This window comes from Lampris incognitus, chromosome 11 (genome assembly GCF_029633865.1).
Source record: "Lampris incognitus isolate fLamInc1 chromosome 11, fLamInc1.hap2, whole genome shotgun sequence".
Taxonomy (NCBI): domain Eukaryota; kingdom Metazoa; phylum Chordata; class Actinopteri; order Lampriformes; family Lampridae; genus Lampris; species Lampris incognitus.
The window spans coordinates 33,606,654-33,825,607 of record NC_079221.1 but is presented as its reverse complement, the minus strand read 5'-3'; the positions used below and the strand labels follow the sequence as shown (position 1 = coordinate 33,825,607).

The 218,954-nt window shown below is 42.9% G+C and overlaps 1 protein-coding gene and 1 non-coding gene across 2 annotated transcripts; both read right to left on the bottom strand.

Moving 5' to 3' along the window:
* Window positions 1-37,603: 37,603 nt before the first annotated feature.
* ramp1 (receptor activity modifying protein 1) lies at window positions 37,604-178,316 on the bottom strand. The gene is made up of 3 exons (XM_056289227.1): window positions 178,116-178,316; window positions 115,091-115,229; window positions 37,604-37,859 (listed from the first exon to the last, which is right to left on the bottom strand). Exons 1-3 carry the CDS (start codon window positions 178,171-178,173, stop codon window positions 37,604-37,606), a joined length of 453 nt encoding a protein of 150 aa, XP_056145202.1. The 5' UTR covers window positions 178,174-178,316.
* Window positions 157,094-157,198, bottom strand: LOC130121353 (U6 spliceosomal RNA). The gene has a single exon (XR_008811061.1). It is a non-coding gene; the product is annotated as a U6 spliceosomal RNA (small nuclear RNA).
* Window positions 178,317-218,954: the final 40,638 nt, after the last annotated feature.

Here is a 218,954-nt window from a genome sequence, read left to right as displayed (position 1 = left end):
ACGTCCATTTTGGCAGTTACCTGTAGTTTGGACAGATTGGTTTTGCTTGAACTAGCTCTTTCAATGGGCCAGGGGAGAAGCCTGACTTCCCTTCAGTCTGTTAAGATCCTCAACTATTTCTTTCTCAGATTGTATATCCATTTTTTTAAGCTATATTAAAGAGAATATAAATCAAAAAGTGTATGCTTTGTTTTATTTATCAGGGTAATGCAAGGTTTTCTCAGACTACACTGGTTTACAGTTAATGCAAGCGTTACGTCAACACAAACACGTTTAATTTTGTGATCGTTTCAAAGAGTTTACCTTCTGAGTCAATCGTGTAAAAATGTGTTTACACAGCAAAAATGTTGTCCAAATAGAGACAACATTTTCTCATGTTTCTCAATTCATATAAAACAAGCAAAATAATCTGCAAGTGCAGTAAGATATTTCAACTCATGGTAAGACTTACCTAATTCCTGATAGGCTAATGAAGCAAGACCAGACATTTTTTTAACTGCTTTATTAATCCCCATGGGGCAATACTTCCTCTGCATTTAACCCATCCTAGCTGTGTAGCTAGGAGCAGTGGGCAGCTGCAGCGCCCAGGGACCAACTCCAGTTCGTCTTGCCATGCCTCGGTCAGGGGCACAGACAGGAGTATAAACCCTAACATGCTTGTCTTTTTGATGGTGGGGGAAACCGGAGCACCCGGAGAAAACCCACCGCAGACATGGGGAGAACATGCAAACTCCACACAGAGGACGACCTGGGATGACCCTCAAGGTTGGACAACCCCGGTGTTCGAACCTAGGACTTTCTTGCTATGAGGCGACAGCACTATCCACTGGGCTACCATGCCGCCATTTTGCAGTGTGGATATAGTAGTACAACTTGTTTTGCTGGTCAAGTTTTGAAGTGTGACTTGGGTTCAACACATTATTTGTCAGGCTTTACTGCTAGGTTTACCAAAAACGACTGAAAAGAGTGACAGGCCCACCACCCATGGCTTTATGTAGCAAGGGTGATCACTAGTAATAATAATAACAATCGTGATTCTTTACTTATTCAAATAAAGTTGGCGCTAAATCGCCTCAACTCTTATTGCTGTCACTCCCCGATACTTGACTACTTGGCTGGGAAACTGAGGTGAGTTGAGGATTGTGGTGCAGCCAACTGTGGAAAATGTGATTTGTGTGATGTTTTCCATGCAACCTGTCCTACAGCACAGTGAAGACAGTTTCAGCTTTCTTTTACATCAGTTCTTGACTGGTGTGTGTGTGTGTTTGTGAGAGAGAGAGAGATGATGATGATGATGATGATGATGGATGAACAGTTGTCCCTGGATATCCTGGTCACAGCACACCTAGCTGTCAGACTTAAATACACTCTAATCTGATGTGGTACCTATTGAACCAGGCTGCCTATTGCAGATCGGCTATTTACCTGAGGATAGGTAATGAGGGTTTTACAGTCATGAGTACTGTGTGAGTTATTTGGTGGGAGCATTTTTTTTTTGTGCTCACATCTTTCGATCCTACAGGATGCTGTATAGATGTGTGCACATGCATTTAATTTTGGGAACTTTTTTTTTTCCCTCCATTTTAGAAGAAAAGCATTTTCACAATATTAAAAATGCAGCATCTTTGGATATAATGTATTTTCTCCAGTGATTTCTCGGTGTTTGAGTAGCAGACTAGGCAATTCATCTTTTTCCTACTTGATATGCAAAACAACATTGACTGTCCAAGTCTGCATGAAATGAATTCACTGTAAGAGAGGTTAAAAAAAAACTTTTAAAGAGTTTAAATCCACTCAATGCTTTTCAAGGGACTTGGAAATTGTAAAAAAAAAATATATATATATATATAACTATTCACTGGTCCAATACAAGTGTGATGGAAACCATGTAAACCAGAGAAAATGAGTTTTTGGTATTTCAACCAAAAAATTGGTAGGGACAAATTTGTAAACCATAAAAGAATGTGGAGATGGCCCCCATCTAAATCTACACCGATGACAAGATGTCAAGTTCAAATAGAGCTGAACGTGGTGTAAAAGACCAACATTGATAATCCTATTATGCATAAAATCTGGTTAAAAGCCTGTTTTAAAAGTCTCCTGTGAGCCGCTTTCTGTCTGTGTCATAAATTAATGGAAGAAAAACATTTCCATTGTACCTGATGCCCTAGTCATTTCATATTAACTGCTGCGCTACGTTACTTGAAATGGTTCAGATTAGATTTTCCATGTAATCTTATTTTGATCATATTGTGTAGGAATAATTAAAATCTGCATTACAAGAAATCTGTTTTACTTAAGCTCAGTATGTTTACTTGTATGCACACACAGAGATAGTGCTTTGCCTTAACCCCTTCTCATTCATAAACTCATATTATTATCCACTATTGAGTTTACCTTCTAGCTCCACATTTGAATCTGTCTAATCGGACATGGCAGAATATGATACCATTTTGATTAAAATCTTTTTGTGTAGCTCTAACCATTCTGTATTTGTGATATCCGGTTGATCATATCCTCTTTAACTTCTTGTAGCAAGGATTGATTTCCCTGCTAACAAAGTGTAGTGAGAGAAGACCCCCCCACCCACCCACCCACCCACACACACACACACACACCAACTCACCTAAAGCAATTATGTAGAGCTGTTAAGATGTCATTTACTGGTGCAGTGTGTGTGACCGAGAGAGATTTGGTTTTCTCTGCATGTGGTTGTGGTCATATGTGTGTGGTGTGAAAAAGTAATAAACCCAATACAAAAAACAAACCCTAAATATCTAATCTAATTTAATCTATCTATCTGTCTTTCTGTCTCATCATACACACAGGCAATATTTAGTTATCATTTGTTCCAAAATTACACAACTCCAACTCACGGCGTGTTTATGTGTGTGTATATCTTTAATTTTGCATCATTACAGATTCATTTTGGAAACTCAAGTTTTAGATTTGCCGTCATTTTTTTTCTTGTCCACTGAGTACCTACCAGAAAATGAAGAGTGGTCCCAGCAGGGTAAAACACACATCATTATCATCATCATCATCATCCTCATCGGCGATCACTCGCGGTCGAGTATGATTGTCCACCTGTTGTTGAAGTGGATTATTTGTAGGTGTTCCGATGGCTAGAGGCTGATCCTTGATCCACAGAGTCTGTTGCATTGTGGGATGTGGTAGTCATAGGTGGAGGAGCAGTTTTTGGTGGTGGGTCTCTCCTTTCTGCATTGTCTTTTTGCTGCCATGGCCCGGTGGAGGTCCTCTTCCTGTTGCGCTGTGCCTTCATAGTTCATCTTTCTTCAAAGGTTCCTGTCGCAGGCCATCTCTTTCCAGTTGTAGAGATTGAAGTAGTATTTCCTCAGGTGGGATTTGAGGTTATCCCTGTACCTTTTTTTTTTGTCCTCCTTGGGTACACTTCCCCTCCTTAAATTGGCCATAGAGGGCCTGTTTCAGGAAACGGGAGTTTGGCATATGGATTATATGGCCTGACAAACAGTCACAAATGCTGATGAATATCATTTTTTGATAGTTTTGTATTTATTTATCTGGCTGGTTTCTAAAGAAACTGTCAACTGTCAGTCGACAAGAATTACCTTAAATCTAATCAGCGGTGAAATTAGGACACGCAGAATTATTTCCCTTTCCTGACAGGCTGACTTTTCGGGATGTTGGGACAAGTCAGTTCAAGTCAAGTCAATTTTATTTGTATATTTCAATATCACAAATTTGCCTTAGTGGGCTTTACAGCAACACAACATCCCGTCCTTAGACCCTCGCATCGGATAAGGGACAACTCCCTAAAAAAAAACCTTTAACATGGAGAAAAAATAAGAAGAAACCTCAGGGAGAGCAACAGAGGAGGGATCTCTCTCCCAAGATGGACAACGTGCAATGGATGTTGTGTTTACAGAATAAAAAACAAATTACTATATTCGGCTCCAAAAAAACCTGGGAGAAAAACGGTGGGAAAATTTGTGTATTTATTTGGCCAATGAGAAGGATAGCTCATAGTTATTGTAAGTATGTCGTATATGAGACATTTTACTTTAGTGGTTTCTTGATCGTCCCAGGACCTCCCACTTTTTTTCTGTCCTTTTTTCTCCGTTCTTTTTTTTTCTTGTTCCTGTAATGACGAAAATGCCCAGAAATAAAAAGTTAAAACAAAAAAAGAATAAAACACAATTTAGAGTACAACATTGAAAGCGGATAACAGAATTATAAAATTTATGAAGAATATGATGAGGAGGGTACCAAGCAGTGTCCAGATGCCACCGGATCAGCCCAGGACCTGACCCATATGACCGCCATCACCATGTAAAAAAAAAAAAAAAATGTCCCACATCTTAGTGAGAGAAAAATATAGCGTTAAAATAGGATGACAAAATTATGTGGATTTATAAGATATATAAAAAGAAAATGTGACGAGGGGGATGCCAAGCAGTGTCCAGGTGGTGAACTCAAGTTTTAGATTTGCTGTCAATTTTTTTTTTCTTGTCCACTGAGTACCTACCAGAAAATGAAGAGTCGTCCCAGCAGGGTAAAACACACATCATTATCATCATCATCGTCATCATCATCATCATCGGCGATCACTCGCGGTCGAGTATGATTGTCCACCTGTTGGTGAAGTGGATTATTTGTGAGTGTTCCGATGGCTAGAGGCTGATCCTTGATCCAAGGAGTCTGTTGCATTGTGGGATGTGGTAGTCATAGGTGGAGGAGCAGTTTTTGGTGGTGGATCTCTCCTTTCTGCATTGTCTTTTTGCTGCCATGGCCCGGTGGAGGTCCTCTTCCTGTTGCGCTGTGCCTTCATAGATCATCTTTCTCCAAAGGTTCCTGTCGCAGGCCATCTCTTTCCAGTTGTAGAGATTGAAGTGGCATTTCCTCAGGTGGGATTTGAGGTTATCCCTGTACCGTTTTTTTTTTGTCCTCCTTCAGTGCACTTCCCCTCCTTAAGTTGGCCATAGAGGGCCTGTTTCAGGAAATGGGAGTTTGGCATATGGATTATATGGCCTGTCCATCGCAGCTGGTGTTGTGTGATAGTTGTGGAGATACTTGGTAGGTTGGCTTCCTTCAGGATGCTGATGTTTGTTCACCTGCCTTCCCAGGTGGTCCTGAGGATCTTCTGTAGGCATCACTGATGATATTGTTCCAGGGCTTTGATGTGTCTGCTGTAGGTAGTCCAGCTTTCAGAGGGTAGAACTACTGCTTGATAAAAAAGCAGTTTGGTCTAAGTCTGGATGTCCCGATCCTCCAAAACTCTATGCCTCAGCCTTACGAAAGTTCCACTGGTGCATATTATTCTGTGTTGTATCTCAACATCAATGTCCGCCCTGGTGGACAGGAGGCTGCTGAGATATGGGGAGTGATCCACATTCTTGAGAGTATTTCTATCAATGTGATTTGTGGGGGCTTGGGATGTTCCTTTAGGTACAGATTGATGGAGGATTTGGGTCTTCTTGATGTTGAGTTCTAAAAGCCAGTATGCAAAGGCAAAGGCATTCAAGGATTTTCTGGAGGTCTGCCCCTGAGTGGGCAAAGTGCATTATCATCTACATACTGGAGTTCCATGATTGTAATAGAAAGAACTTTGCTTTTAGCCTTAAACCACCTAAGGTTGAAGAGTACACCATCGGTACTGTAGAGGACTTGGACACCCTCAGGTATGTTGTTGTTTGTGATGGGAAAGATAGTTGCAATGAAGATCGCAAGTAGGGTAGGTGCTATGATGCAGCACTGCTTCACCCTGGTGTCGACTCTGAAAGGAGCAGTTTCATAGCTGCCATTGCTAATAACTGTAGCTGTCATATCTTCATGCAGGAGTTGAACAATCATGATGTATTTGTCTGGGCATCCTATCTTGGAGAGGACACACCAGGGGGTGGCCTGGTTCATGGAGTTAAAGGCCTTCTTGAGGTCAGTGAAAGCCATATACAGCGGCAGATGTTGCTCCTGGGATTTCTCTTGAAGCAGATGAGCTGTGAAAATCATTTTTAACTTGTTCTGTGTTTACATGTGTGTCTTAGGATAGATGGTCTGAAATCAAACCTTTAAACCAGCTGCAGTTCCAAACACTTAAGTGAGCCAGAGGGGGGAATGCCACTGATATGATATATAGTGTATAGTACATATACAAACATGCACTATATATATATATGTGTGTGTGTGTGTGTGTGTGTGTGTGTGCGTGCGTGTATGTGTGTGTATATGTATATATATGTATATATATATGTGTGTATATATATATGTATATGTATATATATACACACACACACACATACATACATACATACATACATACATACATACATACATACATACATACATACATACATACATACATACATACATACATACATATAGTATATGTAGTGCATGGTTTGGCATGGAGTGGTTCCCAACTGTGCTGATTTCTAGATTTTCAGAACCATTTCAATTTGATAACTGTGTGAGTGTGGCTAAACTGTGTCGGTGGGCAGGCTTTATGACATCAACCTCAATGATTGGTTTTACATTACGTTGTGGTGATACACAAATGAGGGTAGATTCACCAAGGGCTGCTGCTCCTTTAAGGCAGACATTCGGAGTGCTGACGTAAGGACTGCTTAGACTTTCTGGGGGGAGAGATGTTTGCAGCAGCCTAGCGGTTAGCTGGTTGCCACGAGAGACTGTGCTGTATCGGTGTTGTTTTGTGTGGCGAGTAAACGGAATTGACTCGACTCGATCTCTCCGTCTCCTCATTCCTGCACTCCCACAACGTCACATCCAGTGATGCCACATCTACTAGTGTCCTACGGCACCATCATCTTGCACTGGACCTAGCTCGTATAGCTTGACAGGTCTTGGCTCTTTAAACAGCCAAGTTTAGGGGTTTAATTTCCATGGAGGCCGTGTGTGTGTGTGTGTGTGTGTGTGTGTGTGTGTGTGTGTGTGTGTGTGTGTGTGTGTGTGTGTGTGTGTGTGTGTGCGTGTGTGTGTGTGTGTGTACACATGTAGTGAAATCACAATGAACAGGTGTTTGTCTTTTTTGATGAGACAGCAAAACACAGCAATGGCACGGTGGCCCAATGGTTAGCCCTGTTGCCTCAGAGCAATAAGGTCCTGGGTTTGAACCCCAGGCCATCACAGGTCGTCCTCTGTATGGAGTTTGCATGTTCTCCCCATGTCTGCGTGGGTTTCCTCCGGGTGCTCCGGTTTCCTCCCACCATCAAAAAGACATGTATGTTAGGGTTAATACTCCTGTCTGTGCCCCTGAGCAAGGTGATGGAAAGAAGAACTGGTCTTGGTTTCCAGGTGCTGCAGCTGCCCACTGCTCCTATACAATAGGATGGGTTAAATGCAGAGAACATATTTCATTTTAAGTATGCAATGACAAAATAAAGTGGCTTTCTCTTCTCGTTCTCTAATATGTCTGAATCCACGTCATGACACCAGTAATAAGTGTGCACAAGTCTCCTTGCTGGCATGGCGTGGTACGTGGTGCCCTCATTATGGCCTCAGCATGACAATAGAAAAAAGGTTTAAAGTGATTGGAGAACCTGTTACCTTTTTTGGTTTTCATAAAACAGTTTCATACAATCCGCCTTCACCAAAATGCCTCCTAACAAATCCTGGAGATGTGGCGCAGCAGCACACTGGATTCAATCACAGTACGCACTTCATTAATCAAATGATTATTCATTCACACATTCAAATCGACAAACAGTCACAAACGCTGATGAATATCATTTTTAGATAGTTTTGTTTTTATTTATCTGGCTGGTTTCTAAAGAAACTGTCAACTGTCAGTCGACAAGAATTACCTTAAATCTAATCAGCGGTGAAATTAGGACACGCAGAATTATTTCCCTTTCCTGACAGGCTGACTTTTCGGGATGTTGGGACAAGTCAGTTCAAGTCAAGTCAATTTTATTTGTATATTTCAATATCACAAATTTGCCTTAGTGGGCTTTACAGCAACACAACATCCCGTCCTTAGACCCTCGCATCGGATAAGGGACAACTCCCTAAAAAAATCCCTTTAACATGGAGAAAAAATAGGAAGAAACCTCAGGGAGAACAACAGAGGAGGGATCTCTCTCCCAAGATGGACAACGTGCAATGGATGTTGTGTTTACAGAATAAAAAACAAATTACTATATTCGGCTCCAAAAAAACCTGGGAGAAAAACGGTGGGAAAATTTGTGTATTTATTTGGCCAATGAGAAGGATAGCTCATAGTTATTGTAAGTATGCTGTGTATAAGACATTTTACATTAGTGGTTTCTTGATCGTCCCATGACCTCACACTTTTTTCTGTCCTTTTTTCTCCGTTCTTTTTTTCCTGTTTGTTATTGGGTTTTTTTCTTGTTCCTGTAATGACGAAAATACCCAGAAATAAAAAGTTAAAACAAAAAAAGAATAAAACACAATTTACAGAGTACAACATTGAAAGCGGATAACAGAATTATAAAATTTATGAAGAATATGATGGGGAGGGTGCCAAGCAGTGTCCAGATGCCACCGGATCAGCCCAGGACCTGACCCACGACCACCATCACCATGTAAAAAAGAGAAAAATGTCCCACATCTTAGTGAGAGAAGGATATAGCGTTAAAATAGGATGACAAAATTATGTGGATTTATAAGATATATAAAAAGAAAATGTGATGAGGGGGATGCCAAGCAGTGTCCAGGTGGTGACTACCGTCACCATGGAGACCTGGGAGGAGGACAGACTGCATGTGCACACAGGGGAGACTCACATCACACCATTCACATACACAGAAGAGAAAGGAGAAGACGTCATTCAGGGAGAGAGAAAAGACATGAGAGACAAGAACAGTTTGCAATAGTCAATAACAACACAAATGTAATAATAATAGTAATAATAAATCAATCTTATATAGCGCTTTTCTAACACTCAAAGTTGCTTTACAATAAACAGGGTGAAACAAGACAACAGATAAACATAACACAAACATACAGGGGTGGATGGGAGGGGGGCTACGAGAGGGAGAAGCGGCAGCCACACACGATGCCAGCAGTACTCTCTGACTTAGACAGATACAAAAGGGCAAGAAAAACACAAAACAACCACTGTAGACGTTGATTTTCTATAGGGTTTTACTCCCATAGCCTGGAACTCTAAAATCGTACTATAAGAAAACCATTCATTTTTGTTATACTATACACTCTATTTTTAATAGGTACTTATGAGCAAAAGTCATAAAACTTACTTGGCATATACTGTAAATAAATATCCACCCATTATCTAAGCCGTTTATCCCAACCGGGGTCACGAGATGCTGGAGCCTATCCCAGCAGTCATCAGGTGGCAGGTGTAAATAAGTATATCAGCTTTACGGCAAAGCAAATAAGCTGCAGTATCGCGGTTGTGAGGCTGTAAAGTTTAAGCAGCAGTGAAACTAAAGTTGGGAAAGGAAGTTGGTGGAGGGAAGAGTGTGGTGTTCCCAGCACAGAATATTAACCAGTGTGGGTTAGTTGGTTTTGAATGTGCACATTCAAATGTGATTGGTGCTGAATGAGGTGGAGGTCAGCTATTGGTTGTTCCTGAAGAGTATATAAGGCAGAATCGCCACCAGGGCGCTCTCTTGGTACTCCGCTCTACTCGGGATAGCTAGGTTGTTACAGCGTAAGAATAAATATACTACGTTACTGTCATAAGTCTGCTGTGTGCACTTTCCAGTTATCTACTTAAACAGTTTAGAACAATATTAGTGTTTCATACACCACAGATTGGCGACGAGGATGGGATGTTTAAGTTGGAAGTCACAGAGTTAGCATGTCAAGCAGCTCCAGCGAGGCAGAGGTAAACGACGAACAACCAGAGAGAGACGTTCGGTGAGTGAAAGGACCGTCGAACAGAAGATGGCATTCGGTAAGCCAGAAGATTTCCACTTCGAGGAAAGTGAGGAAAGTTTTGATAGTTATCGCCAGCGGTTAGAGCAGTACTTCGCAGCAAATGGATTGGACACTCGAGATGAGAAAACCAAAGCGGCATTTCTTACGGTGGTAGGAAAAAGGGCACATAGCTTGCTGATGGATTTGTGTGCACCAGATAAGCCATCGGGTAAAACATATGAAGTACTGGTGGGAATGCTAGAAAAGCACTACATCCCGAAAACCAACTTTATTGCCGAGAGATGCAAGTTTCACGGAAGAAACCAAAAGGAAAACGAAACAATAAGTGAGTACATTGCAAGTTTGAGAAAGTTAGCAGCCACATGCAAATTTGGAACATTTTTAGATGAAGCACTGCGTGATAGGTTTGTCTGTGGAGTTAAGAGCAGTGAGCTAAGAGATCAGTTACTCAATGCTGCTCACACAAACGACTTAACGTTACAGCTCGCAGTTGAAATGGCGCTTTCTTTTGAGGTAACAAAAGGCAACAGTGCGCAACAGTTTGCACAGAAAGGCTATAAAGCTAATGTGGTAGAAAAGAAGGCTAACCTAAAGCATAGAGAGGCTACAGTAAAGTCTACAGCTAATGGAAAGCCCTGCTATCGCTACAATGGAAAAGGCCACAGACCGGATGAATGCAGGTTCAAGGACACAGAGTGTCACCAGTGCAAGAAAAAGGGACACATCGCAAAAGCATGCCGTTCACCTAAAGAAGGAAGCTATGGCAAGGCATCGAAAGGCACCGGGCATTTGGAATGTTGCCACGCTCTCCAGCACGGGACATGTAAAATTCCAGCGCTATCAAGCAGCAGGGAAGACTTGGTTGCAACGCTCCCCAGCACGTGGACCAGAGCAACGCTCACAGTCACAGAGATCCTATCCAGCCTCAGCTCTGCAGTGCCAGAGACGACTGCCGTGTGCCGACAAGGTGCATGGTGGATGCTGTACAGAACATTGACACTGGTCAGACATTGGACAGTGGAGGGGCCGAACTTTTTGCAATGGACACGGGTAAAGGTGACACTGTGAAACCCTACTATGTGTATGTCAGTGTAAATGGTACAAGGGTGAAAATAGAGGTAGACACTGGCGCAGCCGTGTCAGTGATATCTGAAACTCTACTTAAACGCAGGTTTAAAGATGTGAAACTTAGTCCTGCAAATTGTGTACTGAAAACCTACAGTGAGGAATCATTGCCGTTGATAGGAAAATTTGCAGCAAAGGTGAAATGCAAGGAACGCTCAGAAAAGCTAGAACTACTAGTCATGAAAGGAAGAGGTCCTGCATTAATGGGCAGAGACTGGATAAGTCAGTTAAAGCTAGACTGGTCAAGAGTCAACAGAGTGGCTCCTGATACAGTGGATGATGTGTGTGCCAGACATGCATCAGTGTTCAAACCTGAGCTAGGCAAGTTAAAAGGTATTGAAGCCAGACTACATGTAGTTCCAGATGCAGTGCCCAAGTTCTGTAAGCCTAGAAACGTGCCTTATGCATTAAGAGAAGCCGTAGAGAGAGAACTGGAAAAATTGGAAGCTGAAGGTGTCATCTCACCCATTAATTACAGTGAGTGGGCAGCTCCAATAGTTTGTGTGCCTAAAAAGGATGATAGTGTGAGAATATGTGGAGACTACAAGGTCACCATCAATCCATGGTTGAATGTGGAACAGTATCCACTACCCAAAACCCAAGATTTATTTGCTAAACTAGCAGGAGGTCAGCAGTTTACCAAATTAGACGTGTCGCAGGCTTATCAGCAAGTTCTGTTAGAGGACAATTCAAGACATTACCTAACTATCAACACACACAGAGGGTTGTATCACTACAATAGGTTACCCTACGGTGTTGCTAGCGCCCCTGCTATTTTTCAAAAGATTAGGGCATGGAAGGGGTCATCTTTTATTTAGATGACATCTTAATTACTGGAAAAGATACAGAAAGGCACCTGACTAACTTGGAAGAGGTGCTTAGTAGACTTGAAACTTACAATCTCAGGGTTAAAAGAGAGAAGTGTGCATTCATGCAGAACAGCATTTCATACTTAGGGCATGTCATTGATGCCATGGGCATACATCCAGTGAAGGAAAAGACAGATGCTATTCAGAGGGCTCCAGTTCCGAAAAATTTAACTGAACTCAGGTCATTCTTGGCTCTGTTAAACTACTATGGGAAGTTTATCCCTACACTATCTACTCTGATTCATCCAATGACAGCATTGCTGTATAAAGATGCAACCTGGGAATGGTCAGAGAAATGTCAAAGTGCATTTGATAGTGCAAAGCAGTCTCTTCAGTCAGATAAATTGTTAGTACATTTTGATGCAGAGTTACATATCATACTAGCATGTGATGCTTCTCCTTATGGAGTTGTAATCAGCCACAAAATTAAAGATGGAAGTGAGAGACCTATCGCATTTGCATCCAGAATGTTAACTAAAACAGAACAGAATTACTCTCAACTGGAAAAAGAGGCACTGGGGCTTGTTTTTGGAGTTATGAAATTCCATGAGTATCTTTATGGAAGGACATTCTTGTTATTGACAGACCACAAGCCACTGTTGAAAATTCTGGGGCCTAAAACAGGTGTGCCAACACTGGCCGCCGCTAGATTACAAAGGTGGGCTCTAATTTTGGCAGCGTATACATACGAAATCCAGTACAAGAAGTCAGAGCAGCATAGCAATGCTGATGCTTTATCAAGATTACCTGTGAAGCCTGATGTAGATGTGGTGTCAAACCCAATTTACAGAGTGTCTTACCTGGAAGACTTACCTCTTACTGCTAGAGAAATAGAGATCCTGTGTTAAGAGTGGTTAAACAGTTGGTGTTAACTGGATGGCCTAAACATGTACAGGATGAGTCACTGAAGCCTTATTTTCAGAGAAAATTAGAGCTTAGCATTGAGGATGATTGTTTATTATGGGGTTACCGTGTGGTAGTGCCTGATAAACTAAGAGACAGGCTATTGTCGGAATTACATGAGCACCACTGGGGAATAGTTAAAATGAAGTCCCTTGCCAGAAGTTTATTCTGGTGGTCTACAGTAGATGACAGTATTGAACATGAAGCGAATCAGTGTACTACTTGTCAGCAGCAGTGTAGTATGCCTGCTACCGCACCGATACATACATGGGAATGGTCTTCGAGTCCATGGGAAAGAGTACATCTTGATTTTGCTGAGGACCACAAGCAGATGTTTTTAGTAGTGATGGATGCCTATGCTAGATGGCCAGAGATAGTTCCCATGACCACTACTACTTCATCTAAGACAATTGAAGCAATGAGAAATTTATTTGCAGCTTATGGGTTGCCTAAAGAGGTTGTAACTGATAACGGACCTCAGTTCGTATCGCAAGAGTTTGAGTCATTTTTGACTAAAAATGGAGTAAAACACATCAAGTCACCTGCATACCATCCTGCAAGTAATGGTTTAGCTGAAAGATTGGTCCAAAATCTTAAGAAATCCCTTGCAAAGAATAGAGCCATTGGTGGTATGACGCTTGAGCACTGTAGCAAATTTTCTGATTGGGTACAGAAACACACCCCATACTAAGACAGGAAAGACCCCAGCTGAGCTATTTCTGAGAAGACAGGTGTGAACCAGGTTGTGTCTTATCAAACCAAAGTTCTCTCAGATAATGCAGACCGAGTCTGAACCAAATCTTCCCCGTGTTAGGTCTTTTAAGGTTGGTCAACACGTGTTGGTAAAAAATTACAGGGGAGGGGAGAAATGGTTGAATGGAGTTATAAGTGAAGTGTTGTGTCCTGTCACATACAGTGTTGAAGTAAATGGAAATTGTGTGAAAAGACATGTGAACCAGATGTTGGGTGTCAAGGGAAATCCAAATCAGACTCAAATGGACTCTTGTGATAGAGCTTCTTGGGAGATTGATGATTTCAATGCAGACACTGATGTGTCAGAACATCCTGAACCACAGGTTGTGGAAGAACGACCTGTAGAACCACCACCGCCAGTTGTGGAAAGGAACACTCGTCCTGTGAGAGACAGACGTCCTCCTGATAGACTTAACTTGTGACTGACATGCAGATTGGTTATTGAGAAAAAAAAGAGAAAAGAAATCTGTAATGTAATGTATGGTTACTGTTGAAGAAATACTGTACATGGTTATGAGCTTAAGAGCAAAAAGGATATGTTAGAATCCTAGAAAAAAAAAAGAAGTTTGAATTTACAGGGGAGGAGCTGTGGTGTTCCCAACACAGAATATTAACCAGTGTGGGTTGGTTGGTTTTGAATATGCACATTCAAATGTGATTGGTGCTGAATGAGGTGGAGGTCAGCTATTGGTTGTTCCTGAAGAGTATATAAGGCAGAATCGCCACCAGGGTGCTCTCTTGGTACTCCGCTCTACTCGGGATAGCTAGGTTGTTACAGCGTAAGAATAAATATACTACGTTACTGTCATAAGTCTGCCGTGTGCACTTTCCAGTTATCTACTTAAACAGTTTAGAACAATATTAGTGTTTCATACACGACAAAGAGCATGGTTGTTCTGAGATGTTATGGTTGTTTTGGGGTTTTTTTTTCCCCACACAGGGTAATCAGTGATAATTTGTCCACCCATGAGGCTCCTTTGTTAAACTCCTCTCTCCCCACTACAGTGTGCAGTTCTGTGTGTGGCCAAAAGCCAGTTAAAAACTGTTTTAAACCTGCACGTGTGTGTTAATGGGCATTCGTTGCTGTGCTAGTTCATGTAATTATTGCAAATGTATGCCCACATAGCTTCCAGAAAAAGGGAAACAAATCAATTCTAATTAAATATGCATGATGAGCTGAGGGAGAGGGGCTGGCCCCGCATCACACAGTAAGACACGTGTCAAACACCTCCAATGTTCACAAACATCAGTCAGCTTCATGTTGTAGCTATGAAATCAAGTTCAGTAACCCCTTCGGATTTTTTTCTTTATCTGATTTTAGAGTTAAAAAAAACCCAAAACAAATGGGTTTATATCCAGTTCTGAAATAATTTCTCAATAGCGGTAAAATATTTCTTTTCTTCGTGTTCTTTATCAGGTGTGAAGAAAATGTTGATACTTACAAAACCAATGGATGAGGCAACTTTTGAATTGTTTTTACCGATAAGGGACCTCATGTAGAGTCTCAGATTGATCATCTCTGTTGATGAGACCTCAAGCAGAAATCATGTTGCAGCTTCATTTAGCAGATGCTTTTATCTAAAGCCACGTACATCTGAGTTAGTTGTTTTTTGATTGCCAAGACACATTTCTTGAAATTATGCTCCATTTCCCAAAACTCTAAACACAAATGCGTAACTGCACACTCATCTTCACAAACTTCAAACTTCCATGTCAAAACCAAACTCTCCACTCAAAACCACGTAATCCTACATCTAAACCAAACTTTGCCTTCAGACATCACACAAAAGCCATCAAATACACATACACTACAAAATAGCCATTACACACCAGTGAGATCGAATCAAAACACTACCGTGAAAACCTGTTACTGCAATGAATAATGGCACTTATGGTTTCCCCCCAGAACAACTTCTTTACATGATGAACACAATATAAAGACACAACACATATATAAATCTTCAAAATTTGTAATTCCTCAATGTACTGTAGTAAAATAAACTGAAATGGAGTGAAAAAGTAAATGTGCTGTAAAAATATGCAACTGATAAAGAACATAGAATACAGTAAAATAATTTCCATGTATTTACCAATATAAACCAATGGGGAAAAAAACTGTTGTACATAAAGAAAGAAATTACATTTATTCTGCCTCAGCATCCCGTCTCTGGTCTGGGTCAGGCCAGAGATTCTCATCAACATCACAGGCAATATTAGCCCTAGCCAGGCAGCGGGAGGAAAAACCCCTTGTATGCCTTATCCACCACTGGCAAGCCTCAACCGTAATATCTATACAAGCCTCCTCCATGGCCTGGAGGAGGTGAATACGGATGTAGGGGTCTCGGTCATAGACCTTCCACTGCCATGCCGAAAAAAAACTCCTCTATGGGGTTTAGGAAGGGAGAATATGCAGGTAGAAAGATGTTGCTGAATTTTGGGTTGTTCGTGAACCAGAGCAGCCCGGTGGAAACTGACATTGTCCCAAATGCCAACGTAGCATGGCTGCTGTGGCTGTGCTGGCTCCCTCTGGTCTAGTTGGTATACATGATCTCGCAGACCATCGAGGAAAGCCAGCAGATGCATGGTGTTGTATGGACCAAGGGCAGCATGGTGGTGGATGACCCCTCGGTGGCTGATGGCGGCACACATGGTCACATTCCCTCCTCGCTGGCCAGGGGCATTCACAATGGCCCGGTGGCCAATTATGTTCCTCCCCTTTCTCCTCTTGGTAAGATTAAATCCTGCTTCATCAACAAAGAGGAGTTCATGAGGAGTGTCTCTGGCATCAATATCAAAGATTCTCTACAAAAGAGATGAAACACAGTAAAATAAATGACAACTCTGAAACACATTGCTATAGTACACAAAAGTAGGCCATCATATACCCTGTACTACAGTATATACACTGCTGTAATACATAACCGTACTCAAATACTTGATACAGTATGAAAAACCCTACTTGCACATATTCCAAGCGCTGGTCGTTGACTCTATTGGAGTTCCTTTCGAAAGGAACTCCGATAGGCCTGTTTCATCCTCAACCTGTCCTGTCGAAGAATGCGATCAATTGTTGAGATGCTGACTGCATCAATGCCTTGGAATATTCCCTGATCCTCAATAACTCTGTTTTCTATCTCATGCAAGCGAATGATATTGTTGGCTATGACCATATTGATGATTTCCATCTCTTGCTCTTCTGAAAATAGCCGTCTTCTGCCTCCATTAGGTGGTCGTCTCTCAGTTCTACAAAAATAGAAGTACCGATGGGAGTACAGTAAACCATCCATTTTACAAAATTGGAGCATACAGTAACTCCAATTTAAATGTATGTGATATGGTACAGTAATACAATGCATTTCAGACAGCATACAGTACAATAGAGCAAACAGCTACAGTACATGTATGTACTGTAACAGCGCAGAGTACAGCACTCCAAAGTTACACTAGAAAGCAGTATGTAAATAACCTACCTATTGTCCTCTCTGAAGGTCCAGATTATAGAGGCTACTGTGAAGTGGCTCACATTTGGCTGCACTCTTTGTCCAGCTTCCCTCATTGACATCCCATGGACAAGGACATGGTCAACTAGAGTTGCACGAATCTCATCAGAAACCATTTGTCTCCTTGCCCTTGCCCTTGCCCTTGCTCTTCCTCTTCCTCTTCCTCCTCCTCTCCTGTGTCCTCTTCCTCTAACTTCAGGTCTTTGTGGATCCATTGTTCCAAAACAAGTGAACTGACCCATGGCCCTTTTATCTATCTATCTTGAGGTTCTGATTGGTGTGTGAACAATTTTGACTCTGTGTTTCCACCTGGGGAATTGTGTGGTAATTGGGTTCCAGCTGTGATGACTTGAGTTCGTGATATTGAATGCCAGTGCTTTCTAAATGAGCACATGGTGCAGCCAGTGATACATGAAGGGATTTGTGTGTAGAGTTTTTCACAAAAAGTTCAACTATTCTGAATCATGTGTGAAACAGGGGAATCGTGTTTACAGTTTTGGGAAATGAGTCTGTCTCTTGGTAGATGGCATCATGGTTTGGGATGTTTAGTTAATAGGCCCAGTTATAGTGTGTAAGCAATCGAGAAAAACTGTAATACAGCACAAGCAAGGGTCTATATGAACTGGTCAGTACTTTACCTATTTAAAACTGCTGTGTGTGTGTGTGTGTGTGTGTGTGTGTGTGTATGAGTCTCTCTCTCTCTGCTTTGGTCCGCTTCCAAAGCTACCCACACACACGTGGCACCCGTGGGAGCCACTCCATTGTGGAGCGAGATTAGCCTGGCAGGCAGCAAACGATCATTCTTTTCGCCATGTCAGTGTGAACAAAGGCAAATGCAATGGGGGAAAGAACAGCAGACAAGGGATATATCATAGTTAACAATTAAAGGTTTATTGTATTCCCACGAAGTCCCCTCTTTCAGGAATTAAGGTGAGAGCAACATTATCAGGAATCAGCAACATTTATTTTTCATTTCATTTCATGTGCGCAAGTACATGAAATGAAATGAAATATTTCCCCCCAGCGCACAGCAGAGCAACACAAAGACAAAAACATATATCCAAAAACTGCAAGAACACATATATCCAAACTACAAAAAAAAAAAACTACAAAACTACAAAAACACACATACAAAACTACAAAAACACACATATCCAAAAAAAGGAAAAAAAATCACTGTCCACGAGAGCGAACTACTGTTGGAACTGCGGTCTGCATGGACTAGCAGTTAGCTTAGCCTGCCCCACTTCCGCGTCCTGTCAGTGTTTCCTGTTCGGGCGCAGCTCCGGGCATGGCCGTGGTCTCTGGGCCCACCGGACGCAGCAGACCAGGCTCAAACGCCAGCTCTCCCAGCAAGCACGCCACATGACGACACCAAAAACACAGCCAACGCTAGGTGAGGACGCCGCCAGACTGCCCTCGGTGTTATTGGAACGGCCAGTCTGCATGGGCCAGCAGCCAGCTTAGCCTGCTCTGTTTTCGCATCCCGTCAGACCACCTTCAGTGTTTCCTCTTCGGGCACAGCTCCGAGCAGGGTTGTGGTCCCCGGGCCCACAAGACACAGAAGCTATCAGATGAAGACACAAACCCAGACGCAGACATGGACAACGACACTACATGAGATGGCACTGGGTGAGGCCACTGCAAATGTAAGTTCGCGCTGCCATCTTCCCACACTGGAAGTGGAATATATATGGAATATATATCATATATTCCGCTTATTATTTATGTTATCATATATATATATATATATAGTATATGAGACAACTGTGCTTTTTTGGTACTGTAAAATCATTTATGAAGGGTTCTCATGGGCAAAAGGTATGAAACTGGCTGCAAATATAGGAAATACTACACCAGTATCACAACAAAAGAAGAAAAAAGCTCAAGTACTGAAGTCTCTTAACTGTTTTAGGGAACAGTAAAAAAGTATGGTTGTTTTTTCCAGGAGACGGTGGGACTAATAAAAGAATAGCCTCGTTTTGTTGGTATTTAAGACTTCTTGAACAAATTTCTCTCATGTAAAATGGAGAGTCCAACCCAAGATGAAATTCGTAAATTTTTACTGTATCTACAGACAGATGAATCAGACAGTGCACAGAGAGCTCTCCCAGTGCTGGAAGGAAATGTGAGTCTCATTTAGTGCCTTATCATGGCATGTTATTATTCATACCTGAGGTTTCTCCACTGTCTACTGAAAAACCTGCCCGCTGAGCAATTTGCGTCTGGATGCATTTAGCCCCGACTATAAAACCCTGTTGTGTATCAAACTGGCTGCTGTGAGCCAGCAACCCTTTCCAATTACTGCAGTTAGCTGTGAGTGGGCCTGCAGAGGACCCCAACCCACATCATATTAACTCAGACAGAAAATGGCTGCTCTCACCTTCTAAATGAACTCGTAAATGGACACTGAAATATGAAAATGGCTCATGGCCATTTTTTTGACTTCTTCCTTGCCATCCTGCTCTACCTTATACTCCTTGTTTCCCCCTCTTTTTCATTTTTCTTGCCTTTTTATCTCTCTCTCCCTCCCTCCCTCCCCCTATGGACACAGGGCACTGTAAGGCTATTAGCACTATATTTCTAGCCTGCAAAAAAAATCGAACTACTTTTTAATGATGATCTTTAGCACTTTTCTTCTTCATCAGAAAGGCTATCACAGAGAGAGGACAGGAAGACTGCTGGAAAAGAGAGAAGGCGCGAAGGTTCGTGCTGTAGTTGTCATGAGGCAGATTCAGAGATTAATTGTTACAAGTAACACCTATGTCCTTGGTTTTGCCTGAGTCACCAGTAAACGCAACCAAGTCAAAAGTCAATATGCTTCTTTTTTGGGGGGAGGGGCAGGGGGGCATAGCAATCTTGTTATTGCTTTCTTATATCCCAGGTGGCCTGTTGGTGTACAGAAACCTTGCGCGAGGGTCTGCTAGAAAACTCTGAGCAAGACGGAAACACACCAGATCCTCTTGGGAACATGGTGATAAAATCGATTCATTTCTGACAGACGGACTTAACATTGAAAATAAAATGTATGGACGCCAACAGGCGACCATCTGTCTACGGCATTATGGAGTCTGTTCACTACTTGAGGTACAGGCGATCAAAAAGGCCATGACTGTAGAGGGGAGAATAGAGGAAATGATAATTCATGACATAAACACAATATATTTTCATTTAGCTTCTGAATTGTAGCAGCGACGAATATAAATGCAACTTATTTCAGGTTAAGTTTTCAATAACCATCCCACAATTACAGTTGCAGTTATGCTTGCTCTGGATAAAACAGTAACATGTGTTTTTTGTCAGCTGGTTAACGTTATAAATTGGTCCAAAAGTAGCATTTTTTTGGGGGGGCTTTTTTTCTTCTGTACTTTTGGGGTTTGTGGAGAACAACTTGACCTATCCTGACTTTTTCCTGTCATCTATCAGCAAAGAGGGAAAGATGGGCACATTTGCGCCGACACAGTTCAGCAGCTTGAGTTAATTCTGTATTTATTTTGCTCAAATGACAAAGCTAATTTATCAGACGGGGTTCACACAGGCACATCAAGTCAAACGCTGAACTATCCAGCAAGGCTGTCATGTGTAAGCAGATGTTAATATCATATATAATTTTACCCAAGGGGTTGACACTTCAGATTTCCTCTTGTTTACGCCATAAATAACAGAAAAGCGTTGAACTATTAAAAGCGACAGAGGGGAATGGGAAAGAGAAGTTCAACTCAAAGGCCCCTCTTGACACACTCCCACCTTTGGACCACCTTGTCATTGTGAAAATTGTTCAACCAACCAACATGTTCACCACGTCAGACGTGTGTCTTCACATTTTCCTGATGCACTCAGGGTACATGTGAGGTTAACACGATGTTTGATTCCTCAGAAAGAACAGGAACAGAGAGGAACTGCACCTTTTTTCACTGGCTTTACTGTGCTGTGTCCAAAAACCATCAAAATCTGATTTTCATTGGATTTGGGAGACCTCATGGGACCCCAAACTTGGCAATAACCTCGCTACAGGGGTAGACTGCTTCAGCATTTGATGGCAAGCATAAAAACAACTAAAAAATGATCTGAAATTGCACTCTTTCTCAGACAAAACAACTTCCCCAGTGGCTTTTCTACATCAGATTCTGGAGTGTTCAGACAGGTTGTGGGGGGGCATGTTAATTCCCCATTGGGATTGAACCACAATGCTAATTGGAGAGATGATTTATAAAGTCAAACATTTCGTTCTAGGGAAATAAACACCACATCCAATTTTACTTTCTCCCACAGTTTACAGGAAAAGGGTTTAAGATGGAGGATGAGCAGAAGGAGGGCCGCAAATTAGCGTGTAATGAATCACTTTAATGTATGGAAATGAAGTGAAACCGTGAAATGAACCAAGCGGTGACTCCAGGACAGAGTCTCTGTAAACCTACTGAGACAGATGCTAAGAGCCAGAGAGAGAGAGAGAGAGAGAAACGCATGACGGTCCAGAAGGAAAGCAATTATGCATAGTACATGAGTTTTTACTGTTCAAAGCCGATTAAAGCCAATCAAATACAGCCTTTAGTGCGTCTGCTGAGTATAGCATCCAAGCTGAGTATGTGTCGACCTCGTGTCTATCCGTCAGAAGCTTTGTCAAAAATTGACTTTTCATCCAGTTTTAAGCCAAATTTTTACAGTACACTTTACCTTAGTTGTTTTTATATTCTTTTTTAACCAGGTAAAAGATTATAGTCATTGGATATGGGTATTAGCAGGATGCACAGCCTTCGTAGCTGGTTCCAGTCTGACTGCAGTACTCATGACATTGGTTTTATTCCCAATTTCAACTTATTCTGGGGTCGTCCCTCTTTGTTTACACGAGACGGTCTTCATCCAAACAAGTTAGGTCGTCGCATGCTTGCAGATAATGCCTCGTTCACACTACACAACATTCAAAGTCGTCAGATCACTGTAGTGTTCACACTACACAACTTGTTGTCTTTTAATCAGGAATCTTGAAGTTGTCATGATTTTCACACTACATGACTGAGCGGCAACAGAGGATCACACATTGCAAGATCTTTCACCAGGAGGAATCCCCGATGAGTCTTCCCTGCCCGGAAACCTAATTTGTTATAGATGCTCAAAATGGTAGCAGAATTTTATGAAATACGAACAATGTTTATGGTTTAGTTTACTGGCTTATCAAAGAAAGTTGAATCAGTTCATATGGACCCAACGTTTATTGAGAGAAACATTTCATCACTCATCTAAGTGGCCTCTTCAGTCTCAACTGACTGCAGGTATCCCCAAAATAAAGTGAAAACAATACAGTGGCATAACGACCGAAACCAATGATCGGTTTCATATGCAAATAGACATGACCATTAACTAGAGTTACAATGGCCATGTGCACTATTTTTTCTCTTTTATTTTATAGAAAAAAAAACATTCAAAATACAACATCCAATAGGAAAATAAAATATTTCACAAACCTATCGAACTCTATAGAATCAAAGAGATTCAAGATTCAAAAAAAAGGACTGGTTGTTAAAATCCCTAGTGTTTGCACTGCAACAGATTCAGTGGAGATCAAACTGGAGATGTCTGCCAAGGTGACATTGCCACCACCAGGACACATCATCAGTTGTGTACCTCAGCATCACAGGGTGTTTCGGCCTTTTATCACAAGACACCCTCCGCTGAGGCAGGCCCACCACAGGTTGATCGGTCCTGGGTGTGTGACCTGTGGTTAGCTGTTCACCCTGGCAGCCCAGACGGCGTCTCTCCTTTTGAGCCAGATCCAGTGGCTAGTCCTCTCAGCAGTGTTGGCTAGCTCTTTGATCACTCTCCTGTGGGCCTGCCCCCTGACTCCTAGTTCCCTCAGGAGTTTTGCTGTGGAGCTGGCAACAAAGCCCCTACAACCCACCTCCACAGGGCGCACCTTCACCTTCCAGCCTCTGTCCTCTGCTTCGGCTGCTAGGTTGGCGTACCGCAGCTTCTTACGCTCGTACGCTTCATCGACTGCATCCTCCCAGGGGACTGTGAGCTCAATGATGTAAGCGAGCTGGTTAGCGTTGGACCAGAGGACGAGGTCTGGTCGCAAGGTGGTTGTTGCGATCTCTGTCGGGAAGATGAGCTTCTGGCCTAAGTCCACTCGCATTTCCCAATCCCTAGCTGAGTTTAGTGAGCCTAAGTTGGGAAGTGAAGGGTTGGCCTTCAGTTTATCCCCCTCTCGAATGAAAGCTGGGAAACGCCGGGGCCCTTCCTGGTTGTTGAAGGGTTGGGCATTGATGGAAACCCTCTTGCAATCGAGTTCAGCTGCCAAGCACTTGAGCACCTGATTGTGTCGCCAGGTGTATCTGCCTTGGGTAAGGCTGGTCTTGCAGCCAACCAAGATATGCTTGAGGGTTGCTGGGGCTGTACACAGGGAGCAAGATGGATTCTCTCCAAACCAGAGATTTAGATTTATGGGAGAGGGCAGGACATCATATGTGGCCTTGATGATGAAACTCAGCCTGTTTGATTCCATGCTCCAGAGCTCACTCCATGTGAGTTTCCTCTTTTCAACACCCTCCCACCTCATCCAGCGACCCTGTTTGGCTTGTGCTACAGCTTTAGCACATCTGGCTGCTTCTTCCTGTCGGCGGACCTCCTCAACCACCATAGTTCGCCGTTCGGTAGTAGTCGCCTTTTGCCAGGTAGGTGTTTTTATTCCCAGGCCAAGGCCGCCTCTGCCTTGTTGAACATGGCCTACTACGTCTCGGTGGCAGAGGGCAGATTTCGCCTCCAGTACAGCTGCAGCCGGGGTCCATTTCTTCCCTGTTGCTAGGGTTGGAGCAACTCCTCTCACTATTGGGTCTCGGGATTCTGTGAGGGACATGTCCAGCCTCACTTTGGCACATTTGAATTCCTCAACCAGGCTGGAAATTGGCAGTGCGAGGGCTCCATTGCCGTAGAGTCCAACACTGCTGAGGCACCTTGGCAGTCCAAGCCACTTCCTCACCTGAGAGTTCACTAGCCTCTCCAAGCGAATGGCATGAGATAGTGAGACTTCGTACATAGTTATTGGCCACATGAGTCGGGGTAGCAGCCCAAACTGAAAGCACCAAAGCTTCAACTTCCCGGGCAGTGCAGTGTTGTTGATTTGCCTGAGGCCACTGATTGTATCCTGGCGAAGTTGCTCCAGTTGCTGGGTGTCTTTGAGGTCTGCATTGTACCACCGTCCGAGGCTCTTGATGGGCTTCTCCCGGACCGTGGGGATTGGTTGATCACTAATGCAGAACCGTTCATCTACTAGTTGGCCTTTGACAATGGAGATGCTGCGAGATTTGCTTGGTTTAAACTCCATTCGTGCCCACTTGATGTTCTCCTGGAGTTTCTGCAGCAGGCGCCTGGTGCATGGTTTTGTTGTTGCTATGGTGGTCAAGTCATCCATGTACGCCCGGATTGGTGGAAGACGCAGGCCATTCCTGGACCTTTCGCCTCCCACCACCCATCGAGATGCACGGATGACGAGCTCCATTGCCATGATGAATGCCAGGGGGGAAATAGCGCAGCCCGCCATAATGCCTATTTCCAGATGTTGCCAAGTGGTGGTGGTGTTCTGTGTTGTGACACAGAACTGGAGATCCTGAAAATAGGTCTTGACCAACTCTGTGATATTTTTGGGGACATGGAAAAAATCAAACGCCGTCCACAGGATCTTGTGAGGAACTGATCCAAAAGCGTTGGCAAGGTCTAAGAAAACCACGTGCAGGTCTCTCCGTTCTTTCTTGGCAGCTTGTATCTGGTGCCAGATGATATTAGCATGCTCCAGACATCCTGAGAAGCCATGGATCCCGGCTTTCTGCACTGATGTATCAACAAAGTTGTTTCTTTGCAGGAATGTGGAGAGCCTTTGGGCAATCACACTAAAAAATATATTTCCCTCTACATTAAGAAGGCTGATCTGGCGAAACTGGCTGATGCAGGAAGAGTTCTTTTCCTTGGGGATCAGAATGCCTCCTGCTCTTCGCCATGCCCTGGGTATGACTCTTTTCTGCCATGCCACTTTCATCAGCTTCCAGAGGTATTTCAGGACTCCAGGAGTGTTCTTATAGAGTCTATACTGGATACCATTGGGCCCAGGAGCTGACATCGATCTTGCCTGCTTTACCGTCCTCTCCACCTCGCTCCATGTGGGGGGTCTTGTGTCCATATGGTGGTCAGGTGGGTGAATTGGTGGCATGTCATCCGGGATGGTGACTGGCTCATGTCTCCGGACATCAGGGTAGGTCTTCTTTAGGTGCTCTTCCAGATCTCATATGGGGACTCTAAGGCTCCCATTTTTCTTGCTGTCAAAAAGGCTCTTGACAAAGCTGTAAGGGTTGCTGTAGAAACGAGTCCTAGCCCGTTCTTTCCTCTTATGCTGTCGTCTGAGGTGTTCTGCTCTTCGCAGCTTTGTCAAATGCTGCTTTATTTCAGCCTGCAGTGCGTCAAGCCCAACCCTCTCTCCCTCTGTGGCCTTCCTCCACTGCTTCCTCAGTTGTCTTCTCTCCTTCACCAACCTGTCAATTTCCCGCTGTCTCCTGGATTTGGGCTGAGTTGAAGGGTCTTTCTGCCTACTGGGTATCTTCTCCTTCACTCCAAATCTCTCTACGCCATAGCTGTAAATGATGGCTCCCATGTTCTCCAGTTTTCTTTCAACTGTTCCCTTTTGACCTTCTAGTAAGAGGACAAGGTCAGAGTTGATGGTATCCCACTCAATCTTCTGGCTGGACTTGGGCCACAGGATTTGAGGTTTTCTTCCTTCCATCTTCCTCTCTGCTGCTGGCTGTGGCTGGCCGGGCTCCAGACCGGAGTCCACTGGAGGGTCTATGCAACATTGAGCTTCGTCTGGGGTGCTGATACCCTGAGGACTGTGGGGGTTCTCCTGCCTCCGGGCTTCACTCGACTGATTTGGCCTACTTCTTAAGAAGTATTGGTCAATGCGAGGCCCCTTACCGAGCTCACTAAGGCACTTCTTTTTGCCTTGATGGATCTTAAGACCCTTCACTGATGTAACCTTTGACCAGCCACAGATGCAGCTGTGCAGCTTTTGTCCTGCCAGTGCTGATGATCCATCGGTTGCAGTGCTGGTCATCCGACTCGTTGTCAAATCCTTTCCTTGTTCCGTTACCGTGTGATTAAAAATTAAAAATTAAAACACAGGTAGACAAGACCGAACATAGTGAGGTAACCTGTAGGCTTTGGCATGGCTTTCAGCCTACAGCCCCCCCCCCACCAAATCAAAGAGATCAAACAAAAAATACACATACACCATACACTCTACACTATTTAACCAAAATCCAACACCACCCTCCCTCCTTCCACAATCACAATAAAAGTGCTCCCCTCCACAAATCCACTAATAAACTCTTCTTCTTTAACAAAACCATACAACATATTAACATCTCTTTCCATTATACTCCTAAAAATATTCCACACCTCAGCTTTCCTCTTTTCATAATGGGTTATGTTCCTCCTTAGCTTGACAGCAAACCTTGCATGGCTTAAAACACAATTTAATAAATTAACATTACATCTGTTCACTTTGCCGCCCACCCCAAACAACCACAATTCTCTCCATTCCATTCTGTCAACAAACCCACCTCTCCAACATCTACTTTTTATTTTTTTTATTTTCAACATCCTTTCCTCCAGCTCACAACATTCAACAAACTCACACATAAATGTTTCTACTCCCGCACCACACACATAACATTCTTTCTTCACATTCACACCAAACTTACTAATTATTAAATTATTGAACACCCTATTGTGCCTTAATAAAAAGTCAAAATTCTCACATTCAACACTGTTCCATTTCACTCTCAGGTTCCTCCATATCCTCCCTACATCCATCTCATTCATAACACTCTCCCACACTTTCGCCACAGCTGGTCTTCTCACTTCTTCCCCTCTTAAATGTGTATACATCACTTTCATTGTCACACTCATCAGACTCACTCTCCTCTCTCCTTCTCCCACATACATTTCTATCTCTCCTTCCTCATCCAGCACAGCCTCTCTCTCAATCATACTGACCCATTCTCTCGGCACCCCCCCCCCTTGATCTTTCCAAATATCCTCCCCGCCGTTCCCAACCAAATTCCATCACCCCTTCCCCTCACTTCATCTACCAGTATCTGTGCCCTCATAAACCCTGTTACATATTTATAGATTAAATCCCTTATCTTTCTAAACCCTGCTCTCTGAATCACCCTGTTGTAGATTGTGTTCCCCTCAAATGTGATTTTTGGATTTAAAAACAATGGTTGTTCCCACACCTGCTTCACATTCTTTCATTCAAACTGCACACATTTCACAAACTCTCCCCACGCTCCCAGCACCTCCTTGTAAACACACTCCACTCAACATACCTTTCTTCATTTGCATATACACTCCACTCTCCCCACATCCTCCACATTTATAAATTGCCTCCCTTAAAAACACCTTTCATATGTGATCTCTCTTGTTTCTTAAATATCTAACCAACATTTTCACCCGAAGTGCTTTGTTTTTCACCCCTAAATTGATTAACTTCAACCCACAATCTTCATAGTAATTTTTCATCACCTCCCTTGCTATCCTAACTCCCTTCCCATCCCACAGAAAATCACTCACCATTCTTTCCACCTCCTTCAACACTCTCTCAGGCACATCCAGCACATTCATTACATACACAATCGTACTCATAACTAATCCAATCACAACCACCACCTTCCCTTTCAGCTTCAACCCTCTAAGTTTCTAAAACCCCAATGTCTTCCTAATCTTATTCAATATCTCTTCATACTGTATATCTCTCCCTTCCTTATGCTCAATCCCTAAATTCACACCTAGCACCCTGAAATAATCTGTCTTCTTTTTTAATCCTATTCCTAAATCTTCTCTACTTGCCCCATATACATAACTTCTGACTTATCTATATTTACTTTAGCCCCTGATGCCCTACCATACAGCTCTAAACTACCTAATACTATCTAAAATGAGCCAATTGAGGTGGTTCGGGCATCGGATTAGGATGCCTCCTGTGCACCTTCCTTTGGAGGTTTACCGGGCACGGCCAACTGGGAGGAGACCCCAGGGTAGACCCAGAACTCGCTGGAGGGACTACATGTCCAATCTGGCCTGGGAACACCTTGAGATCCCCCAGGAGGAGCTGGAGGGTGTTGCTGGGGAGAGGGACATCTGGAGTGCCCTACTTAGCTTGCTGCCACCGTGACCCGACCCCAGAGAAGCGGCTGAAGATCAATCAATCAATCAATCAATTAGTAACATTTCCTCTACACTGTGATGCCAAAAAAAGACCAAGATACCATGAAAACTTTATGCGAAATGTCTCTCTGATCGAAACAGTCGCAGACACACACACACATACACGCACACATGCGCACACATGCGCTCACACACACACCAAGCAGACAGGACAGACATGCAACTGGATGAGAAGGAGGGCAGATGAACACATATTGTTAGTAGCAGGGCCACACAGGAATCGAGATAGACAGAAAGACATGTGGCAAAGACAGACACAACACACAGCAAAAAGTTTGCTCCACTAGGGGCTTTAAAGAGCTGCACAGATAGAGAGACAAAAAGCCTCGGCAGACCAAACTGACAGAAATGTGATTTATAAAAGCGTGAGGAATGTCAAGGCCTCAATTCCATTTCTGTATTTATAAAACATGAAGTCAAGGCAAGTCAATTTTATTTGTACAGCCCAAAATCACAAGTTACAAGCAACACAACATCATGTCCTTAGACCCTCGCATCAGATAAGGAGCAACGCCCTAAGAAAAAAAAACCTTTAACAGGCAGAGAAAATGGGAAGAAACCTCAGGCAGATCAGCAGAAGAGGGCTGTCTCTCTCCCAAGATGGACAGATGTGCAATGAATGTTGTGTGTACAGAATAACACACAATTTAAAGAATACAACATTTAAAGAGGATGACTGAATTATAATGGAATTAAAAGATATATAAAGAATATGATGAGGAGGGCACCAAGCAGTGTCCAGATGCCACCAGAACAGCCCAGGACCTGAGCCACATGACCACCATCACCATTTAGACCTGACAGGACAGACTACAAATGCACACAGAGGAGACTCACATCACACCATTCACATACATGGGAAAGGAGTAAAGAAAAACAATAGTCATACATTGGAGACAAAAAAGGATATAACATTGAAAAAGGATAACGAAAGGATATAGATTTATAAGATATATAAAGAATGTGATGAGGGGGATGCCAAGCAGTGTCCAGGTGGCGACCACCATCACCATGGACACCTGGGAGGAGAACAGACTACACATAAACTCAGGGGAGACTCAAATCATGCCATTCATATACACGGGAGAGGAGAAAGGAGAAGACATCATTCAGAGAGAGAAGAGAAGATAACAGTTTGCAATAGTCAATAATCTGTATCACAGAAAGTTGAATCAGTTCATCTGGACACAGCTTTTATTGAGAGAAATGTTTAATCACTCATCTAAGTGACCTCTTCAGTCTCAACTGACTGCAGGTATCCCCACCCTTATGAACAATACAGTTGCATAACAACCGAAAATAACAGTCAGTTTCATATGCAAATTACCATGACCATTAACTAGAGTTACAGCGGCCATGTGTGCTGTTCAAAAAGGATTGGGGAATAGTTGCAATCAGAGCATTGTAAGAAGCGACAGATGTAATTTTTGCGCCCCCCCCCTTCATATAGATGGCCTCTATGACTCCCTGTTGAAACCAGCATTCCTCCCTATCAATGATGTGCATATCCTTGTCCTTGAAAGAGTGGTCACTGGTCTGTGGATGGGTGTAGACTGCGGTGTCCTGGCCTGACGAGGTAGCCCTTCTGTTTTGTGCCATCTTCTTCAACAGCATCTGTAGCGTGGTTTCCTTACTTGGATTATTGAGCATTTATAATCTCATTGGCCGAACAGTGCTTGGTAAATTCATTGAAACATAAACTGACCTACCATGCAGTATAGGTCATGAAGTACTCAATTTAAAGGCAACTAATTGTACGTTAAGGCAAAAGAAAAAAAGTTTCAAGTTTGGGTTTAAAGGACTCAACAGATTCTGTCTGATGGCAGCAGGCAGATTATTCAACAAGAACGGGGCCTGATAGGAAAAGGCCCTGCTAACAGCTGACTTCTTTTTAACTTTGGGTACACACAGGAGCCCTGTAATTTGAGAGTGGAGAACTCAAGATGGAATATACGGTTTAAGGTGATCAGACAGGTATGATGGGGAAAGCCCATTTAGGGAGAAGAATTGATGTAATATGTACACCAATTATTCTCCCTAAATGGGCTTGGTGTAATATGTACAAGCCAATGAAGGGAGAAGAATTGGTGTAATATGTAATATGTTCAAATTTTCTAGTTTTAGTTAAGATTCTAGCTGCATTATTTTGAATCATCTGAAGACTTTTAGTACTAGCATTTGTCAGACCTGAAAACAGAGAATTACAGAAATCAAGTCTGGATGAAACAAATGCATGTATTAGTCTCTGCATCAGCCATGGACAGGAAAGACTGACTTTTAGCTATGTTATGTAAGTGAAAACAGTTAAAGAAATCACCAGTCTTGGTGATTTCTTTAATGTGCTTATCAAAGGAAAGGCTGGGACCAAACATAACACCAAGATTTTTTGGCTGCCACACTTTGTGAAATCAGAGTTGTCAATTGTTATTGTTACTTGATCAAATTGGTGTCTGACTCTAGCAGGCCCAACAACCAGCTTCTCAATTTTATCCAAAATTTTAAAGCAGGAAATTTAGTGACATCCAATTTTTCACAGAAGCCAAGTAGGCCTATAAATTAGTCATTTGAGATCATCAGCCTAAGGGCACAGCTGAGTGTCATCTGCATAGCAATGGAAATATTTCCATGACAGCGTATAATTTGGCCAAGAGGTGAAATATAAAGAGAGAGAGAAGTAGAGGGCCAAGAACCAAGCCCTGAGGTATGTCATATTTAACGTCAGAGAATTTTGATGTAATATTATAAGAGCAGACACGTTTTGTTCTTCCAGATAAGAAGGACTTAAGCCAAGCTAAGCCAGAGACACCAAAATTACCATTTATTCTGTCTAATAGTATACAGTGATCAATGGTGTCAAAGGCTGCAGTAGAAGCACAGAGGTGGAATCAGAGTCCATAGCAAGTAGAAGATCATTCACCAGTCTGGTCAGAAGGACCCCTTTAAATTGGGTGCAAACCCTACAGAGAGCATAATAATGTTTTGGTTGGACATCAATGTCATACTCACAGAAATTATAGTGCAGTGACACAAGTTAACTCTATGAATGGATAAGTACTTTAATATTTTTACCTTGTTGTCAACACAGACATTCATGGATCATCAAAGAACAAGACTGCCAATGATGTGGAAACAAAAAGGAGCAAAAGTCAGTGTTGGTATTCAAGCTGTTGGATGCAGCAGAGAAATGCAGTGTGAAGACATTACACATATTACACAGACAGCCCTGAGTCACTGGGACTCAGCCTCTCCAGTTACAAAAGGTTTTTTCTACTTTAGTAATGTTTAAATAATGTTGATAATTTTCAAAGTGTAATAACCCATCAAGTCATTCACAAGGACCAGACCAAAGATTTTTCTTAACTATTCAAAGCGAAAATTTTTAAACACAAATTGGAATGATATTCATTTAAAAGGAAATTCATTATCAAATATTACTTGTTATGGGGGGCGTCCGGGTGGCGTGGCAGCCTATTCTGTTGTCTACCAACACAGGGATCACTGGTTTGAATCCCCGTGTTAACTCCAGCTTGGTTGGGCATCCCTGCGGACATGGTTGGCTGTGTCTGCGGGTGAGAAGCCGGATGTGGGTGTGTGTCCTGGTCATTGCACTAGCGCCTCCTCTGGTCAGTCGAGACATTTGCTCAGGGAGTAGGGGAAATTGGGGGTAATAGCGTGATCCTCCCATGTGCTACATCCCCTTGGCAAAACTCCTCACTGTCAGGTGAGAAAAAGCGGCTGGCGACTCCACATGTATCAGAGGAGGCATATGGTAGTCTGCAGCCCTAATTGGCAGAGGGGGTGGAGTAGTAAACAGGATGGCTCTGAAAATGGGGTAATTTGGCCAAGTGCAATTGGGGAGAAAAAAGGGGAAAATTACTTGTTATGTGCATGAACTAAACAACATACTTAACTGGTAATTTGATCCCCCCCCTCATCAAATTACTACACAAAAGTACCCAACAGAGAGGTCAGAGGTCAGGGTTAGCTACAGCACAGGGCTCCTGATGTTGGTACAAGGACTCGGTTTCTTGTTCAAGGCCACTGCAGCAGGGCAGGTGCTTGAGACACGAGTGCTTGATCCCAGTCTGGTTGAAGGACAGTCACAAATATTTGCATGTAACAAACTTTAAACAACATGAGACATATTTGTTTCAGGAGCCATCAGACACATTTAGAATATAGCCTCTCATCCTCTTCACCCACTTAATTTGATGTTGTACCAAAACATCTGTCATTTGGGATGAGAACAGCAATGATATTCATCATATTCGAAGCCTCAGATATCACAAAGCAAACATGAGTCAGCTTTTTTTTTCACACATTTTATTACTCTCTTGTATATAGTGATCAAATAGGCTTTAAAATGCAGTCATCAAAACAGCAAATGAGGCATCTCATATCAAACCATGACATCTTTTTTTCTGCTGCTTTTGATGCGCAAGTATAATGCAAGATCATTTCGGTGCAGCACACCGTTTAGCTGAAAAGTGGATTTGAGAGGGTCATTGAATCTACTGGTTAAACAGCACAGTGGAAATCAGAATCAATACAAATTTAAGAGCTCTGGTACACAAACTAGCTTGTTTTGTGCAATGTCAAAGGGCAAAGAAGTTTTAGCTCAGATGTAAATGAAATGGGATATAAATTATTGTTAAAAGCTTAAAGGGCCATAAAGAAAAAGCTAGTGAACATTTGACCATAACTGCAAATACCAAATTAATTATGATGGATAATGTCTGGTAAAGGTGGGAGGTTCTGTAAGGAACACCAACATCAGGAAAACTGATCGTCCGTAATCATTGCATCCATAAATCCCAAATATCAGTGTATATACATTAAGTTCAATGACAACACCAAATCACTCAAAGGAGAAAGCAATGTCATGACACTTGCTCTGACTTTATGATGTGTCTAACTCCTGCATCTGTCTGAAAAGTTAGAGAATATGGTTACAAAACTTTTTGGGGATTCTGGTTTGCTCCACAATGTCAGCTCTTCCAGGGTCTGAGCTGTATTCTTCCTCAGTCTTGTTCCTAAAGGATTGACCTTATACATTGATCACAAAAAAACATTTTAGCTGCCTGCTTCTCCCTGCTGGCGAGGAAATGGTAGCAAAATAATGGAAACCAGCACATACTCTCACAAAATCTCAAAGGATTAATTCAATTTACTAATTCAATTAACACTGCAATCAATGTGGTGCATCTACATGGTGCCAAGACAGGAAGTTACTCTGTTCGGTAGCTCCTTGTGTAAAATTAAGCTTTAATGATGGCAGTAACACCAAATACTTAACCCCCGCCCCCCCCACACACTGTTTTCTTACACATTTCAACATTTGATTTATTTATGTGTGTGTTTGTGTATGTAGTGGGGGGGGGGTGTCTGGTGACCACATGGGGAATAGATAGGTGAGGGTGGGAGTGGACAGTTCTTAATTACCAATTGAGAAAGTTTTGTTATAGTCACTTGAATGTAACAACTGAAGTAATGTTTTGTGTTTTTGACAAACTGCCTATCTGCACTGCTTTAACAAACTCTGCATCGTGGCCATTATAACCTTGGTTTGCATACACCGGTGTGTCCTTTAACCGCTCCTGTGTTGAAGGTTGCTCTGTAGATGAAGGACAGGAGATGCAAGAGGAGACAGAAGAGAGCGGTCCAGTGATTATGTACAGTGATATTGGCCAATGTAAAAGTTAACTTCACCATGCACTCCCTGGCTCTGTGTTATGGGAGAAGTAAATGGGGTTTTGGTTAAATGCCTGAAATAAGGTCTGTGGTAAATACATAAGAGATTTTGTGTTTTGTTGTTTAAGATAATCTTCGCAAATGAGTGTTGTGCTCACAAGTTTTGACTCATAAATACAAGTGATATGAGTAAAAAGCTAACGTTAGGCCAATCTGTTAACAAAAAAACTATGGTAAGAGTTTGAAATTCTCTGGCCAGTGCATGTGAGTGGAGCGGAGTGAGGGGCGTGGTTGGTCATAATTTCGTCAGAGCGATGAGAACACGTTTTAGATGCGTGAAACTGTTGCTGGTCCAATTCACTCTGGCACCACTCAGCCCAGAATGCCTTCCTGCTGGGCGTCTGGGTGGCATGGCGGTTATTCCGTTGCCTACCAACATGGGGATTGCCAGTTTGAATCCCCGTATTGCCGCCGGCTTGGTCAGGCGTCCCTACAAACACAGTTGGCCGTGTCTGCAGGTGGGAAGCCGGATGTGGGTATGTGTCCTGGTCGCTGCATTAGCGCCTCCTCTGGTCGGTCGGGGGGGCTGTTCGGGGGGGGGGAATAGTGTGATCCTCCCACACGCTACGTGCCCTTGGCGAAACTCCTCGCTGTCAGGTGAAAAGAAGCGGCTGACGACTCCACATGTATCGGAGGAGGCATGTGGTAGTCTGTAGCCCAGACCGGATCAGCAAAGGGGGTGGAGCACCAACCGGGACGGCTCAGAGAGTGGGGTAATTGGCCGGATACAAGTTGGGTGAAAAAGCGGGGGAGGGGATGCCTTCCTGCTGGTAAGTATCAGCAGATCAAATTTAAGGCAGTGAAAGATTATGTTTGTGAAATGTTTTTCCAAAACTTACGAGTACAAGATAATAATTGATGAGCTGGAGGTTGAACGAGAATGGGGTGCGTTGTTACAAGCAAGGTTTCCTTGTAGATCTCAAATGACACATCGGCAGGAAGCATGACGATGTGCTACGCAAACATTTTAAGCCCCTTCAGCTGCAAATAGTCTGTTCTCTGTGTGTGACTGTCCCTAATAAACAGAAGGTTATACAAATAACAGATAGATATCTCAATTATTCTGTTTAAAGCTGAGTATCATAGAAAATGTGTCTGCAATTGAACACATTTCATGTTCGTTTTGAGCAATGGCTCACCTTGTTTATGCCAACTTTAAACTTGGAAACAGAATCCTGTTTATAAGGCTGATAAAATAGCCTATGTCACTGAGAAAACAAAAAATAAGTCTATTATTGCTAACTGTTTCCCCAACCCGATGAATCAGAACACGGACAGCTATGGATATGTCTCTGTCCGTTCATTGGTTCATCAGTTTGTTTGTCACACTATATGTCCACCACAAGGTGAAGGTCAAACAACAAGTATCGGCAAATATATTGAATAAAGCCACAAAAATCATTGGCCAAACCCAACAACCAATAGGCCTAAAAGCTACAGTTGGAAGAACGCATGATATAAGAAACTATCTTATACTATGAAATGATAGTAACATAATGTAAATATCTCAAAGAAAGTCGACGCATGATCCCAAAGACAACTAGTAGAGGATTTAGTGAGGGCTAGTACTTTTGTGTTCACTGAAATGGAGTAATACATTCTGCAACAAATCCTTTGTAAGTCTGTTTCCAAGACAGTCGTTTCATCGTAACTTACTTTTCCATGGTCTATAAATGCCTAAAATTCAAGAATGGGATGTTAACTAAGAAAAAAAGTGGTCAAATCTCTAAGGCTTGTGCCAATATCACAGACCTCTTTTGAGGCGTTTGATTAAAAATCCTATTCATTTTTCTCCATAGCTGTTGGAAAGATTTTAGGACTCAAATCTGGATCACTCCATTGTCGTGCACACTCAGAATACATGTTCGCAGGACATCTTAGACATACACTGAAGGGTTATGAGTATGCATATATTACAAATATAGCTCTTATTTGTCAAGTTCATGTCAATATTATTTCCACCTGCATTTGCTGCTAGGGTGTTGGCTGTATCAGTGTTAATGTTGGGGTGGGAAAATAGCGTCTTTAACCAGTCAGCCAAGTGATAGTACTGGTTGTGAACATAGCAAGTCAGCAAGCTGCACAGGCAATGACGACATGAATCCAGGAAGTCCACGATGAGCAGAGGAAGTAGGAAGCAAAAATGGAGGAACCAACAGTACCTTTGAAAGCTTGACATTTCCAATATAAGTCAATTGCGTGATTCATAGATTAAATATAACAGAATTCCTTTAAAATCACATCTCATTTATACTTTTTTTCTGTATGTTAGAATAGAAGATTTGTATTTTGAGATTTTCCTTCAGTATACTGTTTTTGTGTTCCTATTTGTGCTTTAAACGTTTAAATCTAAAGATTGCTCAATAAAATTTACAACAAATATTTTTCTTTTTTTTTTCCCTGTGAAAGTTGTTGAAGGCCAAGGTGTAAAAACACACAGCAGGCCAAGTCACTGTTATGTTATCCAAGTCATGTAACATCGTATAGCATGGTGTGACTCCTGCACTTATAATGGTGTGATTTTCCTTCTAAAGCAGACAAGGAGAAAAACTAAACTTTCTGCAAACTCTACTACAGTCCATGCTGTCTGTAATGTTGTTTGCTGCATCAAGTCTTAGATTATTCCCTGGTAGCCAGAGAAGAAAGTAGTGAAAGTCCCATACAATATGTGTCATATAGTAACATTATGCATTATGGTCACATCCAAACTGTATGCTGATTTGAAAGCAGTTCTCTCAAGTTTTTTTGTATAGTACTCCCATCCATCATATTACCAGTCCAGAGAGATTCGTGTCCTGAGGGTTTACATTGGAGAGAGGCTGCTAAGATGTAAACAGTAGTGTAGTGTTTAGAAGGATCACCTCCCATGTCACCTCTCGGTGATTTATGTACTGATTTTAGACCTAGACACGGAATAAAACCTCAGTCTCTTACAGAATCTCCCATCACTCTTTAATACGTGACTGAGGAACATTTCCGATATCCCATTGAGCCTCATGTGTAGAAGTGTCCTTTGGGCTGACGCCTCAAATAGTTCAATATAGCCGAGGAGATGGAGCTTCAGACATCGGTCGTCACCTGATTTGTGCTCAACTTTCATGCCGAGCAGAGTTTGACCTGAGTCTCAACAATGGTCTTTGATCAGGGTCAGTTTGAGCAGGTCAACTCATACGGGTAGACCCTCTCAGGGCGACAGTTAGCCCACATTTTGCTCATGTCTCTTGTCCAGTTACACCAGTAACAGAGACAAGATATGGTACACTTTGGTCACTGAAGGAGACAAAGGTATAAACTCAGTGACAAAACAGCTCACACGTTGTATCATACATATTTATTGTGAAGCAAGAGTTCATCCTCCTCCCCCTTTTTTTGCATCCCTTCTTCTGCTCCTCTCCTCACCTCTCCCAACTAAACCTTCCCCCTCTCCCATTTCAATTCATTGAGACACTGCCCTCACCTCCAGTCCTTCCACATTAATTGTCTCCTTTTGTGGTCACTCACCTGCCTTTCTTCCTTTTTTCTCCTAAAAGGCGAGTGTCTACAAAAGGGACTTCACCCCACTCCTTATGTATGCTAGATGATGCCCTCGCTGCGCTTGCTCCTCCACACCACCAGGGCAGTCATGAGCAGTGTGACCAGGATGGGGACAATGATGAAGGGCCCTAGGATCCGGTTAGGGGGGTCCCGGAGGAGGCGCCCGGACAGGGAGCAGTCGTGGAAGTAGTGCTGGTGGACACGGATGAAGAATTCATCCACCAGCCGGTTGGGCCAGAAGCAGTCCATTTTTAGGGCTACCAGGTAGGTGCAGTTGGTCAGCTCTCCGTAGGTTCTGCAAATTGGGAAACACAGGGATAAAAAACAAAGGCAGTGAGAAGAAGTAATATTCTACGTGAATTTGTTTGGTTGAGAAAACATCAGTTTACTCAGGCCCTGCTTTATCCACGCATAATTGCACTTGTAAAGTCATGTTTGATGGAAATAATTATCTTTATCAACTAAAGACACAGACAGTGTTCACATAACTTCATTTGTTTAACAGTATGTAATGGAAATTAAACACTTCTCGAGATGAGAGTTGATGCATGTGAGCGTTATATTGTGACGATAAGTACACACTATTTCTCAACCACTGCCCAAGTTACACCTCTTAGGATGGAGGAGAAATGGATGAAGCAATGGACTAAAGTATGGATGGATTTAGAATGATTAGAACGTTAATAAGAGAGACACAAGTCAGAGACAGAAACACGGGAGGAAAGGCAGGGGAAAAAAAACGATATCAGAAATACGAAAATTGGCTTTCTTTTTTATGCCGATATCAGACTACACGAATCCAGCCCGATCTTGACACGATTTTGTCGTCACCGACAAATTTCCAGCATCAGGCCCAATTATGAACGTCAGGAATGACTAATGAGCATCTTTACCCTGTGTAATGTGACATAAGCGAAGCACAATAATGTGGCGGCTGGGACGCCCCATGACACCCGACGAGAAGTCTACGTGGTAAGAACTTTTTTTTTCTTTTTTTTCCCTTTTTCTCCCCAATTGTATCTGGCCAATTACCCCGCTCTTTTTGAGCCGTCCTGGTCGCTGCTCCACCCCCTCTCTGCCGATCCGGGGGGCGCCCTGACTGACCAGAGGAGTCGCTAGTGCAGCGACCAGAACAAATACCCACATCCGGCTTCCCACCCGCAGACGCAGCAAATTGTGTCTGTAGGCAGGGGTCCCCAATTACTTTTCATGGCGGGCCACTTTTAGGGCCACTTTTAAAACCACGGGCCACTCAACCTCCAGCAGCATGTTGTTCGTTAGTTTGTTTTGGTGTCGATACGTTGCAGGTATTATAATTTAAACAGAGATTTTTCATCTATTTTTCGATATATTACTAGTCTTACTTTTACTAAGAAATTAATAAAAAAAAAAATTTTGGTAGGGAAATAAAAAAAATTCTTCCTTCTGGCATTTCTCCAAAAATTCTCGCGGACCATAAATCAACCCGTCAAGGGCCGGACGTGGCCCGCGAGCCGCCTATTGGGGACTCCTGCTGTAGGGACACGCCCGACCAAGCTGGAGGTAACACGCGGATTCGACCCACCGATCCCACGTTGGTAGGCAACGGAATAGACCGCTACGCTACCCGGACGCCCCTAGCATGTAAGAACTTCCATCCATCCATTATCTTAACCGCTTACCCTGCTTTCAGGGTCGCGGGGGTGCTGGAGCCTATCCCAACAGTCATTGGGCGGCAGGCGGGGAGACGCCCTGGACAGGCCGCCAGGCCGCCAGGCCATCACAGGGCCCCATGTTCAAGGCTAAGCGTTCTCGGCTTTTATTTTTCAAAGCCATCCAGCATGCCGAATTTCGCCACAAGAGGACACTGTTACATAACCTCACACGAACAGCAACAATTTTTGGATCCGTGGAAACATAAAATCCGGGTGAAAGTCAGTTTAAAAATCTGGATATTTTTCGGTGAAAACCGGTAAAAACCGAAAACGCTGAACCGTCAGTCCAGGCAGGACGTGTGCCTTAATGTTGACCAATAGGAGTGCTCTCTGGTGCACATATGTAAACATGGCATTTTCTTTTTCTTTTCAGAACAGTTTCCAGTTTACCCCAACATCAAAAAGACATGCATGTTAGGGTTAGTACTCCTGTCTGCACCCCTGACTGAGACATGGCAAGATGAACTGGAGTTGGTCCCCAGGTGCTGCACGGCGGCTGCCCACTGCTCCTAGCTACACAGCTAGGCTGGGTTAAATGCAGAGGAAGAATTTCCCCATGGGGATCAATAAAATAATAAAATAAAATGACCATGTGATGGCCTGTGACTGCTGGAATAGGCTCCAGCATCCCCGTGACCCTGAGAGCAGGATAAGCGGTTCAGATAATGGATGGATGGATAAAATATATTAATCTATTTTGATGATATCTGACCATACAGTACAGAGAGAGAGAGAAGGGTAAGACATGCAACAAAGGTTGCCAGCTGGATTTGAACTGGCTTCAGTTGCAAGCATGTGGTATGCGCTGTAAGCGTTCAGCTATGGAGGGGCCCTGTCACAGAATATTTTTAAATGAAAAAATAAATTGCATCTAAGAGTTGAGATTAGAGGACTGTTGTCATTGTTGGCAATGTGTAGCCATTATGGTGTGCATGCAACCATGACTCTTCCATCTTCTCAGTCACATGTATCTAGAAGTGTGTGTGTGTGTGTGTGTGTGTGTGTGTGTGTGTGTGTGTGTGTGTATGTAAATCAGAGAGACATAGTGCAACAGTGGATAGGTATGTCTCGATTTATGTATAGATTTATGACAGAATAGTTTGAGTATGTTTTGTGCATGTGTTACCGAGCATCTGTATTTGTGCCTGCGTTTATTTATGTACTTGTGTGTGTGTGTGTGTGTGTGTGTGTGTGTGTGTGTGTGTGTGTGTGTGTGTGTGTGTGTGTGTGTATGTATGTATGTGTATGTAAGTCAGAGAGACATAGTGCAACAGTGGATAGGTATGTATAGATTTATGACAGAATAGTTTGAGTGTTTTTTGCATGTGTTACCGAGCATCTGTATTTGTGTCTGTGTTTATTTATGTACTTGTGTGTGTGTGTGTGTGTGTGTGTGTATATATGATGCATTTCCATGGTTAATGAAGTTGTGATTTCCCCGACGTGTATGTAGTCCTGATTAGAGGACAATGTTGTGATTTCCTGGACTTGTATGTAGTCCTGATTAGAGGACAATGTTGTGATTTCCTGGACGTTTATATAGTCCTGATTAGAGGACAATGTTCTTTGGTAATGACTCAGTCCAAAGGGTCAACTCTAATCACACAGGATGGAGGATTCCCATACAAACAAAAAACACACACATGTGCAGTATTTCCAGGGGGGATACAGAGGTTATGACTCTTCCAGACTCTCCAATGCAAACGCCATTTGCATTGGACTTTGTGACACCCAGTCTCTAACGAACAAATCCGCTCTGATGCATGATTTTATTACTGACGATGGCTCTGACCTGATATTTTTAACCAAAACCTGGAATAAAGAGGGTGATTTCTTCCACCTAAACGAGGCCTCTCCACCGGGATATAATTACATTGAAAAGGTCGTGCTCATGGCCACAGTGGTGGTATTGCTGTTCTGTATGAGGACTCTATACTCCTCCAAACACTGTTTCTAAAACCCAGTCCTTTTCAGTGCCTTGCCTTTAAATGTGATCCATCAAAATCCCTGATGGTTATATTCATTTACCGCCCTTCAAAATGCAACTCATCCTTCATCCTAGAGTTTTTTTTTAACTTTCTTACCTCAGTATGTCCCACTCTCTCCATTATTTTGATATTGCGTGATTTTAATATACATGTGGATTCCCCCAAATGTTCCATGGCTGCTGATTTCCTGACCCACCTGGACCCATTAAATCTTACACATGTGAATGCCCCACCCACAACCGTGGCCACACACTGGACCTCATTATCACTGGAAATGTACCTGCCTCTGACCTAAACATCTTTGAGCTCCTGTCACTGGCAATTCCAACCCCCAATCACCCCCCTCCCCACACACAAACAGACAAAATTGCATCTCAATTTGTGCAAAATTGCATCTCATCCAAAAGAAATGGCAGATGCTTTTGCATCATTCTATAAAAATCTGTACAAAGAACCTAAATCAAAAACAATAAATGACAAATCTCAGGCCTTTCTTGCCAACTTATACTTACCCTCATTATCAAAAGATGAAGCATTGCAAATGATATCAGATGTTAAAGAAACTGAAGTACGGGAGGCCATAAAAAACTAAAAAACAATAAATCCCAGGAGTAGATGGACTTCCTGGAGATTTCTATAAATGTTTCATAGTTTATTTGATTCTAGTATTAACCAAAGTTTTTAATTACGACCTCTCCGAAGGTGACCCACCAAATACATGGTCAGAAGCCATTATATCAGTGTCCACAAAGAAGGTAAAGACCCAACATTATGTGAGGGGTATAGACGCATTAGTTTGCTATGTAATGACCAAAAGTTACTAACCATATCCTGGCAAAAAGGATGCAAAAGATTATTGCAAAATTGATTAATCCAGATCAGACAGGTTTTATCCCCAGCAGACAAGGAGCTAATAATATAAGGAGAACACTTAATGTTATATCATGTGCCAAGAAAAATATACAAAAATCTATACTAATCAATTTTGAAGCACAGAAAGCATTCAATACTGTGACTTGGGAATTTTTGTATAAAATACTAGCTGTTATGAGATTCCACTCAATGTTTGTGGATTGGGTAAGAGTTATATATGTATACAAATCCAAAGTCGTGTGTTAGAGTGAACGGATGCTGTTCAGATTTGTTTCACCTTGAGAGGGGGGTTCGTCAAGGAGATTGTCTCAGTCCTTTGCTCTTTGCCAGAAACATTGAACCTCTAGCAGCATTAATAAGACAAAACTGTAGTATTAAAGGTATAAAAGATGGTCAAACAGAACACAAGATCTTACTCTACGCAGATGACATATTGACGTATATCGGCGACCAAGTTTCCTCCATCCTTGCATTGTTCAGAAATTTGAATGAATATGGAGAACTTTCAAGTTATCAAATCAACCAATCCAAGTCTGAGGCAATGATGTTGGTGGGGCACTGGCCTGCACAACTAGCAGGAAGATTCAAATTCCACTGGTCTAACCAAGGGTTCAGATATCTAGGAATCATCTTAACTTCTGACACATCACAGTTATTCCAGGCCAACTATGGAAAACTGATGGGTGAAATAAAAACTGACCTTACATGATGGGAAGTTCTCCCCTTAGCCCTAATCGGGCGAGTGGAAACCATACAAATGAACATATTGCCAAGGCTGCTCTTTATGTTCCAATCTCTACCCCTAGAGGCCCTCATTTCTACATCTAACACAATTAACAAATGGTTATCTAAATGTATATGGCAAAGCAAGAGACCCAGAATTAAATTTTAAAGAATCATATGCTCAAAAGTAAATGGGGGCCTACATTTACCTAACCTGGAAAAAATATTATTGGGCAGCCCAGCTCAGATCAATCGTTGCATGGATATCTCAAGATCAAGATACCATATGGGTTGGGATGGAACAGAGTGATTGTCCAAATGTGCCCTTAGACACAATCCCATTTATTAATCAAAATACTTGGAGAGTAAATAAAATGAGCAATCAATGGGTAAAAACCACTTTAAAAATATGGTCAAATGTGAGAAAGAAGTTAAGACCCCCTATGTCAATCTACTACTACTACCCTTGGCTGCTCCCATTAGGGGTTGCCACAACGGATCATCCTTTTCCATTTCTTCCTGTCTTCTGCATCTTCCTCTGTCACACCAGCCACCTGCATGTCTTCCCTCACCACATCCATAAACCTCCTCTTTGGCCTTCCTCTTTTTGTCTTTCCTGTCAGCTCCCTATGATAATGAAGATTGCACATAATACTGACTTTCTCCCATCCAAATTAGACGCAGGGTTCAACAAATTGGAAGAAAAAGGGTTTAATCATGTTGGGTCAGTTATTTGAAGTAGGAGTCCTGTTGTCCTTGGAACAGCTTTAGCATAAATACAACCTCCCAGCCCACAACTTTTTTAGATACCTACAGTTGAGACATTACTTAAAGTAACATGAAGAATGGAATAAACTATGTACCCCACCATCCAATATAGAAAATTTATTTATGTTAACCATTAAAGGGACTACTAAAAAGAAGATTATAATGCACATATATAGGATATTACAAGAAGAGTTAATGGATAGTAGTTTGGATATCAGGGAAAAATGGGAATTGGAGATGAACACCATAATATCAGATAAAAAACGGGGACTTATGCAGAGAGGGACATAAAATAACTAATAGCCCAATTTGGAAGTGTAACCCAGTGAAGTATTTGGGTTTACAGAATGAATGGTTAAACAAGATAAAATTATTAACTAAAGATTATGGTTAATATTTTCATATGATTTGAGAAGTGATTTAATTTTATATTATGCCAGTTGCATTATAGCTGAGCTAATTATTGATTTCAGACGTTTTTACCTTCATAAATAATGAAGGACTTTTATTTTGAAAGCAGGAAATACGTTTTCTAGTTGAACATGCATGAGCCGGTTTGAGCTGGTTGAACCAGAGCGTTGCTTGCTGGTGAAATAAACGTGAGTTTATTTCTGTCAACAGAGTTGAGCAGAACGATTGAGAAACGAATTAGAACGTATTGTATTCAATAGTAAAGTGAAGTATATAAACCACAGAACGCAAGGACGCTGGAAACCTCGGTTTCATCTTTTCTTTTGCGTGTGCCTTGCTGGGACTCGGTAAGCTAAAGCTAAGCTAGGCTAGCTAGCTGCTTTTCATTGCTAGATCTCCACGTTAGTATGGTGGATCGTTTTAAGTTAATTTCGTACAAATATGTCATAAGTAATTAATGTAGTATGTTTATAAGATATTGTATGTTGGAACTGGAACCGTTTGGGAAGGTTAAAGAGCGAATTTAATAGTACTATTTGCATATTACTGCAATCGGAAATAGGCGGAAATTAATTCACTGTATTGTTGGACCTAGCTAATGTTGGTTAACGTAGCCAACTGTCGCCATACTGTTGCCATACACTACCGTTCAAAAGTTTCGGATCACCCAAACAATGTTGTGTTTTCCATGAAAAGTCACACTTATTCACCACCATATGTTGTGAAATGAATAGAAAATAGAGTCAAGACATTGACAAGGTTAGAAATAATGATTTGTATTTGAAATAAGATTTTTTTTACATCAAATTTTGCTTTCGTCAAAGAATCCTCCATTTGCAGCAATTACAGCATTGCAGACCTTTGGCATTCTAGCTGTTAATTTGTTGAGGTAATCTGGAGAAATTGCACCCCACGCTTCCAGAAGCAGCTCCCACAAGTTGGATTGGTTGGATGGGCACTTCTTTGAGCAGATTGAGTTTCTGGAGCATCACATTTGTGGGGTCAATTAAACGCTCAAAATGGCCAGAAAAAGAGAACTTTCATCTGAAACTCGACAGTCTATTCTTGTTCTTAGAAATGAAGGCTATTCCATGCGAGAAATTGCTAAGAAATTGAAGATTTCCTACACCGGTGTGTACTACTCCCTTCAGAGGACAGCACAAACAGGCTCTAACCAGAGTAGAAAAAGAAGTGGGAGGCCGCGTTGCACAACTGAGCAAGAAGATAAGTACATTAGAGTCTCTAGTTTGAGAAACAGACGCCTCACAGGTCCCCAACTGGCATCTTCATTAAATAGTACCTGTTAGAGCCTGTTTGTGCTGTCCTCTGAAGGGAGTAGTACACACCGGTGTAGGAAATCTTCAATTTCTTAGCAATTTCTCGCATGGAATAGCCTTCATTTCTAAGAACAAGAATAGACTGTCGAGTTTCAGATGAAAGTTCTCTTTTTCTGGCCATTTTGAGCGTTTAATTGACCCCACAAATGTGATGCTCCAGAAACTCAATCTGCTCAAAGAAGTGCCCATCCAACCAATCCAACTTGTGGGAGCTGCTTCTGGAAGCGTGGGGTGCAATTTCTCCAGATTACCTCAACAAATTAACAGCTAGAATGCCAAAGGTCTGCAATGCTGTAATTGCTGCAAATGGAGGATTCTTTGACGAAAGCAAAGTTTGATGTAAAAAAAATCTTATTTCAAATACAAATCATTATTTCTAACCTTGTCAATGTCTTGACTCTATTTTCTATTCATTTCACAACATATGGTGGTGAATAAGTGTGACTTTTCATGGAAAACACGAAATTGTTTGGGTGATCCCAAACTTTTGAACGGTAGTGTACATGGTTATGGGTCACCATTTAGCAGTATGTTGAATAGTTCCAGATAATATAGTTTATATATTAGATATTGCTATATAATTTGATAATATGTATTTGAATTGAATATTTACATGAATGTATTGTGTTCAGCAGTACATTGTTGAACTTAGAGTGAGTGATTGTGTTGTACAACAAATAGAATAGAGAAGAGCTGAACCTGTTTCTGTACAGGTCAGGTCTTTTGATTCCATCAAGAACCACCACAGGGACGACCCCGATCTCAATAGATGGCGAGCTACCCAAATTGGATTTCCAAGATTGCGGATCAACCTACTATAACAGGAGTTTGACCACCGTCGGCCTTGTGGTAGGACTGTGCCAGTCAGACTGAGTGGCACAGTGACGCATACATGCACGTCATCCTGAGACATTCTCAGATTCCAAGAGCTCTTAGACAAAACTGACTTGACTAGATCTGACCCCAACGGGTCAGATTCGGATTTCACCTTCGAATCAAGACTTTGGACACTTTAAAATTCATACAAAGAGACATTCACAGCATTTTATTTTTGGGCCCGTTTATTACTTTCTTTATATTGTGACGTGGTTAAATAATGGACTTCTTAGACACCCTTTCAGAGTTAACAAGTAAGCTTTTAATGACCGCAAGTCAAACAAGTCAGAACAGACACAAGCTTGTATGGGTCTTGGCTCCTCCCTTTTTCCGGCCACCGAAGCGACCCCATCTACCTGCCTGCTCTTTACCCTCATGGTGGGAAGCAGCATGTTATCTAATCTAGCTTCTCTCATAACATCCCCATTACCTTCCACCACATCACCGCTGTCTGTAACAGATATGTCCGTTTTTAACATGTTCCATATCCCACAACATAACCAAAACATTGACCTCTCAGTTGCATTGTGGGTAATATGTGAATGAACCCTGGGGCAGAAACACTAGTAGAATTCGCCACACTGCCCCCTTCCTTGAAAGACCAACGTCCCGTTGGCCTAACCCAAATCCCATGTGGATGGGTCCATCCACCATGAGGGTTTCTTCCGCCGAGCACCTCTCCCATCCGGGCTGCGCCTTGTCGTGGGCTGCTGATAGATGACGGGGGCGGCTCTGCATTCGCTGGGTCTGAGCCTCCACCTTCGAAGTCACTGCTGTTTCTATTCGTGGCCAGGGAGGTTGGCTCTGATCCAACAGTGTCCTTACCCCCTCCCTGGACCCCGGTAGCCTGGTCTACAGAGGAGGAGGAGTCTGGCACCCCACCTCCTCCCACTACACTTTCAGTCCCAGTTGGGTCACTTTCCCGGCTTAAGTAAGGTGCGAGGCGATCTTGGTGAAGGATAACTATCCGAGGGCGGCTGTGGAGCTTCACTCTATAGGTAACCTCTGAGATCCTCTTCAGGACGAGGCCGGGCCCTTCCCAGTTGCTGTCCAGCTTTGGGGACCGTCCCTTCTTTCGCCGTGGGTTATACACCCATACGTTGTCCCCCTGCTGGTACGCTTTGCGGTGGCAACGTACATCATAGGCTCTCTTCTGCCTTTCCCCTGCAGAGGCCATATTCTCTCGAGCCAGCTGATGAGTAGCCTCCATCCGGTCCTGTAGTGCGTCTACATAGTCCTGGCCTGGCGGCCCTCGTACTGGTGGGTTTGGCGGTTTGCCAAAGACCAGATCCACAGGCGTCCGTAGCTCCCTACCAAACATTAGTGCGGCTGGGGTGCACCCCGTGGACTCCTGAATACCTGACCGGTATGCCATGAGTACCAGGGGCAGATGGCGGTCCCAATCCTTTTGATGCCTTGGCGTGAGCATGACTAGTTGTGTGACCAAGGTCCGATTGAACCGCTCAACCAGGCCATCACTTTGAGGGTGTAGGGGAGTGGTCCTGGTCTTCCGTACCCCAAGGCGCCGACACATCTCCCCAAACACCTGGGATTCAAAATTGCGTCCCTGGTCACTGTGCAACTCTTCTGGCACCCCAAACCGGGTGAACATCCCCTCAATGAGGCAGTCTACCACCGTGGCTGTAGATTGGTCAGGGATGGCATAGGCCTCGGGCCACTTGGTAAAATAATCCATCACTGTGAGAATGTAATGATTACCATCTTCTGTCACGGGGAATGGCCCAACCACATCCACCCCAACTCTTTCCATGGGCGCCCCCACCCTGTATTGCTGCAGGGGGGCATGGGATTGCCCCGTTGGCCCCTTCTTTGCATTGCAGGTGTTGCAGTTACGGCAGAACCACTCCACGTCTCGCCGGCACCTCCCCCAGTAGAATCTTTCCTGCAGCCGCTGCAGAGTTTTGGTAATGCCGAAGTGTCCCACTCCAGGGGGGCCATGTACTGTGCTTAACACTTGTTGTTGTAGTGCATGGGGAACAACTAGTTGCCAGGTACTGCCTCCCCTCCTTGGCTCTTCCCACACGCGATAGAAGCAGCCCTCATGAAGCATGAGCGAATTCCACTGTCCCAGCAATGCCTTGGTGGTGGGGGAGTGGGGACCTGCCATCTCTCTACTTGGGACCTCTTTATGTGCTAGCCAACGTATCACAGGGCTCAGGTGGCTATCCCGACGTTGGAGTTCCCCTATCTTGGTTGGTGACATCTCCTCCAGTGGTGCACTTGGGACCACAAGTGTCCGCACTGTAACCCGATTCACCCGTTGCTGTTCTCGAGTCTCCAACCGGCTACAATGGCGGCAGGCCTGATCCGAACAGGGGCGTCTGGAGAGAGCATCAGCATTGTTATGTCGGCTGCCTCTTCGGTGCTCCGAGGTGAAGATAAATCCCTGCAAGGTCTCTATCCATCTGGCTACCTGCCCTTCTGGTTCTTTGAAGCTAAGCAGCCAGCGGAGTGATGCATGGTCCGTTCTCAGTAGGAAGTCCTTCCCATACAGGTAAGGCTTAAAATGCCTTACGGCCTGTACTACTGCCAGGAGTTCTCTCCAAGTCACACAGTAGTTCCTTTCTTCCTTACTCAAGGCTCTACTGTAATAGGCCACCACTCTTTCCCCTTCCCCACTGGGCTGCGACAGGACTACTCCCACACCTACATCACTGGCGTCAGTGTCAAGTATGAATGGCCGCTGCCTGTCTGGGAGGGCCAGCACTGGTGCTTGGGTCAATGCTTTCCGGAGTATCTGAAAGGAGCTCTCACATGCTTCAGTCCAGTGAAACCGTCGTCCCTTCTCGGTGAGCTGTTGGAGCGGACGGGCTTTGTCTGCAAAGGCGCGCACGAACCAACGGTAATATGATGCCAGTCCCAGAAAACTCCTCACCTCCTTTCCTGAGGTGGGCGTTGGCCAATCTCTGACTGCAGTGATCTTGTCATTGTCTGTGGACACACCTCCGGGCCCCACCACATGTCCAAGGAACCTTGTCTCTCGCTGCAGTAGATTGCATTTCCTCGGACTGAGTCGTAGGTTGGCTGCCTTGATGCGTTCGAGCACCAGTCGGAGGTTGGAGAGGGCCTCAGTAAACGTAGCTGCATGCACCAGGAGGTCATCCAGGTACACCACGCAGGCAGAGCGAGGGATGGGGCCAAGGACATGCTCCATGAGGCGTTCAAATGTGGCCGGGCTATTACATAAGCTAAATGGCATGACTGTGAACTGCCAGAGTCCTCGGCCAATGGTGAACGCAGTCTTTGCCTGGGATTCTTGGGCCATCTCTACCTGCCAGTACCCACTTCTTAAATCCAGGGAGCTGAACCATTGGGAACCCGCCACACAGTCCAGAGCTTCGTTGATGCGGGGGAGTGGGTACGAGTCTTTCCGGGTCAGGTTGTTTAGTCGCCAATAGTCCACACAAAATCGGAGGGAACCATCCTTCTTGGTAACCAGCACGGCAGGGGACGCCCACGGGCTATCGGAGGGTTCAATGATCCCTGCAGCTGCCATCTCCTGGATCTTTGCTTCTACCTCTTGAAAGTTTATCAGAGGGAGACGGCGAGCTCTCTGGCGGACTGGGTCCGCATTACCAGTGTCAATGTGGTGCTGTACAAGATTGGTGCGGCCACACTCCAGATCACTCGAAGCGAAGAGGTGTCTGTTCTCTATCAGCAGGTTCCGTACCTGCTCCCCCTCTTCTTGGCTCAAATCCTCCATGCACTTTTGAGCCAGTTCTTCCACTGCAGAGGCCGTTTCTGGTGATGTACCTTCCCATGGCCCTGAAGCCAAGCACAAGATGCGTGGTCCACCTTTACTGCCCCCCGGATTGCTGCGTACAGTAATGGCATTCAGCACTTGGTTGCCCACCTCCAGCTGTGGACCGGCCGCCCGTACCACTGCACCAATGGCTCTCAAGGCATCCAGTCCAAGGATACAGCTCTCTCGTATGTCTGCTAGCCAAAAGTCTTGCTGTACCTCCATTTCTCCCATCTTAAGGGTCAGTTTACTTCTACCCTCCATTCTAGCACACTGACCTGTAACTGTCTCCATCTTTACTTCTGTCGGCGTCCACTGTACTTCTTCTCCTAGAACCCCTGGTCTCACCAAGCTGATGGTGGATCCGGTGTCGACCAGGGCAATGCAGGTATTGCCATTCAGCTGACAGGAGACATGGAGGCTGAAGCCAGCGCCAATCCGTCCAACGACTCTGGGGTTATTTCTCCGGGGGGAGGTTGTATGGGCCAGCCAGTCCCCCTCTAGGCCGACCCTTGGTCGTTTCCCGGTTCAGAAGAGGTGGCGACTTGGGTGACAGGCCTCCGTACTCGTTGGTAAAAACGTCTGTTTGTCTTCTGACATTGCCTTCTTTGGTGCCCTGGTTTCCCACAGCCCCAGCACAGAAATGTCTCTGCTTGTCGTGTTGCCTGGACGGATGTGCGTGGCCCCCCTTCACTTTCCTGCAGTGCCCGCACATGATGGTGCAGTGTTGGGGCCACTCCTTTTTCCGCCATAATGGCCTCCACCTCCTCTGCCCTATGCAGTGCCCCTTCAATGGTGAGTGGCTTTGCCAGCCGCACCTGTTGCCTGAGGTGAGGTGGCTGTAAAGCCCGTAGGAAGGAATCCAGGGCCAGGCATTGAATGGCAGATTGGGGTATATCAGGATATGCACGGCTCACCAGGCGTTGAATGTCAGCCACCAGGTTACCCAACTTCTCCTGGCCTTGTCTCTGTCTTGAGTTGATCCCGGAGGCTAATCATCGATTGGGTGTTGCCAAACCGGCGACCTAGGGCAGTGGTTAGCGCCCCCAGTGATATCTCTCCAGCCGCCAGGTCTAGGAGTGCCTGCCTTGCTTCTCCCTCCAGGGCTGCGGCTAGGTTGACTACTTGTTGATTTTCTGTCCATCTCATAACCCTAGCAATCAGGTTGAACTGAGCAAGGAATCCTTCCCAGCTGGAGCTCCCGTCGTAGTGCCCCAACTTTACCGAGGGAGTGTTTGGGCTTGGCCAGGGGTCGGTACAGTTGGTGAGTCTTGTTCTGGAACCATATCTGCAAGGTGTGTTCCACTCTCCAGTAGTGACAAATTGGGGCAGTGTGTAACTTGGGTTGAAGTTCCCTCTCAGTAGATCGTGTCCAGCTTGCTACTGCTGCTGCTGCTGTTGTTTCCCCCTGGTGACATACTCTCCAGTCGTGCCCAACTCGCTCCTGATGGCCGCCGCTGGTGGCTTTCTCTCCACGGGTCATGTCCAACTTGCTTCTGGTGGCTTCCCAATGGTCTGAAGCGCCGGCTGTTTTTCGTCGCACAGTTGAGGCAGGCCTCGGCGGGGACTCCTCATCGGACTCGCTCTGAAAGAGAAGAATTTTTCCATTTCCTTGGGACTCCGCCCCTCGGACATTACCCAGCGCGTCTACTGCACTCAGGGGTGGACACGGGTCTCCCCCTTCCTGAGGCCGCCCTGCGCTACTCCCATCTGGCAGACAGAGCAGACCTCTGATCTCCTTTTCGAGAGCAGCAATTTCCATACGCTCACCGGCCGACTTTCGGTTACGCTCTTCGGCCAACATTTGCAGTCTAAAGAAGTCCATCCCACTTCTGACACCAATGTGACGTGGTTAAATAATGGACTTCTTAGACACCCTTTCAGAGTTAACAAGTAAGCTTTTAATGACCGCAAGTCAAACAAGTCAGAACAGACACAAGCTTGTATGGGTCTTCGCTCCTCCCTTTTTCCGGCCACCGAAGCGACCCCATCTACCTGCCTACTCTTTACCCTCATGGTGGGAAGCAGCATGTTATCTAATCTAGCTTCTCTCATAACGTCCCCATTACCTTCCACCACATCACCGCTATCTGTAACATATATGTCCGTTTTTAACATGTTCCATATCCCACAACATAACCAAAACATCGACCGCTCAGTTGCATTGTGGGTAATATGTGAATGAACCTCGGGGCAGAAACACTAGTAGAATTCGCCACAATATTGTACATGTATATATGTTGTTGCATAATTTACATACAAGGTTGCAAAGTTGCAAAGTAAAAGTAGTAACCTTGAAATCAGGTGTGGTCGTGGTTATTGTACTTACCTCATACCTTACTCCTTACGAACCTAGTTTATTCTAGAGCACCTACGTCAACCAAGAGTGGGTTACAGAAGGAATTTGAATGGAAAGTTAAGAAGAAACTCCCTCCTGGACCATCTCAGAATTGCCCCTTCCATCGAGGTTTTTAAAATGGCCCCTAAAACCCTTCTTTATCAGCAGGCTTCTTTTAAGCCTTTTATAGTGGCCCACCCTTGTTTTAATCCACTTTTTACTTAATTTATTACACTCTTACTTAATTTTTATTTTTTACAGCAGACCAACCTGGTTTTATTCCCTCTCTTTTAGACTTAAACTGCTTTTATTTGTCATTGCCTTATATGCACATCTCATACATACAAGGGGATGAAATTACATTTCACAAGGACCTCACTGCCACATAGAAACAAATAACACACAATAAACATTAAAAACAAAAAGTGCATTAAAAACAAGAATTACTTCACAGACCTAAACATCACAACCACACCTGACATGGACAGTGAGTAAGATGGTCAAAAGTCATTTTATGGAAAGTCTAAGTGTTTAGGCTGTTGAGGAACCTCACAACCTGAGGAATGAAACTGTTGCATAGTCTGGTGGAGGCAGCACAGATGCTCCAGTACCTCCTGCCAGAGGGTAAGAGGGTGAAATGGATGTGGGAAGGGGGGGTGGGGTCCTTCACAATGCTAAGAGCCTTCCGGGTGCACCATGCGTCAAAGATGACCTGGATAGATGGGAGAGCAGTTCCTATGATCTTTCTAGCTGTCTTCACTATCCGCTGTAGGGATTTGTGGTCGGAGGCCTTGCAGTTCCCATGTCAGACAGTGAAACAGCTGGTCAGAATGCTGTCTGTGGTGCCTCTGTAGAATGTAATGAGGATGGGTGGAGGGAGACTCGCCTTCTTCAGATGCTGCAGGAAGTGACGACGCTGCTGGGCCTTCTTGGAGAGCGCAGTGACATGTGAGGACCAGGAAATGTCCTCTGTGATGTGAACTCCCCGGAACTTAACACTGCTGACTCTCTCCACATCCATACCATTGATGGTCAGAGGGGTATGGTGGGCACTGGTCTTTAATGACCTCCTTAGTTTTTCCTATATTTAGGGAGAGGTTGTTGTTTTTGCACCTCGCCACCAGTTGATTCACCTCCGCTCTGTATGATGATTCATCGTTGTTGCTGATGAGACCTACCACTGTGGTATCATCAGCAAACTTTATAATGAGGTTGGAGGTAGATGATGCTGTGCAGTCGTGAGTCAGCAGGGTGAACAAGAGCGGACTGAGCACACAGCCCTGTGGAGCGCCGGTGCTCAGTGTGATGGTCCTGAAGGTGATCTTGCCAATTTGCACTGACTGTGGCCTCCCCGTGAGGAAGCCAATTTAATTTAGTTTTTATTACATTTTCTTTTTTTTAAAGTGCTTCGAGATCTGTCTCTGCAGATGAGAAGCGCGATGCGAACTCAATTTATTATTATTAATTATTATTATTATTATTATTATCATTATTGATTTATTTGACCATGTAAAATTGTGTTACATTTTATATACATAACTGAAGAGTTTGTGTTATAGATTGAAAATAAGCCTTTTGTTCTTTCTCATCCAATCGTAATTTAAAATATGGACCTTTTATAATCCAATGTTTACGGACATTACTGGTGTAAATAAACCCTTTACAGCATCAGGAAATATTAGGAAACCAGATTTAGTTGTTTCATATTAGTGCTTGTGTTAAGAGACTTATCAATCAATTTGGGAGTGGTAGCAGATTTCAATCTTGTGTTTTGTATTTTGGTAGCAGAGTAACTCTTTCGTCTACATTTGAATTGAGGATTGTACCTTAAAGAGTATTGCAGATATAATTGGTCGTTTTAAATTGGGATGTAGATCATTATCTTCTTCTTTCGGCTTGTTCTGTTTCCCAGGGGTCCCAGGGGTCACCATGGTGGATTTGATAGTTTTCCATCAGTATGGTGTAGATCATTATATATTTTTTTAATATTTCCCCCCTGATGAAACAGCCATTTAATGGTCTTTTTGCAATTGAAATTCCAACTTGTTACACCCTTACATACGCATAAAAACCCCACACAAATTGTTTACATTCAAATACAGTTCTCTCAAAGACACATACACACACACATACACACACACACACACACACACACACACGTGCACACTGACAGACAGTTGATTAGAGGTTCATAATAAGTCTTTCCAGCCAAGTAATTGTTATTAGCGGTCCATTCCAGTGGAGAAAAGAAATTCAGCTATCCGAGGGTTAAGTATTAGTGTGATAAAACATCAGTACTGGGGGTTTAAGATATCTATTCTTGAATGTTGCACAGTCGGAATCATCACCAAGCAAAAGCAGATCAATGTTTTCTTCAAAACGGGTAAAGCTAGTATCAAAAACGACATTTGGTTGCATGTTAACCTTCAGCACTGTAATTTAAAGGCAACCTTCGAATCAAAGAAGGCCGTTTGCCCAAAAGCCTTCGAGGCAAGGGGGCAATATCTGCTGAAACATCAAACAACACGTTGCTGTTCACAGGCTTCGAAGACTGACTCTTTCATGTCCGACAGAGGCGGTCGCTTCACAGATCAACATGCAGGGTTGTGATTGAGCAAGACAACGGCTGAAATCCCCGAAGCGACTGCAGAGAATCTGGAGATTAGAAGCGCCCTCTCCCGCTTTCTTACACCTGTGGTTGGATTTCTCATTATCAAGACGCCCTGAGGCCTGAGGCTCCCCCACAGGCAGCAACGGAGCGCCTTACTGAATGTGATTGACCTGGACCATTCTCAAGGCTAAGTGAGTGATTGAGGTGTGTGTGTGTGTGTGTGTGTGTGTGTGTCTATCCTTTTGATGTATATTACAGTTGGTGATGTTCTACATACACTGGCATTAGTCAGTTTGGATTTCACCATGCTGCCCCTTATCTGCACAGCAGTGTCTATGAAAACCTGCTGTACGTATGGCTCCAAAACACACACACACACACACACACAACACTACTCCTGTGTTCACTAAAGTGGTTGCTATAGATTAGAAACAATATTTTTTTATCAATTTACCTGATGGATAAATGCTCATTAATGCATTTTAATACAAATCGCTTCATTAGAACTATCAATATTGTTAATACTTGAGTTTCCTTCCGTGGAGATCAATGGCAGCTTTGCTTTGGCCCTGCAGGCAGATATGCTGTAAAGTGGGTTTGTGTTGTTGCGAATAAAAGAGTAATTCTGACTGTCTGAACGGCCAGGTGATGACAGTAATCCATCCAACAATTAAAATGTTTGGCAGCAATGCTCATTTGCAATTTGTACAGATTGTGTCAGCTGGTATCATTGTGATTTATGTGAATTTATCTCTTTTATCAACCCTGCAGGTAAACTGTGACCAAGACATCCAGTGCTTTGGAAATGTGATTTAGGATGCGGATACCTCATCTTATTACCCGAGATAAAGCATGGCCATGGGCACGTGGGTTTTCTGCAGTATTTGTCTGCATGAGTGTGTGTGTGTGTGTGTGTGTGCATGTGTGGAGATGAGAGGCAAAACGGGTACAAGTATAAGGGTTTGGATAATGACTACTGAAGGGAGTGAGAGAGGGGGGGGGGGGGGAGAGAGAGAGAGAGAGAGAGAGAGAGAGAGAGAGAGAGAGAGAGAGAGAGAGAGAGAGAGAGAGAGAGAGAGAGAGAGAGAGAAGAGAGAGAGAGAGAGAGAGAGAGAGAGAGAGAGAGAGCCGAGCAAGATATATGGAAAACCCAAACCGTCTTCATACCTAAATGACAGAATAGGTCATTTGCCAGTGACTCCCAAACCAACATAAGTGTTTTCAGATTTGCTGGTCTAGCGCCTCTATAGGACGGATGGAAACAAGACTGAATGGTCTTACCATGTTTTTTCTTCCATTTTATTGACATATGTTTTCTCCCTTCTCCAAGTTACTTTACAGCTACATACATGAGGGGTGAAAACAGTGATGATGATAATGTAGCACAAAAAGCAAGTGAGAAAAACATTAAATATTTTGTAACAGACACTATGTTCTATATTGCATACTGTATACTGTACTGTATGTACTCATCGTGCATAGAATTGTACTTCAATAATTACAAAATAGAGATAATATGTTAAAAGGAAAATTCAATAGATGTTTATGTGATGTGAACATTTAAATAAAACGAATGTTTAATGTTCAAAGGATATCTTTTTTTTTTAATCGAATTATCCCAGAACATTGAAACAGGTGGGCTAGTGTACACCACAGTTAATGTAGGGAATATTAAATGAAAGGTTCAATGAGGCCATGATAAGATATTAGGGTACCATCAACAATGGAGTCAAGTAAGCCAATACCTACCTCTGGCAGCCATACATGCCTATATATAGAAGTCTTAACATTCCCAGTAAATGTTGGTCCAATGTTGTCCAATGCTTTGGATCTTTTTGTTTTGTTTTTTTTAATCAAATTAACCTGGTCATTATAATGGTTTGCATCCTGCATTGTAGCCTCCTAACCTCTACCTGTGGTGTCCATGTACACCTACTGTATATACATCAGAATCAGAATCATATTTATTGGCCATATAGGTTTGCACATATACATGGAATTTGACTCCGGTTTCATGGCTCTCTCAGTGTATTTAACATAGAATAACAACACTATACCACATCAATCTTCAGATATATACATGAGTGCTGACTTATACAGGTGAAATATGAGGTTATAACATGCAGAGAATATATCAGAGATGCTGAAATAGATGTTAGCAGGTTACTTACATACATGCCTGAGGTAGATGGACATGAGAGAGCCTACCAGTATACATACAATGTACAGTACAGTATGTACAAAATGGTTGGATTTATTTGACAGTGTTAAGCATTCATTTGAATGACAGGCCGTGGAAAGAAACTGTTTTTATAGCTGGTTGTTTTGGAGTACAGTGCTCTGTAGCGCCTAACAGAGGGGAGGAGTTGGAACAGGTTGTGACCAGGGTGTGATAGGTCTGCAGTGATGTTGCCTGCCCTTTTCCTAACTCTGGAGGTAAGTCCTGAATGGAGGGCAGGTTGGCACCAATCATTTTTTCTGCAGACTTAACTGTCCGTTGTAGTCTGTACCTGTCCTGTTTGGTGGTCGATCCAAACCAGACAGTGATGGATGCACAGAGAACAGACTGGATTACTGCTGTGTAGAACTGAATCAGCAATTCCTGAGGCAGATTGAATTTATTGAGCTGGCGGAGAAAGTACATCCTCTGCTGGGCCATTTTGATGAGTGTGTGTATGTTGGCTGCCTACCTTAGGTCCTGGGAGATGGTGGAACCCAGAAATCTGTAGGTTTTCACTATAGACACGGTGCTGTTGAGTATGGTGAGGAGGGCAGTGTTGGGGGACTCCTCCTGAATTCCAATGTCATCTCCTCTGTTTTGAGCGTGTCCAGCTCCAGGTTGTTATGATCAATCTCCCATCTATATGCAGACTCGTCACCATTCTGGATAAGGCCAACAATGGTTGTGTCATCCACAAACTTCAGGAGTTTAACAGATAGGTCTCCTGAGGTGCAGTCATTTGTGTAGAGGGAGAAGAGTAGAGGGGAGAGCACACATCCCTGGGGGCACCAATACTGATTGTCCGGGTGCTGGATGTGATTTTCCCCAGCCTCACCAGCTGCCTCCTGTCTGTTAGGAAGTTTTTAAACCACTGGCAGATGGGGGCTGGTACAGTGAGCTGGGTGAGTTTGGAGTGGAGGATATGTGGGACGATGGTATTGAACACTAAGCTGAAGTCCACAAACAGGACCCTTGCGTATGTCCCTGGGGAGTCGAGGTGTGGGAAGATGTAGTGCAATCCCATGTTGACTGCATCCTCCACTGACCCGTATGCTCATTAGACAAACTGCAGGGGGTCAAGCAGGGGGCCTGCAATTTCCTTCAGGTGGGCCAATCTGCCTCCTGAACAGTTTCTGATGAGTATTTTGGTGGTGTCCTCGCCATGGTGACAATTATTTGGCTATTATGGAAGCCATAATAATTAGCATAAAACTCCCAGAACATGCTTTGAAGCTTCGCTTTAACAGTTGGTTCCATGTCTGTCCATTCTGTTGATCAATTCTTCTTCTTCTTCTTTTGGTTTATTTCCTGTTTCTCAGGCATTGCCACAGCGGATTTTACTGTTTCCATCAGTACACTGTGAGGTACTGATCCAAAATATATATATATGTAAACTCAGTTCAGTATTTACAACTTCAAATGATAGGAAATACATTAATAATTTGTAAAAACTACAATTCTCTAGAGCCACTCTATGATTGATACAAACATATCAAATATCTAGTACAGCCGAACTAGTAATTATACTACATCTAGATGATCTATGTAAAAAAAAAAAAAGGTGAAGCTGTTGGCTTATTTTAGACATTTTAGCTAGTATTCTAGAAATGGGGTTTTGGGTTGGTGTTCAATGTTGGCGGGAGTTATGCAGCATTTCAAACTGTGTTTAATTGAACTTGTTTGTAAGGGATTCAAAATGTTTGTTCAGCCACATTATGCATGTCTTAAACTGCCTCCTGATTGCTTACGAATATGTTAGCAATTGCAGTAGTAGCTGTGGCTGAATGTACCCCAATGATTTCCAGTTAACTTTCCTGCAATTAGAACTGATTTCAGAGCAGTTTCTATGGTAACATACTTTGAAAAGGCTACGTTAATCACGAGCGGAACTGATGTGGTGCCAGAAACAGCACTATTTCTGGTGTTTGTGTGTTTCTATCAGGATAGCAAACACTGCCAGAATAAGTCTCTCCTCCATTTTCTTGGGTGACGAGTCCGGCCTGAATGATGACAACAGTGATGACACCAGCACCTTTCTGAAAAGCTCAGAGATTTTACATGCACCAATTCACACGACCGAAAGAGGTCGCCTATGAAACTGTAAACATTGGTTGTTTTCAGAGGGGAACCCTCTCGGCCTTCAAGGCATTAAGTGAAGGCCTAAGAAAAATTATTGAAATAATTTTTGTACTCCTAGTAAATATTTTTTTTAATTTGTTTTCACTGAAATAATAGTAGAAAGAAGAAAGCCACTTTATTTTGTCATTGTAGTCTTACAACGAATTTGTTCTATGCATTTAACCCATCCCATTGTATAGGAGCAGTGGGCAACTGCAGCGCCCGGGGACCAACTCCAGTTCTTCTTTCCACTGCCTTGCTCAGGGGAACAGACAGAAGTATTAACCCTAACATGCATGTCTTTTTGATGGTGGGAGGAAACCGGAGCACCTGGAGGAAACCCACGCAGACATGGGGAGAACATGCAAACTCCACACAGAAAGGACCTGGGACGGCCTGGGGTTTGAACCCAGGACCTTCTTGCTGTGAGGCAACAGTGGTAACCACCGCGCCATCGTGCCGCCCTGTAATAATAATAACAATGATATTATTATTATTATTATTATTATTATTATTTCTAGATCATCGTTATAAACTTGGACTAATGTATGTCTTGGAAAACAGTGGGTTAATATAACGGAACGGGAAATGGACCAATCACAATTTTTCTTACGATTGCATCTGGGTTAATCAGCAAGTCCCCTCTGCCCAGGACTTTCAGTAGCTTTAACAAATGCCTGTGTCAAGTCAAGTCAATTTTATTTATATAGCACATTTAAAACAACCACAGTTGAATCAAAGTGCTGCACTAAAATAAGTGACACATATGAATATAAAAATATATGTAAAGAAGACATAATAAAATAAAGAATATAAAATGTAGACAATAAAACATAAGAGTAAAAGTGTATTTGCACAATAAAATCATGGTATCAAGCTCAACTTGAATTGAATGCCAGCAAGAAGAGGTAGGTCTTTAACAAAGATTTAAAAGTCTCTAGGGTCTGAGCAGATCTTATGTGTACTGGTAAGTTGTTCCAGAGATCAGGGGCAGCCACTGCAAAGGCTCTGTCCTCCCTATCCTGAAGCCTGGATCTCGGGACATGTAAGAGCATCTGGTTTGTTGACCTGAGTGCTCTGACTGGTGTATGATGATGTATTAGCTCAGATAAATAAGATATGTAATTCAAGTCAATGTGGGTATGAATTTGATTTTGACAGTTGTCTTAGTCAATCTTTTTTTTTAGTTGTAGACAGCGCAATATCCCAACATCTTCTGGGCATTCCCGAAGTGGATAAGTGACCCCTGGTGTCGTGATCAACTTTGAACCTAAGTCTTTAGTAGATGTGAGTGAATTATGCTACATGCTGATGGAAAACGCAATGGCCACCACATTCACTGATAATCTTGTTGCCAATCTACTTCGTATGCCTTTGTCTGCATTTTTTTACACGTTCTCTCACATGGAATAAATTACTGGATCAATTTTGTGAGAGAAGGCTGCCACGAGTGAGGTGGAACTTTAACTGTAGGTTGGCATGTACAGTCCATGACAAAATAATATTGTGGCTATACTTTATTGAATTTGTTGAAGTTACGTGAGTGAATGGTGAACAATTACATAAACTGTGGAAACTTGTTTGCTGTTTTTGTGGCACATACAGCACTGGTGAGCCAAATGTCCTGTTTACTCCTCCATAGTACAGCATTTTGCATCAATTTTTTTTGATTAACTTTGAAACACCAATATTCATCCTGCTCCACGTAAAACCATTTTCAACCTTTGACATCAGGGGAGTGACTCATTTCAGTCTGACTGCCTGGTGCTGATCACTGCTGTGCTAGCTACAGCTGAACTGACATGGTACTGGATTTAAAAAGGTCAGGAGGATTTCTTGGGCAGTTATTTTTTGAGACATAAAAATAGAGAAGCGCTTCACTGACATTTGTTCAAAGTCCCTTGAGCAGTCAGCAGAGACCTCAGTGACTTTAGAGGGGTCTTCATTATTTTTTCACAGTCTGTCTCTGTCTCTCTATCTTGTCAAATCTGATTTTCATGATTTCAAGCTCTGTAAAATGTAGTGTTTAATGCTTTCAAGTTCCCCTCACTTTGTTCCACTCACTCACTCACTCACTCTATCGATCAATAATCCTCTGATCAGTTGATCAATCAATCATTCAATTAATTATCTGGTTAGAGAGAGAGCGAGAGGGAGAGAGAAAGAGAGAGCGAGAGAATGTCTCAGGCAGTACCCCTTACTTCATAGTGTTTTGATTATAGATTAGAATTTATGGTTACAATGAGGCATTTCATATAGAGAACAGTTGCACCCGATATATAGAGTAGTACTCTGTTTTAGGTAGTTTACTCTCCTCAACAGAGACTTTAGAGTGTTTAAAGCAAAGTTAGATAAACAATAAAGGACACTCCAGTGAATTGTGTAATGAGTTTTGGTTCAGTCCATACCAGCAGAGTTTGGACTCTCATGGCCCTGGTGCTTCTCTGACAGAGACAGAAACGGGTGGATGCTCTCTAATTCTGAGTTAACAAACAGCTGAACACATTTTGAATGCATAAATGGATGGACAGACAGACAGACGGATAGATAGATAGATAGATAGATAGATAGATAGATAGATAGATAGATAGATAGATAGATAAAGAGTTGATTAAGAGTACAACAGAGTGAGATGCTACCCGCTGCGAGTTTGACAACAATATCTTATTTTAGATAACCTTTAATTGAACACTCAAGACGTTTTATTTGTTTTTTTTAAAAAAAAATTTTTTTTAAAAGCTCTGTAATTTCATTGCATTTCATTTGCGATAATCGCAAGATGTGTGCTTGTGTGTGTGAGTCTGAGCAACCCAGTTGTGTGTGTGTGTGTGTGCATGCGTGTGTGCATGAGAGATTAGGAAGCAGTTATTGTGCGTGAGTGGGTTTCGTCTAGTAGTGTCTAATCTGTTGACATTCACAGCATTTCTAATTATAGTTGGGCCGAGGTCTGTAGTGGTATTAGTGTCTCTGTAACAGACCAGACTGTTGTAAGCCTTCACCGCTCACACTTTGCAACAACACAGATAGCATGTTGTGGTCGAGTGGAGTTTGGCTTAATTAACTTGGGCCAGATTAAATCACCTCCACAACCCCAACGAAGACGCGCCAGAGACTGGGACCATGTAGCTCTCTTCCCTACAGACATTTTTTTTCGTATTTTTTCTTTTTATTGAAAGGGCTGTTGAGCCCTCAATGACCTTTTCTCTCCACAGCCTAGATTTTCTAACTTCTACATTGATACCACAACTTGGAGAGCATGCTTTGGTTTGCATTTTTCTAGGCAAATTATTATTGTGATGCTCAAAAAAAAAATACAGGCAGTTTCTCCTCTGATCCTGACTCCTCTCAAGGATTGCATGCAGATATAAAGTCCCCAGTCACATCCAAAACACTGCAAGTCAATGTGCGATGCTGCACAAAAAAAAAAAAACACAAAAAAACATCCTTCATCTTTAAATAAAAAAGGTGCTTTGTCTGCCCTTTTGAAAAGACACTTCCTTTGCCAAACACCTTTTTGGTAAACAAAGGTCCTATGAAGCTGAACAGTCATGACAGCGGGAAGAAGAGGGCTTGTTTTATTCAGTCGTCGGCGAGGGCACAGTCTGAAAAATCCCTGTCTGCCAGTCAGTCTATTAGTCAATCACCTTGCTCTCAGTTTCAGCACTTCAGACACAGTGGTTCAGCACCCATGCAGGGCTTTGGAAACGATTTAACACTCCTAAATATAAAACAAGCCTAAATCACAGCATGGACGGGGACATGCAAGATGACTTATGAATATTTTCCCATGGCCCCAAAGAGAATTAGGGCCCCTGATGCATTCTGCTGCTGGACGTGCAACAGCATGCACTGCTGAGGGAATTCTGGATTGAGATTTTACTGCGTTTTGACATTTCACATTAATAGAGAAGACTAGGCTTGTTATTACAAAGTGAAAGTGCAAATGACTGCTCCAGCACCCAAGTTCGGGCAACATCGAAGACATAAATGCGGGTAACAACAATGACACCGAGAATGTAAGTGAAAGGGACACAAAAAGAGTTGCCGTAGCCATATAGCCGTGTGGCTTTGCTTGCTTATAGCAAAGGAAAAAAAGCTTCAGGACAATGAAGGTTTCACACAAGCAGAGGTGCTTCCATAGCTTGAGAGTTGTTTTGCATCATAATCAGGCAGGATTTTAAATGCACGATAAGGACGGCCAACAATCCCAGACGGCAATACTGGTGTAAAAAATGGTACCACTCTAACGATCATGAATGAGTAGACTAGCTGGCCTTGGCTAACAGGGTCAGACCCTTTAGTCGACTGGTTAACGTAGTCGCCCGTGGTGTGGGAGACCCTTGGCTAACAGGGTCGAACCCTTTAGTCGACTGGTTAACGTAGTCGCCCGTGGTGTGGGAGACCTGGGTTCACGTCCCGGCTGCAGTGGTTCCCAGCTGCCCCCTGAATTCGCTACATCGGAAGCGCGTGTGCCCAGATGTGTGAGGGAGCTGATATGCTGAAGCGTGGGGATGCGCTTCCCGAAGGAGGGCGGTGGTATACGACCATGAATGAGTAGACTCGCTGGCCCTTGGTTGACGGGGTCAGACCCTTTAGTCGACTGGTTAACTTAGTCGCCCGGGTCTCCCGCACCACGGGCAACTACAGTAACCCGTCGACTAAAGGGTCTGACCCGTTAGCCAAGGGTTAGCGAGTCTGCACATCTGTGGTCGTTACACCACCATGACAGGTTCAGTCATGGTATATCAGACAGAAAAATAAAATAGGTGTATAAGCATTGCATTCAGAGAGTGGTTTATCACTTTAGCAGTAATTTCAGAGGGACTTTAATCTCTAGCAAACATAAAACACCAAATACATTTCAAAATAAATAAGTGTGTACTGTATACTCTGAACAGAAAGAAGACTGTTGTTTATTCGTGTATTCCCTATACCTATTTTAATTCAAGGTTTGCAGGGGGCTGGAGTCTATGCTATCAGGCACCGGCCAGAGAGACACCTTGTACAGGTCTCCAGTCCATCACAGGGTCTCCAGACACACACACACACGCACGCACACACGCACGCACGCACGCACGCACGCACACACACACACACACACACACACACACACACACACACACACACACACACACACACACACACACACACACAGCTATTCCAGTATCCTGTTTCCTTTACCAGACAGAAGATAGACCAATCAAATGAGGGTTAATAAATAACACCACAAACACACACACACACACACACACACACACACACACACCCTTCCTACCTAGACGGTGTTCACTTCACCTAACATGAATGTCTTTGGACTGTTGGAGGGAGAAAATGTAAATGCCACACAGATGGGTTGGAGCTGAACCCCTCCTGCTGGGAGCAAGAAATAAGAAGAAAGCCACTTTATTTTGTCATTGTACCTTACAACGAATTGTATTCTTACAATGAATTTGTTTTCTGCATTTAAACCATCCTATTGCATAGGAGCAGTGGGCAGCTGCAGCACCCGGGGACCAACTCCAGTTCTTCCTCCCATTGCCTTGCACAGGGGCACAGACAGGAGTATTAACCCTAACATGCATGTCTTTTTGACGGTGGGAGGAAACCATAGCACCCGGATAAAACCCACGCAGATACGGGGAGAATATGCAAACTCCACACAGAAAGGATCTAGGTGGCCTGGGGTTCGAACCCACAACCTTCTTGCTTTGAGGCTACAGTGCTAACCACTGGGCCATCATACTGCCAGATAGCAACCCTCATAATACATTGACATTACTAGGCGTTATGTGGGACATACTTCATTTTGACCATTGACAGACCATTTTGTAAATGTTTTCAGATACATGTCTTAAGTACCCGTGAAGTTTGTGCTGTTTATATGAAGCATAAATCAAACTTAAACATTTTAAGATATCTTTCACCAAGACCCAAAATCTTATAACAGAATATCGCTTCTCTTGCCAAGTAAAGACCCAGAAATGCCAGTTTGTCTTCGAACATGTACAAGCTTACGTTTAATTGAATGCTCATTTTCAACATTTCTTGCATTTCTTCTTCCTGGCAAAACTATGATAGATTTCTATCGTGTCAGATTATAAGAGTCAGCAACTTTTAACTTTAGCATATGCTCCAAATAACAATCCATGAATTAGAATTCAGGACAGCATTTCTGGTTTGACTTTTCAGTATGACAAAATCTGTCATGTGTTCTTTATATTTTCCCCCCCACCACTTAGACATAACTTGCTTCTTGAAGCAAAACGTTAGATGTTATGCATGACTATCTAGCTGAAATGGATCTCCATCTATTTGATATATAAATGAGACGAATCCGCAGACAGATTCTGATACAGTTCTGATGAGTAATTCTACACACAGCCAAATGCAAATAACATTTTAAATGTTGCTTATTTTATGCTTTTTCTGTTATACTTCTCTGTCTTACAGCTCAGCTTAGTTCCTTAAAATAAAGATTCAAACACTTATTTCCATTCAAATTTAACCAAATTTTTGAAGTCAAACATTTTCAAATGACTTATTCAAATGTGAGTTACCTGACAGAGAAATGTGAAAAATCCATTTCCATTGCTCTTAAGTCACTCTGGAGCAGGTTTTTTTCAAGGACCTCACTGTATTTGGCTGCGTTCATCCTTCCCTCAATTCTGACCAGTCTCCCTGTCCCTGCTGCGGAGAACCACCTCCATAGCATGATGCTGCCACCACCATGCTTCACCGTAGGGATGGTGTCAGCCAGTTGATGAGCAGTACCTGGTGTTCATCAGACATAGTGCTTGGAGTTCTGCCCAAAGAGTTAAATTTTTGTCTCATGAGATCAGAGAATCTTTTTCCTCAGAGTTTCTTTAAAAACATTTCACTCAAGAGGGACTTCCATCTGGCCACTCTACCATAAAGACCTGCTTGATGGAGTGTTGATGAGATGGTCATCCTTCCAGCAGGTTCTCCCATCTCTGCAGAGAACTTCTGAAGCACTGATAGAGCGGCTGTTGGGTTCTTGGTCACCTCCCTGACCAAGGCCCTTCTTGCCCAGTTACTCAGTTTGGCCAGATGGCCAACTCTAGGAGGAGTCCGGGTGGTTCCAAACTTCTTCCATTCTACAATCACTGAGGCCACTGTGCTCCTGGGAACACTCAAAGCTTTAGAAATGGTTTTATACCCTAGCCCTGATCTATGCCTCGCCACAATTTTACCATGGAGGTCTACAGAGAGTTCCTTGGACTTCATGGCTTGGTTTGTGGCCTGACATACAGTGTGAATTATGGGACCTTATATACCAAGGTGTGTGTCTTTCTAAACTACATCCAATCAATTCAATTTACCACAGGTGGACGCCAATGAAGTTCAAGACACATCTCAAGGATAAAGCAAACAGGATATATCTGACCACAATTTGGAGTGCCACAGCAAAGGGTCTGAATACTTGTACTTCAAAATTTTCTAAAAACTAGTGCTGTCAAAATTAACATGCTAATGTTTCCAATTAATTTGAAATATTGAACACTTCAAAAAAAGTAACACAATTAACACAGCTGTGTTTTGTTCACTTCCTATGATGGCTGTGTGAGGCATATCACGGGCATATCTCTTGTTAGGGATGGAACCCCTGGAGGGCATCAGCGCACACTCCACCCGAGGAATTTCATTTTCCATGGCTTTGCACAGAGGAACGACGGTGGAAGACATCTGCACTGCGGTTTCTTGGTCTTCCCCGTTCTTTCATTCATTTTTATTTGCGGGATGTCTCCCGTATTTCTATGACTCACTCTGTACTGAGTGTTCTGTCAGAGTGATTGATATCAGGGGATTCAGCAGTCTTTTTACCCTACTCTGTTCCTCGCTGGAGAGTGGAGTGGGGAAATGGGCATGCGTGGAATGCCAAACTGACACGGACCCTCAATTGTAGCATGAATGGAACCGCATGCACGTCCACACGACTGGTACAAGTCCGCAGTTGTCCGTGGATGCAGAAAGTATGTCCAAGCCTTTATTTGTTGCCAGCCCTCATCCCCTCATGGAGAATGTAAGATATTCTACTATGCTGTGCCATTGGGCCGCATATGGGTTTCTGTGATGAACACGTAATGAACGTCATGAATTCGCAACACTTTAAATTCAAATGGCTCTTGAACATGGAACACATTTTTTGTAATCCTTGTAAAGTTTTTTTTTTTTTTGGATTTCCCCCCCTTTTTCTCCCGAATTGTACTTGGCCAATTACTCAATTTTCCGAGCTGTCCCAGTCGCTGCTCCACCCCCTCTGCCAATCCAGGGAGGGCTGCAGACTACCACATGCCTCCTGTGAAACTCTTTCTTTTCACCTGACAGTGAGGAGTTTCGCCAGGGGGACATAGCGCATGGGAGGATCACACCATTCCCCCCAGTTCCCCCTCCCCCCTGAACAAACGCCCCGACTGACCAGAGGAGGCGCTAGAGCAGTGACCAAGACACACACCCACATCCGGCTTCCCACCCGCAGACATGTGCCTGTAGGGACGCCTGACCAAGCCGGAGGTAACACGGGGATTCGAACGGAAGGCAACGGAATAGACCACGCTACCCGGATGCATTTTTGTAAAGCTATCCTTTAATGTAGTGTTTAGCGGTTTGTTTAGTGTATTATAACTGTTATTTAGACATAGTATGTGCTGCTATAGCGCTGCTTCGATGGTATCAGCCTGTGCCAGAATTCCAGTAAGACCGATATGAGCTAAGGTTGAACTGATGGAATAAACAAGTGAAAAGTCCAATATCTGTGAAATGCCAGATGATAGAAAGTATCTTGATCTAGAGGAAGTCTGGTCTGTTCACAGCACAACTGTTGTCTGTGGGGTGACTTGACGACCTATGACCTTGGTAAGGCACCCTCTCATCTTGGTCATCTCCTACTCTATAAAAACCTTCCTGACATTTGCTCAGAAGAGAAATCCCACAGCAGGATTTCAGACACCTCAACCTCACTGATACCTTTGTACCTCGTCTCTGCCATACGCTCATGCAGCTGTTGTTTTGTCTCATTATATAATTCTGTATTCTCTTTGTATTCCAAATAAAGTCAAACTTATTAACTTGATCTTTTGAAATCGAGTTAAGACTGTATTTTCTTCCAAACTCACCTCCGCTGGCTCACAGTGTCAGCCGCTTTCACACTCACTTTAGTGTAATGGGCTAACAACCCTGGAAAAAAAATAAGAGGGGGGGGGGTTTCCCTCATTTGGGCTCACTGTCAAGAATGAAATGTTCTTCTGTCACGACTGCTTGCAGAGTTTACCTCCGCTGGGAGAGAGGATTCTCCCTCTGAAACCACAGTAGTCCAAAAACAAGGCAAGCTGTCACAACCGTGTGCATCACTTTGCACACAATGCTCATTTAACCCTCTCCCTGTCGCTCTGATAAGACTTCTGTGTCTCTTGTGCTCTGGGCAGGATTTAGCACTTCACTATGTGCGTATACATGTCTGTGTTTTTTTAAGCAACAAATATCACATGAAAGTGAGCATGAGTTGGACAGTGTGTGTGTGTGTGTGTGTGTGTGTGTGTGTGTGTGTGTGTGTGTGTGTGTGTGTGTGTGTGTGTGTGTGTGTGTGTGTGTGTGTGCATGTGTGTGTGTGTCTGTCCTTTTGATGGATATTACAGTTGGTGGTGTTCTACATACACTGGCGTTAGTCTTGCAGTTTGGATTTCACACATATTGTTCTGCAGCTTATCTGCATAGCAGTGTCTATGAAGTCCTGCTGTATGTTCGACTCCAAAACACACACGCACGCACACATGCACGCACGCACGCACGCACACACACACACACACACACACACACACACACACAACTTTGTAAATTCTCTCATCCTCTCTGCAACCCTTCTAATTCTGATTCATAACTATTTGGATAACAAATCAATTGAGAGGTTGAAGCTGTGTGAGCATGTCCGTGTGTGGGTCTGTTTGTATTTATGAATGTGTATGTTTGAGAGCGCCTTTAGACGTGGACTTATTATGTGTGGTCTCTGAGTTTATGAAGGTTTGTGTATTAATTTCCTTGTGTCTAAATATTTGCGCTGTTTTGTGTAAATATTTGTTATCCTGTTGGTATTAAATGGCTCACTTTACCAAGGACACATGGAAACAAACAGGTTCACAACATGTTTTCAATCTTACTGGCCAACGTGTTTGTTAAACCTTGGACCTTTCTGAGACGTCAGAAGGCATAATGCCTTCCTAATACTGTGCACTACAATACATGCTACTACCAACATTCTTAGTACATACCATCCATCCATTATCCAAACCACTTATCCTGCTGTCAGGGTCACGGGGATATACATAATACATAATATAAGCATCTCCAGCCATGTGTGGTGTTTTGATATTAGTTCAATTAGTTATTATCGTGGTGTTATAAAATGTTCAAAGCTGGGACAGACCGAAATATCTTGCTAATTTCCTGTAGAATTGCAAGCTTTTTGGTACATTGCATGACATAGCTTGTTTTGAGTGTGCAAAAACATGTAATAATCTTTGGACCCATAGACTACATCTGTTTTTGTTTTCTCTGAGCATATTTGAGCCTCTCTGAGCAGACCGCTGGTGATTATAGCAACTATGCGGGTTTTTTCCTCCCCAACTGTAAAATGAAATAGCCTCATATATTGTCGAGTTGGCTTGTTTCAGAACCGCTCAGCACCTGAAATTCACACGTAGTCCATCTCTTAATTTCAAGAAAGTTTGGTCATCAATTACAAAAGGATATTTCAGGAAAGTTTGGTCATCAATTACAAAAAGATATTTCGGGAAAGTTTGGTCATCAATTACAAAACAACATTTCTCATGCTCCTTAAAAACTGAATTAATGTTCCCACAAAAAAGCATGGGTTTCAATGGCTTGATACTTTTATTTATCACGTATATATTAAAATAAATTGTATATTTCTGACCACAAGTCCAACCAGAGGTGGGGAGAGACGCTCATAATGAATACTTATTCTGTATTCTTAATAAATTCTGCCTGTTTTTCACAAACTATCCTTTGGGTCTTCTGACAGGAAATAGTATGAACCTGTGAACCTAGAACTCTGATAAAGACACAGTATCACATTTTAGTTTCTGGTTGAAAAAAAGCATGATACTTTTCTGCAAATCAGAGGGACGTAATAGGTATTCCTGTTGCTGTTAGTCAGAGGTTGGCAAAGGTTAGCTGTGCCGATCAAGTCTGTTCATAAAAGAGTGTGATACAGTGTGAGAAGACAAAATGACTCAGATCCTTGTGTCAGTGTTTAAAAGGCTAAGTAATTTCTCCTAATTTCTCTAATTATGTAATTCCTAAGTAATAGAAACACACACACACACACACACACACACACACACACACACACACACACACACACACACACACACACACACAAATAGATAGCAGTAGTGATCGATGTAGCAATCCCGAGTGACGGCAACATCAGGAAGAAAGAGCATGAGAAGCTAGAGAAATACCAAGGGGCTGCGGGAAGAACTAGATGGGATGTGGAAGGTGAAATCCACAGTAGCCCCAATGGTAGTAGGAGCACTAGGGGCTGTGACCCCCCAAATTGGGGGAGTGGCTCCAGTAGATTCCAGGAAAAAACATCTGAGGTCTCTGTCCAAAAGAGTGTGGTCCTAGGAACAACTAAGATACTGCACAGAACCCTCAAACTCCCAGGCTTCTGGTAGAGGACCCAAGCTTGTGGAAGACACACACCACCCAAGAAAGGGTGAGAGGGAGATATACATATATATCAACATGAATACAGGGACAAATATTTTAATACATTGCAGTACAGGCCTGCTTCATGCATCTCACACTCATATATATATAAAATTATCTGCACCTGTTAAAGGGATGATTTGCAAAGTGGAACTAAAAACAGACAGTTAGCGTAACATGGAGCCAAAGAATAGAAGTGAAAAATAAATGGGTGGATAGGAAGATTAGAAAGAAAGGTGGGGGAATCGACAAATCTCCAACATCGCTGGGCAAATCAAACCCCTTATCCCTCCCTTCCCTCTCGGGAATGATAAATTACCAAGGCTGATGTTTGTACTATTGACCTGAAGATTCAGAATACATGAACGCTTTTTCCAGTTGAAAGTAATAACAAACTTGGTGTTCTCACCTTTTAAAAAAAATAATTTTCCAGGACTTTTTTAATGACTTTCACCTGGAAATATACATGACAGTTGTTGATCAGAGAATGGCCTATTATTCAGTATTTAATATCAGTGGAAGTCTCCACAGTGTCTAAATGGACTGTATAACTTTAAGCTAGACATTGAACAAACTGCCCCAAACATAAAGCACTCATGTGCAGTCTCAGCAGGTAAACATGTGAAAAATATGCAATCTCAGCCAAAAACCATGATAAAAATATGAAATCTTTGTGGGTAAAAATGCAATTTTATGACCAAACTTAATGATTTTCCATGATGTTTCCAGGACATTCCATCAATTCTATCATTTTCCAGGTGTTTTTCATGACTGGAAAACGAGTCTATAAATTTGCAGGTTTTCCAATATGCATGGGAATGAATCTGTGGCTCTTAACCCACTGGTAACCAGCTGTTGTAAAAACCCCTCCTCAATTTCCTGAACAAAGGGTTCCTTTTGAAAATAGCTTCCTTTAAATGTACAGCACAATAGTCTCTTTCCCTGGCTCTTAATATATAATTATAGCAGAAGTTACTTTTTCTGGTCACTTACAAGGAAAGCAATTAAACAACCTCCCTGAGTGCAGGACTTCATCATCAAAAACATTCAAGAAGCAAAGCTGAAGAAGGTTTGACGATGCGCCAGCCTTTCTAACTAAACTGTAAGATGATCCCCCCCCCCAAAAAAAATGTTGGCTATTCTGTTCAGACTTTCTTATTAGCATTACCGTAGTTTACATAAAAAACAGCATTATGCAAACTCATCTCTCACATCTAGCCCTTCCTCTGACCTACCGAGCGCCCCTGGGCAGCTGTACTTCAGTGTCAGAAATTGTAACTGTCTCAGATATAGTTATATTGAGTTCATTCAGCCGTTAAAAAAAACAAAAACGATTAATAGTGTAATAAATAAGTGGTTAAAAGGGGTAACATTGATAAAAATTTATTTGAACTATAACACGGCCACGCGAACCCGTTTCGCCCACATCACGGGAGACATCGCTGACCGCTCGACTGAAGGGTCAGACCTCTCAATTAACGTGTCTACATATCCATGTACATTACACTACACTACCCCTCTCCTTCGGGAAGCGCGTCCCCGCGCTTAAGCATATCAGCTCCTTCACGCCTCTGGGCGCATACGCTTCCGATGGCCTCACGGTCTCCCCGCTGTTACCAATGTAGCGAATTCGGGAGGGGGGGGTAACCACAGGATCTGCCGCGGCCGGGACGCGAACCCGTATTGCCCACACCGCGGGAGACATCGCTGACCGCTCGACTAAAGGGTTAACAATTATAGCATGTGTGAGTTGCATCCGTTTTCTGAACGGTCTTGTATTTTGACTTGCGCGCCTTCTTACCAGCCTAAGGGAGACGCCCAGCCAGAACATTTCAACAGAACACTTCTAGCAATGCTTGGGACGCTGGAACCTATGAAAAAACAAAATTGGAGTCAACACATAAGTCAATTAGTACATGCGTACAATTGCACAAAAAACGATGCTACCGGATACTCCCCGTATTTCTTAATGTTCGGGAGAGACGCAAGACTCCCTATTGACATCTGTTTTGATGCTGTCCTTGATGGAAAGAGTGAGTCATCTCATCTCAAGTATGTCAACACAATGAGAAAGGAGTTGGAACAAGCGTATCAGCTAGCTACTGGAACAGCCATAAAAAACCATCGGAGAAACAAATCATGCTATGATCAGCGTGTAAGAGATCACCCACTGATAGAAGGCGACAGGGTGCTAATACGAAATGTTGGTCTTACAGGAAAACACATGCTCCAAGACCGCTGGAAGCCTGTACCTTATGTCGTGATCAAAAAATTGCCTAATCTACCAGTCTATAAAGTCAGACCAGAGCTGGGCATGGGAAGCGTCAAAACTCTTCATAGAGATCATCTCTTGCAAATTGGGTACCTGGTCAGAATGCCAGAGTCCACAGCTGATGCTGAAACAGTTTTGAAACCACCAGTCACAAGGATGCAGCGAGCCAGCAAGCATCCAAAACGTGTCTCAGTGCCTGAGCAAATCACTGATGATGTTTCCTCAGAGTCAGAGCTTGAGGATGTACATGAATGTCAATTGTATGACAGGGATGAAATTAGGAGACATGTTCGAGCCCCTTATCAACACCATGCACCTGTCTCTGAAACTTCTGATTCGTCTGAGAGTGAGTCAGAATCAGTGCTACGAAGTCAGGACTCTTCTGAGGATGTTGCCCCTTATCAATCACTGGATGAGGAAGTGCAAATAAATGAAACCGCTGAAGACACTGATGTGGACCAAGGAACTCGCACATCCCCCAACACTACTTTGAGAGAGACTCCGGTTATCAGAAAGTCACTTAGAGGAAAGAAACCACCCATTCGTTTAACAAATGATCAACCTGGACAACCTACTGAGGAACCTGTAACCATTGTGCATCAAGGCATGGTTATTCAGTTGAGCCTTAGTTCCCAGGACAGAGAAGTAACTAAATCAGTCAGAAACTACGAACATGTCAAAGAGCTGTCCTTGCTACAGAAAAACAAATACAGAGACAGAAAACACCCATCCAACTTTGGTATGAGAGCCAGAGTCTGATGAGGACATCTAGGACTTTTAGAAGGGGGAGGGTGTAGCCCCGTCTAAAAATCTGACATTTCAGACAAATATATATGCCTTAATAAAGTTTAAAAAAAGTATTTCATTAAAATCAGTGTAACCGGTTATTTTATTGCTCGGTGCGGGATCCGATACGGTGTGTATAGCACCACAAGGCGACATTACTAACCGCTCGACTAAAGGGTCAGACCCGTTAGCTAGGGGCTAACTTGTCTTATTAGTAGTTTACATCAGTTAAGATTAATGTTTCATACAGTTCATGTGAATAAAAAAAGAAAAAGAAAAGCAATATAGGCTGATAAATGTCATTGTGTTACGTTCATTGTTGTGTCAATAAAGTCCATTGAAATTTAAATAGTTTGGCTATACAAATCACGGGAAAAACGTGGACAGTTCACAAACTAACTACCTTTTGGCAGTATTTGGTTGTCTGTCATGATATTTTGTTAATTGCATTGGTTGTTGCCAACTTAAAAGCCAATCAGATTGGCGGAGGGGCGGAAAACTCAAGTTGAACCCGTAGGTCCGATGCAGGGGGTTACGTCAGACGACAAGCAGACAGCTGTGTGAAGGACGTACTGAAAACACCGAGAGAGAGAGAGCTGAGCGTCATGTACTTTACCCGGTGAATGCAGAGTTTCCCAATGTGTAAAGGACGTGTACAATCTGCCGAAGGTAAATATCTCAGTGTATGTGTTTTGTGTCACTCTGTAACGATGCTATATCTGAGTAAAGAATTGTCATGCTAGTCGCGATTAGCGTATTAGCCTGTGTTTCCTGTAGTAGCAGCTCATGTTACTGTGTGTTAGCATCTCAGAATTCTTATTGCTTCAAACCAACCATTCTTAGTGATAGATGGTATTTAGCCATGTTTTCAGAGATAAGTTAATCCACTTATTACCTATTTCCATTAGGTTTTTAATTAGTATTTTATCCCCTATCTGTGCCTGAATTGGAACTGCCCCAGACAGGTTTTCTTCCATTTCTTTCCATCTTGCTTGGTAATCAGATTTGCACCAACAAAACAAAATCCTTAGTTGGGCTGATATATAATAGTCCTTTAGGCAGGGGAGTGCAAGTCCTCCCTTGCTCTTCACCAGTTAAAGAGTTTTAAATTTTATCTTTTGTTTTTTTCCCTTGCCAAATGTACTGCGGTATTAGTTTATCCCATTCATTGAATTGTTTGTCAGTTATTTCAGTTGGAAGAGTTTGAGACAAATATAATATCCTAGGCAAGCTATTCATTTTTACTGACTCTATTCGTGACTCAAAACTTAATATTGGAATTAAATTCCATCTTTTTATGTCCACCTTTATTTTATGACTTAACAAATTAAAGTTTAAGCCATACAACTTTGTTAATTCTTTTGGGATGTTTACTCCTAGATATCTCATGTGATCCAACTCCCAATTTAGTTGGATGTTAGAGCTTATGATCTGGCTAGGCCTGGAATAGAACTTAACATTTGAGTCTTTGGAGTATTCAATTTATAACCTGAGACAGAACCAGTTATCTAAGAGCTCAATTCTAAAATAATTCCCGAATTGAGCTCTCTGGGTTTGACAAGTCAATTAAAATGTCGTCTGCAAATAGAGAAATTTTATGTTCTTGACCTAGCAATTTTATATCTGTAATATTTTTGTCCTGAATGAGCCCCTGTCTTACTGCTTCAGCAAATATTGCAAACAGTAATGGACTTTCAAGGCTGAAAGAATTTGATATGGCTCCATTTATTTTTATTCTCGCCTTTGGGCTATTATACAGCCCAAAAGTAGTAGTAGTAGTTTGAGCTATTATACAATGCTTGAATTGTTTTAATAAAAGTCTGGTGAAATCTGAATTTCTGCAGTACTCTATATAAAAACTCCACTCCAAAACCACTTATCATTGACCGTGCACACTGCATCCAACAGCCAAAGCCCGCCGAGGGAGCCAGGCCTTGTACACTCATTGCCATGGTCCACCATTACCACGAGAAGGAAATGATTATACGACTGAGCCGGCAGAGAACCCTGGAATGCAACGGGCAGCGAGTTTCCATCTACCCGGACTACACAGTGGAAGTGATGGAGCAGCGACGTGGATTCCGCGACGTCATGCAAAACCTGCGGGAGTTGGAGGTAAAATACAGCCCGCATTTCCTGGCCAAACTACATCTCTAATACGATGGGCAGTCAAGGGTCTTCACTTCCCCCGTAGAAGCAAAGATATTTGTGGACAGGACCATGAGACGTAACGCGGGAGATGAATAGTCAGGATGGCTCTGCTGGACAGTGGAGATATTTGTTAAGAGCATTAAGGTACACTTCAATATAACAAAAGATGGTACCTTTTATATTTTCTATATTATTTGCGACTGTGGAGGGGCTTGCTACAGTTTGTTATATTTGTTTATAGGTTGGTTAGTTAGCGGGTTGTTAGAGGCACTTCTACAAACCATACGCCCGGTGGTCCTTGTTAAGTGAGATGGGGAAAGTGATGCTTCGTTTGGGGAAGTGTCAGTGGGGAAAGGATTGGGATTTGTCAATGTTTAATGTTGTTAAGAGCTGCCAGATTTATTGTTTTATCTTTATTGTTAGTTTCCACGTTGATGCGCGTTTTGGCTGTTTTTGCTTTCACAGCTGTATATATGTCAGTGAGTAACGGTATAAATCAGGTAGATATGAGTAACATAACGTTGGTTTCATGGAATGTATGGGGGCTTGGTCATGCTGTTAAGCGGGGTGAGGTGTTTGCACATTTAAAATCCTTGAAAGCAGACATGTTTCTACAAGAAACTTATATTAAAGCTACAGAGCAGAGGCGACTGAGAGCTAACTGGATTTCTCACCAGCAGGGGCACCAGCAGTACGCTGTGGGGCACCAGTGCACAGAAAGTCATGATTCATTTATGGTCCACTGGAAGGGCACCCATTAAGGCAATGGATCATGTTTCTCCATTGGAGGGACACCCTCGAGGGCACTTAACCACGTTATTTCCACTGGAAGGTCATTCTAGATGGCACTTTATCATGTTTTGTCCACTGGAAGGCCACCCCAGAGGGCACTTTATCACGTTTTGTCCACTGGAAGGGCACCCAAGAGGGCACTTTATCACGTTTTGACCACTGGAAGGGCACCCTAGAGGGCACTATATCACGTTATTTTCACTGAGAGGGCACCATAGGCTTAGAGGGCACTTCATCATTTTATCTACTGGAAGGGCACCGTAGAGGGTACTTCATCATATTTTCTCCACTGGAAGGGCACCCTCGAGGGCACTTTTCCACATTATTGTCACTGGAAGGGCACTTCATCTTATTTTCTCGATTGGAAGGTCACCCTAGAGGGCACCATATCACATTGTTTTGACCACTGGAAGGGCACCCTAGAGGGGACTATATCACATTGTCTTGCACATTGGGCCATCCTAAAAGGCACTTTTTATTGTCTTTTATCTACCCAGGAAGGCACTTTAGGAGGGTTTTTTCGAACATGAGATGCCCCCCTGAGTCCACCAGTGGTTCTAGCCTCAGTATATGAATTGCTTTGTCCTAGCACTGTCTAAATTCTCTGAGTAAACTAATGACACCAAACCCAAGGTTGGATGTATCCCAGCCATGAGAGCTGTATAAACACAATCTGGTGCGTTTCGAATCTCAGACTAATCAGCCATTTAATCACAGTGGAGAAAGAACCTCAATTAGCTTTCCACACTGTTGAGCTCATTGGATTTAGGTAGCCTGGCTTCATATGTGACCTGACGATGAGTTCAGTCACACAAAGAGTCCTTTAAAACCTGATTACACAGGGCTAGTGGGCATGCATGACTGACCTGGTGGAATACCTTTCAACGATCACACAGGACAAAACACACACACACACACACACACACGCACACAACCATCACCGCTTGATACGACAAATGGAGACAAGCACAAAGTAAGAGAGGCCCAGAGGATCGTTCATTAAACAGATAAGGGATAGCATTCTTGGATTTGTACCACAGCGGGGGGAGAGCTCTCACATCTCGTAATTAAAATGGCAGGTTACAGAACTGGGTTTGGAGAACAAGGTCAACAGTGGTGTCAAGCATTTAACTTACGAAGGATGGTTCGTTCAGGCACCACAATGCAAAGAGATGACCCCACAACAACACACTGACAAAGTCATTGGTGTCTCCTGGCTTTCCATGACATGAGAAAAAGAGAACGCAGCCAGCAATGATTTTGCTGTATTACATTTAATTTTGGTCTTGCGAAAGCAAAATCTAACTAATACACTACTGTAGTTGGTATAATCCAAATTCCACAGCATTTTATTGTTTGGTGTTATACAGGACATAACTTTTTGACTAAACATTTCCATTTGAATATTTAAGAAAATTACACTTCTTGAATTAATGAAGTTGTATGAGTGAAAAGAAACAGATATAGGCAGATATATAATACTTTTATATCAGCATGTAAGGAAGTCTCCACCTTCCTCTCCAATTGTGTCTGGCCAATTACCCCACTCTTCCGAGCCGCCCCTGTTGCTGCTCCACCCCCTCTGCTTATCTGGGGAGGGCTGCAGACTACCACATGCTTAAGCCTCCACCTTCCTATAAGTCTCTGGTTTGGGTTAGGGATGCACCGAAATGAAAATTCTTGGCCGAAACCGAAAACCAAAAATGAGGAAACCAAGGCCGAAAACCGACAGACCGAAAGAAATTATTATGTCAATTGTTAGAGCCATTGCATTTATGGCTATGACTGTGTACTCACCTCACTAAAATCAAGGCATTGCAATTCAAAGAATAAATCAATTACAAAAGTATGAAAATATTTATTTAGCACTGACATTACAACAATGCACAATATAAATTAAAATTCAAAACAAAATGTTTAACTTGACCCCACTCATGTATACATTAAATAATAATGTACAGGCCTATAACTGACTGGGCTGCTGAAAGATTGTAAAATTAAATATTTTCTCTCATAAAAACACGAAGTGCATTTAACTCAAGTGCCTTTTAAATTTGTCTCTGTAGGACTACTACAACAAAGTGCATTCAGAACAAGTGCAACTGCTGAAAGATATAACAATATTTTCTCTGTAGGCCTACAACATAACAGTGTATCAAAACAAAGATTGCCATAGCCTGTAGGCATTTAACAACAACAAATGCACCAAGAATTGTGGATGTGCAAAGTGGAAAACAAATATTTCAACAATAGACACACGCCCATTCTACTTCTTGAGGTAAAGTGGCAGGTTTTTCTTGATGAAGAGTAGCTTCTCTGCTTCATCACAGTGAAGTCTGTTCCTCTTCTCATCGAGAACATGAGCTACAGCACTGAACAGTCTTGCTGTCAGTGCTTGTGCACGGAGCAGACAAGTACTTGCGTGCCATCTTTGCCAGGTCAGGAAAGCGGCCATGGTTATTTCTCCAGTAGGCAAGAGGGTTATCACCTCTGGAGATGGGGACTTCAGACAGATAACCATCCAACTGTTGAGCGGTTGAGCTTGTTGTCTGCCTGATATTTGAGAAAGATAAAGGGCCAGTGCATAAACATTTTTATAAAATAAAAATTGTCTAGCAGAAAAATAAAATCATCTGATAGTCACATATAGTAAGTCAGAACAGAAAAGCCTACCTATTATTTGGGGCACTCTCTTGCAGGATCTCATTGAACATATCAGACAAGGAAGGTGCATGGCCCTCATCTGGTGCAGAGAGACGAGTCCTTTTTTCTGCGCTCTGCTCTCCTGCTGCGCTCTGCTCTCCTCCCGCGCTGTGCGCTGGTCTGTCTCCAAGCGGGTTGTCCACATCCATCGCGGCCTGGATCATTTCACGTGCGCGCTGCTTTAATCCCACATCCAAGTAATGATCCTTATAACGCGGATCAAGTACAGTCGCGATGAAGTGCAGAGGATCTGAATAGATCTCAGTGAAACGTGTGTTGACAGACTCTAAGAGTGTGCTTTTCGTTGTTTTCACTCCGTGGTCCGTCTCAACCACTTTGCTTAGAAGACGCTTTAGTGCCGCAATTAACGGAATAACATCTGCTACAGATACATCAGCGGAGCTGATCTCCTTAGTTAACTGCTCAAAGGGGGCAAGAAGAGAGAGAATGTTCTCTATTAAGACCCACTGGTGTGAAGTGAATGTCGCGGGGAGCTCGTGATCTGCGCTGTATGCAGCCAAGACTCGCTTTTGCGCAAAGAGGCTTTCCAGCATGTAAAAAGTACTGTTCCAGCGTGTACTCACGTCTTGTTGAAACCGTTTTATTGGTGTTCCAAACGGATCTTGCATAGACTGTAAGCGGGAATAGGCCAGCTGAGAATGTTTAAAGTGGCCAACAATTCTTCTGCCTATAGCCAATATGTCTTTTACGCTGCGCTGAGACAACACTCCCTCATTCACAACCAGATGTAGTGTGTGGGCCATGCACCGTATTCCTTTCAGCTGGCTGTCTTCTATCGCTTTTGCCATATTTTTTGCATTGTCACTGACTATGGCATGCACTTTAGATCGGTCGATATGCCAGGTGTCGAACATATTGGCGAATGCAGCAGAAATGGCTGCTGCTGTATGTGACCCTCTAAACTCTTGTGAATGGAGCAGAATCTTTTGCAGCTTGAAATCTGTATCGATCCACTGTGCGGTTAGACTGAGCATACTGGTGAGGCTGACGTCTGAGCTCCATATGTCGGTCGTGAAACTGATAGCTGTAATATCTGATGCTACAGTGGCTTGCAAAAGTATTCATACCCCTTGAACTTTTCCACATTTTGTCACGTTACGACCACAAACATAAATATATTTTATTGGAATTTTATGTGAAAGACCAACACAAAGTGGCACACAATTGTGAAGTACAAAGAAAATCATACATGATTTCAAATTTTTTTTACAAATAAAAAACTGAAAAGTGCGGTGTGCAAAAGTATTTAGCCCCTTTTTCTCTGAGTGCAACCAATTGCCTTCAGAAGTTGCCTGATGATTGCTGAATGATCGAATGTTGATTTAATGACTAAATAGAGTCAACCTGTGTGTAATCTAATTTCAGTACAAATACAGCTGTTCTGTGATGGCCTCAGAGGTTTGTTAAGAGAATATTGGGGAGCAAACAGCATCACGAAGTCCAAGGAACACACCAGACAGGTCAGGGATACAGTTGTGGAGAAGTTTAAAGCAGGGTTAGGCTATAAAAAGATTTCCCAAGCTTTGAACATCTCACGGAGCACTGTTCAATCCATCATCTGGAAATGGAAAGAGTATGGCACAACTGCAAACCTACCAAGACACGGCCGTCCACCTAAACTTACAGGCCGAAAAAGGAGAGCACTGATCAGAGATGCAGCCAAGAGGCCCATGGTGACTCTGGACGAACTGCAGAGATCCACAGCTCAGGCAGGGGAATCTGTCCACAGGACAACTATTGGTCGTGCACTGCACAAATCTGGCCTTTATGGATGAGTGGCAAGAAGAAAGCCATTGTTAAAAGAAAACCATAAGAAGTCCCATTTGCAGTTTGCCAGAAGCCATGTGGGGGCACAGCAAACATGTGGAAGAAGGTGCTCTGGTCAGATGAGACCAAAATTGAACATTTTGGCCTAAATGCAAAACGCTATGTGTGGCGGAAAACTAACACTGCACATCACTTTGAACACACCATCCTGTCCAACATGGTGGTGGCAGCATCATGCTTTGGGGGTGCTTCTCTTCAGCAGGGACAGGGAAGATGATCAGAGTTGATGGGAAGATGGATGGAGCCAAATACAGGGCAATCTTGGAAGAAAACCTGTTGGAGTCTGCAAAAGACTTGAGACTGGGGCGGAGGTTCACCTTCCAGCAGGACAACGACCCTAAACATAAAGCCAGGGCTACAATGGAATGGTTTAAAACAAAACATATTCATGTGTTAGAATGGCCCAGTCAAAGTCCAGACCTAAATCCAATTGAGAATCTGTGGCAAGATCTGAAAACTGCCGTTCACTTACGCTCTCCATCTAATCTGACTGAGCTTGAGCTGTTTTGCAAAGAAGAATGGGCAAAGATTTCAGTCTCTAGATGTGCAAAGCTGGTAGAGACATACCCCAAAAGATTTGCAGCTGTAATTGCAGCAAAAGGCAGTTCCACAAAGTATTGACTCAGGGGGCTGAATACTTTTGCACACCGCACTTTTCAGTTTTTTATTTGTAAAAATGTTTTAAAATCATGTATAATTTTCTTTCTACTTCACAATTGTGTGCCACTTTGTGTTGGTCTTTCACATAAAATTCCAATAAAATATATTTATGTTTGTGGTCGAAACGTGACTAAATGTGGAAAAGTTCAAGGGGTATGAATACTTTTGCAAGCCACTGTATAAGCTCATAGACATGAGTTGCAACAACATTAAACAGCTCAGGTAAACACACGTCTGAGAAATGCTGTCTGCTTGGCATGGCATAACGGGGCTCAATGTGATCAATCAGCCTACGAAATCCCACATCTTCTATGACAGAGAACGGCTGATCATCTAAGGCAATAAACTCCATAATTTTTTGTGTTATGCCCTTTGCCTTAGCACCATCACTGGAAAACTTCCTTGTCTTTTCAAATAAGTCCGCTACAGACGGAGTGGGCGTGCTCGGATTCACTTTTCTTTTCTGCGCCGCATTCTTCTCATATTCAGAATGGCAATCGGGATGTTTGGATTTCAGGTGATAAATTAAACCCGACATGGAGAAACTCTTTGAAGACACACCCCCTCTTGAAATTTCAGCATTGCATGTTTTGCAAATCTCTATCTGTGGGTCTTTCTCCGAGATATTGAAATACGTCCACACCGCAGACATGTTGGCTCTTATCCAGATAACCGTGTGCTGGCTGTGCGTTTTGCTTGCGTCATCACAATTCTGTTTTGGCCGTGTTGTTTCGGTGATTTAGGTCTTTCGGCCGAAAACCGAAAATGCACTTTTGGGCCATTTTCGGCCGAAAATTTTCAGTGGCCGAATTTTCGGTGCATCCCTAGTGTGGGTTTCCAAAGTCTGTATTTTATATTTACATCTGTGTAATTACAATGCATTGTGCCTTTCAGTGAGGAAAAGTCAGGCGGTTTGGTACACTAAGGCTTGCATTCAAACTGATCAATGACCAAAGCTGTTTCACCACCGCTGTGTTGTCACACTCGTAAGTATCAGCAGATGCACATCTGCATCCATGTCTGGTTCAACAATCTCAATGGACTTTAGCAGAGGAAGTGTAGCTCCATCATCCTTTTTCAGAAAGGAGGGTCCTGAAAGCCAATTTGTATCTCCAAAAAGTGTAGCTGGTACAGGCAGTGTACCATGGTCTGCCGGATTGTGTTCCGTGCTGATAAAGTGCCACTGCTCAGGATGTGTTGACTTCCGGATGCATGTCTCTGTTAGCTACGTACACATAGAACCTCCAGTTGGTGTTGTAGATATAGCCCAAAACAACTCTGGTCATAACAACTCCACTAACATACTGGCTAGCTCGACTACCAGCACGGCTGCACAAAGCTCCAGATGGGACACAGTATGGGAGTGACATGGTGCTAATTTGGATTTCGCCATGCAGAATCCAACATGAACATGTCCCTTATCGTCGACTGCTCTGAGGTAGGCCACCATGGAGATGGACGTGGACTCAAGAAGCCTAGCCTCCAAGAAGAACAGTCAGTCACTAACGGCTCCAACGACTCTCATGACCACTGAACAATGAAGTCGAAACTAACACCCCCAACGACCATCGCTGCTAAACAAATGCAAATCAATAGCTCCGATAACGACGGGCGCGGCCAAACATTGGTACACAAAAGAGCCACTCATATCTATGGCTCTGTTAGCGATGGGCGTTGGTAAACATCGGATCACAAAGAGCCCCGCATATCAATAGCTCCGCCAACGACTCCTAGAGGACTCCTAGAGGATAAATATCTTGAGTTTCATCACCAACCAGTCAGACTAGCTTGGTCTAGTCAGAAAGGCACGAACTGAGGAAGCCTCTTGGATGAGAGGCGAAACGTCTTCACGGATATATACCAAGTCCAGTTGCACTTGATTCAACTCCTTTGGATAACCATGACCTGGATGAATGAGAACATTCACAGACTTAAACCCTCTTGCTGTGAGGCAACACTGCTAATCACTGGGCCACCGTGCCACCCACTGTATCACAGTAAACGGTATCACAATGCAACAAAAGAGTAAATATACAATGAATAGTGGAAAAATACAACACGATAGAAATTTTAAGTCGAAGTGTTACGATATGAACAGCTGATGCAAATAAACTGTTGTGAGTGACTGGTGTAAACTATCCCAACTATTAAAGAACAGAATAGGGGTATGAAATGACTTATGCTCAGATATTCATTACAGTGACGCAGTGAGGGAGTTTTTAAACCTGAAAAAAAAACAAGTGAATGTAACTACCTGGCAGAAGAGAAAACCAGCAGTGCTGTAGGACTGGTTTGAAAAACACCATCTTGCAGGGCAAGTGTAATTCCTTTCTGAAAATGCCGCAAAGTCAAGACTAGTACATCTAGTTTCACTGTTATAATTACACTACAGGACATCCGGGTGGCGTGGCGGACTATTCCATCGCCTACCAACACGGGGATCACCGGTTCAAATCCCCATGTTACCCCCAGCTTGGTCGGACGTCCCTACAGACAGAATTGGCCATGTCAGTGGGTGGGAAGCTGGATGTGGGTATGTGTCCTGGTTGCTGAACTAGCACCTCCTCTAGTCGGTCGGGGCGTCTGTTCGGGGGGGGGGACTGGGGGGAACAGCGTGATCCTCCCATGTGGTACGTCCCCCTGGCGAAACTCCTCACTGTCAGGTGAAAAGAAGCGGCTGTAGATTCCACATGTATCAGAGGAGACATGTGGTAGTCTGCAGCCCTCCCCGGATCGGCAGAGGGGGTGCAGCAGCGACCGGGATGGCTCAGAAGAGTGGGGTAATTGGCCAACTACAATTGGGAGAAAAAGAGGGAAAAACTCCAAAAAAAAAATCCAAAAATTAATAATAATAATAATGACATTACCAATATATACTACAGTTAACAACGTTCAATGAGGCAAAACTTGTTATTAAGGTGTGCTGTTTACATACAGTTCCCTTTCAGCTCCCAACCAATACTGCACAGTTGACACTGTTGTCAGTAAGCTCATCACATTCCACAAATTTTGTGAAACAACTTCTTTTCACATTATTAAAACATTATTCTTTTCAATAACACAGATGCTGTATTGTAGTACACTTAACATAAGAATACAGTGCCAAATGAAAATGAAAATGATGTTCATCAGGTTTTTTCTGTTTGTCAATTAAACAACTCCAGCATGGCCCTGTGTACTGGACAGTGTGCTTGATGCCAGTCCGGGTCCTGGCATAGATGAGCCCAGCTTTCTGTCTGTACTATCCATAACCCTACACATGCACAAACAACATGCACACAGGCCTGCACATGCACACTGGTTCGCTCTCCCCTGCACTCTCTCTTACACACACACGCACACACACTTTCTCTCTCTCACAGATAAACTCTTTCACGCATCCACGCACGCACGCATGCGCGTGCGCAAACACACACGAAGGCTGTGTCATCTAGAAATTGCATAACAGCCACTAGAGGTCGCTTTTCTGATGTTTAAGTTAAATCTGCCCCACACTTGGTTTAACTGGAGTTGAAGAAGAGATGTCTACTGCTCAGATTGTTTTAGTACTTCAAAACGTTAACATCTTTTACAATGTATGGGGTTATGTAGGCTACTTTAACATCAGTGTGAACCAAATGAAATATTTTGTTATTACATACATTTCAAATGTTACACATCTACCTTTACCATTTTAAAGCCAAAGATAAAGCCAAAGGGTGATTGATATCTGATGAATGTTTTTTTTTTTCCTGGACAAACTCAAACAAAACATTTCTTCTTTACTCAAAAAACAGTCTTTATTGGTCGAAGAATGGCTGTGCCATCTATACATACTGAGTGCACCAGAAAAAAAAGGACTGGCAACGACTGCTTGGCATTGCCCCGCTCTTACCAGTGTAAAGACTGGAGACAGTATAGATTAAAGGATCTCCTTGTGGGGGCAGGGCTCATCTCAGTCGATGGCCAGATGATGGAGGACTTGGCACGTGTCTGGGATTTTGCTAACCCTTCATGAAGAGGCTCGCTGGACAATGGAGAGCCATGCAAAGCGACTCTTCAATACAGCAAGTTCTCTTTCACCCACCCCGTTTAGCCCCCATTTGATAGCTTCTATAGATTAGGGTGGTCCATCCGCATACATCTAATATTGGTCCTATTTTATTTACACTCTAGTTTGAGAAAAACATAAAGACATGAGAATGAAGTTGTGCTACCAAAAATGTAAGCCATTTCACAAATTATTTTTTGCAATCCATTTGAAGAAAATAATGTGTAAGAATGAACAAGGAATGCTATGCATAAATTTAAAAAAAAAAATCAGATAATTACAGCTTGTATTGTTAACACTTTAACTATATGTCTGTTCATAATGGGGTAGAATAACCGACATGTGTGATTATACTTTATCATATTTCATTACATGTACTTGAACGCTATTCTGGGTCAGAGGCACCAGATAGTAGAAATGTCCCATGAGCTGTTGCTAATGACTTGTTAGTATGAAAGCAAAGACGTTTCTTGAAACCCAGGGCTGGCAATAGCATGACAATAGTGGCTGATTTGATTGAAGTTAAAGGGTAGCTTTAGCATGCTACACTTGGCAAGGCTAGTGGACCAAATACATAATTGTGAACGGATTGTTGTTAGCAGGAATATTTCAGAGGGTGATGGGTTGCCTAAAACCAAAAGCAAGCGCTGTTTGCGCTATACTTGGCAAGGCTTGTGGGCAGGAAGGATAAGCAGACCATTGTGAGTTGAAAAGCTTTAGAGTTGAGAATTGACTTGGGTTTTAGCACAGAGTAGCAGAAACATTAAGTGGAGTCAAAAGGTTAATTTAGTTAAGTATTGCCAGAGCTGACTTTGAACAATAGGTGGCATTTCCATGTTAAGTTAATATTGTTTTGTTCATGTTAAGTTAATCACTTCAATAAGACTACAGCCAAGCAAATGCCAGATTGTTGGATAATTAATTTTTTTTAGATAATTAAAATTTGAAGAAAACAATCATTCAAATGTTAATATCTAATAAGAGATCTTGTATACTATATAATCCAGTGAGTCAAGCAAATTCTTTATGAGACAGTACAAGCCTGTTTCATGCCATAAGCAATCATCAGCTGTGTGCGTGCGTGTGTGTGTGTGTGTGTGTGTGTGTGTGTGTGTGTGTGTGTAAACACAGATACAGGAAAAAAGATTTTAATTTAAATATATATGGCTCATTGATGTGCGTGGGGAGCGAAGGGTAGCCCACCTAGCCAACCTGGTCTGACCACATAAAAGAGCTACTGTAGCTCAAAAATGTGATAGATAGGTGTCAGAACACACATTTATACACAGGTACTCAGTCTTTGTTCTGCTGATCGTTAGTCCTCTCATCTCTAGCGCTTCTCTCCAATCTTCAAGATCTCTCTTCAACCTTTCCTTGTCATCATTTGCTAGTACAGTGTTATCGGCAAACATGTTAGTATTATGTTTAGCTTGAGTTTCTAACCCTTAATAGCAAATTCAAACAGAACAACAAAGGAAAGTGCAACTTTGATTGACAATATTTTTACAAATGTAATTGATGGAAAGATAAAAAGCAGTCTATTAGTGACTGATGTAAGTGATCATTTGCCTTTCTTTACAGTGTTAGAAATTAACAAGTTAAAATTGGGAGAAAATAGGCAGACTAACAATTTGATTAGAACAAAATCCCCAGAGGCAATTATAGCTCTTATGGCAAAACTTTTGAATCAAGATTGACAGGAAGTTTATGTAGAGCATACTAATGAATCATATGATGCATTTTTGGACACATTCTTGACAATTTAAGACCAGCATTGTCAATCGAAAGAGTATAGACAAAATTTTAAAAAGATGGAAAAACCAGGGAAAATGCACAGAGTGACATATAAATGGAGATAAATAAGGTGCATTGAGGACATGTACAGACAACTTGAATCTTAAAAGGAAATAATTGTCTCATTAGTTTCTTTCTAATGACTGAATATGTCCTATTTGGGAAATCTGAACGCACTTGAAGGCAGCGTCTCAAGTTCACCGCTGCTACGCCAAACAGAGGACACGTAGCCATTCAGCAGCCAATTAGATGTCACGTCAGTCGATTCTTGGGAAGGAAGTCTGCGCATGATGATTTCCACTTTTGTCCCGAGCCGAGCAGCGAGAAGGCACGCGCGCAGTGAGCACAAGCATTAAGATATTGATTTCATAAAGATCTTGAGAATCACTCAGTTAGCCAAACCAACTATCGTCTACAGTTTGGTGCTGTATTGAGTTCAACCCAAGAGGAGTCCTGTTGTCAATTTGGTGTTGGAACCAAATGTTAACCACATCAGCCTCAGACGAACCCTTTGACCCCGTTGAGAGTCTGAGCCTCGACATCGCTTGGTATTGGAGCATATGCAAATCGGTCAGGTCTTTTATTGAAGGAGAAAATCCGTGAAGAAGATCCTAGTAGACGGCGAGCCAGCCAGCTTGATTCCAGAACCAGAATACACTGCTACTGAACAGCAGATGGACTATCTGCCTTGTGGTAGGATTGCACCAGTCACCTGGATTGGCACCAACGCGAACACGTGTACGTTAAAAAGAGTGCACTCCAACGATACTTTTTGATCTCGCGGATTCTTGTTTGAACTTGGACAGATGAAAGCCAATCTGATCTGAATGCATTGACTTTGACTAAACACTTAGACCGACTAACTATAAAAGAGTTTGAACTGTGAGCAAATTCATGAAAAGGACCTTTTACTATTTTTTATTTTATTAAAAGGCCCATTTGTTATTTTCAATACGCCGGTGAATGTATGTATATTTTATGCGTTGCATACTTTTTCTAACTGCAAGCTAAAGTTGCCAAGAGCAGTGAACTTTAAACCCTTGTGTTGCGTGGTTATTGCACTCTAGTCCTTGCTCCTTACGGACCTAGCAGACGTGTATTATCAAAGAGTGGGTTACAAAGGGATCTGCTGAATAGGACATGATTGCATATATTGTATTGTTCATTTATAATGCCATATCTGTCATACTGTGTTGAGGTTTGGGGAAATGTTCATAAAACAAATATAGACCCTATAATTAAACATCTGAAAAAAGAGCTATTAGAATAATAACTAAAGCTTGTTACCGTGAATCTACTAATCTATTCTTTATATGGTCCTGCACCTAAAGATTCTTAGCTATTGTATTTAAAAACATTGGAAATACTTTTTTGAGCTAGAACTAAAAGCCTTCCTGCTTGTATCCAACATTTTTTTTTAAATTAAGAGAAGGAAACTATAATTTAAGAGGGTTTTGTATTTTTGAAACATGTAAAGTGAGAACCCAGCCACTGAGGATGCACAAACCCTGCCACTGAGGATGCATAGCCCAGTGCATTCTTAGTGCCAGTCCCATGCCCGGACAAATGGGGAGGGTTGCGTCAGGAAGGGCATCCGGCGTAAATCTTTGCCAGATCAATTATGCAGACCATGAATAGGATTTCCATACCGGATCAGTCGAGGCCCGGGTTACCAACAACCGCCACCGGTACTGTTAACCAGCAGGGTGCCGGTGGAAACTATGCTACTGTTGGGCGAAGGAGAAGGAGAGGGGGAAGGCATGTCCAGAGGCAGCTACAGAGGATGAAAGGTAGACGTGTGGAGGTAAGAGTCGGAACTTTGAATGTTGGCACTATGACTGGTAAAGGGAGAGAGCTGGCTGATATGATGGAAAGAAGAAAGGTAGGCATACTGTGTGTGCAAGAGACCAGGCGGAAGGGGAGTAAGGCCAGCGGTATCGGAGGTGGGTTCAAACTCTTCTACCATGGTGCAAATGGAAGGCGAAATGGGGTAGGGGTAATTCTGAAGGAAGAGTACGTCAAGAGTGTGCTGGAGGTGAAGAGAGTGTCAGACAGAGTAATGAGTATGAAGCTGGAAATCAAAGGTGTATTGCTGAATGTTATCAGCGCATATGCCCCGCAAGTTGGGTGTGAGATGGAAGAGAAAGAAGAATTCTGGAGTGAGTTGGACGACGTGGTGGAGAGGGTACCCAAGGAGGAGAGAGTGGTGATTGGAGCGGACTTCAATGGACATGTTGGTGAAGGGAACAGAGGTGATGAGGTGATGGGTAGGTATGGAGTCAAGGAGAGAAATGTGGAAGGACAGATGGTGGTGGATTTCGCGAAAAGGATGGAAATGGCTGTGCTGAATCCATATTTCAAGAAGAGGGAGGAACACAGGGTGATGGACAAGAGTGGAGGAAAGTACACACAGGTGGACTATATCTTATGTAGAAGGCGCAATCTAAAAGGGATTGGAGACTGCAAGGTGGTGACAGGGGAGAACGTAGCTAGGCAGCTTCGGATGGTGGTCTGTAGGATGACTTCGGAGACCAAGAAGACGAAGCGAGTGAAGACACAGCCGAAGATCAAATGGTGGAAGTTGAAGAAGGAAGACTGTTGTGTGGAGTTCAGGGAGGAGTTAAGACAGGCACTGGGTGGTAGTGAAGAGTTGCCAGATGGCTGGGCAAGCACTGCAGAAATAGTGAGTGAGACAGCTAGGAAGGTACTTGGTGTGTCATCAGGACAGAGGAAGGAAGACAAGGAGACTTGGTGGTGGAATGAGGAAGTACAGCAAAGTATACAGAGGGAGAGGTTGGCAGAGCTAGCTTTCACTTCTCTACTTGAAAGAGTCGAATGTCCACGTTTTTTGCCCATTGTAGCACAAAAAACTTGTGTGCCGAGTGAAATTACTCACTCAAACAGTAGCCAGGCAGATAAACTAGTCGAACAGAAAACTTTTCACTAGTTTTTTCAAGTCTGGTGCACAGCGTTGCAAAGAGCGCCTGCTTATCCTGCCATCTTGGTCAGTCCCCACATTGGCTGTTGTCCCCAGAGCTAAACCGTCGTCAGATGATTTAGCCTATGGGTTCTGAGATTGTCCAAATGTTGACAAGCTTTGTTCATGGCTGCTGGGTTTTATTTATTTTATACCAAAGTTTGGCTTGAAACCCCCCCCCCCACACACACACACACACACCACCCTCCAACCCTTGTCTATTAAGCTAGCAGTGTTTTCGCAGTATCTGGATTGATATTTAGCATCTATGGCCTTGGTTACATTTGTTGATTCAATCTGACTTTTATAATATGAACATGTCAAGATATGTTTGATGACAAGCTGGGTTGGACAAAATTTATATTTTGCCAACATCACTATCAGATCTTTAAAACTAGATATAGAAACAAGCACTCTGGTTATAATGGGAATTAAAGGATCATAAGCTCCATCCTTTGCAGTCACTGTCTTGTTCCTTTTATTATTCCCAAATACAGTGCAAGTTATAATTGGTTGTTGCTGGAGGTCAAGTCAAGTCCTTCAAGAAGCTAACAGCAGGGCCTTCAGTATGATAAAAATTCAGTGATTCCCCTCACAACAAAGGGGGAAAAAATGGAAATCCCTTATCAGTTGTTGGTTGAGGCTGAAGATGATGGCATCACCAATCAATATTACTCTTGTACTGTCCAAGTTCAATAATCGCTGTCTGATCACACCATGGTCTGAACTATCCCACTGGGGCTAACTGCCAACTATTTTTACCCCTCTGTTTTCAATAAATTGCAGCCCCTGTGGTTATTAGTCACACACATGGTGGACTTAAAGCACACACTGGCTCTTTGGAGACCAAGCAATAATAAGGACATGCATCTGCCAGTTTTTAATGTTGCAGTGCTGGTGAGGATTACCACACAACCAGATCCACTGTTAACATTTTTAGCAAACTTGGTTTGGGTTTTTGAAATGGATAAAAACAATTGTGCTATACATTAAATTGGGATACTAGGTGTCACTTTTACTCAGTCACAACTTTTTAATTATCTTGTCCTGACTAACAAGTATGGGTTGGCCACATAGTGCTGAGAAAGCTGACCAGGGTTGTGATGGCTAGTAGCAGGTGCTCAGCTGTGATCAAAGCATTTGAGAAAAAGTATGGCGCTTAGATTAGGATTGGTGAATTCTACATTGTCTATAATCAGTCTATCCAAAATGCACGTGTAAATAAAGACATGGAGAAAGTGACCAGGGAACAGTAATTCAGACATATGTCAAAATAAAGGGACATAGTATGCCTCCTTGGTTTGTATCAAGGAGATGCAGAACACCGGTTTTCTGGATGACTTTCTGTATTCAATGATTTCACCTCATAAAATCAGATCTTTAGCATGTAGTGGAAAAATTACATTGGAATGCAAATGTCAAGTATCTGATATCTAATGACCAGTGAAAGTCTCATGCAGAACTGTTAAATGTTGTAGAGATAGTTATTTGTTCAGCTTTGCTATTGTCAGAAACGGGACCCACAGAAAAAAAAATTGCAGCACAAGAAAACCTCAGCCCAAATCATCTTAATCGTAAATGTCTCTTCTTTTTCTCTCGAGCAAGGCTTATAACTGTAACAACAGAAACATTAACAACCCAGCTTCAAGCTGAGGCAACTCTTCAGCACTGCACTTTTCCTACCATATTGATTTTTCACTCCAATTTTCACCAGTCTTTGATCTAATCTTGTCTTTATTAGAATAGCTAAATTTAGTCGTTTTTAATGATGTCAAAGCGGCCTGTTCCTTTTTTAATCCATCTTACCTAACCAGCAATTTTACAGGTACAGATCAAATCTCTGCATCTCATCTCCGTGTGTTGGCAGTGGCCAAGGCTGAACGTGTATAATTAAGGCGGCTGTACAAGTCTGTGACCTCATGCCGCCGCTCCAGGGCGCTGACAACTGTGAATACTTTAGTGGGAATGTTCATATGGCTGAATGAAAAAGGAGCATGATGGGAGTGTGGGAGCGAGAGAGAGACAGAGCAGGAAAGTAATAGATCAGTTATAGTACAGAATGGGATACAAGGCAGCAGAGAGAGAGAAGCTGCTCTCCACTTCATCTTTTTCTAACAATTATTAAACCCATTATTGTACCCATTATTATTATAACCCATTATCATTTCATTCTGAGCAGTACTTCTTCCTTCGACCCCCCCCCCCCACACACACACACACACACACACACTTAGGAAAAGCAAAGTGGTGAAACTGTGACTTGAATTAGGCAGGAAATGATTATAGTAAGACTGACTGGAGATTATCATTCAAAAGTGACAAGATAGGGAGACACATTTGGGGAACTTGTTTGATCATATTTTGCACAGCCTGAGGTAGAAAAGAAGGAGACAACAATCAATTGTATTTTAAGAAGTGGGGCGTTCGGGTAGCGTAGCTGCCCATTCTGTTGCCTACCAATGCAGGGATCGGCGGTTCGAATCCCTGTGTTATCACCGGGTTGATCGGGTGTCCCTACAGACACAATTGGCTGTGTCTGCGGGTGAGAAGCCGGCTGTGGTTATGTGTCCTGGTCGTTGCATTAACGCCTCCTCTGGTCAGTTGGGGCGCCTGTTCAGGGGGGATGGGGAACTGGTGGGAATAGTGTGATCCTCCCATGCGCTACGTCCCCCTGGTGAAACTCCTCACTGTCAGGTGAAAAGAAGCGGCTGGCGACTCCACATGTATCGGAGGAGGCATGTGGTAGTCTGCAGCCCTACCCGGATTGGCAGAGGGGGTGGAGCAGCGACCGGGACGGGTTGGAAGAGTGCAGTAATTGGCTGGGTACAACTGGGGAGAAAAAGGGGAGAAAATCTCCCCAAAAAAGTATTTTAAGCAGTCATGTGAAGATTGTTGAGATAGATAACCTTGTTTATATTTGACACATGAATGTACTGCAAGTGTCGGAAAAACCAAGAGACAAGGTGTATGGAAAACTTGAAAGGCTCAAAACTTTGCTTCATTCAGATGTCCTGACTTCAGATCTACTGATTCTTCGACGAGATCTAGACTGCCCACCACTATCGTACATTTTTGTGTTGTCCCGTGCACTTATCTATTGTCTAGTACCCCTTGTAATACTGGTGTTACAGATGTTTGTGTCAGCTAAGTAATTAGGATTTAAACCAAACATGATATACAATTTATGATATATCCAAAACATAATTAACATCTGCCCTATAAAACCATGCAGCCTTGGTCTGTGTGCCCATAGACACACACACACAGTCGTGTTTCACTATCCTTGTGCGGACCCCTGATTGACTACATTCATTTCCTAGTCCTTAACCCTAACCTTACCCACGCAAATTACATGCCTAACCCTAACCCATACCCTAACCTTAACCTAACCCTAATTCTAACCGTAACCCTAAAACGAACTCCTAACCCTAAAATAGACCCTTTTCCTTGTGCGGACCTCTGAAAGGTCTGCACAAGATACATGCTGTCAGGTTTTGCTATCCTTGTGTGGACATTTGATCCGCACAAGGATAGCTAAACATGTGTGCACACACACACACACACACACACACGCACACAAACACAGAAGGCAGCTGTGTTTACAGTGTGGGCTGGTCAGTCGTATGCTCTCCCCTTTGGCTTTAATGAGATGATACTTTTGCTCTCCATCCAAATAAAGGAGACCTGTAAGATTTTCCACATTCTTTAGCTTTCATTGAACCTTATCACAGCTTCGCTATGTTTTTCTACATTCTCAAAATCTAGCAGACCAAATATTTCATTTCAGGAACATTTCCTCTACTGTTTATTTTACAGCTAAATTGATAACCTTATTTAAAAAGACATTGGCAGAGTCATGCAATCCTGTGCGTAATCAGCTTAAAATGCCCCTCAGAAATCAATATGTTTACAGCGTTGTAGCAGGAGCAGAAAGAATCACTTCACTTTGTGCTGTTTCGGCTCTGCCTGTGGACTGGCTCACAGGATAAAGACCACACTGTGAACAGAATGGCTGATTTTCATTTTGCAATTAAAGATGAAATGAAATCTGATTAACCTCAGTCAGGACCAATCTTTAGAAGGGGTCAGGCCTATGTTCCCTCAGCCCTGTGGGTTAGCTATCAAATAGGCTAGCACTTGGTTAGGTTAAGGTAAGCATTAGGTTAGGTTGAGGTTAAGTCAGGTTAAGGTAGGTTTAGTTAAGTTTAGGTAAGTTCAATGAAATAGTGTTGGGGGAACACAGGGCTGAGGCAGGGGTGTACTGGGAAAGAAATTAAGCCCTTGACTTATCCACTGTGACTGGCCCAGGGAGTCGATGGTGTTGGGTTGATTACATACATAAATCAAATCAATTTTATTTGTATAGCCCAATATCACAAATTACAAATTTGCCTCAGTGGGCTTAACAGCAACACAACATCCTGTCCTTAGACCCTCTCATCGGATAAGGAACAACTCCCTAAAAAAACCCTTTAACAGGGAGAAACCTCAGGGAGAGCAACAGAGGAGGGATCTCTCTACCAAGACGGACAGCATGCAATGGATGTTGTGTTCACGCAATTTACATAATACAACATTGAAAGAGGATAACAGAATTATAATGGACATACAATTTATGAATAACATGATGCACAGGATGCCAAGCAGTGTCCAGATGCCAACTGAACAGTCCAGGACCCAAGCCACGCGACCAGCATCATCATGTGAAAAAAAATGTGGGGAAAAAAAAACATACATACATACATCCATGACAGTCAGTTACAGCTGTGGGGGTAATGTAATTACAGGGCATAGCCCACTAATTTAACACTCTAGTCCTTGCTGGTAATGATATAGACTTTTATTTTTGAGAGGTGGTTCTGGACATATTCAAAGCTTTCTGCACTATGAAAAGAAAGCTTAATGACATTGCCACTGTATGTAACTTATCCAAAAGTAAACCTACCAACCAGAATAAATGTCAACAAATCAGGTGTATTATCCTTAACTTGCATAGATAATCTTTTTACAAATTCAGCTGATAAATGCTCAAAAGTTGTTTCGGTGGCAATTGGATTCAGTGATCACAACATGATTGCTATGGCAAGAAAAGTTAAAGTCCCCAAAGCGGGGCCTCAAATTATATATAAAAGAATCTATAAAAATTCCTGTGATAATGCATTTATTGAAGACCTGTACAACATACAGTGGGACTGTATGTTTGAGTCTACTCATGTTGAAGCTGCCCTACATGAATTTATGAAGTCATTTTCCTTTGTCTGTGACAAACATGCACCCATAAAAAAACTCACCGTCAGATCTGTTACAGCACCTTGGCTTGACTCTGACCTGAGAAGCTACATGAAGAAAGAGATCAACTGAAAAGCATTGCTGTAGATTCAGGGAACTCAGAGGACCGGCTGCGCTCTTTAAGAAACAAAGTGACCAAATTAAATAAACAGAAAAAAGACTATACTACCAATCTAGAATTAAAGAAATTAAACATAAAAGTAAAAAAAACTTTGGAGTACTCTCAATCAGATCATGGATAAAAATAAAACGGGCAAAACACCATCATTTATTGAATCAGGTGATGGCTTCATCACCAAGCCCCTAGAAATTGGAAATTATTTCAACAAGTATTTAATAAGTAAAGTAAATACTATAAGAAACAACATGCTGCCTGTAAATGGTAAATTATCTGATTCAATTATTTAAAAAAAAACATATCATGCAGGACAAAGAATGTGAATTTGAATTTTCGGTCACTAATATCTTGGAAATTGAAAAGCTATTGTCTGAATTAAAATGCGACAAACCCTGTGGTCATGACAATCTAGACAGTAGACTCTTAAAGCTGTCCGATGGAATGGTGGCTAGTCCTATATGTCATACTTTTTCAATTTGAGTTTTAATGAAGGAATTTATCCTCAAGTATGGAAGGTAGCTAAGGTCACTCCTCTACCGAAAAATAGAAAAGAATCATTCACTGGACCAAACAGTAGGCCAATCAGTTTTTTTTTACCTGTATTGAGTAAACGTATTGGAACAATTGTATTTAAGCAAATTCAAAATTACTTCTCTATTAATGACATCAATTCTGACCGTCAACATGCTTATAAAACTGGCTATTCAACATGCACAGCTCTTACACAATTGACAGATGATTGGCTAAGACAAATTGACAGTAAATTATTAGTTGGAACAGTGCTGTTGGATTTTTGCGCAGCTTTTGATATCATCGACCATGAACTGCTACTTATAAAACTAGCAGTTTATGGCTTCAAACTCTCAGCGATTGACTGGATGAAAAGCTACCTATTCAACAGACAACAATGTGTCATGTTTAATGGAACTTTGTCAAGTATTAAGACACTACAGTGCAGTGTTCCTCAATGAAGTTGTCTTGGACCTCTACTATACTCAATATTTGTAAACAATATGCCACATATTTTAAAAAATGCTCGCACTGCAATTTACGTAGCTGACACTACAATATATGCTTCCGCAAAGAATGCCACAGACCTGAACAGTCTACTTCAAGATGAGTTAATGCAGATTTCTAAATGGGTCACTGAAAATAAGTTGAAATGGAATATAACCAAAACAAAATGTCTCGTTATTTGCTCAAAGCATGCTCAAAGAAAGGAACACAGACTATGTATTTCTTTGCAAGGTGCTGATAATAAACAAGTTAAGGATGCCAGATTGCTGGGGGATACAATAGATGAAACACTCTCTTGGGCTACTCACATTAATAATATTGTAACAAAAATGAGCAGAACTATTTCAATCATTAGAAGGAGTGCTTACTTTCTACCTAACATAATTACTACTTGTCACATCTTGACTACTATCCAGCAATGTGCTCAAATGCATCTAAACAAGATTAAATAAAATCCAGCTTACCCAAAATGGAGCTGCGAGACTCTCTTTGCGTTGCTCAATTAGAAACAGTGTTGAAAAAATGCATAAGGAATTGAGAGACTAGGTTGTAGCCTGATTCTATTTATGAAAAACATTTATACATTACATAAACCTGCTTGCCTCTCCTCGCAGCTGTTGCCTACTAGTGATGGTCATGACTATGGCACTAGACATGCCTTTAGGGGTTATTTCACCTTGCCTAAACCCAGGTGATGCCTTAAAAAAGATTGTCATGTACAGGGCAATTACCTACTGGAATGGACTTTCGCTACATTTGGTTTCAATTACCAGCAGAGTTGGATTCAAGAAGAGACTGAGAGAATATATAATGCAGAAACAATTTTTTTTTAGATTAGGTCTATTTTTTATATCTGTTTACTGTATTCTGTCATGAGTTATGTCTGCTTTATTTTAATTAATTAATCTTTTTTCTCATTTATGGTAATTGTTTTTGTCTAAATGGGTATAATGGGTATATAGAATTTTGTGTAATGCTCAAAGCTGTCTGATAATTTAAGTTTTGTGTGAAGTTTCTGGTTATTGCTGTTATATTGATATATGTTCTGTTTTTGCTTGCTGACATTTAAATTGTTACTGTTGTACTGTTAGACCCCAGGAAGAATAGCCACTGCTGAGGCAGTGATTAATGGGGATCTGAAATAAAGAAATATATAAAGACTTTTGCTACAGAAAGTAGCATATGTCTATTCCAGGACATATTTCAGTGGGCACAGACTTGTTACACGCCATTAGCATGGCTTCAACAGTAGCAAGTAGCCTATCAGTGGGGTCGTTTTGTAACCGCAATTTACTGCAGTTTTAAGTGAACATGTAGCCTAGCCTATAATTTAACGTCCATTTTACCGCTTCAGTCAGCTCCTCTTAAATAGCGTTGCTGGCCACTTGAGAATGCTGATGCCCAAACATTATGTCGATTTTTTTCCCACAGTGTGCAATTAACTGCTGCCATGGGCTATGCATTGTAAACACCTGAGAGGGACATTTAGTAGGACGTGCTCGCAACTGAAGTATGGGCACATGGAGGGCAACAAATAAAGTTACAGAAGTGAGGGCATGTCAAAACTAGATAGCTATATAGTTAGCTTAGTTTTACTCAATCAAAGATAGCGAGTTATCATCTGACCCCTACAGTGACATGTCATTTATTTTTAATGAGTCCCCTGAAATAAGATGTTGACATATCTCTGCCTCAGGCTAATCTAACTCCTACTACTACTACTTTCGGCTGCACCCATTAGGAATCACCACACCGGATCATCTGTTTCCATTTCTTACTGTTCTCTGCATCTTCGTTTGTCACACCAACTACCTGCATGTCTTCTCTCACCACATCCATAAATCTCTTCTTTGGCCTTCATCTTTTCCTCCTCCCTGGCAGCTCCATATTCAGCATCCTTCTCCAAATATACCCAGCATCTCTCCCCCACATACGTCTAAGCCATCTCAATCTTGCTTCTCTTGCTTTGTCTCCAAACCGTCCAACCTGAGCTGTCCCTCGAATATACTCGTTCCTAATCCTGTCCTTCTTCATCACTCCCAATGAAAATCTTCGCATCTTCAACTCTGCCACCTCCAGCTCTGCTTGCTGTCTTTTCGTCAGTGCCACTGTCTCCAAACCATATAACATAGCTGGTCTCACAACCATCTTGTAATCCTTCCCTTTAACTGTTGCTGGTACCATTCTGTCGTAAATTACTCCTGACACTCTTCTCCATCCACTCCACCCTGCCTGTACTCTCTTCTTCACCTCTCTTCTGCACTCCCTGTTACTTTGGACAGTTGACCCCAAGTACTCATACGCCTTTGTCATTTCTACTCCTCGCATCCTCACCATTCCACTGTCTTCCCTCTCATTCACACATATGTATTCCATCTTGCTCCTACTGACTTTCATTTCTCTTCTCTCCAGTACATACCTTCACCTCTCCAGGCTCTCCTCAACCTGCATCCTACTCTTGCTACAGATCACAATGTCATCCACAAACATCATAGTCCACAGAAACTCCTGCCTGATCTCGTCCATCAACCTGTCCATCACCATTGCAAACAAGAAAGGGCTCAGAGCCAATCCTTGATGTAATCCCACCTCCACCTTGAACCCATCTGTCATACCAACTGCACACCTCACCACTGTCACACTGCGCTCATACATATCCTGCACCACTCCTACATACTTCTCTGCAACTCCTGACGTCCTCATACAATACCACACCTCCTCTCTTGGCACCCTCTCATATGCTTTCTCTAAATCCACAAAGACACAATGTAACTCCTTCTGGCCGTCTCTATACTTCTCAATCAACATTCTCAAAGCAAATATCACATCTGTGGTGCTCTTTGTTGGCATGAAACCATACTGCTGCTCGCTAATCATCACCTCTCCTCTTAACCTAGTTTCTATTAGTCTTTCCCATATCTTCATGCTTTTGGCTGATCAACCTTATACCTCTGTAGTTGCTACAGTTCTGCACATCACCCTTATTCTTGAAAATCGGTACCAGTATACCAGTATACCTTCTCGGTACCGGTACCTTCTTCTCCACTCCTTAGGCATCCTCTCACTTTCCAAGATTGTGTTAAACAATCTAGTTAAAAACTCCGCTGCCACCTCTCCTAAACATCTCCATGCTTCTACACGTTTGTCATCAGGACCAACTGCCTTTCCACTCTTCATCCTCTTCATAGCTGCCCTCACTTCCTCCTTGCTAATCCACTGCACTTCCTGATTCACTATATACACATCATCCAACCTTCTCTCTCTCTCATTTTTTCATTAATCAGCCCCTCAAAGTACTCCTTCCACCTTCTCAGCACACTCTCCTCGCTTGTCAGCACATTTCCATCTCTATCCTTGATTGCCCTAACTTGCTGTACATCCTTCCCAGCTCGGTCCCTTCGTCTAGCCAATCGGTACAAGTCCTTTTCTCCTTTCTTAGTGTCTAAACTCTCATACAACTCACCATACACATTTTCCTGTGTCTTTGCCACCTCTCTCTTCGCTTTATGCTGCATCTCCTTGTACTCCTGTCTACTTTCTTCATCTCTCTAACTATCCCACTTCCTCTTTGCCAACCTCTTCCTCTGTATACTTTGCTGTACTTCCTCATTCCACCACCAAGTCTCCTTGTCTTCCTGCCTCTGTCCTGATGACACACCAAGTACCTTCCTAGCTGTCTCCCTCACTATTTCTGCAGTGCTTGCCCAGCCAAGCGGCAACTCTTCACTACCACCTAGTGCCTGTCTTAAAACCTCCCTGAATTCCACACAACAGTCTTCCTTCTTCAACTTCCACCATTTGATCTTCGGCTCTGCCTTCACTCACTTCCTCTTCTTGGTCTCCAAAGTCATCCTACACACCACCATCCGATGCTACCTACCTACGTTCTCCCCTGTCACCACCTTGCAGTCTCCAATCCCTTTCAGATCGCGCCTTCTACATAAGATATAGTCCACCTGTGTGCACTTTCCTCCACTCTTGTATGTCACCGTGTTCCTCCCTCTTCTTGAAATATGTATGGCTGTATTTCCATTCTTTTCACAAAATCCACCACCATCTGTCCTTCCACATTTCTCTCCTTGACACCATACCTACCCATCACCTCCTCATCAATTCTGTTCCCTTCACCAACATGTCCATTGAAGTCCGCTCCAATCACCACTCTCTCCTCCTTGGGTACCCTCTCCACCACGTCGTCCAACTCACTCCAGAATTCTTCTTTCTCTTCCATCTCACACCCAACTTGCGGGGCATATGAGCTGATAACATTCATCAATACACCTTTGATTTCCAGCTTCATACTCATCACTCTGTCTGACAATCTCTTCACCTCCATCCAGCACACTCGACATACTCCTCCTTCAGAATTACCCCTACCCCATATCTCCTCCCATTCACACCATGATAGAAGAGTTTGAACCCACTTCCGATGCTCCTGGCCTTACTCCCCTTCCACCTGGTCTCTTGAACACACAATATACCTACCTTTCTTCTCTCCATCATATCAGCCAGCTCTCACCCTTTACCAGTCATAGTGCCAACATTCAAAGTTCCGACTCTCACCTCCACACCGCTACCCTTCCTCCTTTCCCACTGCCTCTGGAAATGCCTTCCCCCTCGCCTTCTCCTTTGCCCAACAGTAGCATCGTTTTCAGTGGCACCCTGCTGGCCAACAGTACCGGTGGCGGTCATTGATAACCCGGGCCTTGACCGATCCTGTATGGAAATCTGATTTGTGATCCACATATTTGATTTGACAAAGATTTTACGCCGGAAGCCCTTCCTGACGCAACCCTCCCCATTTATCCGGGCTTGGGACTGGCACTAAGAATGCACTGGCTTGTGGTTTTGAAAACATAGCCTTTTCTATGGATTTTGGCTTTTTGTCCACACGCAAACTACATTCTAGGTCACTGAACATGGACATTTTGGAAAATCCTTCCAGGGTGAAGATTTTCAGAAACTCCATGTTCAGTGTTGACTTGTGGACAGGGAAATGCAGTTTTTGGCTTGTTTGCCATTTTTCAGGCTTCTGATTGGCCAACATGGCTTTAGGTATATATCGCCACCTGTTGGTATGGCATGCTCTTGACAGTGCTTCCACTGAGTTTTTGTGCTCTCATTTGGAAAGAGAATTTTTTAAACAGTGCTTGTGTGGACGGGATTTTTTTTTTTTTTTTAGAATCAAGGAAAAACCCTGTTTTCAAAAATGCTCATGTGTGTAGTTAGTCAGTGCAGAATGAATAAGATGGGCAATGAAATGAGATGGGAGATAACCCGAGATAATTCAACAGGGAATAAGAAGGGAGGTGCATGTTTTAAAGATGAAGAAGAGAACAGAAACAGTTTCCTATGGAAGTTAGGACCTGCTCCACCGAACATACTGAGTCAGATTCTGCACATATCATATTTCTGAGTACATGATGCAGTACTTTCTTGATATGATAATGATAATGTTCAGATATGTAAATTTACATATCTTAAATGCACTGTCTATGATCTGTGCATATGCTCTTGCACTGAACTACAAATTTGTAAAGTGTATTGAGAACTTAACAAAATGTGTAAACTATAAAAATTAATATATCTGTAGAACTGTCAATGATTAATGCAGTGATATTTATTTCTCGCCAATAGGATCTCCATTTTGGCATGATGAGAACATTCATACACTTATTTTTAGTCTTAAATACTATTTATACATAGTATATTCGATTGCTGTCGTACTTAAAATTTCCTCGTGTTCAAGGAGTTGTCTCTGTGCATGCTACTTTTGCCATTTCTCTACATAGCTGACTTTCCATTGCCCTCCAAAAGGGGCTAAGCAGAGATCATGCAGCTTTTTTTGTGGAGGTAACATAGGTCACTAAATAATCATCAAGCCAGATATAGTGTAGTCATCCTTCTAACTGTCCTCGTTAAAGGCAAGAAATAGATGAATGTAACTTCTATATATGAATATCTAAGGTTTTCCTGTTAGTCCTAAAAATCAGGCAGAGGATAGTCATAGATGGTGATAGGAAGAAAACAAAACAAAACCTCCGGCTTGATCAGGCATCACCACAGACACAATTGGCCGTGTCTGCGGGTGGGAAGCTGGATGTGGGTGTGTCCTGGTCGCTGCACTAGCGCCTCCTCTGGTCGGTCGAGGCATCTGTTCGGGGAAGGGGTGGCAGGGAGAACTTGGGGGAATAGTGTGATCCTCCCACGTGCTATATCCCCCTGGCAAAACTCCTCAGTGTCAGGTGAAAAGACGTGTCTGACGACTCCACATGTATCGGAGGAGGCATGTGGTAGTCTGCAGCCCTCCCTGGATTGGCAGAGAGGGTGGAGCAGCGACCGGGATGACTCGGAAGAGTGGGATAATTGGCCAAGTGCAATTGGGGAGGAACCCCCCCCCCAAAAAAAGAAGAAAATACAGCATTGGTCAGAGCAGATACCAGCACGTTTGATTAGACACTTTTTAAATAAATTTTAAAAAGTGCCTAACTAGAGCCAGCAGCAACAATTAAAAGCCAAGCTGAAAACAAGGACATCAGGCTGAATAAGAAGTTGTCTGTGATTTAGTCAAAGTTTGCATACAGTAGCCTTGCTCCCTTAGCTGCTAGTCTGTTAGCACATGCATATTTAATTCTGATTTGAGTTTGACTGCATGTTGCGTTTGAACATCTCTGTATGTTTTTCATCTACAAATTTTACATTTGTCTTTATGCTGCCCCCATGTCTTTTGTCTCCTATGAAAAAGGGATCCCTCATCTCAGTGGGACTGAAAGTATATTTTAATTATAGTTTAAAAACTAAGTAGGTCGGCCGCTCTGAAGGCCGAGCGGAATAAACCGCTGTTCTTGCAGTCTGCTCGTCATGTGGCTGGGAGGTTCGTATCCCAGACTCGCCGTAACTGGTCACGGCCAGAGCGTCCACGGGGTAAGGCATTCATTAGGTCACCCTTACCCGAGGGATAGTGGGTATAGATCGGTGTAGTGTTCGGGAACTCGTCGTTCTCCAGCGACCCCTCTGGCCCATCCGGGTGCTTCCAGCCAAGCAACCGAAAGCATTCTCCCTACGTCTCCTTCGTGGGTGGAAGGCAATGCAATCCATGCAAGGCTTCAGCGTGTAAAATAGCGAGAGCAGCCGACCACAGTTTGAAGGATACTGGTGTTACGACTATCTCCTTCCTGTGGAAACGTGAGCCAGCGGAGTTATTCGTTCCGGCCATATGCCATTGGGTTAATCGGGTGGGACAAGGCGAAAAACTAGAAATAAATGTATAGGGGGAAAAAAATTAAGTAGGTCATGAAGTTGTCAGTGTCTGAACTGGGGAAAGCAGGAAAACAAAAATCACAGACTTAAAAAGTTACCAAAGTATTTTATCACCAAAAAGCGAATGAAACAGAACCAGATAATTCCTTTAAAAACTGTTTTCCTTCTCTTTTTATGTCGGCTTCTCATATATCATTAATACAGTGGTGGGACTGAAGTGTGGTGATGACAGCAATGATACAAACTTGTCCATGCTTCTCTCCGGGTTATTAAATATAGATGATAAAGAGGAACTGTTCAAGGGAGAGGATCATTTCCCCATAAGTCCAGCATGTTTAGGATGTCTTGTTCTTGGCAGTGGAAAGAGCTATAATCTCTGAAAAGAGCACCTTGCAACAGTTTAAAGATAATTGAGAATGACTACTTTTACCTCAAGTGAGGTTAGCTCAAGGTTACCACTTAATTTTTGAACCAAATTCATCAAAAAGTAAGATCAGATAAGACTAAATATATGCCGAGGGGAAATTTGTCTTTGGATATGGGAGCACTGCTGCTTCCACACATTCATAGGGGGGAAAAAAATGGAGTGATGCTCAGACTTCCTTTATATTAAAAACATGATAACAACTTCTCCACTGGGTTTTAAAGCATTTGGAGGAAGCGCGGTGTGACAAACTACAGATAGATGAGGAAAGAAAACAGTGGCTGATAAAATGGCTGCTTGGCACCATATTGAAGAGCTGGACTTGCACTGCGTGAGGTCTGGAAGTAATAATAGTTACACAACAATGGTAAATATGATTAAAAATGCTTGTTAATCCAAAGAAAGAGTTTGGGGGGGGGGTCACTTGTCAGCGGATGTGGCTTTCAGATTTGAGTTTGGAAATGGAACCAAGTTGCCATATTAAACAACAAATGGGTATGAAGCATCACTTGATAGACAAGTGTGGAGTTCAGGTAGAAGAGCAGCAGAAGGTTTCTGGATTGGCAGGCAGACTGAAGAGTAGGACACTGGTAGCATGAGAACTGAAAAGTAGATCTGGTGCATTTCTTTCAGGTGGTTTTAAGCACTTAATCTCTCTGCATGTGGGGAAAGTCAGAGACAAAGGCTGCCCCATCAAAAAGAACTGATAAAGGATAGCTGATGAGGATATCTTGCCACTGGATACATTTTAAAATATTGTGTCCATCACTTTTTATAACATAACCTCCCTCATATCAACTTTTATACACCTTCTTATACATTTTGTCTCTCGGATAAGCTTTAAGACTTTTTTTGCGACATCATTTTTTTCTCTAGTATTTTAGCATTTCCATCCATCTTTTCTTATTCACAGCTTCAAACCTCTTTCATTAAAATGGCTTGATGGAAATGCAGCTCATAGAAAGAATAGGCACAGTTAGTCCACTGACTGACTAGATGAGTCAGAAGGCTGTAGACAGGCAATTATGCTTATTATTGCCACAATTAGAAAAACTAGTGGGGTAATTTTCTACTGATAATAAGACTAGTATGTTTGGCTATAAAATAATGATGTGCTATGCTGACCCAGGCTGACAGCTCTGGGATTTGGCAGGTGTTCAGATGTACAAATGATGTGAAAAGGAGGCAAAGGTACACATGTGACATTGACTCAGTAATGCCTGAGAGGCAGGTGGGTTTTTGTGTTATGATGTCTTGGTGTTGGTAGATCCAAAGTGGAAGCAGAATGGCCACTACATAAGTCGATGGCCAAAGTAAACCAAATTCAGGCAGACCAGAAGACAGCAAGAAAATCATGACCACATGTGGAGTGTACTCATACCTACGAGGTGAAAGCAAAAGGCAGAGCACTCTACAGTTTGCACTTTGTTGGCCCTCTGAGGACTTCAACCAAGCTTATTTCATTTCAAAATTGTGTTAATTTATTATTCTTTTGTTCCCCAGTATAGGAGAAGATAAACAGTCACAGGCCACTAATCTGGCATGCATTGCCGCTTCACTGCACAGGCCTCGCTCAGCTTGTCAGATAGCATGGAGAGGAGGTGATTTCCAGGATCAGGGAAGACTTTCATCTAAAATGAACACACATGCATGGCAAATTATGTCTTTTGCTGTGATAACAGACTAGTGTACAGCACAGCAGAATAGGCAAGACTCTGCCCTGGCATGCATACAAGACCAGCCTGTTAGTATTTAAGGAACACCTGATGTGAAAAATTTACAACCCTAAATGGGAGACATTCAGCAACATGGCTATGTGAACATGACTTACTATTCTCAGTCCTATTTTAAAGCCCAAGATGTACATGTGTTTATTTTTTAGTGTTATTGGGGTGAGAAGAATTATCTTTTTTAAGACCACTTGAATAATAAAATCCCTAAAATGTCGTCACTCTCCTCTGATGTTATCATATTTCTTTCCTTGCGCTACTCAAACATGACCTTCATAAGAGATAGGATGAGATGAATCTTTTTAATCCCTTTAAGGAAAATGTGTATCAACAAACAGAAAGCAGACCCAAAACACTGCACGAAACAAAATGCAATACAATAACACAACTACTGTGCAAACTACACAAACAGGAGTATGGTACCCTTTTAAGAAAATGTCTTTTTTTTTTACAGTGGCCTCTCTGGCACAGAAAGCCTGGTGGGTCACAATAAATTCTGTATGGGTAGCATCCATACAGGGCGGCACAGTGGTTAGTGTGGTCGCCTCACAGCAGAAAAGTCCTGGGTTCATCCCTGGGGTTGTCCAACCTTGGGGGTTGTCCCGGGTCATTCTCTGTGTGGAGTTTGCATGTTCTCCCTGTGTCTGCGTGGGTTTCCTCTGAGTGCTCCGCTTTCCTCCCACAGTCCAAAGACATGCAGGCCAGGTGAATCGGCCGTACTAAATTGTCCCTAGTTGTGTGTGTGTGTGTGTGCGTGTGTGTGTGTGTGTGGGCCCTGTGATGGCCTGGGGGCCTGTCCAGGGTGTCTCCCCGCTTGCTGCCCAATGACTGTTGGGATAGGCTCCAGCATCCCCGTGACCCTGAGAGCAGGATAAGCGGTTTGGATAATGGATAGATGGATGGGTAGCATCCGACTCGTCAGTGAAACTACACACAAACCTACTTGCTCAATGAATCCAAACACAAACACACCTCATCAATGAATGAAATGCACACAGGCATATGAGTGACATCAATAATGGCATTTGAACTCATATACCTGGTATATTACCTTGTTATACAGCATTGCATTACAAATCCAGTTATCAAGCAGCAGGGTTGAACTGGGATCTGGTTGGGGGGGGGGGGCTCTGGTTTCAGGGTTGCCATAGGTGCGCGTGTGTGCATAGACTATAAATCTGATTGATATCATTCGGCAAACTGTAAATAAAATATAACAAGGGGAGACAGACAACCCTCTGCTCTGAAGACTAAGACGCTAATCATAGTCATTCTAGACACTGTTGGCAGTGTGCAAAACTACAGCTGATGACAATAGAAATTTTCAGCAAGTGTACTCTCCTCTGTATTTGTATCAATAGTGTTGTTACCACTAAAGAAGAGAATAATAATACAAAGTAATATGAACACAACAGTCTCTTTAATAGCCACATTAATCTGGAATTAATTTATATTTTACAAATATACACAGGCTGCCAACACCTTTTTGAAATTCCCAAACCTTTCCATGTCTGTTAGCTACCAAAACATTGGAGGCAACCTGCCGCAAACTATCTTGCGTTAGTATCATTTTGTAAAACACAAACATTGTTTAAGCAGAATATCAGAGCAATTTACATTGTTATTAAACCTGTCAGCTCCTGACCTCTTTGTCTCCCTGCCTTGCCATCCACCTATGCCACATACTGGCCTCCAGCCTAACCTGATTAATGGGATGGTTGTCAATGTACAGTCACAAAGTTAGCTGAGTAAAATGGCCCCGGCTGCTAATATTACTGCCAGAGCTAACTGACAAAGATAAGTTACTTGGCTGTCTGAGGATGTGATGAGTTTGCCTTGATTTAAAACTAAAAAGCTTGATGATAATGAATGACCATGGTCACTGGTTTGTAGTTAATTAAGTTTACAGCAGTTTGCTAAAATATCAATGTTGATAGAGGACATATTGTTTAGTGGGAATATAAGACAAATTGCATGGTATACTCACTTGTGTCATGGTGAGGACACCAGTGTTACCTGATATACCGACTGGGGTGCACCTTCTCCGGGGGTGCACCTTCTCTGGGGGTGCACCTTCTCCGGGTCCCGCATGAGTCGGGCGCGGCAGCTGGTGAATACGACCGGCCACAAAAGTGATGACGAAACATCATTTTAAATCCGGAAAACATGAATCGTTATTTATTTGAATGGCAAGCATGCAGAGATGCTGTTGCTTTTTATCAGAACAATTTCACAGATATGGCATGAGAATCTGTATCATAAGCTGCCTTTAACCATCAAATACCTTACCTGATAATACCACACAGTCAAAAATAAAGTATTCAAGGCAAAAAAAAAATAAAAAAAAATGCAAAAGTGCAAATGACCCCAAAAAACATCAGTACAAAAATAACAAACTTCTAAAAAATTAAACAGCACTCCTTAATATTGGCTGATGGTAATTTTGATGGTATAGAAACTACAGTTTATTTCCACTTATGCATTCATTCGCAGTCCAGCCCCAACCCCAACTCGAAATAGGATGTCATTTAATTGCATGAGATTATAAAACTCAAGTTTCCCTGATGGGCTGAAAGTAGATTCCACATAGGTGGAGGAGGGAAATTCGCTCATTTGACTCGACAATGTGACAGCATAAGGTCGGGTTCCAGTTCAGATACCATGCACCCTGATGCTGGGTTGTATTTTCTGGAGTGCAAGTGGTGAATAAAACAGAGACAGTCTGGCAGTGACTTGTGATGGCTGACAGAGTAGAGAGGGAAAAACCTGGTGTTACTTTTGACATGACACATTTTGCAGTGAGGTGGACAGTGTCGGCATCTATAAATTTCCTGAACTGAAAATGCACGCGCGCGCACACACACACACACACACACACACACACACACACACTCTACAGCAATTCAAAATGGTATACCTAAAGGCATGAAAAGGCATTAAGTATGATATAACAAATAAGATTAAAAAAAATCTTAAAAATAGGAGACTACAAGATAAAAATGTCAACATAAAAAAGTTTAAAGAAGAAAGTAAAAGATAGAAACATAAATAGAAGAAAAAGCTATGACAGGGTCGAAGTGCAAAGTGAAAAACTGTCAAAGTGCAGCTGTCAGTAGGCCGTAGATTCAGTTAAAGGCAACAGTAAACAGAGTGGCCACAGTCGTGGTAAGTCTTACATATTCTGGAAGTTTGTTCCAGCTATGCGTAGTATAACTCTGGGAATAGTTTGCAGACGATTCCCAGATGATCTGAGAGGTCAAGAAGGTTCAAATGGAAAAAAAAAAGAGGCAGAGATGTATTTTGGTCCTCAACCATTGAGAGATTTGTAGACGAGCAACACTTATACTTACACACAGACAAAGGCATGCACACACAAACACCCATCCAAGTCTGGATTATGGACCAGGCCAGTGGGGCCAGTGCCCCGGGGCCTCAGACTGCCTGGACCCTCACAGCCCAAGACTTTCAAAGGAAGTTGCACGCCAGGGCTCTCGGTGCGCACAGCACAAGCTGACCACTAGGCCACTGGCTGCTTATACCCTCCAGACCCCTCAGCACATACAACGTGAGGGCCCCCAGACCTCTTGATGTTTAAAATCTCAGCTGATTACTACCGCCTCTCCAGATCCTTAGTGTTTAAAACATAAGCTGACCACTAGGGCCCCTGAGCCCCTCAACATTTAAAGTGTGAAGGCTGACCACTAGGCATTAGCTGACCACTAGGGCCCCCAGGCCCCTGAGTGCTTACAGAATGAGTTACCCACTGGGGCCCCCAGACCCCTCAGTACATACATCAAGTATAACACCTGGGCCCCTTGGTACATACAGTGCATACTTAAAATGAGAGCCTCTCAGAGAGTACAATGTTTCTGTACAACTGAGTCACAAGTTGACATGCTATAATATGCTGTGACATGATACAATATTCACCAACTAGTCAGTTCATTCTGCATAACAGGACAGTTTGAAGGGTGTCATATTATGGCAAGCCCTTCGTTATTTATGTTAGGGTTAATACTCTTGTGTATGCCCCTGACCAAGGCATGACAACAAGAACTGGAGTTGGTCCCGGGGTGCTGCATGGCAGCTGCCCACTGCTTCCAGTGTGTGTGTTAGGATGGGTAAAATGCAGAGGATGAATTTCTCCACAGGGTGTGTGTATGTCGGCCATGTGTGATGGCCTGGTGGCCTGTCCAGGGTGTCTCCGCCTGCCGCCCAATGACTACTGGGATAGGCTCCAGCATCCCTGCGACCCTGAGAGCAGGATAAGCGGTTCGGATAATGGATGGATGGATTATTAAAGGACATCTATCTATTTATTTGATGCACTGTAACTAGCTATCCCTTTATTTTAGCAAGCTGCCCATTTTCCCTTGTTAAAGAGCAGGGTAACCAAATTGACAGATTTGCTTCAAAATACTTTATAAATGTGGGAGATGTATTGCTGTTGACATGTTAAAATGTGTTGAACCATGTATAGAACTGATTAGACCGTTTTTGGGTATTTTTCCCGTTTTCCTTTCTTGATTTTTTGGCCGGCTTCCTTGGTGACGTCGCCGTCTTCCTTTCGGTGCCACGCCCCCAGAGTCTGAAACCAGTGGACGCTGCAGACTTTTACACGTTTTTGAAGCTTTGTTTTATATACTTCGCAATATGTTTAATCATACAGAATTGGCTGGGTGGTTACTGATATGTTTTCCTGGGGTATGGGTATCCCAGAACACAGATTTGAGCTCAGTTACCCGCCACTTTAATAGAAATTAGTTAGCTAGCTGTCCAGCTAGCGTAGCGGTCTATTTTATTGCCTACCAACACGGGGATCGCTGGTTCGAATCCCCTTGTTACCTCCGGCTTGGTCGGGCATCCGTACAGACACAATTGGCCGTGTCTGCGGGTGGGAAGCCGGATGTAGGTATGTGTCCTGGTCGCTGCAATAGCGCCTCCTCTGGTCAGTCGGGGCGCCTGTTCAGGGGGGAGTGGGAACTGGGGGGAATAGCGTGATCCCCCCATGCACTACGTCCCCCTGGTGAAACTCCTCACAATCAGGTGAAAAGAAGCTGCTGGCGACTCCACATGTATCAGAGGAGGCATGTGGTAGTCTGCAGCCCTCTCTGGATCGGCAGAGGGGGTGGAGCAGTGACTGGGATGTCTCGGAAGAGTTGGGTAATGAGGCGGATACAGTTGGGGATAAAAAGAGGGGAAAAAGCCAAACAAAAAAATATATATATTATTTACCTAGCTGAAATTTTTTTCTAGCCAGCTGCCCTTACAACCAAATTATCTGCACTAAAAAGCCAACTAGTTCACTAGCTATCGGCCTAAAACTCAGCTGTTTAACTAGTTAGGTGGCACACAACTTAAAAGGTGGCATTTGTTCACGGGTTGTCTGTGTGAAAGGGTATAAGATAAAGGGGTAGCTAGCTACAGTGGGTTGAATAAATGTAAAAACAGCATGCCATAGTCATGATACTTAAATTAAAGCTTCAAGCTACCTAACTATTAGTGCTATTAATTCAAAACTACTATTAGTTCAAAACATGGGATGTTGTGGCTGTAGGAATAAAAACCTCATTGAGAGCTTATTAGCTAGCCCAAATGAACACGTGTCCTAAATGGACATTGTGGTGTTGTTACACACTGGTTATCATTTAATATTGTTCTTTATACTATATGTACAATTGTCTAATCTTTAAGTAATCTGATTATAATTGTGGACATTTTTTTTTAATAATCACTTGATGGAGCATTACAAAAATACAGAAGGCAAGATTAAACAAAGGCAATATTAAAGGGTATAAAAATAATCAAATGGCTTCTTTTTGAAGTTGATGTATAGAATATGTAAGTCTGGCATGAAATAGGGTCTCAAGCCATGCCAGCTATGGATTTCTGGATCTAAATTTTTTTCTCTATGGAAAAAAATGAATAGGGACTCTACAAAGAGTGCCCTGGCAATTATGTATTTTTGTAGGCCAACCCAGAAGTTAGCATTGCCATGGGTTCCCTCGACAAAAAGTCTAAAAACTTATGATATCAACAATGGTTGTTTCTGAAGATAGTCTTCACAAATGAGAGCCACGCATAATGTTTTGAAAGCATAAATGCAGTAGATGCCATGCTAAATGGAACAACTACAAACCGTCGCATTTACCCCGAAGACTCATGTAGCTCAGGTACTGTGCGACAACCATTGTAGTTTTATATAGCCACTTGCTAGCAACCGACTTTTTAAGGCATATTGAAAGCTCAAAAATTCACGAGTTGGATATTAACTGGTGTATTTTATGTCGTAGAACAAGCACCAAAATCTTTTAACTTTGTGTTAATCATAGAACTTATTTCAGTGATGTCATAGTGGAAAAGGTACATACACTCTCCGCTGCATATCCATCAGACCTGGACAGGAACTCATCCAAATCAATAAACTCATCCAAATCAAGTCTTTCATATCTGACTCTGATGGGGAGAAGTGCCCAAATAAATTGCTTAAGACATTGCATGCACTCAGTGTTCCCCAATGTTTTCGTGGGGATTTTTCCAGCTTTGCCAGTGACAAACTGCCAGGGTGAGAGGACATTTTCCCTTTTAGGCAGAATAAAAAAATGAGCTGCAGAGTACTGCGTACCAAACACGTCTCAGCTCACTTATGTCAATAGAGTCAGACCTTGTCAGACAGCTAGATTTTGACAATCTAGTGGATGACTATGCAAGGAGGAAGGCAAGACAGACAACAATATAGGAAACCAGGGGGAGGGGGGTCCAAAAAGACATGTGCCCAGGGGCCTCACATGACCATGATCCGGCCCTGCACCCATGCACACAGTTATATTCGATGAGATGGAAGTGAATCAGAGATCCCCAGTGGCATCTTGGCTGAGAACGCCTTATCCTTCAGAAGAAAGCTACGTTCTTCTCCACCGCGCTGCCATTCACACACTTTTGCTGATTCATTCATTTATTTTACCTCTCAGTTTGTTTGTTTGTTTGTTTCTTAACATGAAGCATTGACTTCTCATGTATTGTTAGGTTGCTTGAGTTTTGAGGTTTCAAATCCAAGTGTAAGAGCTCCTTGTCGTGGAAGCGACAACAGCGCATTGTAACATTGACCTTTAAGATGAGGACAAGCCAGTCGAACAGGTCATGTCCTGACGGGACTTGCTGGGCTGTCCTATCTGAGGTGACCACTGCTAGCAGGGCAGTTAGGGATACTGTAGCCTCAGGGGAGCTTTGCGAGAGGTTAGAATGGTACTTTAAAAAGTTTGTCGCATTGCAGTGGGGGACTCCGAGTAAAAGCTTGTCTCTTGCAGGTGTCTGTAATTATTTAGTTCAACAAAACCATGTCTGTATTGGGTCATTTTCTCTTTTCTCTCTTTCATATCTGCGTCACAAAACTGAGGGCCTGTTTGAGTCTCATGTCTTTTATGGCGCTAAGATAATATTTGTGTGTCTGCAATAGAACTCCGTTTATGCCAAAGGCCTGAAGCCTTTGTTCTCTACACTAACGCTCTCTGTCTTTCTGTGGCTTCACCACCCCCCCCTCTCTCTCGACTCTCTCTTACCCACTCACTAATCAGATGTTGGAGGATGTCCAAAACTTGGTCAACCATTAGGGCTGGAGCTCAGATTGAACAAATTACGCAGTATTTTTGGTGTCCTGAAGGAGCTTTGTACTAATCGAATTTCCGTTCAGTTGACTTATATCAGATCAAAAACAATATTTTATCAAGTTGATGGTGTGTTCATTTTGCTAACAAACTGTTTGAAATTACTGACATAACGTTTTTCATTTTGGTTCTTTGGTGGCGGTATGAGGTCCTGTGAGCCCAAACAACAGTGTATTCGATTTAAATCTGGGACAAATAAAATGATAGAGCAGCAAATTCAGAGTTTCCTGTGGATACTGCTGGCAAAAGCTTAGACTCTTGTGAGAGAATTATGCAAATTTTAACTCTCAAACTTGCAATGCTTTCTGCATGTGTGTATGTGTGTGTGCGTGTGTGTGTGTTATGCATGTGTGCACAGGCAGTTTATGTATGCATGCAAATGTATGTGCATGTTTTTGAAATTCTTTCTATAGCCATCTCTCTCTCTCTCTCTCTCTCTCTCTCTCTCTCTCTCTCTCTCTCGTGTGTGTGTGTGTGTGTGTGTGTGTGTGTGTGTGTGTGTGTGTGTTCGTGTGTGTGTGCGCGTGCGCGTGCGTCCTCACTCCACAGTGTCCTCCCAGCTACACCAGTGCCTTTGGTCCAGTTCCTGCATGTCCAGTCTGAACTTGGCCAGGCAGAACTCCTCTATGGCGTACTCATATTTGGGTCCACAACCCAGCACCTGCCCCCACTGGTATGCTGCTGTTGATGGGGTTGGGGGGGAGGGGGGAGCAGAAGGAGAGAGGGTTTGAAGGGGAAGAGAAGGGTGTGGGTGGTTACATAAGTGACAAAGACAATCACAGTTAATCACGTTGCTGCAGAACACATGTTTAACTACAACTTTAGCTTTAGAAATCAATGTCAGAAAACACTTTTAACCTTTCCATGTACACTACCGTTCAAAAGTTTGGGATCACATTGACATGTCCATATTTTTGAAGGAAAAGCACTGTACTTTTCAATGAAGATAACTTTAAACTAGTCTTAACTTTAAAGAAATACACTCTATACATTGCTAATGTGGTAAATGACTATTCTAGCTGCAAATGTCTGGTTTTTGGTGCAATATCTACATAGGTGTATAGAGGCCCATTTCAAGCAACTATCACTCCAGTGTTCTAATGGTACAATGTGTTTGCTCATTGGCTCAGAAGGCTAATTGATGATTAGAAAACCCTTGTGCAATCATGTTCACACATCTGAAAACAGTTTAGCTCGTTACAGAAGCTACAAAACTGACCTTCCTTTGAGCAGATTGAGTTTCTGGAGCGTCACATTTGTGGGGTCAATTAAACGCTCAAAATGGCCAGAAAAAGAGAACTTTCATCTGAAACTCGACAGTCTATTCTTGTTCTTAGAAATGAAGGCTATTCCATGCGAGAAATTGCTAAGAAATTGAAGATTTCCTACACCGGTGTGTACTACTCCCTTCAGAGGACAGCACAAACAGGCTCTAACCAGAGTAGAAAAAGAAGTGGGAGGCCGCGTTGCACAACTGAGCAAGAAGATAAGTACATTAGAGTCTCTAGTTTGAGAAACAGACGCCTCACAGGTCCCCAACTGGCATCTTCATTAAATAGTACCCGCAAAACACCAGTGTCAACATCTACAGTGAAGAGGCGGCTGCGGGATTCTGGGCTTCAGGGCAGAGTGGCAAAGAAAAAGCCATATCTGAGACTGACCAATAAAAGAAAAAGCTTAAGATGGGCAAAAGAACACAGACATTGGACAGAGGAAGACTGGAAAAAAGTGTTGTGGACGGATGAATCCAAGTTTGAGGTGTTTGGATCACAAAGAAGAACGTTTGTGAGACGCAGAACAAATGAAAAGATGCTGGAAGAATGCCTGACGCCATCTGTTAAGCATGGTGGAGGTAATGTGATGGTCTGGGGTTGCTTTGGTGCTGGTAAGGTGGGAGATTTGTACAGGGTAAAAGGGATTCTGAATAAGGAAGGCTATCACTCCATTTTGCAACGCCATGCCATACCCAGTGGACAGCGCTTGATTGGAGCCAATTTCATCCTACAACAGGACAATGACCCTAAACAGACCTCCAAATTGTGCAAGAACTATTTAGAGCAGAAGCAGGCAGCTGGTATTCTATCGGTAATGGAGTGGCCAGCGCAGTCACCAGATCTGAACCCCATTGAGCTGTTGTGGGAGCAGCTTGACCATATGGTACGCAAGAAGTGCCCATCCAACCAATCCAACTTGTGGGAGCTGCTTCTGGAAGCGTGGGGTGCAATTTCTCCAGATTACCTCAACAAATTAACAGCTAGAATGCCAAAGGTCTGCAATGCTGTAATTGCTGCAAATGGAGGATTCTTTGACGAAAGCAAAGTTTGATGTAAAAAAAATCTTATTTCAAATACAAATCATTATTTCTAACCTTGTCAATGTCTTGACTCTATTTTCTATTCATTTCACAACATATGGTGGTGAATAAGTGTGACTTTTCATGGAAAACACAAAATTGTTTGGGTGATCCCAAACTTTTGAACGGTAGTGTAGGTGTGAGTGTTCAATTGTATGTGTGGGTAAGTTTGTCTGTATTTGTGCACATCTATCTATCTATCTATCTGTGTGTGTGTGTGTGTGTGTGTGTGTGTGTGTGTGCATCATCTGTGTATATATGTGTGAGCATATGTGGCGTGTGTGTGTGTGTGTGTGTGTGTGTGTGTGTGTGTGTGTGTGTGTGTGTGTGTGTGTGTGTGTGTGATGCCAAGCTGAGAGACAGGAGGACTGGGTAAAAGGCCACATCACAACAGAGGAGGTTCCACAGCGAACAGCATCACTGCCCGGGGCTGAAGCATGAGAAAGCCCTCTTAGAATGAGAGCAGAGAAGACATCTTACACAGTCAGCTCTTTCTTAAGTCACTGCAGACTAACATCATTTTCTATATCGGTTTCATCAGTTTGATGGTAATATATATACCATAACTTTAGTCATGCTTTTCCTTACAAGATCCCTAAAGTAACTATACGTTAGGTGACCTGCGATCTGCTCCGACTGAGATGTCCGCTGTGTCTTCTTGGTTGGATTGTGATTTCTGTGCCAAGCTCTCCACGTGAAGGTGAAAAAGACACCTTATTATGAACTCTGCAAACTAAATTCTTTCTATTTGGCTTCCTTAAAAATAAATCAACAGAAAATCTGAAGGCAGTTTACCGTAAATGTTTTTACCTGCAGTTTAATATGTTAAGTTAGTTTTAGGAGGACCGCCATGGGACTGCTATGGGTTGGGTTCAGTTTAACATACTATCGTCCTTCATTTCGGGAAGGTTTGCAGACCCCCCACACACACACACATGTTTTTTTTTTTTGCTGAACGTTTGTCTTTTTCCATTTGAAGTGTTTATTACTTGGATTATAATTTCTGTTACTTTTGTTGTTGTCTATTTTGTTTGACATAGTTATTTCACGATTTCAGATGTTTCATTCTTCATTTGGTGAAGAAAATGATTAAAAAGCAAATGCATTAAAAATAAGGAAATACAGACTGTGCACTCTATCATAGAATTAAGATGATTGTATTTTACCACACCAGACACAGCTAACAATGATGGAAAGAAAAAAAACAAGGATTACATTTAAAATAACACACAGATGGGTGACAAATTAAAGGAAAACCAACATAAAGTGTCTTAGTGAGGTGTTGGGCCTCCAGAACATCTTCAGTGCTCCTTGTCATAGATTCTACAAGTCTCTGAACTCTACTGGAGGGATGGACACCATTCTTCTAAAAGATATTCCCTCATTTGGTGTTTTGATGATGGTGGTGGAGAGGGCTGTCTAACATGTCGGTCCAAAATCTCCCACAGGTGTTCAACTGGGTGGAGATCTGGTGACTGTAAAGGCCATAGCATATGATTTACATCATTTTCATCAAACCATTCAGTGAGCCCTCACATCCTGTGGATGGGAACATTGTCATCCTGGAAGAGACCACTCCCATCAGGATAGAGATGTCTCATCATAGGATAAAGGTGATCACTCAGAATAACTTTAATAACGAACAGAAAAGGATAAAATGGACATTGTAAATATGATGGAACGGTACAAAAATGTACAAGTGAGTTCTATTAAGCAAAATGTTTTATCTAATTCAAAATGATATTTACAAAATAAACAAAGCAAACTCCTGGATATGCGCTTAATTCCCAATAGAAATTCTCACCAGATGTGCCAATGCCGAGTATGTTTGTGCATTCCAATATGGCTAAAATGTCAGATGTGATAGACGTGTTGTTTTGACCTCAGATAACTGAGGTCAGCATGTTTCAAAATGCTCTGGCTGCCACCATCTTGAAATGTTTCTGTTCACTTTTATTATGAAGTACACCATGTCTTCTGTTGTATTTATCTCCCAAACTGAATTCAGAAACCCACTTGAAAAAAACCTATTAGAAGAACACACACACACACAAAGTCATGGAAACACACTCATGCAGATGCACACACAGAAATACACACATCTTGGCCAAACACCTTCACAAATAGTGTGAAGGTGTACAAAAATAACACATGCTCATATATGCAGCCAAACATCTTTTTTCACACTCCCTGTCTCCCCTGCCTCCCTGCAGCTTGCTCCCAGTGAAAAATCCTTTTTGGAGGCGGGGGAAAGAAAGGAGCAGAGGGACTTCTTAAGCTAAAATGGTTTAGACAAAGGCGAGTTTATGAGGGCTGAAAACAATGAGCTTTTCTTTAATTGGCTTTGACGGAATGGGTTTAAGGCCAGCTCAGCAAACAACTTCAGACTTTTCAAAAGCCCTGTCACATATGCACATTTAAAATACAACCCTCATCATCTTTTGTTTAGTCCCTTTTTCCGCCTATCCCCCCCACCCAGTTTTCCTGTGTTTCTCACTCCCTCCTCTCTTTACCTGTCCCTTTCACTCTTTTTTCACATTTCTCACCTTCCGCCAACTAACATAAGAGTCCTGCTCACTCTCTCTCGCCCCTTTTCCTGCTAAACAATTCCTTTTATGTTTCCACTTGTCAGGGTGTGTGTCTCGCTTATCAAGAACCTGCCAAAGTGAACGGATTGCTAGCATTTGTCCTGGCTGCTGTAATACAGGACAGAGTATCCACTATCTTTACAGGTTCACTGCTGGTCAACTGTATTAAAGGTTAGTCACGCTCTGCTCCTCTTTTAGTTACAAAAAAAACTACATCGATTGATGATCTATTGACAAAACACCAACTAGTGGTGTTCAGTTTTACCACTGCTGAATACCGAGTGAGAAGAGGCAGGTGGATTTTTAAAAAGGTTAGGTAGATTTGGAGGGCTAGTTGATGGCCACACACACCAATTTTGCATGCAGGCTCTCTCTCTCTCTCTCTCTCTCTCTCTCTCTCGCTCTCTCTCTCTCTCTCTCTCTCTCTCTCTCTCTCTCTCTCTCTCTCTCTCTCTCTCTCTCTCTTTCACCTCTACTGTCTCCATCTCTCCATTCCTCCAGCAGGAGCGAAGTGGACAGACAATAATAATAATAATGACAACAACAACAATAATAATAAAACTTTATTCATATAGCACTTTTTGAAACAGGGTTAAAGTGCTTCACAACCCAGGATAAAATAGTTAAAATTGACACAAAAATTTGTAAGAATAAAATAAAAGCACTAACAAATAATACCATATAATGAGAGAAAAAGGGAAGAGCAATTAGTTAATAATAATAATAAACTGTATTTATATTGCACCTTTCTGAACAGCGTTGCAAGGCGCCTTACACAACAGGATAAACTAATGTACAGCCAAGAACAACAAAATACAGTAAAAATATAGGACATAATCAAAACAATTACAAAAATAAGTAAAAATAAAAACACTATAAATAAATAAAAACAAATATCAAACATTTGTAGAAGCTTTCATAAAAAGAAAAGATTTAGACAAGATTTGAAAGAAGCTAGAGACTTGGTTTGTCTTAGTTCAATAGAAGGAGAGTTCCATAGTGTGGGGGCTCAAACAGCAAAAGCCCAGTCACCCCTTGTGACAGACCATGACCTGGGAATAACCAGCAGGTTTCCATCTGTGGCTGTTAATGCTCAAGATGGCAAATACAAGGTAAATAATCAGAAATGTATGTAGCAGCATGACTGTTTAAGGCCTTAAAAGTGAGCAATAAAATCTTAAAATCAATTCAAAATATAACAGGGAGCCAGTAATGTCCCAGTAATGAGTCGAGCAGCGGCATTTTGTACTAACTGCAGACAGTGGAGGGAACCCTTCCTGAAACCCAAGTAAAGTGCATTGCAATAGTCAAGCTGAGAATAGATAACAGCATGTGCAACTTTTTGTAGATCAGCAATTGATAAAAATTACCTAATTTTAGTGATTGCCTTGAGCTAGAGAAAGCATGACTGAACAACATATTTGATTTGATTATCAAAACCGAGGTTAGCATCAAATATTACTCCAAGATTCCAACCAGCCTGCTTAAGCCTACTTGACAGACCACCAAGATTAGTACCAAAAGGGCTGACAGAATTTGGGGGGACTGAACAGAATGACCTCAGACTTATCATCATTAAATTCAAGAAAATTTTCGGACATCCAGGATTTAATGTCAGAGAGGCAAGTTGTGAGATTTGCTAGGCCGCTAGGATCTGTGAGTTTTAGTGGCATGTATAACTGAGTGTCATCAGCATAAAAATGGTAAAACACATCATGATTTTGAATATATTGGCCAAAAAGGCAGCATGTGTATAGAAAACAGAAGGGGTCAAGAACTGAGCCTTGAGGGACACCACAACTTAACTGAGCCATTGAGGACGTAGAGTTACCCAGAATAACAGAAAAAGTTATGTTGGAGAGGTAAGAGTGTAATAAAATAAGAGCCGAGCCCTTGATGCCTGCCCAAGTATCTAAGCCATGTAAGAGGATACTGTGATTGACTGTACCAAAGGCAGCACTTAAGTCTATAAGAATTAAATTCGAGCAGTCACCTCTGTCTGCAGTCAGTAGTAGGTCATTAGTAACCTTAACTAGCACAGTCCCGGTAATATGAAGTACTCTAAAATCAGACTGGAAACTGTTAAAAACACTATCAGTGTTCATAACAGATATCAATTGAGATTAAATTACTCTCTCCAAAGCCTTAGATAAAAAGACAATTTGGAGCTTGGTCTGTAATTACTTAAGGACAGGGGATCAAAATTAGGTTTTTTTAGCAATGGGTTAACAATGGCATGCTTAAATCGGTCTGGAAAAGAACAAGAGGCCAGAGAATTATTAAGAATTTGCAGAATAATAGGACTAACAGTAGAAAATACCTCCTTGAGCAGCTTAGTGGGGATGATGTCTAATATGCAGGAGGAGGAGCTCATATTGGAGACTGTACTCTCTAACACTGAAGTTGTAATGGGTTGAAACTGGGTAAAAGAGGCCGAATTAACATGGGGAATGGAAAGAAATGGGAAGAAAAAGAAGTGGAGGGGCCATTTATAACAGAATCAATTATCCTAAAGAGAACTTTAGGATTGTGGTTATTTCTAGATATCAATTCAGAGAAGTAAGCTGATCTTGCATCCTTAACTGCCTTCTGGTAAACTAACATTTGGTTTTTAAGGGTGTTATGTGCTAATTCGGACTTGTTGACCTTCCATTGTCATTCTGATTTACTACAGAGTCTTCCAAGGGTATGAGTGTGATCGTTCAGCCAGGGGAGGTTATTTGATTTTTGTTTCCTAGAGTTAAACGGTGCAATTTGGTCAAGGGTAGATAGGCACTGATCACAATGAATTTGACAGTGCATCTGGATTGAGAGGGGCTATAGAGACATTAAAGGATGATGAATTAAAAGCGTCACAGAATCCACACAGCCACTGGCTAGCCAGGTATATCCGGCCTAGTCATAATAATCAGTGTTACATCACCACATAATTTTAAATTCAGAGAAAAGTAGCTTTCAACACCACATAAATGTGTGAGGGCGGAAGGACAGAGTGGGAGAGAGCAGGACAGAAAAAGAAATGTAAATAGAGTGAAGGATAGAGATTAGTCGCAGATACATCTTAGAAACTGATCATCGAACCCCCCCCCCCCCACACACACACACACACACACACACACACATCACACATCTCTGGATAGGTTGGATTTGAGATGGAACTCATAAAACTGTTAATCCAATAATAGTCTTACCTCTGTTCATTTGGATTATACAGAACATCCAATTGTGTAAATATGGAGTAGGAGTGGATTTCCAAAATGCAATACATCCACCAAATAGAAAAAAAAATCTTTCTCAACATTCATTAGCAAAAAATCTGCTTGTTTACATTCCTACAAAGTTTTTAGGTCTTGCTGAGGGGAGCGGGTGATAAGTTTACCCGCACAAATCTCACCAAAGACTGAAATCAAAGCTCAACATCAAATGTGTACGCATATGTGTTGCTCTGTTTGTGTGTTTGTGTATGTGAGTCATTATAGATCTTTGAATGTATTTCTTTCATCACATCCGAGTATTCTTACTAAAGCTCCTCAATACAACATTCAAAACACTTCTTCTTCAACTACAAGAGTTTTTGCCCTGCTTTGTACAAACCACTTCCGCAGTCACTTAATGTTTGGCTGTTGTGAGGTTGTTTGTATCACCTTGCAGAATCTCATCATCACATCATACTTCAAAAAAAAAAAATACTATATATATATATATATTTTGGAAGTCAGTGAAAAAATGTCTGTGGATGAGGCAGCAACGCGGTGACATCATACAACATGACTCGAGGCTTCCTGTTAAGCATGCTAGTTCAAACCAAAGCAAGACACTCATTATGTCAAATACTCGAGGCTATCTCTCACTAGCTGTGCCTCAGCAGCTGTTTGCCCGTATTGCAGTAAAATACACTCTGCCTGCGTTCAAATGCACCAACTTTTAACCTCTGATTTAATGAACTTGTCCCAGCCATCAAACGTGCATCGCTCCTTGTCAAATCAATCTTACGTAAGGGCAGCAGTTTTGCACTGACAATGAAAGAGCAGGTGATGAAAAGAGCAACTTAGAGCATAGGTTTTTTTTTCTTCTCCATTTTGTCTTCCACCTTCAATATATTGATCTGGACTTGTGACTCGGAGGAGCCTTCTCACCTTGGTACAGTATCTGAAAAGCTGTGATTGATTATATTTACCAGCCGGACACAGATATTTTGAGAACAAGAAATATTTTATGTGTCTGCTAATTATATCCTTCCATGCATCTTGTTTACCACATTAAGAATGACCTTTTCCAGTGGACAAGCTGTTAAGTCTTACTTTGGAGGAATACAGGCTACAAGTAATGCTTTGATCCATCCATTATCCAAACCACTTATCCTGGTCTCAGGGTCGCAGGGGGAGACACCCTGGACAGGCTGCCACGCCATCACAGGGCCGACAAACACACACATTCACACCTAGGGACTATTTAGTATGGCCGATTCACTTGACCTACATGTCTTTGGACTGTGGGAGGAAAGCGGAACCCCTGGAAGAAACCCACGTAGACACAGGGAGAACATGCAAACTCCACACAGAGAACGATCCGGGATGACCCCTAAAGTTGGATTAGCCCGGAGCTCGAACCTAGGACCTTCTTGCTGTGAGGCGACCACGCTAACCACTGCGCCACCATGCCGCCTAATTCTTTGATGTGCAGAAAATCTTTCATTCATGGTACAGCCCATACAACTAAATGTGCCGCATCGAACATACGAAGGATGATGACCCACCAATCTTTCTCATTTTAGCATTATTATCTGTTCCTTTTCTGAATCTTTTTTTTTTATTGTTTCCTAGTAACTGCTGTGAGTTTATGTGAATGGGCGTGTAATGCCCCCCTCATGCATCCTGTTCTGCAGGCCATTGCTTTGAATAAGAATATGTTCTTAATCAGCTTGTCTGGTTCGATCAAGTTAAACAGAGAGGGGAATGAAAAGGAGGTGCATGACACACAAAGAAATGGATGGCGTACTTGTAAGTAGAGCGAAGGGTCGTGGATTATAATAACCTTTGACCAGTCACATGCTGTCTTCTCTCTGCTCTTCGTAGGAAGTTGCCCAGAGTGCTCTGCTCTCTGCTAGGAAGCAGACCGTGCCTGCAGCTAGCTTCAGGCAGCTCTGTGTGCACATGCGTGTGTGCATGTGAGTTTGTGCTTATGTGGTGCATATGTGAGGATGTCTGTGTGTATGCAGTATACATGTGCGTGTGTTTGCGTGCATGCATGTGCATGTGTGTGTTGTAGTTCAGATACTGTATATGTCTGCTGCAAAATGAGTGAAAGAGTGGGTTTGTGCTATGTGTGTGTTTCCATGTGTGTGGTAGTTCATATATGTGTGTTTAATAGAAAGCGTGGAAGAGGAAGTGCATGTTGTGTGTGTTTGTGTGTGTGTTATACTGTGTCTTCCTCACACGCCTACTCGAATCTCTCTAACTTTGTTCTCCATCCCACTCTCTCTTCCTCCGCCACACTGCCCTTTTCATTGCCTCAAAGACCATACATTTACATATCCAAAATTTACTCACACACACACACTCACACACACATACACACTCAAACACACACACACACCAGTCTGCAGGGTTATGTTTGACCCTACCACTGAGCCATTGATCCGTTTGTGTGTTACATCACACAGCAACCTGTAGCCCATAACCTTTTATCTCTCTCTGGTGCTTTTCCAAGAAACAATCTGAAAATGGCACGGCATGCTACACTATTAATCAAAGTTGTGAATGGTGTTCCATTTTCTCTTGAATTAAAAAAAAACACACAAAAAAAACAAGCCATATCCCCATCAGAAAAAAAAATCTTATTCATTCACACAGGAAAAAGATTCCAAATCTGTATGAATTGATTGCAACTAGGTCACAATGAAAAGAAAAATCCCACATAAATGAAACATGCAATATGCAAGTCCCACGTGTTTATAATGAGTGAGTCCTTGGGGAAGATTGAGAAAATGTGGGCAGGCGGCAGATGACGAGATTCATCTCACAGCAGATGAAAGTCTTTATCATATCAGCAGGGAGGATGGGTGATGCCGACTTCAGATGACGACTACTTTCCAACTCTGGGGGATTGGATTCAGACCCGTCTCCGGTGGTCCGGCACACTTTTCAGAGATTCTCATTCAAATCTGTCCGTGTTCTCCAACCAGTATACTGTCAGATAAGTATCATTCCTGCCATGTGGGAGGGTGTTCAACATTTTTCAGTTTTAGAGAATGTGAAAGCTAACAGTAAAAATCAGAATGTACTGACTTTAAACACAGGGGCTGTGTCTGACATGGCCCTTTTTCTCTATACTTGGCAGATTGTCTCGGTAGTGATAGGCCTCAGTAAAACACGGAAAATTATCTGCGAAGCTAAAAAAGATAAGGGCCAATTAATATATTATTTTAACTCCCATTTCCCCAGCAATCACACAGCCTAATAACTGAGTCAACAGTTTTATTCCTGTATTACAGCGATCTATTTCCATAAGAAAAACTGCATCACTGCGACATACTGTGAGGATTGTCAAAAATCACCGATGTTGGGTGTCCGGGTGGCGTGGCGGTCTATCCCATGCCTACCAACACGGGGATCGCCGGTTCGAATGTGTTACCTCCGGCTTGCTCGGGCATCCCTACAGACACAATTGGCCGTGTCTGCAGGTGGGAAGCCGGATGTGGGTATGTGTCCTGGTCACTGTATTAGCACCTCCTCTGGTCGGTCAGGGCGCCTGTTCGGGGGGGAGGGGGAACGGGGCGAATAGCGTGATCCTCCCACACGTGCTATGTCCCCCTGGTGAAACTCCTCACTGTCATGTATCGGAGGAAGCATGTGGTAGTCTGTAGCCCTCCCCAGATCGGCAGAGGGGGTGGAGCAGCGACCGGGATGGCTCGGAAGAGTGGGGTTATTGGCCGGATACAATTGGGGAGAAAAAGGGGGGGGAATCCAAAAAAAGTTTAAAAAAAAATCACTGAAGTCTGGGTATTGGGATCAAGACCACATCCATTATTGCAAACAAAACAATCTAATATAGGGCCCACTTATCTTGAACAAAAATCAGGATTGCTGTTGCAACCCCATGCCACCAATGGGTTAACTTGTGTCCTAACACACTAAACTCAGCCCTCTTTCCCTACTGAGCAATCCGACATTTGGTGAATCCAGCTTCACACTGATGGGAGGAGCTGACTGGAGTATTTTGGTCATTTCATAGGGGCCCATTTGAAGCTGGGACACACGGGTTCACAGATGACACACAGGTTCACATGAGTGCCCATCGGGGAGACACCAGACTGTTGAGTCACAGATATAGATAGACCTTCTCAAAGGGATTGGTCACACATAGTAGTTTTATGATGCCTGCCAGTCTGGACATGAAACAACAAAGACAAACAAGCCAGAGAGGCATGCAGACGCTGTCTCTAAAACTAATGAGGCAGCGAGATATGATGTTCACTAATGAACAGACGTCCCCTCTGTCGCTGCTCCATCTCTCTCTCTCTCTCTTTCAGACACATTAGTCATTCCTCAAGCCAGCAATTCATAAAGGGGGAGCTCTTTTGTCACTGGCTTTTGCTCTCGGTTTTATTTTTGACCACCATTAACACCCCCCGGTCACTTTCAAATACATCTTACTCATCATACACGGTTTCCGTGACCAGATACATGCGACACAGATGGAGAGAGAGAGAAAATAAAGACTGGCGCAATCCCAGTTCTGTATTTTATTTCTCTCCCCATATTTTCTCTAGATATCAATAGTTAAATCAAATGTCCCGTAAGTGAAGTTTAATGATTCCACTGGAGGGAGTCACTCATTGTAGCAGCAGATAAAATATATCAATCAAGGAAAAATATATAGCACCTTATGTAGAGGTTATTAATCATTATACAACTGTGCTAATGACCAAGTAGCGGTAACACAGCCATGCTAGCACACATTAAGTACAAATAAGAATGAAATAATGCCTGTTCCAGTTTGTTGCTATGATCTGGTTCGGGTTTTTGCTGGCCGGAGGAAAAAGTCATTTCAAATACAAGTGTCGTGATATGAGTTACTACAAACTTTTAAAATTTTATGAAAATTAAAACATTTTTGGTAAACTATAAACAGCCTATTTTTACCATTAGCTCTAAACATTTATCCATCCACCAGCTGGGTAAATGTTCATCCCTGAGAAACACCAGACAGATAGTATATATTATCCCTATACCGGAATAATTTTGTTCAGGGTCTTGGGGGTGGAAATATATCCCAGAAGGGAGATGTCCTGGACAACACTGCAAATATGCTATACATTATGATACAATACAATACACTGTACTTTTTTTGTCCCCTTGGGGAAATGTGTCTCAGCAGTGGGGGGAAAGGGTTTTGCTGAACCTGGGTGGTGTGTGTGTCAGAGTGAACATCAATAGGTAATTCAAAAATATGAAATAAAATAAAACTTGCCTGCAAAACAAGATTTGGAACATACTATTTATTATTCATTCATACACAAAGCCTCTTTGACCCACTACTTACAGAGGGCACTGTATATTAGCCTCAGTGGCAAAGTTTGCAGCCTGGCTGAGAGCACCTAATTTTTTCTTGTTTTTTTAAAGAAGAGATCTAAGGCTCTGTCATAGGGAAGTTTGCCCAAAGGTGGCCTGTGCATGATGCCAGATGGTCCCCCTGCAGCCTGTTTCTCAGGTCTGTCTTTACCTAAAAATAGAAACAATAACAAAAATGAGTGTGGGGGGTGAGAGAAACCAAACAATCTCTGATTTCAGACATTACTTATTAAATGTCTCACCCTATTCATAGTTCAGAAGTCTTTCTCACAGTTCACACTGGAGATGGCCACTGTGAGAGCAATGGCTCCAGCTGGCTCAGGGCTGTCCCCATTCATCATATTGGGATGCCAGTTTCCCCATTACAGTGAGCTGGTACATAGCCTGAAACACATTAAACACAGACATTGTGATAACATTAATCTGGTCTCCTCAATCATCTTTCTGCAGAACTCTCCTATTAATTGTGACTTTCACATTTTACCTGGAATACTCAAGTCAGCAAATGCTGCTTGTAGGATGGCCATTCATGCAGTACAGAATTTTCTGTGGACAGGGTCTTGATATATCCTATACTGATGGCATCATACTCCTTGGCTGCTTGGGGTCCCAGTACATGAAAGGCTCCCATGATGTCCAGGTTATGGAACCTTCTGTCCAGGCTGTCCTGGAGGCCATCCAGATAAGGTCCAATTACCTAAACATGGCACAACAAAAAAGAAAATGAGTAACTAGTTTGATTGATTGATTGACTGACTGGTTGGTTGGTTGATTGATTGAAGGATTGATTGAAACCTTTATTTCCACAGGGAGACAAACTGAGACGTTCCCTATATACAAAATACACATACAATGAGGAAAATAAATAAAGTGAGATAAAACATATAGATATAAATTTTTACATAGCTGAAAAGATTGACAAGTAAACAGGACAGACAAAAGAAAAATTAATAAAGGATTATAAAAATACAATAGACAATTACTCAAAACATTTACAGGTAACTTTTCCGTAAGTGTCCAAAAGGAGCTCTTTCATGAGTCCAATAGGTAGCAGCATGAGAAGCGCTACAGTCTCCTGAAATTTATTCCAATTCAGAGGACCCCCATATACTGAATGCTGAACCAACCCACTCCATTCTAAATCTAACAATGGACAAGTGAACACAGTGGAAGACTGCAGGGATCTTGTAGGATAACCGGATGAGCTAATAGAGATGAGTTTGGATAGATATAGTGGAAGTTTTGCAATTAAAGCTATACACAAACAGAATGCCATGCTGGTTCCTCCAGAGCTCAAAGGATGGCTACCGGTTTATTTTGTTTTGTTTTTCCAAGCACTTAATTCTCAGCAATCCAAAACAAATGTACCTGTGTCCTGAACCAGGACCAGAGCCCAACTCCCTAGTCTGTTCCACCTGGCCTCTGCTTCTCCTCTCCTCTCCCTCTCCTCCTCATGGGTGATGTTAAAGGCACCTAATTCCGCAAGGTCATCCAGGTCATCATGGAGCCGGGCCAAGAATGAGCCAGGGGGCTGTGCGTCACCTCAATCTCTGATGGCATCTCAGGCATGCCATTGTCACTGGGACCTAATAAAGGCAGTCACACAATACTTAGCGTTTTTCTTGAATGCAGTCAGTAATGATTGAATAGGCTTTGATTGGTTCTATTACTTTAAAATGATGAGAGAAAGATGTTAAACATGATAGTTTCTTAAAATGTACTTGTTCTTTGATGGCAAGGAAGTTAATATTTTCTTTTTGAAAAATCTTGGACAGTTGAGCAAGATGTGGCATTACATCAGCCTGCAGATAGACTGCTGCGACAAAGCGGTAGGTGTAACAGAATCCATACCAGCCCTCTGGGCACTTATTGACCTCAAACATAGCCCTCAGCCAAAGCAGCCAGGACTGCACTGAGCTTCTTTTGCTAAGTGATGTCTGCCAGGTGTTGAGAAAGCCAGCGCATGTCCTTCACTTGCTGAAAAATATTTCAGTCATGTGATAAAAGATTAATAACAACACAGAAAGTACATCTGTAGTACACAATAATGGCCAGAATTGCTGCTAAAAGCTGCAAGTATGTTTGCTGTGATCTCACCTTCACATTTAAGTCCTCAAGGCCCAAGTGTTCTGCTGCAGCTTTCAGAACAGCTGTTCTGTTGGCGCTGTTGTGAAAATAGAGGTGGAGCTGCTGCAAGTGGTCCCTGAAAGTAGCCATATGGGGAACCACATCCCTACATTGCCAGGGTGAGGTGATGGTCAGCACACGCAACTGGCAGCAACCAGGGGTAAGTCTTCCTGCTGCTTTCTCTGTGTTACAAGGAAAAAAAATAATCAAATCAAGACATGCAGACATCTTAAACATAGACATAATACTCAGATTCAGTCATTAATTTTTGTCCTCTCAATTGTAAAATGTCGTATATGCAGATCCAGCTGCTTCTTCACAGAGACATCTGTGTTTACATCCACCTCCAGCCTGATAGCCATGGAGGAGTGGATGTCTCGGAGGATTGGCACCTCAACCACTGTGGCCAAAATCTACAACATCTCATAAATTATTAAATGAGAGTTGGGGCATCTGGGTAGCGTCGCAGTCTGTTCTGTTGTCTACCAACATGGGGATCGCCGGTTCAAATCCTCGTGTTACCTCCGGCTTGGTCGGGCATACCTACAGACACAATTAGCCGTGTCTGCGGATGGGAAGCTGGATGTGGGTATGTATCCTGGTCGCTGCACTAGCACCTCCTCTGGTTGGCTAGGGCGCCTATTCAGGAGGGAGGGGGAACTGGGGGGTGGGGTAGCGTGATCCTCCCACGCACTACGTGTGAAACTCCTCACTGGCAGGTGAAAAGAAGCAGCTGGCGACTCCACATGTATCGGAGAAAGCATGTGGTAGCCTGCAGCCCTCCCCAGGTTGACAGAGGGGGTGGAGCAGCGACCAGGACGGCTTGGAAGAGAGGTAATTGGCCAAGTACAATTGGGGAGAAAATCCAAAAAAAAAAAAAGAGAGTTGGTCTTTTTTCCGATCTTAAATGAAATAAAATATATATTGAATATTATGAGATTTTTAATTGAGCTGATTTGCAGTGATGAAATGCAAATATGAACAATAACACAGTAGCATGATAATTATTTACATTCAACTATTTACAGTAGTCACACCTCAGCAAGATTGAGAAGAGCTGGATAACTTGTACAGTGTGCTTGGTCTCTTAAGTAGTCGAGGTATTTGAACCCCCCCATGATTGCCTCATGCTCGAAAATTATAACCAGAACTGAAGAATCTATGCAAAGCAAGTACAAATATCTGTTATTTTTGATGGTTATTGCAACAAAAACCAGGTTATGCCTGATACATCTCCATCAATTAAAATAACTTCCTATTATGATATCTAATTGAAAGAACTTCACCTTGTCCCGGTAAGGCACGTGACTTCACACCATTTGTGGTGCTTCCTCATCATATGCTTATCTAAATAGTCAACTGTGTGGAGTTGGCAGCCTGACTTGCTTGGCCCCTCCTCTCTCTGGTGCCTGCTTATGTTGCTGACATTAGCGGCAGAACACTCCTGTAGGGACAGAGTAAGGTGGCATTATTTGTCATTGCTCATTCAATGTTATGTTGAAATACACTGAATTGCATGATATGGTGTAATGCTGAATACTCACCATGATCAGTGTGGTAGAACCATGGGTGGATTCTCTTTTTTTTTGGAATATTACCCCTTTTTCTCCCCAATTGTATCCTTCCAATTACCCCACTCTTCTGAGCTGTCCCGGTCGCTGCTCCACCCTTCTGCTGATCTGGGGAGGGCTGCAGACTACCACGTCTCCGATATATGTGGAGCCACCAGCCGCTTCTTTTCACCTGACAGTGCAGAGTTTCACCAGGGGGACGTAGCATGTGGGAAGATCACACTATTCCCCCCAGTTCCGCCTCCTCCCTGAACAGGCACCCCAACTGACCAAAGGAGGAGCTAGTGCAGCAACCAGGACACATACCCACATCCGGCTTCCCACCTGCAGACACGGCCAATTGTGTCTGTAGGGATGCCCAACCAAGCTGGAGGTAACATGGAGATTCGAACCGGCGATCCCTGTGTTGGTAGGTGATGGAATAGACCGCTATGCTACCTGGATGCCCATGGGTGGAACCTCTTCTTGTCTAGGTTCCCAGCCTGATAGTCTGTTCTTAGTCTTGTTTTCTCTACTCTCCTCTCCTCCGATCTCCTCTCCTACACTATCATCTCTTTCTGCCCTTTCCTTCCCCACTCTGCTCTTCTGCTCCACTTGCCTCCACTACTCCTGGACTGTCTATTTGTCTAATAAGGTTACATTTGAGAAGGGCAACGTCAGATAATTCTCTCCCATCACAAATATTTGATTACATAACCACTAAGAACAGTAAAATATAGTAGCCACCACCAATGTTACATATTTTAGAACTAGAAGGAATTTCTTTCCCTTCCAGACTTCAGGGCACAGCTGGGTGATTCTCATGAAGCCAACCTAAGCTATGTCTGTGAAGATTTTGGGGACACACTCATGAAAACTTAAAACAATTAACTTTTATTTGAAATAACACCATGTCTATTTTGTGGCCCAGTTCATTGTTTGGTATCAAAATAGTATTTTACGTGTTTTTTTAACTGATTTTCGAGTCACAAATTTATTTCTGTAACGTGTCCGAAGAAAAATTTCATGGTTTCCCCTCAATTTAGCATAATAAATACTCAAGCAAGTTTATGAAAATAAACATAAATTAGTTTAAAACTGTATAATTCAACAGATTATAATCAGATATAATGGTTTCCAACAATGTCTAAAAAATGCATGCAGCTTTCATTACTGTTGCACTGTGTTCATAATAGTGGTGTTTCTTTAAATAAAGTTTTTTTTACCTATAATGCACCACAAATAAAATGAGACAAAAGATAGCTACAAGATAGAAGTTTATCCTTACACATCCCTATTTCCAAACCATAGGTGAACATTAACGTAATGTGTAATATTGCATGTTCTTGAAAAGTCATCAATTAGATAGTTTACCGTAAAGAATGTATTAAGAACCCCAACTGCCGGTGAAAACATTTTAGCTAAGTCATCATGGCTTCTGCCATTTTATTCTAGCTTAGCTAAATGTCATTCATTACCATAATGTGTAGCTTATGTTACCATATAATATAGAGTCCTATTGTGGTAATGAAAGGCAATATTACAGTGATTTGTATCCACAGTTTCTTTTTTGAAAATAGCAAAGTTTATATTACATATTGTTGTATATATATTATAAATACTAAAATTTTCCTTAATATGAAGATCAAAGGAAAGTGACCTTAAGAAGGCTACATCGAGAGCTAGGGTGCAGAAACACAGAGATTTACAACAACCCAGAACTTCTAGAGGAGTATAGCAGAAAGGAAAGAGAAAGGTAGAAATAAGGGAAGAGTTCTTTTACATAAGCTGAGGATTCCTAGCCCGCTAAAACACACACACACACACACCACTGAATGCTGCATTGGTTTCAAGGCAGTTGCATAAGCATAACTATTACCGTAGCAGGCCAGTAAAGTTCAGGTGCCAGTAAAGTAGATGTAGTAGGCTGGAGAAGTCCCTGTTCCATAAGTTATGTTTCATAGCAGTTTTCAATACTGATGCTTATCATCATATTTTAACAGATATCAAAAGTGCAAGGAAAATTGATTGCTAACGGCAGCAGCAGACCTGACAGCCAGCTGCATAAACAAAGACAAAAATGGAGAGAAAATTCTAAGAGATGTAACAAAAAGAAAAGAGCCCTCCAAAACATTATAAACAAAACCCCACCCTCAGATGATGCGGATGAATTAAACCCCATCAACATTTACCCCAACCCCAACCCCAAACATCCTATGGGGTCCTCTAACAAATATATTAAAGCCATAATCAGCCACCCCAGACATCAACACCAATGCAGAAAATATAATACAGACTGAGGAAGACACAAAAGATGCTCAATGGAAAAAAAGGAACTCGACTGTTTGAAAAGAAACTAAAACAGATGAAGGAAAACAGATCCACAGTGCTGCTTGCAAAAAGGGGAGACAGAACCATTTGAAACCATGTGTTAGAAACAAAAAGATGGGTGATCATGTTAGTCTTCCTGCAGAGATGATGCCTCCACAATAATCAGTGGTAAAACTGGGGTGGTCAGGAAGGCTGGGCAGATTTACAGGAAGAGGTTCCTCATGGATACAATGGAAAATCTCCACAAGAAATTCCTCAGACAGAACCCTAGCCTGAAGGACTCCTGCTCCCAGTTTTTTAAGCACAGGCCCTTCTGGATTGTGGAACCAAGAGTGACAGAGTAAAAAGCATGTGCCTGTAAAATGCACAGAAATTTCAGCGGCAAAGTACAAAAAATTCACCAACTTGGGGTAACAAGCACAATGTCTACAACCGATCTGGTGACTTTGTCTGTTTGGTGATGAGAAAATATCCAGCGCATGTAGGGCAGATGTGATGTCTGCGAGGACCTTATGTTCCCTGTGGTCATAGATCCTATCCTTCTCCTGGATTTCCACCTTGCTGTGGTGAAGAAGTTTGCATGTACCAATGATCCCAAGAGCTATGTCATCTGGAGCTTGGCTCCTGGTAGGGTCACCCAAGAAGGATAAGTCAAGGGGGAGGTTCCAGATGAAGTACAATCCAACAAAGACCACAACGGTGGAACTGGCAGAAGATGTCTCCAGGTCACAACGGCAGTGATGGCAGATGAAGGCTGCAACAGAGGGTGGTCCCCAATCATCTTGGTTCTCCATGCCATTGGACTCTGGCCACACCCTGCCAAGAACCGTGATGGCTGCAGGCGCATCAGCCACTCCACGTAAAAATCTGTCACACACAGGCATCCTCCCATTATGCGGCTCCAGGATCGGCCCCTACGCCCACCTGAGGACCCAGAGGGAGGAAGGTCATGCTCGACCCCGAGTAATCACTGATGATGAAGATAATGTTGAGATCCTACCACAAAAAATAACACTGTGTCATGGAGTCAGTGGGTCACTAGGTCAACACCTATGACAAAAAACCTGCTGGATGGCACTACCACTGAGTTCGAGATAAAAACAACAAGCCTAAAAAAGATAGTTGCAACCATCAATAAGTTTCTCAATCTAACAAAGACAGACCTGCCCGTTTCTGTAATCACTTGTACAACATTGGTCACCAATTCATGCATATTAACAACCTGAAAGAAAGCTTGACTGAGAATGAAGTTGTGGTCCATGTCGACAACAGCAAAAACTACACTTGCAAATGGAATTAAGAAATCAAGAGCACTCACTTTGGTGGATTCTACCAGTAAGTCACGCTGCACACAGGGATGATGCACTTCAGTGGCGGACAAGCTAAATCATTTGCAACTATATCTGGTAGCCTATGACATGATGCTGTCACTACAAGGATAAATTTGGATCCAGTCCTGGATCAAATTCGAGCCGGTCGCCCCCTGGCAAAAAAACATTCACTTCCGCTCAGATGGGCTGACATCACAGTACAGGAATAAGGTAGCATTCTTCCCAGCTTCCAAAGTGCCTATTATGAAAGGCTTTAAGATAGCAACACGGAGCTTCACTAAGGCCTCCCATGGGAAATGAGCCCCAGATGGTGTAGGAGGTGCACTTAACCTGCTGGATCATTTAGTGGCTTATTGCACAGACATCCCCAATGCTGGTGCTTTGCTGGAAAATCTGTCAAAGCAATCACCTGTGAGGCTTTTTGAGGTGACAGAGGAGATCATTGTAAATTATGGGGAACTGGTTGCTCCATCCCTTAAATCAGTCCCAGGCAGGGGTGTACTAGGAAAGGAATTCAACCCTGGACTTATCCACTGGGACCGGCCCTGGGGTAGACATAGCCCACTAGATTTAGCACTCTAGTCCTTGCTGGTAATGGTATAGTCTTTAATTGCTGACAGGTGATTCTGAACGTATTCAAAGGTTTTTGCAGTGGAAAGTACCATATGTCTATTCCAGGACATACGTCAGTAGGCACAAACTTACACTGTAAAACGCCATCAGCGTGACTTAAATCGTAGCCTATCGGTGAGGTCGTTTTGTTACCACACGCTACAGCAGTTTTAATTGAACATGTAACCTAGCCTATAATTTAACATTTTTGGTTGGCAATGAACATCGATAGAGAATACATTGCGAATGTTTATTTAAACTGCAAATAACGTTAGCTATTTAAATCTACCTTTTTTCTGTTCTCTGGTGACGTAGTCCTATCCTCTGTCCTGTTTGTCACACTGCCTGAGGAGAAAATGCTGTACCCACGCGGGTTTATTCTGTTGTCATGACTTCGCGAGAGACTGACTTCCTGTCGCTGTTGCAGTTGCTCATCCTCAAAGTGAAGAGAGCGGACGACCGTTCGTTTGAGTTCAGTGGCGCGGACAGCTCCGCGGAGTCGTGTATTGTGACGTCATGACATTTCATAAAATTCGAGACGCATCTGGCTGCAGACAAAATGGCAGACCTCCGCAAGAGGCACCTCCGCAGTTGATAGGAAACCACGTGACCTCCGCGGTTGACAAAACCGGACGTTGGTCTTCGTGTTGTTTTTAAGATTGCAATCCGCCATAAAACGGAAAGAAGAAGTAGAAGCTACTGCGACAGCGGTAAGAAGATACTTTAAAAGGTTAGTTGTCGTTTCTAAGGTTTTATTTAATTTTGTCTATCAAACTTAATGTATCGAAGAATCCAGCGAGCGTGGGTATAACTGTTACCGATATGGAGAAAATACATTCGAAATTTCAAGTGGCTCTAAGCATTTAGCTAACGTTAGCTAGCGATGTTTCGTTGCGTAGTTGTTGCAGGTCATGTAGCTAGCTAAGCACTTATTAAAATATTTGTGTAAATGAATTAGTTTAATTGAGTTTAAAATGGACGCTGTTTGAGGTTCGACGGATTACCCTTCAAAGTTGATTCCAACTGAAACGACATGCAAGCTCTGTTCAGGCAATCCCAAATTGGAGGAAATCTCGCACATCACAGACAAAGCCAGAATAGTTGGCATGAATGGTGTAATCCAAAGTAAGTTAAATGCATCCTTTAGTTTAGTTTATAAAAGGACAGTGTGCATGTACATTAATCGTTTGATTAACCATATACAGCTGATTTAATGTCCTAATTTATATCCTTATGTCCATTACAGACATCTCTACTTACAATAGAAGGTGTACTGAATGCCACATGATCTACCGTTATCAGGAATGGACAGATGGTCTGCTTAATTTCAATGACCATGTCATTCTGACACTGCAGCTTTGCTTTTACCTAAGGCACAATCTTCAGGTGTGTAAAAAGGTGTTAATGACAGACAACACAAGGTGTTATGACCTTCATTTATTCCATATTGACCCAGAAAGATTTCATCAATTGAAAATTGTTCAACTAACTATTGTCGCAAGATTTTCCAAATTCTCTGTAGCCTCTTTTCTGCTAGTACTGTGGTTTCTGCGGCACTAATCAAAGTTAAATTGGCAGCCTATTCCACATCTGCAATTTATTTGCCCATTTTTAAAATAAATACATTACCAGGTACAGTGATTGCAGGGAATGATGTTACTAGTTACAGTAGTACTGTGTTTTCAGCATATTCATACCTTCCATTTCAAACCTTTTCCAGTCTTATTTTTTACCATAGAATCATGTGTCAGTGTCTAGAGTCATCAGCTCTCTGGATGCTTTGTGTGAACGGTTTCTAGCCACCAACTTAATTTTTCAAGGATACTGCCACTCTGAGGCACTTTGCAACAGAGAATACATATACTCATGTGTAAACTGTGGGTTCTACCCCCCTGTGGTGGTTATGGACCTCCACAGAAAAGCAGTGTTCAACTTTGAGGGTAAGTTTTTCCTAAAAGTGCTATTTAGGTAAATCACTTTTTAACTACCGTTTTGTAGGTGCCACATAAACTACAATGTACTTACTACTCATCCTCAAAGGATATTTTGTGTCTTATGTTGTATTTGGTGATTGCAGTTAGTGAGCTGAAACAACTGAGTGATGACTTCCAAGGTGAACACAACATAGAGGCATATTGGGAATCCGTCCATCTACACATGATAAGCAGAGGATTTTTTGATGGTGAGTGTTGTGAGGCCAGGTCAGGTTGCTCTCCATGGTGCCGAAGGTGGGTCAGCAGTCCAGTGGAGCGCCGATGGGAGATCGGGGCGCCACAGTGTATATAGTTTGGCAAAAGAGTAAAATACACCAGGTCCCATCGGATGTGACTACGTCTCCCCAGAATGAACTGTATTAGATATTTCAATATTTTTGAAATTATGTTTTTGATGCAGACTCTTCACAGAATCCATTTGTTGTCCAACCAGCATATGACAATTGGGCACCATGGACTGTGAGGGAGATGAGTAAAAGCAGCAAAGTACTCAACACGGAGTATGAAAAGGTCCCATTGCAGACATCGAACTAGACATCGAACTAGAATAGGGTCTAATTGGCTTTTCAGATTTCATGTTTTCACCTTTTCAAGGCATGGCAAGGTTTTTGTCCACTGGACAGAGCAGTCCAAAGCTCTACTGAGAGGTTACCTGCCTCCTGTCTTCAGGCTCCCAAGACTCCGGAAATGGACGTTTTCGGAAGTCGTCCAGGTCAGATTGAAATTCAACTTAACTACCGGTATAATCGGAACCATTAATAAATAATACATTCAGGTGCTTCAAACACTTTATTAACTAATGTTGAAAAGTGCATTGTTAAATAAATATATTTTTCAGTCATCATCTGAAATGTGCATTTTTCTCGGGGGCCGTCCATCCAGCCCTCCACCCCGGGGATCCCCACCAAGCCCCTGGTCACAGATGTTTACCATTTAAATATGTCAAATGTTGCGCACAATGTCATATTAATAAAGATTATTGTTATATTTAATCCAATTTATTCTGTTTGTACATGCATATTAACCCTTAATAGAGTGGGATATCCCACTGTTATTATGGCTAAAACAAATAGTCTCATTGTCATATGTATCTTAGACTGTGTGCACAACTGCACTGGTAATTGTAAGATTTGACTGTATGAGCGGAAATGCCAAATTTCTCAATTGAGCACACCACATTAGGGATCGGCTTGATAGGTTTTGAAGATATTTTACTTTTAGACATTGAATACTAAAAGCCTATGTTGACTTAACTACTATTTCACCTGGGCCATATTCTACAAAGCGAGTTTGTGTGCGTTTGTAAGTTTCGGTAGATAGCCCCTTCAGTCTCATTTGTCCCAGTAGTAGATCGGATACAGAAAGTCACTGCCTGAGTGTGTAACAATTATGGTAAGATTTACAGAAGCCCATCGAGGGCAAAATAACCTAGACTCAATGGCAAACAGATGCCCCTTTGAGCAAACACTGTGAGCACAATACACGGGCTCAGATAACATGGTGCCTTATCTAACCACAGTTTAAACACACCCATAAAACCTTCCATTATATATAACTGATTAATGAGGGTCGAGTCGTTAGAAAAATAGCCCACATTCTAACCATCCATAGCGAACGTTAGCTGGCATTCGCTAGTGTTGTTAGACATCTAGCTAACGTAACGCAATTGCTAACATTGTTGGCTAACGTTATCTAGCTAACATAATGCAATTGTTAGCTTCGTTATCTAGCTAACTATCGAATGCGTTAGCTAGCAATCGCTATTGTTGTTAGCTAGCTAACTAACGTATCGCTATTGTTGTGCCTCTTGCGCATGCTCCCGTCAATGCCTCTTGTGCATGCTCGTGTCAACTGCGGAGGTCGCGTGATTTCCTGTCAACTGCGGAGGTGCCTCTTGCGGAGGTCCGCCATTTTGTCTGCAGCCAGCTACCCTTGGAGAATTCTGAAGCAGTGGCGGCAATAATTATACAGTGGCGGGCCGCCGCTGCAAAACGTACATAACGGAAACCCTGTAATATCAAAATACAACACTTCCTTTACAACATATGATGTCCACATGCGCTCATCAGCACAACACAATACAGCTATAAACTAAATACAGCCCCACAACATATGAACCTTCCCATTGTTTCGCACACAATCACTCAGAAAAAGTGAGACGGCATATTGGAGCACAAACCCGTGCAGCCAACGACTCCCCTCTGCTCTTAGCAGCAGCAGGGCATGCGTAACTTTGGCCTGTGCGAGGCAACCCATGTAACCTACGAAAAAACGTAAGACATACAAGCTCTACAACAGGAGGGCTGCCATCAAACCCATGACCCTTTTGCTGCGATTATACTGCCCTCACACAAATTCCCTCTATAGCTAATAAATACGGAGAATGCCACATTTCAAGCCCCTGGTTTTTGTTTTATTTTTTTTTGTTTTTTTTTTGGAGGGGGGGCAATTCTCCTTAGCATTCTTTTTTTACTTATATGTTGTGTCTTTTTATGTATAAATGACGAAAAGAAACGAAATATCTAGTGATACTGACTATGGTTTACTGCCTAAGAACATAATACATGACGGCAACATCGAACCTAAGATCAATCACAATAGATGCTATATTCTGCTGACTCCTTTTCAAATCAGCACAGTACAGAGCTTGTGTAAACAGTGGACTGTGGAGACCTGTCCTGACAGAAGCATATGAGAAATGCAGAAGCGTTAGAGAGAGAGAGAGAGAGAGAGAGATATTTGAGGCTAGAGCCTTAAGACAATACAACTGATTTAGGGTCAGCAGTCAAGTCATAATGACACTTAAAACTTCCGTGTGGCTTTAAAGTAAACACTCTGGCCTGCTCTTCTCCTTTTGTTTCATTCATATGCACCTCTCTGTAATAGCTTGTCCTCACACCAACACTCTTTCTTCACTCCTCTACTACCATGTTTGTCCAACCCACCTCCAGTCCTTCATTGCTCATTGTCCTCGTCACAACTCGTGAGTGCCGCTGAATAATTCAGCAGAACGTAATGTTCCTTCAGCTGTGAGTGAAAAAAAAAAAAAAACAGAAAGTAGGCAATGCTCATCCGCAGCGCGTTCCCTCAGACAAATTGTGCACTTATCTGGAGGTACGTAGAAATGCGTTTTTGCTTTCCTCTCCATCCGCTCTCCTGCTGAAACTCTGCTTTTGGCCATGTGCTCCAAGCTAACAACAGCTAATAGTGCACATAGGTGCTGAATTGACGCCCACATAAAAAAAAAAAGGACCAGGTGAAGAGCAGTGGTGGGGCAATGGAGCAGAAAATAAGAAACTGAAATACCGGGGGGATGGTTTCTCAGATGTTCTTTCAATAACTACGTTATGCAACATTTTTAATATGGTACGGCACCTTTATTTTCTCACCCACCCTTGAAAATAAGATGGGATTTCAAAACGCCAAAAAAAATGATTTTTTTTTCTTCAATGTTCAAGATTAAATAGGCTTTATTGCCAAGCCATCTTAGTTGTTAGCACTGTTTTTACAGTTTCTTCAGACTGAACAGCAAAAACACAAGGACATCAGCAAACACACAGCATAAAGAGATGTAAACGGAAACTTAGGGGTGTTGCGACAAAGGAGCAAAGTGATGAGTACATTGAAAAGATTATAGTCGTGTGCAATTATGAATTGAGCGCCGTGCAGTTGACAATTGCCGATGTAAGATTGGAGCATCATTCACCAGCTGAATGGTGTTGCTATAAATGCTGTTGCGGAAACTAATGGTTTAGATTTGATTGTCCTGAGTCCTTTGGCTAAGGACAGGGATGTTAAATGGGGCTGGGGAAATGCACAGAGTCTTGAAGTACTTTTTGTCCTTCGCCCTGAAATGGTTTTTGTAATAAGTATCGCACAAATATCGCCTAACCTTGCTTTCATATTGTAACGTGCATGAATAAGTAGACACGTTAGCCGACTGGTTAACATTATCGCCCGCGGTGCGGGAAATCCGAGTTCGCGTCCCGGCTGTGACGGTCCGGCCGGGCTGCCCCACGAATTTCCTACATTGGTGTCAGAAGTGGGATCGTGAGGTCATCGGAAGCGCATGTGCCCAGAGGCGTGAGGGAGCTGATATGCCGGGACGCGCTTCCCGAAGGACGGGGGTAGTGTAACGTGCACGAATAAGTAGACATGTTAGCCCTTGGCTAACGGGTCGGACCCTTCAGTCGACTGGTTAACGTTGTCGCCCGCGGTGCAGGAGATATGGGTTCGCGTGACGGCCCGGCCGAGCTGCCCCCCGAATTTGCTATATATCTTTATCACCCACTGCATAGGTTCAAATATACATATACCTACAGTATGATATTGAAACTGTTTGAATAAACTGGTTATGGATTATTTGTAGAAATTGCTGTGTGGTTGTGTTGGAAAAGGGTATGGACCGTTTGCCTGAAATTAGTTTAATTAGCTTTGGGCAGATTGAATAGCGTCCACACGCTAAACACACCAGCGACTGCGAGAGAGCCGAGATGCAGAACCGCATAGCTCTCTCCCCAACTAGACATTCTGCAAGATGCCATGTTTTTAATTTAGTGGTTTTAACCTTGGTGCTTTTAATCTGGGGTCTTTTAATAAACGGGCTGTTGCACCCTTAGCCACCATCGTTGTCCGTGTCTGTGCCGGAGGGCGTCGTTTGCCACAATATCGCAGGGTAAATCGTTGAGTAAAAGATGTAAACGAGTCATTCTTACGCTTTCTAACCCCGCTGAGCTGTCAGTGTTGGATGGATTAGGAAGGGAGAGAAGAGCGCCAGCGGCATGAGGAGCAGCTGTCGTCATTACATCGTTTAAACGCTCTTCCTCTCGCCCTTTTACTCTCTCTCTCTCTCTCTCTCTCTCTCTCTCTCTCTCTCTCTCTCTCTCTCTCTCTCTCTCTCTCTCTCTCTCTCTCACACACACACGCACACGCACACACACGGTGAAGCCTCTCTCTCGCTGTCTGGAGTCCTAATGAGACAGCTGTGGAGCCAGGGGGGGCTTTCCACTTACAGCTGAGAGCCTCCTGCAATAAAAACTCAAAAGAAAGAGCTTAATAAGAATGAGGGGGGGGGGGGTACAAAACCACTGAGAAAGGACAGAAATAGAGATGGCAGGAACAAGGCACCCTCAAAATGAGGAGTTCATCTTTTTAATCCTACAGTTTGTGTTCCCCTGTGTTGCACTTTCCCTCCTTCCTTAGTCTTCCCTACTTCTTCGCCTCCCCCTGACTGCAATCTAGTACAGCCTCGTCGAGGGAGTGCGGTGTGTCTAAATGAGGCTGTCTCCCTTCCAGGTACTCTGGGTGTTATTAAACGCCCCTGGCCTGCCTCTCAAGAGAGGTGTCACCACCTCCTGAAGGGCTGCGGCATAAACAAACCGTTTGATTTGAATAGAGGACCAGGACCCACAAGGAGCTGGGCACAATCTACACACACACGCGCAAATACAGCTGCAGTGACGGAAGTAAATACATTTGCAACAAGTTGCATACAGACACACATACAGACACACAAACCAACAAACGCAAACGTGTTAACGCATGCAAATAAAACTGCAGAGGAGGAAGTAAATACATTTGCAACAACTTGCACACACACACACACACACACAATGTTCTCTGAGTCTCTTGGACGCAGTTGCAAAATCGGTTCTTCTTCCGGCACCATTGTCGTCATTTGACGCGTCAGTGACGTAGTTGGTGACGAGGGAGAACTACGAGCAAGTACCGCTTGGATTTCTAGTCTCCGCCTCCGGGGGCGTGTTCTAGATGTCACTTAAAGCAAAAATTCCTTGTTCTCTTCACTTGTATTGCAAACAAGCAGTTTCCAACAGCGAAAATGGCACCCCAAAATATGAGTGCAGAGGATCTTATGGACGAGGATAGATTTTACAGTGTTTTGGCTGACTCAGGTATTCAATCGTATTTGTTCAAGCCAGGGTATATGACCAAAGAAATGCAGCGGAGAGAGGCCGAGGCTGCTGCTGCATTAGCCGTGCAAGAGGAGATGGCTGGCGGGGACCACCCAGATCCTCAGCTGTCGAGAGCAAACAATGACTGGTGGTGCCGTTGCTCAAATTGCCCTCCGATGCCAACATAAACTGATTCATCCTGCTGCCATGAATTCCAGCGTGGGTAGTTTTTGTTGGATGCTGTCACCGACGCCAACCCCGAGACAGCCCATGTATGCATTGCTATGCACGAATGTTTTACTCCTCGCATGGACAGCAGTGTGTTGGATACTTTAAAGATCCCGAAGATAAACTGGAAAAGACACCCTAGACCGGCAGGGCCGGCAGATGACCACTGAGTACTCTATGTTTTGACCACCAAAGTAATAGCTATTGGCTAGTGTGGTGATACACAGCAACGTTGCATAAGTGGATTTCTCAACACGTTTGTACTGATTGCAAGGCAACCTCTTGTTAACCAGATAAATTCTATAGTATATTTCCCCACGTCTCAGTAAAGTTCCTGTTGCAAGCACATTTCCCTATCATACGTATTTGCCAAAAAGTTGCCCAGTGTATTGTCACCCTGATGTTATTTGTTGTCTTCACTTAGCTAACTTGCAATTACGATGACCACTTTGTTAACTTGCCTGCCTGTGTCATACATTGCATCAGAGCCAAATGTCCTTCCCCCCTTGATCAGTAGAGGAAATGCTGAAGTGGACGACGCAATGGGCGAGCTTTGACCATGTGATATGCAAGCCTTTGTGTAATAATGCTGCTAAACTTCATGCAGCTAACAATGGACACTTTTACCTTGAAGCTTGTTAGGACTGAACTGGACTTTGTCTTGCAAAGTACTGCATCCAATATGCTAAATATTTGTTTGAAAATCGAATAACATGTAACATTTGTTGGTTTGAATAAAGTTGTTTTCTACATAGAGGAAAAACTTGAATTGTTTATTTTCACACTTAAGACTATCAAAGTTTGTTGCAAGTACACCTATGTCAGGTGAAAAATCATACCTGCTGGTTTATGCAGGTACGTCCGTTCGTTAGTACGAACCATTGTGTGTAACTCGATTGTTTAAAATAATAGGGTTTACGGAGGTCGGTTCGTAAGTACGGGAGGTCGTAAGTCGGGCGTTCGTAACCCGGGACTACCTGTACACCAGGGTATTTGCAGTTGAAATATCTGTCCCTGTTGTAGTCATCTGCTGCAAAATGCAAAGAGCATACCCGACGTTTTCCCAATACTGATGTCGGTCGGTGCGCTCTCGTCAGACTTTTTTTTTTAAGTCGCTCGGAGCAATTTTTGTGCAAACGACTATCGGTAATCGACGTAGTTTACGCTTACCCCCTCCTCTCTCCTCTTTCTGTAGTTGTCGCATCCAGGCACGATACAACAAGAAGGCATGTTTTGTTTTTGTTTTTTGTTTCTTTGTTTTTTTTTGGTCGATAAAACTAATCCAATTCAATTTATGTCATTTTTTCCGTTTTCTGGTTGAAGAGTTTAGATTTTAAGACACCATTCTTAGTACGCAGAGCCGCAAGAAACACCCGCCTCCGCGAGCTGGGCGAACTTTGGAAGGATTTGGGGTTTAGGTGTCAAAAGTTCGCATGCAATGCATTCTGGTACATGTAGGCACTGCCGGCACGACTCCGCAACCAGGGCAACTCAGATTTCTTGGTCAATATAGCGCACGATGAGGAATTTATTGCTTCAGTTGAATATATTTGCTCTCAACACTGATTGGGCAGCCACATTAAAACCGGTGGAATTTCCCTTTAACTGTGCATTTGTGGCGCGTATGTTAAACGACACAGATTGATTAGCTTATTGATAACAAGATGGGGACTGACTTTCCTCAGCAAATACAAAGGACCTAAAACTACCATGCAGAGGGTATGTATTGGTTTGAGCACAGAGGCTGTCAGGGACTAGCTTACGAAACAAGGCTTTAGATGAGCATCTCAGACCAAAAGAGGCGCTTGAGACAATGCTGCATGCGCCCAGCTGTATGCGAATGTGTATTACACACACACACCCACACACACGCGCGCGCGCGGATATTTGCACGAATGAATGATTTCAGGTGGGTATTTACATTTACTCCATTTGCTGATAAGCTTACTTGTGTATGTGAGACAAAAAGATAAAAAGAGGGGAGGATAACACAAGTTATTTATATTCTGATGATTTTTGTTTAAAGGAAGAACAGAGACGAGAGCAGAGGAGAAGAGAAAATGAAATTGGGGAAAAGTTAAGTTTCATCTTTTATCAGGACACAACGAACTACAGCTTGATGAAGAGGGGCTACATGCAGGACTCAAGGTTTCTATGATGGCTACTGTTGTAATCAACTTTTGTCACGTGTCTGCCTCAGTTATGTTTAGTTTCAGGTACCTGTGTGCCTACCTGAGCTAAAGTGTCTTTTGTAATACCCCTAGACTATATCTGTCTCTAGCTGCAGGGGTGGGAGGATAGGAGAGGCAACGATGAGGACGTTGTTGCTTCCATCCAGGGTACTTCAGGAGCTACTTCGCTTCATATTAAAGCCACTGTGGAGGGAGTATTTCTAACTTTTGCTTTTAGATTTTTCTCTGCAGGGATTAATGTATGCATGTATACAAGGCCTGTATAATTTTCTGTTCAATCACATGGCAAAAAAGAAAGAAAGAAAAAAGAATAAATGTATATTAACAATGATAAGTCAACCAAAAAGCATGGTTGGACTAGGGATAGATGGCTAGATGGATGGGTCAAGAGACTTCATAGCTTCACCTGACATTGTGTCATATCTGGGGGTGTCCTCGTAACACTGGTAGGCATAACACACACACACATAGGAGAGTGAACAAAATAATGGATAAACCTAACAATTTATTACCATTAAGTACCCAATAAGGAGTATAGCCACCATTTACCTTCAGAATGCAGAACGCTGTCATGCAAGTCCTGAGCTGTGTGAAATTGGACCATTCTCCAAGTAGAAAAACCTCCTGTTCTTTTAGAGATGAATGAAGTGGAAATCAACTTTGCAGTACTTTCTATAGACGGGATTTGATTTCATCTCGACATTCATGAAACAACTCTTGAATTTGTTTACGAAGGCATTATCGTATTGGAATAAGGAACCATCCCAAGGGAATAGTGTTTTGCACCATAGGGTGCACAAGATCCTGAAATATGGCATAATACTTCTTGGACATTATACGACCATGTCGAGCAGTCATTGGCCCCAATGACTCCCATCACGTGACTGCTCATACCATTATGCACCCACCCCCATGTTCAACAGCTGGCATCAGACACTGTTGGTGGAAGGCATTTGCCTTCCACCAAATGTAACCTGGAAGGTTCTCCCATCTCCGCAGAGGAACGCTGGAGCTCTGTCAGAGTGACCATCGGGTTCTTGGTCACCTCCCTGACCAAGGCCCTTCTCCCCCGATTGCTCAGTTTGGCTGGGCGGCCATCTCTAGGAAGAGTCCTGGTGGATCCAAACTTCTTCCATTTACGAATGATGGAGACCACTGTGCTCTTCGGGACCTTCAAAGCTGTAGAATGTTTTTTGTACCCTTCCCCAGATCTGTGCCTCAATACAATCCTGTCTCGGCGGTCCACAGACAATTCCTTTGACTTCATGGCTTGGTTTCTGCTCTGACATGCGCTGTCAACAGTGGGACCTTATATAGACAGGTGTGTACCTTTCCAAATCATATCCAATCAATTGAATTTACTACAGGTGGACTCCAATCAAGATGTAGAAACATCTCAAGGATGATCAGTGGAAACAGGATGAACCTGAGCTCAATTTTGAGTGTCATAGCAAAGGGTGTAAATACTTATGTACATGCAGTATTTCAGTTTTTTATTTTTAATACATTTGCAAAAATGTCTACAAAACCTTTTTCACTTTGTCATTATGGGGTATTGTGTGTATATTGATGAGGGAAAAAAAAGGAATTTAATCCATTTTGGAATAAGGCTGTAACATAACAAAATGTGGGGAAATTGAAGAGGTGTGAATACTTTCTGGATGCACTGTAGATAGATAGTGTTTGTGTGGGCATGTGTATGTGCATGTGTGTGGTGTTCGAGATGACTGTAGAAATGTGAGAAGGCTCTCCACTCTGCAGGCTAAAAGCACCCCATTGTTATGAAAAGTGTTCTATAAATTTAGTTTATGATTGTTATGTTTCACATCTTATCCAAACCTATTTGCACTGCTGGATCTAATGGGGCACTTGCTGACTTATCAAACCACATTAACAGCTTTGCATCACACCAAGCAACAAGTGCCCCAGTTAATGTGGAAGACCAAAAGCTCTGCATGTTGAAACATTTCCATAATGTCATCTCAATGAGGAAGTAAATGAGATTTTTTTTTCAATCAGCTAGAGATCAAGCCCCAAGGAAAACTGAGGAGAATGTAATTGAAAATTATGATAGTGCCATTTCTGATGTGTCAGATAGTAAACAGTCGAAATAGACAGGTAAGTTGGTAGGAAGAGAAAGAGAGAGAGAAGTACATACAGAGAAAGAGTGAGTCAGAGGAAGAGAGGGCACTGTCTGAGGATAATTGGTTTGATAAATATCGCTGTACAGTGGGATGTCTGCTACCTGCTGGACAGAATCAAGCAATGTGTCAGCAACTGATAGATCTGTATTTCACAAGCACAACACCTACACACAACAAGGAGGCCAACTTCAATTCATATCTATCTACAAGAAGTCCTCGGGTTACGAACAAGTTCCGTTTTTAAGTCTGTTCTTATGTCGCTTTTGTATGTAAGTCGGAACACACATCTAGCCTCAATTGGTCAAATGTTTGTCTTAGTATATAGTATATACATTCGTTATCCAAACCGCTTATCCTTACTCGGGTTTGCAGGGATGCTGAAGCCTATCCCAGCAGTCATTGTGCGGCAGGCGGAGAGACACCCTAGACAGGCCGCCAGACCATCACAGAGCCCCCCCACACACACACACTTAGGGACAATTTAGTACGGCCAATTCACTTGACCTACATGTCTTTGTACTGTGGGGGGAAACCAGAGCACCCAGAGGAAACCCACGCACACAGGGGAGAACATGCAAACTCCACACAGAGGACGACCCAGAATGACCCCCAAGGGTGGACTACCCTGGGGCTCGAACCCAGGACCTTCTTGCTGTAAGGCGACTGCGCTAACCACTGTGCCTATATATATATATATATATATATATATATATATATATATATATAGCATAAGATAGCTGTAGGAAAAAAACATTAATACATAGCAGTAATAAATATTAAGTATTTAATGTTGAGTATTAAGTATTGTATTAAAGGTTGTTTTTTTTTCCTACATCTATCTTACCATTCCACTCATTTGTTGAGCTCTTTTTCACCATTGATGGTTTCCGGGGGGGGGCGCTATATATATTTTTTAAACCTAAAAATATAATAAATAAAAATATGATAATGCAGTTGTAGTGGACTTATGGACATAATTCACCATAGCTTGCTGATCCACTGGGGTAGTAGGTTGCCGTTTGTATGACGTTGACGTGCTCACTTTAGGGCTCGGGGTGTGGCCATGGTGACGCAGCGCCATAGGGTTGGGTGGGATGGTGTATTTAAGGAAATAAACGACACACGCGGGGTGGTGGTCAAAGCGAAGTTGTTCGTCTGTTTTCTTCCAGCTTCCACACAGTAATAATAATACATCCAACTACAGTACAGTATTTATAATAGCGAGAGAGAAAGTGTGTATAGGTATAAAACACTTTAAAGAAAGATTTCTTACATTTCAAACGCCCTACCTGCCAGGTACGAGTCGCGACCGGCGGAGGCCCGCCGTTTGACGCCAGAAATGAGAGCCCGCTTGGTGCTCGCCTCCCCGCTTCACCGGGTAAGTGAAAAAATAAGAGCTTTTCATCTCTCTCTGAACGCTTTATCATTTCCACTTCAGTTTCAGTCGTGATCGTTTTCCTTTTCTTCGGTGCATCACCATCCCTTGCATCAGATTTACGCTTTAAAGCCACGATTATGAGGGTAAACACGAAAAATGTAAGCGAGCACACAACAATGTTTACGCGATTCGACTTAAAACGGCGACGACGGCGTGGCGTTGTTCTACCTCAAGCCGACGAACCGCCTTAAACGCGCAGTGTTTTGAACGTCGCGCAAATTATTCCGTCCGTTCGTTAGTACGAACCATTGCGTTTAACTTCATCCATTATCCATGCCTCTTATCCTGCTCCCAGGGTCGCGGGGATGCTGGAGCCTATCCCAGCAATCATTGGGCGGCAATGGACTATATTGCACTCTCTTCCGCATTCCGACTCGGCCAGCTTGATCATTTCCGGGCAGCGCCGGAAGTGATAGGGACAACTGACAACAGCGAAGCAATGCTTTAAATTCAATTGACCTTTCGCAAAGTCCCGCCCCCCTTAGTTACTGTTGCTATGCCCGTCAAGCATTTCAGAACTATCCAGGAAGTAGCCGGAAAACACCAAAACATGAAGGAAGAAATCAGCGCATTGTGTGGGTAAAAGTAACAGTAATGATATGTTAGCTGTATTAGCTATCAATAATAGCTAGTAGCAAGCTTAGCTTGGAGCAGACAGGTATTTTTGTTGATTTTAGATGGATTAAGCTGGCCATGGGGTCTGCTATACTGCAAAATCTATTGCCGACATTGCACTTCTTGCGTTCTGGGTTTCGGGAAGGGAAAGAAAATTACACCCCTGCCAAACTTTTCAGATATCTAGTATCCGATTTGCAGATCCCATAGGCACACCGTTTCAGCATTTTGCTGTGTGTTTGAAAGCTTGACGGACCGTTGCTAAGGTAGGATTGGACAAGCACCGTTCTGGGGTGGTACTTTGCGAAAGGTCAATTTCTTCAAGATCTACCCAAACTCACGGTTGAAGACGTTGGTCGCATTATCCAAGAAGCATGCCATACACCAGTTACCAAAAAGGAGAAGGGCTTCAAACTTTGTTTCAAGCTACATCCACAATTACAAAGGTAAGGTCCAGATGTGCATTGTTAGCACTTAGCACGTTTTTGTACTAGCCGATGCTAGCGTAGTGATAAGTTACTTCTAACGTTATGTTTCTATGTGTCAGTCACTGTTACAGTTTTCCTAATGTCATCGTCAATCTGTTTCAAACAAGGATTCAACAGGAGAACTATCCATTAGGGCTGAGTGCTATAGATCTATGAGAAAAAGCCAAAAGCCTCAGTTTGAGCATAAGGGAAAGTTATTTTGCAGGTTCATTGCAGACTGGTTGATGAGACAGATTCCTGTTTGTCAAATCAATAAAGTTTATGTGAATCATATCACTGCTATAAATCTAATACTGTTAAAGACTACATTAAATACATATTTGTATGATACCCCATACATAACCCTAGTGTGTAAAAAAAAAATGTGTAAAAGTAATGGGATTCACAGAAACTATATTGCGTTCTGAGTTCTGTCAATTCTTTTACACACGTTCTTTGTTCCCTATTATTTTAAATGAGTAAAGTGAGATTAGTAATGATTTGGCAACAAGTTTTGATTTACCCATTAGTGCATATCAACTGTGGTTTTCTTTGGTTCATTTTTTCTCATTCATATAATCAGCTCATACATCATTCATATTTTTCTCACTGTGCTCATGTATTCTCCTTTATAACAAAAGTTGACTCATTTATTGTTTATAAAAAGAATGTTTGTTTAACTGCACTTGCAGCGAGTACAGTATGTATTGTAACAGATATGTGTATTTTCACAAATTGTACTTAAGGATTCCTATCCTGTGCAGCTACAAAGCTGTCAGTGTACCTGTGTGGCAGGTACAGCTTTATGCAACCATGTGGCAGTACTTCTTTACTAGGCTGCACATTATTCCCAGCTGAAGATCATCTCTGTTCCCCTGACAAACAGTTGCACAGAAAATGAACAGAAGTGGCATAAACAAAGAACCATGATAAATAACTTTTTTAACATTAATTCATTCATTATCCAAACCACTTGGCCTTACTCAGGATCACGAGGATGGTGGAGCCTATCCCTGCCATCATTGGGCGGCAGGCGGGGAGACACCCTGGACAGGCTGCCAGCCCATCAGACTGGATATTTGTTTAGGTTTATTGAAAACTTGTTTTTGTTTAAATGCAGGGTGTTAAACATGGTCTGGTGAATGACATGGTGATTCTTTCAGGCAGACCTCGGGAAAGGAGACTGGTAGAAGGCATCAGGTTATTATTATTATTTTTTTGTTGTTGTAATAATCCTATGTCCCTGGCAACATCATTTGAGACAGCTCACAAAATTGAGATCAGCAAAAAACAGTGGTGTTCCTGTGTAAAGTGGCACCAACTAAGGTGGTCCCGCGTCACTTCCACCCAATTCAGAGAGGCTGTCTCACCAGGGGACAGACCTCTGCTGAAAATCTGGCAAAAATACTTTTGAGATAGGACTGGGCGATACGGACCAAAAATTATATCTCGATATTTTTAGGCTGAATGGCGATACACAATATATACCTCGGTATTTTCTATGAAGGCTAAATGTTCAGTTGTAAGTTGAGCCAAATGTGAGATGTCACAAGCACTTTTATTAAAACAAGATCAAAATAAATTGCAAAGACAGGGTTTCCTCCCCTGTTTTAAAATATACAGCTGCACAATATATCAACATGTAAATGAAAAATTATCTAATAAATAGCCTGTATTAAAAAAAAATAGGCCTATCTGAGAATGCAAACCACATTCCGTTTTGGGTTTTCAAAAGTTTTAATAACTCTTGTGAAAACAAAAGATACAGACCTGCCACTCCCTGAATTCTCCTAAAATTGCATTTATTGGCATTTAAAATGAGTTTTGGATCAATTGCACACAAAAAAAGTTATGTTAAGATCTACCTAAAACAACTATAAGCGGTCAAGTTGGTTGCTCAAAATTTGCGTATGATCATGTGTGTCATGTCACTATTTATGACGTGTTTTAGTCACATAATTTCCTTCGCGAAGTTAATTGATCTGTCCTAGAAAGAAAAAAACTATCGTTCTCCAGTGCAGACTAATAGTCTAAATTTGATTTTTGATTATTGACAACATGTCTGGTTACAGGTGCCATTTCAGACGCACCTTGACTACCACTGACGCGTTGCAGTATTTACAGGCATTGGACAGTGGCCATTTTAAATTGTTTGAAAAATGGTATTAAAAGTTGTTAAAATGTTAATTTTAGTGTCAGTTTCTTAACAGACATACTAACATATGTAATGCATTAATATCCTAATTGGGTATTTATCTTGACAGAATATAGAGTTTAAAAACCGTGGAGGTCAAAATGACCGGCCATGGTTGTTCTAGTAGTTTGTAAGTTCCGGTCGTTGTTTGGGACCATTTCGATGGTTAGTTTCAGTTCTTTTTTTAAATTTCATGTTTTATAGGCCTTGTTACGTTTGTTAGATTAGCAATATGTGTTTTCCGTTTCGTTTTTCAGGTAGGATTTTCACTTTTTCAATTTTGCTATTCAAATTTGACCATGTGGGCGGCACGGTAGCACAATGGTTAACACGGTCGCCTCACAGCAAGAAGGTTCTGGGTTCGAGTCCCAGGGTAGTCCAAACTTGGGGGTCATCCTCTGTGTGGGGTTTGCATGTTCTCCCGGTCATTCTAGTGTTAAGAAACTATATCAATATAAATGTTATTGTCTCATCCTGTATCTTGTTTGAAAATATATCGACCCAGCCATCAGACTGCAGACATGAGAAGCGGGCTGGACATGGAACCTGCAGCAGTAGAAGAGTACTACAGAGCGGGGGGGGGGGGGGGTTGTCAATCAATATCCTTATGGGTCCCTTATCCACCCTGACGCACCTTGGATAGGGTCATCACCTGATAGCATAGTGTATGATCCAAAGGGGCAGCCAGAGTTTGGCCTTGTTGAAATTAAATACCCAAATGTTTCGAGTTACGTGGAGTGCCCATACATTAAGATCAGTGAGGGCACATTTACACTAAGGAAATCCCATCCATAGTTTTTGCAGATCCAGGGTCAGCTGTTAATTTTTGGACTTGAATGGTGTGGCTTTGTTGTCTACACACAGAAAGACATGTTTGTTCAGAGGATTCCCAGAGACAAAGAAATCACAGCCACAATCAGAGAAAAAAATGACCATTTCTTTTATTTTTACCTCTATGCTCCCCTGCAATAGATAACTGCTCTGCATGCTGCCTTACTCAGCTCAGCTTGTTACAGGGATAGTCAGTGGTAGTGTATATAATAGAATACTTTGTTTTTGAATGTTTATCTGTAATTTTCTGGAGTGCACTAATATTGGTTGTTAAAGTGTACTGAAGTAGCAGATCACATAACATGGTTAAATGAAGTTTGAGTTAAACCAAAAAAGTTATAAATGCAGTTGCAAGAACAATACTTTCCTCATATTTTCAGATTTTTTGATTAGAAAGAACTTATTTTAGCTGTAATTATAGCTATTCTAATTATCTGCTAACTCCCTCTGCTCCTTCATCTGTTTTGCTCTGCGGATGTCTCGTTTTTCTTTATGTACTGAGTGTTTTGACAGTGATTGCTATTTGGAGTGCTTTAACTTTAAATGGTTAGCATTGGAATGTTGTGTCTTGTATTAACTACAGTAATTGTTATAGAAAGGTAAATGAGCAGAACTGCCAGGTGGGTGACCAAAACAAGCTGAGTACCAGTTAAATTGAACAAAGTGGATGTATTTCAGTAAACCAATATGCAATAACTTGAGCAATATAAAGCAGATTTCATGTAGTATATATATAAATAATTGCTATTTACAAGATTCACATTTTATCCTCAAGATAGTATACAACTCATTTCATCATCATTGAACAAAGTGAAATGATTTTAATAAACCGGTATTAGACAACTTTAACAATATAAAACATTTCATGTAAGTATACAGATAATTGCTATATACAGGATTGACATTTTGTCCTCAAGGCACATCCTCTGCTAGGCTTTTTTGGGGATGGAGGTGGTGGCATCTTCTACTGGTGAAGTTGTCCCTCCAGATAGCGACAATCCGTTTTCGCCTGGTTTCTGCATCGGAGGGGAACGTATGAAAACTTTGTTGTACTTACTGGAGGCTTGGCACAAAGGCACACAGCAATGTTCAGCTGCCGCGCTATCGGTACGTTGAAACTTCTTTTTCTGAGACGGCGTTGCCCTTTGACAAAAATCATATGAACAGTATGGATAGCGGGAGCGGAAGTGAACAAGCTGGCAGAGATTTTACCGGAACTACGTCAGCACCACTGTGGGCATATAGCCCATTGGGTGTGTAACTCGAGTTTTTAAAATAATAGGCTTTACGGAGGTCGGTTCGTAAGTACAGGAGTTCGTATGTCGGGCATTCGTACCCCGGGGACTACCTGTCTGATCCATCTATTTGTATGCAAGATCCCTTTTTCTGTGGGAGCATCCCACTATTTTCATGTATATATGCATACACACACGGAGGTTATGTTGGTGTAGTCCTTTTGCTATGACAGTGATCACTGAGCCGGCCACCTGTAAAAATGACAAATAACCTTCATCTAAATTCCCTCTAATTACATGGACCATCGCCCAAGGTAATTATAAAGGCAAGCCACTGTCTCTTGTATATTGATATGTAGTATAATCTACATAGCTAATATAGTCCCATCTATTTCAGGACATGATCAGAAAGACACGCTCTTTCTCTCTCACGCCACTGACACACACACACACACACACACACACACACACACACACTTTTTTCCATACCAGATATCTCAATTATACTTTTATTCTCTCATACATCTACCCATCCCCCTCAGTACATACATATATACATACACAATGTGTTCAGTAACTACCACACAATAGTGTGTGTGTGTGTTTGTGTGACACCTATTTCTGTCGTGTAAGACCAGCCATCACCAGCCAGCCATTACAATGAAACAGGCTTTCTGTATGGCAGCATCTCTGCTCTGCCTCGGTCTCGGGTGTAATTGCTGACAATTAGTGTGGCCAAAAACAGACACGCATCAATAGAATGAGCTGCAACATCGCGTCCACGTTATCTACAAAGACCAGAGGGTACCGTGTGAAAGGGCCATAGAGGAGATGGGGCTGGGGTGGCCTCTCTCCTTTCACGTTAATACAACTTCTCTTCTGACATGCGTCTCCAATATTCACAGATAAAATCAGTAGTGCTTTACCTTACCACCAGCCTCCTCGATGAATATTTTAGCTTTTGATATTAATTTTTAATTAAGAAACAGTAAAAGTAGATGCTCACAAAAAAAGCCAATTATCTGTTATCATTTGTGACGTGTATTTCTGCGTCTACAGAAAATGGACCGATACACTTCTGTCCTTCCAGCAAAGCCTTCCTTCCTCAAGGTTCGTGTTGGTGGAGGGTAGAATGAAAAACGGCAATTTGAGAAGCTGAACAGCTGCCAACAAACAGTGACAACTGTGGGAGACATTCATAGCGCATGGTGGACCTGGGAAACTATGTGATACATCACCATGGTGTGCTTTCACGTCGAAACAGAATAACGGCAATTGTGATTTCTATACATAAAGTTACGATATAGCAAAGCACCAAAAAGGCATACCTGATCAAACGTAATACTGTTGCCCCAGTATTAGAGAAGAAGGAGAAGAAGGAAGAAAGCCACTTTATTTTGTCATTGTACAGATTACAATGAATATGTTCTCTGCATTTACCCCATCCTGTTGTATAGAAGCAGTGGGCAGCTTCAGCACCTGGGGACCAACTCCATTTCTTCTTTCCATTGCCTTGCTCAGGGGCACAGGCAGGAGTATTAACCCTAACATGCATGTCTTTTTGATGGTGGGGGAAACCGGAGCACCTGGAGGAAACCCACGCAGACACGGGAAGAACATGCAAACAGAAAGAACCTGACAGCCTGGGGTTCGAACCCAGGACCTTCTTGCTGTGAGGCAACAGCGCTAACCACTGGGCCACCGTGCTGCCCTGAAAACTTAGACAACCTGGGATTCCCAGGCGGTCTCCCATCCAAGTACTAACTAGGCCCCAACCCTGCTTAGCTTCCGAGCTCTGACGTCATCAGGGTGGTATGGCCGTAAGGCATTACAAATTAGGAGAATGTCACAAATGTGCGCGTCATTCTTGGGCAGGGGTCATGCTAATCTTCTCTGTATCATTCCAATTTTAGTTTATGTGTTGCCGTAGCAATATATTTAGCCAGGTTCTGTGTTGATTACATTGACATTCTAAACCTTTAACTAATGGTCCTATCTAGTGATGTAAGTGCATCAGATTTATAGAAGATCTGTGAAGTGCCAATGTCGGAGCTACAGCATGCTAAGGGTCATGACAAATGATAAGAAAAGCAAACAAACAACCAGAATAGAGGAGACTTGTTTTTTCCAAGGAAATGGTACCCACTACCACAACTATCAGTTAGCCGTGGCAACAACCCTGCGACTGTATTTCAATCGTATATACCATTACTGGGGCATGTGGGTAGCGTAGTGGTCTATTCTGTTGCCTACCAACACGGGGATCACTGGTTCGAATCCCCGTGTTACCTCCGGCTTGGTTGGGCATCCCTACAGACACAATTGGCCGTGTCTGCAGGTGGGAAGCCGGATGTGGGTATGTGTCCTGGCCTCTGCACTAGTACCTCCTCTAGTTGGCCAGGGCTCCTGTTCGGGGGGGAGGGGGAACTGGGGGGAATAGCATGATCCTCCCACATGCTACCTCCCCCTGGCGAAACTCTTTACTGTCAGGTGAAAAGAAGCGGCTTGTGACTCCACATGTGTGTTGGAGGAGGCATGTGGTAGTCAGTAGCCTTCCCTGGATCAGCAGAGGGGGTGGAGCAGTGATTGGAATGGGTCAGAAGAGTGGGGTAATTGGCCGGATACAATTGAAGAGAAAAAGGGGGACCCCCCCCCCCCAAAAAAAAAACAAAAAACATTACTAAGGTTGGGACTGGTGTATTACAGCCGGCAAGACATTTGTTCCCAAAGCAGAACAATACTGTTCAACAAGACGGGAACATGAGGGAAGTCATCATCATGGGAGGGAGAAAGAAAGAAAAAGAAATTCTGAAAAGAGAAAACATCAAAAGTAGAGAAGAAATTTGCTCTCATGTAAAAGAGTAGGTACATACCTGTAAGTTTTTGTGCTTATTAGAGTGTGTGTGTGTGCGCACGCATGTGTGAGCGAGAGTGAAAAACTGGCATTATCAGCGAGAGGAGAGGAAAAAGGTGCAGAGGCACGAGGAGTTCACAGCAGCTAAAATAACATGAAGCGAGTAGGCTGCAGGCGCACGAGTGCAATTACACAACATGCCAGGATAGCTTTGGAGAGAGGGGAAGGGGCACAGACACACACACCATACATTTACACTACACCCGCACTAACACACAAAAATGCAGCCGCAGACACACATGCAACATGTCAAATACTTAACAGCAAACCGGCTCATACATGCAAAACTTAAAAACATACAGGTACACAAATCGAAGACGCACACATAAACCTGCATACATTCTCTCTCTCTCTCTCTCTCTCTCTCTCTCTCTCTCTCTCTCTCTCTCACAGGTTTTGTTTTTCTGGAGGTGAGTAGAGGGCTGGTAGAGTTAGTGAGGTGGAGAGAGAGGCTGGTCTTGTCGGAGGGAATTACACGGAGTAAACTAAATAAGAAATGAGATCTCTGGTCCGCTTTCAACAGCAACGCACTGTCTGTCTGTCTGTCTGTCTGTCTGTCCATATAGAGATATAAATGTATTCACAAACATGACAGATATGCACTCATCCATATTGAAATGTACATATTCTTATTCTACCATACGTGTAACCACACAACCTACAACTGGCCCATACGCTTCACTCAACCTTAGACACAACATGTTTAATATGAAAATAACATCAACTTAAACACTTAGGCTACATTACACCAATGCTAAACCCTGCTATCGCTACAATTAAGCCTTAGAGAGAGAGTGAGAGAGATATTTGGCTGGAGCCCTGGTTGTCACAGCTGAATTTTCTGCTCTTGTGGCAACAGTGTCCACACATGCACCCAAACAATGGAGCAATAGGAGGAGCCTGTCATTATTTATTTATTTTTTGGAATTTTTTTCCACCTTTTTCTCCCCAGTTGTGCCTGGCCAATCACCCCACTCTCTGAGCTGTCCCGGTCATTGCTTCACCCCCGGGGAGGGCTGCAGACTACCACATGCTTCCTTCGATACATGTAGAGTCACCAGCCGCTTCTTTTCACCTGACAGTGAGGAGTTTCCCCAGGGGGACATTGTGTGTGGGAGTATCATGCTATTCCCCCTAGTACCCCCTCCCCCCTGAACAGGCACCCCGACCAACCAGAGGAGGCGCTAGTGCAGCGACCAGGACACATACCCACATCCGGCTTCCCACCCGCAGACACGGCCAGTTGTGTCTGTAGGGACGCCCGACCAAGGCGGAGGTAACACGGGGATTCGAAACGGCGATCACCGTGTTGGTAGGCAACGGAATACACCGCTGTGCTACCCGGACGCCCAGCCTGACATCTTTTTGTCATAATTACTTTTCTACATTGGCAATCTCTCCACCTAAGCATCTGTAGTACATATGCGTCATTACACCACAATGCACAACAGTCCGTCATGTTTATCCACCTATTGAGTCATGTCAGAAAATGGATTCATTGCAGAAGACAGACGTAGACGTAACATCGAAGTCACGTTTACTGCTTGTTTCTTGTTTTCCAGCTAGGGATGCCCAGACTAAAAACTTTTTTTTTTCTTTATGAAATCAACTCAAGAATGTTTGCACAGTTCGGCTGTGCACCATAGAAAACTTTATTAGCCATCTCAATGTGACACGAGCAGCAAAATCAAAAGGCATGGAAATAAATTACAAAAATCCCTGCAGGTAAAATATCTGGCCCATCACAGATAAACAATTTCTGTGTTTAACTTGCATTAAATAATAATCACTAACTTGAAGAGGTTATGCTTGAATAGCAGCATGTTATGTTCAAATCAAGCAACATAACATCACTAGGGTGAATAAATGAAAATAGTGTGTGTTTTTGTTTAGAAATATTGGCATGTCCACAAATTTGGGGGTAAGTCTTGAATGTAGCCTCTTATTTGGTAATCCTGTGGCAGAGAATCAGAATAAACTTTATTGGCCATGTGTGCCTATGCACACGAGGAATTAAACTCCAGTACACAGCAACTACTAGCACTTGCAGACATCACTCACACAGAAAAAGAAAAGAAAAAAAAACAGAAGTAGTAAATGGTACAACAACATGACATTGGAGACAAGCATGTATGCACAACGGGTAGGTCGCTACTATACGGAGTCTTGATATGGTTGAGTAATCGACAACTTATGCCCATATATTATACCATATTGCTTGTATACTACTATATTGCCCATACACTATACCATATACCATACCACAACTCCACAACCCATCACGCCCATACACAATGCTATATACTCCCACTATATTACACTATATTATCTTATATACCAGAAGTATACACTATTTAATCACCTACCATCCACCTCACAACTACATACTATATTATATACATATGTTACAATCACCACAATAACGGCAATAATTTGTAACCAGTATAGAGCAGTTGAATGTGTATTTACAATTGTACATTGGTATTGCACAAACATTTGTATTGCATATCTGGTTTAAAGAGGTAGTGCACATTGTAGATATGTAAGTGAGACATCTTGACCAGAGGGGGCTATTTACAACATGTAATATTTACATAAGTGAATATTCCTGCACCATACTGTTAAGTGTTCAAGAGAGAGATGGCTTTTAGGGAAAAACTTGTTCCTATGTCTGGTGGTTTTGGTGCCATCACTCTAGCGCATGCCATAAGGTAGCAGTACAAACAGACTGTGTCCTGGGTGTTGGGGTTCTGTGCTGATTTTGCCCAACAATGTCTGAGCTCTAGAGGTGCACAAGTCCTGCAGAGTGGGCAGGGGAGCACCAGTGATTTTTTTTCTGCTGCTTTTCCTTACTGTTTGCTGCAGTATGTTCCTATCCTGTTTTGTTGCTGCTCTGAACCATACTGTGATCGATGTGTGCAGGACAAATTCAATGACTGCAGTGTAGAACTGGCTGAATAGCTCCTGTGGCAGACCAAATTTCCTCAACTGCCGCAGAAAGAACATCATCTGCTGGGCCTTTTTGAGGATGGAGTTGATGTTGATCTCCCACTTCAGGTCTTTGGAAATTGTAGTTCTCAGAAATTTAAAGGTCCCCACAGTTGACACAGGGCTGTTGGATATTGTGAGGGGGAGCAGTGCTGAGAGGTGTCTCCTAAAGTCCACTGTCATCTCCACAGTCTTGAGCATGTTCAGCTCAAAGTTGTTGTGACTACACCAGAACACCAGCCTCTCAATCTTCCACCGATATCCAGACTTGTCACCATGGATGAGTCCGATTACCATAGTGTCATCTGCAAACTTGAGTAGTTTAACAGCTGGGTTCTTGGAGGTGCAGTTGTTGGTGTAAAGGGAGAAGAGCAGTGGGGAGAGGACACATCCCTGGGGAACACCAGTGCTGACCATCTGTATACCATAAGTAACTTCCCCCAGCCTCACATTTTTCCAGCTGTTTCCTGCCTGGTGATCCACTGACAGATGGTGGAGGATAAAGTGAGCTGGGAGAGATTGGAGGAGAGGATTTCTGGAATGATGGTGTTGAACACCGAGCTGAAGTCCACAAACAGGATCCTTGCATATGTTGCTAGGCAGTCAAGGTTGCAGAATGTAGTGCAGTCCCATGTTGACTGTGTCATCCACTGACCTGTTTGGCTGGTAGGTAAACTGCAGGGGGTCCAGCAGGTTTACAGTGATTTTCTTCAGGTGGTCCAACACCAGTTGTTTGGAAGTCTTCATGACCACAGACATAAGAATGACAGGCCTGTAGTCATTCAATACTGTTATGGAATGTTTCTTTGGGACTGGGATGATGGTAGCATTTGAAGCAGCAGGGGACTTTACACAGCTCCAAGGATCTGTTGAAGGTTTGCATGAAGATTGGAGCCAGTTGGTCAGCACAGGCTTTAAGTCAGGATGGGGAGATTCCGTTTGGACCCGATGCTTTTCTGGTCTTCTGTCTCAGGAAAAGCCGGCTCACATCTGCTACACATATATTGAATGCAGCCCGAGTATCGGGGAGGGGGTGTGTGTGTCAGAGGTACGATGGGGGATATTGTTGTTAGGCTGGAGTGGGTGAGGGGTGTGAATTTGTCTCTCTCAAGCCTGCAATAGAGGACATCCAGGTTGTCAGCCAGGTCTTTGTTTGCCTCAGCATAGGGGGGATGGTCTTGTGTAGTTTGCAATGTCTTACAGGCCCGTCCACACGGACACAGGGTCATTGGCTGAAAACCTGTTTTTCAGCTTTTCAGAAAAGAAAGTCACTTAATTTTGTCATTGTATTCTTACAACGAATCTGTTCTTTGCATTTAACCCATCCTATTATATAGGAGTGGTGGGCAGCTGCAACGTCTGGGAACCAACTCCAGTTCTTCTTTCCATGAACTTGGTCAGGGGCACAGACAGGAGTATTAACCCTAACATGCATGTCTTGGATTTCCCCCCCCTTTTTTCTCCCCAATTGTATTTGGCCAATTACCCCACTCTTCTGAGCCTTCCTAGTCGCGGCTCCACCCCCCCACCCCGTCGATCCGGGGAGGGCTGCAGACTACCACATGCCTCCTCCGATACATGTGGAGTTGCCAGCTACTTCTTTTCACCTGACAGTGAGGAGTTTCACCAGGGGGAGGTAGCGCGTCAGAGGATCACGCTATTCCCCCCCCCCCCCCACCACTCCCCACCCGGAACAGGCACCCCGACTGACCAGAGGAGGCGCTAGTGCAGTGACCAGGACACACATCCACAGCCGGCTTCCCACCCGCAGATGCAGCCATTATTGTCTTTAGGGATGCCCGACCAAGCCGGAGGCAACAGCGGGATTTGAACCGGGATCCCCATGTTGGTAGGCAATGGAATAGACTGCTACACTACCTGGATGCCCAGAAACATGCATGTCTTTTTGATGGTGGGAGGAAACCAGTGCACATCCATGCAGACACGGGCAGAACATGCAAACTTCACACAGAAAGGACCTGGGACAGCCTCAGGTTTGAACCCAGGACATTCTTTTTGTGAGGCAGCTGTGCTAACTGCTGGGCCACAGTGCTTCCTGTAGTTTCACTGTAGCTTCTTTTAGCCACTCTGATCTCCTTTGTTGTGAATTTCTGGCCTGCTTGTACAGGGCTCCATCCCCACTGCTGCAGGCATCCTGCTTGGCCTGCCGAAGTTGTCTTAGTTTGGCTGTGAACCATGTGTTCCATGTTATTCATGTTATTATTTCATGCTATAAACATGGTTCATATTATTTTTGTATGTGCAGAAGGTCTTGATAGGCACACGGTCTTCACATAAGCTGATGTAAGATATCCCAGTGTCAATTAGTTTGTCCAGGTTGCTAGCTGCAGCTTCAAATACACTCCAATTAGTGCAGTCAAAACAGTCTTGCAGTTCCTACTTTGCTTCTCTAGTCCATTTCTTAACTGTTTAACCACAGGGTTTGCAGATGTTAGTTTCTGCCTGTAGGTTGGAATAAGATGAACCAAGCAGTGATCAGAGAAGACCATTTTCTTTACAATGCTGGTGTAATCCTTTACATTTGTGAGGCTTGATCAACGCATTTACACAATGGCAAACATTTCTGGGTTGATTGTTCGTGGGCCTCCCTATTTCCAACACTCCCACTCACAAATGACTTCAACTGTTTCTACCTATTGACAACCTTCTGTACCGCTAGTGTTGGGTAGTAACTGTGGGCTGTGTGTTACATGATCACCCAAAAAAAATCAGTGTCAAGAATATTGTTGAACGTTTACATCTTTTTACTCAATCCAATAAAACTCAGGGCTATACTTTAGTGCCTTGGTAGGTTTGAGCTCATAGAAACAAGCTCAGGAGTGGAAGTTGCCCATTTTGAGTCAGAGAAAACACATTTTAAAGCAGGAGTGAAACTAGCACCTTGATGGTTCTTCTGTGTCCTCCAGATGGTTGTTGTATTGCCCTTGACCCCCTCCAAAAAAGCACTTCTACTCTTAACTACCTCAGTGAAGGAGTTTCACTGTGACTGACAGTTTAAAACTATGAGGAGAGGATTATAATGCAACTGTGTGTGTGTGTGTGTGTGTGTGTGTGTGTGTGTGTGTGTGTGTGTGTGTCCTCGCATTTCGTATCCTAATTTTTTGTGCTTCAGTCACGTTTATTTCTCTCCCGTCTCCAAGTTAGGTGCTGCTTGGTTTGGACAGAACTGATGCTTTCAACCCCCCCCCACCCCACCCTCTACCCCTCCACCCCTGCAGGGCTCTATAAATGGGTCTTTGGGAATCTGATAAACTGTTTTTTTTCCCCAATAAATGTTACATGAGTCCCGAAAGCCCATGATCAGTGTGTCCCTCCAATCGTGCCTATACCTTTCGAGAAACGCACCTCGCATACCCCGACCCAGACAAGAGTATTGCTACACATCATAAAATACAGACACCTCCCAGCTGAGTCTCTACAGTTCTCATGTTCTCCCCTAAATCCGAGACATAGATATACTGCCCTTTGTTGTCTTGCACAGGTGTTGGTTTCAACATCGGAGGCCCTAAGGACAGTTAAGGGGATTTTTTTCAGGTCACATTCCAGACCAAGGCCCCTAAATTATTTGTGTCTTTCTCTGTCCATATTTGTGTTTTTTTTTTTTTGTGTGTGTTATGGACAGCATTAACTCAGACTATGCTCGAGGGCACCTTGCCAGTGACATCATCACTCAATTTGTTCAGATTTCAGTGTATTCATTCAGTGTATGTGACAGTATGGTGACCTGCACTGATGAAATAACATGATATGACATCATTTCCACAGAAGACACAAAGTGCTTTACATGAGATGACTGCATCACATCACAGTAGCATCTCTATCATACAGACATTCAGGTGCAGCTGTGAGGGACTCGTGGGAAGGGATCACATCATCATAGGTTGCTCCTGCTTATGATTGTGAACAAGCCATTTAGAAATATTTATAATTACTGCATTCTAAGCCAATTATTTACTTTTGAAACACTTAAAACTTGGCAAAATTATCATCCTGAGGGAAGTTGGGTATCATAAAACAGAATTTCCATAAAGTTTTTTTCCTTGCTGTACTTTTTGCACAGATGTTGTTTTTTTTTTGTTTTTTTTCTGGTTTTTTTATGTTGTGTGTGGACAGTATGCACTCGCATAGAAGGGGGGATGAGCAAAAACAGAGGAAAAATGAATGTTTATGTCCTCTACATGCATATTTATAAATTAAATAAAACCGTTTCAACCTCAACATTTCTAATTGCTAGTAATGGCACTGGAGACACAGGGTTTAAACTGGTCAGGTACTATATTGGCTGATAAAAAGATGTAAAACAAGGACTCAGGAGTGCCATGAAGTTAAGCTAGAGAAAGAACGTCATGCATTTTTATATTGCATCTGTTACCAGCTGGCATAACTACTGAATTTTGAGCCAATGTGCATTACTATTCTCTCTCTCTCTCTCTCTCTCTCTCTGCTTCTCTGTCAGTCAATCTATTGATCGATCTACTGATCAGTGTAACTATCAATCATCCTGTTGATCAATCTCTCGTTCTTTGAAGAAGAAAGAAGAGACGAGGCAGAGAGAGACAGATGATGATGATGTGTGTGTGTGGGGGGGTGCATTTCTGTGAATGAAGACTACGAGAGAGAGAGAGAGAGAGAGAGAGAGAGAGAGAGAGAGAGAGAGAGAGAGAGAGAGAGAGAGAGAGAGAGAGAGAGAGAGAGAGAGAGAGAGAGAGAGAGAGAGAGAGAGAGAGAGAGAGAGAGAGAGGAGAGAGAGAGAGAGAGAGAGAGAGAGAGAGAGAGAGAGAGAACACTGAATTAATTTAAAATGTAATTTGAGAGAACAGTGAATCTAATAGTATTGAGAGTTGTGGGAGAGAGAGAGGAGAGAAGAAAGGTAACATTATGGCTCCTAATATAATTTAGTTTGATGTCTCTCACACGTAGTCTCTCGCGACAACTTTCATTATTGCTTACACGTTATCTTGACATACCCTCTCCCCTAGCCTCCCAGTTAATTTGAAAACCCTATCCTCCTCCTGAACCCTTCACCCCCCCCAAACTGCCAACCCACCTGCATGTTTTAAATATTAACCAACTGTTCAGATTACATCAGTAATCTGTTCACACAGGGCTAACAGGCATGCTAACATGCTTGCCAAATGACCTGCCCTAGTCTATCAGAGCAAGAGCATTGAAATTGAGTGACTCTTTTGTTCAACTATTGAGTGGACCACCCTTTAAAAGAGAACGTCACTCTTTTTTAAAAGTTCATATAGATTTTTTTTCATCAGTCTCAGACCAATTGATTAAACCTTTGTAAATATTAACAGTACTGTCACAACAGACGGCAATGCTCAAGACTAGTTTCAAACCTGTGGTGCTACCGGATATAAATTTCAACTCTAAAATTTAGGGATGCTGCACAGATGATGAACTGGTCCAGTATCAAGGGTGACCCAAAGAACAACAAGGGAGATCTTCTGGGGATAGTGATGGATTTATAAAATGTATGCAGTCATGGCTCCATTGAGATACCTTGCAGAAAAGCCAGGAATCAAATGACTTAAGTTGATGCATTTCTAGTCAGCATACTGTTGTCTGTTGTAGATTAACATTTAGACTAGTTTCACATGGCAGTATGGGACAGATATCTGATAAGGCTTATTCCTGTAAGAATTCAAAGGGGGTTTGAGACACGTTGTGAATAACAAGTGTAAATGCAATATGGACAAATCACATCTGCGTGCAATCTGAATACATTTGCATTACATGCCAAGTATAAACAGCTTTTTTGAATCACTGTAATCAATTCGTTTTTCTTAAGTTTTGAACCAGAGGACGTCCGGATGGTGTGGCGGTCTATTCCATTGCCTACCAACACAGGGATCGGTGGTTCGAGTCCCTGTGTTGCCTCCGGCTTGGTTGGGCGTCCCTACAGACACAATTGGCCGTGTCTGCGGATGGGAAGCTGGATGTGGGTGTGTGTCCTGGTTGCTGCACTCGCACCTCCTCTGGTCGGTTGGGGCACCTGTTCGGGGGGGAGGGGGTACTGGGGGGAATAGCGTGATCTTCCCACACACTACGTCCCCCTGGCGAAACTCCTCACTGTCAGGTGAAAAGAAGCGGCTGGCGACTCCACATGTATTGGAGGAGGCATGTGGTAGTCTGCAGCCCTCCCTGGATTGGCGGAGAGGGTGGAGCAGTGACCGGGACGGCTCGGAAGAGTGGGGTAATTGGCTGGGTACAACTGAGGAGGAAAAGGGGGGAACTCCCCCCCCAAAAAAGGTTAACACTTTCTATGAAGCTTGCATCTATAACGCCCTATAAGCATCTATAATGCCCTGTAAGTGAAGCTATAAGTCATTGTAAGATTCATTATAACCATGTATACACCCTCACAACACCTCATAACCACCTTTATGATACATTGTCAATTTAAAACGGATATATGCATTATAAATATGTCATTAGCCTGTTTATCTGTCAAATGCCATAATGCATCATAGCCAACTTGTTTTGTAGAGATCCATAATGAGACTTCAGTGCTATACCACAGTCTTCAACCATAGCCATTAGTCATTGTAATACACATTATAGGAAAGTATGGGTGTTATAGATGCTTATAGGGCATTATAGATACTTATAGGGTGTTATAAATGCTTATAGGGTGTTATAGATGCAAGCTTCATAGAAAGTGTTACTAAAAAAAGTTTTGAACCAGAGCAGCTATATTCTTACACACAAAACAAAAAAACATAAATCACACCAGTCGTGACCAAATACAAAGCAGGATAACCTAGACAGTGATGAGAGGATCTAATGAGAGAGAATTGCCCTGTTTATTTCTGTTGAGAGAAAAGGAGGTGCATGTTATTATTCATCTCTGAGCCACTGAGTGATATTTACTCTCTTGGAGCCTCATGTATCAATTGTTACTATGGGCAAATTTGCAGCAAAGTATGATGGTTATTTGTAATTCCTTCCTCCTAACGTCTATTGTCTACCTCTTGCAATGAGCAATCACCCAGGCCTGCAAAGACATCAGTGTTCAACAGTCAGTGTCTAAATTCAGGGGTTACCCAGGTTCTACACTGGTCTCTGAGACAAATTTCAGGGCTAAAAAAATCCCATGGGCGTGTACGCACAAATTTGCCCATAGTAATGATTGATATATGAGGCCCCTGGTCAGGATCAGTAGAAGCCAGTGTGGGTCAGACCACACCCCTCTGACTTAAGATTTAGCAGTAGGTGGAGGACCTGAGTCCCACGCACCCTGGCATTTTAACCCACACATGTTGTCTGATAACAAATTTGTCTCATTTCTGGCTGCTCAAATTGATCTTTTTAGAGCCATGAATGAGATACCTGGTGTCTCAACATCTCCTCTTTGAGAGACATTTAAGGCCTACACTAGGGGAGAAATTATATGTCATATACTAGTTTTGATAGGAAACAGAGGAAGAAGAGACTGTCTGAGCTGATGACTCTGATATTACAGTTGGATAATATACAGGCAACTTCACCTTCCCTTATGGTGTACAAGGATTGTCTTTCTTTACAGGCAGAGTTTGATAACTTGTCAACTGTTCAAGCGAAGACATGCTACTCAAATTACATCATACTCACTGAGTATGGTGATAAGGCTAGTGAATAACTTTCCCACCAACTCCACCGGACATGATCAAATTCCTCAAATTCAAACTCCCACGATGGTAATGACTGATCCTCAAACAATTAATGATTCATTTAGCAGCTTCTATGCCTCTCGATACTTCTGAACAGTGAGCTGACCCCTCAGTTTGACTTTTTTTCAGCACTCTTGCTGTCTCCGCCATTGATGCAGCTTCCAAGATTCAACTACAGCAGGCCACAATGATTGAGGAGATTTCTCGAGCGAAAGCAGCCATCCATCCATCCATTATCCAAATTGCTTATCCTGCTCTCAGGGTCATGGGGATGCTGGAGCCTATCCCAGCAGTCATTGGGTGGCAGGCGGCGGGAAGACACCCTGGACAGGCCGCCAGGCCATCACAGGGCCGACGCCTGCACGCACGCATGCATGCGCACACACACACCTAGGGACAATGTAGCATGTCCGATTCATCTGACCTACATGTCTTTGGACTGTGGCAGGAAACCGGAGCACCCAGAGGAAACCCACGCAGACACAGGGAGAACACGCAAACTCCACACAGAGGATGACCAGGGATGATCCCCAAGGTTGGACATCCCTGGGGCTCGAACCCAGGACCTTCTTGCTGTGAGGTGACCATGCTAACCGCTGTGCCACCGTGCCACCTACAGTGATCTAAGAGCCTTAAAATCATCGCATTATAGCCAAGAGTGTCGACAAGACGAGCTTGCGCTAAGCCTGACTGGACCTTTTATGTTCCTCAGTGTCTCCCATCAATTTCTACTGTCTTGTCAATAAAGGCTGCAAAAAAAAAACCCTTAAGAAAGGGAAAGCTGACAAGATTACAGCACAGAAGGTCAAACATGATTTTTAAGCAGAGGACCTCTGATAAATGGACTGTGAAATCTGCTCTCTGCTGCTCAGAGAGGGGAATGATGCTGTGGATTCAGAGGAGGAGGAGGACTTGCACTCAAAGTCTATCATCTCTGATGCTGTTCATATTGTAAACGACAAATGGGAGAGAAGCAAATGCCTACAGACAAGGTATGCAAACAATGAGGCGAATATACAAACACATCCAAAAATACATAACATACACACATGGATGCACACAGTGTGACATAGGTGTGTGTGTGTACACATATTGGTCAAAAAGTCAAAATTAATATAAAAAGTGATATTACTTTTGTCTATAATACCTTTTACGTGAGAAATGAAAAAGACAGGGTACATAAAAACTTGCACACCTTCTGTTTTCCTTTCTCTCATCCTTTGTGCAGCATCTATCTTGAGTCAAACTCAAGTGGGTGGATCTCATCAATCCATCCATCCATTATCCAAACCGCTTATCCTACTAAGGGTCGCAGGGATGGTGGAGCCTATCCCAGCAGTCATTGCGTGGCAGGCGGGGAGACACCCTGGACAGGCCGCCACACCATCACAGGGCCAAATATACACTCACCGGCCACTTTATTAGGCACACCCGTCCAACTGCTCGTTAACGCAAATTTCTAATCAGCCAATCACATGGCAGCAACTCAATGCATTTAGGCATGTAGACATGGTCAAGACGATCTGCTGCAGTTCAAACCGAGCATCAGAATGGGGAAGAAAGGCGATTTAAGTGACTTTGAACGTGGCATGGTTGTATGTGCCAGACGGGCTGATCTGAGTATTTCAGAAACTGCTGATCTACTGGGATTTTCACGCACAACCATCTCTAGGGTTTACAGAGAATGGTCTGAAAAAGAGAAAATATCCAGTGAGCGGCAGTTCTGTGGGCGAAAATGCCTTGTTGATGCCAGAGGTCAGAGGAGAATGGCCAGACTGGTTCGAGCTGATAGAAAGGCAACAGCAACTCAAATAACCACTCATCACAACCGAGGTATGCAGAAGAGCATCTCTGAACGCACAACACATCGAACCTTGAGGCAGATGGGCTACAGCAGCAGAGGACCACACCGGGTGCCACTCCTGTCAGCTAAGAACAGGAAACTGAGGCTACAATTCGCACAGGCTCACCAAAATTGGACAATAGAAGATTGGAAAAACGTTGCCTGGTCTGATAAGTCTCGATTTCTGCTGTGACATTCGGATGGTAGGGTCAGAATTTGGCATCAACAACATGAATGCATGGATCCATCCTGCCTTGTATCAACGGTTCAGGCTGGTGGTGGTGGTGTAATGGTGTGGGGGATATTTTCTTGGCACACTTTGGGCCCCTTAGTACCAATTGAGCATCGTGTCAACGCCACAGCCTACCTGAGTATTGTTGCTGACCATGTCCATCCCTTTATGACCACAGTGTTCCCATCATCTGATGGCTACTTCCAGCAGGATAACGCGCCATGTCATAAAGCTCGAATCATCGCAGACTGGTTTCTTGAACATGACGATGAGTTCACTGTACTCAAATGGCCTCCACAGTCACCAGATCTCAATCCAATAGAGCACCTTTGGGATGTGGTGGACCGGGAGATTCGCATCATGGATGTGCAGCCGACAAATCTGCAGCAACTGCGTGATGCTATCATGTCAATATGGACCAAACTCTCTGAGGAATGTTTCCAGTACCTTGTTGAATCTATGCCACGAAGGATTAAGGCAGTTCTGAAGGCAAAAGGGGGTCCAACCCGGTACTAGCAAGGTGTACCTAATAAAGTGGCCAGTGAGTGTGTGTGTGTGTATATATACACGAGAGAGAGAGAGAAAGAGAGAGAGAGAGAGAGAGAGAGAGAGAGAGAGAGAGAGAGAGAGAAATATGGATCTTCATCAGTCATGCAGGAAGGGGAAAAAAACACATTGACATGCAGAATTACGCACACACGCGCACACACACAAGATATGCGTTTGCGTGATTACATCTCTTGCTAGTTTACGCCTACCTTCCTCAATTGTCTCTCTCTGTCTCCTGGGTGTGTATATATTGTACTGGCATCTATCTTCTCTACACCCTCTTTTTTTCTTTCTCGATTTGATGTAATGCATTATAGGTCTAATGTATCTGTGTGTGTGTGTGTGTGTGTGTGATGTGAGGAGAGAACTGAACATGTCTTCCTCTATTGGCCAAATCAAAGGGCAGAGGGTCTTCACAATTGTCTGACTCAGTTGTGGTCAACACCTCTCCCTCTCTCTCGCCGTCTTCTGCAGTGTTGTATTTGGACTGACCAAGTCTAGCTTCTACACAAGCATGAATACACAAATGCACAGATCCACACCAACACAGATAGACAGACAGACACAAACTCACAGACGCACACAGGATGAAAACAGACGGCATGTTTTTAACACTGATGTATTATTGATGTTTCCCCATTTCCATACATTTGCTGCCTCCGTGCTGAGTCCTGTGAAGTTGAGACAGCGATTACTCAGCATTTAGCATGCAAATGATGCATGCTAGCCTTAGGTAGTGTTACGGGCCACATGGCAGACGGTAAGAGAGGAAGTTTACTGGTGCGTCAGCAAAAACGGCCTTCTGAAAGTTCAGAGTAACTGAGAAGACTCAGAAAGAAGGTTTGACTGATGGAATTCATTAACCCAGACTCGTCTATACATACAGTACATTCAGGCTCAATACCAGGTTTTACCGAACCCCAGTTTGAATCTACAAGGAATGGGACTTGATGTGTTGCTTACACAAAAGAAACGGGGACATACAGAAACATAGTAGAAGGAGGATGACCAAGGATGTATGAGTATGTATATCTAGAAAAGATTTACGAGGATGTAAGAGTATCTGTGTCCAGAGCTGTGCCAAGGGAATAAGGAGGTTAAGGCAATAGGCCAGATATTGGCTACTCATTTTTGGAGTGGGTCTCTACCATACAGTGTTCACACACTAGGTATGAGTACTAGCAAGAGTGAGTACTATAGTACTCTTGGTAGGTGGGGGGGACCCAACAGGCGAAGTACCAATACCTGTTTTTGGCTTACCTAAATTTAAAAAAAAAAGCTCAAAACCAGCAAAACTGTTGAAACATTTCATGTCTTATTAGCTTTCACTGAGTCCTTTCTCAAAGTATTTGGTAGTGATGTACATTGACTACATTACACGACACATTCCTCACACAGATATAGACAGTCTATAGACATGCCATAACTGATCCAGTATGAGTCCTAAAGGTTTTATTGATGTTTTGATCCACCTTGCAGTCTGATAACTCTTATGTTAGGCCTGCTGATTGGTTTCTTGCCTCCACCAATGTCTTCTGTTGCTGTATGCTTGATAATTACACCATACCACATCTGGACATATGAATACTCAGTCATGATGAGAAGTAGGCCTAACACAAGAACTATAAGCCTGTGAGGTGGATTCATAACATGTGAATGAAACCTTCAACACTCATACTGGATCAGTTATGGCATATCTACAGACTGTCTACTACTACTTTTGGCTGCTCCCGTTAGGGATTGCCGCAGCAGATCATCCATTTCCATCTCTTCCTGTCCTCTGCCGCTTCCTCTGTCATGCCAACCACCTGAATGTCCTCCCTCGCTACATCCATAAACCTCCTCTTTGGCCTTCCTCTTTTCCTCTTCCCTGGCAGCTCCATCTTCAGCATCCTTCTCTCAATATACCCAGCGTCTCTCCTCCACACATGTCCAAACCATCTCAATCTGTCTTCTCTTGCATTGTCTCTAAACCGTCCAACCTGAGCAGTCCCTCTAATATACTCATTCCTAATCCTGTCCTTCTTCGTCACTCCCAATGAAAATCTTAGCATCTTCAACTCTGCCACCTCCAGCTTCACCTCCTGTCTTTTCATCAGTACCACCGTCTCCAAACCATACAACATGGCTGATCTACAGACTGTCTATAGCTGTGTAATGAATGTATCGTGTAATATAGTTAATGTATATCGTTACCAGGTACGTATTTTATACCTCAAATCTGTGTTTTGGCTATTTCAGTCCTGTAACATTAAAACGGCCTGACAACACTCTGTTTAAAATTGTTCAGACTGAACACTGAACTGAAACTTGAAAGACTCTCGTGTTGGGGAAAGAGGATTAGAGACTGTCTCTCTGAGCCAGGCCATTGATATCTATGGGTGTTTGCCTTTTAATCAGTCTGTAGTTGTCAGCACAGAAGAAAAAAAACGACAACATCAAAAATCACTTTTGTCATGACCTAAAATGATCACAGAGAAGTTGGTGACTTAAATAGCTTTTTTCTTTTCCGTTTTGTCGTATTCAGCACTTGTAATTTTGTTTAAAGTCCCCACTGAGAACACTATACTGTCCTAGTCTTACAATGTCCTCATATGTTATGACAGTAGATTAACTATTGTACCCTATATGACTGAATTAACTGCCAAACGAGGGCGATTATTGCTTCATTGGCATATCACATCACTATATCAGTTCATATCATGGGGAAAATTCTCTTTAAAAACTTGTTTCCCACAGGAAAAAAAAAAGTTGTGAAGCTATCTGATCTGGGAGGGAAGATGGTAAAGCAGTAATGAGGCAACCTGGTGCAGTGGCGATGAGTCACTTGTCTTTTTTCGGTAAATACAGGGCGCCCACATACAGCCTTTACAACAGGAAACAGGCAGCAAAGAGTACAGGAGTAGGCTTCTGATGGATGCTCTGTCAGAAAATGTCACGTGTGTGTGTGTGTGTGTGTGTGTGTGTGTGTGTGTGTGTGTGTGTGTGTCTTAGTGGCAGCGGTGACCTTCACCTTTAATAAAGGCCCTCGCAAGTAGAGTCCAACTCAAAATAGCCACATATTGCCTGCTTATCCTGAAAGCAGCTAATGATAAAAGGATTTGAATCCCAGATATTATAATTCCAGTATGTCTGTGTGTGCGAGTGTGTAGGGGGAGAGACATGGAGAGAGAGAGAGGGAGGGAGAAGAGGAAGTGAAAGACAGATTAAATTGAATTACATGGTTAGATGAGGTTAGATTAGGCTACATCTATTGCGTGTGAATACTTTGCAGGCAGCCTTATTTTATGATACATTTCATAGCTGATAGCAGGGATGCATAATCAAGCAAATTCAATAACACACAAGACAGGATGTGAACATAGGATGCTTTAAAAAGATTCACATCCGGCTTTCTATCAAATACAATATATCCACTCATCCCACTTTTTAGTCTCTAATATAATCACACTGAATCTACCATCTCCCTGGCCCTGTACATTTTGTTTGTGTCAGAGGATGACAGATGACACTCATGCATACAGAATGTGGGGTTACCCATACAGAAGGTGGAACCACCACTGATACTGAAACATATGTACCGATCAGCCAAAACATTAAAGCCACCTGCCTAATATTGTGTAGGTCTTCCTTGTGCCATCAAAACAGCTCTGATCCGTCGAGGCATGGATTCCATAAGACCTCTGAAGGTGTCCTCTGGTATCCAACACTATGATGTTAGCAGCAGATCCTTTAAGTCCTGTAAGTTTTGAGCTGGCGCCACTGTGGATCGGACTTGTTTTTCCAACACATCCCACAAATGCTCGATCGGATTTAGATCTGGGGATTTGGAGGCCCAGGCAACACCTTGAACTCTTTGTCATCTTCCTCAAACTATTCCTGAACAATGTGTGCAGTGTGGCAGGGCACATTATCCCGCTGAAAGAGGCCACTGCCATCAGGGAATATCGTTGCCAAGAAGGGCTGTACCTGGTCTGCAACAATGTTTAGGTAGGTGGTACTTGTCAAAGTAACATCCATATTAATGCGAGGACTCAAGGCTTCCCAGCAGAACATTGCCCTGAGCATCACACTGCCTCCACCGGCTTGCCTTCCCCCCATAGTGCATCCTGGTGCTTTCTCTTGCCCAGGTAAACAATGCAAATGCACCCGGCCATCCACATGATGAAAAAAAGTTATTCATCAGAACGGGCCACCTTCTTCCAATGGTCCATGGTCCAGTTCTGATACTCACGTACCCATTGTAGGTGCTTTCGGTGGTGGACAGGGGTCAAGGGCACTCTGACTGGTCTGCAGCTACGCAGCCCCATACACAGCAAGTTGCAATGCAGTGTGTGTTCTGACACCTGTCTATCATAGCCAGCATGAACTTTTTCAGCAATTTGAGCTACAGTAGCACTTCTGTGGGATCGGAGCAGACGGGCTAGCCTTCGCTCCCCATGCTCATTAATGAGCCTTGGGCACCCATGACCCTTTCGCTGGTTCTCCAATTGTCCTTCCTTAAACCACTTTTGGTAGGTACTGACCCCTGCATACCGGGAACACCCACAAGACCTGCCGTTTTGGAGATGCTCTGACCCAGGTGTCCAGCCATCACAATTTGGCCCTTGTCAAAGTTGGTCAGACCCTTGCCCATTTTTCCTGCTTCCAACACATCAACTTTAAGAACTGACTGTTCACTTGCTGCCTAATATATCCCACTCCTTGACAGGTGCCATTGTAACGAGATAATCAATATTATTCACTTAGCTGTCAGTGGTTTTAATATTTTGGCTGATCGGCGTATCTTATCAAAACTGTCACAACCACACAGTGCCAGCAGCATCACTCAGGGAGCTGGTGGTCAGTAGCAACTCTCCATCCATCTGTCCTGACCATTACCGTTGATTGCCTCCAACTGGAGATTTGACTTTGTAACCATGTCTGCTCTCCTGTCGCTGAGTCTTGCACATTGCTTTGCCAAAACTGAAAGCCATCTTGTGATTTCAAGCTGTGCTTCAGGAGAATTAGTGTCAGCATTTCTGATTGCTTACTCTGATATCAGTATCAGTTTTAGAAGCTGTGTAGGCTGAGTGTTTGGTATTTTGCTTTTTTTGATCTAATCAAAGACCCCATACTTGAGTCCACTGAGATCCAGGAAGCCTGTTTGTCGTCCTTGACTCGAGTCTTGATTACAGTTATTAAAAATTGTCCAGCAAATGTCAATGTCATGCCAGTTAAACTGAACAATATGCCCCTCTTGTTAGAGTAATTACTCCCTCGTAGATTGCACAATATACAAGTCTGAGAGTCTTTAACTCAATTTAGCCAGCTGTCTCCATCAATATTTATGCTTTTTTGAAATGCCACACACTCTTTGAGATGTTCAGGGTATTAAAAAACAGCAGGCTCGCAAAGGGGGGTGCATTAGTAGAAAGTCGAGTTAGCACAGTGGGTCTTGTTTCATTACATATCAGTGTCCTTATACACAGTCAGCAGCCACTGCTCAATTTCTTGTCAGCAGTTTCTGGGAACCTTTTATTCTTTCTGACACCTAACATTACCTTCGATTTGTGCCCTGAAAAACACTAGTGTAGTTTTACGTAGCCTACAGAAATGGTTAAACAATGTGACCAGCCGTTCAAGGCCTCAACTTAATATGTAGTCACTCCAGCAGTTTTTACTACATTCCTCTGAATGTCCCATTGATATATTATCCGGCTGGAGCTATTTCAAAAACAAATGATGATAATGCGTAAACTTGCGTTTACATTAATTGTTGTTTCTATGCTGTTGTAAAACCTGTTGCTGCTGGCCAAAAAAAAAACAAAAAAATCTTGTCTTGTCTTATCTAATCTTTCCCTTAAAGGTCTAACTTTGACCAAATTAGTATAGTTCAGGACAAAAACCAGGCTTATCTCTGATATAGCCCTCTGTAGCAACACATTTATATCTTAGTTATACGTTATCACGATTTCATCAAGTTTGTAAGCTCCGCCCCCTTTCCCCCCTTCTTTTTTTTTTTTACCCTAAAAGCTTAATTTAACAAAGTGAACGCTAGTTTCCTATGCATTGTTACCGTTCACACAAGCCCGGGTCGCTGTGCTGTCCTGTCTGTGTCTCTGCTCCCATAACGTGGATCGTGTACAGCGAGCCGCTCATTACCGTGAACTAAACCCCGACACGGTGATCCCGCTTATTACACGGCTACTTACTAAAAAAAAAATCAATAAATTGACACAAAATATTGTTCAAAAATGTTTTATTACTTCCTCTAAAAAAAAGGCCCGTTGGACTCGTTAGTCCGTAAGAATTGCGTCCATAGCAGCGGTCTGTTATTCATAGCAGCGGTCTGCTATTCAGAAATAACAGACCACAAAATGCCGTAATTGACCAATCAGAAACGAATATTGAACAAAGCCGCGTAATGAGTACAGGCTAAAGAAGGTGTACTACTTATCTCTGACCAACAAGTGTGTACTCACCTATGAGCCTGACTATCAGTGTCGGACACAGAAAAGGTTGGATTCACAAAGTTAAACACTTTTCTTACCCAGGCAAATTACTATATGGCTATGCAGAGGCAAACAGCAGACCGCGAAATGGGCACAGTGCACATTGGCATACCCCGGTGACGTCTCTATGTCTGTACGGTAAACACTCACCTACAAGCAGCCAGAGGAGCAACTGTTTCTGCAGAGCTGCTCTGTTCTGTGGTCCCATTCCGTCCGGCCCTAAGATTATCCAGTGATGACCGAAGTTTCTAAAATGCAACAATATCCAAATGGGTAACTGCAAATGCGGGGACGGGGCTCAAAGTTGGCTCTGGGGTGGGCTTTACTCAAACGGTAATAAGTAAGAGGCAAACGAATCCCCCCTGTATCTGTTCAGAAGTGTCCATTAAATGTCTTCATTCCGACCCTGATCCGTCCAGAGGAATAAAGTGAAACACACGCCGGGCGGTCGGTCAGCTTCAATATCACCTTACGCAAAAATGCCTCGGGTGACACACCGGCTTACGCTGGCGCAGGGTTGCCGGTTGCCTCAGCAGTCCCTCGTCCGCCAGCTCTCTTGTCACCGATTTGTCCGTCAGCGTCGTGAGCCGCCACGATTGACTTGCCAACTTAAGTCCATGCCGCGAAATCTCACGACGGCTCACTTACCGGTCCCCCGGTCCCGAACTCCATTTTACGCATAGCGGGACGCGCGGGTGGTGGTGAGCTTGAGGCTTGATTTAGATAAGGGAGGAGGAGGTAGACTATAAAACCATTGTCCATTGGTTGATTGGTATCACTACAGCGCCAATATTATGGGAATTTTAAGGAGCTCATGCAGCCCAGCATTAACTTTGTTATGTACATAAAGACGCACAGAAGTGCTAAACAAAATGTGGCGAAAATGGCAAACCAAAAATAATATCGATTTAGTGGGTCATCACATACTGAAAATGCAATCGCCAATTAAAGAGCCAGTTTGGTCTCTGATAAAGTGTTTATTGTGGTTCCGGAGACTGTGCTCCCATCATAAGCGTCATGATCCTGCGTAATGTAGAGTCAGAAAAGTATCAGCTGAAAAGCTCTCCACAAAATGTCCCGCTTGTGGGAACACTTCTACCTGCGGCATGGAGCCAAATGTGGAAATGGGAGAATGCTGGCGTGAGGACGGAGCTCAGAGTTGTTGTCTATTGCCATCTAGTGTTCATATCAAGCTTTACACTTGTGTCAATTAAATTGATCAACCAAATGAACGACTCTAGTCGAGAACAATTAAAACTGGAGTTAAATGTACTTAAAACATGATGACATTCTATTATTATTATTTATCATTATAAATAACAATTTGTTATATGGTTTGGAGACAGTGGCACTGACGAAAAGACAGGAGGCAGAGCTGGAGGTGGCAGAGTTGAAGATGCTAAGATTTTCACTGGGAGTAACGAAGAAGGACAGGATTAGGAGCGATTATATTAGAGGGACCGCTCAGGTTGGACGGTTTGGGGACAAAGCAAGAGAGGCAAGATTGAGATGGCTTGGACATGTGTGGAGGAGAGATGCCGAGTATATTGGGAGAAGGATGCTGAATATGGAGCTGCCAGGGAAGAGGAGAAGAGGAAGGCCAAAGAGGAGGTTTATGGATGTGGTGAGGGAAGACATGCAGGTGGCTGGTGTGACAGAGGAAGACGCAGAAGACCGGAAGAAATGGAAACGGATGATCCGCTGTGGCGACCCCTAACGGGAGCAGCCGAAAGTAGTAGTAGATCATTATAAATAACAATTAACTAATTAATACTAATAATTGATTATCTACTACTACTACTTTCGGCTATTCCCGTTGGGGGAGAATTAATTATTAATTAAGCATTATTATGGGAGAATAATTATTAATAATTATATATAATTTTAATACTATATAATAATGTATAGCCACATTTCTTTTTATATATATTGTAAATCCTTATAATTTTGTTATCCTGTTTTTTTTGTGTTTTTTTTAATGCTGATCGCGTGGCTTGGGTCCTGGGCTGTTCCAGTGTCGTCTGGACACTGCATCCTGCGCCTCATATTTTTAATAGATTTTATAATTCCAATATAATTCTGTTATCCTCTTCAATGTTGTATTGTGTAAATTGTGTAAACACAACATCCATTGCATGTTGTCCGTCTTGAGAGAGAGAGATCCCTCCTGTGTTGCTCTCCCTGAGGTATCTTCGTATTTTTTCTCCCTGTTCAAGGGTTTTCTTTTTAGGGAGTTATTCCTTATCTGATGCGAGGGTCGAAGGACAGGATGTTGTGTTGCTGTAAAGCCCTTGAGGCAAATTTGTAATTTGTGATATTGGGCTATACAAATAAAATTGACCTGACTTAATTATATAATTAACTGATGTTAATTAAATATAATTAATAATTATTTAAAAATAATAACTAAAAATAAGAGACAGCCATTGAGAAGACTTTGTAGTGGTCTTTGACCAGAATGTATAATTCTGATTTTTCCTATATGTTTGCGTTGTGAATTGGAATTGAGTAAAAGAAAAGCAAAGGAGTTTTAGATGATAGTGGTGTGTGTGTGTGTGTGTGGGGTGTGGGGTGTGGGGGTGGACAAAAAGCTTAGAGCACCTGGTATCCCCATCCCCAAGGCCGTCTCCCATCCAAGTACTAACCAGGCCCGACCCTGCTTAGCTTCCAAGACTGGACGAGATCGGGCGTTTTTTTTTGTTTTTTTTATTATGAAAGCATATTTTTTGAAAAAAAAAAACATTTTTGATTACATGTATTGTACATCATGTCCACATCGTTTCATTTGTTTTACACTTTGGTTTACTTACACAAAATAATATCCGTCTCTCTTTACACATAAAATAAAGCCATACTAAAAAACGTAACTCATCCTTAGCTCTGTTTGTATTTTCCCTCCCAATATTCATCATTTTCCCATTCACATCATTTCAGACTTTTCCCTTCCCTCCCCTCCCTCACCAGTTCCAGACAATCTCCCCCATCCTATTGAGGGAGAGGAGATCGCTGTCCCTGATGAAGAGCAGGGTGAAGTCTGCATCGCCATGCGTCAATCTGTAATGTATTTGTCTTTTGACTATGTTTTTGAAAATGTTCCAAACCGGGATGATTCTGCGTTCAAAGTGCACAATGTTTCGACATGATTTGACTGCCCACCGGGCATGACTTAAGAGGAATTTGCACAGTGCTACGTTCTTCACCCTGCTCTTCTCCCACACTCCAAATATAAAAAATACATCCCACGAATCCCCGCTGTCCCAAATTAATCCCAGTTTGTTGACTAAGCACTCTTTCAAAGTTTCAAAGAAACTCGTAAGCTCCGAACTGTCCCCGTACATATGCATCAATGTTTCAGGCAGCAGGCCACAGACGTCAAACTCCCTCCCGACCCCCTTGTCAAACTGGTGCAGAATAACATTAGTGAACACTTTATTATGTCGAATTTTATAGTCATTGTCTTCTGCCTCGAGGCTGTTCCCTCTCACCCTCCATTGTCCCCAGATTTGACCCACATTCAAATTTGGCATAACTTTGCCCCAGAATGGCAGAGAGGTCGGACGTTGCGACGCCTGTGCCAGAAACTTTTCATAAATCTGTTTGCTTTTTAAACTATGTATACTCTTCCACTCTCCTCCTTGCTCAACCAACATGGCTGGGAGCTTCCCCTCTCTGTTTTGCACTACTCTCTGTTCTATGATTGTCCGCCATTCTTTTGGAATGCTTTCCTTTAAATCATTGTAATAATTTGTTGTTTCTGTCATTTTGGCATCATAATTTATCTCTTTTATGCTATCATATATAGCTTGGGGAGGGAGAAAACCCGGCATTAGTTCATACATGATATCTTTCAACTGGATCAAAGCTGCTTATTACATATTATTATTACACAAAAGTTTACCTGTCTTTAATTTTCCTATTTAGAAAGATTGGCATTTCTCTGATAGCACTTACTGAATCACATGCATAGTCTATATGCTTTAAAAATTCCGTGTGAGCGGACAGGACTTCTCTATAAAAACCTGGAAGCCCCGCCATCATCGGTCTCTTTAGTTGCATCAGCAACACAACTCACCTTATGTTAAATACCTTATTTATAAAGTATGCCATCAGGCTTTTCCAGCTGTGGGCTGTGGGGTCACACAGATATTTTTTTTACAGTTTTGATTCTGAACGCTCTTTTTTTGCTTTCTAGATCTACTAATTGAAGTCCTCCCTCCCTGTACTTACCTATTAAAGTCTTTTGTGCTATTTTGCTTACTTTTGCTCACCACAAAAAAGTGGTTATGATTTCATGTATTCTATTCAATACCCATAAGGGTAGTTCTATAACTGCTAATGCATAATTTAATTTTGACAATATTAAGTTATTTAGAACTACTACTTTACCTTTGAGTTTCAGTTCTCTGTTTCCAATAATTTACATTTTTTCTATTTTATTCATAATTTCTGTCCATGACAGATCACGAGCTGCCACTACATCTTTACCGATGTAGGTGCCTAGAATTTTTATATACTTACTTTGTATCTTAAAAGGTGCGGTGTCCTGCTGAGGCTCAGCCATGTTAATAAACATGATTTCTGACTTACCTACATTTGTGCGGAAGCCAGAGGCTCGACCGTACATGTTTAGTACTGCAATTGCTTTGTCTATACTTGCCATATTCTTTACAGTTAGGGTCGTGTCATCGGCAAATTGCTGGACGACACAGGATCCTCCCCCTGGTAACTCAATACCACTAATACACTTATCTTTTTTTAATCAAATTCCTAGTGGCTCTGCTATTATCGTGTACAGGATTGAGGATAATGGACAGCCTTGTCTGACTGACCTTTCCAGAGGAAATGCATCAGTGGTTGCACCGTTGCATTTAACCTTACCTGTAGCTTTGCTATATAGCAATTTTACCCATGTTAGAAATCTGTCTCCAAAACCTGCCTTCTTTAGTACATTAAACATAAATTGATGCTCTACTCGATCAAAGGCTTTATAGAAACCAGAAGGACGCCTGCTTGATTTGTCTCCTTTAAATACTCAACCACATCTCTTATTGTGCGTACTGTGTCAGTGACTTCTCTCCCTGACACACTATAAGCCTGGGTGGGTTCTATTATTGTGTGTAATATTTGTTTGACTCTGTTTGCGAATATTTTCATTAGTATTTTGAAATCATTGTTCAACAGAGTAATCGGCCTATAATTTTTTAGTTCATCCTTCTTCCCTTTCTTAAAAATTAAAGTGATTAAGCCCAGAGTCATTGACTCCGGTACCTTCTGTTATTTTTCCATTGTTGTATACAATTTCAGTAATATTGGTTTGAGCACATTGCAAAAAGCTTTATAAAAGTTTGCCGTCAACCCATCACTACCTGGGCTTTTATTTGACATCATTTGATTTATTGCACACTCTATATCTTTCTCAGTTATTTCCTGTTCACACATTGATTTATCCTCATCATTTAGTTTAGCACTCACCTCTTCCAATATTTCATTTGTAACTTGTATGTCTGAACTCTCAGTTTTGAACAAGTCACTATAAAAAGTTTGCACTGTTTCCAGAACGTCTACGAAATTGGTCACTACTTTACCTTCTTTATTTTTGATTTCTTGCAAATAACACTGATTTTGTTTTCTTTTTTCCAAGTTGAGGAAAAGAGCTGTACTTTTTCCCCCTTCTACTGCATATTGAACACGACTCCTCACTATAGCACCTTCACAGTTTATCCTTTAAATTTCATTTATTTCATTTTGAATATTCACAAGCCTTTCAACATTAACAACCGGTTGTGCATTTAATTTAACAATTGTATTTCTTTTTCTCTAGTTTTAAAGTTCAATCTTTTTGCAAACTGAATGCTTTTTTGTTTAATTCTCACCTTTAATTTCTCCCACCCCTCTATGATATTTTCCCCAAACTCAGGCTGTGAACATTCTAATTAAATCAATTTAGAGATACATTCAACATAATCCCTTCTGTTCAGCAGACTAGCATTAAGGTGCCACACACACACACCCTCCTTTTACCCCCCATTCCCACATGCAGAATGGCATGATCACTAATAAAATTTAAACAATAGCGCACAGTGTTAAGAAGGTCGATCTGTGGTTTCTTGACTAAACAAAAATCTATCCGACTTTGCCGTACAGTGTCCATGTGCTGCTGTACTCTTGAGTACTCTCGTGTTATGGGATTTCTAGTTCTCCATAATCACATAAATTATTCTTGTCCATAAACAGATTCAGAGCCACTCTTGAGCAGTCTTGTTTATAGCTACCGTTGTCGCTGATGTCAAGCCTGCTCATCTTGACATTGAAATCCCCAACTATGATGTCACAGTCTTTAGCTATAATATTCAATTCTTGAAAGAAAGAAGACCTGTCCCCCTCGTGGTTGGGCGCATAAATGTTCAGTAATTTGTAGACAGTGTCCTCAAAAACAAAGCCCACTTTAACCCACCTCCCCCCAAGGTCTTTTTCTATTAGAGTGGCATCAGCCTCAATTTGGCTACTCACCATGATGCTTACTCCTCGTGCCCGCTGAGTCCCATGGCTTGAAAAGTGAAATCCAGGCCACCTTTTCTTGCACTGAGTTTCACAGTCAGTGTCCCAGTGGGTTTCTTGAAGACAGATTATTTCTGCATCACACATTTTTACGACTTTAGTGAACTTGTCTATGTCACGTAGTCCACGTACGTTGAATGATGCTATTTTGACCATGGTGAGTGGTAAAGTTAGAGAAAAATAATCCCCAAACAAAAACATGATGCACACCCTTTTCAGTCAGTTATTATTTACCCCTCTTAGTCTTTCCCTTTCTGCGTGTTCCCCCTTCCCTCCCCTTAGTAACTCCATCCCATTCCGAATCCTTAGGGTTCAGCTTTCGTCTCTCACTCCCCTGCCCGTGTAGAGGCCCGCTCTGCCCCGGCTGCCCGCAAGGCAAGGACGCCAGGCTGCCCGAACTGCCCTCCCTCTGGTTGCTGCGGCTCCTGTCCCCTGATGCTGTTACAGCCTGACCCCTCAGCGACCCATGCACCAGAGTAGAGTCGCTCATCGGCATCCTCCCCACCCTCTCAGGGGCCACAGTCACACTGCTGCTTCTTCCTTTCTCCTCCTCCTCGACCTCGCTCTCCTCTTCCATCTCATGGCGTGCAGCTGACTGGGGCCCCTCTGCTTCGCCATCAGTCGCAATGCCACCAGGATGATCTCCTGTCCCCGTCTCCTCTTTCCCCTCCTCCTCTCCCTCGCCGGTGTCCCTCTGTGTCTCCTCTTTGGAATCTGCTTCAGACATGGCTGCGCATTATTGTGCGTAGTGTCCGATCTCCCCGCACTTGAACTCTGGGCACTACCCTAGGGTGTGTCCGGGCAGGAGTCACAGCCTGCAAACTTTAGATTGGTTGTCATGCAGCACTCTGAAATATTCAATCCCTTCCAGCGTCTCAAATTTGGTGCTATAAGGTAAAGAGGAGACATTTTCATTGAAACGGACTTTGAGGAATCTCTTCCCATCAAAAACTTCCGTCCCGGCCCACTTCCTCCGCTTGATAGGAGACACCGGCTCCACACCCCACTGCTCCAGTTTATTAACAATTTGATTGTCTGTGACATACAGGGGAAGGTTCAAAAAGGAGATGATCCTGGTGTTAGTTTCCTTTCGGGTTACTCATCGTGAGCTCCCATCGTTTGTCACTTTTTGACCTGCAGCCCAGTACTCTCCCACAAGTGTTGTCAACCGCACGCAGAAGCTCCATCATAGAGATTTTGTCCTCTTCTTCCACGTCCACATTAACCACCAGGTCTTTGTCCAGCTCTCTCCTTTCCCCCTCCCTCCCTGCCGCTCTTGCCGTTTCCGCTGCAACCGCCATCTCTTTCACCAACGCCATTGCTGTAGCCTCTCCACCACCTCTCTCTTTTCGTTTCTCCACTCGACTCTCCAACACCACCAATTCTCCTCTCTCCCCCTTCTCCATCATGCTTTCTGCCCCAGTCGGATTCGCATCCTGCTGGGCCATACGTCCATTTTGTTTGTCCGTCTGCCCGTCGTCGTTAGTCTTGTCCGGTCCGAGTGTCTTTGCTGTTTGTGCCATTTTCGTACTTCTAAAGCCACAAAAGTTTCCCCCGTGCAGCAGAAAGCTGCTGGGGGGAGCTAGAAGCGTTATTTTCAGTAATTACTCTCTTTTCCCCTTCGATTTAATGTCTTTTTCGTCCGCTCCTCCACCACCACATCAACCCGGAAGTTGTCAGGGTGGTATGGCTGTACGTAAGCCCTTAAACCGGCAGCTTGCCGCTCTTTTATATATGATTCGGCTGCCGCTCTTAATCTTTCTGTTTGTACTTGTTTCACTAGTTTCTGCTTTTATGACAAACTCTTTGACATCGCATTTGCTGTCAAATGTGTCAAGTGTAAACTGCAAGGATATTTTATATATATATATATGTGTGTGTGTGTATGTGTGTGTATTATATATATGTTACGGGTAATGTGAAAAAAATGGTTAATGTGCAAACAACCCGGGTAATGTGCAGATTACCGCCAGAACGGGTTATCTGCACATTAACCGGGTAGTCTGCACACTACCCGCTTGGGCGGTTAATGTGGATAGAACGAACCACATTATCAACATTAACCGGGTAGTCTGCACACCACACGTTTGGATGGTTAATGTGGATGGAACGAACCTGCAACTCATCGTTTTATGGATGCGCAGATGTGCGTGCACGTGGTTGCTTTAGGCTACTTGCACAGCACAGCTAGTCTATCAACAATCTGTTTGCTCCCTCCCATATTCTCGGATATATTAGGATATGATCGATGAAATATGTAGGCTACTAGTAGGATATTAGCCAGGTGAGGGAGAGGATAGGGCACTTTTTTGTCTTTTTTGATCGGTTGTGTAAAAGTGCATCTGAAAAGTATCGCCTGTTCATTAATTTTTCTTGCCTGATTGGCAGACAGGAATTGCATTTTGACATATTTTTTCGCTGCTTCTGCTCCTACATACTGGGCTTATAAAACGAATTTCATTCTGTTTTCATATCATCTAGTCTTGGTATTTTTCCCCGCCAGTACCCCTCTTCCATAAAGTTTTATTTACCAGTTTAACCACGGAGTGATTGCCATCTCGGATTGGTTGAATGACGCATGTCTCCAGTGAGAGTAGGCTATAGCAGCCTGATGGGAGATGGCCGAGACTGATATTTCTTTTCACCCTTGTCAAATTTGTAGGCTATTCATTCATATCAGGGATCAGATAGAGAGCGAGGAGGGCTCATTTTTGTGTTCTTTGATGCTAATAGCCTAGTTATACAAGTGGGGGAAAACGTTGATCTAAAGACAGAATGATATCGCCAACGTCTGTTCTTTCATTTACCACAACTTGTGATTCCTCAGATGGCCTCACTTCATGAGTCATTAGGCTAAACGCCTACTGCTGATTTAAATATCAAAATATCGTAAAAAGATGAGTTGCAGGTTCGTTCCATCCACATTAACCATCCAAACGGGTGGTGTGCAGACTACCCGGTTAATGTGAATTTGTTCCATCCAAATTAACCATCCAAACGGGTGGTGTGCAGACTACCCGGTTAATGTGGATAATGTGGTTCGTTCTATCTACATTAACCGCCCAAGCGGGTAATGTGCAGACTACCCGGTTAATGTGCACATTACCCGCCAGAATGGGTTATCTGCACATTAACCGCCCCGTTGAGTAATCTGCACATTAACCGGGTAGTTTGCACATTAACCGTTTTTTTCACATTATCCGTAACATATATACAATATCCAAGCAGGGCTTGACTCAGACTGTGTTCAGCCAGGGAGGGGAACTGCTGACTTGACTGGGCATGTTGTCGAGCGGTTCCTGAACCCGGCTAACACGTCCTCCATGGAGGAGATAGAGTCTGAAGACTCGGAGGGAGCCCCACCCATATCCCTGGTGAGGTAGTTGAGAAGCCCCTCGTTGGCAAGGCACCAGGTGTGGATGAGATTCGCCCTCAGATGCTGAAGGTTTGTTGACAGCCTCTTCAGTGTTGCCTGGAGGTCAGTGACAGTACCCATGGACTGGCAAACTGGGGGTGGTGGTTTCCATGTTTAAAAAGGAGGACCGGAGGGTGTGCTACAATTATCGGGGCATCAAATTGCTCAGCTTCCCTGGGAAAGTCTACTCTAGAGTGCTGGAAAGGAGGCTCCGACTGATTGTCGAAACTCGGATCCACGAGGAACAATGTGGATTCGGTCCTGGCCGTGGAATAATGGACTGACTCTTTACCCTTGCGGAAGTGCTGAGGGGGGCATGGGAGTTTGACCAGCCAGTTGACGTGTGTTTCGTGGACTTGGAGAAGGCTTACGACCGTAGACCCCGGGGCACTCTGTGGGAGGTACTGCAGGAGTATGAGGTACCGGGGCAGTTGCTACAAGCCATCCGATCATTGTATAACCAAAGTGAAAGCTGTGTCCGCATTCTCGGCACAAAGTCAAACACGGTTTCAGTGGATGTCGGACTCCGCCAAGGTTGTCCCTTATCTCCGATTCTGTTTGTGATATTCATCTCAAGGCGCACCCAAGGTGAGGAGTGTGTCCGTTTTGGGAACCTCAGAATTGCATCTCTGCTCTTTGCAGATGACATGGTTTTGTTGGCTTCATCATAACGCGGCCTCCAGCGCGCACTGGGGTGATTTGCAGCTGAGTGTGAAATGGCTGGGATGAGAGTCAGCACCTCAAAATTTGAGGCCATGGTTCTCCAACGGAAAATTATGGATTGATCCCTCCAGGCTGGGGATGAATTGTTGCTCCAAGTGAAGGAGTTCAAGTATCTCGGGGTCTTGTTCATGAGTGCAGGTAGGATGGAGTGGGAGATGGACTGGTGGATTGGTGCAGCATCAGCAGTAATGCGGATGTTGTACCGGACCGTTGTGGTGAAGAGGGAGCTGAGCCGGAAGGCAAAAGTCTCAGTTTACCAGTCAATCTTCATCCCAACCCTCACCTATGGTCATGAGCTTTGGGTAGTAACCGAAAGGGTGAGATCACGGATACAAGTGGCTGAAATGAGTTTCCTCCATAGGGTGTCTGGGCTCAGCCTTAGAGATAGGGTGAGAGCTCGGCCATCCAGATGGAGCTGGGAGTAGAGCCACTGCTCCTTCGTGTTGAAAAGAGCCAGTTGAGGTGGTTTGGGCATCTGATTAGGATGCCTCCTGGGTGCCTTCCTTCAGAGATTTTCCAGGCACGGCCCAGTTGGCCATGCCTGGAGGAGACCCCGGGGTAGACCCAGAAATCGCTGGAGGGACTACATGTCCAATCTGGCCTGGGAACACCTTGGGATCCCCCAGGAGGCGCTGGAGGGCGTTGTTGGGGAGGGGGACGTCTGGAGTGCCCTACTTATAGCTTGCTGCCACCGTGACCCGACCCCCAGAAAAGCGGCTGAAGATAAACGAATGAATGAATGAATAATTAATTAACTAATAACATAGTTATTATTATCAGTAGTGGTAGTAACAGTTGTGGTAGTGGTAGTTGTACTAGTGGTAGCAGTAGTAGTAGTAATAGTAGTAGTAGTCATGATAGTAGTAGTGGTAGAGATAGCATGACCGTTGTCTTCCTACAGTCAATGTAAAGCAGCAGAACTTTGCTAGAAGTAAAGATGATGGGAGATACAGATGGGATGCAGCAGAACACAGAAGGAGACCTTGGAAAGTTGACCGGTAAAGTTAACGTCAAACCAGTTTAAATAACTTCTGAGTTATTTGATAAACTGCATGCTGCTCAGCAGAGACAGCCTATCCACTGTGATGTTTACTTGTAGCTTATGTGATTCTGAATTTGACACAAAGAAGATAGAGCATGTGGAGCAAAATGTTTAGAATGAAGGAGTGGAAAACGTAAAGATGGAAAGAAGGAGACTACTGCTTGTCTGGCTCGAGCAATATAACCTTGTTATTGGCATCCACAATTTAAGTGCATCGAGGGAATGAGAAAAGTCTACAATAAGTCCACTGGTTCCCTATTTATTCAGTTCTGTCTATGATGTTGCCTGAAAAACAAATGGCGAAGACAACTTCTGTTGCCATATAAAAGTCACCTTTTGTATACATTTTTGAAATTGTTTTCTTAAAGTTAGAGGGAATACAGTGAAATTGACCCAAGAGATGAGTTATATTAATTTTTATTGTAGACAAAGGTGTCTATCTATAATGGATTCAAAGCTTAACAGTATATAACAATACAAAAGGACAAGTAGGCCTATTTGAACAATTTGCTGCATATGTAAGTTTAAGTAAAGGTTTTAATGTTGTTTAAGGTTAGGTCCTATGGCAGGCCATTTTATCATTTATTCATTTTAAGGCACTATAATTAGACACTAGTACTTATTTTTTAGACATTACTCACTATTCTGGCTGTCACTAGTTGCAATTGTAAAATCACTAGTTGCTAAAAAATAGATACTAGTTACTAATTTGATTGTGAATAGTCACTTTTCTCTTTTACTAGTAACAATTCAATAAACACTAGTTCTTTTTAGTCACTAGTTCTTTTTAGTCACTAGCTAATTTAAAGGCACCAGTCACAATTATATCCTTACCAGGAAAACACCAAGCTGCTTTGTAAATGAACTGAATCTTATGAGGCATCACATATTAGATGTCAACTGTTCATTCACTACTAGTCACTGTTTAAGTAGCACCAGTTGTTAATCAAATTGCACTAGTCATTATATATCATCAGTCATCAGTGACTAGTTGCTATTCTGATTTTCACTTGTCACTATTACATTGTTACTTTTCAGTATTGACAAGTACGTTTTTAATGAGATCTAGTTTCTATTCCAAATAAAAATATCAACATTTATGTTTCTACTTGACACGTGTTTGAATGCTGATGACTATAAGACTAGTCACAACTAGATGTTCACATCAAAAGTTCAGATTTGACTGTGAAAATTAAAAAGTTGACAGTGTCAAATTGAATAGCAACTAGTCACTTTTGAAAAACTACTCGGCTTTATTTAAAAGCAACTAGTAACAGTGGGACAATCACTGGTAATTACGGGGATAGCAACTGGCATTAATAAATAGATACCAGTGACTAATGTATTATTACTAGTAGAGTTGTATTAGAGACAAGTTTGGGATATTTTTTAGCAACTAGTGACTTAACAATAGCAACTAGCCTAATTTATGCTCCAAATGTCGGCTAGCAGACAAATGTCTCCCGGCAGACAAAAAAGTGTCTCTCGAGTTGTTGCATTTATGCTTGTCGCAATGTCACTGACTGTCTCCTGGTATCTATGGAAATGTTTTGCGTCACACGCTGTGTTGTAAACAGTAGCGAGTGTTCTTTTTATGAATGAGCACGCGTAATGTAAACAACGCTCTCAAGCAAAACCATGGCAACGCTCGAACACCTCGTCCCATCAATCCAACTATCCAATCACAGCTAAGCGACATAATGTGCGCGAGTCTGCAACATAAGAAAATGTGTTGTGTACACGACAGCCCTGGGAGACACAAAAAGTGTATAAATTGGAGTATAAATTGACTTTACAATAACAACAAATGGCAGCCAGAATAGTGACTAGTATTTAAAATAAATTAATACTAGTGTTTAATTTTTAGCTATAATCCCCCCAGCCATCGTTTTAAGGTGGGTGGCATTTAGCTGGTGGACTATGGGCCATCTGGGCACTAAAAATCAAACACTAGCACTTATTTTATTAAGCAGCAGTTGCTATTGTTAAGTTACAAGTTGCTAAAAAAAGTACACTATTAGAGGAGTGACTAGTGCGTTTTAAGAAAGTTACTCATAAGTGAAATAAAAGTGTTTATTGAATTGTTACTAGTTAAAGAGAAAGGTGACTATTCATAATTAGTAACCAGTGGTTATTCTAATAGAGCTAGTATCTAATTTTTAAGCAACTTGTGGCTTTACAATAGTGACTAGTGGCAGTCAGAACAGTGACTAGTGTCTTAAAAATAAGTACTAGTTTTTACATTCTAGTAACCATTGCCTAACAGTGATTAAATGATAAAACGGCTTGCCATATGTCTGTCTGAACTTTATTTAATTACTTACTTACTTTTACTTACAAACTTTGGGGTCATAATAAAGCCATCCAACCCCTAGTGATGAAGCATCCGTCAAGTATGAACTATGCAGGTGACTCTTTAACAGTTGTCCAAAATCCAGATTCCTCAGATACTGTCTTTTTGGCAACACTAGATGTTGATAGCCTTTACACAAACCTCCCAAACACAATCCCACACACAAATGCTACTTAGACACCTAAATTACTTTTAGAAACCAGAGATTAAAATTCCATCCATATGCCTTTTGATGGAGATTAATATATATATATATATATATATAATTATTATAAAATAATTACAAAAGCATTATAAGATTAGAAATATTATTATTATTATTATACAATTATAAGATTATAAAAGAAATACTTTTAATTTGAATTTATTTTTGCAGTTACAAGAGACGGCCAGGGGAGGCGACATTTACCACAGACTATGTCGATTTATTAATGGACCACCTCCAACAATCCCTTTGCTTTTAAATGACTGTTTTGCCACTGTTAGAGCGATTAATTTTTCTGATTTGTAATGGTGTTCAATTCAAATTGTCTGATAAAAGTCATCTGACTAAAGCATTTACTTGCTATATCATCTTCCCCATCCACATCTTTTTGCCCTTGAACACCATTGTTGTTGTTGTTGTTATTGTTGTTGTTTTTGCACTGATGAGATAGAAAAAAAATGTCTTGCTAGCTCAGCGTTATGTTTTGCTTTTTAGAGGGCAAGCACCTCCATATTCAATACAGTGCAAAGTCTACCCCCCCCCCATTCAAAATTGCTTGAACTGACACACCTGTTGAAACAACCTTTCACATATAGTGTAGTATAGGGGCAGCAGTTGAAATCCTTTTAATAGTAAATGTATGCAGGCTAAACTTAATAACATACTCTCCATGTGTGTTGCAGCTTTTGTGTCTCGCCTGCTGGTGCGTTTCAGACCTTCGCCACCCCGTCGGTCTGGTTGTCCAACTCCTTGGCAACCAAGTGTAAACGTACAGCAGGGGGCATGCAGGAGAAACGGGAGAGGACGCACAACACTGGAAATACCCTCGAAAAGCATATGCAGATTTGCTGTCTTTTATGGTCTGTTAAAAATCACAAAACTGGATTCGCTTGTTAAGGAGGGTTGAAATGAACACGACTGACAGCGTACGCAGTGGAGGAGAGAGACGATGACGTCACAGCAGTGGTAAAGGTGAGGCTCTTCCAGTTTTGCCTTGCGTTATATTTTGTGGTCTTGCTGGTCTGGACTAAGTTAGCGTGTGCACAGCTTTTCCTCAACTGTTCGTGGCAAGCCAGGCAACCCAGATGAAAGATGTTTGTTTTAAATAGATCTAAAACTAGATTGGATGTGTATTTGAAAATTACTGATAAAATAAGGTGTAATTTATAAATATGCTTAATGCCCAAGTAAAAACATTTCCGTAAATCTAGATTACCTTTATAGTATTGAAAAGTTTCTTCCTTTAAAATCAAACTATATGCTATAAACTTTCTGTGTGCCTAGTACTACTCTCCATCATCCACACATCCATTTTATTGTAGTCCATGGCAGTGTGTGGTGACTCTTCACTACTTTTGATCAAGCATGTCATGCTCTGTTGCCTTTCATGCACCAGTCCATTTGATACTGTATTGTGGCAGCTTTTTTTTTAAAATTATTATTATTATTGGGGCTGTCAATGATTAAATCATCCAGAGGACTTGCACATGAATTTCTCTCAGAAATGACACACACACACACACACACACACACACACACACACACACACACACACACACATTTTCATGCACACATATAGATATGCAAACACAGCCATTTGCCAACAACATCATTATCTAATCAGTTAGCTTATAATAACTCAACACCTGTAAGGGGAGGCAGACGTTTCTGGTGCCCCCCTCCCAGTGTCTGCTGGGACCAATTGCTCGTGACAGACCTGCATCAACTGACCAACCAAACAACAGCTATGAATCAGAACAGAGACAGACAGACTTCCCTACAGACTGAGAGGAAAGAGATGCTCAAGACATATTGATTTTTATCATTAACAGTTAAAGCTACCCTTAACATTTAAATTGGCGTTCAAGTTAGTCCCATCGGTTCCTCTCATTTATTTTGTATTCATTCATTCACCTATTATTCAGCGTTCAATCTCCAGCCGCTCTCCATCTCCATTCCCACAGACCTGACATATGTTGTGAAGTATGGAGAGAGACAGCCGGTGTGGAAGGAAGCAGGGGAGTGCGGAGGAGGTGCTGACAGGAGAGAGGAAGCAGGAGGCCATGGATTTGAAGGGCTGGTGGGAGACGGGAGTCCCCCACACAGAGGACGGCGGTACACTCCTCATCTCTTCCTCCCAGAGGGGCATGCCAGAGGTAAAGCAGGGTAAGAGGGGAGTGGAGGAGAGGTGTATTTACAGGGTTCACGTTTGAGTCTATTGTTATTGTGTGTACCGATATGCAACAAGTGTTTGGTCTGTGCCAGCACCGATACAGTATAAGAGAATAAAGAGGCGATAATAAGGCAAAAAATGGCTAGAATAGAATAGAAAATGATCTTCCTTATGCGATGCACTACATTCTTTGACAAAATGATGCAGATGGGATTCCACTGAATGTAAACTCTGTTGTTACTCTATTTTGATGCAATTTATCTCAGCAAACCCCCGCACAGCATGGCTTTAATGGCTTTTCCCTACTCTTTACATTTTCGTCACTTGCTGATGTTTTTTGTTTTTTTTTATTTTAATTTTTTTGGGGGGGGATTTCCCCCCCCTTTTTCTCCCAAATTGTACCCGGCCAATTACCCTATTTTCTGAGCTGTCCTGGTTGCTGCTCCACCCCCTCTGCTGATCTGTGAATGGCTGCAGACTACCACCACATGCCTCCTCCAATACATGTGGAGTCGCCAGCCGCTTCTTTTCACCTGACAGTGAGGAGTTTCACCAGGGGGACGTAATGCATGGGAGGATCATGCTATTCCCCCCCAGTTCCCCCTCCCTCCTGAACAGGCGCCCCAACTGACCAGAGGAGACGCTAGTGCAGCAACCAGGACACATACCCACATCTGGCTTCCCACCCACAAACACGGCCAATGTGTCTGTAGGGATGCCTGATGCCGGAGGTAACACGGGGATTCGAACCATCAATCCCCGTGCTGGTAGGCAATGGAATAGACCGCTACACCACCCAGACACCCTCTATTTACTTTTGACTTTATTTTCATTCTCTCTGTCAAATCCCCTTTATCCTATGTTTTTATTCTGTTGTTTTCCTCTTTTGTTGTTACCTAATTTCCATCTGTTCGCTTTATCAAGCGCATTGCATTCTGATCTACAAAATGTACTACTTAAATAAAGTTTTGATTGATTGATTGATTTGATAGCACACCACTGATAATTTATTGCATTCTGGTGGACCACAATGTACTTGCTTGTACTGCAAACATCTCTTGTAGTTTAGTGAAGTGGACATACATACTATATTGTACAAAATTCAATCTGAGCCTGTTGATAACAGGAAAATTACAAGTGAAGAATGAACAACATGGACATGGTGTGTTTGTGTGAACGGGAGTTGTTGTTGGTGGGAATTCTTGTGATGATGACGACACGTGTATGTGGATCAGAGAAAGTAGGTTTCTACTTTCTCTGACCCACAATCCGGAAAGTAGAAACCTATGTGACAGGTAGTATTTTTCCGGACAATAACAACAACAACGGATGTGTTATTGTGATATCCACGTGACCTCACTCTCACATGAGACTTCAGGGAGGTATACGTAACTGTTTATCACAACTCCTCCTCATCCTCTTGGGGAGGTATTTTCGAAACTCCCGCATCACTAACAGGCAGCAGGGAAGGCTGAAGGGAAAACCTGCAATAAGACAAGTTAAATTATCCTCCTGAACCAGAGGTCTCGGTACCTATGACAGCAAAACATGTTCAAAATGTAGCAAAATGTAATATCTCTGAGGGAGCTGAGAGCACATTGTAAATATAAGTCTCAATTATTTTCACCAGTAATAACATTCCCCTATTATTGATAACTTATTCAACTCGGGTCTGGCATTGTAAAATTAAAAGAACAGTCGCCTGTTGTGTAGTTGGTTCAGTATCAGACATCAACACACGAAGCAGAGGAACAGGGGAGAGTGTACTTTACTTAACAGTTTTTTGTCAACACGTTTTCTTCTTCTACTCCTTCTACACATGCGTAACTCACTGTACCTGGAACATATAAACCATAGTAGTGCCACTTAGCGGTCTACAATGTAAATAGCATTACCAGAACACTGCATCACTATGTATGTATATGGACACAACATCACCTTATAAACACACTTATTTTACTATTTACTTTTTGTATTGCTTCTGATTTTATTCTTGTGTTACATTTTACTTCTTATATTATTCTCAAATTGTGTCTCATATTTGAGCCATACATCAAGTCAAATTCCTGGCTATGTGGATAACTTGATTGGCTAATTAATGAGATTTTGATTCTACCTATTGCAGTTATGTCTCTTCATGACTTTTCTATTGTAATGTTTTCAAAATCGTCAGTCATTCATCCAATTTAAAAACGTTCCATATAAACATGTAAACATAACATTACGTAATCCAGATTTTTTCTTTTTAAAAATCCCTGTACCTTTCCAGAATCCAAATCCTGATATCGTTTTTATTCAGATACTGTTTTTGTGTGTTTTCTGCTTGCTAGGTGGTGCAACACTTGCTGAGGAGAGGAGTTGACCTAACCCTTTGTGACAGTCACAACCAGACCGTGCTGCACGTCAGTCCTCCTGAGCTCCAGGGGGAGCTGCTACGTTGGATGTCTCACCCTCATGGGCCTCCGCAGGTTCAGCTGCTTCAGGCTGCCTGGAAGGGGGACTTCCACTCCCTGGAGCACCTATTGGTGAGGATTTAAAGCTGAAATCTGTGATTTTCCTGATCTGTCCGTCTGTATGGCATCCTCGGACCAAAGCTAACACAGGCAATCTAATATATTACAAACAACAGCCAATTATATGGGAACACTGCTGTGCTGTAATATTTATTGTAGAATTGGTTGATTACCTCCTGAATAGACGCATCGCCACATCATCATCACGTTTCAGTCCTCTTTCCTGTTTGAGGAGGAACATGTTTACCGCTGCAACAGTGCTTGTCCTAAACAGTCAAACGTTTCAACAGCGGTATCTGGAGAGTGCCTCCAACCTTGGCAAAGATCCCAGTACGTTTTCTGTAACATGACTCCATGGTCCAGATGGGTATAAATAACCATTACTGGAGGAAAAGCCTGCATTTCATCTTTAATATATACTTGCACATAAGAATTTTGGAGTGTTTTCCTATATGACAAAAGGTTTGACACAACTGGGTCATAGTTCAATGAGCCAATCAATTATTCAATTAGGTTTCGAGGTTGATAGATCATGTAGCTGCTTAGCTATCTTTTATCCAGAACATGATTTCCCAGAGTGTGTGCTGGGATACAGAACAGGCGCTGACTCTGTTTCTATTTTTTCTTTTTTTTTCAATATTCCCGCTTTTTCTCCCCAATCGTATCTGGCCGATTACCTTGAGCCATCCCGGTCACTGCTCCACGCCCTCTCTGCCAATCCGGCGAGCGCCCCGACCGACCAGAGGAGGAGCTAATGTAGCGACCAGGACAAATACCCACATCCGACTTCCCACCCACAAACAGGGCCAATTATGTCTGTAGGGACGCCCGACCAAGCCGGAGGTAACACAGGGATTCGACCCGGCGAACCCGTGTTGGTACAGGCGTAACTTATGGGGGGGTCAGGGGGGACATGTCCCCCTCAATATTTAGAAGAGGTGAATTTGATTCCCTGACTGAGGGATTAATCTAATGCAATGTCACCTTGAGCGATGAGGGCCAGAATACAATGAAGAATAAAATGATAGAATTAGAATAAAATGACATTTACACAAACTATTCAAATCATCAGAATTAGCTGCTCTTAGAGACTTCTCTGAAAATTACACCTGCCTGAGTGTTATTTTGCTCGGGCCAGTAGAGGGTGTTGTACTTTTTTTGCATCCTTGAATGACATTGTGTAACTGGAAATATAATACATGTCATCAGGTGCTTATCTAACAATGAGCTGAGTCTAAATGGCAGCCATTGTGTGAATGCTGTATCTGTTTCTAGAACAGTGTTTGGGGATTTTCATCTTTGACTTTCATGCATGGAGCGGATAGTTTGAAGATACTTCACAACTTTAGGAGCTACACTTGACAATACAGACTTGGAGGACCATTATCATGTTTAATTACACATTTTGTGTGTGTGTGTGTGTGTGTGTGTGTGTGTGTGTGTGTGTGTGTGTGTGTGTGTGTGTGTGTGTGGAAGGCATGTATAACAGAGTTAACGTAAATCTGCTCCTCCTGTAACAAACTTGATCAGATATTTCAAGAGAGCACTTTTAAAATGAATTACAGTGAAGCCACCCATTAACGTAATGCTGTTAATGAGTGTGAGAGAAGTGACAGTCTTCGCCTTCTGTTACGTCTGTGTGGGTGTATTTATTCATATGCAAAATATGTGATGTGAGACTAACATCGCTGGAGTCTCTCGTGTCCGAGGATCCATTCCATGAGATTAAGGAGTGTCCTTAAAAACTTGGAGCCGTTCGCTAAAGCCTTGATTAAAGTGGTGATCAGGTCACGACGCTGGTCCACACTGCTTGGCCTGGGAGGATCTAATTCCATGGCAAAACAAGAGTGAAGACTATGTGATCTGCCACAGGTTGCACCCAAGTGATGGTCGGATTGGGAGTCCGGACTGCCCGCTTATTAGGCACTTACGAGCCAGGGATGTGTGGGATTTTTATAACCGCCAGTCCACGGTCCTGTTAGGCTTTAGCCAGCTGAGTGCTGCCCAGTTTACGCCAACTCCACAAGTGAAGTCCGGTCAGTACCGCGAGGAGGGGCCTATCCGGGGTTTGTCACTCATGGAGGAATCGGTAGCCTGTATCTTTCAGCCTGCATCACATGATGCTTCAGCAACCCTGTGATACTATCACACTATCCTCAACAACAGTGTTTGTATCAGACCCTGGCAGGCCATCTATGTTCACTTTCCTTACAGTGATGGGTTAGTGTCTGCACGTGCATGGCATTTTGGTTAAGTGAGTAAATGTGTGTGTACATGAGGGGTGGGACAAAATATCAATATGAGAATATATTGCATTACTGCCTCTTGTGATACATTATCAAGACACTGGCGCCAAATATCGACATCCATCCCTCCATTATCCAAACCGCTTATCCTGCTCTCAGGGTTGCAGGGATGCTGTAGCCTATCCCAGCAGTCATTGGGCGGCAGGTAGGGAGACACCTTGGACGGGCCACCAGTCCATCACAGGGTTGACACAGACACACACACATTCACACCTAGGGACAACGTAGTATGGCTGATTCACCTGACCTACACGTCTTTGGACTGTGGGAGGAAACCAGAGCACCCGGAGGAAACCCACGCAGACATGGAGAGAACATGCAAACTCCACACAGAGGACAACCCGTGACAACCCCCAAGCTTGGACTACCCCAGGGTTCAAACCCAGGACCTTCTTGCTGCGAGGAAACAGTGCTAACCACTGCGCCACCGTGTTGCCCAACCAAACACCAATATTTCTTATTGAAATATGCCGGCACTCTAAACGTATTCCCCCGCCAATTTGACTCACCAGAGTCACTACTTCATGAGTCCTCATGGTGCTTATCAAATGAATAAGGGTAAACTTGTGGTGAAAACGGAGGAATTCACATGGGGGGGGGTACAGAGTGGACAGCAGGAGAAAGCAAATCATAGAGGCACCATCAACGTTCAAGTCGAAAGTCTGGGCCCACTTCGGCTTGTACAATACTGATGGGACAAACAAAATCGATAAAGACTACACGATATGCAAGAACTGTCTGGTGAAACTTAAGTACCCGGTGTAATGACCTACTTTTCACTCTCACAGATGATAACACCGTTTCTGAATTAGCCGTGGAACTTCGGCATGTTTATTTCACTCCATGCATAATGTGCACATAATCCAACTCCCTCGTCTACCTTCCCGCTCCCGTGGCTGCTCTGTTTACTATCCCATAATTTCCTGTGTCCTTAAAGGTGTATTCCCCTAATATTGAACATCACATCCGGTAACACCATGAACATGCATAGCCACCTTGTTCGTCATCACATCCTGATCTTGTCGTGGAGAAAACAGCTAACGTGACCACAACTGGAAGTAAGCCTACAATAAATACGATGTTTAAACCAAAGCTTCCAGGCGTCCGGGTACCATGGTGGTCTATTCCGTTGTCTGCCAACACGGGGCTCGCCGGTTCGAATCCCCGTGTTACCTCCGGCTTGGTTGAGCGTCCCTACAGACACAATTGGCCGTGTCTGCGGGTGGGAAACCGGATGTGGGTACATGTCCTGGTCGCTGCACTAGCGCCTCCTGTGGTCGGTCTGGGCGCCTGTTCAGGAGGGAGGGGGAACTGGGGGGGGGGAATAGCGTGATCCTCCCATGCATTACGTCCCCATGGTGAAACTCCTCATTGTCAGGTGAAAAGAAGCAGCTGGTGACTCCACATGTATTGGAGGAGACGTGGTAGTCTGCAGCCCTCCCCGGATCAGCAGAGGGGGTGGAGCAACGACCAGGACAGCTCGGAAGAATGGGGTAATTGGCCAGGTACAATTGTGGGGCATGGGGGGAGAGAAAAAAAAGAAGAAAAAAAAAAGAAAAGCAACGCTTCCTTTTACATCCCCGAGGTCTACCAGTCTGTCGCTAGGTTTCTTTGCAAGTACCTTCACCCATACAGCATAGTCGAAAATGAAGGTTTTCGCCAAATGCTTCAAACCAAGTCGAAAATATTTGACTGAAAAAGCTATTCCAGCGTTGTATGCAGAGATGAGAGCAAAGGTGTGTATTTTTTAATGTGTTTATTATTTTTTGAGAGAGAAATGTGAATTTGTTGCATTAATGTATTTGTTTTTATTTGTTTTCTGTTAATTTACACAGATTGAAAATATTTTAGTGAGGCATAGTAGTATTTTCCTTTACACATTTTACCCCAGAACTGTTCTGCTTTCTGACAATTAGACCTTTTACCAGTTTATGGCTATTTTACATTTGAATGGTGGCACACGTGGACATGGACAAGTTGCAGTCAGTCTGTGTGTGTGTGTGTGTGTGTGTGTGTGTGTGTGTGTGTGTGTGTGTGTGTGTGTGTGTGTGTGTGTGTTAAAGCAGCACTAAGCTAAAACTCTATGCACTTCGTTGTACATTGTTTCATTTCAGTTGTCCAATTCTGTGAAACTGACATCACAATGCTGTGAATAAATCAATAATTCTGACTTTTTGCCTATTTAGGGGTATCTTTTCTTCTTCAGTTACACAGATATCATGATGTATCAGAGACGATTGTCTTGCAATGCATCAAGTATCACAGAATCGCTGTATCGTGATAGTATCGTATCATGGGCAACGTATCATGATAGTATCGTATCACAGGCAACATATCGTGATAGTATCGTATCATGGCCAATGTATCGTGATAGTATTGTATCGTGAGTTACTCTGTGATTTCCACCCCTAGTGTACATATGTGTGCTTCTGTCAAGCCCAGACAGTAACGGTTAATCTACACATTTGCCAACCGTGATAGAATGACAGCTATATCTGTGTGTGTGTGTGTGTGTGTGTGTGTGTGTGTGTGTGTGTGTGTGTGTGTGTCAGACCCAGACGGACCAGGTGGATGTAAACGTTGCTAACGATGATGGGTTGACGGCTGTGATGCTGGCTATCAGGGACATTGACCTGTTTGAGAGTATGAAGTCACTGTTACCATGGAAATACAAACCTGTGGAGGTGGTTAAGATGCTTCTGTCTCTCCACATGTAAGAACACGCAAACAAGCATGTACACACATTCACAGGCACACGTGCAGGTTTTTCATTCATACAATGTGGTATATGCTCTTGAGCAGTGGTGGGTATGGGAGCTGTGAGACCACACTGTAATGTAGGAAACCTAGGATCATGCCCCAGGTCAGGCACGGCTCCAGGATTTCAGTTTTGGGTGGGCCAGGCCAATTATGGATGGGCCTGGAATTCTCTAGGGGGGTCTGGGGGCATGCTCCTCCGGAAGAACATTTTTCAATGTTGATAATTTAAATGCATCAATTTGGTGCATTTTGAGACCAAAGTCGAGCTAGATAGAATAACAAATGTAATCGCAAAAAAACCCCTCATAATTCATGCAACATTGACAAAATGAGCCAAAATGTAAAAAATTACTCCGTGTAAAATATATATTGCTTGAACAGCAGCAGTACCATCACTTGCCAACGTTGAAAGCCAGTGAGTGACCATTTTGAACTATAATTCTATCACTGACTGACCAATAGAGGGCGCAACAGGTCTGTGACCAAGCAACCACAGCCCAGTCGAAGGCCCTGTCCCAATACCCACCCTACGCGCTACCTAGAGTGGTGCAGTTTGGTATTACAGCATTGCGTAGGGCATGCAAAGTCCCCTTTGGGAAGGAGGTTTAAATGAATTGAATTGGGACGCCTGAGTAACGCGAGCAGAGCAGCGAGCCAGTATTCAGAACTCGCTCATAACATTATCTGTCATGTAAAGACATGCTACTAGAGTTCATTATCAATCACTATCAATCACAGTCTACAAATCTCTATGATCACAAGACGGTGGCGGAGAGGAAGAGCGTGGAGTTGTAGATACCAACTCTTGGTCATCTCCTGGTTGCAGTGACAACTCCGAGTCTGACACCGTTTGTGCAAGTTTAAAGAACTTAAACAAAGTTGGTTGCGCCATAGCCTACACCCACATACGGTAGCGTAGCTGACCGTTATATGTTTTCATGAAAAAAAGCAACGCTTGGTATGGCAGTTGGAACTAGCCTAGCCTATCCCGCCAGCGTCGAACATCACATCACGTGTCTCTTGAACTTGCTTGCGCATGAACATCAACATATAAAATTATGTTTATAAAAACTACTTTTAGCACAAAATCATGCGATTATTGGCTGACTTCGAATCATTTATGACTAAATGAAAATTTGTAAAAAATAATATATATATTTTTTTGGGTAGGAAAATTGTAGGGTGGGCCTGGTGAAAAGTGGGCAGGCCTAGGACTGTCAGGCCCACCCATAACGCCGTGCCTGCCCCAGGTGTTGGTGAGCACCATCGCACTTTATCACCTCTCATTTCGCCTGTATACGTCAACCCTTGTGTATACGTATATCTGAAGATTGTAGTGTTGTCATTCTATGTTAAGTACACTGATACCCTTTTCCCACTGGCCAAAAAACCCGCTAACATCCGCCTTTGGTGGTCAGGTTTTTTTGGCCAGTGGGAAAAGGGTGTGAGAGAGCAACGAAACCGGAGTCAAATTCCATGGATGTGCAAACCTACATGACCAATAAAAATGATTCTTATTCTGGTTCTAAAGCCCTGCTGATGTGCCCTTGAACTCATGCGTGAATCTCTAATAGCTCTGTCAGAGCTGTTGTCAATCTTACCCTGGATTTCGACCATCAGGTGAAGGAGAGCAAGGAAACAGATAAATGCGTTTCCCCAAAGGGATCAATTAACTACTACATCACATTATACGAGCAGGCTGGCCTGTAAACACACACACACACACACACACACACACACACACACACACACACACACACGCACACACACACACACACACACACACAATTACCATAAGTACCAGACTTTCTGTGAGTTTGCTCCTTTTATTGTGACCTATGGATCATTTCCTGATATGACCAAATTTGACTTTATTTTTTTGTTTGTTGGCCCAAAATGTTAACATTGGCTACCAGCAGAAAGTCCCATACAAACAATGTTAATGGCATTATGATAACACCACTAGCTATAGCTACATGTTGCCATCAGGACTACAGCATATTAAGGGTGTAAGCAGTTTGTGTCATGGCTGCTCCCGGTTCCAGCCATTCCAGCCCTGGCTTCTGTGTCTCATGTCCAGCCCTGCTGACAACACCACCCCAGCTTTCAGGCCTGTCCAGTTTTCCCTCGTTACCCATTTACCCCAGAGTTGTTGTTAATTTTCCGGTTATGTTTCTGTGTTTTTAAGTTCTGCTGGTTAGTTTGTTGTTGTCAGGGTGTACTCTCATCTGTCCTTATGTCCTACCATTAAACCTTCTGTTACCCGATCCACCTGCATCTGCACTTGGGTCCCCCATTCTTGCAACCCCCGTGACAGTTTGCCGAGGGATCCTTTATTTCCATTTTGATATATATTATGCAGGCCCCGGGAGAAGCTGAAGCTGAAGGAAAGTCACTGTCTAACCACTAGGTTATCCTGTCCCTAAAGTTATTACTGAAGTTTTGCTGTGCTGCGATTTTTCTTACCTTGGCTCTTCCACATAAGAGAGAATGAGCAAGACACTGTTGACTATAGGATTATACAAGTATAGAACCCATTTTTGCCAGAAAAGCAAAACAAATAGGGACCAAAATCACTTGTTGGCTGTGAGAGGAAAATAGTTTGACAGTTTTATGAGGTTTGAAGAGCCTGACACAAAACTATGCTGATGTTACCCTCCCCCCTCTCCCCGACAGTGACCTGTGCATACAAGACCTCGGGGGCTGTTCTGCTCTCCACTATGCAGCTAACATCAACAGCCCTGTAAAGGAAGAGATCATTCACATGGTGCTGGAGTTTCTCACATACACAGGTAAGACCCAGACTGACAGGCATGTATGCATGTATGTATGCTTGAATGCACACACACCCACAATCACACGTGCAGATGGATGCATGCACATACACAGACATATGTGCACAAATATTATAGAAAATGCAAAGGCACACTCAAATATTAATAGTTTGATGCATGCAAGAGCATACTCAAATATTAACACACACATACACACAGGGAAGCTGCAAGACTACACAGTAAAGCCTGGTTACACGCAGACGAGCACATACTTGGTGCCTTGTGCACAGTCATATACTTGTGCACATACCTGTTATATCCATGGACTGGGGTGCGCACAGTCACATGGTGTAATATTGCTTTGTTGAAATACGACAGTTTTACAACATGTTAATAGTTGTCGACCATAATATGTGTTTTCTTGGAGTTCATGTGTAAAGTCACCAGTGTTGTTACATTAAGAGTTGTACTGCTCATCTTTTCTAACTATAACATTTGGCAACAAGGATAATAATAATAATAACAACTTTATTACATATCACTTTTCTAAAACAATGTTACAAAGTGCTTTACAAAGAAATAAAACCAGACTGTCATAGTTATGTTATCTGGGTTTCCTATTTTATTTTGAAGGCTCACCAGTCTTGCCATTTCTGTTTCTGCCCTGCCTTGCTCACCTGTTCCCCATTTCCTGATTGGTTCCCCAGCAGTTATATTCCCCTGGGTTGCCCTGTCTCTTTGTCGGATTGTTATGTTAGCTTGGTGCTTCATGCCTTGTCCTCAAGCTTTCCTTGTCATTTGTACCTTGCCTGTTGTCTTGGACTTTTGACCCCCTGCCTGCCGCTCCAGTTGTTATAAGATTGATTCCTTCATTAAATCATTGCTCTATCCCAGCCTGTCGCTGCTGTCTACATTTGGGTACTCAGTTCCTGCTCCCGGTGTGACAGTACAATCTGACCAAATATGGATCCAGCAGATGGTTTGTGTTTTTGGGGACTATGTAAGCCAGTTTCAAAACCTGTGTCTGGTGAGACTAGCTTCCGGTTAGGGGTTACCCGGCTTGCTAGACATCATCCTTTTTCCCAGTTGGCTTCCTTTGGGCCTGCTAGCCATCATCCTGTCTCCCAGTCTGCTAGCGTTGAGCCCGCTAGCTGTTAGCCTTTCTACCATTTGGTAAACCACCAGTCTATTGATGGTGCCGAGCTGGCTCCGGCCTAAACCCGTTCTGGGGAATCCGCCTGGCCTGGGGAGGTCCCAGTAGTTTCCACCAGCCTCCCAAGCTTCGTGGCAGGAAACCCAGTGTTTCATTGGGCTGTGCTGCAACCAGAACAGTCCGTTCTGTAGCCCATCTAGTCAGTTCCAGCCAGCCTCCTGTCCCCTAGCCGACGACTGCCCCAGCTGACACCTTGCTTATCTACCACCCGCTGGCCAGGCCAGCTGATGCCTTCCACCTGTTCCTATGCCACCAGCCGTCCCGGCCACCCTGTCAGTATGCACTGCCCAGTGTCCTAGAGTCTTTGCTGCCCAATGTCCCAGAGTCTCAGCTTCCCAGCAATACAGCGCCTCTGCTGCCTAGCACTACAGCGTCTCTGCTGCCCAGCACTATACTGCCCAGCCCAGCTCTACAGAGTCTCTGCTGCCCAGCACCATTACTGAGATCCTTCCTGTTCCAGAGTGGTTGGCCTGTCCCTGCCGACACCCAGCCTGTTCCTGCTCCTGAGCCATCAGCTGTCTCTGCTGACATCCAGGCTGAACGTGTTCTCGAGCCTCCAGCCAACCTTGCCGATTCCTGGCCTGTTCTTGAGCTGTCAGTTGGCCCTCCCGATGCCCAGCCTGACCTCCAGCAACCGGTTGTCTTTGCCAATGACCAGCCCAACCTCCAGCTGCCCGAAGAAGTGGGGTCCTTGGTCTTTGGGTTCCTGGTTAGCTGTTACCTGTGGTTTTCAAGGTTGCTCAGTTCCAGCTCTCAGTTTCCCATGTCTTCAGTGGCCCAACTTCCCGTCTCTCCGGGGGACCAGCTTTCCATGTCTCAAGCGGCCCCACCTCTGACGCCCGCACCCCAAGTAGCTCCACCTCTGATGCCTGCAGCCTGAGGAGCCCTGCCTCTGATGCCCGCACTCTGAGTGGCCTCGCCGCTGCCAGCTGCACCCGAAGTGGCCCTGCCGCCTGGTCGGCCTCCCGAGCAGTTGTCCTGTCCACGTTGCTGACCTCCCGAGTAGCTATCCTGTCCACATCGCTGGACACCAGAGCAGTCCTGCCAACGTCTCCAGTCTCCAGGTCATCCTCCTACCTGTCTGCCAGAGCTGCTTTGCCCTTCAGTCCTGCATCCTGGTCACCCTCCAGATCGGTTGCATCCATCAGCCCTGGCCCCATTCATCCACCTCCAGACCACTTGGTCCTGAATGGGAGAGTAGAGTGCATCAACTAGACATTCAAAAATGGCATCAGGGCACACATGCCACAGCACTGAGCTTCACATTGACAAGCAGCCTGCTGCAAACACTCCCTCACTATTGGGCATTGCAACATCCCACCATGGGGGTGTCACCTGCATTGCTTATGCTGGGCCAGGAACTCTGACTGCTCCTGCACAAGCTTTGACCTCCTCAGCTGCAACGTGCAGTAGGTGCCGCATCTGCTACCGTAGCGATTCAGTAAGACAAAATGAAAGCCCGCTTTGACAGGTCTCATTGTGTCCCCTACCATTACCACTAAGGACTGGGTAAGAAAAAAGCCACTTTATTTTGTCATTGTATTGTTACAACAAATTTGTTGCCTGCATTTAACCCATCCTAGTATATAGGAGCAGTGGGCAGCTGCAGCACCCGGGGACCAACTCCAGTTCTTTCCTTTGTCTTGGTGAGGGGCACTGACAGGAGTATTAACCCTAACATGCATGTCTTTTTGATGGTGGGAGGAAACCGGAGCACCCAGAGGAAACCTGTGCAGACACGGGGAGAACATGCAAACTCCACACAGAAAGGACCTGGGATGGCCTGAGGTTCGAACCCAGGACCTTCTTGGTGTGAGGCAACAGTGCTAACTACTGGGCCACCATGCCTCGTTGCAACAACAAACTCCAATCTTTGTCTCCTCCAATCCAGGTTACACGTCAGCTGGGCCCAGCTTCATTCCAGCTCTCGGACGGCTCATGCTGGCATGCCAGCTGCCTCCGTAGAGTGACGCCACCCCCTGAGGACACAGGCGATACCAGTCAGGACCTCAAGCACTGCCTACTGCATGGCTGGACACTGTAGCAGCCTAAATCCCCCAGGTTTTACCTGTAGAAAACAGGGAACCGCTACCAGCAGTGCCTGGGCGGGAACCCCACCCTGTGCATACCCAGGCTTAGGCCCAGACACTTTAACGACTTTGTGACAGACTATCACACTTGAGTTTTGTGAAAGGGGGGGAAATGTTATATCCATGGACTGGCGTTTGCACAATCACATGATGTATTATTGCATTGTTGAAATATGACTGCTTTATGATACACGTTAATAGTTTTTGGCCATAAAATGTGTTTTCTGGGAGTTCACAAGTAACGTAATGAGTAACAAGTTGCGTATGTTGTTACATAAAGAGTTGTACTGCTCATCTTTTCTAACCATAACAATACCCACATTTGTATTGGGGCAGACTCTCAGTTCATAAAGTCCATCCTTCTCCATGAATCATACACATTCCAACTCCTTCAAAGGACAGCACTACAAATAGTACATTGCATTGAAAAGTGCATTCAAAATATAGTTTGTGGTGTTTGCTTTTGAAAATCATGGGGAAAATATTGCACTGTATGCCAAGACAATACATGTGATCTACTTTGAAAAATAGGATTTTCCAGTTATTTGAACATTCTTTTGTTTCCTTTAACAACAAAAAGCATGATCTGATTATGATTATCCTGTCAACAAAGACTTTGATGTTTGACTTAAAAAATATTCTTTTCCATGTCAAAAGACTGGCAGATTATACCAGCCATTTGAAAATACTTCAACAGTGGCATAACATCTTGTAGACTTGGAGGTTGATGCAAAGAGATTTCAGACATTAAACAGAGACCATAGAGCTAAAAAATGTTATGTTCTGCCATCATGTGCTGCTGAGTGTAATTCTTGTTTCAGTATTCAGCCTTTTCCTCATTTCTCTCTTACTTCATCAGTTATCTACACTTTGTTAATGTAGCAAAAATATATGGCGTTAAGTAAGTGCCCTGACTTGTTCTTCTTCTCTCTCTTGAATGTGACTCGGCTTTTTGAACTGATGACTTTGGTTACTGATTCACACTGCCCGGTTACCCATTAAACATCAGAAGACATCAATTGCAAAGTAGATAAGCGGTATATGTACTGAAAGACACACCCGTCTTAAAGAGATGCGTATCTTAACATGCATATATGTACATGTTTACCCTCTTTCTCTGTCTCTCTCACACAAGCACAGAATGCAAGGTTCATTCATTCATAATCCTGTTTCTCATAGTAAAAGCCCCCCGCAGCTGCCCCTCAAAGCCTGCCCTTATATGTGGGAGGCTGGGCGGGTAAGTGTGTGAGAAAGGCTTGTTTGTATACGTGTGAGCGGCCATGCTTCCGAGAGTCTCCCCGAGGTGCTCACATGCTAAAGAATGTGTGAGTTTTTAGCGGAAACAGAGCTGGAACGAGAAAGAGACAACAATATCGATAGAAGAGACAGACACATGGGACAGACAGAGACGGGCAGAATTATTTTGTTATAGACCTGTTCCCTAAGTCATACACCCTTATTACTTGCCCTATCATGGGTCTTATTCTACACCCCTGAACTCTGTCTCCCCCTGTGTGGATTTACAAAGGGTTTAATGCTTGACTTGTTTATGGACCAGATTTGTACCCATAATGTTCACCGACCTTTTCCGTGTTGGGGTGAATTTTTTTTTTTTTCTGTTGTGGTGCAGATGCTGCTCCAGTCCCACTGCTAAACAAGGACAAACCCTTGTGCCAGGAGCCAGACTTGAAGCTTGGTAGTGTGGAGCTAGAGCTGGATGCTGAGAGCCTTCATCCTAGCCAGGTGACGGCCGAGTACCCTCCAGCCTGACGCTGACCCCAGACCAGCGCCTCCTACAGCACAATCTTACTGGGGTAAGTTGGAACACACATGGAATTGGATAGCAAAAAACACTCAAAAAGGCAATTACTTATGAGGTCAACAAGAGACTGTGCCCCTCTTGCTTTGGAAGGAAATTGTTCCTTATCCTTACAGACATAATAGGCCATGTCTGCGGGTGGAAAGCCGGATGTGGGTATGTGTCCTGGTCGCTGCACTAGCGCCTCCTCTGGTTGGTCGGGGTGCCTGTTCGGTGGGGAGGAGGGGAAACTGCTGGGGGGAATAGTGTGATCCTCCCATGTGCTATGTCCCCCTGGTAAAACTCCTCACTGTCAGGTGAAAAGAAGTGGCTGGTGACGTCACACGTATCAGAGGAGTGGATCAGCGACCGGGACGGCTCGTAAGAGTAGGGTAATTGGCCAGATACAATTGGGGTGACAAACGGGGGAAAATCTAAAATAAAAAAAAAAAAGATATACAGCGCATTTACCATTAAATTATTAGACTACAGCGGCACGGGTGGCGCAGTGGTTAGCGCGGGTGCCTCACAGCAAAAAGGTCCTGGGTTCGAAATCTGAGGTAATCCAACCTTGGGGGTCGTCCCAGGTCGTCCTCTGTGCGGAGTTTGCATGTTCTCCCCGTGTCTGCGTGGGTTTCTGCCGGGGGCTCCGGTTTCCTCCCACAGTCCAAAGACCATGTAGGTCAGGTGAATCAGCCATACTAAATTGTCCCAAGGTATGAATGAGTGTGTGTGTGTGTGTGTGTGTGTGTGTGTGTGTGTTGTGTGTGTGTGTGTGTGTGTGTGTGTGTGTGTGTGTGTGTGTGTGTGTGTGTGTCGGCCCTGTGTGATGGTCTGGCAGCCTGTCCAGGGTGTTTTCCCGCCTGCTGCCCAGTGACTGCTGGGATAGGCTCCGGCATCACCGCAACCCTGAGAGCAGGATAAGCGGTTCGGATAATTGATGGATATTAGAGTACAGATTCCTTTTCAGTTTGTTCAAAACCAATTCTTGGAGTGCTCTAATCCAGCCAGAAGAGATTGGTCCTGTACAGACCACTCAGCATTTAATCAATGGTTTTAAGGGGCATTTTTTGTGATCGGATCCTAATGCTCTATTTTTGTTTGTTTGTGTGTGTGTGTGTGTGTGTGTGAGAGAGAGAGAGAGAGAGAAGAGAGAGAGAGAGAGAGAGAGAGAGAGAGAGAGAGAGAGAGAGAGAGAGAGAGAGAGAGAGAGAGAGAGAGAGAGAGAGAGAGAGAGAGAGAGAGAGAGAGAGAGAGAGAGAGAGAGAGAGAGAGATCAAACACAAAAAAGACAAGAACAGATAGGCTGACGGCTGACAAACAAACTAACTGACCATCCGCCCTCAAGACAAACTGCCCTCAAGAGGTAATTGGCTCTGTTTGTGTAAAAGAGTTAGTGGTGTGTGTGTGTGTGGTGTGTGTGTGTGTGTGTGTGTGTGTGTGTGTACAGCCTGGCTGCATTACAGGGTCCTCTTACAGAGAAACAGGGCAGGTAGTTAACCAGCTAATGGCCCCGTGGCTCCAGTCTCAATGGAAGGGAAAGGACGAGTGGTTACACAAAAACAAAAATAGACTAGTTTTATTCCAGGGGAGCCACACAAAGACATATGTACACACAAACAGAGTGCACTTGTTTACATGAACACAAACGTCCACTGTAGAAGTTCCTTTACCCTGAATTTGTCTGCAGCTTCTTGACAACACTCATGGATGAATGCTATTTTTTGATTGTTTTTTTTTTAAATGTGCTGTGTGACAGGAATGCTGAAGTAGGATTTATTTACCTCTTCTTTCCAGGAAGTGTTGGAGTCTTTTGAGGGCACTCCCTTACTTGACCACCATAAAGTCACCAGCCAGGTAAGCCTCCTACTTGCCACAATTGATTGCATGTGATGGAGGGGAGACAGGGAGGAGGACTAAGGTGGAAGTCAAGACTGAAAAGCTGATCTCTGCAGGGATGACCCTGGAAGCATTAGATACTATAGAGAAGGGTTACAGAAATTGGTCCGATTGACCCTTTAACGGAGGATTATAAAGCCACACCGTAACGACAGAATACTATGAGGAAGCTTTTGACGTTCAAGTGTTCATTGAAACACCTCACATAAAAAAAAAAACAGTTACAATGTTTTCAAATGACATGTCCCTTCTCACTACCATCTACAGTCACACTGGAAAAGCACTATAGAAATGCAGTCATCTCATTTTCAATGCTACGCTCACATCCATATTCATTGACCTCACCCTAAGCACACACATGCACAGGTCCCGTCATTGCAAAATACAACAATGAGCAGGAAACACAAGCAAGCAAACCAAATACACATGGCATGGCTTAAGAACAAACTACTTACAGCATGTAAATACACAAGGCCTGCATCAGTCCACAGTATGCATTACGACAATGACCACGATGCCAATCAGCATGTAATAACAAAATGCAAACAACAAAGGTCCCTTTACCAAAGAACAGTACAGAGAGAGAGAGAGAGACAGAGAGAAAGACGGGGGGGGGAGAGAGAGAGAGAGAGAGAGAGAGAGAGAGAGAGAGAGAGGAGAGAGAGAGAGAGAGAGAGAGAGAGAGAGAGAGAGAGAGAGAGAGAGAGAGAGAGAGAGAGAGAGAGAGAGATGAGGAGGAGAGAGAGAGAGAGACTGAGAGAGGGGCAGACTGAGGGTGAAAAAGAGAGAGAGATGTGGATGTCATAGAATCTATTACTAGTTGAATTTGATCAGAGAGCATTTTTGTCTTCCTTGATGTGTGGCAGTACACCGTCTACAGCCCGGCTGGAGCATTGCTCCGAAAAGCAAACCACCAGCCTTCAAAAGGGGAGGGGAGGATGGGTGGAAGGGGAGTGAGGTGAAAGAGAATCCAGGAGGCAAAAGGTAAAGGGGCGTAGGGGGAAGGAGCGCACAATGCACCTCTGAGCAGCAAAAGCAGCCGGGACTTCTACCACGCTCAGCAGAGTGGTGAGAGACGCAGGGAGAGAGAGAAACAGGGTGGAGTGAGTGAGAGCTTTTCAGAGAAAGTTTTAGACAAAAAATGGGGGCTAGGACAATATGGAGAGTGAGCTAGAGAGAAAGAGGAGAGAAGGAGGCGTACCTGTTACAGTGCCATACAAAGGCAGGAAACACACACACACACACAGACCGACATGTAGATACATGGTGTGAGACAGAGAGGAGGAGAGGATGTCCATTTCTCCCACCATCTTTCATATTGGATTCCTCTATGAGGGTAGACTGTACACGCAGCCTCAGGATAAGGTGATGTTCACAGTTTAATTTAGAATTGGGATCATATGATCATGTACTCTTGCTGCACTTTGTGTTCTTCACTTCCTTCACCTAATAACCTCACAACTTGTTTGATGGATCTGCTTTACATATTAAGCATGACTCATCATATCCGTCTATGGCGCAATTTAGTAAAGTTAGAACAATATGATTTTGCAGATTCAATTTTAATTTTGCATAACGTGGTCATGTGGTGTTCTCTGCTGGTGGACAAGTGGCAGGTTTTCTGTCACGGATGAAACTTTGCTCACCAGCTAGGCTGTTGCCGGTAATGTTCATAGAAATAATGGCAAAGTGTTACCACTTGCCCAAAACAAATTGGGGCAAATTAGAAATGTGATAAACATAGCAGTCGATTCCTACAAACTTTTAGACTGGGGTCAGTAAATATGGTTTCTTTTGTGTTTGGGTGTCACTTTGTTTGCTGTCAGTATTACTGATAGGCTAGTTGTGTAAATTACATTGTAACTCCCAGTGACCCCTAATAATATGCTTTGGTATTGTCATGACTGTAGAAGTGATGCTGCATATTTAAAAATAATGTCCGATTTCAAAACACTGCCAATTGCCGTCACATTTTTTACCTTTTTAACCGTTTTTGAATGAAGATAGGAGATTTTGTTTTTACGAGGGTCATGATAAGTTACAACTGAATCTAAGATGAATGAGTTAGTATATTAAAACTAAACATAATTGATCTTTATACTAGTGTGTGTATGTGTGTGTGTGTGTGTGATGCAGACAAGGGGTCCAACTTCTGTTCCAAATCACCATGGAAACACTGAAAGACATCAGGCAAGTCTACCAGGACGCAGGGAAGGGAAGCAGGTGGGCAGCGTACCCCCCCCCCCCACACACACACACACATGTGCAGTGTCTCAGAATGCCTATTATGCTAGGTGTAATTAGAGAAACAAGACTATAAGTCAGATAATATTGACAGTGCACACATGCACACACACACACACACACACACACACACACACACACACACACACACACACACACACACACACACACACACACACCTGTCTGTGTGTACACAGATATAACAGGCAGATGTGTACACACATGCATGTGTGTGGTAGCCTACAGCTCCCGCAAAACACAGATAGTTGTACATACATACACACACGACAAACACACAAATCGAAATGAACAGGTTTTCATGCCTACATCCACACTCTTGATTATTACATTTGTTCTTGATCTCCATTGATAGTTTTGTTACTATTCAGGGTTCTAATTTGTACTATAGTAATTCTGATTTTAAATTTAGGTAGCATGTTTTTCTTTTTTTTTGTTTTTTTATTGACAGTGTTGGACACTGTTCCTTGTTCAGGTCTATTAACATTCATTTTGTTCTTTTTTATACTGCGCTATAAATATTTATTTTATTTTATTTTTTATTATTATTATATTATTGTTATTATATATTATATATTATTACAATTATATTTTTTTAAACTGCTCTTTTGTCTTTCTTTTTTTGCCCTTTTGAACTTCTGATTTTTATTTTGGGTTTCTATTGCTTGTTGAGTCAAATAATCTTAGTCAAGTTATTTGAATTCTGTTCACAACTACATGAGTTGAGGTATTTTGCCTATTCAATACACTATACTATATGTATAGTTTGTCCAGTGATAGTATTACATTGTGTTATGTTTCTTGCACTTTGGCAGCAAGGCATCGTTTTTCAGTCAGTTTCCCTACAGAGTTTATGAAAGTTCATCTAATCTCGTTTCATCAAACAAACCTCAAGTTAATTCCACTTTTAGACTACCCAATAACCAACACACACACACACACACACACACACACACACACACACACACACACACACACACACACACACACACATACAGCAATGTAGTGACAAATACTCTCATGAAGGTCAACAGCTCCTCTCACTTCAACACCAACAGCAGGATAATGTCCTGTTGTGTTACCCTGACAGACTGTCTGTATTCACCGTCTCTGGAGGACAACCGGTTCTACCTGAACAGGCCAGGCCAAGAGAGAGAGCAAGATGGGTCGAGAAAGGGGTGTTTGAACAGATGGGAAGAAGATCAGAGAGGAAAAGAGAGAGAGACAGAGGAAGAGAAAGATTAGGTGAAACAGACTATTGTTTGTTGCGCGGGCTTTTACCAAGTCCCTGCTATTCAGGGAGAATAAAGCTCTTTGAGCAGATCTCTAATTTCATAGCATCAGCTTGGAGGGAGGGAGGGAGGGAGGGAGGGAGAGAGAGAGAGAGAGAGAGAGAGAGAGAGAGAGGAGAGAGAGAGAGAGAGACGAGAGAGAGAGAGAGAGAAGAGAGAGAGAGGATGAGAGAGAGAGAGAGAGAGAGAGAGAGAGAGAAGAGAGAGAGAGAGAGAGAGAGAGAGAGAGGAGAGAAGAGAGAGACGAGAGGAGAGAGAGAGAGAGAGAGAGAGCGAGAGAGAGATAACTTGACCCATTGAGAGTCATTATCTTCAGAAAGTAGAGTGAATAGACTCGTCAGCATCTTTCATTATTGTTTGATAATATTGTCTAGCATCCTTTTGTCTAATTGTCTGTTTCTCGGACTGATTTTCTGTTGAATCTCAATTTATTTCTCCCGCTGAATACAATTATTTTAAGTACATCTTATCCAAGTTACAATTCAGTGTGTGAGAACCAAATCTTCTTCTCTCTCTCCTCAGTGGAGGTTTATCTCTGCCAAGCCTGAATGAGAGGAACGGACTGTTGGCTAATCTGGACTGCCTTGTCCCCTCTGGCCCACTGACCAGGAGCCAGTGTGTACCTGTACCTCCGGCCCCCAGGTACATGGACAGACTCAGACCAATACAAGTATACATGCATTTCACATGTTGTGTGTGTAGTTTCTTTAATACAAAGAGGAGTTACTCAGTGGATCCACACATAGTAGAGTGCTAGCCTCTACTGGGTCGGGCTGTAAGGGGAGGGGAGCTTATTCAAACTATCAGTTCTGCTGTTTGCTTTGTTGTGAATGCCCAACACATTTGCCACTACTTGCTTTTCATAATAACTATAGAAAATACAAAATCAGTCCAAAAACAGGGAAAAAGGTAGCAATACGGTAATCGTTGTCACTATAAGAATGCACATTGTGCGAGCACAAAGTGAACGTAGGAAAAAAAAAAAACAACCCTCAATAACCTATAAAATCACACCCTTGAGGTCTGATGCTGGTTGTTAACCCCTTCCAGACTCAGAGGAAAGAGTCTGGCAGTTGGCTCGCCATGCCACCTCACTCAGTCTTCTCCCAGCATCATGGAACCACTGCCAGACTCCAACACGCTGATCCAGGCTAGGGCGCACATCCAAACCCGTGAGTATTCACAACATAACCACATAAACAGAAGGATTCGAATGTCCCCACCAGGGGGGCATTCTGCTGGCTTAGCCATAGAGTGCAACATTTTGGTGCAGGCCTGACTGTAGCATCCTGGATTTCAGTCCCACCCAGGGCCTTCACTGCATGTGTTTGTAGCCCTCTGTCCACCCTATATTTTATTTCTGTCTTTGTGGTCCTGTCTGATGAAGGCTGAAATTGTCCAGAAATATTTCTATAACATGCCACTGCTTTCTAGGGAAGAGCTTGGAGCGCTAAAAGTCAGGGTTTGTTATTCTGATGCAAGAGCAACAGTCTCATTTTCAGGTCATGAGAAAACAGCAGTATGGTTTCTGAGGGATATTTTTTCTAAGGTCATGAAATTCAGACAGTTCATAAAGTACCAACAATGTTTCAGTTTAGTGAAGAGCAAATGGATAAAAGTGAGGAAAATATCATTGAAGAAAAAAAAAAACAACGGAAAATGGAACTTAATATTTTTAGTCAAATAATCATTTCACACAGCAGTAGCATTATTCAAGTCACACCACAAATTCCAGCTCGAAAGCATTTTGGTATGGTTATTTGGACACCTGCTCTGATGTTGCCAACGGCATTTTGAGATTAGTCAGCCTGATTCCTTTAATAACTGATCATTTTAATGTTTGTTTATTTACACACATTCCTTTCTTATCTGTAGGACTGGGGACTCATGAACCTGAGGGCAATACAAATGAAAGAAAAGTGAGTTTTACAAAAAATGCAGTAATGAAACTCCTTATGCAGCTTCAGTAGCTTGTTTCTTTATAAATGTTCTATTTTTTTGTTTCATTATCCTTATGTAATAGTTTAGTCACCTTGACTGGTCTTGCTGCTGAGTTTCTCAGTGCTGTCTTAAATGTCTTTTCTTTCTGCAACTCACTAGGGCTCCTTGCCTGCCCTGCGGCCCAATATCTTACTCCGGACCCCAAAGCTCTTGGCTCCCCTGCATGGTACACCCAGGGATGGAGAGGCTTCATCTGAATTTAAGCACCATGCTCTCTTAAAGCCGATAGGCTGGAGTCCTCTGAGCTCGAGGACCCAGCAGAGGAGGAACAGAATGTCCTGGGGTGGCCCACAGGTTGGCCTTCCCACCTCTATGGGAGGAAGTGAGGAAAGTGGCTCCAACAGCAGCAGCCAGACTTCCATTAACCTGGAAGTTGAAGAACGAGAAGACATAGCTCCACAAGATATGGAGCTGATGAAGCATTTTAAAGCTGGGAGCTACAGAGAGGATGAAATTGACGGAGATGTTAGAGAAGCAACTATTAGACAGCATGCTAATGTTACTTATCATGTGGCACTGACTCGCAGTCCTGCAGTTATCCTGCACAGAGAGCCAATCACTCATACAAATTATGAACAACCTGACTTTAAAAGGAAAATGGCAAGTAGGACAACAGAAGCCACTGATAATGAACTATCTATCAAATTTCACTGTGAAAAGAGACAAGACAAAGTAAACCATACTACAGAAACCATGAGCAATGACATACCTATCATGTCACACTGTGGGGAGGGAAAGAATGTCATGACCTGTTCAAAAGAAGCCCTGAATGAGGTTGATCATTGGATCACCATTGACTTGAATCATAACCTTAATGTTTGCATAGCTAGCTCTGAAGGAGATGACACAGCTAAACTACAGGCTGTTGTAAAGGCAGAACGAATGTATGATGAGACAACAGGTCAGTCAGCGAAGGATTCCCATGGAGACAGCCGAATACTGGGTGGTGTCAAGGATATAAAGTTGTGTACAGGTGCTGCAGAGACAGGTCAATGTTTTGCTACAACTGTAAACCTCAAAATTTCAGAAGTGGATTCTCACACAGAGGAAACAATGACTGAACCTATCAAGTCTGTCAGAAACAAAGAGAGAGAAACCAGAGTGAATTACAAACTGCGAGCAAGTGTCCAAACAAATGTGTCTTTCAGCGCCCTGGCACACAAAGAGTGCAGTGACATAAATCAGATCAAGTCCAAAGGCAGTCTGAGGAACACTTCAATTCCTTCACAAGTCAAAGCTAAGGTCAGAAAAAACCCTGATCTCATGATAAATGGAGAGACTTCATTCAATAAAGTAAAATCAAAGCTTACTTCTGTGACAAGTTCTAAGTGGAACTTGGAACCGCGAAAGAAGGTTGTCGAGCCACTCCGTTCAAACAAGAGACCAAACCCTGACAAGCCAAACAGCAACAGAGCTCAAAGACATCTGCTAGTGAGGGAGCTGAAAAGTGCCCGGCAGCCCAAGAGAACAGAGGTGGCACAGGTGCCTAGGTCTAAGTCTGCCGTGGACTATATCACCTATAAAGACATGTTTCAAGAAATACAAAGCTGTGAAGAGGGACCAGCCATCTACGAGATGTTTGCTGGCCCAATATATGATAATCTCAGAGTCT

Coding starts and splice junctions, on each gene's coding strand:
- ramp1 (XM_056289227.1), bottom strand. CDS start 178,173: ATGGGACCACAGAACAGAGCAGCTCTGCAGAAACAGTTGCTCCTCTGG. Junction 115,230..178,115: donor GCTCCTCTGGCTGCTTGTAG/GTGAGTGTTTAC, acceptor CCCCATCAACAG/CAGCATACCAGTGGGGGCAG. Junction 37,860..115,090: donor AGCTGGGAGGACACTGTGGA/GTGAGGACGCAC, acceptor CCCAATTTGCAG/AACCTACGGAGAGCTGACCA.